Below are 244107 nucleotides of genomic sequence, written 5' to 3'. Positions count from 1 at the left end.
AGAACCCCAAAGAACCCCAAAGAACCCAAAGAACCCCAAAGAACCCCAAAGAACCCCAAAGAACCCCAAAGAACCCCAAAAAAACCCAAAGAACCCCAAAGAACCCCAAAGAACCCAAAGAACCCCAAAGAACCCCAAAAAACCCCAAAGAACCCCAAAGAACCCCAAAGAACCCTTTCCCTTTTATGAAGATACAAGATTTCTTTAATTGGTGTCTGAATGCCTGAAATGTGCAAAAATAAATATGAATATATTTGATAATGTTTTAAATTAATTATTTACCTAATTACAAAAGGGTGGTGCAAAGACACAAGGTATGCAAGGCAACATGGAAGGTAAGTGGAAGAGGAGCTGGTGTTCAAACCCAGGCTCTTCGAACCACAAATTCCTGAAACAGTAAGTGCTTTTTGTTATGCAGAGCTGGAACTTCTAAGGCATCCCTTGCGACTTTCATATGCATTAAGTTGGCTTTGAGATGCCAAGCATATAAATGTATGAATTAAAAGAACATATGTCCTTCATATGATACAAACAAGGCCTAGATATGTTCCAAGCTCTATGCTAAAATCAGTAATAAAAGCTTTGATACCACTCATACCAAGCATGCGAGTATACTTTATCCAGTTGTTGTGCTTAGGAGCTTAGCGTACTGGCCTTCTGCCTAAAATGGCACTTTAACAAAAATACATGGTCCAACATAATGAACTCAAATGATCCCCTTTCTTTGAGTTCTCACAAAATAACAATATATATGTTAAATTACAAAAGAAAATAAGCTATTAATTTAACTAAGATGCTTCAATTATTATTTTAAATGTTTTAATTATCAAATACATTATAATAATTTATGGCTTTAAAAGGCGTTACCGTTTCTTCAATACCAACTTTGCAACTAAAAATTAAATTATGAGAAAAAATAATAAACAAACACTTAAGCTGGTACCTTTAAAATTAACAGCATTTCTGTTACATGTATAAAATAAGCAGACTGGCTCTCAGTGCTAAATGTCTCGAGAGTCAATTGCAGCATTACATGATTAGATATATATATGAATATATATATATATATATTATGCTATATATATATATATATAATATACTATATATATATATTTAAAAACGCTGAACTTTGTCCATTTATAAAATAGATCACAACTCTATGTACATGACAAACAAGAGTCAAATTCAATAGAATGGAAGCACTTGGCCCATCTGCTCTTATTAATATAATGGCCTGTCCATGATTTGCAATTTTGGCAATTGGATTTGCAGTGGAATGCCATAAATATTGCCACATTCTTTCAAAAAGTTTCTTGATCTCTTCTATTCCTCCTTATTACTGTGAGAACATTCTGAAATCTAGTACCATTGCAGATCAACATTAAAGTTTTATGTACCATGTTTAATCTTTCAACTGTACCTTTAAGGCTATAGTTCATTTTGTAGTTTAACATGCTGCTTTCTTGAAATAGGGTTATTAAGTTTTTAAGGCTATAGTTCATTTTGTAGTTTAACATCCCTCTTTCTTGAAATAGGGTTACTAAGTTTGGTTTGTGCTTTAAAAACCATACATTTTAAAATTACAAAGCTGATGTGTTACTGCTCTCATATTATCTTGCGGGTTCACTAAAGCTGATGGTTCTTTAAGGCTCACAAAAGTTTGGCTGGTTTCAATATGGCCTCCAGACTGACTCATCCATTCTTCCACTTGAGTTTAACACAGTTGGTGAGCTGCTATGGCTTCCATCAGCATCAACTCCATCGTTTTGGTTTGGAAGGTTGGGGTTGATGAGGGAGCTGCCAGTTGAGGCACTAGTGCAAGGCGGGTGCATCCTGGAAGGGGAACGGTCTCCCCCCGGCACCATGGAGAACTGGTAGGATCCAGAAGAGCCATAGTAGAGATAGGGGGTGCTGCCGGTCTGGAAGGGTCCACTTTGGTTCTGGGTGGATCCAGGGTAAGGAGGTGGCAGGTAGGTATGGTAGTGGGTGGTTGTGGACATGCCCAGGGACATGCCTGACGTGACTGGGGTGGGCGTGTAGGTGAAGGTGGCCGGGTAGTGCATCCTGGGATTGGAGAAACGGCTCTCAGTGAGGGAGGACAGGCCGGCGAACTGTCGTTCAAACTGCCGGGGGTCTGAAAATGGGCTCAAGTCTGAAGATCCTGCAAAACCAAATAAGTCTTTGTTAAATATCAATCAATCTTTATTTTATATAGCGCCTTTCATAGTGGACCACCATCACAAAGCGCTTTGGACAACATGAACTATACTACAACTGAGTAACAGATATCTCCATCTTATTTAAAGTACGTCACGTCTAATAAGCAGGCAAACAATATTAGATTTGAAGCGATTTGAAGCCTAACCTGGCAGACAAAGGGTGAAAGGCAGGACTACACCCGGTATGGGACGCCAGTCCATCGCAGGGCACCAACACACACACACACACACACAAACACTCAGAGGGCAATTTAGAATGGCCAATCAACCTGAACAGCATGTCTTTGGACTGTGGGAGGAAACCGGAGTACCCAGAGAAAACCCACACTGACACAGGGAGAACATGCAAACTCCACACAGACAGAGCCCTAGGCTGGAATTGAACCCAGGACCCTGGCCCTGTGAGGCCACTGTGCCGCCCCCCTGCCTGATTCAGTTTGTGTTCATTTCATGTAGTCAACCTAAGCTACACTGCTGAATTCTATTCTCAGCACAAAAGGGAGAACCCTGAAATAACCCTCAACTGGTAATTTATATGAGCCATGAGTGAAGGCTTTCCCTTCTTAACTGCTAAAGCAGTCAATCAGTGCTCTTAACATCAATTTGTGCATGAGTAATTGCAAACTTAACTATAAAATGTTGGCTGTAATGTACTGTACAATAGCAAGGACATAGAGAAATCAAACGTTACTGGTAAAAAAACTAAGGGCCTCATTCACTAAACAGTGGTAATGTGTTTTCCCCATAGTAAGCCCCTTTACTGCATGCTTTGCACAGATGCTGTATTCACTAACCAGTGGCAGGCAACCTAGCGCGTGGAAAAAAGCATGTGGAAAAAGTACAGCGTTCAAGTCATTTAAATATAATGATATATATAATGTGGAAATGTACACAAATTACATCACAAAATACTGCGAGGGAGGTATTTGATATGCAAACCATATTCACTTTACTAGGTGCCTCAGCGTGTGTTAAAATTACCACTTATTGAAACCAGGCGGTGTCACAGAAAAAGCAGAAGAGCTGCACAGGAAAGCGAGAAGAAGAGTCAGGGAGAAAGTATTTCAGACCAGACATAAGTTACTAGGGCTGTGTGAGGAGGAGGGAATAACTAGATACAGACTGAGTACAGATCATACTAGCCTTATATATAGGGCACCGGAAAAGTCACGATATTACAAATTTCACAGAAGTCGCGTATTTGACTGCCTACCATGAAAAATATGCATTTTATTTTCCTTACAGTATTTTACATTACTCTTCATCTCCCCTGTTCATGTCATACTTTTATCAAGTAGAAGCAGCGCTACAGTAGCTGTACATGGTTCAGACGAAATTATTATTGTTCTATTATTATTATTATTATTATTATTATTATTATTATTATTATTATTATTGTGTTTTTTTAGGTTGATAGGCTCCGGTGCCATATACAATTTATTAATAATTTGATGGTATTTGTGGTTTTAAAACTTCATATAAAAATTTTAAAAAATCTGTTTTTATAAAGAAAAACACAAAAGCTTTGATTTTGTCCTTTCAGGTTTGCAGTTAATGTTTCTCCTGTGTTTAATATTTTGGTATTAAAGACAGCAAAATAGTTTATGGGAATTACACGGTCATTGTAATTAATGTGTTTTAAAAGTTTGCAAAACTCGAAAATGTTGCTGAATATGTCAGTCAAGGTTGTTTTTAAAAAAATCAGTTTTGTCTGCTTGTTACTTTTTTTTGCAGCCAACACAGACCATTTGAAACTACTCTTGTTTCCAGCAAAAGTTTGTTTCATTTTAAAAGATTGTTTTAATATCGACTCGAGTTCCAGTGTTACAATGGACTCGTACATCCTCAGACACTCTGGGGTATATGAAGATTACGAGGCAGGTGTATATGCAACACTTTTGGCTATGTTAATATATTTATATAGTCACTATGTACTTGTGATATTTAAAGTAGGCTATGCTTAAAATGGGTTTAAAATATACAAAAGAAACTGTAAATGTTCAATAAATGAATGTAGACAGAGTGCGAGTTCAGGTGCAGTCATAAATACAAGCAATCAAACGGCATCTAATGTTAAAAAAGTGACTTTTCACCTTTTGAAATGTAAATAGTGAACTTTTAATTGACTGAGCGAGTGCTTTCCTGTATTAATATTACAAAATGAATCAGAGGGAAATTAAGTTGAACAAACAAATATTTATTTGATTTGTAGAGTTAAACATAAATGTTCCATTAACAATGACTGTCTCTGCTTTGACTGTCTTGCGGGACGATGTGATTTGGGACAGGACCCCCGCCCTCCTCCTACAGAGAGCATTTATTTTGTTCTTAGTGTTTCACTGTAGTTAATGTTCTCGCTGATTCAGCACTAAAAAGCCTTTCATAATTCCCCACCACTTCTCCTGCTAATACATTTAGCTCCTGGTCTGTAAACTTTACATTCCTCACTCTGTACTCCTTGGTCGCTGTCATTGTGACAAGCTTAGAACTGTACTTACCTTTTCTTTCAAGCACACTTATTTATTTAATTAGCTTAGTGAATAGAGCTATCTCTGGCTCACTTTTGCGCACAGTGTGGCTTCCCCCTGTCACGCGGAAATTCTGGTCACTTACCGCCATTTAGTGAATGAGGCCCGAAGAATCTAGTTTTAATTTAGACCAGTTTCTGCAAAAATAGAAACTGAAGGGTTAAGCTAGTGTTTGGAAACTGCAAAACATTATTAATTTAAGCAAAACAAAATTAATATTATTAGCCTTCATACACTTTAAATTAATCAGTAAAAATTCTGGCATGGAAAGAAACGCATACACAGTACGCTGAAACGCTGTTTACTAAATACACTTGTTTTTTTTTTTTTTAAGGAAGCAGCCTGAGCAAGTGGTTTGTTTTGCTGTGATTGAATGTGGTTTAGAAAAATATGGCACGGCAGTGCTGGCTAGTTAAAAGCAGTGTGCACTCGAGGTCAGGCGCATTACAGTCCAGCACCAATGAATAACTTCTTTAGTGCTCTGCCCACTCCCCCCATAGTGCTGCTTCAATACAATAGCATTGCTGGGTCAGCTCTGGAGTCACTAGCTATGCATGTGTTACACTTGAGGGACCATAGTAAGCATAATCCTTATTAACTGCAACTTCTCCAGTTGTGATCTGGATTTTCCTTACAATTATTTTTTTTTTATTATTTATTAGATAATATAGAGTACATTTCTAGAAAACTAAAGGCAAAGCTTGATGAAGGTTTCTATGTGAAATTTGCAGTGTTTTTGTTTGCAGTCATTTTGTTTTGACTCTTGTAAAATGGGTGTCCACAGAACTTGCAACAACTAAATCCCTAAATATAGTTGGTTAAATGTCTGCTGGAAGCACTTGAGATTACCACCAGAGGGTAATTAAGGAAGTTCCACGAAATTTAAAAAGCACCAATACCAAACAGTTGATGTGTGTTTCTGTTGTCGTGGTTCATAAAGACATGACATGAGGTCAAGCCCTGGGTTTAGCCTTCAAGGCAATATCTGAGGCCCACACCAAGTTTTTGTTGTGCCATTTTGGATCAACTGCCAGCATATGAAACAGCCTATTACTAATACATTCACATGAAACTTCAATCACTGTACAGAAAAGTCTGATCCAAAATGGGACACAACAAAAAACAGCAGCCTGGTCTTTTAACAACTGAGCATTAAAGACTATTAAAACTGAAAAAAAAAAACATCCTAAATAAAACTAAATAAGTTATTCATTAAGTTTCCCTCTCCTTCCTCATCAACTTGATTTTTAAATTGTATGTTTTAAATACTGATTGAGACTAAAATTACCACAATATCGCAAGCAGATCGTGTAGCCCCACACGCCCTATCTGGAAGAACTTAGAAATCAATATTGCATTGATTAACGGTTTGTGAAATTGAAAAAAGTTGCTGTTTGAAACCAGATATTACAATGGGATGAAAGCCAAGAATCGGCACACTGTATCTTTAAAAGAGGCCACACAAGTAGCACTGCGATCACGTGAGCCTTTTTGTTACATCCCTGAACCAGCTCCAATCAGTGTGTGCATGTTTGTATTCAGATAGGAAAAAGTTGGGATAAATTGGGAGTGCACATATGGAAACACTTTCAAGGGAAACAGTTTCCACGAAATTCATAATGAGCCAAGTGCCCCCTCAGATGTGGTTGCGTGCCTCCGATTAGCCAAAGAAAAAGGGCAAATCTGCTCTTTTAGTCCTTATATTGGTTTTCTAAAAATTGAAAACCACTAATAGGCTGTGGCTACCAAAACAGTGGGCCGCAAAGAAATAGAGACTTTCCTCCTAAAAACAGTGTCCTTAAACGCAATATTGTTATGATAAATCATGAGGCGTCTTCTCTGTCACAGTGTCTGCCATGGGAACTATAATCCAGTGTTTGAAGTGCTGTGAATGTCAGAGCTGTGTTCATTTGATAACATGTGTGGTCAATTACAATTGTCCATTTTTTGTTTATCAGAAATTTTTTTTAAAAAAAACTAAAATTCGAAAAGAAAACGTCTTCCAGGAAAGAACAGCTCAGTTTAAAAAGTGACAAGGCTTTAGCAGGGGCTCTGTGATAATCCATCTGCATGTTAGTGTAAAAAGGTAAGAGCATCATAAAGGAAGTTGGTAAATTATACCGTGTCAGAGCAGTTTGTTGAGCCTAAGGGTGTACCACATGTTTTTTACATTATTGAATGCTCTTTGTAATTTATTGAAACTATTAGTTCAACTTTTGAATAAAGTTTTCAATTAAGGTAAGAAAAAAAATGCAAGCCTTGCCAAACCACAAAATCAGAGTATAAAGTAGTATTTCTAACAGTAAAGTATAAATGACCTTTTAGAGAAAAAAAAATATCATGTCTTAATTTCATTCACATTTGTAATTTTACTTGTATGCGTTATGTGTTTTTTTTTTTTTTTAAAGAATGCAGTTTAATACGAGTTTAATAAACCAAAGAACTGCTGCATGCTTATTGGTTCTATCTTTTGATGTCATTGTCAAAATAGTTTGCAATGCCAAGTCTCTGAAAAGAGCTACAGCTCATAATTGAGCTCATTAAAGAAACTGGAAGCTGTTCATATTGTGGCTGGTCAACAAAGTTTTTAAAAGCTGTTTATGTTGGATAAACTAACATGCAATATGACTGCTAATGTCTGTTGACTCATGTAGAATTTGTAAGTAAAGACTGGTTCACACTGGGTATACGATTCATATGAATGCTTGAAAATCATATGAAATCACCTTGCGTTCAAATTGTAGACGCGACGGACGAATTGGTAGATTTCAGCTTCTCAACGTTAAGTTGGTGATGTCACTTATGTTCAACCAATCCCACGCCTTTCTCTTTCCTTTAGAATTTTACAAGTAAAATACAATTTACCGTTTATTATTTGAAATAATTTATACTTGTACAGATGTAGTGGAAAATGTAAAGAACTAATAACACTATGTAACACAATTTTTGTTCCTGGGTAGTAAGTGTTATTTCCTAATTGCTTATGCCTCAAAAGTATAGAAAATGGCTATTATTCCCCACAAACTTTGCTTTTGTGACCAGGACAGTGATATTTCAAAATATCACTATTTCCAATGGGAAAACGGGCAAATGTGCGTCTTTTCGTTCACATAAAGTCAGAAAAAAACAACATATAAATCCAAATTAACATGTATTTATACTATAGTAATACAAAAATGACTACAAAAGATTTAGAAGTGAGTAGTTTTTCAAGATTTACGATTATACTGTAAATGCAAAGTGAGTGAACAGAAGAAAAATCTACATCAAATCAATATTTGGTGTGACCACCCTTTGCCTTCAAAACAGCATCAATTCTTCTAGGTACACTTGCACATAGTTTTTGAAGGAACTTGGCAGGTAGGTTGGCCCAAACATCTTGGAGAACTAACCACAGTTCTTCTGTGGATTTAGGCAGCCTCAGTTGCTTCTCTCTCTTTATGTAATCCCAGACAGACTCTTTACGCTGAAGATAGTTCTTAATGACTTTCGCTGTATGTTTGGGGTCATTATAATGCTGCAGAATAAATATGGAGCCAATCAGATGCCTCCCTGATGGTATTGCATGATGGATAAGTATCTGCCTGTACTTCTCAGCATTGAGGAGACCATTAATTCTGACCAAATCCCCAACTCCATTTGCAGAAATGTAGCCCCAAACTTGCAAGGAACCTCCACTGTTGCCTGCAGACACTCATTCGTGTACCGCTCTCCATCCCTTTGGCGAACAAACTGCCTTCTACTACAGCCAAATATTTCAAATTTTGACTCATCAGTCCAGAGCACCTGCTGCCATTTTTCTGCACCCCAGTTCCTGTGTTTTCGTGCATAGTTGAGTCGCTTGGCCTTGTTTCCACGTCGGAGGTATGGCTTTTTGGCCGCAAGTCTTCCATGAAGGCCACTTCTGACCAAACTTCTCCGGACAGTAGATGGGTGTACCAGGGTCCCACTGTTTTCTGCCAATTCTGAGCTGATGGCACTGCTGGACATCTTCCGATTGCAAAGGGAAGTAAGCATGATGTGTCTTTCATCCGCTGCAGTAAGTTTCCTTGGCCGATCACTGCGTCTACGGTCCTCAACCTTGCCCGTTTCTTTGTGCTTTTTCAAAAGAGCTTGGACAGCACATCTGGAAAACCCTGTCTGCCTTGAAATTTCTGCCTGGGATAGACCTTGCTGATGCAGTATAACTACCTTGTGTCTTGTTGCTGTGCTCAGTCTTGCCATGGTGTATGACTTTTGACAGTAAACTGTCTTCAGCAACCTCACCTTGTTAGCTGAGTTTGGCTGTTCCTCACCCAGTTTTATTCGTCCTACACAGCTGTTTCTGTTTCAGTTAATGATTGTGTTTCAACCTACATATTGAATTGATGATCACTAGCACCTGTTTGGTATAATTATTTAATCATACACCTGACTATATGCCTACAAAATCCCTGACTTTGTGCAAGTGTACCTAGAAGAATTGATGCTGTTTTGAAGGCAAAGGGTGGTCACACAAAATATGGATTTGATTTAGATTTTTCTTCTGTTCACTCACTTTGCATTTAGTTAATTGATAAATATAATCTATTAACACGTCTATTTTTGAAAGCATTCTTACTTTACAGCATTTTTTCACAACTGCCTAAAACTTTCGCACAGTACTGTATTTCACAAATGTATGATACTGGAAAGGAATGCACGTGTTGAGTAAAGCTTTGTATGGGATACACAGAAGAGGTGGATATGTACAGGCTGTACAACTGTGGGAACTCTTTGGCAAACCTAAGGGGAACTTTAGGCAAAGGAGAATTCAGGTGATGAGGCAAGAAATGACTGCTCAGGTAGTTTGTCCCATGTGGTACATTTATTTATTGCATTGTACTGTAAAGAAAAGTACTTTCTTCTTGTACTGCAGTTTATTGCAGTAAAAAATGTTGTCATTATTATTTTATTTAATGGATGCATTATTGGAAGAATGGTCAAGGGAATCAGGGGTTCTCATTCAGTGTGAGACCTGGCTTCTGCCAGTCACTTTTTATGAGAACATAAGGTATTATACACGTCTCTTTGAATAATTGAATTTGGTGGGCATTAGGACCATGAGGTGCTTAGCTGCTGTTTGTTAAAAGAACAAAGTTCCCCTCCTCTTAGATGAAAGAGAGAAGAAATCTAAACTAATCAAATCCTACAAGGCACTTGGCTTGGGTTCAGCCTGTCAATGAACCAGCGCAGTGAGAAGTAATTTAAACTTTAATATTTGCTCTAGGCTTTGTGAAAAAAGAAATAAGAAAAACCCTTAAGAAAATCACCTGGCAGTTTGTCAAACAGGTGCATGAAAGAAAAATCACAGACATTAAAAATGTAAATGAGTAGTCAAGCAAAAGAAGAAATATTAGTCTACAGCTGTGTTAAACTAATGCACTGTTACAACTGTTATTTCCCAAGTTCTCATATTACCTTGAATCATCCCTCAGCTTCCTCTGAGTTTGTGCCTCTTACAGCCCTGTTATTACTACTTTCACAAGTGGTCATGTTATACAAGTTCACAGTAGGTTAGCCTGGTGAGACTGTAAAAGTTCCCTGGTGTTTAACCAACAGGTGCCTGAGACTGTAGCCAATAAATGAATATGACTTTAAAAGTTTTGTGGGAGGAATAATACGTAAGACTGTTTTCCAAAAAATTGATTAATATATATATATATATATATATATTATATATATATATATATATAATATATATATATATATATATAGATCTGTATGGACTCTATACATAATGATTGGGTATTGAGTCTTGTAAGCGTTTACCGAAGTAACTACACATCTTTATTAGTTGTAGTTAATAAATCTTCTCCCCCAAAAAACCCGGTGCACTCAGACTTGGAGGTCTCACTACTTCACTACAAAGCCTATTGGCACAGTTCTTCTGTGCTGGAGTGGAAAGCTATTTACCTGGGTGGCGTCTTGGCACATCACTGATGGCAGGAAGCCCTGTGGCTCGGGTGGAGGAGAGCGGGGTTGTAGAATGTATGGATGGTGAAGTCATCTGGCTCAAATAAGGTGTATACGATTGGTCATACGACCAGGGAGGAGATGACTGGGGCTGTCTGGGGTCTGGAAGGGGAAAAAAAAGAAAAACAGGTCTTTTACTAATTGGAATTTTCACGAAACATGACAACAGTCGGCTGCAAAGCAGTCGTTTTTACTGTCCCCCCCACTCTATACCAGTCCTCAAATTATAGGCCTGTGGTCCACCTACAACAATATCTCCAGGAAAACTGTATGCTTGAGTAACAGGTTGGAGGCTGGGCACAAACCAGCGACCCAGTGTATCGCAAATGAGCGTCTTAACCACAATGCAAAGGGCTTTTAACCTCATCTCATCTCACCAACAGGGGACAGAATCCATACCGACTGTGCGTTACACACCACTGCCCATTACACTTGCTGTTGAGTGTAGTTTGCAAATCTCTCCCAGAGCAGCCAACACTGGAACCAACCTCCAAATTTGAAGCATTCAGTCCATCAGCAAGACCACTGCACTCACTCACAAAATTGTAGCTGTGGTTACTTTTATTAGTTAGTTATAACAATTATAACTAATGTGAAACAAACAATTATCATATTCAGTTAAATATTAAGCAGTCAAACATTAAGTAGGTGATGTGTGAAATTTCCATTAAGTGTTCTTAGCAATTTGGTGAGGAAAGCACTGCGATAAACCATGTACCAGAATGTATGTGTTGGTAAAATGTTATTAAAAACAAATACAGTAAATTTTTATTAAAAACAAATACAGTAAATGAAAAGGCAGAAAGTACAACACGCTGTTTTTCACTTTCCACCTTTTCTCAGAATAAATACCATATATATAATGAGATTTTGAATGTACTTATTCACTACAGAATACAATAACTGTAAGACCTGGGGGCCTTACAACCCCTCCCCTGAAAGTCAACATTTCATAACAAAGCAAACCGGGTTTATTTGAATTTTTTTTTAAAAATCCTCCTTTTGCAAACAGTACTGTTTGAGTGTTTATTTGTGGGTGTAATGTAAAGCAGTTCTTTCAACAACAATATTTAATGGACTGGGCTTATACAAGGGCACTCTGCCCAGATCAGCTTAAACAAGTTAGACAGGAAGAGGCCAGTCAAATATACAAATACAGCACTCTGCAAATCAAAACAACAATGTTCCTGTTGGCATTGTAAATACAATCCGTGTACAAAATGTTAAAACAGCACTGATTACATTTCTACTGATCTAATCTAACATATAATACTAATATAGTATTCCTCTAAATGCAAACACATTACAATATGGGTAGCAGTTTTACTCAGTATTTTGAAACTGCACAACAAGTCTCTGTTGTGTGGTTCCTTATCCTCTGGCTGCGGTTGAGGTATTTCAGTGTTTTCTCTTAAAGTGCTGTCACTCACACTTGGTCAGGTTGTTGATGTTTGTGATTAGGCAACTGGTTGACTGACCCGCTTGTTTGTGTAGTGACGTAACGATCATTTATCTCATATTTTAATATTACAAATGCTCTCTGCTTTTAAGTCCATTTGACTTAACAGAGTGCACAGGTTTTTTTTTTTTTTTTCAGTTTAATGCTTGCTACAGTGAAAGTTGAATTTTCATTTTCCAAGATGAATTACATTATCTACCACAAGTTAAAAAGATGATGGCACTTTCAATATTCCTGCCAACAAAAATAAAATCATTAAAAAAAAAAATTAAAAAAATTAAAAATGTTTTTCAGGGTTTTTATTTGGGGGGGGGGGCTTTTCTGTGGTTATATTGCTTACTTTTTCAAAATGTGAATATAATACTATAGTTATATATGGTTTGACTAGTTGTTAATTACAAATAATTAACACTAAATCTGATAGCACTAGAAAGCACCTTTAAGACAGGTTCCTTTGTTGGTTTACCAGGTATATTTTAAAGGGGAACTGTATATACTGCAGCAGGAAGCAGTACATTTCCTCATATTCCTCTGCAGGATTACTAGCGTCTTTCAAGCCATCAGACTCGAGGCCTGGCTCTCAGGTTTCTCCCGCTCCCCTTACCTGAGATCTGGGTTTGGCCTTGCGGGTTAAAGGGTGTAGGCACTGCGCTGAGGGAGGATCGGGGGTTTTGTGTCGGGACACTGACTCTCATTGTGGTCTGGCGAAGACGCTCCAACTCGCTCAAGCGCTCTGAAAACAAACCAGTCTTCGGCTGGTCATCCAGCTTCTGTCTGTGTCCTGTGAACAGCGAGAGAGAGAGAGAGAGAGAGAGAGAGAGAGAGAGAGAGAGAGAGAGAGAGAGAGAGAGAGAATGCAACCGTGTTCTCTTACAGTATGATTTTTTAAGTTGTCCAGGGAAAAAAAGGGAACCGGTTTCTTGCCAAAACGAATGTGCATACTTGTTAAGCAAACACACACATTCATTCTCCATACTAAAACAATACTATACTGTAGTTCTGCCAAAAAGTTATAGTACACTAAAGTATCTTTAACAGGGGAGGTTTTATCATCTTTTATCATGTTTTTTTTTTTCTAGCAGCACTAAAAGTGCTTGCTTAGAATCAGTTGCTGAATCAGAAGTTAAATATTAAATCAGTTATACGAGATAGGATCTTCTGCTTGAGTATACATATGTTGCTGTGAAAACCTGTTCCGGTTTATTGTCAGCCATGCATATAATTTTAATGTAAAACATTACATCTGTTCTTAAAAGAGACTGCATACCTGAGCCTAAACTGTTCTGTGTCCCAACAAGACACCCAGCCACTGAACAGAGCATATCGCAGGCACGCAGGGCAAGCATGCAAATTGCCCTCCACGTTGCTCCCCAGGCTACACAGCCTCTGTGTGGATTCATAAGCAAAATAAGAAGCAACACAAACAGTAGCCAGGGCAGCAAAAACAAGAAAGAAAAGTTCTGCAGGTGCAGATCTATTGACAAAGTTTGTGTCAATATAATTCAACAATAGTAAAGGCAGTAAAAGGGCTGCATTTGTAAAGAACGAGCCTGCCTGTCTAGCTTGAACTGGCAACTCTGAATGGCTGCAAAGTAAATATCCCACAGAAGAAGGAGAAATTCTTGCAGGAGGTGGCCTGTCTCCAGCTGGCAAGGGGTGCTAGCTACATTCAATCTTGCAAAACCTAATTACATTAAGGAAAGAAGTTGAATAATAAAAAAGAAAGGAATCAGATAAAAATGTACAATAAACGCTTGTCGTATGTCCTGTACTGTATATTTAACTCAACTGACCCAATTGTAACTGTGATTTTTCAATCCCCTCTAAAAAACATTTTTCTAATACTATTTTTACATATATATATATATATATATATATATATATATATATATATATATATATATATATATATATATATATATATATATATATATACATATACATACGACATACATACCCAGTGGTTTGCAAAAGTATTCACCCCCTGCATCACATTTTGTTGGCACCTGCTCATACTCCATAACGCTTTCAAATTAGACTTTACATGTAGAATATACACACATTGATAAAGTTAAAAAAAAGTCACATAGAATATAAATAAATAAGATTTACAGAGAAAAACAGATTAATCTCAGTCGCATAAGTATTCAACTCCTTTGCTACTGCAGCCCTAAATCAGCTCAGGTGTAAATGATTTGTTTGAAAAGTCACAAAATTAGTGAAATGGTTTCAGCCTGTGTGTACTTAAAGTGGATTAACTTGTAGATAATTTCCCTCAGGTATATAAAGACTTTCAAGCTGCAACTCAAATAGTGATCCAACAAAGCAACCATGAAGACCAAGGAGCTTTCGAAACAAGTCAGGGATGAAGTGATAGAGAGGCACAAAGCAGGAGGAGAGTAAAAAAAAATTCAAGGTGCTGATTACCCCTCTCAGCACAGTGAAATTCATCATTAAGAAGTGGAAGATGCATCATACCACCCAGACACTACCCAGATCAGGTCGCCCTCCCAAACTGAGCAGCCGGGCAAGCAGGAAACTGGTTCGGGATGTCACTCTGAAGCCAACAATGACCTTGAGAGACCTGCAAAGTTCTGTGTCTGAGGTGGGAGTCAGTGTTCACACATCAACAATAAGCCGGTCCCTACACAAAGCTGACCTGTATGGACAGATGGCAAGAAAGAAGCCATTATTCAAAAAGCCTCACCTTAAAGAACATATGGAGTTAGCGATACTGCAGACGTGGAAAAAGAGTTTGCGATACTGCAAACATGTTGAAAAGGGTTTTGTGGTCAGACAAGACAAAAATTGAACTTTTCAGTCTAAATTCCAAGCATTACGTCTGGCGCAAGCACAGAACTGCACATCACACAGTTTGTTTGAAAACCTGTGCACACATTATTTGTAATTCAACAAAATGTGAAAACTTTGCAGGGGGTGAATACTTCTGCAAACCATTGTATATATAGTCATGTCTCAACCTGTAAGTAGCAACTGCCATTATAATGTTGGAATATTCAACATAGAATAGGCGTTTACGTTTAATTTTCAGAGTTCCTAAAGATTCCATGTCAGCAGTAATATTAAATAACTTCTAAATAAATCAAGACTTTTGAATTTAACTACCAGACAGGACATAATGTCCTGGGCAATGACACATCTTCATAGCCACATAGTAGATAGGGCATGTAGCCGTGTCTTTGAGTGTCATCAAGCTTTTCATTTTTAAGATTAAACCATGTGTTTTAATTTAATAATGAGTGAGCGTGGTTAAAATTGACAGTATTGTGTGTATGATTAATTACTCTTTAGATATAGTTTATCATAAACTCTACCAGCTATTGTTTATAGCGTTTATTTAAGGTTTTTATCAAGGCAAACAAAAAAAAAAAAGTAATTTTCAGTGCTGTCCTGGGGGTGAGAGACACAAGCAGCACAATACAGACACAGCCCAGTTACAAGACACAATCACACTCAAAGAACACACAAAAACGAAACAAATTGAAAATAAATTAACAGGAGTTTTTTTTTTTTTTTTGTTTGTTTTTTTTTCACAAGCGGCCCATTTGACAGGACGGGAAAATAAAATATCATTGATTTAAGATTAAGTATTCAATTTATGTAGTTTGCAACTTACTGACACCATACAAGTTAAAAAACTGAACTTTGACTAAATAATCATCTTCTGTGTTGAGGGGCAGAGCTCATCTGTGCAGAGAGCAGGGGTTCAACGTATAACATACTGTGGACTAGTCTCATTTTAAGCACACTCCTAGTTAGGAAATTACCACTAAAGTACTACGTAATATAGGTTAGATTTATTCCGATAGAAAAGCACTAATATGTTTCCAGTAAGGTACTTTAGTGACCCTGAAGTGTCAATATGGCAGCTGCAAGGGCTAATGTTTGACAACTTGTTTATTGTTGTTGTGTTAGTCTTAAAGTCCCAAAGAAACTGATATACAATCTTTAACAAGTTACTGTATCTATGGGCCTGCCCCACTAAAAACTGAGTGAATAAATAAAAGGCAACCCAGTAGAAATTGGAGCTGTTTACTGTTGTGTAACAGCAATTAAACATCCAGGCTCTTTGCAAGTTTTTTTTTTTTTCTGCTGAGATATTATAAGCTGCAGATTGGTGTGTAGTTTAATAAAACAGACTGAAAAAAAACACCTCTGAGGTAAAGCTTTGTGAACAGACTGGAGTAAAAGTATTGAAACTGGGCTGCTAGTTTCTTTTATTTTGCTGGTTTTCGTTAGGATACAGTAGGTCCTTCAGTGTTTCAGTGCACTACAGTCCTGACTGGAATAGATTGATAGTTTTCAGTCATTGTTTGGTATAATTCATAAAATATCTCTCTTGTTGCAAAAAATAGGACCTGCAAAAAAAAAAAAAATGTTGGCCAAGTGTATGGCAGAGAGCGTGGCATTACTTTCCCCGTGGACGGAAGAATAACATGTGAAATATGTTTTACTCCCACAAAAGCATTAAAAATTGATTGTATAAAATTATAAGCAGGATACATCTGATTAGTCCAAGCTTGCCTTGTTTATTGTACAGGCAACGTACTGGGCGAAATACGTACATTCTGACTGGTAAAAAAAAAAAAAAGCCTTTGACAGCGTGAAATATGGATAAATAAGATGATTATTACATTTTTGGCCAGTTGCTTGAGGAACAGACTCTTTCAAACATAATTTTAAGTTGTGGGAGAGTGGGGGGGCGAATGTATTTAAATTAGGTGGTTTCTATGCTTGGCGAACCATGATTCTATAACCTTAGGATCAAATGGAGTAGCAGATATACAGTACCCAATGCAAGTGTGTTTCAATTAGCCTCTGCAATGTGTGATCCAAGTATTCATTGACGTACAATTAATATAAAATGCAATAAAGTCACAATTGCTGTAACTCTTTGGCAAACAAAACCTACCAATATGAGCCGGATAGACAAAGTGCTAATATTAATTCTGTCATCTCTTCTGCAGTTATAGGGCTTCCTACTATTTCTGCTAGACATGGACCGAAATCAAGCCTCAGTGGTTAAGTGTAATTAGATTTGCCTGCAATGAACCTGGCTGATAGCATTGGAATTCATTTTACCTGGCCCTAAAATGCTATGAGACAGAAATAACTTTAGCCAGACAAGCCACGTCTTTCCAGAAAGTGCCACTCAGTGTCCAAATTGAGTTTCTGATGGGTAGAACTAACTAACGAATCACTGTGTGGTCCCAGAGATAATCCTCTCTCAGTCAGCTGCAGAACTGGCTGAAAGCTCATTGAAAAGAGCTATGGGATCTCTGTTAAATATATACCAGTATAACACTGCTAAATAAAACTAGGGATGGGTTAATTTTATGAAGTTGTTATGGAAAGTCCCTAAAATAAAAGACAGAGACATAGAAAAACAACAGTATAGCCCACACACTAAGTAAAAAGCACTCATACAAAGATAATGTATTTGTGCCAGGTCATTTCTATATATTGTAAATGCTTAAAATGATAACTAATGAAAGTGGCACAACCCTAATATTACATGAGGCATTCTGGACCTCTCAAAAGTACTTTGAAGGTTTAAAGGTTATCTGAAGACTTGGCTGTTACTAACTGTTAATTGTTTAAAATGGAACATATACATTGTTTAGTAGAGAATGGAGAGTTGTTTCTCTTCATTGCATAGCCAAGGTGTTCCTTCTGCCAACATGTACAGTGGAATGCATGATCTAGAAATAGGAAAGTACTGGGACTATGCAAAATAATAGGGAGTCCTGTTAAAATTACAAAGAACATAAATTGCTATTGACAACAAGTTTATGCAGGTTTTAACAACTGTGTGGGTTTAAAAAAAAAAGAAACAAAACAAAACAAAAAAAGATATAATGACTTTAACACAAGTTTGTGTCTGACCAATCCACATATGCCTGAAGAGGAGATAAAATGAAAGGGTTTAAAAAACAATGGAAAAGTCTATGCTCACCCAACACTACACCGTGGGTACAAGAATAAGTATATGGTCCTTTCTTTCTTTCTTTCTTTCTTTCTTTCTTTCTTTCTTTCTTTCTTTGTAGCTCTAATGGTGTTGGAAAATCTGAAACAAACCCCTCCTTGACCTCCACTACTTTTACAGTTGTGCCTATAACCCTGGCGTTGGCCAATGCTGCCTCAATTGTTTTTTCTAACTTAGCTTATGTTTTTGATACAAGTTAGAAGAAACAATTGGGGCAACCTTGGCCCCATCGATTTTACCATTGTGCCTATTTGCTTTGTGCTGGGCAAGGCTGCCCCAATGGTTTCTTGAAACTTGGCTTGTGTTTTTGATAACTCCACTATAAATGGCTGGGCACTTTTGATAACTTGGCTTTTTTTCACATTTCCAATATGTTTTTGTTTCAGATATCACTTCTTTTTTCACTTAATGGATAATAACACACACAGTACAGGAATAGCAAAATTGTTCAACCTATATTGAGGCAATGTATTGCCGTTTGGCTAGGATAAACGTAAATAGTAGCCTAGTCTGTTGAAAGGGTTAAGATGTGAATCTGTGTAGCGTAGTGGTTATGCAGTTGGAGTGAAAGTATGACTAGTTAAGGTTCAAATCCTGCCTTTATATATGTGTGCATGTTAAAGGTATGTGTGCAAAAGTATGTACAGTATGTACATAATATGAAATTAGTTTTATTTGAAACTGCAGAGAATTCCTGTCAGGGGCCCGGAATTCACGGCACCAAAATAATAATAACCCTGCGTTTTAGTCTTGATGCTTTCACTGCATATTCTCTCCAGTCACAGCTCACACGCTTGCTCAGTCGCACCCACAGTTTCTCATTCAAGTTCAGCGCTGGACTGTCTCCAGTCCCCTTGCTCATGCGCCCCTTTATTATAGAACTTCCCAACGTTTCCCGCCGCTGTCCAGCTCATCAACCAGTCACATCCATGCTCTGCAACCCCCGAAAACAGCAACACACATTCTCCCCACTCATTCACTCACTCCCCCTTCCCATACTAAGTAATGGTGTGACCTGTTCTCCTTACAATGTATGCAACATAATAGACAGACGAGACAAACTGAACAGACAACAAGTCCTGCAACAAAGCAGTTGTCTGGGTCGTTTCAGTATATGTTTTAATTTGAAAGTAAAAATATATGAAAGCATGTAAAAATCTCTTCACTAATATATGTATTTTATTTTGTAATTTATTTTCATTGCATAAAGTATTAAATGGCAGTGTTTATATGTGATAGTGAAAAAGAAATAAATAAATATCTAGATAAAGAAATATACATGTCTATGTATTGATTTATGTATTCCTTTATTTCAATATCTATTTATTTATTTATTTAGTTATTTATTTATTTATGTTTTACTTTTATCTAATATACAAGCTATCCTTCAGCATAGCTAATTCTCAGAAATTAACGTTCTTTTTTGTCCAGTGGGGACAACAAATAGCGTTACTCTCATCAACCAGTATCGAGAGGAACCGTACTTCCTTGTGCCAATGGGGACCACAGTGAGAGTTACACTGACAGGAAACCAAAGACTTTCAGAGATCAAGATCAGACTCTCAAAATGATGATGATGATGATGATGATGATGATGATGATGATGATGATGACTTGAAAAATCTCCAAAATGTAAAATAAGTCCTAACAATTCTCAGCTAGCTGACTTCCTCTTTCAAAATGCTGCTTGTTTTCTGAACTAATTGTGTAGCACTGACAGTAACACAACACGCTTGCAAACTGAAGGTTATAGTTTCATCAAATCCTATGCATTATAAAAAGATATATTTTTGCAGGCAAATGTTCAATTTTAAAACAGAAATAAATAATTTAATATAAATGATACAGAAGTCACAATAAGTGTGTTCATTAGTACATTTCCACGTTGACAAAACAGATTAATTGTCATTAAACTCGGATGTCCTGTAATATACACATAAGTCTGCAAAAATCTACAAAAAAAAAAAAAAAAAAAAAAAGGAAAAAGAAGGACATTTTTATCTTTGGTGATTTATTTCTCTTACTTTGTGACAGGTATTGATTTTTTTTTCTACATTTCACTCAAGTGTTGGGAACTACAAATTAAAAGTGAAATGGTGCTTTTGGCTGATTTACCTTTGCTGCGCCAACACCCTGAAAACACGTAAAACTATAAAAACAATCCCTGCAGTAGAGTCTCTCTGGAATTCCTCCTTGAAAACTACTGTTCCTCTCAATTGTCATTTACTGAAGAAACAATACATTGTTTTGTGCACAAGGCCAAAGACGGCAGTTATTGAAAAAAAGGGTAAAGACCAGGCACCCAACCAATTTCAGGGGTCTCAAAAAGCTGGCTGATGAGGAACAAGCCAGGCTGGGGTGGAATGGTGCCAGAAGTATGTGTGGTCCATGCGTTCCAGGCTGCAGGAAGTAAACCAGGCCAAGAAAGGGCACACACACTACAGTATAAGGGCTTTATAAATTGATTCGCTGTTGGCATGCTTAAACAGCGTCTAGAGACAAATGAAATTTAGTTTGTTGTGTAACAAAAAGTCTATTGTAATATTTGATTTATTATGAGTTATGATTTTGGGAGGAGATTTACTATGAGAGAGAGAGAGAGAGAGAGAGAGAGAGAGAGAGAGAGAGAGAGAGAGAGAGAGAGAGAGAGAGAGAGAGAGAAAAAGAGAGAGAAAGAGAGAGAGGTGTGTTTTGAGAGGCATATATTTACTAGCCTTTAATGACAAGATTTAGTCTGATATATTAATTTATGCTATTAATGAATTTATTCAAAACACATATATATATATATATATATATATATATATATATATAATAGATATCTATATATATATATAGATAAATCAAAAAACGTCTTCCATCGTGTTTTGCAACAAGCACACAACTTGTCTATAAGTGCAAGCTGACCCATTGGGGACCTTATTACAACAGAAATTCATGCTTTTATTAAATTCAACATTTTTGTTTTTTTATTTTGACAGCAACAGGTAAAAAAATAAATAAACAGAACAATGTGTGCATGAGTCGGGAAGAAGATCTTTGTGTGTGTGTGTGTGTGGGTGCATGTGTGTCACACCACACGACGCGCACCCGCGCACACGCACGTACTCTGTGTGTGTGTGCGTGCATGAGTGTGTGTGTGTGTGTGTGTGTGTGTGTGTGTGTGTGTGTGTGAGTGAGAGAGAGAGAGAGAGAGAGAGAGAGAGAGAGAGAGAGAGAGAGAGAGAGAAATGGACAAGCTCCAAGCACTGCAATGTCATTTACAACGCTCACTGAACTGACAAACAGTGAGGTAAAGCTTTAAAGTCTGCCTGGCTACTGCACTCAAGAATCTTTATGGGAATCATGTACGAAACAATGCGCTGAAGTATGCAGATAATATATTAAGAAAAATGTAATAATTAAAGGGGCGGTTACAAAGCACTAAAATAATTTTTTTTTTGTACAGATTCATTGTCAATCATGTATTTTATTTTCTTCAAGGCCTGTAAGTCAATTAATTTAAGATCATAAACGATTTGACGCTGCAGTTGCAGAACAAACGATTTGCGAAACCTGCGAGAATACACTTTATTTGAGACCACTGTTTTTCTAGCCTAATAATTTTTTTTAAAAGACAGACTGTAGCAATCAAGAGCAAGTTGCCTGAAAGAAACTATTTAAAAATGATGTCCTTTCATTTCTAAATATAGAAGCAGACATTTTTCCTGTTGTCCTCAGTCAATACAGCTACCAAAAAATGAGCCCCCTCAGTTCTTAAACTACCAGCTGTACAAAGCTGTATAACAGCGAGGCACTCCAGTATACTGGGCTCGGTTTAGATGTACATAGCATATCTACAAGTGCAGGTTTCTTGAACTGAACTACTGTGGTTGAAGGCAAACATAAGAGTAAATGTATACTTGGACTATGTTTGATTGATAGGTCTGATGTTTGGTTTCTAACAACCGTCTCACAATTATAGGCCCGCCTTTGCTTCTTTAAAAAAAAAAAAAAAACTAGCGAGACACTGATGCTAATTAACCAATGCTGTTTGATCTGCAATGTCTATTAGACCTGGTACAGTACTGGAGCGCTGCACCTGATTAATGAAACACACACACTCACACACACACACACACGTTTGTTTTCCTATACTTGTGGGGACTTCTCATTGACTCTCATTATATTTTTATTTACTATTTCTAACTCCAGTCAGACAAAACTTCACACAGAGTGAAAGTCGACAAATTAAATATTTTGGCACTTTTAGGTTTTTTTTTAAAGGCATATTTCGTTCTTAAAAAGGTGTTTTACAAAGTGGGGACGTCCCCACAACGTCGTTTTTTCAGGAGTCTTTGTGGGGACATTTTCTCAATTTTTTCCCCCACATTGATAGTAATACCTGCCCACACACACACATCTCCCACACTGCCCTGTCATTACCTGCATTTTGCAAGACTGATTCACATTTTGATGTTTTACTCAATTTACTCAGAATAAAATAGTGTAATTTTGTTAAAGACTGGGCTATGTGTTAGCTTTACTGACTTGTAAACTCTTACAAAAGTCTAGCCCAGACTGAAGTCAGTAAAGTGTGCTCATATGTAAAGGTCATAAAAAGCAGGGCTTGAATATGACTGTACAACTGGTACAAGGTCAGTGTCTGATATATATATAATTTAGTATAATTTTTATTATTATAATTACAGTTTGTGCCACCTACAGTTTCTGGAAGATAAAAATAATAAATTGCCTAAAATATCCATTTCCTGTCTAATTCACATCCTGCTTTTAGTTACCCGCCCTCACACACAGAGTTGCAGCATACTTTAAAAAACTGTACTAGCACCTAGAAACAAAAACAAAACAAAAAACTATTGTTTGATTAAGTAGCGTGTATAAAGAAAACATCTTCATAATTTGAATTTTCAGCTCAAGTTGAAAAAATATCTAAGCTTTTCTTAACATCTAAAGATTTTTTATTTGTTTTGTTAAATGGATAGTTTAACAGGAAAGAACAGCAGAGCTGTTTTTTCAACACGGGTAAAACTTTTTTTAAGATGCTGTGTGTACCCCATATTAGAAATTATTGTTTTCAGTGTTTTCAGAAATGTAACTATTAGTTTCCTGCAAAACATCATCACTAACGGTCTATGCTACTCAACTTCAGAGTGCTTGGTAATCAAAAGCTGTTAAACTGGCAGACAGCTAGTTTGAAGATTCTATTGCTCTAAACCCAAACCCCCTCCCCTCTCCCCCGAGACTAATAGTCCGAATTATTTTTACTACCTGTTTAAGCGGCTTCAAAACCAAACTATTATCCCTGACTCTAACGACATCAAAAAACAAATACATATATTTGTAAACCCAGCTTTGCGTGCGCGGCATACCAAGAAAACAAGGAAAAGTTGTCATCTTATTAGGCACGCAAAAAAGACCATAGAAAACAGAGCCTGATCATAATAAACACTGGCAAGTGGAACCTGCAGCGAGTCCCATTGTTAAATACTTCTAGAAGCATTAATATTAACACGCTCATTCTACAAATGAAATGCAGCCTGCTTCAACACAAAAAATATCTGAACAACCGCGGGCAGTTCTGTTTCAGCTTGTGGCCCACAACAGGTCAAACAGTAAGTAGGTCAAGGTTAAAGGTTGACAACACAAACTAAATAGGTTTGTGGTTGAAATAATATATATATATATATATATATATATATATATATATATATATATATATATATATATATATATATAAATTATAAACAGTATGATTTGAGCTACACACCCGAAAAGAGGCACACTGCAGTTTTAAAAAGTAGTTTCTTTTAAAATGTTTAACCAGTAATTAGTCTTGTTTAGTAATTTACTGTCCAAATACGTGGAATTATTAAGGTCTATTGAAAATGTAAATTAAAAATAAATCCATTGGAGCTTTATAAGAACAGATGTCAGCAATGTTCTTTTAATCAAACTTCAACTTCTCATAAAACATTTTGATTTAGTGACTAAGGGGATTATGTTATTCAAGAAACAGAGAACAGGTTTAAAAATACATAATTACGCCATTGCCTAGTTCCTATTATTTGTTTTGGTTCTCATAAAAACCAGCTATAATAGAATTGGGCAAAGAAATGTCTTCTTGTGTTTATTTACTGTCAGAGGAGAGAGCTTACTCTGTCTCTCGTTTCCTGGAAGGGGCACTGCACCAAATTTGTTAATCTTTTGCTGAAGTGCAGGCTATTTATTCACAAAAGGAACTTGTTAATATTACATCTTCCCTGACTACTGCTAAAGCATTACTAAAATACTGTGTGGTTGCTGTGTTTGTACAGCCCAAGCACTCCTGAAAGTGCAAGTCCATACCATGTCAAATACATAAGCAGTGCATAACAGTAATATTAGTGGAGTATTATCACTGCCGGTGTACTACTAAACGATGGTTCTGCTAACAAATAATGTATTACTTCAAGGTGTTAGACAACCTCAACTAGTAAATCAAGTAGTAGTACACTGCCAACATTCAGTTAACTTATCTTGTAAAAAAGCATTTTAGGAAGATGTAATTTCATGCAATAAGAAATAATGTGAGGATTTTTTTAATTATTATTATTTGGGATTGATGGTTCCATATGCACTCTGTTGAATGCAGGAAACTGAATTGGTCCTGAGTAAGTCTTGCTAATTCTTTCATGATGACTTCTAACTTCAGTAGACCAGTAGCAGTATAGTGGTAGCAACTTGGTATAAATATTAAATGAACACTCTGAGTTGTTTATTGTAGGTCCTTTTTCACTTTAGAAAAAATAGTTTGCAATGAATCAAGCACTGGCCACATGTTCCTCCTTCTGAGAATTACAGAAAGGGTGTGTTCAGTTATATTTCCTACTTACAGATTTCCTCTATGAGTTTGTACTGGTATGCCAAATTCCTTCGGTCCTCCTAATTACTTACATGCATTTTTTTTTTAATGTTCAGTGACTGCAAAGAAAACCCCTCTTTGTAAATGAAGAGCCTTTACTGACATAAATCATGGAGCAGAAAAGGGATCCTAAAACTGGACATAACTGAATGAGTATAGTCTATATAGACCCACCGGCGCTGGCTTTGCCCAGACTGCGGCGCTGCAGGAATCTGATTTGTTTTGGAGTGTTCTGTTCCAGCAGAATTCTTCCTTTCTACTTCAAGCACAGCGTTCATCCCAGAGAAGAAGCTCTGCCATTCTCATTGTTCCTTAAAGAGTGCGTAAACAGGCAGCAGATCCTTGCATCAGTCTCTCAAAATGTTGCACAACACAAGTGCCTCTTGATGTGTCATTTCCTGCCTGGCCACCTGTCTAGCTCCTGACAGCCCAGTCAACAACCAAAAAAAAATAAAACCTTAAGCTCCAACTGCACAAAGCACAACATTATGAACGTGATCCAATTATTTCGGTCTGTTAGTTTTAACATTACCTTTCCCTACTACAGATGTTTGTTATTTTTCTTAATCCGAATGATTTACTGTTTATTTCCTGCTAGTACGTGTTTAAGTTAAGTCTTTCAAAAGTCTTTCAGCGAACAATTATTATTGATGTATTATTATCCTGAACTCAGCCTTTCACTTATCGTAATGTAAGTGAAATGTTACATGTTACGTCAAATGCACTTATTGTGTCAAATTTCCATTGTTCTATAAATCTACATTTTTTTTTTAAATTCATGATCTCTTCTAGTACAATTCTGTTTAAGCTGCATAAGTAAAACATGTAGTTCTAAAATCTGTTAGATAATATCAGTCTTTCAACAAAGTTATATGAAAGACGAAGTGAGGAAAGGGACATATACTTGATGACATCCTCGCACAGACGTCCCAAGCAAAAATTATGTGTGAATTTGGATTTCTAGGAAAAGACCCTCCCGCATCTGCCTACATTTATGATACACTGAAATTGGTACAGAAATTATTATGTTTTTTTCTGTGTGTTTATTCTACCCAATCATCTAGTGTTAGGAAGTCATCTGCCGCTGTCCTTTTCAAGAAAGTTTAAAAACAAGGAAGATGAATCAAAAGTGAGGGAGATCAAAGTCAGGCACATCAATGATGCCATGGGGTAGTTTTTAATCTGGTAATGAAGGATGATCATGTGCTGTTATGAAGTGGCTCCAACTGCCAATGCCAGATGTGATTATTGAAAAGAAGAAACATGAAACTTGTTTGTGATGTGATAGCATTGATTCTAGCACCAAAAAAAGAAAGATATTTTATGAATACAATATTTTTATGAATAAAATTCATCCTGGAACAGCTGCATGCCAGACCAGCTGGCATTGATGGACATCATAAACTTTGTATGCCCCATTAGTAAGAGCTAATGGTAGCTTTACTTCCCTCTTTACCTTAGAACAGCAATCCAAAGGTCATATTAAGTAATGATGGCTATTTAGTGTGTGTATTGAGTGATGGAAAACAATAACTCTGCTACTGTACCCAACCTTACTGTTAGAAGACTGCACTTAACTATGTTTTCTGTGTGTGTGTGTGTGTGTGTGTGTGTGTGTGTGTGTGTGTACTGTATTTAACAACAGTGATTTATATTTGATAATTTGGTCATTTCACAGAAAGTATTTACAGACAGTATGATCCACGGTCAAACCAAAAGATTAAACTGAGGTTCAACCCTTGAGTTTGGAACAGATCCAATTCTATAATGTTTTATCTACTCAGGGGTGCAAATCGTTTTGAAGATGGGCGCTAAACTGTTTTGAAAGTGCCTAAAAATGTTTTGAGCCTTAAATACCACCCCCACGAGTTTCTGTGAGAAAACGGTATTAGACACAGTTGTGTGCTGTACATTATTATGTAAGCGCTTAAGACCAAAATTGCAATATTAAGAAAATAAAGACGGCAAACGTTCAACAAATTGTATTAACAAAACAACAGTTTATGAATTCAGCTACTCTCGATAGTTAGAAAGAAAGCTGTGCACATTGTTGATTAATTTTATTGATGGATTAGATTTACAATTAGCTGTAACAACTAATTTGGTTTTAATTTAAATCTGTGATTATATGCAACAACAAAATATGTTTAATTTGTTAAGTAAAATGAAGAGGTTTGCGCACACGAAAATCGCAAAATGCATCATTTATCATTACCTGTTAAGTCTACTATTGCCCACATACCTTTTTGACTTGCTTATGTAATTGTTAATTGTGTAAAAGTGTACTACAAAGACATGTTTGCGACAGTTTCTGCAGTTAAACTTGCCTCACGACACAAACCTTCTCTCCTGTGTATGATGATGAGTGTGGCTGGGTCATAGTCCAGACCCAGTAAGAAACTATCACCATCTATGGTTGCTATGGAATTAAAAAAATAAAATAAACATTTCTACTGGTGCCAGAATTTAATATTGCTGGTGCTATATGAGGTACCCTGGCACTAGAATCTACCACCATAGCGCCAAATTTGCATCCCTGGTACTGTAGGAGGCTTAAGATAAATACATGGTGACATATAGATAATGTTTGAAAGGTACAGAGTACAAATGTCAAAAGCACCCTCCACACATACTCATACCTGGTGGACATGCTCTTCTACAATACTATGGTCTACTCTTATAATCACTAATAATACAGTATGCACTCATGAGCCACCTAATTTAACGAATTATTGCTCCACTCTTGTCATTCTTTTCAATAAAGCCTCTTATAGAGCTAACACCCACATCTTAAACCCTTAGCAAGGCCATCATTACTCACTTACAAATCTGATAACCTGCAGTGTTTGTACAGTTCTTTAATGCAAAGGTTATTATAAATAGTACTGTCAAGTTCGATGTGTTGTTTTTGTTTGTGCCAGGGGATATCACAATTCTCTGATTATTTATTCTGAAATGGCCTATACACATTTCAGGTAGCCAGGAGACATGTTTCCAGACACTCTGTGTCTTGGAACAATGGCAGAAAGACAATAATGTGTTCTGTCTTTACTGGTAATTATAATCCTTCAAGAGAAAGTTTCATAAAATGACAATAAAAAGCAGGGAGTGGCAGTTTTAATCTCCCATATATTTCCAAAAGTAACCTTCAAATTGTACAATATATATATATAACTTCAATATGTCAGATTAATATGAGGGGGTGCAGGGGGGGGGGCACATTGATACCCTACACCCTACAAAATATATCTTTGTAAATGTTGTTTTTTCTCACTTGTTCTCCACCCTGTCACCACACAACCACATTTGTGTTTTGTTTTCCAGTTGTGTAAAAATGTTGGGCAATTTGCCAGCAATGGCACAAGTATTTTAAAATGATTATTCTAAAGCCTGACTTGCAAGCCAGCAGGGCACATTAACCTTGTCCATTATTATTATTATTACAGCACACTGATAAATACTGGGGTACTTACTTCTTGGTTCCCGAGGTCCATCAACAGTAACCTTTATTGCTCGGTGGTAAGTTGCCACTTGGGGTGGGTTTGTGAATACTGTGATTGTCAATGTGAAGCTCTTGCCTGCAAAACATAAAAGATTAAAAATCCATAACTTTCATGTACAATGTGCAGCATTCAGCGTTCCCGCTCATTTGCATTTTGCAGTTGGTGATGATGATGGCTGTGGGTTACTGACAAAATTGAATTCAAGACCAATGAACAATAAACAATGACAATTTCAGTGGCCTACTGTAATAAAGGACCTCATATAGTTAATGCACCCCCAAATTACCTAGAATGTCCATATACACCACTACTTATATGTTTAATGAAGTTGAATAGACCTTCCCTCACTGGGTTTAACATTGGTATCATGAGGTACATTTATTTTAAAATGCCTTTTTCCAGACTTACCCCTTCTCCAATCATTGTGAAGATGAACTTATTGATGTGTTACAAGTATCTGAGCCCCAGTCTCTCAAGGAATCTGATATCAGTGTGTGTGTGTTCCATGAACATGAGAAGCTGTATCTCCTCTTACACCAGCTGTGTGAAACACACAATAAACCTAGATACTTAATTGAATGAGCTTGATCCAACTCATTCCCCAACAATCAGACATAGTACATACGTTAATGACTAGGAGGAAAATATCTAGCTAACCCAGCTAAAAAGATCTAGGCCTCAATACTCAGTCACTGTAACAAGCTGTCCTTTGTAGGCTTTTTCATGTTATACAATGGTCATCTACCATTTTGAGTTTTATGTTCTTGTTGTACCAGTTTCTAAGAAATGGGAGGGTTAACAGAATACAATGTGTATCACATAACATTGCTTTAAGGAAATGCATACATACTATATGGGCTTTTAAGCTTGTTTTTTTCTGTTATTATCCAGAAGGAAGTGTTAAGCATATTATGTTAGTATACTGCTTTTGTTGATAAAGAGTAAAATGCTGCCTCAGACAGTGAATTTGATTTGTCAGTAAAATAAAACTGTGCATGGGGTTGCTGAGTGTCTCTGTTAAGCAGCAGACTCACCAATTGTAATCATTTAAGTATGTAATGGTTAGTCATCTCAGATACTGAGAACTGCAATTTTACTGAAACAGGAAAAGGTGGGCGTAACACTATTGACTCAATACAACAGTCAGCAATCTCGGGTCCAAATCTACATCTGAGCCAGTTTATTAGAACACACAACACCAAACATTTTATTGCTTGCGCTGGTAAATATATCATTTCAGTGGTTCACTTATTTTAAATCTGACTATAAATGTGCTGTGGTATCAGTCCACTTGCTGTAAGCAGATCTGTAAGCACTTTATGGTGCCAAAGCAATTCCAATGAAATGGCCTTGAGCACAGATCTCCTGTATCTTGGTATTTCTCTATTTTCTAACCACCCCAAACCCCTTCTAAAACTCATACAGGCACATTCCTCCTCAGTCTCATCTCATACTGTCACCCTGTGGTCATCTGGAAAAGTCACACCATTTGTGAACTAGGCAGCACTGTTCTTTTTTGCCTACCCCTACAGAACAGTTAAATACCAAATACCATTGGCATACAATACATGTATTTTACTGTGAAGAATATTTACGTTTGTATGGGTGCCTTCACCATAGCCCCATTAACAAGGCTTCTCCTTTGGGTTATAATACACGAGCACAAATGCAAATAGGACAAACTTGGAAACTGTTTGCAGCTCCACAGCTTGAACAACTTTTGTTTCAAGGAGACTGCCATTTATATTGTCCTGTGTTTTGGCAATGATATTAGTTTTCATCGGGTTGGAAGCACCTATCAAATATCCACATTCCCAGTTAGCAGCACATAGTAAAGAGTGCAAGGTTTCCAGGATTAATAAAGTGCTTGTAATGTGTACACACAACGTGTCTGACTTAATCCGCTGTGGCTGGGAAGGCTTTCGGTAAGAATAGATGAATTTAATAATATCTTCACAGCCTCTTCAAACAAACATAAAAGAAGCAGAGGATTCCTAACCTTGCACACCATTATAGAATTAATCTACCAAGCTATTCTACAGTATACACACATACTGCCTTTTCTCCCTGTTTTCAGCTACTTAACTTTATACCGTATCTGATGTATTATTAAAAGATCAAACCTTGTGCTATGTGTAAGTAAAGACTGGTCTGTTTCTGATATATTTTATACTGAAGTTTAGAAAATAATTATGTAAAACTCAAATATTAAGGGAATGTAGTTTTTTTTTGGCACAACTACTAAACAAAATTTAAGACTACAAATTATGAAAAAAAAACACAAATCTAATCCTCTAAACAGCACCAAATAGCTAATCAACCATTTCACAATAAAATATAATTTCACCTAACACACCAACAGACCATGTTTGTGGAGTACATGTTGACTTTTCTTTCGATTTTCTTTTTGATTCATTGTATATATTTTCACAGCACTGCCAGACTCGCACTCAACACTTATCTTTCATTTTTGTCTTAGCTGTATATAACTGGCATCATATAACTAGGTTTCCACATAAGGAAACCGTAAGAAACACATGAGCACCAAACAACACAAAACATGTCCCCCATTACTGAGAGACTTCAAGACATAACAGCTATCCTAATAATAGCTGCTTAGGCTTTACTTGGTTTCTCTTTCCTGAAGAGTACCATTTCTTATTCTAATTAATATGTGCATTGCAGAACTTAAGTTGGTCATACAGGCTTTTTAAGTATTATAAGGAATTGATTATTGTATACAATTCTATAATATACACAGGCACAGGTTTATAATTAAATGGCTATAACGAGTCGCAGATGATTAGTTTAATCAGCCTCAGGCCTGTACTTGTTAGGTGCCCACTGATTACAAAGAAGTGCATTGGTTGGTCAGTGGTCCAACAGTCCCATTCTACAGGCAGTTAGACAGACCATACAAAACATGTCAGACGTGCCAACTGTGATGTTTCTACCAGCTCCCTTTCACTTCCCTCAAACTCCCAATGAAATCTACATAGTATATATGCTGGATATTTCTATAGAAAATCATTCCAAATTGTAAAACTGAAACTGTAGTGATAATACACTCCATGTGGTTTTACTATACAAATTACTTTGGCTGTTGCAAAGTTATGTGTGTTCAATTTTAAGAATTTAAATAAAAACTACATCTTCAACCCCATTGCAGGGATCCCACCCTCTTAAATGAAAGACCACAAAGCCTGTTACTTGGCTGCATTTGGTTTAATTCTCAGAGGCCTTTTTCATAGTTTGTCAACATTGACGTACAGTACATATATCTGCTGCGTATAAAATAATCCTGAGATGAGATGTAAACACTTCTATTTAAGTGTTATTTAATTTGTAATTCATGCTAAAAGTAATCCAGCTCCAACCTTATTGGTCTCGTTTTGGTGTATTAAGCTTGTTTGTCACTACGCTGCTGTTTCCCACTGCAATTGTGCAATATGAAAACCCATCGTCTTGGTCTCTTTGAGTCAGGAAGACAAGTCTGGACAGAGCTCCTCACTTCTTCCTGCCTCTGGCAGCAGACTGCAACCCTTCAGATCCTCAACCAAGCCTGCTGCTTCAAAGAAAAGCCGGGCTTCTTCCGTCAAGATCATAAGTTGGGGGGGGGGGGGGGGGGGGCATTTCTGTTTGGACATAATTACACCATCAAAAGAAGCTTTCTTCATCTTACATGTGTGGAAAGCCTGCAAGCAGTTAAGTCTGCCTTTATATATATTCTATTTGGGAATCCAGCCAAAGAAGTTATGTAAAACCTTGTGCACATCCTTTTTTTTTCAACTTTTGAGGTGGAGAATATGGAAATATTTATTTTCTTTATGTTACTTTCTTGTATTCTTGTTCTAATTTTCAAAGCTTTATATTTATTAATTTTGTTTTTATTGCCAACTTTCACGATTTATGAGAATCTTCAGGTAAGGGGTACTTTTTTTTTTTTTTTTTTTTTTGCTGATGGCAGAACAAAGACTGCTACTGGTGGGTTTTAGCTATTATGTAGCTGTCATTGTTTTGGTGGAAGCTGAAAGGCTAAGCTGTGACAGCAGCATTCAGAATGTGAGTTGCAAAGATAAGACTCATCAATTATTGAAATTATAGTTTACTTTGTGTAGTAACTTCCACTTAGTACTAATGTAGTGTATAGACCAAATGCTAAATAATTGATAAAGCCACTTAAATCAAGAATGTTTACTGTAAATTGCTAATATGTTAATGAATTAAGAGAAAATGTAATAAAACAAACTGTAAACTATGCTTTGGTTTGTCAGTAACTGCCATATCCTCCACAGAAAAATATAAATAACACAAAACAAAAACAAATACGATAACAACATTAACTTACACAAACAGAATTAAAGCTATTCATCTTTTGAATCATTAGTACTAACCTTAACTTTAAAAGGTCAATCACTGGTGATTACTGTAATTATTTACTGTCCATCCAAATCCAACCTACCTTTTCTCACAGAATTTGATGATTTCCTCGCTTTGCTCTCTGCTAAATATCACAGAGTTATCATACTTTGAGATTTTCATCTACGTATTGATAATGACTGATCCAAAGTCAGTGGAATTTTTAAGGCTCCTAGATTATCTTTAAATTATGTTCATGTTACCATGCATTATATTCAAGCATGAGACTTGCTGTAAAAAAAGTTCCTGTAATATTTAATCCAATTTAGGCACGTGGTTCTGAAGATTTTGCTTTTAGTAGGCAAATCAATTAGAGGCCAGACCTCTGCTAAACTCGATCATTATGACCTGGACTTGGATATGAATGTGTGTGAGTTTAAGTTTGAATAAGGAGTTATCAAGATATGTGTACAAATGTGGCACAGGTTGCCAGGGACATTCCTCCTCTTCGGGGGTTAAAAACATTTTATCTGTCTTTGTGGATCAATCAAAATTTTGTTTCATGTAGAACACGTGTTTAATTTGTTCTGATTGGATTTGGGGAAGTCACAGATTAATGCTGTCTACATCTTCTGGCTTGCTTTTCTTTTTAGTGTCACTTTATTGTTTTAAAGCTCAGGCCCTCAAAATCAAAGTTGAATCTCTAGTTATTACAAGTTCAATACAGATCTTCCCACATTTTTGCCAAGGCAGCGCAGTTATATTAATTTACTACGATAGACATCGTTCAGATTGTTTGCTGCAATTACGAGTCATATGCACAACTTCCCAGAGGAAACCGTCATTGTTGTTCTCGTTTCTGTAGTAGAGGCTTCTAACTGTGGGAAACTGCTGTGTAATTAGAGGATCACTCAGTGTCGTATCATTTTAGTGAGGTTTGTATATATGTTTAATCTTTCAGATGATATAATTGGACACAAATTATTCAGTCTAAAATGGAATGCCTTACAATTATAGTAAACTGACATAAAAGCACTATCATTTCAAGGTAGGTTTAAACATACCCATTTTTTTTTTCAGTTAGGGGGAAAAAAAAGGAACTGGTAACAAATTAATACAATAAACAGAGGATAAACATGGCTATATATTTATTTTAATTTACCAACAATAATGTGTTTATCAAATCAAATAAAAAAATAAAAAAAATCTCCACATTTGCTTTATCTATTGCATTTTTTTTTTTTTTTAACAGCTAAAAGCAGGCTGAGTTTGGGCCCTAAGATTCACAGCCTCATTTGATAGATGCATGGTGTATGTTTGGACTCCCAAGGCAATAGCATATCAACTGATTCCCCCAGTAGCACAACAGACATGTGAGACAGCATCTCACATAACCTAGGGACCTTAAAAGGACATTGCTTTAAAGCAGGTAAAGTTATAATTTGACATCAGGATCCTTTTCTTATTCCACCAAACCAAATGGCTTCAAATAAAAGGTACTGTCAGAAAAGCTAAGGTTTGTAAATACGCACTAGTTAAAACAGAATATGAAATCCACATTTTACTATTTTTGTGTTTCCTCTGGCTTTAAAAGAAAAAAAAACATATAATCACATATTTAAGGTACAGATTTGGGGTTGAAAAAAAAATGTGTTTAATAGGAAAATTCCATTATTATACAAATAGCTGACACAAAAAAATGTTGACAAGATGTCATCCATCGACTGTCACATAATCAACCCTATTCCTAAGAATTGTTTGCTGTTCCTGGTTCTAATAAGGACAAAAATAATGATGTGTTTAAATTTCAATTTCCTAAAATACACATCTCAGGAATTTTCCTGACCGTGAATTTTGTCTCTGTAACATAGGGTGGGAGTCAGTGAAGTTTGCTTAGTTCCTCCGAACATATTTTGCAAGCTTGTACAGTATACATAAACTGTAAAATAATAATACATATGCCTTACATAAGCTACACCACAGTATTGCCGCAGGCCTCCATCCATTAGTTGTTATGACTACCTTTCAATCGTATATAAATCTGCTGTGTTTTCTCTTTTGTCAAGCAGGATCTCATGTAAACGTCAGGAAATACAACGTACCTCGTCCACTCCTTCCCACAAATCGCAGGTCGTTAAACCTTGAAACTTGGTTCTTCATGACAGCAGAGGCATTTCTCAATTCTGCAGAATAGTTCTCATCATTACCAGCCATCACTGTGACCACAGTCCCATCAGAGACCTCCCCCAGGGCTACCACCTGCAGAGAAATGCACACCGTGTCAACAATAAACAGAGAGCTAACTCTCACACCCTTTGCATTTACAAATGCAAATTTGAGCGTATAGTTATATTGCTGACAGGGTACGGGGGGCACACTTACGGTATTAAGAGCATTTAAAAACTTATTTATTCAAAGAGTGCAACTTTGTGTACTTTATTCTTTCTAGCATTTTGTTTTGTTAACTGCAGCTTCCTTAAAAAAGGAAGCATGTTAAAGTTTGTTCTCACAAACTGGTATTATCTTGAGCAATAGTTAGGTGGAAATGATAATGTAATGCCACCAAAAAAGTAAACTTCAGTTAGAAAGCTCCATCATGGCATAAGTCTTGTAAATATAATGTGCAATATTCTTTTATCTAATTTTAGAGGATGAAGTGATTCTAATCATTCTAACAGAGATGTTGTCTTGCACTGTCTGCTGCATGGTCACTCAGTTTAGGGTTATGCGTTTAACTTTTTTTTTTTTAGGAAAAGTAAGTCTTGTGGAGCATTTAGTAAAGGCCAATCAAATCATATTGCTTAAAACTCCACAATGTGTGAAGAAGTTGGGGAGATAAAAGCACTTTTTAAGTTACAAATAAATATGTTGTTTATTACAAAGATAAGCATATTAACATTGTGTATTTTTTTATTTATTTTATGCAACTGCCGAGGATCCATGGAAACGTGAATCAATGCTGAAGACAGATTGACTAACTAGTTGCAGACGTTCCTGAAACAGGGGTTTTACACATATTATATAGATATCTATATATATATATTATATATATATATATATATATATATATATATATTATATATATATATATATATATTAACCTATGGACAATATGTAATAATAATAATAATAATAATATTATAAATTCATTTGTAAGGTTGGTATTAATTATATGTTTTTGCCATATATTAATGAGTACTGAAGTAACTTTAAAGTAACTGTAAAAACTTGCTAAATGTAATTGATGTAACCCTAACCCTAATTATACTAATTGACTTTGTTTTAAATTGTTTAATAATGTTACACCGAGAATGCATAAGATCATTGGTTGTTTAGTTTGCAACTGTAATAGCAACCCAGCAAACAAAAGTAACATTTTAGTCTGAACCCATGGGACCCATTGGGCTCTTTTATCATTAATTAAAAAGTTTTACTACAGAGCACTTTTATTCCTTCACTATAATTTTAAATGGGTACAGACTGTTTTGCTAAATTGCTCAGGGCAATGTTCGGAGTGCAGGACCCGCGTTTCCAGTGTTCACCCCGAAATTATTCTGCGTTTATTTGAGACACGGTGGGATTAGTGGTCTGAAGCAGTGCAAGACACCTGAAAAGTGGTAAGCGATATTGGGTAGAGTGGTGCATACTCACTTCACTGAAGAATGTAGTTCAATATGTGTGTGTGTGTGTGTGTGTGTGTGTGTGTGTGTGTGTGTGTGTGTGTGTGTGTGTGTGTGTGTGTGTGTGTGTGTGTATAAGAAAGAAAGAAAGACTAGCTTTAAAATATACGTTATGAAATAGTATGTCTGTGCTGTTTCAACTTCAGCGTATGAGAGCTTTTGCGTGCAGTTTGTCTGTTATGATATATGCATAATTCTATAACAGTGGGTAATACACTGTCTTCATTACAATACCAAAAAAAAAAAACATAGGCGGTGCTTCCCTAAAAACAATAACATTTAATTAATTATACAATATTACTGACAGTTATAGTTTCTTTGACTTGTCAAATCAAAGAGTTTGCTTTTTCTTTAGAAATCGTAAATAGGCGTTTTAGTTGAATTAGTACAGGTAAATCCAATACATTAACGAATGTAGTTTATATATTATTTAAATGATTGATATAGAATATACATATGTAACATGTCGCAATTAGTTCAGAAAGACGGCTTGCGCTCTGATGAGCAAGTATGAATTGATTACACTGTAACACTGGTACTCAATAAAACATTGTATACAATCTGAAATAGCCTACATGTTTGACAACGTGGTCGCTCATGAAACCTGCATTTTCACCTTATATACCACAAAAAAAAAGTCCCGTGACGAACAGCCAACAGTTTTGGTAACATTGTTTTCTCTAACAACAGCTTAAGCTCTATACACGAAATGGGTAGAGCTAATGATGCCTTTCTATGTTTAGAAGTTTCCAACACTAGATATGTAAATTATAAGAAATGTAACTGGTTGTTTTAAATAGCTTTATTTGTACATATCCCCGCAGTCTGGTACTGGCTATGACTGAAACGTTTCGATATGCCAGACAAAATGCATTCGATGTGGTCATTGAGCACAATACTTGTAACTAAGCTCACAATTCTAACAATAACGTGTGGTATAGAAACGTGACACTTGCAATATATTAAATGATATGCTAACATTAACTCCACCACCTGTGTCAAATAAATAAGAATATTTTTTGATGACACCACAACTGCAATCTATAATGATCTGTACAGTACATTAAGGAGGCAAAGCATTATAACTCATACAGGCAGTTCTTAAACCACATGTATTGCTGTGTTCAGTGGGCGAAATATATGTATTAGAATTTGTTAAGTTACCTTACCTTGAATGCCACGGGTAATGTTTTATTACACCTCCAATGTGACGGCAAGATGGAGCAAAGAAAGTTGGGACTGTCAGTCCGCACGAGTTCTGCTGGATGATCAGCGATGATCTCTACCATTGTACGGTTATCGTGCGCCCGAGGTCTGGGTACCGCTGGAGCCGCCTCTTGTTGCCCAGTCGCCGGGCTCAGTTCGCTCATTTTAGCTGGGACGGATTGAAGGCTACTGGACGGGGGACTGAACCTCCGGCTGGTGCTTGGATCTACAGGAATGCGCATTACAACAGTCACAATTAGCAAAGGTAAGGTGACTGAGATTCGTTAAAAAAAGTGTTAATTGAGTTACTTTACACATTCAGTTAAAACGTTTTCAGAAACAAAACTTTCTCTTCTGTACTGCGAGTAACTTAAAACGTGTCATGCGCAGCTTAATATCGTAGCAAAAGCCAGTTTTGACAGCAATGTCTTCTTTGGTATATACAACAACATTAAAAGTTCGATGAGCGAAGATAAAGTGTCGCCTGTCCCCGCAACAATCTTAAATGCTTTCGTTATCACTGCAGTTCAAAGTGCACAGTTGTCTCAAGGTTAAGGTCCCTATACAGTTATAAACTGTCTGGGTTTTTCCTGTGTATAAAATGTGTTTTGCATGTATCACTAAAGTTTCGCTTATAAGTCTTTTTTTTTTCTTTTTAAGTCTTCCAATAGGTTCCTGGCTTTGTAAGCTGAAATGCTTCCTCGTCCAAATATCTCTGCCTGGCCAAATAAAGTCTGATTTATGTACACCGGTAACTCTGTAAGAGCAATCCACTCAGACAAACTTCAACAGCCTTCTTGGGTTTATTGGACCGGTCTCCAAATAAAGTTTAAGAAAGAATGTCCTTATAAATTAAAACAAAAGATACACATGCCAACTTTCCCAGGAAGTCTTCAAAATCGTGAATTTGTAAAAAAAAAATAAAATAAAATAAAAAAAATAAATAATAATAATAATAATAATAATAATAATAATAATAATAATAATAATAATAATAATAATAATAATAATAATAATCTAAAGTATAAACACAAACTCCTATTTACTGAAAGATAACTTCATTTGTATATCTTTGTTTGTTGGGTCATAATAGCCTGCATTCTGCATTTTGTAGTCCTTTAAAAAAAATATTCCTTTTTAAAAGTTTTCCACAAAATGTTTAAGGTCTAAAGTTTTGGGGGTTTTTTGTATAGGGTTAAAAGCTTCTCGTTGATCGAAAAAAAAGTTGCGGTCGGTAGGATGAAGGAACCGAAAAAAAGCCACAGTTTTTGTCCCGAAATGTGGTTTGTCTTTGGAGGCAGGAATTTCTAATGATCAGGTTTTTGTGGTTTATATATGCAGTACTAGCAGACCATGAGACTCAAACACGTGGTGTCTGAAGCCAGTCATCATACTGCGTTCAAAATAAATAACCAAATGCTTCTGTCTCTCCAGAAGAGAAGTCTGATTAAGTCCCTCTCTTTTTCTTTGGCTGTTCTCACTTCCGCAGGCGTCCAAATTTTTTCACCTTTGATCTTCTGTTTTGCACCTTTCAAAATCTCTGGGGAAAAAAAAAAAACGAAATCTGCGAACGTTTAAAATTCAATCATGACCTACAGTCTAATGCGTTTCCTTTAATGAATGAAAAGTATAAAAAGGCACCCATCGGATTATAAAGGTATAGACGGGTACTTGCTGAAAAGGCAGTTTAATGTACATACCCAATTTTAAAAAGCACACACGCCTCTCAGAGCTCTCTAGCAACCTATCAAAATCTCCATGTACGATCTTACATCTTTTCATATATTTTGAAGAAGTGTGTATGGTTTTCAGCAACACCCCTTCCACTTTCTGTTCTTTTTTTAAAAATACGTTTTGTGTGCGCGTGTTTGGAAGGGAGTTACCATTCTGTCTAACAAAAAAGAAAATATTCTGTCTGTACCCGTCTCAGGCACATAAGAATAAATTAATTATACATGTGCATGGGTCCAAAATGTCTTCCCTTCATTAGAACTAACTCAAAACGAGCAAAGTGGCAGTTTAAGGAGAATTTAGTCACTTCCCTTTAGAAAGTTTTTTTTTTTTTTTTCAGTGTTGCAAATTCAGTCAAGCGGGGGAGAGCGCTACAAGTATCAAGAGCTGCTGTGGGAGAAGGGAGAAGATCGTCGCTTTTTTTTTTTTTTTTTTTTTTTTATAAATTTGGTAATTAAAAACTATGGTCACGTATTTGAAATTAAGGACTACTCTTCTCACCCCCACCCCCCACCTCCCCGCCACCCCCCGAAAATAATTTGAAGTTAACATTTGTACGTCGTCCTGCTTTTCTTTTTATAATACATGTATTTGCTATACATCTGTTGGTGTTTTATACATATGTCTCTTCTTCATGGATCCCGTATCTGTCAAATGCAGATATTAATGTCAAAAATTAGCTACTATATGAACACTAATATACAGTGTGGGATGGGATAGTATTTGGATTCCCTTGTGATTTATTCACAAAGCCAACGTGTTTCGGCCGTCAAACGAAAGTGACGAATTGGGTTGTGTATGCGGTTTCTAGATGTGTCTTGTCTTGTACCTTCAGCGACACAATGCCTCATACTCAACGTGATGGAAATTGTAATATATATATATATATATATATATATATATATATATATATATATATATATATATATATATATAATATAATATATATATATATATCATTTGAGATAATACAAACAAGTTTAAATAACTACAAACAAATCCCCACATATTTTGGAGTGTGGATATCCACGCAACTGCTTTTGTTTTTTTATCTTAGCGCGATTTAATCAATCGTCAAGAACCACAGAAATATTTGATCAGGCTCCAGCCGATTATGTGACAGAGATAAAACTACAACTCCCAGAAAGCAGAAGGCTAGGTGACGGCGCACGTGCGTAGAATGTGGGTGAAAAGCCCTAGCGCGCTGTTTGATAGGAGTTTGCCACTGCACGAGGGCGGAACTGTCTTCTGGAGCAAAAGGAGGTAAACAAAGGTAAGATGTTCGCATGGTACGAATTCATAACAGTTGACAAACAACGGGAAACACGGTAGCTGTTCTTATTGTACTATTCAGTACGTCATTGAAGCAGAACACAATAATTCAGGGAAATAAAAAAGGCACAGTTTAAGTTTTGTTATTTGCTCTGCTACATTCGCAGCGGTTTTGAGTCAAACAGACACGAGTGTTTCCAGATTATCTATGTGTTAAAACTTTTTTCTTGGTATTGACTCTTGAAACTTATCAACACGTTCAGTTTTTTGTTCTTAAAAAAAAAAAAAAAAAGTGTCATACGAATTACTATTTCGTTGCCTGCTCTATTACTCGCATACTAATTTAAAAAGGGATTACTATTGCCGTTGTGATAAATTATTTTATAAAGTACTATACTACTACTATAATAATAATAATAATAATAATAATAATAATAATAATAATAATAATTGAATGGTTTAATTTGTGCTTCTGTTTGAAGCGCCAGAAGCCACTAGCGCGCTGTGATTAAATATTGAGGTGATGATAATAAACTTGGTTTACGCATTGATGAATCAATATTTAAGAGGAAGTATCTATCACCTGAAGCAACTCCGAGTTGAACTGTTTTATAATGGGAACTACAGGTGCATTCTTTTACTGCTGTATTTTAAGAACTGCCTTTTAGAAGCACTACACATCATACCTTTACACCACTAGCTTTCAAGTTGTGTAATGTAAATGGTAGATTTAGATACTTTTTTTTACCAATTGTGCATCACACAGTTTCAACTTTAAAGCTGTTAACATTTACTTAAAAAAGAAAACATTTGTGATTTTCATATTTATAATGTGGTGTTGCAAACTTTCAACACTATTTCTATATCCATGTTCAGAACCAGCAGATATATCAAGCCCTATTTACAAATCGTTTAACAAAAAAGTGTTAATAAGTGAACTAAAATGTGGTCGAGCAAATCCTGCAGATCTGTACTAAATTAGTCCTTACTGCAGTGTACCAAACATCTAATCCTGAAAATCTGTTTAGCTGGCCATTACAAATGCGGATGGAAATTCACAATTCAAAGTGTAAAGACAAACTCAGACATTTACGTGGACGTTGTCATTGCTAGCATTTGATTTAAAAACAAACAAACAAACAAAACAAAAAAAACCCTACATTTAAGATGTTGAACCGGCAAAAAGTCAGAAATCTGAGAAGTTATGAAAAATGCAAATAACAAATATATAAATGATAACATTATAAAAGCGTTTGTATTGCATTCAGGCAAACACATTTAAGTAAAAGTACACCTATATTCGTAATATAATTGTAGCCCCACACGGATCACACTTGCATTTTAACTTGCTGGTAGCCTGTTACTGCTTGATACTGAACCTTAAGTTCTAAATGTGTTTATATTTAATACACATTACACCGACATTTCAGTTTAAATTGAATACATCAGGTGTGCTGCTTGTTTTATTATTTAAATACACAATATCTTATTGTGCAGCACTTTGTTAAAGTTTGTACATTATTTTAATGAAAAAAAATGAAATCTCTTCAGAACACTTTGTTCCTCAACCATAATACATTAGACAAAAAAGGAAAAGGGTGCTACATTGCAATGATAGTTTATTTAAACTACCGTATTCTCTACCTAAGAGAATGATTAATTGTCGAATGTAGTGTATCAACAACATATTAAGGTACATTATTTCCTTACATAGTGCAATTGTCAATTTTATTAAGGATAGTACTGTGACTGGCGAGTGAACATTACTGAACCAGTTGCTTCAAAGGGTTAAAATAGAGGTTCAGAACGCTTCACTTTTCACTTCGGTAGTTTTTAGATGTCATTTCAGAGAATAATGGTGCTCTCTTTGTGTTAAAATGTGCTGTACAAACATAGGACGAGCAAGCATGCTAAGTTAGTCATACACTTCATAGTGCTAATTTAGTCCACCTGAACAGGATCATCTCACATCCAATTTGGTACGCTGCAATCTTGTTTAGGCCGATTTAGCGGATTATCATCTGGTATGCTGCCATTAACAATTGTACTAATTTTAGTCTAAACAAGTCAACTAAACCTGCTTATTCTGCAAGTTAGACGCACCAAATGGACTGATTTTGGTACAGTCCAATTGACCTTCAAAGTTTAAATAACGCATCAATAGGTAGTTGTTCTTTATTTCCTTAAACATTAAGCGCTTTATAACTAGTGCTGGGATGAACACATGATTTAAATATTCGTTTGGCTATTATTTGTTTTCAAAAAGCCATTTTATTGCTCAGAACGCAGGCAGAGACAGCATCGTAGCAGGGGGCGTGGCCGTGGCCCCAGTATGTGCTTTTATTTTACAGTAAGACGTTACAATTATGCAACACGTTAAAGTAGAAAAATATCCCAGGAGTAAAGAATACGTTACCCCAGTGAATTAACTACAAAACAAAGATTGCCAAATAACAGTTCAAGTTAAATGTTGTTTTGTTTATTCCCAAAATAAATACTACATAAAGTTGACACTGCATTTTATTAGTTTTTTTTTTACTTTTTATTTCATTCATTGCCGTTTCTTCACAGTGGCCATCGACATGTTTTCATAAAATAATAGCATGCCGTTTACTTGTGCCTTTTTGAAGCTGAGCAAGCAAACGACAACTGAAATTTAAACATGAAAAATAATAATAATAATAATAAAAAAATCAAATCAACAGTACAAAGGTCACTCTTGAAATCAGGCCTTAAAGGATGTGTTACAGTAAGAATACCTATGTTAAGAAAGGGGCACAAGACTAAAAGGTTAAAATTTGCACAAGAACACAGAAATTGGACTATGGAACAATCGTCAAAGGTGTTTTGGACTTTTGATGGATGCACTTGTGCCTTCTGCCAGTTCTGTTGTCAAGTCAACGCTTGTCTTCTTTCTAGTCCTTAAGGATATTATTGTCAAGTATTGTTCATCCTTGTTAGACAGCTTTTTGGGTCTTCCAGTCCAGGGTTTGTCAATTACAGATGGTGTTTCTTTGTACTTGTTGATTATGCTTCGGATACCACACCTTGAAAATCGAGTGATGTGAGCTATTTAACGCAATGTTTTTCCTTCTTTATATAAGTCAAGGTTGTTTAATAGTAGAAAACTCTAGTGAAGGCTTTGAGTAAATTGTTGATGCTCTTGATGCATCAAAGTAGAAAAATTCAGGACGACTGATTTGTTAATAAGTATTCAGAGCTACATTTCCTAGGCAGACACTCCACACCACCAGGCTAATTTGCTGAATCTTAAAGATATAGCAAGTTTTCCTTATGAAGTTTAGTACACGCAGTTTCATCCTGACTGCTAGTTCTAGTATACCATGGGTCTGTTTTCAAGCAAATGCAATGTTTCCTCTCAACTTGTTGATTTCTGTTTTCATGTTGCTGGTTCCGCATATCCAGTCTGTACAGGGTTTGTGGGTAACAGTTTTTTGTTATGCACCAATTTAGTCACATAAGACAGTTTTTTGAGCACTTCAACTGCTAGACTGTGCCTGTGAACTCTGCCTAGCTTGGACTGTCTTAAAGACCCAGAGTCTCTGGGAGGCCTGAAAAGCAGTAGGTTAGTTTAGGGGATGTTGATCCCAACCAGTAGAGAGGGTAACGTAATGTAGTAGGTTCCTGGAGCGGGACTTCTCTTTAACGAGGCTAGCGCTCGCCTTGTGTGGCCAACTTTTCTTTTTAGTTGTGTTTTCTTTATTAAATCTGACAGTACAACTACCATTGTTGGTACCCTAGTGGCAGCACATGTGTTTATTATATCTGTGCGCCTGTGCGGCATGTTAGCGCCCAATGCTCTGTGTCAGACTTATTATTCCGTGACGAGGCACGCACGTAATACTTCCCCGTTACAGGGCAGCACTATTAAAAATCTTGGTGAAGTTCTCTAGCAATTTATTATTTAATTTACACAAAAACATGTATCGCAGTTATAATGTAAACTAGCAATTTTGTACAATGGGAACATTTTTAATATCTACCCATCTTTTTTTTTTTTTTTAATTTATTTTTTAAAATTTGCAACGATTTCTCCAGAGCCGCGAGAAACATCCTCGTAAAACTTTATCAACAAAATGCCATGCCCATGTGCAGTTAACATTGCACACACGTTTAGATAGTTTGCTGGTGGTAAAAAGAAGCATTGCATGGGAATTTAGAGTTGCAGACTACTTCCTCTGCTACACAGAACCACTATATGGAGTTTCCCCAATCAGGCCACGCTGGTTTAATCTGTACAGCTAGACTGCACAAATTCCACATCACTGTCTGAATTTAGCCTGAGTCACAAAGAAATATATTGAGAGCTTTCCAGGGGACTTGACATCAAGACAAAATGTCTGGAGGAGAGATATTTCTGGGTGTGTTTAGTGATTTGTGAGGCACTGCTAATAAAATTTAAGATGATATTACATTCTTGAATTACATTTGTTTTTCGTAATTCATTTATGTAATAGGTATAAAAAACAATCTTTGTGCCACTGTATTAGTGCATTTATATTTTTTATATAATTTCATATAAAGTACAAACAACCATGAAATGCTTTTTTTAAAAATGTAATTAATTAACCAATTATACAGACTATGGACATGCTTACCAATTGCATGTGGTTTTAAAATATGGTCACATTTCAAAACTAAAACAAGTAGTCAGTTTGCTCCTTACTGGAGTCCTTGTTATGCATTCTTAAAGACAGACTGGGCATTGAATCATTGAAAAAATTAGTATCTTGACTCATTTTTCTCAAATCCTAATTATGGGCATATCATAAACCAATGAATCTCGCTTGAGATTTTTTTTTTTTGTGTTGGCAGCAGTGGTATGTTTTTAGTTGTTTGCAGAAAAGATTGATGAGTATTTAACAACAACTACAATTGTTAAAATGACAAAGGAAATGATAATGGGGTGATTTTAATATTTGTTTAGTTTTAGGATAATCGCTTCCTTCCTCTTATTTGTGTCCCAGGGGAATTGACCAACATTTTTATCCCAGGAAAAGGGATTTTGCATGATTTCACATCGTATGCAAAGCTGAGGTGTGGATCATGTGTGGTACCAAACGTGGGGATGTGGGTTTGAAGGACAATTTCTGAGATGTACTGACTCCTATTTTGTCTCTTCATTGTTTGGAGAGAAAAAAAAGGAGATCAAGTTACATTCGTGCTAAACACAAAATATGTTTTTGATTTCTGTAAAATTCTGAAGATCGACTGTAAAATTATGGCGCTGATAAATGGGAAAATGATAATCAACACTGAATAAACCCATATTGAAGCAGCATGCTTTATTATATAAAAAGCTGTTTTCAATGTTTACATTTTTACACCAAATGTTCCATATTAACAATGTTTATCTTAATTGTTAAGGTATTGTTTCATGTAATTGGCAGTGAACAGTGGACTCCAGTGTTTAACTTTTATTTACAAATACATATTTTGACACATGGCTCTATTAACATTGTCATATATTTCAAATCAAATTAAACGGTCCCTTTTTAAAGTATATTTCAACATAAATAAACAAATGCAGTTAGCGGTTCAAATTCTGCTTCCTCAGTTTGTTGGCCAAGTTTAAATCTGTTAAATTGACTAGGCGTCTAGGAAAAAAAAAATATATATATAAAGAAGTAAAGGAACATAAAAGTCAATTTAATTATGAAAAAAATGCTATAAACAGAAAGAGTTGCCTTACTCTACCCACTCATGTTAAGTAAGTGTATTAAACTTTTGAATGTTGAAATAATCTGGACCATTTTGCACATCTGAATTCATTTTGCAGAGTATGGCAACCATCTGCATTGTAATTCAAAGTAAAACAGCTACAGCACTTTAACCCATGTGGGAAGATTACAGTAGGATTTCAGTTTCATGTTGACTGTATTTATTGGAGAAAATTAACTGGAGAGTACTTATGTTTTTTTTTTTTCTTTGCATTTTTTTTCTTTGCATTTTTTTTTTTTGCATTTTTTTTTGTTTAATGTCCAGAAGAAAGCTAATAGTGTTCACATGGCACTACTTTGATGTGTTAAATAAGTCAATTAACCAAACCATCAAACAAACAGTGGGTTGGGAAAGTAATTGTAGGAAAGAGCCTTCTGAATTTTTGTCTCGTGTCAAGAAAAATGCTGTACACCTGTGTGATCTGAAAATAAGATTTCATGATACTCCATAAAAAGGTAGTGTTTTATGATTTAGCTACAGCAGGATGTAGAGTTGGGCAACAGGCAATGATGTTTACAACAGTCAGCTGGGCATGGAAATGTCCATGCAGTAGATTTGCAAATGGAAATTGTTTGCACAGATCAATGGCCATATTAAATTTGAATGCCTCTTTATGAAGACTTGGATAATCTTCCCCTTTGTCCCAAGGTTTGCCTATACCGGTAATGTTTGAGACATTATCATGCAGGATGCATCTTACTTAGAATGTAAAGGCTACACTATACATGTTTTCTACTGTACATGTCAATAGGGGGATTAAAGAATTATAAAAAAGTACATCTGTTTTTAGATCATTAGAAAACAATGTTAGTGATTGTGCTACTGTTAGGTTGTGAGAGTCACATCTGGATGAAGGCCTTGAGATAAATAATCAGTGTATATATACTGATGCACATAAGAAACACAACACTCGGGTTTATTGGATGTAATCAAATATTTTAAACAGATATCAAACAAAATCACATAAAATGTGAGCAAAAATACAGATCAAAGAATCATAAGTTTTCAGTATGAAACGTGACATTTGTCAAAATTAAAACATTACAAAGTTAGTATCGGGTATGACCTCCCTGAGTATTAACACAATCCTGGCAGCGTTGATGCATAGACCTGATCAGCCTCTGGGTAGACTGCTTTTCCTGTGAAGTTGCAGAAAGCTGGCGAAGGTTGGCTGGTTGCGGTTGTCTCCTGTGGATGGCAGTGGTAATTTGGTCCCACAGATGTTCTATTGGACTTGGGTCAGGAGAAAAAGCTGGCCGTGGCAAGACCTCAACATTGTTTTCTTGATGTCGTGCAATTCTAATCTTAGCACTGTGTGGTCTTGCATTGTCCTGCTGGAAAATCAGCACTTCAGGATTGGCTTGCAGGAACGGAAAAACTTGCCTCAAGGACTTTGTCAATGTATCGCTGAGCACCAAAGGCGTTCTTGTGTTAAAGGAGATTCCTTCCCACATCATTCCACATCATTCCACTTCCACCGCCCCACCAGTTGGCTTGAACAACACAACAGTCAACATAATGTTCACCACGACATCTCCACACACGTTGTCTTCTGTCAGGCCTCTCAAAGGCAAAACACTCTACTATTCTCTCTGCCGCCACGTCAGATATTCGCTGGCCCACAGAAGATGGCGATTTCGTCTCTCAGCTGTCAACATGTTACCCCTGAATGGCCTTCGAGCATGTAAATCATTTTCATGCAGACAGCGAGCTACTATCATTCTGCACAGGTTATTTCTTCATGGAATTTCTCGTGTGCAAGCCACTGCAGGCTGATAACGATGGATCAGTCGGGTTTGATGGTCTTGGGCTGGTGTGGTGACCCTCTGCCTTTCAGGATGTGGCCTGTCTCTCACAGAGCCAGTTTCTTGGTTTCTCTGGACTAGTCTGCTGATATGTTCTGCTTCAACACTTATTCTCCGGGCAACTTTTTTCACAAATAGGCCGCCTTCAATCATGGCAATAGCAAACAGGTGATCTTCATTACTCAAGCAGGGCATGGTCATATCTTTCGCTGTTGTTGTGTTAATTAAAATAGTGTCTTTTCAAATGGCTATACAGATTCTTAATCAACTCATTTTGACAATTTTAACTCAACTCAAATACCAAACACTGAGCACTGCCATTTTTATGAAATCATATGACTTGAGCTCAGTATTTTGTTATCCCAAGGAGCAATACAAACAATCAACAAACATGTAAATTACATAATGTATGAGCCCAATGAATGATTGATGTAAAACGTAGGCTGTTGTGTTTTCATTGTGGCTCAGTATATATCGATATTACTCCTTTTTTTTCTATACAATTTGAAATACTGTAAATTTCTCTTGATAGTGATTTATATAATGTTGAGTGTATCGATATTGTGGCTGATTATTAAAATATAATACATCATAGCAAAAAAGTATGAATCTATTTATAACAGTTCAAAACTGAACTTCACGATTGCTGACTGTTGTATGTGTGTTAATTGAAACCAGTTTAAATCCGGCTGATCAACTTGTCTACTAAAATGAAAGCTTTGAGATGAATAACAAAAATCCATCTGCTAATGTGTCAGTGATCTAGTGCATTATTTCATAAAAAATAATTCAATGTCATTGGAAGCTGGTATGATGTAATAAAGAGTTTACATTTCTTAAACCCTGCCACATGCAGGCATCTCTACAGCTGCAAACCCCTGGGAACAGTAAGATTGGGCTGTACAGTAGTATTTAAATTGCATGTCACCAATTTTAAACTGCAAAATTTTTTTTTTTCCATTTTTTCCCAGATATCTAGAATGATTACCGGTAGACTAATTTATATACTTTAGATAACAGAGCAGCGGCTATAGAATGTACTCTCTTAATTGAAATGAAGAGTAAATGTGAGAGTGTGAGAGAGTTAGAGTGAGTTTAAGTTTAAAGGCGTCCAGGTTGTTTTCTTGTGATTTTAGTGATGACACTCAGGTCTTTGAGCATTAAGCATCTTTATCTAGTTGTAGTTCTTTATTGATCTATTAAAAGTAGTTTGTGGACAAGTTGTTAGTCAGGTTAATTGTTATTTAGTATAACAGTAATCATGTACAAATGTGTATAATCAAATGTTTTCTACGAAATACTGTATTGGGGTCTATTAGTGAAACAGTTGCAGCTCTGAATAATACAGTTTTGTTTTTTTTTTTTTTTTTTTTTTAAAGTGTTTTTGCTTAATAATGTCACTTAATACTTAAGAAAACACAGTGCTTCTAATAATATTCACTTAATAATTTCATCGAAACACAGTGGAAAAAGATCTTTAGATTATTATAATACCCTAGGTTTAAAGTAATGCAAATGGCTTCAGGTTGTCAAATTGTCTAAAATTTATGAACAATTATTAAGTTATGGTATTCTTTTTGGCAAACAGGTGTGGGTGGGGGGGGGGGGGGGATCTGAAGAACTTGCATTTTGTTTCCACAAATAACTTCTCTATGAAGAATTAATTTACCTTTCATCTGCTGTCAAACCACTTATGTGTTATTTTTTATTTATTTATTTATTTTAAAAGTGCAAGGCTTGTTTTTGTACAGATGTCACTAAAATAGTAAGACAGTCAAATAAGTTTGATGGTTGAAAGTTGTCCAGCATTTAGCAAACAGATGACGAAGATTATTGGCGAATCCTCTGTGTACTAGGAGACACCTTTTTGTTTGGCAGTTTCTCCGTACTGCTTTTTACTGGTGGGAATAAAATGAATGAGTCTTAACATTTACTAGGGCTCCTTTTGATATATTTGTATATATTTTTAAATTATATTTATTTTTAAAACATGTTTCAGTACAGGGTCAGTACAATTCCTGTGTGAACTTCAACATGGCTAGAAATTGAGATTTTAAATATACATAAATATTTTGAATACATTTCATACGTTATTTGTAATATCGCGTAACTCTTGTGGATTTGAATCGAGTTTGCTTAAACCTGTTTTTTTCTAAGAGCACTGTAATTTGGTTAGCTAGCAAAAGCGCAGAACATTTTTTTTTTTAAATAATCTAATCTGATACTCACTTGTAGCGTATCCAGGGCAACCTAAAGACAGACACAGTAAAGTGGTTTACCTACTGTATAGCAGACAATGTGTTAACTTAGGGCTAAAGTAATGTGTGATTCTGTAATAGTATTATACAGTTTATCATTCAGAAAATCAAAAAGCATTGCATGTGAAAACCACATTTGGATTTATGAAGTGGTTTTAGAATTAGTGCAGTTTAAACAGATGCATTTCTTTCTAATAGTCACAATTTAACCATTACAACTTTTTAAACAGATGAGCAGTAATGCAGCCAGCCCCATGTCAAGCTTTGCTTCTTCAAGTGCCGGAAGAGGATCTGGAAAACCGACAAGTTTTGTTCCTGAATTACAAAGCATGATGTGAGTAAAAATAATGGCCCTTTCATTTTACTTCAGTCCAAACAGTAGCTATCACTTTTTGCAGTGTCTGCTGCGAGAGACTGACTATGTACTGTAAAGGTTGCAGGCTTCCCCGTAGTGTTTACACTTTTCTCGGCAACGATTGCTCTGATTTAATAGTGCAAAGCTGGAGATCTCCAGCTTTTCCTTTTCACCAGGAGGTGATTCCTTACAATATTAGAGGGGAAATGTTCATACAAAACCCTACTTGCCATGTGCTGTCAGGATCTTTAAAGTCGTTGCTTGTTCTAAGAAGTAAAATTCTGATCTGGCTACTGGGAGAATTCAGCTTGAACAAACAAGCATGTTGACCGTAGGCTCTACCTATGAAATTATGCAAAAAAAAGAAAAAAAAAAAAGTCTATTGAAATAGAAACAACTGATGTATTTATTTATCTCATGTGAATCTATACATTTCTGATAATGCCATGATATTATAATGCACATGCAGATGATATATTAACATATGTTCAATTTTTTTAATTGAATTTGAATTTACTAATAGTTTGCTTGATTATATGTACACACAGTTCTAATAGTGAATACAGAATGGTGAAAACCATCCCCACTTAATATACTAGTTGTTCAATCAAAGTGCTTTTTGTATTAACCAAGTATTGGGTGTCTATGATACTTTAAAATATTACTTGTGTTTGGATCATAAACTTGTGTGGTAAAAGGAATTAATGTTTTGTCTTTTGTGTTGCAACTTACACATTTGAGTATAACAGTATGGAGTGTCAGCCCAGTGAATTGTGTTGTTTCACTGTGATCTGACAAAGTCATCTGACATCTGTGTGGTTGCATCATTCTTTAGGATGGGAAGTATGGTGTCTGTATCTATTTCTGCAATGATGGAGGTAAATGACAGGTGTTCCACAAAAAAAAAAAAACAATCCCATTTGCTTGTATTTCTTCATATTAAACTCAGATACATTCAAACACAATAATAATACAAACACTAACATATTGCTTAACACTCATTTCAAGTCTGGCTTAATTTGAATTGTATGAATATTTTTATGAGATTCTCTAATTTATCTCTACCCAACTACTTTTGTTACTAACGTTTTCTTTTTCTAATATTTTTCTTTGTCTCAAGAGTATATAAACTTCTTAAGTCCCTGGCTGAGACTCTGTTGCAGTCCTACATTTTGCAAGGCACTTAATTACAGCTTTATGTAAAAAACTTTCTGAAGGAACTTAAGCTTAGTCTAATTTTAAAGAGTAGTTTCCACCCTTGGCAAGCTACACATAGAGCAAAATGATGATACAAAGAAATCATACTTCTGACTTCATCCAAAAAGTTCTTTGCAGTTTTTATTAACTTATTCATTACATAAGTTTTGACAGGAATGACACCATTATCTATTTCTGCCAAGGTAGCAATTGGGAGTAAGGATCTGGCAAAACTGCTTTCTAGCAAATGGCTAACATCTGATGTTATTGATAGGACAATCCTCCAGGGCTGTGCTGTGAAACGAGGTGGGAGAGGGATGACTATCTGTAGATTTTATTCTGTATCCCTGACCACTGATATACAATATATTCACAAATACAAGATAAAAGTTTACAGTCATGATGAAATAACTCTATTTAGTATGACAGGTTTGTCAGAACACTGAAGGAAAATGTTAAAATTATTTCCTCCTTTTCTCTTAGCCAGCTGCCATTTCTGTCTGCCGCCTTCATGGAGGTCTCTAATTGAGATCACTTGTATTATATATGGCAGGAAGCTCAGACTCATGGGAGGAAAAAAATGGAATAGTAAAAATGCACATAATGAGGCTACTGTTTTTTTTTTTAATTATTTTTATTTTTTATTTTTAATAATTTGATAACTAGAGGACCATTTTTAGAGCATTGCTGTTATAAGAACATAAAGTTTACAAACGCCATTCGGACCATCTTGCTCGTTTGGTTGTTTAGTAGCTTATTGATTACGGAATCACTTCAAGCAGCTTCTTTAAGAATCCCAGGGTGTCAGCTTCAACAACATTATTGGGGAGTTGGTTCCAGACCCTTATAATTCTCTGTGTAAATAAAGTGCTTACTATTTTCTGTTCTGGATGCCCCTTTTATCTACTCTCCATTTGTGACCCCTGGCCCTTGTTTGTTTTTTCAGGTCGAAAAAAACCCCCTGGGTCAACATTGTCAATACCTTTTAGAATTTTGAATGCTTGAATCAGGTCTCTGCGTAGTCTTCTTTGTTCAGAACTGAAGAGATTAAATTCTTTAAGCCTGTCTGCATATGAAAGGCCTTAAACCCGGAATAATTCTGGTCGCTCTTCTTTGCACTCTTTCTAGAGCAGCAATATCCTTTTTGTAGCGAGGTGACCAGAACTGAACAGAGTATTCAAGATGAGGTCTTACTAATGCATTGTAAAGTTTTAACATTACTTCCCTTGATTTAAATTCAACACTTCACTATATATCCGAGTCTTGTTGGCCTTTTTTATAGTTTCCCCACATTACCTAGATGAAGACAATTCTGAGTTGACAAACTCCTTTTTTCATATATTCCTCCTTCAATTTCAGTATCTACCATATGATATCTATAATGCACGTTTTTATTGCCTGCGTTCAGTAGCTTACACTTTTCTTTATTAAATGTAATTTGCCATGTGTCTGCCTTGTACTGAATGCTGTCTAGATCATTTTGACTGACCTTTGCTGATGCAACAGTGTTGCCGCCACTCTTATTTTTGTGTCGTCTGCAAATTTAACAAGTTTGCTCACTATACCAAAATCTAAGTCATTAATATAGAATAGGAAGAGCAGAGGACCTAATGCTGATCCCTGTGGTACTCCACTGGTTACCTCGCTGCATTTTGAGGTTTCTCTTCTAATCAGTACTTTCTGTTTTCTACATGTTAACCACTCCCTAATCCATATGCATGCATTTCCTTGAATTAATCTTTTATGCAAGACTTTGTCAAAAGCTTTCTGAAAATTAAATAAACCAAAAAGTCATATGCTTTGCAATTATCCATTGTCGATGTTGCATCCTCAAAAAAGTCAAGTAGGTTAGTTAGACACGATCTCCCTTTCCTGTATTAGATCCAGGCATAGCTTGACAAATTGTGGATTTCCTGGGATATGTATACTGGAACTGGTTTGTACAAAAATGTAGGTTTGTAAAGTATCTTGAGTTTCAAACTGGACTCGAGAAAAATTTGTTCTGTGGCTGACCGTTGTTAAGTTGGACTACTATTTTTTTTTTTTTTTTTTTTTTTTTTTTTTTTTTTTTAGATCAATAAGAATATACCATACTGGAAATAGTGTCCTTTAATTGTTTGACTAGCTGTATTTATCAATAGTATGCACATTAATGTATATGGCTCATTTACCATGTCTGTTCAATTAAGGGAGACAGAGAGAGAAAAAATCAATCATTGATGGTCGTGTCATCTTCAGAGTGAAATCGTAAGAAAGCTGGTGACCATCTCCAGGCCACACTCATGCATTTCTGATGAGTCTAGAAAGATTGGTCATTTAATTCAGTGTGCAAGCAAAAAAAAAAAAAAAGCCTTTTGAATGTTTTCCAAAACTCCTGATATGTAATATCCAAATATGCTCTGAAAAGTGCTTATGTTGGATGGAAGTCCCCGCAGCAACACTCTGCTCCTAACACAAGGTGCTAAAGATAATACAGACACTTTGACAGGTCCAACATTCCACTTTGCACTTTCTTTCCTCACTGTGTTTGACTAACCTACATCCTTTTTGCTCAACAGCTTGTCCAATAGAAAAATATTAATAGTACATCTGTAAGACAACCACGGGCTCTTGTAGAGAAGACTATGATGTTATTTGTGATGTGAGTAAAACTAATGTTACATTTATTCAATTAGAGATTTTTCCAGTTTAATATTTTAATGTTTTTATAGTTTTCATAATGCATTCACGAGGTTGTTATTTTTAAGTTCTGTTCAAACTGTAAGGGAAGATTATTATAACTGTATGCAAAACTGCAGTGTCCATGGTGCATATTCAGCACTGTTCTGTATTGATGATGTATTACTTTTTTTATTGTACTTGCAATGATTTTGTTTGATTTAATTTATAACTATTTTTTGGAAATTGTTTATGTAATGCAAGTAAATTAACAGATATTATGTAGCATGTTTTCAAAGCTGTGCAGTTGGCATGGTAAACTGCCTTAGTTGTTTTTTTAATTTAAATTACAGTAAACTGTAATTTGCAGAATTTAGCTATTTTTTGAGATTAGGGTGCTTCCAATTATGATTATAGGAAAAATATATTAACGTTGTGGTAAAAAGCATCCGATATATCTGGCAATGTTATATCTGAAGGTGGTCACTGGAATCCTCTATTTGAGGTACAAAAGCACCCCTTTGTAGTTGTAAAAAGATTTTTAGCACAAAAAGCTGGCAGAAAGGTGTTTTTTCTTTTAAATGAGCTTTGGCATTATTTATTTGTGGCTGAATGTTAATGCTATGGAAAGAGTATGTCCTGGTCTCTCACAAGCATGTTTGTGGATATAAATTAACCACACGTCTTTTTAATTTTTTTTTATACCTCTCCACTGAGGAATTCATGTAAAGGCCAAAGTCTGTGGAATTCAAAGTATGCTTTAAATTGTAAGAATGTAAGCCACAAATAAATGAATAATCAAGCTTTGCAGACCGTAGTATTTTATTACATTGATGTTTTAGTTTTGATTTGTACTTTTTTTTAAGTGTATTCATTCATGACTTAAAAAACCATTCTAGAACTACATAAGACAGAGAAGGTAAAATATTTATATAGTCTACATAATTCAGGAAAATTAAGACCCCAGTTGTAGCATTCAAAAGAGAAGCTAATTTAGGTAATATTTTAGTTCACAGTAATCATAAAAGAATAATTGACAGAATTGGTTCTACAAATACTTGCACAAGTGTGTAAATACATGGACAAAAGTACAAATATAATTAAACACAAAAACACCACATAAAAACTAATACCTACTATAAAAATAGCAGTGTTGTTTATGGTATAGCCTGTGAAAAATGTGGTGAAATAAAATATGTTGAAGAGACTGAAACAACTTTTTAAATAAAATAATTCAGAACCACCTTTCATTAATTAGAAAAAATGAACTAATACTACAGCACTTCACCAGTCAAGGACATGACATAAATGATGTAAAGTTTGTAGTATTAGAACAGCTAAAATTAGACAATGCGACCTATAGAAGAATAAAAGAAAGTAAATAGATAAATAGACTGAACACGATTATGCCAGCAGGACTCAACAGAAAATAATTAACTAATTAACTCTAATAAATTATGTAACATTTAAATATATAAATCAACAAAATTCGTTCAAAATTTGTGTATGCTGATACACTGGGGAGGGGAGGCAAAAATCAAGGCTGACCTCAGAGCCAGTATTGCATGATAATATAAACATAAGTATATATAAAATAATGTTAGTTAGAATTTATACAGATTTAAAGATAGAAGTAAAAATGGTGTCACAATGCTCCCTTGAGAAAGGTATGTACAACATATCGAAACGTTTTTTATATATATATATATATATATATATATATATATATATATATATATATATATAGTATAGTACATTACACACACACACACACACACATATATACATACATACATACATACATGTGTGTATGTATGTAGAGGAAAAAAAAAATGGAAACACTCATGTAAAATCACTTATTAGGGCGTTGGGCCACCACAGTACGGCCTGTATGCGCTGTGGCATAGAGTCTACCAGCCTCTGGAATTCTGCAGGAGGGATGCGGCACCATTCTTCCACGAGAAACAATCAACTCACGCCTGGTTGATGGAGGTGGAAAACGCTGTCTCAGGCGTCGTTACAGAATATCCCATAAATGCTCGATTGGGTTCAGATCTGGTGTCTGAGAAGGCCATGATATATGGATAACATCAGTATCATGGTCATCAATCAAACCATTGGGTGACCACTCATGCTGTTTGGATGGGGGCATTGTCATCCTGGAAGACCCCCCCCCCCAGGAGGAACGAAATGCTGTACCATGGGGTGAAGATGATGACTCTGTACCATTAAGTAGCGATTAGCATTGACCTTGCCTTCTAAGGGAATGAGTGCCCCCAAACCATGCCAGGAAAATGCGCCCCACAACATTACGGAACCACCAGAACCCTTCACTGTTGGAACCAAGCACTCAGGGCTGTAGAGTTCTTTAGGTTGGCACCACATGTGTACTCGTCCATTTGTCGAGAACATGGTGAAGTATGATTTATCTGACCATATCACATTTCTCCACTGCTCGGTAGTCCATTGCCTGTGCTCTGTGCACCACTAGACTCGCAAACATGTATTGCCAGGTGTGATGAGCGGTTTGTGCACTGCATCCCGAATATGGTATCCTGTTGTGTGGAGTTCTCGGCGCACTGTTTTTGATGAAACTGGCTGCTCGTGCCACAGGTTGAAATTTGCAATCAATTGATCCGCAGTTGCTCGCCTGTTTTGCCTTGCACTTCGAATTAATGCATGGATATCACGTTCCCGGAGTATGCCCTTCCGCCCACTGTTGCTCTTTGCTGATGATGTCTTTTCCTTGGAGTTCCTTGCTGACATCACCTTAGACACTGTTGCTCGTGAAACATCAGCAAGTTGAGCTATCTTGGTCACTGAAGCTCCTGCCAAACGCGCCCCAACAATCACCCCCCTTTCAAAGTCACTGAGGTCTCCTCTTGCAACCATTCTATCCATAGTTATAGGCAACCAGGCCTGTCCAGCATTTTTATACATGACCCTAAGCAGGCTGGGATGTTATTTGTTTAATTAACACATGAGCCATACCTGTGTGGAAGCCCTTGCTTTCAATATATTTGATGTCTCTCATTTACCCAAGTGTTTCCATTTCTGTGTCCACTACCACTAAAATATATATTATATATAATCACCTTGGATTGTATCCATCACCTATCATTGGTTATCCCAGGATTGCCACTACAAATACATTTTTTTTTTTTTTTTTTTTTACACTAACACAAAATCAAACACAAAACATGTCACGAGAAAAAAAAAAAACAACAAAATATGTAAATCTTAACTAAATTAAAGGAAGAAAGGCAGAGAGAAAAGATAGAGACAGTAGTAGGGAGAGAGGGAGAGAGGCTTGTGGTGCTTAGCAACCAGAAGGCCATGCGGAGAGGTCAGGTTAGAGATCTGAGCTCCTCAAAGTATGATAGGAAAGGCTGCCAGGGAGAGTAAAATGTGTCACTGGCTCTGTGGATTGTACAAATACGAGTTTGATTTAATAAGAACATAAGAGCATAAGAAACGTTTTGAACACATTTAAAAAAATATATTTTAACGAATAGAAAAAAAACCTAGTGGATCCTATTAATTAAATATGTTTGATCAAAAGCAATAGGCAGCTGCTTTTTCCTTAACACCTATATGTTTCATAAAATGTCTCTCATACATGCAGTGACGTGAGGCTTTTCTGAAAGCAGATGTTTGAGTATCTTCGAGTGTCTGGTTTTTACAATTCACTTTCTTCATAGTGTAGCTGCTGTTAGTCTGAGAACTTTTTATTCAAGTGGTGAGCAAGGCTCTGCTCCCTCAGTTTAATAATATTTAGAGATAGAATAAATATAATAAATAACTTTTTCAGCAAACATCAGTTTATTACCAGTAATAATAATTAAAAAAAAATTCTACGACTCTGCTGCTAGGCTTGAGAACAGACAAGAGTATTTATTTTGTGCTGTCCACATACTGGCGCTGAATGCAAAGTAAGGATTCTTCTGTTTATTTTCATTGAGACTCCATTTATTTGTTAACTTGAGTGCCCTTTTTTAATCTGGAACATTACTCTATTGTTACGCTTCACAAACCATCATAAAATATTAGCAGTAGTTATTCTAACAGGGTTAAATATAACTTTAATTAAACAAAACAAAAAAACAAAACAAAAAACTGTTGATTTACTGTAATGAATAACATTTGTAATAACTCAATTATCGGACCTGCCAGAGACACGCGACATACATGGCCTGTAAGTTTGAATGTATTTGTTGGGGCAGAAGTGCATTCCACATCAGGTGGTGAAGTAGCCCAGGGATGTTGAAGGTTTTTTTTTTTTTTTTTTATCTCGATCTCATGAAACATCTCCTGTAATTGGTTTTGGATGAAAATGCACTTGCCAGCCAAACTTCGACTATCGATGCTCTATAAAAGATTTGTGTTCTTTCGTCTTGTAACTGAACCTAACTTTCAACAGGGAGATGTAGCTTTTATATGTTACATACAAGTCTCAGAGTTTCAGTTTGCATATTTACTTATTTACAGCCTTCTAATTGCAAGTCACAGCAGAATAGACTAAAAAAAAAAAAAAAAAAGTTTAACGCTTTGCTACAATTTAAGTTCAGTAGCGAAATATGGCAGCACAGTTAAACTCGAAATGAGCAATATTGTAGTTAACTTACCATTTTTTGTGTTTGGATTTACTGTAAAGTACTTGGCTACTTTCTCTGCATAGGCGGTACTTAAACAAAGTTGATTAATTCTGTTAGCCAAGTTTACACATTTTTACTGCTTCAGTCTAGTTATTTTTTTTCTATTAAGACGGTTTTCTAAATTCCAGTTTTGAAATTACCTAATTTAATGGATTGCAATTTATTTTATATTACAATACTAAAATATAAACGGTTGGATTCCATATCTGCTTTAAAACATGAATGTAGGCAAAATAACTTTAAAATCACGTCTAGGAAAAAATACAGATGAAGGGATGGAAAGAAGTCACCCATTGCATAGCAGCTTGATCCACTCCTGCTTTTACTATGAGTCTCTAATAAGACACATATGAGCATTTTACCTGTACCCTATAATGTATGCTGTGGCTAATCAAGCTCGTAGTAAAACATGGAATGTGCAAAACTGCTATTTGCATTCCTGAGATATCCAGGTTCCAGGCTTTAAACACTGTTTATCTCCATGTGGTTGACAGTAAATTGCAAATATTTAAAGCTACAAATATATAGTCTTTTCCAGTTTTAATATTCTACCATATAATATGGCTCTAAAAATCCTACTGCAAACCCTTGATTTCTGAGACCCCTGGGAATATTTGTGTGTTTCATTGCCAATATTTAGGTACTGTGAAGAATTATCCAGATACACTTATGAAAATGTGATGGATTTCCCCTGTGGGGATGGTTCGTTATTGGCTTATGTCTAACAGTACAAAGCTAAGCTGTTTAGGCGTTAAATGTGGGGTGTTTTAAATCGGGTATTGCGATGAATGTACCAAAAAAAAAAAAAAAAGTTTGTGATATGCCACATTTAAAGAGCTAAGGTTAGTAGCACACATTTTAAGACTAAAACATGGTAAGGAAGGCAACTTATTGGTTCAGTCAACATTAAGACTCTTGTAGTTGGGTTCTTATTATCCCCTCCAGTCACAACTTGTGTTTAAGTACAACAGAATATGATAGAATATAGACCTATTTCATTATGACTGGTGATATATTTCCTGGGGTGCAGATGTGATAAGTTTGTTTTTATCCCCTTGCTATAGAAAGTCTTGTTTTTCACAGCTTTACAGGGAACACTGGAGTCAAACAGGCTTTCTTATTTGACCCAGTCCACTTGCTTTACACCTGGTCATATACAGATTCTTCAGGTTGCTCATTATGCGTCACAAAAAAAGCTTAACAAAAATTGTAAGTTTTAATATCAATGACATTTTTACACACACGAGGCATCACATCAAAATTAAATTCTCTATTCAAAGGACACATTTATTCTGTTTGCCAGTCTGAACTGACTTTTGACTGTGGACTGTGCGGGTTTATTATGTTGGGCTGTTTGTACATTTTGGTTCACTGTGTCTTTAGGCAGCTGGTTTGATGTTAATCCTTTGTTTTTGTGATATGCTTTTAATGACAAAGCATATTTTAATGTAGCAAAAATTGTAGTAAGTGCGTGAAATTTGCATGACCAATCATTTCTTCCTGGTTTTGTGAACAGTCAACATGAAGTACTTTACCTATTTACAAATCTTTAACTCTAGTTATTTAAACCATGTTTATTAAGTCAGTTTTTATGAATAGTATTCACAATCCTGTTCTAGACTTTTGTTGGTTTGCTAAAATTCAATAGGATTAAAATAAGATAAAGTAAAATAAAAGCATATTTTCAGATACCGTTATTGTATATTTTTTTTGTATGCTGAACCTGTCAAATGGCCAAATCCTATACAAATTTTAAATATGCTTTTCCCTACAAGGAATATACGATATAGCAGTAACTTTACTGTTAAGCTACTGAAATAATATGAATTATTTTGCATTTGACGTTACTTGCGACACTGGTGCATGTTGTAAGCATGTGTGAGACATGTCTTTGTACTCATGAAAATCCTACATGTCGCACTATATGCGATCAGTTAAACAGCACATGCGGATATTCTGTAGGTAAATTGTCTGTACCCTTTAGAATGTCCCTCAGAAACTGGGACAACTATGAATTTGTCGTCTGCAGCACATTACAAGCAGAACTGCCAGCAACACTGACTTCCTGGATCTCATTAACTGGTGTACAGTTAATGGTAAGTTTAGTTTTCAGTTAATCAGAAAGTCAAATGATCAGTTATTAAATTAAGCTTCAGGAAACTTAAAGGTTCAATAAAAAAAAAAAAAAATCAGTGAATTTGCTTTTTGTTAAAGATGAACTTGCACTGAATTGTTGACTAGCTCTACAAGTTAATACTAGTATAAAAGGTAAACAGTAGAGGTCTGTAAACAAATTCTGCATTAAACAATGTATAATTTAAAATTATACTGGGGAATGACACAAACAACTGGTTTTCTGTTAAATTCGTTTTTTTTTTCTTTTGGATATTGATCTAATATGGAGATACTGATTTATCGATACAATACCAAATAGCATGCCTTTCAGTTATAATTATTCCATAAACAGACAAATTGGGTCTTTCAAAAAACAAAAAACAAACAAACTCCTGTTCCATTATTTATTTACATGGATGTTGGGATTTTAATTTCTAAACAATAAAATATAAAATGCATGTTGTCATACCTCCACCCAGATCTAGTCTACCATTTTAAATGGCAACAACAAGGAGCATAACCTCAGCTAACTTAGTCACATTAGTCATTTATATAAGCAAATATTGGCAATACACCTACTAAAGTACTGGTATTAAAAAAATAATAATAATAATAATAATAATAAATAATTATTATTATATAGCTAGTAAAGTAAATAAGCAAATGCCAGTCTAGTTACAGTATTTAATGAAACTTAACATAATGTAATTTATTGCGGCAAGTGAACATTAAAGCTTATGTGGTTGGGAACAAGAAAAGACTCACGTTTGCACAGAGCTTATTTGCCATGACATCACATAGCCGAACTCATTAAGAGTAATTATCAGAGCTGAGTGCCTGCTTAGGAGTTAAGTCTTGATATCATACCCTCTGGGTATTTTTATGTGTGATTTCAGCTACTGTCTTTATTGACTACCATTTTTTCCTTTTTTTTTTTTCTTTTTTTTTAAAAGGGTCCGCTGGTTATTTTTTCGACAGTTGTTAGGGCAAGTCGCATTGGAAACAAACAGTAATAATGATCTGGCTCATGGACTCTCTGGTTAACCAGACTGTAATTTGGGGACTGAAAAGAACCTCTCAGCGCTGCTATTGAGTATTTGTTTACCAGAGATTTGAACTACATTTTTTTGCTGAGGCTGCTGTGCACATAAAAAAGAGAAACATTGGTTAACCCTTGAATAACTAAAAGGTTCCTAGCATTGAATGGCATTTTGTGCCATGTATGAAGGGGTATGTTGGCCCAATTATGCGCAGTGTTAAAGTACATAACTAATGTTCATACATAACTACAAAAAAAGTCCATTGAGAAATCCTGAAAAAAAGCTTATTTTCTTGTATATCTGTCTTGAATCAAGGGAGATTCTCATATGTTCACTTTGGGATTTCTAATGAAAATTAACAGCTTTTAAAAATAACCCCCAAAGATGTTGTTTTCATAGACGTCTAAAAATAATGCTTGTTTTGGAAAACTGTACGCAACAGTGTACAGCAGACAACAATACAGTACATGTTTTAACTGGAAAATGTGGTGTCCGCAGATGAACCCACAGAAAAATTAGGCTTAATTACATGGCTGTTTATTATGCAACTTTGTTTTCTATGATGCCAGCGTAACAGTAAATCAGAAACAGAGAAGCAATATTTGAAATCCCACATAATTGGGTACAGTGACCATGACTATCAAACTAAGAGCTACTTAATAGAAAGAGGTGTCTTTTTGCTTCATTATCTTAAGTTGCTTGTTTTCTAGCCAGACTTGGGTGAAAACCAGCAGATAACACATTATATATATATATATATATATATATATATATATATATATATATATATATATATATATATATATATATATATATATATATATATATATATACTGTACTGTGTGGTGTTGGGCGGGCACAGACGGAAACTCTGCACACTAGCAGGTTATGTTAAACAACCCCCAGGGCAGACGGATTGATGTTTTGTTTGTAATGCACCACCCAACTCTGTAATCGTTTCGCACCAGTCTTGCACTGCTTGGTTCAGACTAGTGTTTATTGCTTAACTGTTTACAACTGCATAGGCCCACTGATGCACGCTACAATATGTTTTGCATAGCTTGAATAAATCTTTTGTACGTTGATAAGCTATTTCTAATTTTTTATTAGCTTCATCTGTTGTCTTTTTAAGTAGTTTACATAGGCTACTGCACTAGCTAAGCTGTGGGTCATCCTTAGACATTTAGGGACATTTGGATTATACATGCTTTCCTGTATATCTCAACCCCCCGCAAAACAAAACACATTTATCAAATGGTTGTTGGTACGCAAAACGTTTGTGAGCAAACTGTTTTAAAAGTGCTTAAGAAGACCCAGTTGAAAACAAAGCCTCCTTGTCTGTTATATTTTTGGCCAGGTTGTTGTGCTGTCATTAAAGTATTTCCGATTGTGATGCTTTGTAAAAACTGAGTTACTGTATAATGGTTGATGAATCATTGCCCTCACCTAGACTGAACAAAAGCTTTTTTTTTTTCTAAATGGCAGCTGCCTTCCCCAAATGAAAATCTCAGAAACATTAAAGAGATTTAATAGATACTGCAGTTTCCCTGGGGATAACTGTGTTAAATGGTAATTGTGTTTTTGAAGATTTTTCATTTGTAATGAACAGCCGTCTTGTTTCCTTTAGGATGATTCAAAATCACTACGAGTAAAACATTGAAGGACTTAACAGTCTTTTATTCACAGTCTAAAGCCTGTGCATTGAAACAAAGCGTTGATACTGAACAGTAACTATAGCACCTCCATGAATTCCACAAGTCAACATTTGCTTGTACAATCTTTTCTTTTCTTGAAACTTAGAAAATAGAACTAAACCTTTGAAAAACATTTTCTAAGTGACGTGGTTTTGATTTGGAGTTTTTGCAGACGTTTGTTTTCATGCAACCTAAATCCCGGAAGGAAAAAAAATAAAAATGCTTGACAGCAGTCTCTGTTTTCTCATTATAAAATTCTGAAAACAATGAAAACATAAACCCCGAGAGAATGACTTTCCATATTGAAGCAACCTCAACAGAAGTACAATGCAATAGCTTATTGTGAAATTCCCATCGAAGAATTTTGTTAACTTTTACATTTCTGTAGCTATACTGCTCTGAAAATCGGGCTTTAAAAAACAGCGATCATAAACCTAAACTTGTTAAAAAATATATATATATATATATATAATTTTCATTATGATAAGAGTATTATTATTATTATTATTATTATTATTATTATTATTATTATTATTATTATTATTTCTTATTTCTTATAATAAATATGTATTTACATTAATAAAACTTTATTTGTACATGTTATCATTGCTTTTCTAAGGAAATGGTTTAAACAGTGGTAAACAATGTATTTTTAAAGATTTTGTTCAGGAGAATGACCCACATTATGTGGATCAGGAACAATCCCATGCTTTCAGTAGGAAAGGTGGGGAATTCAATTAATCAATGATCAGGTGGGAGGATATAAAGGATATATAGAGGATTGTTGAAAGGAGTGGGTGACTGGTCATGGTGAGATTGTAAAAAGTTGATGTAAAGGTACTTGGGGAAAGTTTAGTGAAGATAAAACAAATATAGTGAGGGAAATAGCTATACTTATTGTGTGGGGAGATTACCGTGTTTAAACCAAGCCTCATTCGTCTTTGTTTTTATAGTGCTTTTCAGTTATTGTTTTCTGTTCTTTTTGTTGGTTAAAGATAAATAATCATTGCTTTGTTGTTGTAAAACAAAAGTGGGTAAAAGAGAAAACAAAGAAAATCACCCAGTTGAGCCAGAACACTTGTAATAGCGTCCAGTCTGTAATCAATGACATTGTGCCAAACCGACATTTCAGCCCAAAACCCCTGATCTGCTATGTCATCTTGCACTCCAGCCCCCTGCTCCTATCACAATCTGATATGGAGATCTTGCCTTATTGATACAGTACATTGTCATTTATTTTTTTGTTTTACAGGGGTTACAGTGGTTTTTGTTTAGCACCCTGATTCTACAAGAGTGCCACTTGTCTGTCTACCAATGTTTGTTGTCTTGCAAGTAGAACAGAAGGAACCGTGTCTTCCAAAGGAGCAGTTTTATTACTCTGGGTGGCAATGAGACACAAGATTAGTCACTGCTTGAACCCCTAAAGGCATTTAATAGCAACAGACAAAATCCGCAAATCCACTTCAAAGTCACAGCTGCCGAACAATGCCACAGCACACGTTTTCAGTTCTGGGTTTTTGCATCTTTTATTTAGCTTTTGTATTTCTTAGTTTCTCACGGGTACTGGGCTCTGATTCAGTGCTATGTAATGATAAAGCAATGCTATTATGTCTGCTTCTTTTCTCTTTACAGAGAAGTGTAAAATAATAGTATATAGCTACCTACACACTGCCAGATGGATGTTGTTGATCTCATGTGTTGTACTTGTGCATAGTATGTGAAAACTACATGTTAAACATTGGCTTTTGTGGTCGAATTCCCTTTTAAAGAGTTACATGGGTTTTCATTTTTGTGCCTACTCATACTGTCAAGTGAACATACTTGCTTAAATGCTATACTCCACTTGTTCCTCTGTAAATCCAGTAGTATTTTCGAATGCCTTGCAAAGACCAAACATGCTGATTGTTTTAAGAGCCTTGCTTCAGGAAGCAAGAAAAACACAGTTCCTTTTCTATTTACCTGACTGTATGTGGTCTTAATTTGATAAACGTCTAGATTCAGAGCTAGCTATTTATTTATTTATTTAGACCGCTTTAGGTGACATGGAGGTGTAAAGGTATTTTTATTTTCTTTGTGGTCCAGGTTGAAAGTTATACGGTGAGTGATCAGTATAATTAAGGTGGTTCATCCCTTGTACCTCTCAAATTGTGTTTTAGGTTATTTACTGTATTTGGATAGATTTATAGTAGAGTAATTCACATTGTTTAGAACTAGCTAGCGCATTTGCTCATTACTGTAAGCCACCAGAATGCTGTTCACAGCTCTCTCAACCCTACACTTCATGTGTTTTCATAAATCCTAATTAGCATAGGAAAGATTACGTTAGTGCTAATCAGGGTCTGTGAAACCAGCCGTCAGTTTTGAATGTGTTTGTTTTTTTTTTTTTTTAATTTAGTTCAATTCATACATATTGTTGTTAGTTTGAACTTTATCTGACATTTCAGTCAGCAAGAATGTGGAAACAAATGATCTACAACATTTAGCAAGTTCTGGGTTTAGTTTATCTGAACTCCTAATCCTTACTGTGTTAACAGCAGTATAAAATAAAAATTCTTTCCAGAGAAGTACAGGGCAGATAGTTTGATTTGGACATGATAACTTTTTTAAAATGTTGTGTGTTTTTTTTTTTCTTTTTTTTAAGAGAGCAGGATACAATCCAATTTAATATTACACTGTTTAACTGGGATACCAAATGATATATATATATATATATTACTGCTGTGCTGTGTTTAGTGATATGTAGATCACATGACAAGTGTACAATATTGATACTTCCCAGTGAAACAGACAAATGAACTTAAGTAAATGCCTTTAAGTCCTCACACATTTTTATGTAAACCTTATGTGTATCATATTATAAATAACTTTAAAGCAATGCCTCAGTCTAAGGATATTCAGAATTCCTATAAATGTTAAATCAGTAATAAAAAAACGGCTCCCTTCCTATGCCGGGCTAGAACAGGTAATGCCTTGTTTAGGGTACCCCAGAGTTTCAGGATCACTTCATTAAGGTAGAATCAAAACAGCTTACTGAAGTCATATTTCTGCATTTCAACATTCAACATGTTCTTCTAGAATATGCTAATTAATAGCCTACAAAGCTTGACGTGTGACCAGGACAGAGAATGTTCACTGGTTAATTTGTTGGATTTTATTTATTTATTTATTTTAACCAGGAGAAACATACAAAGGTAGGTTGATATAATGTATGGTTTTAAAAACCGACAAAATATATTTGTTTATACATAGTGTAGAATGGGTAGGTTATTGCTGCAGCTGTACATACTCTGAACTGAGATTTTAGTTGAAGCAGCGTATTTAACTGTGCAAACTGAAAGCCTATGTAGTGCTTCAAACTATCATGTCTTATTACTGTTATATATATATATATATATATATATATATATATATAGTAGTACGACTGGCACATGTACCTGTTTTCGTGTAGTTATATCGCATACAGGAGAAGGACTTGGTCAAATATACATGTACAGCAATTTACTAGTTAAATGTCAAATGCTCTACTGCTCCTGTTTACAGTGGTATGTTTTTCGTTGTCAAATAAAAAAAAAAAAAAACTATTGCAGATAAATTATAAACTTAGATAAGATAATGTGCTTGCTCCTATAATAATAATATTAATACTACTACTACTACTAATAATAATAATAATAATAATAATAATAATAATAATAATAATAATAATAATAATAATTTTCTTTACAATAGAGTATAAGTAGATGTGTGGTTACACTGATGCATATGTTTGTATTCAATACAAGGGCAGTGATTACCAAACAAATTCAGCTTGTGTTGATTTTAAAACAAACTGTAATTTACATACACTTTTTAGGAGTACTATTTATTTATATGGCTATTTCTACATAATTATTCCCAGTCATCTGTGTGTAATAATAAAATAACCAGTGGATGCTACACCACCAGCGAAAAAAAGATAGGCTTCACATTCTCTTTTAAAATGTTTTGTTTTTCAGGATGTGGTTTTGAACAAAGTGTTAAATTATTATTCAGCAGCTCTTCCTTTTTAAATTTTGCATGATACAGCTAATCAAGGGGTTATGGCCTCTAGGAGTGTTTTGCAGTGCTTTCTTTTGATGCCAGATTTTTTTTTTTTTTAAGAACAAAAAATTATTTTAAGAAAGCTGTTTTTAAATTACTATATAAATCCCTGCTTCTAATCTTGCGTAACATATAATTTTTTTTTACTTTATCCCGGTCATCTTTATCCCGGTCAGGTAAAAAAAAAAAAAAAAAAATATATATATATATATATATATATATATATATATATATATATATATATAATATATATATATATATATATATATATAATAAGTATAGGACTCGCACAGCACACTGTCTATCTTTTTAAATTCATAATTTACCTAGTTTCAAAAAGTGCTCCAGTCTACACTGCTTTTTTTTTTCCCCCTGCTTTTTTAAATTTGATAACGGACAACAGTAATGATAAACAGTAACAGAGTATTTTCGACACTACATTTAACAAGTAAATTACTGTACATGTATATTTTGACCAAGGCCTTTTTGTCTATTTATTATTTATTTATTTATAAATGAGTCAGTCCTTAGAAATTCTGACATAGGATTGGTTAAAACCTCATCACATGACCAACAATAGATCCAACTATTGCCCCTGTGACGGTGTGTACTGTCAGTAGCTTTTTCCCCGCTAAATGCCCTTCTCCACACAAAAAAGCAAAATGGCAGACAACAGAGAATGAATTACAAAACATACTACAAAACAAAGATGCTACAAGCACTGATATCAACATAAAATGATTTCTGCTTGAAGTTTTTATGCTGTTTTTTTAGTGTTTGCAGCATAATTAGTTAACAAGTTTAGCAGTCAAGCAAATACAATTCCTTTTTAAGTTTGAAGAGTACAAAGAAAATTAATAAGATATGTGCATTAAAAGGCAATGATGTACAATACATAAGAAGTTTTCTTAAGGATTTTAACAGGAAAGGTACTCATTTGCTTAGTTGTTTTCCAAAGTAGTATTACTGTAAATACCAACTGCATCTTTTTGTCAGGGGGGGGGGGGGATGTTGAGACTGTTCTCTAAAAACCCAGGAATTACTTGTTTTACTTGAAGTGCAAACTTAATTGGTTTATACAGTTAATCAACATACAGCCATTGTCATTCATAGGATGAACGGAACAGTGTGTTTTAAGCAGTGGCAATTTACACAGAACCTACTACAGAAAGATTATTGAAAAAAAAAACAAAGTTTTATAAAGTAATTGTTAAGTTGTGGAAAGACCTACATGATTTGCAACAAAACAAAAAAAATAAGCCAAAAAATTTTATTTATTTGAATTTTAAAAAATATAATACAAAGTTGTTTGTAAAATTCTTAAATGTAATAATTACATATGATGATGATAATAATACATGTTTGTTATGCAGTGGATTTACAGTTTTTATACCACTATATACTTACTATTTCCAGTAAACAGTTGAATATTCTTATATTCTAGTCAAAAAGTTTAATTTAGAAATACATATTGCCTTTACATAATTTTGTATCTATTATTGAGTATGAATACAAGCTTGTTTTTCATAGGGTGTATTTTAATGCTAAAAAGATAAAAATGTAATAGAAATCAGTGCAAAGGCAGTATAACTGCCATCTAGTAATTTATGACTAGTTGATTTAAGGTTAAGGGGGTTAAACTGGACTTGTGTTTTGAAGAATAAAATTGAAAGGTCCAAGTTATAAGTATTTTGTGATTTTACTGTTTTGTTTGTAACATTTGTGTTGTTTTTTCACATTAGGGATGATTCAGGGCAGTATATAAATATTTGAGTAACAATGCAGAAAGTACATTTTAAATAAAAACTAATTGTAATGTATGCTGATGCTATGCTATACACACACACACACACACACATTATATATATATATATATATATATATATATATATATATATATATATATATATATATATATATATATATATATATATATACACACACACACACACACACCTTCTGCTTAATTAGCTAGCTGAACAATAACTTAAAACATTAAATCTTGACATTTTCATAAACTTTAGTGCAATTAAGTTATTGTGTTCATCATTGTTTTAAGCAATGATTTTATTCCAGATGGAGGTGATGTCGAATCTGATTATTTTAGAATTGCTGAAGATACTAGGTGGTATAGCTGAAAGTCCACTGCTAGATTGATGTACAATACAAACAAAGCAGATGTTTATGTAAAAAACTTGACCTAAGTTTTTAAAATACGAATCCCTTTGGATTAATCTGTACACCTTTTGTGAAGAATTATAAAGTTAGCACGCTTGTCTCTACGTAGTAGCTGCCTGTGGGCTTTTATCTGTATGTAAAATTACTTATTGATAACTGCAGTTCCCTGTTGGGGTTCTGTGGTGAAAAGAGGATGTCTGGCTTACTTTTAAGATGTCTACTCATGTCTCACGATGTTACACAAGTTACGGGCTCATGCAGCTGAATTATACTTCGAATTACGTATTGGGTTAGTTTTTAAATAATTTGGGTATCTTCAGCTAATTTTCCTAAAACCTTTGAAATCTGCCAAATTCCCAAGTTTTCTTTAATCGTGTATTTTTTAATCTCCTTTTCCATATCTCCGTTTTTTTTTTTGGTTTGTTTCTCCATCGCCATTGATTTTGCAAACTTCTTCTCTAAATTGTGAAAAGCCAATAATAGCAATAGAGAAAGTTAACATTTGCTGTCTGGTGTTAAATCGGGCTTTACATATCTGTGGTGTGATCTTTTTATATACAAATGCCACACATGAAGAGTGGTCTTATGACTCCTGTCCTGTCAACATGTGAAGCTATAAAAGTCCAGCTGGGCAATAGTGATGTTTCAGTCAAGTTAGAGTGAAGTTAATAAAGTACCGACTAAATTGATTTTGTTTGTCTAATATTTAGATTTCTAGCTCGGTTTGATACAATTAAAAGATTAGAGGAGGAAGCCTCTGAATTTATTTGTTTATTTTTCAGTATATGTAAGTTTTGCAATAAATCTTTCCCCCTGCAACCCCCAAGCACCCTTGTGAAAAAAGAAAAAAGAAAAAAAAAAAATATATATATATATATATATATATATATATATATATATATATATATATATATATATATATATATATATAATTTTGCATAATCAATAATTTTACAAGTCTATATAGTGCCTGGCCGATTTTTAGGCTATAAATACACGTTTAGACTGATCTAATTTAATTTACTTAATTTAAATTCTCATTGATTATAGTTCCTTGTATACAGTACATATTCACATTTACTGATACAAAACACAGCTGCAGTATTGTTTACCTAAGAACGTGTGGATTTCAAGTAAATTTGTTATCCTACAGTAGTTGTATTTATGTTTTGATTATAGAAGCTTAGTATAATTACATTGTGACCTTCTTGACACTTTTGTAGAGTGTTATTAACCTTTAACCTTGTGCGTAATAATGGAGCTTCTAGAGTCTTTGTACGGGTTGTTCTTTTTTACAGCAATGTGCATAGGTGGTGTTTCATTTATTAATTCTGTTTTTCTTTTCTCAAGGAAAGCTGTGATAGCTAATTGCACAAATTAACCCACACTACTGAGTCACTTTAGACCACCGCAATAATAAATTGAAAGCATGTGAGCTTTGGAGCTCTAAAGTTGTAATTGATTAGCAATGGTTGAAAGCTCATTGTATGACATCTGTGATGGCTTTATTTAAAAAGTGTAATTTACTTCCTCAAGGAATCCGAAGACTCATAGTCTCTGGCGCTACAATCCAGTTTTTAAGTTTACTTTTTATTGCCATAGATTGTTAACTTTCTAGTGTCATTGCTTAGATCTGCTTTTTTACAGCAAACAAACTAATTATTTATGTATTCATATTAGAATATTTAATATACTCTTTTGAGGTGGGAAATGGCATTTCTAATTAAATGTATATAGTAACAATTCTAGCTTTCAGAAAATTAATAGTGCAGCTATCTATCAAGTTTCAAAAGTCTAAACTAATCCTGTACTTACAGTAATTTTTGTTTTTCTATAAATTTAAGGAACATGCCAAGTTCATCCCATAGGGCTTTGGTACAGTGTTAGAAATTATTATTTATTTTTTTTTTTTTACTATGTTACTAGTCTCAATTATTAGAAGCATTTATAAAAGACAGGAACGGAAGACTAATGGTTCTGAAAACTTTAGATTTAACCTACGTTGCTAGTCATGTTACAACTGGTAGCTTTACAATTTCTTTCAAACTCTGATCTGTGTTGAAGCATTTTGTATGTTTTAAGCTACAAATTTTAGTAACATAACATATACACAGTAATACAAGTGGTATACACAGTGATACAGTATGTTTTACTATCATAACCCTACAGCAGTGATATAATATACCAAGTGAAGCCATTGATTTTATTTTATATTATGATTTTATTTTGTATGTGTGTGATGTTTTCCTTAGTATGATAAAGTTCTAAATATAATTTGTTCACGCTTTATTTAGCTAAAATAAACATTTGTTTTCTAGTGATTTTAAAGTGCTTTTCAAAGCAAACTCAGGTTTTCTTCAAGTATATGAAATGCAAAAATAAATTAAGAACCTTAACCCAATTGTCTGCTCTAAACATTGCTCTAAAAAACATGTGGATTGTAAACCTTTAGTTTGCAATAGCAGCTTTGTTTGATATTGTAAAATGCAAACGCTGGATTTACTAATTTATTTCAATGGCTCAGAGCAACCTAGAACACGACTGTATATTATTTGTACAAACTTGGAGCTATGCTTTTTTGCTTTTTCAGGTGCACAGTGTTTCAGTACTTTGGTTAGATCTTCAGATTGTTGCTTGATGACAACACTGGAGGAGCCTAGCCAATTGCAATGTGTGAGGAGGTGGGGGGAAAGGGTATTTTGAACCATAGAGACTTGCCTAAAACGACTGTAGAGATTTAAAATTTCAGAGATTTTAAAATATTTTCTAGCATTCCTGACATCACTGAAAAAATCTTGTAAGTGCAAAACTATATATATATATATTTTTTTTTTTTGCTGTGTTTTATTGGCTGAAATAGTTTTTTACAGTATGTACTGTAGCTTGATTGTAAAGTTTCTTTTTTTTTTTTTTTTTTTTTTTTAACTTCAGGTTACCACAAAAAACAACAAATATTTCTGTCTTCTATTGTATTTCAGGTGTCTGTTTGCTACTAAATATCTGGGTAAATCAAATGCATTACCTAATAAGACCCTATTTTAATAAATATTTTATTATATTGACTTATTTAGTGCAGTTCTCTTACAAAACTAAACAAAATTGAATGTGCAGTTCTGCTTGTTTTAAAGATGCATTTTTTATTTTCTATTATGTATTATTGCACTTTTTTCTAACTGGTTTTAATATACTGATTATGTTAAGTGATATGATAAATATGATTGAAATTGGCATTTTCACGTAATTGTAGCAATATGCCAACAGGATAAAATTGTTCATACAGGTATGTAGATTGCTACCTTCCTTTAAAGTTGAAATACATTGTGTGTAGAAGATGTTGCTAGGTCAGATATTCAGCTATATTCCTCCAAATAGTGGAAACCATGTAAGTGGTCAGACAGTACAGTGACACGCTGCTACGAGTTGGTCGGACAACTTATAGACTATATACCGGGGTCTAACCACAAATCCAAGTTGTAGTATCAAACAGTTCCTGCATACTGAAGTATTCAACATCTTGTTTTAATGTTAATCCATAAATTGCTGGAAAGTGAGTTTTTCTTTCTTTTTTTTTTAAACAAAGAACAAAACTTTTCTTCAAAACAAACATTTAGGTACTGAAGAGGTTCTATAACTATTTCAACCTTTAGGTATGTTAGCAAACATACTCTTGATAGATTTAAAAACATTAACAACAAAATATGTGCAGGTGAATACTAATGACGACATGATTGACACACACATATATATGCAGGTTATGAATAACGAATGACAAAAAGTGAAATGCAATTATTTTATTTATTTATTTATTTAACAAAAAGTTGAGAAGGTTTTGGTACTTACCCCAGAAGAAGTTTTGCTGACATGGTGCCACTGAGCTAAATAGACTGTTTGATGCCATAGCCAGTCTTTAATTATTTAATGTTTCTTGTCCTTCTGTGGTTTTACTGACCCTCGAAGTCTTAAACTGAAAATACAGACCATAGCAGGGAAAATTTTATTTTTTATCCACAGTATATCTAGATAAGCAGTTTGTTGTCAATAAATTGTATAGCCACAAATAATGTGCAATATGCAAAAAAAGAAAAGAGCAAATATTTGATGGACCAGTATTGCTGCATAGGCTGTGGTTAGCGAGTACTTACTGACTCGGTCGGTCCCTGTGACTGGAAATGTCTTGCGGAGATTAACCATTTATAAACCAGAGGCTTCTTTCTGTCGTCCTGGAGAAAATTTGCACCACACTTGTGGTTCTGTGGTTGTTGTGAGGCGAATGAAGCATTCACACAATCCAAAAAGGCATAAGCTTTAAAACTCTCTTTTTTTTAAAACTTGATGTGCTGTTACTGGAGAGGCTGGGTCATGTGGTAAGTGACATCACAGCACAAAACTAAAGTGGGACAGCCTACCGTTGTGGGATTTATTTTTTTTTTTGTTTTATAAAGGGCCCATGGTACAGCTCTTCCTGGCATCCAGAGGGACATAACTTTTAAATTTGTGTATGAGTCATGAGCATTTGGAGTGGGTACAAATGCTAAAAAAGCTCAATCTCATTTGCCAATGAAGATGAAGCATATGGAGAGCAGAACTTAAGATGCATTCATACAGTTTAGCCTTTCACTTTATCATATCAGTAGAAAAGTGGCTGGCACCGTCGCTTTGTAAAATTCTGAACAACAGTGATGATATACAGTAAATTATATCTTTGGACTACCCTGCAATCTGGGGTCTGCTTCATATTTGCTGGGTAGATGGTTTCCTTCTGTGCTCTTTTTTTCCCCCTCTACTCCTCTCTCTTCTGCTTCTGTTACTGCAAAGAAGTTCACTTTGAGATCTGATTGCTGGCTGCTTGCTGACTGAGTGGTGCTCTGTTCTGTAATTGGCTCTCCTTGAAGTGACAGTGTGGGGATTCCTGTATAAAAACCTTAAATCATGTCTGTCAGTCTAGCAAACTACCTTCAGGAATGGCTGGCAGTGTTGAATAATGAGAATTAAGAGCTGTGATTCATCACAGTCTGTTTCACAAGCCTCAAAGAATATCTTATTTGGCAACGCATGACTAGTTCTGTGATTTGCTGGTTCCACATGCTTGTTAAGCAGGTAAAATATGCAGGTATTAGGCTCTTGTACAGGATAATTAAACGTGTCTTAGTTTGCTTATCTGTATTTGAAATCGGTGCATTATGTGTTGTTGTCACTTAGAATGAAAGTAGAATTGCTTTTAAACTAATCTTGATTATCTGTTATGCCTTATTATTTTAACACTTTAATGTCAGGGACCATTGAGATACTATGTTTTGAAACTTTGTGTGTGTGTGTATATATATATATATATATATATATATATATATATATATATATATATATATATATATATATATATATATATATATATAAAAAAATTCTAGTTTTATTTTTCAGGTTTTTGTGTTTCACACTCCCTTTCCTGTTTTGGTTACTCATACAACACATGGAGACACACATAACTTTTAGAATATGTAACCTATTCGACTGCCTGTTTATGCTACAATTTGTTTGTGTTTCTTTTATTTTTACTTGGCTTATTTTATTAAACAATTGTTAACACAAATTTTAATAGTAGAGGCAGTGATTTAAATTTCAAGTCCCTTTTGTGGACTGAATGGTGGTGGTGGGGGGGGGGGGCTTTCCAGAAAAAAAAAAAAAAATTAAGATATGAAGCCTAAACCAGCACTACAAACCCTTCAAATGGTTATAACTTAATGTTGCATGGTTTATGCATTTGACTGAACACTTAATTGAGAATGTAAATTCCCCCTTGTCAGTAGTTTGTTACCAGCTTTCGATGTTGGAATTTTTTTTTCTCCAAATTACTGAATTTGTATGTTTGTGTATTTTATATTTTTGTGTTAATGACAACTTGAGACTTCAATATGTGCACAGTATGCATTTATCGTGGACATCTATTTGAAAACACATGTATAGATATATTTAATCATTAAAATCTTAAGACCCTTAGTAAAAGTATAATAAAGCATAGTAAAAGCATGATAAAGATAAGAAAGCATAGTAAAGCACAGATAGGTATGCTAAAGCATATTAAAAACATGACATACCAGGGTACGCTATGGAAAAAGCATGGGAAAAGTGCAAAAATACAGTGATAAACATTTATAAGGGGAAGTCTATATGCCACTAAAATATTAGGTACTTTCAATTTACATTCAAATATGTGCACATCATCTTTTCCAGAAATGACCGCCTCAAAATTTTAATTCACTAGTTATAAAAGACTGCTGATAAAAACTTGGTTTGTTGTTCACAAAACCTGTTGTTGAGTAATTTGTTAAAAAGCTAGATATTTATTTAAAAACAAAACTAAAACCTATCACTGTCTTGGAAACAGAATTTAAACAGTTTCTGCAGGTACATCAGATTAAAGTGGCAACTGTCTTGAACTGAAATACTGACTTTCAAATGTTTTGATTAGTTTTCTGAATGTAGAGAATGTATAGTAAAAATAGAATTAATGGTACATTTTCAGACTTTCTAAAAATAGGTTTTGCATCTGTTATAAATGAGCATGGCTGTTATGCTTTGTAAAAATGTAACTTTAATTTTTTTTATTTTTTAAATAACAAAACATTGGACTGAACTTTGAGTTTCTAATCATCCATGTTTCACACTCATTATATACAGTAGTCTTCAGTGTCAACAAGTCAAACACTTAAGTACTAAGTCTAAACAAATTTGTTTCCTTTTAAGAATCCCCCTGCATTCTCTGATTTGTTCTTGGAAGGTGGTGTGAAAGACAGAATGTTGCTTGTCTTTTGGAGCTCTGTATTGTAACTCACGTCAGTGATTGTCTCCATCTTTTGGATTAGATTCATCAAGAACAGCTGCAGTAGGACTGTGGCTAGTGTCCATACTTTCAGTTAAAATAATTCATCGAAAAACGGTCTCGCAGTTTGACAGGTGAGACAGAAGCTTCCCAGTGCCTCTCCCATCGAATGAGTCTAAGCTGCGGTTTGTGAAAGCGTACCTAGCCAGTACAACATGTGGGTAAGACCACACACACACATTCAGCAGTTTGAAACATTATTACTGGCTTTTATACTGGCTTTTGATTTAAATAGATTTTTAACGTTATAATATAGGTAACTGTGAAAGGGTAGCATGGGGCCCAAGGCTTGTTACCCGACAGAAAGGAGACTCGGAAACAGGAAGGCTGCAGTTTAAGCGCCTTAGCTCACTTTTATTAACAAACAAAATCAAAGACAAAGAAACAAGGCACAAGGGCCAAAACAAAAATGTTCACACAGAATACAACTTCAAGCTGGAAAATGGCCTTCACTAAAATGTCTTCCCAAAAACACAGAACAAACACTTCCCCTCAACTCCTCCACCAGACAAAAGAATTATGCTTCCTTTTATACCATGTGGCTGGGACTTGATTGATGATCCATTATTCAATCAAGACCCAGCCACACGCCACACGCCAAACTTAAACACAAAACCACACAAACCCACTAGGCTTCTGCCCTGTCACATAACTCATTTGACCAGTTTTTAAATAATGATTGTATCTGGGATAGTACAAATGAATGTACTAAAAAATGTCATGCGAGTATCACACGTGCTCAAAAATTATTGCCCAAGCTTTTGCCAAAAATGTCTATCAAAGCTGTACATCCTTAAGAATAATAATAAAAAAAAAAAACTAGCGCTTGTTTTTTCTTTTATATACTTTCTTGAATTGTAGATCCATATTAATTCTGTACATTTTAGTTTCACAAGTTATTATAGTTTTTAAGTTATAACAGTCTTTATTGGAGATTTTTGTTTTCTTTACCTAAAAAATCTAATGCAAGGTGGGGTGAGGTGCTGCCTTTGAATGTTATCATGGTGCTGAATTTGGCATTATTATATGCAGCTTGTCCTAGATGCCTAATCCCCACCCAGTACCACCCTATTATTAACAGTAAGTGAAAACTCTTGCAATGCTTGGCTGGTTGTAAATTGGCGGTATTTTTTTGGCAATAAAATACAGAGATGAGTGTACTTAGAAAAAAGAGAACAATTCAGTATGTGCAGAAGAACTTGATATTTAATTGCAGAATGTGAGCATTTTGCTGGAATTGATGGCACAGACTGACAGTTCATGTTAACCACCCCAGTACAGACTGTCCCATGCTGCTATACCTTATTTATAAATAACCTACAGGTAAACCACAAGCTATGATTAGCCGAGCAATGACATAACCCACGTCCAGTGACCTTTTTTCCCTACAAGAGCCCTTTACTGTGTTTTTCTAAGCAGAATGCACCTACTCTACTAATGATTTACTACCAATACACTTATAAAAATAATGAAAGGAGCAAACATTAACTATGACAAAAATAAGACCACAAACATACAAATGGCTGCTCAGGTGATTATGTTCTTTGTTGTTGCTGGTTTGGGAACCATGGTTTCTAATGATGCCAGGTGGTGGCAGGCAATGATTTTTAACTACAGACTGCCAGAACTTTTCAACTGCTGGAATCTGAGGATACAAAAATATGTGTGGCTGGATAATTTAGTGTGACTTTTTTTGCTTTTTCCGGATTGTGGACGTTATCAAACCACAGGTTTGTACACAAGATGTCATGGAGAAGGTTGTTGGAGGTCAACCACACTACGCAGTGGCTGATACCTACCCTAATATGGCACTGAAGAATTGCACGTGGACTTGATATCTACTTCAGTCTTGTCACCATAAATGTTGCACAAGTCTGGTCTGAGGTCAAGAATACCAACTACAGCTCCTCAGCTGACCTCGCAACACACAAAAGGCAGCTGATTACTGCCTAGATCACTAGAAGTGGCAGCTCCGTCATTGGAAACTTGTTTTATTCACTAAGTCCAGATTTCTTCTGTCCACTATTGATTGATGTGTTAAGAGTATGGAGAGCACAAGAAAACATTGTTGAATAGGACTGTTTTTAGGACTTGTAGTGTGGGGAGGCGTCAGCATTGGCGGTCGCACAGAACGTATTCTGCTCCCAAGAAGGGGAGTTGCAGCTCTAAGGTAATAATAGACACAGTCTTGTAGAGAAAGGGATACCTGCACAGGTGAAAACAAATTGAGTGTATTTCAAATTCCTGCTTGCGCCAAGTTACCCTCATGGCTAGAGACCTGTATGGAGCACTACATTGGTTTTTGCATTCATGCAGGATCACGCTTCGATGACCACAGGGTGGGTTCACCTGCAGACTTCCTGGGGTCGGCCTTGCCTCTGTCTGGGAACAGCCTTTGCCAAAGTTTAGAAGATGAAAAAAGGTGATAGACAGAAAAATATTAAGGTAACCTGTTGATCTACAGTCTTCCTGATCGGTAAGTGGGTTACAACAGTTAACAGGCAACTTGGTTCAAGTTAACAAAATATATTTAAATAAATGCGTGTTCACCATGTGAATGTTTTATAACAAAAGCTGTAGAATGTAGAGGCTTCTGTAGACTAAAGTTCCACCTAAGTAAATCTCTAAGAAAAGCAGAAAGCGCTGAAGATCTATGACATCATAAACTGAAACACAAAAAATAACCCCCAAAAAACATAGGTTCATTAGGTTGTGGTATAGTATAGAAAATAAATGTCCCCCCCCCCCAATTGCAGTGTCACAGTAAATCTGCATGTTTTTTTGTTCAGGAATGATTTCCGGTTTCTTTTTTGTGGTTTTGAAACTGTTCTTATTTTTTTATTTTTTTGTGGAATTGCAGTTTTAAGAGACAACTTTATGAACTGAAGGGAAATATGTAATACTAAGTGGCATCCTTACAACCTAAACATAATCAGAATCAGAATTTAAAACCTGAGATTACAACAAATGGCAAAATCGGCTTGTGGGATTGTTGGATATAACTACAATGACATTATTTTGTTAAAGAAATATATGTTGATTTAGTGGCTGACCATTGAAAATTGAAGTGATTTTTTTCCTTCCTTCTAATCAAGAACTAAATCTAGTGTAAACAAGTCCGTACCTACACTTAAGTTCAAACACCATGTGCAAGGACTTTTAGGAGATAGCTTTCAGTGTTTCGGTCAAGAATTTGTTTTATTTGCAAGTTAGTAAAAAAATGCCACCTATGTGTATATGAGCTTGGCCTACTTAAAGTTTTCTGTTGGGCCACCCTACATTATGTGGCTTTAACTGTGGATTAAAGGCTCTGGTTTCTTTACAGCTGTTTTCTTACATTGTCACACTACCCTCGGTTTGATTTTTAGTAATGTAGAAACCCAGTATTGGCAAGGCTGAAGGCTCATTTAGCTGTACTATTCTTTATTTTTTTTAATGAAATGCTTGACCATGTCACAGACCTATTGAATCTTATGCAAGCACAGTGCTTTCAGTCTGGGATCTTTATGTGCTCATTAGCTTTGGTTGATTATGCATCGTGTTACGGAAACTTCCCCACTTGCCCTCCAGTCTCAGACAACTGGGACTCCCAAGACAATTTTCGCCTTGTCAGAAGTATTCAAAGTATTTTAGCAAAGCGGGTTGTTTAAAATCATTGTTGTCGGTTAAACCCAGGAATGAGACAGACACACTGCATTTAAGCCGTGGAACTCTAATTATAAACAGACAGCAGCAACCAACAAGTAGGTAACAGCTCCTCGAATGGAAACCTCCACTCTGGCTCTCTAGACTGCACTCCTGCAGCCCCTACCACCAGTGACGGTGACATAAATACAGGACAGCACTCAGTAACACACAACACTTTGCAACACTCGTTATAACAGTAACCCATAACAATAATACAACAATTAACAGTCATTTAACAGACAGTAGACATTTCCCCAACCTATATATAAAACAGCTGCTGGCTACTTGAACAGCCACAGACCCCGTTCACGCCAATAGTTGGAAGCAGAGAGCACCACCTATCGTGCTCATTACAGTATGGTACTTTTTTTGTTTTTGTATTCAAGACTGTGTGTGTGTGTGTTGTTCGTAACCATGCTACTTACTCTTTTAAGATGCAGCAAAGAACAGTTCCACTTTTCCCTCCCAAGGATCGATTTACTTAAGTCCATGTTTGATTTTTTCTTTTTCAAAGTCACCTACAGCAACTTCTCCGCAGGTTCTGTATGAGAAACAACTGAACTATCTTCCTCAATAATTCCTTTCTTTAACATAACTAGGGATTGAGTAATTGCAACCTGAAAGTATTTATACACAGTCTTGCCTTTTGTGTTCCTCTAAAAGTAGTTTATTCTCCGAAGAATACAAAGCTTTGAAGAGCACTTACAAATCTCTTGAAAAACAAGCCATTAAAAACTGAGATCAACATTTTGCTGTTAACAATTGGACAACAACTGGGACTTTGTCAGCCTGCTTTTGTGGTTTTTGGATGCCTAATTTGTCAGTCTGTTGGCACATGTGTCTCTTTTCACAGTAGACTTGGGGGTCACCAGCCATTTAGTTTTTTTGTTATACATTAAGAAATTGATAAAAGGGCTATTTCTGCAAAATCACTGAAGCTCCTGTATAAGACATCTAATTTTAGACCAATTATGCATAGACAAAATAGAGCAGATACTAGTCTTTTAAAAGACAATCACTTTTTTTGTGCTTTCTTCTCACAAACATATATTTGAGTATGCTCTGAATTTTTAAAAAGTATCCTAAAAGACTAAAGCTATTGATTTTGATATTCATTTGTGACCAGTTTTAAGTATTCAAAAGATTTGTTTATTCAGCAGTATTCTGCAGGCTGTAACATTTCTTGACCTTTTTAAAATTACATTTCTAATAATATAAGCTAATTGAACTGCACTGTTAGAGCTTTACCTACAGTACAGATTTTAAATATTTGTATTTGTTTAGAATAGCTGTATTGTGCATCTAATGACATTTGCACAAAGAATGTAACACTTGTAACCATACGCAAGTCCTTCCTTAATGGATTAAACAAACATGGCTGGTCACATACAGTGCTTTCTAAACCATGTCCTGGTAAAATCTCAGTTCTTAGCCTCGGTTTATTTTATTTATTTACTTTTTTTTTTTTTTTTTTTGTAGCTGACCACTGATGGTCATGTTAAGAACATAAGAAAGTTTACAAACGAGAGGAAGCCATTCAGCCCATCTTGCTCGTTTGGTTGTTAGTAGCATATTGATCCCAGAATCTCATCAAGCAGCTTCTTGAAGGATCCCAGGGTGTCAGCTTCATGTTATGGGTGTAACAGGAATAGACAAGCATTGCTGTGTCACTGACCTGTTCTCAAGTCTGCAATATGTTGGACCTCCTACAAAAAGACTTGGGTGCTTACCTCAGTCATATTAATTAACATATCCTAATAATATCATTGTAATGGCACATCTTTAAGTCCAACATTATGGATGTGACCGTGTCTGAACTGCAATCAAGTAATTCATTTTAAATAGTTTTAAAAACTTTTAATGGACCAATGTGACATTAGTTTGCCATTTGAACGCCACATTACAATCCAACCTGAATTATGATTTAAAGTTGATTAAAGGGGCACCCTGTATTTACATATGCATATTAATATTTAAAACCAGTGCCATTAACAATAAGTTTAATAAACATAGCCAATCTGTTTCAAACATTGCAAAGTTTCCAATATATACTATCAGCAAAACTGCAATGTTTTCTGTTTAGATTAGAAATACAGTAGGCCCCCATTAATCTGTGCAGACTGGGATCGATTTGAACCTGAGTTAGTTAAAAACAGGGATTAGCCAAAGTTGAGTTTACTGTTTGGGAAATCCCAGTGATATCAATTGAAAACTTGAAAAATGCAATGATGCAAATGAAATATAATGTCCCAACAGAGGTCAAATATATACTGTACATAATCAGCGTTGTTCAGAGGCAGAGAGAGCTAGTTTAAAAAAGTCATTGATCTTGCATTAATTGTTGTAACTGCTCTTCACATTCAGACTGCCAGGCTAAGCGAGTCTGAAGTCTACTTTCTGCTCGCTTGTCACTGATTTCAAGAACTACAATACAGCACTGTCTGTTGGCTTGCACTATACTGTACTCAATTTAATTGAATTAAATTAAATGACCGTCCGTTTCCAAACAGATATGCTGATTTTCACACTAATAAAACATGAATACCTGCTTCCGCATAAATCAGATGGAATCTGCACTAACGTATTTTGATAATGTACTGCATTAAACCACATGGATTATCGAAACACAAATTACTGAAACACAAATTAACGGGAGTCTACTTTACTGTGAACAAAAATCCAGGGCATGAGCTAAAAGGAATGATACAATTAAAATAAATATGGTTAAAAACATTGAGTAATGAAATGGTACATTTTTACTGGACACCACCTGTAATGGAACTTTATTGAGAGAATCATAAAATACAACAGTATACCTACCGCTGTATGTACACTGCCTGAAAGCAAGTGGTCTGTATCATATTAGTAGGGACAGGGTTCAAACAAGGTGACACTGAAACGGTAAAAGCTCAGTGACAAGACTCGCAGAATACAGTTGTATACCAAGTAGGAAGCCAATATCTCAAAGCGATGGACTTTATCATCCAGAAACCAAAAAGTCACATGACCCCAATATTGCAGCCATCTTAGTGTACAGGTCAAAGTGACAGAAGCCTTTAGATTTTGCCTGAAATATCAGATTTTTTTTTTTTTTTTTAGATTAGCAAGTGTAGAAACAGGGTGGCAGATTTACAAATTCATACAAGCTTCCTAACGGGGATGTAAAAATACTGCCACAAAAGGGTTAATTTTTCTTGTACAATACCCACAATCAAACCGGAACTTGAGCTTGGCCAAATCGTGCGGTGTAAGCACGGCATAAGGGTGTAACAGCCACATAACAGCCCTCTTAGGATGTTATTGTGGTACAAACAGTGATGCCATCCCTGGTCCAGTACCAGCGAACCTGGTTTCAGTTTTGTCTGTGCTGTCTGAGATAGCTGCGTTGGTTGCAGGTATTGTATACAAGCTGCTGCTTTCAGAATTGTTTCCAGGAATTTCAAGGGAGGCACGTGCTTGTCCAGTCGGACAACACCACTGTGGTGGCTTATATAAACCACCAGGGCGCCCTCTGATCTCCCAGTTAGATGTTGCTCTGTCAACTTTTTTTCGCTCAGCAAGCCCGCTGTGCAGCCATATCCAGAACTTAGTGTCAGAGGACCACGCATTTCTGAATTGCGTACAGGCTGGCCTACAGGTGCCTGGCAATCCGCAGGGGTCGCTGGTGTGCGGTGAGACAAGAACTTCCCAGCCGACCTAACCCCTACCCTGCCTGGGCAGCACTTGGCCAATTGTGCGCTGCCCCCTGGGAACTACCTTTCAAGTCGGCAGTGGCATAGCTTGAATTCAAACCAGCAATCTCCAAGCTATATGGTGCATCCTGCACTCAGGGTGGATTGCCTTTACCGGATGCGCCACTCGGGAGCCCCTCAGATTTGCAGTTTTGAAAGAATCGGATGTTATAGCAAACATGCATTTTAATTTTAAACCTGATATCTGGTACTACATTAAGGTTAAAGAAAGCTCTCGATTTCTATGCCTTATTCTCAGGTTATCTATTTGCATGTACACTGAAATGAAATGAAATGACAAAGCAAATGCAACAATTACTGAAACCAAATTAAGTTTACTATTTCGTGTTTCTTTCAAAACTGGACATTTGAGACCCTGATTAATACCAGTGTTAGACTATTTACATTCAGCTTGGGATGCATAACTCCTCTTGCAGTCATTTACCAGTTGGTAGAGCCTGCATCTTCAAGCACTGTCGCTTAATGAGTTACAACTGTAGATGAGTCCAGCAAAGTATTTTTGATAAAAAGTTTAATCATCAGATTAAATATCTGCTGACACTATTTTCCATTAATGTATTTTTTAATTATTTTTTTTTTTTTAAATAAAGCATGAAGTTCTGTCTTAGGAACACACCTTTAGAAACATTCCTGTAAAACAGACCGTAAACAGATTACAACCTGGAAAAAACAAACTCTGTCATGGATTATGTTGTCAAGTGAATGCTCTAAACGGCAATCTTTGTTTTGACTCCTACCTAGAGGAGACAGACACACTAATATAGACATGCACAGACTTCTTCTTGTATACACGAGGTGTGGGTGGATGAAAGTATTGGCCCCCTTTTTTAAATTGAGTTTATGTTTAACTTTTTTTTTTTCTTGGAGGCTTTTTGGGTTAAAATCTAATTTAAAATCTTGAGGTTTCTTTCTTTGTTTTGGTTCAGAATAAATACTTACATATAATGTGTCCTTAGTGGCACAAGGTTAGTGGTTCCACACACAGAAGTAAATTAAATAAATGCACATGAAATAGATTACAGTGTGTTTCGATTACAAAGAACATTTAGGATATCTCAAATGAAAAAAAAAAAAAAGCTATTTGGCCCTCAACATTAAAAATGTAATGTTCATTTGTCATACTACTACTGTAATTTACCTTTTAATCTGTAACTTTAAACGGTTTAACAAACACCGTAATCATCTCATACTACTCTCTTTCATTCATACAGTGAGAGCAGAAGGGTCAGTGGAGAGATCTTTGCATCACTTTTTTTTCTGGTAAACCTGTAATGGTGAAGTCTTGCTATAAGGTCTCTTAATGTTTTCATTAGGAAGCCACATGAAGGTAGTTTATATGCATTGCAAACCAGCTGCCGTACCTTCAACTTTACGTTTTTCACAATTTCAGATCATTTGTTCGGTGTTGTGGAAATGTGTAATAGCACCTTCACTCTGACCTGTGGCTCCCATATTCATTCATGTGAAGACTTTAAGTTTCTGTGATAGAGAGACGTGTTAATTGCACACACTTAATGCTTTATGCAATATTAATAAGACTTTATTGAGTAAATTTTGTGTTTTCAGTGCAACGGCTGTTTTTATTTATTCAGTACTAATGTTGTCTCGCAATGGATCTCTTACTATAATAACATTTTCAAGATTCAATACTGGTGTGCAGACCTTTTCCACAAACAGAGCAAGGGCTCTTTTGTAGTTTAATTCCTGAGATTAAGACACTTTTTTTTGTTGTCAGTTTGTTTTTGTGTAGTTTCAGCTCTGCAAGTGAAAAGTTATTTAACTGCGTCTAGGGTATAGATTACCTATCCTCTGAGCTTTTGTATTTGTCAACATATATATATATATATATATATATATATATATATATATATATATATATATATATATACACATTTATTATATACTGAATGAAAACCATACTTTTCACTAATCAGGGATGAGTTAAGATACCATTTGTTCACATTTTTTTTTATACTGGTATATTAGCAAAACTGGTATATTACAGATAATAGTTTCAGTGTCCTAAAACTGTGTGCAATGCTAAACTAACATATAATTCCTTATATTTTAAAATATAATTTACGTTATTTGTTGACTGACCAGTTTACACTCGGAAAGCAGATCTTTAGTTCAGTCTACTTTCCACCAAAGTACTTTTGTACTTGTTGGCAGATATGCTTTCCTTCTACTTGCCGGGGTTGGAGGTTATGCAAGAAATATCGAAGCTCTGTTAAGGCTCAGAAAAAAGAGGATTCCAAAAAAAAAAAAAAGCAGCACAGTTATTTATGTAAGGTAGTTTTTTCAGTGAACCCAGCTATTGCATGCACTGTATAGTGGTGCAATAACTCATTGACTGATTTTTGGGTTCTCATCAGCTGACAAATCACCTTTGCTTAGTGTTCTAGTGTTCAGTTGAGGAGAAGTTTTATTATTGCCATGTTGCATACAGTAACTGGCGTCTATAGTAAAAACAAACAGTGGTGTCCAGTGTAGGCCTTTATTTACCTATTACTAACATTACGGTTCTTTTCCAGTAGACTCTGCTTTTTTCAAGACAACTACATGTATTCTATGAAAAGTTGTTCAGTTATGCTGGTTTAAAACTGTTAAACTCACAGTGAAAGGGCTGGTGCTCTTTTCTAAGCCTGGGGATATCGTTCACATATAATTATAGGTGTAGGCTGTAAATATGTAGACGTGATTATTAGCAATAGTATGAATAATTGCACCAGTCGGCTGGTCTGTGGTCAGGCACTGTCTAGTGCCTGGATGTGGAACTGTTGACACAGGAAAATCACAGAAGCTACCAGAGCTCTCTCTTAGGTGTTTGTTCTGGCAATCAGCCACGTTTTGTTTTGGGCTTCATATTTTTGTTGTGATAAACATTTTGATTATGTGTGCTGAATAGATTTCACTGTAACATATTAAAATACTTGTGGTATAATAGGCAGTTTTAGGAGATTGTATGTTATTTTGTAAATATAAGCGGTACAGTATATCGGGGTTATATTATTCTATATAGTATCCTATAATGATTTTATAAGGGTAGTATTGGAGATATACATGCAGGTCACAAGATGGATTAAGCATTGTATTCTGAAAATAAAGGGTTCCAAAAAGAATAAAATACAGGAATTGTATTTGTAGCCTTTTTATATTATTTTTAATGTGCCATTAAAAAAGTGTGCCTTTTTTTTTTTTTTTTTACATCCAATATGTTTTTATTTGCTATACATGATACAGTAAATTGGTGGCAATTGCATTATTGCATCTTTATTCTGCATTAATTTGTCATCTGAAATATATAGATATATATATATATATATATATATATATATATATATATATATATATATATATATATATATTATATATGTATGAGTTTCAAATACCTTGGGAATGGAGGTTGTTCAGAAGCCTGAAATGCCTGTAACTCTGAAAATTAGTCTTGAATGGTTTAATAAATGTGTAAACCTGCTATCTACACCCTCAGTCTGAAGAATAATACAAGGATGCAGCACAGTAATGCAATATTCACAAGTTTTTAAAACATGGAACATGGCTAAATTGAAGTTACCATTGAAATTGTAGCAAAAACACAGATTTAAACGTCCAGGAAAACCTGGGTTGCCATTGTTTTTAAACAAAATGCATTCGGTCAGCATGCTCATTCAGCCTCCTTTGGCTTGGGGGGGGAAAAAAAATAAAAAAAAACCTGTGCTTTGTTTAAAATTAAAATGTTCCCATAAAATTGCCTGTAATTGATTTGAAGTCTGCCTCACCTTTCTGAATACATGTGTTGGTACAATAATTTTGCCTTGTGTAGGAGCACCTATCTGGTTGTATTGCGTACATGATTGAGTGATTGCATACTTCCCGTTGAAAGTGGGGGTTTGGTGGACCAGGCGTTCTTAAGTTTGGTATTCGTAACTCTGGGGGTTCTACTGTATAGGCCTGTATGTTTGGGTGTCTATTCCCCCCTGATGGTTTTAGCCTTGCAAGCTGGCTGTCTGGATGATACGATTGCTAATAAACTGGCTGGGTGATACAAATGGTCTGTGCAAATAATACTTATTTTATTTGCCTAAATGTACTGTTTAGGTATAAAGCTGTCGTTCTGATTTAGTTGGGCTATATCTGCCATAACAAATTTAGAATATCTAGCTAAAGTGCAACTGAATATTCACTTATTTATGTATTATAAGCCATGCCTTTATTTCTTACTTGTTAAAATGATCATCATGTTTGTTGGTTGTTTTGTGAGCAATGACACAAAAGCTTTGAATTATTATATGTATTTATTTATCTTTTAAATCGGTGGTCTTTGCATCCTCCAATGATAAATAAAATTTGGTACTGTGTACAGTTTGGTGTGGCTGTACGGTAATCCAGGCTAGTCTTTTGTTGAAAGACACTAATAAATTGCAGGGTTGAAACGGATCAACGTCGTTAAATGCTGGCTTCATACCATAACAAGTTAATCCAATTACTCAAGAAATATTTGCTTGTAAACCCTTAACTAAATAGTTACAGGAAGTCAATTTTAAGGTAATCTTTTTTTAAATAGGTGAAATAAATAAAAGCTCATTGATTTATTAAAGGTGTATATACAGTACTTGTTGTACTGTATACATTGTTCTAATAAGATAATTGTTACAGGATTAAGAGTTTTATATTCCATGGGAATCACATGTACATTTTGAAAGGAAATACATGCAGAAAACACTTTTCAGATGAACGGAAAATGTTCAACGGAACAACTGCCAAAAAATAAACAACTCCCACCAAACTACCACGAATAACCCTACAGCCCGAACAACGACGTTACTAATGAACATGTGGTAATGCTAAAATACACTATAGTATAAGCAGTGTTTTAAAATTTAGGCTATGTGCATAGTGCTCCAGAAATTTAGAAAAGTTATGACAGTGGACAACTACTTTTTTAAATTATAACTTTTTAATAATGTTATTTATCTAGTAGTAAAATGCCAACAAAAATAAAACATTAAAAATGTGTATTGCTCATGTTTCTGTTTGCAATAAGGCTTGCACAAACCTTTGGGTAGTTTAGGTTGTTAATTGTGGTTCTGTGCAGGATTAGTTGGTCATCATAATGAGTCCAGCTGACAGGACCTTCAGAATCGCAGTTCCCCTTCATGTTGGACTGCACCTCTGGAAGCAGACCAGTTAAAGACACCTCTCTGGTTAATAGGTCTCATTGGTTCGAAATTATTCTGTATGGACTGTGCTGTGAAAAAGCATTGTCTTCATTAGCAAAAACTTTACCTGCAGAAATATCCTTTCATAAAAGGAGTTTAGCTCAAACTTCAAAATCAAGGTTGACTCCCAAGTCAGGTTTGTGTCATTTTGTAATTTTTCAGACTTTTATGGTCTTAGTCACTGGATTGCAGTTTTCATATTTTATTGTATATTGTTATGTAAATTGGTATACAAAATTAGTTATACCAGTGGCAATTGTTAATTTGATACTGAGGCACATGTTTTTATGTGGTAACATGAAAAGACCACACTCCGATATAATTCTGATCTTTCTGCCGTCTTTCAGTAGTGTCTGGCGATATTTTGGAGGTTTTGGCAGATCTTTCAGTGTTTTTAGAAACACGGTGTTCCGGCAGACCTTGAGACTTTACTTTCAATGCTTCTGAACAGTACATTTAATTCACTATAGAGCCATTTGGTGTATAAAAGCTACAGTATATTATGATGTGAACCTTCCCATAAGCCATTTAGTTGGAAAATAACATTTTTTTAAAACCTGTTATAGTTGTTTTAATAAATGGCATTAATGTTCAGTGCAAGAATGATCTAAGAATATATGTTTTTAAAACACAATGCAATTTCCACATAAAAGTTCAAGTATGTGCTTGACTATAGTGGGAGTTTAATAGTCGTTCCACATGTTGTTATGTCATTTGCTATCCATATTCCATAAGTATACATTTTACAAAAAAAACATTGTTTAAAAAGCTTGGTTGTAAGTCTTGCAAAACAGTAGCTGTTATATGGGCTTCAAATACAGTTTGTTGCTGCTTTCTTTTTTAAGAATTTATAACAACCACAACAACGACAAGATCATTTGATATTACACTGTTCATAGAGAGACCGTTCATACAACTGTATAACTGGCAAGTCAAAGGGACATTTTCAAAAACATAATGTGTAATGTCTAGCTAGGACTTGAAAGTATATCCTTGCCTTGGAGGCAGTTTAAAACTAAAAGAAAGAAAACAGTTGTTTGACTGGAAACCGGTGAAGATCCAAAATGCGAAGTGATCATTTTTTTTTAGTACTGATCGGATCACTTACAACCGTATGCTGCACCAGCTGAAATCTACTGTATGTAGGCTGTACTGAGGAAAGCTAATTAACGTTACATTAGAATAGTCAAAACTAGACAGAGTAAGGTATTGATTATGATGTTGTCCACACAGTAACTACAAAACACTGAAATGTATTTGTGAAATGTAAAAGAAAGTAGTACATTCCTTTGGAAATATAAGTTACTTTGAAAATGACTCCATCGAAACATTTATAGTCATTTTTTTAACACAAATACATACAACGTATTTGGCAGCAACTTTTTTTTTTTTTTTTTTTTTTTTTTTGGTGAACCTCACTGCCTGTTCAGTCAGATAGTATAGTTGGTTGATTTAAGCATCGGGTTATATATTAAGAGTTACAAAACACAGTTATTCAATGTTTTGTACTATTTTACTCATCTGCCAAAAAAAAGTTGTAGGTGAGATTGAATACCACAGCTCGTTTTAAACATTGTTCAATGGTAACCACAAAAGAACACCTTCCTTGGAGTGGGGTTTCATTTAGAATTTTCTGATCTTTCGTCAAGACTCCAAAACATTCGTGAGCATCTCTGATTTGAGATTAGCCAATCGTATGACATCCTTGTGATGGTTTTGGTTTTCTTGTTAGAGAAACGTAGGGCTACCAAACACAGACCATAGAATAAACCATGCTGCTGCTGATGATATGTATAGCTTTTACGTTTATAAGAAGTATTTTATGAATGACCTTTTATTATGAGCAGTGGTTTTCTAACAGGGTTTTTGGATAGCCACCAGAGCTGTACCTATAGATTAGTGAAATATTTAAAAAAAAAAAAAAAAAAAAAAAAAAAAAAACTGTACTACTGTATGGGGATTGGAATAGTTAAAATTGTTTTGATGGATGTGGCAAAATGCCAGTCATGGGGTTGTCTTGCTTAATACTTCAGATCTTGTGGTCTGTTTTATAAAGTGTGAATAGTAGAACCTAAGGGATTGTTTTAAAGCATTGGCAAAAGAAACAACCATAACCAAACGTGTCTGTATGCTTTCCAGTAAAATAAAACGAACACACCAACATAAAATATTTACATATTGAGGAAACAGTAGTACAAGGTTAGATAGCATATTGGTGTGGTTTTTAAAGTTTTATTTGAGGTTGGATTGAAAATGATGTAAAGTTTTTTTTTTTTGTTTTTTTTTTTTTTTTTTTTTCATTTATTGTTTTATATACAGTTGTATTCTTCATCAAGGGTGCTGGGTAACCAGTTCTATAGGAACACTATTTCAGCATTTTATACGTTTTATTAACTGCTGTTTTAATGACTGTAGATTTCTAAAAGTTGTATAATCAGCAAGGTTGGCCAGTCCTACTGATCTGGCTGAATATATTCATATGCAGTACATTCAATAGGAAACAGATCTACTTGAGGAGATTAAATGTATACAGTGTTTAACAAGACACTCCAGAGAAGATTGATGTCTTTTCAGAAGAGAATGGAGATGTGCACTACGCAAACCTCAGATGTTGATGTCCATACAGCATTCTTATTTTAATCAATGACAGCCAGTCATAAGCATATGTTTTCTGTTACATTTGTTTGAAGGCCAGGTAGGAGGCCTTTCTAGAATGCAGTATTTCAATGTGTCGTGTTAGTGGCATATCCAGCAGATCCTTACAATGCCACCAACATTGTACAAATCTGTGCCACATGGTTTTCTAAACAGTGTGTTCCTTAAATATGCTACTCTGTTCATCACTACAGCATTTATTAACAACTTTGCAGATTCAAGCATCTGGCAAGGTTGGGCTTGTTGCAAAGCAGATGTAATAACATTATGCATTCCAGCAACTCAAAGAATGAAATATGAATTTTTTTAAGCTATTAAAAGAAAGTCAAGGAAATATTTACCACAATTTAAAGATATAGAGAGAATCACTTTTCCAATAGTGATGTAACTTGGTTAGGACACTTTTAGAACAAGTTTAAAAATACTAAAACAAATAACGTAATTAATTCAATAAAATGTTTCGACTAGAAGTCTGTCTCAGTACTTTTGATGTTTGTCAATTTATTTATTAAGCTTTTCATATTTGTAAAGTTATTTAGAGTATCAGAAACTGGTAATGTAATGAATCACACCTCTACACTTGGGCTTACCTTATCTATAACATAATGTCTCTGGGTTTGAGCTGGAACATTTATTTCAGGACAAATAAGTATGTCTAGTCTGTTTTGCATCTTAATTCTGTTATTTAAAGTTTAACAAGGCAACATATTAAATTATTTGTGCAGAGGCCACTCTCCACAGCAAAGCAAAAATACTGACAACTTCAAACACAGTGGCTTTGATAAGCATACATAAAGTCAGAACTTGCACTGTGAAAATAAGGACATGTTTGTAGCAATAAATGAGCCAGGGAAGCCGACTCCGGGTGGGATAGCAATTGATTCTACATTCGTCATCATGTAACACTATAGAGAAGTGGTTTCCAACCTGTGATACCAGTACTCCTACATGACAGGCTTGCAACTGGTATGCACTGGCAGTTTTTCTTTGACTGTTTTTTTTTTTTTTCTCAACCAGAATACTCCCTTAATCTAACTATCGTAATGTATCAATCTGTTTGTACCACTGAATCACAGAGAAATGATAAATTAGGATGCAGGGCTCCAGACTGACTAAAATGGTTGCAAATCCGACAACAACAACAGCAAAAAAATTTTAAATTCAGTCCTATTCATTTCTATTTAGAAAGTCTTTTGGTTGAGAGCAGACTTGGGGCTTTCCAAAGACGTATCCTGTGTCCGGATCAGACGTTCCTAGACAATTAACCGAAGCCAAGGATTCAATCACATGACAGGACTCGGCTCCGTAAGTTTAGTTTTGAGCCTTTAACTCGTTCGCGTCAAAAGACGCCTTTTGGGTTCGGTGTCTTTTAAAAGCATAGGTGTGGGAGGTTTCTAATGATGTCGCACTTGCCTGTATAACGCAATCATACAGAAAACTACAATGACCAGAATGCAATGGTTTAGTCCTGGGAGAGGCGTCAAGTCTGTAGGTGTTTTTATGTGCATATAACTTAAGCACTACAATACCTAGCATACGGTTCTGCTGAAAGGGCTGTCCAGTGATGTTTCACTTGCCACATGTTCGTAGCAAACAACTACAGAGCCCATGTGCAAGGAGACAGCAGCAGAGTTGTTGTAGTAGTTGTTTGGTAAAAATGTTAAAGCATTTTTTTTTTTTTTAATCCGATTTGTGTTTCATTTTTTTCCCCCCAGGTTAATTTCCTATTGAAGTTTAGTAGAACAGTGTTTGTTCGTTTTTAGTTTTTTGGAGCAACCTATGATTACAAAAAATATAACAGTGATCAATTTTCTTTCTTGGAAAGCTATCTTTTTTTTACGTTTATTTGGTCTCCACTACATGTAGTATTTCTGACCCTGTTGATCCTTATGTCATAGCCCATTTTGTGACCTTTCATTTGATATATAACACTTGTTTGTACTACACTCAAGCAAGAACTTACACATACAAAAATAAAAACCAGTATAAAACAGGCGATTAATAGGACTGAGTGTAAAGTTAATAAACTGAAGTGGGAATAGGATGGTAACAATTTGATTGAGTACAAATGCTTGTAAGTGCAGAACGGTGTTATCTAACAGAATACAGGAATCCAACCCCAGTTTCTTGCAACAGTTGTGATGTTGACCAAATGTGTGTGGGTAGTGTTGTGTAAAAAATGTCCTTAGAATGAACAGTTGCATTTAAGAAATATAGAACAAGAACAGGGAAAAACAAAAATACAAATATACTTTTAAGGTTTGTGTGTTGCACACATACCATTAACAACAAAATGCAATGGGAACTTGAAAGACAATAATTAATGAAGGGCAGTAATGCAGCAAAAAGCTCAACAAGCGAAAAGGTTACCATACCAAGCAGAAAACCGTTATCTTTGTGAACGCCAATAAACCAATGTTATCTTTTGCCAGTCAAACCGTAGAGTGTCTGAATAAAGTTTTGAGTCAACACAAACTGATTTTTTTTATCTTTTTTAGATATAATAGATTTAGTTACATTGTTTGTTTACCGTCAGGGGTTTAAGGATGGTTTAATTGCGCAGCAGATTCCCCAATTATCTCTTCAGCCAAAGAAGCAGGCATGGCAATTTAAGAGTACCGTTACCATAATGAAAAACAGTAATGTAGCATGAGTTTTGTACTTAAGCAGGGTCAGCTGTTGCAGGGAAAACAAAGTTTATTTCTCAAACTGACCATTTTAAGAAATGTGAAAGCAGAACACACAGAAATACTTGGGACTGTAAGTAGGAAGTGTACTGGTGAGAAAAAAATAAGGGGGGAAAAAAAAGCCATTTAGTAAATTGCGCTCTCAGATTGTGCTAATGTAAATATAAAAAATATATTGCAATGTGCTGTGGTGTATTTAATATCGGAAATATAGCAGAACGAACTCGCTGCACTGAAAAATAAACAGTAACATGCAGTCATAAGAGATCTCTGTAAAACATGCTGTCAGATCAGGACTTAACTAACACTAAGCATGGGAGCTGCAGCATGCTATTTTCCATATTACTATTGTACACAAATAAGGTGCGGTCATCAATTTCACACACAACATTAGAAAAATATTTAAAATATAAACATGTTGAGTTCATTGCAGTCATCGCCTGTACTGATTAACCATTCAGCAGAATGAGGCAACAAACAAGTGAGTACAGACACAACAAACCTGGCTGTAATGGGGTAGGTCTTGGTTTTACAACAGCTGTTTAAGATTGCACATAGCTAATGGTACACCTGGTGGTCCCTGCTGGAAACACTGGTATCAATTTAAATGCTGTACATGGTAATTGTGTGTTGTTTGTTTTAGAAAACAAACATTTTAGTTTTGTTTTGAAGTCAATTAAACAATGTTTGTGGGGTACGATTCACTACCAAACATTCAGATAACAATTCTTCTTCTTCTTTGTGGTGTTGCAAACTTTTAAATAACCAATAGACTATAAATATATAACCTGCTTCATTATTTGACTTAGTAGAAAAACTGCATTAAAAAAAAAAAAAAAAAAAAAAGGTAGTTATCTGTTGTATAAGAAACAAAAAGTTTGGCAGCGAGACAAAGGGCTTAACTGAATGTTTGTAAGTACAAGCTCTATCAACACCTGTTAAACTGTCTTTCTGTTCCAAGCCTTTTTAATGTTCTTATCTTTGGGTTAAGTGTTTTATGTATGTATGCTTAAAATTTAATTTTTCTTGCAAAGCCATAATTTCATTTAAATGTAAGAACCCTATCCCTAACATTATTATTATTATTATTATTATTATTATTATTATTATTATTAGCACATTTATAATGGCCATTTACTTGGCTTATAATACCTTTCAATTAACTTTGCAATACTCTATAAACAGTAAAACTGTGTGGCACAGAGTGTATTATGTAATTATCACACACATTCACACTTTTGTTTGGGTAGTTTAGTAAGGTTCAGTTAGTTTTGAAGTGTGATGCAAACTCCAAAGGAACTTACTTTTTCTTCATTATCTTATTTTCATATTATGTTTAGCAGATCCATCCTCGATTGAAATCAAACCCTGTGTTTAGTTTCATATTATTTACAATCTTTTTAACCTCATAAGCAGTATTTTCCTATGACTTTGTTTAATTATATATCCTGGATTATTTAAGATTAATCAGATTCCATATAAAATGTTGTTTGTTTTTTGTTTTTGCTTTTTTTTTTTACATTTTACAAGAAAGTAATATGTAGTTGTCTTAGTAATAACAAATACAGTACAGGCAAAGTAAAATATTTTATATTGGAAGTGACGCCAAATCAAATACAGCATACACTTATTTATAGGCATACATTGTATTTCTGAATAAATTAGTTTGCCTCTTTGTAATGTATATTGTTCTTTTTTTCTTTCCCTCTTAAAAAAAGCCTAATCTAGAAGTAGCATAAACACATTTTTTTTTGGTCTGATGTACTACCATGAAAATATGCGTAAAAAAAGTAAAAAACACTCGGTGAAACCTTAAAACTTACAATGCTTTTTACTAGTAAACATTTCAAAGCAGGAGCAAGTGGATACTTTTTTTTTAATGTAGTCTTCTAATATTAAACTGCAGTATTTTATTAGAGGCTAAATACAGGGTATGGACTCAAATGTTATTGAATACTGTATCTAAATGGGCAGTGTACTGTTTTGGAAATATATAATTACCTTTGTGAAGACTATTTCCTATTATATGAGTAATTATTTAATTATGTTGTGAATTTAACTTTGCTTCCAGCTGCAGAAATATTAGTGTTTTTGAGCCCTTGTGTCTCACAGTCCAGCGACCAGTAGTATTATACAGTACAGCATGTGTATATGTTAATAGAAAACATTCTCTTCCAAGTGGATTTAACCTCTGTCGCTCAGACTGTTTCAGCAATACATGTATATGTATTTATTAGCCATATTGCCACACATGGTGGGTGAAATTGTCATTTTCTAATGTACTGTCTTTTACAATAAAATAAAGCATCTAAAGTTGTTAGGAAATCTGCTTTAAATAATAGCAATGAGATATTTGTTGTAATCTGCATGTAGAAAATATGTACACTTTGTATGCAACTCTCTTGCTTGTGCAACTGTATCTATTGTATCTATGCCCAGCACACTGTACTATATATGGGTAATTAATTAACTTACTTGAATTACCCTGATAGCCCTTAACATCGGTATCCAACATATTTACCATGTTAAAAATGGGCCTCTCATCAACGAAGATCAATCAAGAAGAACTTGTTTTAATCCATGGGTCAGACATTTTCTTTTAAAGTTAATTTGGAAGAAGCTGTGTGTGTGTGTGTGTGTGTGTGTGTGTGTGTGTGTGTGTGTGTGTGTGTGTGTGTGTTTGTATATGTATGTGTGTGTGTGTGTGTGTATATATATATATATATATATATACACACACACACACACACACACACACACACACACACACACACACACACACACACACACACACACTGATGGAAATTTAAGGAAAGCTAATGTGTATCTCTTTATTCATTAATGTATAAATAACTGACCATCTCTAAAAATAATTCTGGATTTAAGTATGTTTATTCAGTAAATACTGTAGATTCTGGTTTCTAGCTTTTAGAGAACTAGCTAATATAAAGTCGTATGCTACTAAATTACAGCCATAAGTAAAGTTTATTTAGAAGTACTAAAATAAATGGAATTAATTAAATTCAGATGTTTTGGACAGAAGTAACTGTAACCTGTTGTTTGTTGCATACTGTTGCTTGTTACGGAGATAGGTTTCTTTGCCTCCCAAGTATCAACCCAATGTCCCCTCTTGTTCTCCATAATAGGAGGCGGGGACCCATGGCTAAATATCATGGCTAAGTACCATGGTCAAGCCTGTCTAAGCAGCGACTGTCCAAGTGGATTGCAGACACTGTCAAGACTGCCTATGAGCTGGCCAACTTGCCCCTCCAGAAGACTCTCTGCCCATTCCACCAGGGGCATGGCAACTTCGTAGCTTTATGCCAGGGTGCATCTGTCAAGGACATTTGCAATGCAGTGGTGTGGGCTATTCCCCATACCTTTACTAGGTTCTACAGACCTAATGCCATGGATTCTCAAAAAACTAGAGTGTTAAGGGTGTCTTTGCAGTCAACCCCTATAGCACAGGCATGGAAGTGAAACCTTCCCTCAAATTTTTCACCCTAGCTACTTTTTATTGGGGTTCCGAATGGTAACGCATAGGGCAGCCTTCGGCTTAGCCCTGAAGCATTCCAGTCATCTACATTCTTGCCTTTGGTACACTCGCCCATTCAGTAATGGTTACATTTCATACTTGAAAGGGAATGTTCCCTGAAATAGAAATGTAACCATTAACCTTCAAGATCACTGCATCCTTGATTGCAGTAGGCTTGAAGGAAAAATTACGCTGAGATCTGCGAGTGCAGTCCTTTTGTGCCCTTGGGGGCGGGCCAGACTGCGTCACAGGATCAAAGAGCAGCTTTGGTATACAATATTCAGGATTTGGATCTTTAGGTGGTAAATACTCAATCGTAATAGTTACATTTCTATTTCAGGGAACCAGGGTTATGATAATAAGCTAATGTTTTTACATGCTTACTGTCCAGTCACATTCGTTAAACTAGTCCTCAATTTATTTTGATCCAAAAACAGCATCCAGTTGGTGTTTATGTCTCTCTCCTGGTAGTGTAAGGGCTGTTTTTATAATGATGCTTAGACCGTTGTTTGTTTTTAAATAAAATATAATAAATAAAATAAAAACTATTATTTTTGTAGCATTAGTACTGTGACTTTATGCAATCATTTTCTATTGCCCCCCTAAACATAAGTACATTTGTTATTGGCAGTGATTCAAAGACACAATACTGCAGTTAAGAACAAGAGTTCTCTTTTTAAGGTTGTGGTTATTTTTTTCCCCAAAAAATAACACTTTCTTACTATATTAATATAGGTTTAAAATCAGTTTTCATAGTTTTACTTTTATTCATATTTTTCTGCTGTTTATTTCTTATCGGGGGAGGGGGATGTTGGATACGGGGACAGGTGTCATCTTAGTAATCTTAATGTTAGTGTGTTGCATATACTGTACTAAAGCCTCTTGTATTCTGGCTGCCATAGATACACCATCATTGTTTGTGGAAAAACTGAATACGAGCAGCAAAATTAAACAGACACAGTTAGATTGACAAGTCTAATAACATAACTTTAACATGTTTTACATGTGTGGAACCTACTGTTTATGAATGATATAGTGTAGTGTAGAATATGAAAAATTCTCAGAAGTCACAGAAACATCCGCTCTGAAAACCACACAGTACAGTGAGTGTTAACACATGCCTCAGGCACTCAATACAGCTTTATTCAAACAATAGAAATGTTTTAATATTTTAAAGGGTTGCTTATTTAATAAAGTGGCGTAATTAAAAAGTTAAAAGAAAAAAAAATACTTGTACTGCAGAACTGGTATTGTACCTTCTGGCTTGGTACCTCAAGCCTTCGAAATGCAAGCCATGCAGAATATTATAAGTCTATTAATATGTGTCCAGTTAAATTGTTGATTTTATTTCCTTTAATATTTCCTTTTTTGCTGTTCTGCCTGTGTGTGGTCAAGGAATGGTATTCCTTCCATTGTTATATAAATAACTTTCATGATGGTTCAATACATCCTTATACGTGGGTGGTCATTGACCTGTGCAGTTACTTTGAGAAGTGCTTATTCATTCAGTGTGTATTATTTAAAATTGATTCCTGCAGTTCATTTCTCATTATATTGGCATTTTAATATGTTTACCGGGTTAACTACACAACAACTAATTATACAGCATTGACAGTCATATGCTTCTTTTTCTTTTCTTTTTTTTAATTTATTTTTACTCTGTCATTTAAAGTTGACCTGTTTTCATCAAAAGACATAGCATGTTGAGAAACATGATCCCCATTTATGTAATTCAAAGACAAAAGCACAGTCCTTGTACAGAATATGTATAACAGAGATAGCAATTTGAAGGTTTACGTAGGTGATCTTTATAACAACCACTTCAGCTGTAAACAAACTGAAATGACAACTGATGTCATCAGACAGCTGGCTATTGGTGTACAAGATTTTATCATTTAAGAATTACTGTAAGGATTTGTAATGGTAGTTTATATGTAGTGAATCTTCCCAGGAGTGGCCATCCTGCCAAAATCTCTCCAAGAGCAAGGTGTAAAATCATTCAGGAAGTCACAAAGAACCCTAGAACAACATCCAGGGATCTGCAGGCCTCTCTCACCTCGGCTTAAGTCAGTGTTCAAGACTCCATCATCAAAAAGACACTGGGCAAAAATGGGATTCATGGCAGAGTAGCAAGGCAGAAACCACTGCTCACTAAGAAGAACATGAATGCTCGTCACAGGTTTGCCAAAAAGAACCTGGATGATCCTCAAGAGTTCTGGAACAGTATTGTATGGACAGATGAGCCAAAAGTGGAACTTTTTTGGCCAACATGGGCTCTGTTATGTCTGGTGAAAACCAAACTTTGCATTCTACAGTAAGAACCTCATACCAACGGTCAAGCATGGTGGTGGTGGTGTCATGATTTGGGGATGCTTTGTTTCATCAGGACCTGGACGACTTGCCATCATTGAGGGAACCATGAATTCTGCTCTGTATCAGAGAATTCTACAGGAGAATGTCAGGCCATCCGTTTGTGAGCTGAAGCTGAAGAGCAGCAGGTTCATACAGCAAGACAATGATCCGAAACACACAAGCAAGTCTACATCAGAATGGTTGAAGAACAAGAAATTGAAAGTTTTGGAATGACCTTGTCAAAGTCCAGACCTAAACCCCATTGAGATGTTATGGCAGGTTCTGAAACGAGCAGTTTATGCTCAAAAACACACAAATGTCACTGAGTTGAAGCAGTTCTACTTTTTCACAGGAGGGCATTGGGTGTTGCATGACTTTCTTTAATAAATAAATGAAAAGTATCAATTTTGTGTTATTTGTTCATTCAGGGTCCCTTTTATCTAATATTAGATTTTGGTTGAAGATCTGATAACATTCAGTGTCAGAAATATGCAAAAATGCAGAAAATCAGACTGGGGGCAAATACTTTTTCACAGCACGGTATATAAATAATACTGAAAACTGAGTGCAAGTATGTATATATTGACAGTAGAAAAGGATTGGTACAAGTCGTGTATACCTTTCTGTACATTTTGTTGGTTTATTACTTGAGTGTGAATGCCAGGCTTTTAATATAAAATTTACTCACATTGTATAACGGGAAACTATATATTGTATTTTTTATGAATTTGTTTCTCACTCCTGTTACAGTATAAACAAGTGTGCACGGTGACTGAGATTAACACTGTGTGTGTTAGTGGATTTCAATTAACTTGAAGAGAAACATATATACAGTAGTTTAAACAGTTTCAATCATAAACTGTTCCACGAGGCATAAGGAGGTTTTTTTTTTTTTTTTTTTTTTTTTTGTAGGTATATTGTATGCTTTAAAGGAAGAATTGTAATTATTTCATTTGAGTTGCTCGTAGATTAAAAAGATCTCAAGGTATTATAACATAGATATGATGAGAAATAAATCAACCATATTACATTAAAGTGCTCTATTGGAAATTCAAGAGCTTGAGTGTTGTTACTGGAACTGCAGTAGAAGGACAGTTCAAATAGTATGTATGCAGCTATCTGGATGAAAATACATCTAGATTACAATAGCATTTGCAGTTCTTGGATGAGACTACAGCTATGAGTCCTTGCATTGTGTTTTACTTTGGATGTAACATGTGAATTCCATCTATGAAAAACAGGGTCCAAATGCGTGTTTTTTTTCTTCAAAGATATATGACGTGTTCATATAGTGTGCCTCTTCGAGTAAGGATCGAAATGTTATTTTCCTACTCCACATAATTGGTTGGGAAAGAACATGTTTCCATTTGTGATCTCTTACATTCAACTTTGCCTTACAGAACAAATGTCTCCACTAGAACTTGTTTCAGTTATGAGAACCGCTGCACTGAAGTATGATTGTGAAACTGTATTTCTAAAACTACAGCAGTCTTGTATTTATTGTCTAAGCCATGGCCCTGTGGCAGCCACTTTTATTAAAGCCATGAAGTACACTTTTATCTTAAGAGTTAATGGGCTCGATTTCACAAGACTTTGGACTGTTTTGAGGATTGTTTAAGGATTTATTTTTAGGATTGTTTTGGAAGAATGTTTTATAACTAGTCAGCACTCGCATATCCGACCCTATAAAATTTTTACTTTAGTGACGGTTAATTTTGGCCCGTTCCAACCCTTCTCTATTTTATAATAAGTAGGCTTTCATTTTAGATGCATTGGTTTTGTTGGTACAGTACTATATTGTCTACAGAAGTATTTTAATTCAGAACGATATGATTCTGAAAATATCACTTGTCAAAAGAGACGATACATGGATTGTAATACAGTACATACTTTTTAAATCGGATACGTATTGTAGCAGCGTGTAAAATTCCCAGTTAACGACCCAAAAGCAAAATTATATCAAAATCTTACCCATGCACAGAACTGTATATAATATAAAAGTTAATGCAATTTAGCAAAAAATTAACAGTATCAAATGTCAGTATTCAAAATTGCAGAATAAAGTGCTCGATAAGGCCCTAATGTCACAGTTCACTTGCAAATTAAAATGCACAAAAGCAACTAAAGATCATAGATTTAAAAAAAAAAAAAAAAAGTTTGATTAACTGTTACATTGCCGTAGCTTGTCTCTTCGCTTTGTTTTGGCTGCATTTTTCGTCAGGTGAAAGAAGCACTGTGTAACTGCACAGACTGATTTGGCATGTAGAGAGAAAAACATGGGCTGCGACAGATATACATATATATAATGGGGATTGATTTTATTCTTAACACAAGGGCAGTAAAATGCGACTGACTTGTATCTCTAGGTAACTAATATTTTGTTCTGCTTTGTTGTATGTATTCCTGCAATATGTTGTTCAAAATAATTTGTTTTTATATTTTTATTAACGTATCCCTGGTCACTAAATCAGTTTTGAGCAGTAATTTTAATTTTAAATCGGTTCTGCATCGGGTCTTCCTGTCAAAATGTCTTCTGAATTCATAACATCAGCACTCGAATCCAACCTATTCAATCAGAAACATTTCATTTTAAGGAGAAGAATAATTATAAGAACTGGATTTGAACTTTGTAACTCAGTGATCGGAGTCAGGTTACCTATCCATTGGGACACTGCCGCTGGTCAGGAGGCAGAACGTTGTAGTATTGTACAGCACATCAGCACAGTGCCCTTGCTGAGGCAAGTGTGCCTATACGGTGGCTAGCTATGGTTCTGGATTCATCCTGGCTATATTTAGTTGAGATGTTTGTTTGCTTATTTGGATGTCAAGATAAATCAAAAGAAATGTAAGATTTACATTAAACAGGGATCAGTACGACATTCTTTAATGTGTGACAGTTAATGATAAAGGCTAATCTGGATTAAAATAAGATTAGTACAGAATGAAAAGAGAAACAAAACCTTTTTTTTTGTGGTGGTACGATTTTGATAATATGTACTGTATTTTTGCTATTGTAAATTTGAATGAACAGCAGTCTCAGTTTATTCAGTAAGAATGGGGGAAGTGGTTTAGAGAAAAAATGTGCATAACAAACTCCCAAACCACACCCAATCTGCAACTCCTCACTGTTCTTAACAGTGATCGATTTCTGGGAAGTTTGAGGGACGATATAAGCGGGACCTTTCAGTACTGTGCAGCCATGGAAATTAGTTTGAGCTTCTTATCCTCCTAGGTGTCTTTTTTTGTTGAGTTTATTCACTTTTTTGTGAGGGAGACTACAGAAAGTTTAAGGATAGATTTGTGCCATTTATAAAATAGCATTTTAGCAAAGAGTCTGGCTCTGGAGTGTGTTTCAATTCTGCTGCTGCTTAGTTTATCTTTAAACACATACTATTTAAGATACTACTACAATAATGGCATGGTTTTTTTAAAAATAAGCAGAAGTTTTACTTAAACTGTGAAATTATTTTTATAGAAATCAAGATAAAGGATATACATGGAGCACTCACCCAAAATGTATAGAAGTGGGGGAAGAGGCAGATTGATGTTACTTTTTTTCACTGCAACCACTGACTGGATTTAAGGACACTTTGTGACATGTAGCACGTAAGCATGGGGGCATTAGAGGTGGGCTCCTGGATTTCTTTAGGCTTATGTCCAGTTTTGCAGTCAAGCATCACTCCTCACCCTAACTCCCCATTTGTTAAACGCAGGTGGCTTTGAGTTGGCTATGTCCTGTTTGACAATTTACTCCTACCCCCTAAACCACTGCACATATGTTTTCAATTCTATGTGATGACTGGTTGCTGTACTCAGAATTTCTGGCTAGACAGTTTGTGATGAAAAGTTACGGTATTAATTTTATCCCTGAAAGTCACTGGGTAATCTTTAATAGGACAAATATCAGGGGAAAAGAATACCTTGCTGAAAAAAATGATGCATTTCACACCCGTTTTTATGAGTGTGGTTTTTGTAATCAGCCAGCAGGGCATTGTTGGAACTTCTCTAATAGGGTTGATGATGGACACTTAAATGCAAAACCCGATGTCAGTTTTAGTGAGAATACCATCTACACTTACACTGAAACAGGATACAGGGTCTCATAACCTTGTTTGGTGAATGATGTGAAAACATATCAAATTGTAAACTGTAAATACTTGAAAATGAAAACACATGTTACAATATACAAAACAAAAGGAGTATCAAAGCAATGTTCAAGAAAATTGAAAATTGTCTCTAAATCTTGGATTCCTCAAAATAGCCACCCTTTGCCTTAATAACAGCCTCACAAACACGAGGCATTCGGTTAACAAGTTTTAGCAGGAAATCACCCGACGTGTCTTCCCAGCTCTTGTGCAGCAATTCCCAGAGATGTAGGGCACTTGTGGGTAGCTTTGCTTTGACTCTTCTTCTGTCCAGTTCGTCCCATACAAGTTCTATGGGATTGAGGTCTGGAGACTGGGTAGGCCAGGTCGTTAGATTGAGTTGTCCATCATTTTCCTTCTTTGCCACATAGTTCTTGCACAACTTTGAGGTGTGTTTCGGGTCATTATCTTGCTGAAGAATGAAGGACTGCCCAACTAGCTGTAATCCTGATGGAATGGCATGCCTCTGAAGTATGCTATGATAGCCATGCTGGTTGAGCTTGCCGTGGACTTGGTAAAGATCACCAACTCTCTCACCAGCAAAGCAACCCCAGACCATGACACTGCCTCCTCCATGCTTGACAGTGGGAACCACACAAGCAGAACTCATGCTCTCACCCTCTGTGCGTCTTACAAATACTTGCCGGTTGGACCCAAATATTTCAAATTGACATATCGGTCCATAAGACCGACTTCCACTCCTCAAACGTCCAGTTTCTGTGTTTTTTGGCCCAGGCAAGTCTCTTTCTCTTATTCTGCACTCTAACAATGGTTTCTTTGCAGCAATTCTTCCAGTTAGGACAGCTTCACGCAATCTCCTCTGAACAGTTGATGTTGAAACATCTGTACTTCTAGTAGCATTTAGCTGAGCTTGTATTTCAGGGGCAGTTAATTGCCAGATCCGCAGACTTGTGACTCGAATGAACTTGCTCTCTGATTCTGAGGTCACCCTTGGCCTGCCTGACCTCATGAGTGCCAGTTTCTTGAAATCGTTTGGTGGTCTTGGCCACAGCAGTTACAGACACTTGCAAAGTTCTTGCGATTTTTCTTAAAGATTGACCTTCATTTCTTAAAGTAATTACTGTCTTTTTTTCTTTGCTTTACTGAGCGTATTTTGCCATTTTCTGCTCCCTTACATTCAGGATTGACAAACTTGTGCCTATGCTACCTATATTTATAGAAATCATGGACCCTTGCCTGTTAACAATAATTTGTGACAAAAGGTTAATTAGATATCATGCTAGTTAACTCGGAGAACATCTAACAAAGACACTTTTATACTTAGGCCAGTGTTCTAACACAGTGTTATACACATTTCAGACTTTTAACTGACTTGGGCTTCAGATTGAAATCCCCTTGCTTTGGGTGACCATTTAATTGAAATTGACAAGATTTACATTTTCATTTAAAAATTCAAAAATTAAAATTATCAGCTTATTTAAGAACACGTATCAAATAATGAAACATTGTTTCTAGACAAGTTTATACAGTTAAAAGCATAGATAATCATGAAAAACCTGGTTTCAAGCAGATGTACTCAAACTTTTGACTGGTACTGTATATGTATGTATGTATGTATGTATGTATGTATGTGTGTGTGTGTGAGGAATAAAAGCACTGCTACTCTATTTGGAACAAGAGTGTTGTCACTTTTTTACCAGAAGACATTTTTGGATGCCACTATACCGATGGTATAACCCATATAGCAGTTGTTTCCATAGGCTCTATTCACTCATATGGTAAACTCATATTTTCATGAACATATTACAATGAAATATTATTTTACACCAGGGGTGTCTAATCTACAGTTGCCATCCCACTCCAGCTTTAATAGTGAAATTACAGTATGTAATTTACCACTTCAGGGTTTGGATGCAGGTTTACTTGGTTCAACTAAACAATTTAATTATTATAAGGTTGGAACAAAGACCAGGGGTAGCCGGGCCAATTTTGGCCACCCACCCTGTTTTACACAAGCAGCATTTTTTTTTTATTAATAATCAGCATTGATTCTGATTCCTGTCTGAAAATCGGTGCAGTGTTCAGTGTAAGACTTTTTTTGTATTTTACATTTTGTGTTTTCAACTGAAGCCCCTTTCCCACTGGCACTCTTACCCAGATTCTTGCTACACGGTCACAATCTAGTGTGAAAACCCATACCTGGGTCGAACCCGCATGACACTGGGTCCTGACCCCGGGTAGATTCTGACCCTGGTATTAAGTATTCAAAAAAGAAAAGAAGTACCTTTTTGTTTTTTAATGTTCCTTGGTATTAAAAATCATTGGCATGGTCTAATAATAACTGCTTTCCATTTGTTGACTTTTGGGATTTGTCTTAGTTCGGTTTTACAGTTTGAAAGAGGATTTTAAATGAATGACAAAATATTCATGTTTCACCACAACTAATAAAAAGTTCCATATATTTCAGAAAAGTTTTATAGGTCACATGCACATTTTTGACATGTACTACTTTTCCATATCCTTTCAAAAGTGCTGAAGCGTGCATTTGCTATTTGTTTGCAGTATACATAGTACACTTTTACTAATTGTGGTTTATAACAATGGAAACAACCAAACATTGTTGCTATGTTCTAGTACTTTTAGATTTGCAGCTGTGCTTAGACAGTATTTTGTCTACCCACTGTGTGGTAAAACGTAAGCATCATTTAGAAAATATAATGACCCCCTCCCCCCTTTGTTTAGTGCAATTAATTTTTTCCATACATGCAGTACAGTTCAATGCAGGATTATAGAAGCACTCTGTAGCAGACAGAAGTAACAAGTATGCTCAACAAGCTTGTACCAAACCCCCCTGCGATATTGCACCTCCAGAATCCCAAATCTGTCTGTACTACATGTATGTGTCTCCTATGAAGCTGCTGATTGATTCGGGGGGGGGGGGGGGGGGGGGGCGGCTTTGATGTGGTAGATTACAAGTCTCAAAATACTGGTTATGGTTATTTTAACCTACTGTAATAATTGTAAAGTTTGGTTTCACAGACTCTGATTAGCTCTCATTTTGGACTACCCATGTTACCTTAAGTAAGGTAATCCAATACTAGTGCAGTTTTCTCTATTACTAAACTCTATTGCTCTATTGTACGAAGACTGATACAATTTATACAAAAATGTTTGTTTTACATTTTCATCATCTGAAACTTAAGTAGATTTTCCTTTGACGTTTTGACCCCACCTAAAATGATGACGGGAGTAAACGGGTGGCTTATATTGTAATCGTACATGAGTAGGCAAGCAGTTATGGAATTGTCTGACTGGAAATTCCCAAAGGCTGATATAGGCTTCTTTACCATTAATAATACAATTCCCGAGTGAATAAGGTCCTGTATCAGAAATCCACATAATGTTACTTTGTTTGTATAAGTGTGCAAAAGTAGAAAACAAACGTTTGACTAGAATGCAGATGTGATTAGACATTTGATTGCATATCCTTTTGAAATTTATCTGGGCTTGGAATGCAGCACTGGGACTGTTCTCAAAGTACTCAGGCAGTGGAGGACTAATAGCTAAAAGAGCAACCCAACTAAAAGGGCTGCTTCTGTGATCTCAGGCCTCTCTGATATCACTGGTAGTAAGTCCTGAACTGGTACGAGGAATAGCTTTAAGAACAGAAAAGTTCCCTTAAACATTTTTCAGTGCCTTGTTGACAATGGGAGATTCGATGAGCATCATTTTGTGTGCACGGCTGAACATGCCCTACATCATGCTTTACCAAGATTATGGAGTAATGGTTCTTAATCTGGTTACTTATTGACTTGGCTGTGTTTTTGTTTGTTTAATTGTTCTGTATCGTGGTTAAAATATATCACAGATATACAGTATAAAGTTGTTATAATAAAACTTAACTTACCTGGCAGGGACACAGTACAGTAAAGATAACTTTCAGAGTTCAGAAGTCACTTGATCAATGGATATGCTGGTTAAAAAGACCAGGTAGCAACATTTGACCATTTTAATTAAGTGTATGGTTGACACCATGGTTCTTGGAGATACTTTTCATAGAATAATCTGCTCAGTGTCTTGGATGCCATAAAACAGCCAAAAATAAATAAATACTAACAAATCATGATGCCATTCACCATGAAGTGCTTGCGTAGTAATTAACAGCATCCAAACAGGGTCACATTGCATGCCTATTGAAATGCTATGCCTTGCTCCTATTAGTCAGCCGTACTGTCTCCTTTTCCATCATGTACTAATGCTATATGCCACATCATTGTAAATGACTGGAACCACATTGTATATTTTTTTGCTCTGTAATTTACACAGGCCTGCTGTTAGACCACGTCATCACAAGAAGCTGCTGCAGAATGTATCCCAGACCTGCATGTCTGGCTTTTCTTTCCTACTCTGCAAAAAGGGCTTTCTTCACACCTCTGTGTGTTTTATTCAGACTGTTTGTTTTGTTATTTAAACTTGTAGTTCCCGCATTTTAAGCAACCTACTGTAGTTGCTGTATAGGTGTCAAGGCAGAGTAGGAAATACTCTCGGCACACTAATTCAGAAATGCCAATCTGTAGCAATATTTCAGTAATTTTCAAAAAAAAAAATCTCTCGAATTGCAAACTCTAACACACTGACTGCCATTGAGTGTCCTTTTATTTCTCTAACTTTGGTTTTCGAATGTAAATATAATTTGTTGATTTACAAGGTGAAGGCTGTACACTTAATTTGTATTTAATTAATATTTATTTAATATTTATGCTTAGTTTCTATATTTCTGACATTGAATGAATCAGTATTGTATACAACAAATGTGATTTCATTAAGAAAAAACAAAATAGTGGTGACATTTTAATACAGGTTGTATCACTGCATGACTGAACCCTGTATGTGCTTCTCTGTTGTTTCAGCTTAGCATCTCCTATAGTTCAGGAACCTTTTAACTATGAAGTGTAACTATTACCGTACAGGTATTTGCCTTCTAAAGACCCCAAACCTCAATAAGATTTACCAAAGCTGCTTAACGAGCCCCTGGTGCAGTCTTGCCCTGCCCCCCCGAGGACATAAACGTACTACAGTCACAGATCTTGGCGCCATTTTCCTTTCAAGACTGATCTGACCTCTCGGAGAGCCTTGTTCAGAATTATTTTTTACTTCTGTCTGCTATATATTTTGTTTTTACACACATTTTCTGTGGTATTACAATAATTACACATTTTTACTAATTACACATATTTTGTGCACTACAGCCCGTTGCTTGTTACTTTCCACTGTGGCCTTGTGGCCCACATGAAGCTAGCGGCTAGAGTATGTCATCCCTAGGGATCCAGCAACATAAGTCGGCTGACTGTACTCTCTCCCCATACTGCAATAGCTCCAGCTGGAGTTATTTATTTCTCATTTGGCTTTAGCTGAAAATAATAGATGTTTTACAGGGTTAGAAACTAACAGTATTGTGGTACTAGTCTTGCTAGTCCTAATATAAACTTATTAGTCCTTATGTGACGTGCCTAAGTTGGAATGAACAACCAGTTGGGGTCCCTAAAAATAGGCTTACATTTTTTATTTTCCTAAAAAATAAACACCATTATCAATTTATATTACAATTTATTTATTTTTTTTAGTAAAGGCACCTAGTAAATGCTCCTACAGATCGATCAGTCACCTGTTCTCGTTACTGAGCGACTACTGCACTGTGTGCTGAGAAACTGACACTGACAGCACCAGGCGGGATGACAGAGGAAAACAATTCTCTCAGCTGTGTCCCCTTGCCAACTGTGAAGCTCCTCCTGAAAATGACACTGATAACACAAATAAAGTGTTTGTTTATTTTATTGTTCATTACATGTGTTGCTATTTACAAAAATGATGACTGGTTTGTGGAGTTGTGGGTTACAGCCTGTGCGTGATTACATAACTATTAATTACTACCTACAATAATGAATGTGCTCACATACACACGCTGTCTTTACTGAAGTCCCAATTTAAAGACAAAACTCTTCACTGTAGCCCTAGGAATGAAATTGTTAGGTAGATGGCTACATTTTTTATTTTTATTTTTAACCCTTAGCAGTCCTTTTATTCAGCTCTTGTCAAGCACGCCAAATTTATTTTCACATGCTCCGTTTATTTTACATGCGCCATTTAAAGTATTTTTTTTCCAGATTAAAACTGGTTTAAAAGGCACTGAATCGCAAAAGAATACTCAGTACTGTATCTCCAGCCAAGCCCCACCCCTTGTTCGCTTTATTTTTCACATACCTCTTTATAGAAGTGCATACTGATAAATCCTCTCCTGATCACTCGTTTTATCACCAAAAATAATGAGATCCAAGTCATTATTTTATTACTATAACATTCCAAAATGCTCTGCAAGTATCGGTGATATTCTGCAGAAGCAACTACCTCCTTTGTTTATGTCCGTGTTATCTCTGTGGTGCATGGGGCTGTCATACGCCTTTTTTTCGGCTCCTGACAGTCTCACTCGGCCATTGAAAGGTTTTCTCTACTTTTTCTGGAGAAAAAACAACTAGAGACCTGTGATTTACGTTTTTTTGATGATATCAGACTGGAAAGAGACAAGTGTAATGGAACCTTAAAGGGTTCAATTAGCAGTGAGAAAAAAACGCTTCAGCAAGTACAGTAGAATCTGCCTGAACTGATGGACGCTGAATCTACTAGGTTGGATACTAATAACAGCATAACAAATACAAATGAAAAACAAGGGAAACGCAGGTCTTTTCAAGAAAGCCGGGAGACTATGTACATGGATTTGAATATGTGAAAGATCGCATAAGTTTGTCAGAGCTGCCAGTAAATGTTTTACTTTTTAAATGCTGCAATAATAGTTGTGATTATGAAGCATCCAGACTGTAATTTTACAGAATAAGTGATTTATATGTACTATGCGGGAACTTAGTTTTCCCCCATTGGTGCTTGAGCCCCAGAGCACCCACGGAGTCGCCGCCTATGCACCTATTATCCAGATTAAAGCTTGGTTTCTAAACTAACTAATTATCACTCACCACTACTGTATTGGTATAAGAAAAGTGTTTTTTAAAAAAGTAATTTCAGCTTCTAATCACGTAAAATATGCTGACAATAATATTAATAACACCAAGCTACTACAGCCAGTGCGAGTCCCAAACTTTAAACTTGTTGCTGTAGTTTATGCTGACAGGGAGAGCTTAAATGCAGGGGATGTGTTGTGAGACTCCACTTCCTCAGGATGGGAACGCCAGCTCCTGTTCACCCGCTTCCTCATGGTGATGCATAGTATGTCCTCCTGTGGCCAATCTGCGCTCGTAGCGCCTGGGGCTCCATGTGGACAGGTGGGGCAGGAGGCGCTGAATGTTCCCACAGTAATTCTGCAAGTAGTTCCTTAGTGGGAAGTAGCTGCCCAGAGATTTCCAGTTGCATCCGAGTCTGCCAATCGCTTGGCTCGGCGTCTCTTATTCTTCCTCGGGGTAAGAGAAGGAGAAGCAGAGGAGGATGAGAAAGACAGTGAGGACTGCCTTCTGCCTGGGTTACTTTCCCAGGTGCGTCGTCCACTCTCCCTTGGCACAGAGCCCTAGGGTGAGGATGCATCCACCGCTGTAACATAGTGTGATGAAGAAGAGCAGTGAGCAGGAGCAATGGATGCAGAGTGCTCCAGATAGCAGCTTCTCAAGCGTGCGCTTGGAGAAAGGTGCACAAAACCCACAGAAGCTGTGGTTAGCTAGTGCCTCTTTGGTGTGCTCTGGCCTCAGGCAGGAAGAGCATCTGCCTTGTCTGTCCTCAGTAGGCAGACTGGCTTTACGTTACCCACAGGGATAAAACCAAGGAATGATGCAAGAAGCAAGAAATGCAGTGTACAGCATACAGTTGTACAGTTGCTGCCTCAATCTGTTTATAGATATTGACCGATCGGGTCAGTACCTGAGAGGGACCGGTTTGGTGCTGGACTGGTGACTTATGCACCGGTTGGTAGCGGACTACTGTGTAGGACCAGGTCGGTACTGGTTCGGTGACTGTAGCAACAGGTCGCTAATGTGTCGGAACCGGGATGGTACCGGGTCGGAAAGGTAGCAGTTTGGTGACTTTAGTACCGGTTGGTATGGGTACTGTACCAGGTAGATTTCGGTACCGGTTTGTTGAATTTAGCACCGGGTTGTTACAGGTACGGTACCGGGTCGTTTCGGTGACTTTAGCAGCTGGCCGGTACAGGTGTGGTCTGGGACGGTGCTGGGGCCGGTGAGGTAATCTCAGTCCCAGTTCGGTGCTTGATAAAATGGTGCTAAAAACCTTTGTAATGATGATGCTAAAGCTGTCACAAAAATGGCAGCAAGGTATTATGGAAGAGATTGCAAGCAATTACAACCAAAGCATCTTGGTCCCGTGCAGAGCTGCCGAGCCCAGCACCTACTCTTGCTGCGCGTGTGCTATAGTGTAGTCTCTGTAAAAGAAAACGGAAAACACACGAGAAACATTTCAAATATAGTAATTAAAAAAATTATTAAAATAATATATAACACAGTCTTAGAAATTTTGCTCGTCCACTCGCATGAGGCAAATTAAATCTGATGAAGATTAGTTGATGTCTGTGTCTCGGTAATCCTCTGGGTGAGTACTTAAAACAAATGCACACATGTATTCTCTTGTTCACAGTCTTGTGTTAAAAAAAAAAAAAAGTGCAGGAAAGTCAATTTTCTACCGGGGTGTAGCAGTGGTGAATAAGCATTCATAAAGCTTACAAAACAGTCACTCAGGACTGAAACCTCCTTTCATCTCTCCTACAATGTCAACCTCACTTAATGACGTTTTACATTTGTGTTCTGTCTCTGTGTGGGGTACAAAGTTTATTGGCCGTTTTAATTTACTGAAACACGTTGCATCTTTGAAGTGTAAACACATTGAATCTTTAAAGTAAGCGACTCTCCCACCACAAAAGAAAAAAAAAGACTGTACATCTTCCCTGGGTGACGAACTGGGTGGCGGACCTCCTCTCAAGGACAGTCCGCAGCAGCTCGGAGTGGAGGATTCACCCCGCAAGGTTCGAGAGAGCAGAGATAGATCTCTTTGCCTCCCAGTAATCAACCCACTATCCACTCTGGTTCTCTATAATAGGATGTGGGACCCGCTGGCAATGCCCTGCTCCCGCTGTGTCTGGAGAAAATCAGGCAGGACCCTGGCATCCCAACCCATAGAGCCTGCAGCTCTGGGTCTGGCACCTGAACAGCTGCATTTGTGCCATCTGGGGCTTTCTAATAGGGTCATTGACACCCTTCAGAATGCCTGAGCACCGTCCAAGTGTTTCCAGTACGCCTACGTTTGCGTTGTTTTTCAGTCGTGGTGTTTGCCTCGTGGGTTCAACCCCATGACCAGTTCCATGGCAGTTATAGTGCAAGTTTTGAAGGATCTTTTTGACAAGGGGAAATCCTATTCCACGTTAAAGGTCTATCTGGCAGCAATTTCAGCTCCCCAGGAACTCGCTTCCAGACGGGGCATTTTTTTGAAAGCGACTTGGTGGCTTTGGCCGCCTATGAAGGACTGACAGAAATACAATGAATCTTGGTTGTAAATCTCCCTCCCGACCTGTGAGGGCGCTAAGCAGCTTTGGACTGGCTGGCCTGACAGTCTTTCCCCGGGTCGGGAAGTCAGTCAGTCTGGAAGAAGGGGAGACTGTTGCAAGAACGTATTGACCCAGAATGGAAACCATGTAGCAGCCACAGATTGTAACAACAGCTGCATTCGTTTACTAAGGGGTCATATGTGACAGCATATAAGTGGGACGGAGAATCGTAATCTGTTCCTTTACATTGGTTTGTAATGAGTAGATCCAGAAGGACAGTGAAAGTATGTTGTTACTTGAAATCGTGAGTGTTGTGTTTTTGTTTGTTTGTAATTGTCTCATCTTGTCTTGTATGTTACCAGACAGTTCACACAGTTACGGAGCTGTTGCCAGGGGCCAGCTTGAAACTGGACAACACTACACCTTTGTCACAAATATAAAACTGTATCACCCACCACGAACACTACTGCTCACACCCAGGACTGGTGATCATGTTTGTATTATTGTGGGACGGATATTTGTTTATTATTTGGGACTGTCTGTTCTTGTTATATACCCCGTGCTGTACACATTGGTGTGTACCGCTGGGGAACTATTGTTTCGTCGCCAGATCTGGAAATACAATAAAAACATTTCTAAAACTGGATTACAATTATCTCTGTCTGCTTCTTTCACACACTGCATTACCTGTGCACAATAAACCACTTTGCCACAAGGACATTGTTCCTCGCTGGAGGCTAAACGTGCTGCTTAATGCACTCATGAAGCCTCCATTTGAGCCCATGCATTCAGCCAAGCTGAAATTTTGATCACTCAAAAGCGGCAGAGCGGCGTGCAGGAGATAATTAATTATTTTCGACTTTCACCACGCCTTGCCTTGATGTAAACTACCAGCAGCCAATCAGGAGAAAGTAGGAGGTGCCTTGCGGGGAAGAAATTTTTAAAAAATAATAAAATGGAGGCAAAGCTTGTTGTTGTGATTTCAGATTTTTCAGAGTTGTGTAATAGAACATTAAGTAGGTTTGAAATCTGCCTCCATCGAACTGGAGCTCCTGTTTCAGCCATAACTTTTTCTTTTCTTGAGGATGTCATGGACCCACAGTGACTTTACATTTTTTTGCTTTCTCCGGTAGAGCAGGGCAATCACAATTTATCTTTTTTCATTTGCTGTTCATTGTTCCAGGTATTGTGTTGTCAGATGCACCGTACCACTGATTGTTGCCACTTTTGCAGTTTCCCCCCCAAAAGTTTGATATGATGGGATGGCAGTAATTGCATTTTTTAATCATGTGTAATGCTCAATAATATCAGTGTTTAATGATGACTTTAACTCACACTCCCTTTCATTATACCCAGTAAAACTCACAAAGAAAGAAAATATCTAAATTTTTAAAAGCAACATGTTTTTATTTTATTTTAAACAACACAATTGCCTGATATTTTGGTTAATTGTAGGGGGATTATGGTGGTGGGTGGGGTGGGGTTAAAATTAGGTTTTACAAAAAAGTTTTGCTTCTCATTACTTGGGGAATATATATAATATATATACACACATATAGACATACATCCATTGTGAGCGCCGCGTCCGGTGTGAATGCCCCATAAGGCCAGCTTATTTTTTACAGAGGCCAGGACAAAGGTTATGCTCCGTACCATTCCTGCCTTTTTGCCAAAAACAATCTCGACATTCCATGTCGACCAGTGGTTTCCAGGACATATCACTGGCTCACCTTCTTGAACCTTGTTCAGCTGTTTGGTTGGAATTACAAGATTTGAGACTTGCATAGCCCTACCTCTGTGCATTTAATCCACAGCCTGTAGTTGGGTTATTATCCCTCACTGCAGATGAAATCACCTGCAAAGGGGATATAGTGAAAGTGGTTGAACATACATACTGCAGTTTCATGTAACACATTTGTACATATATCTGGAGAACCACTTATCCAATTAACATGTAACTTGATGTTAACATTATTTATAATAAACTATTGAGAGTGTCAGTTTCTAGCGATTGTCTATCTGTCCATCTGTAAATCACACATACAATTTTTGCATTCTGTACTATACAAGCGGTTGATATATGTGATGAGGTATTTCAGAGCTATCCATATGTCTTTTTCATCATACTGATGGTTTTGAATTTATAGCTGCGAGGGACGATGTGTGCTACTGACATACTTGTTTCATTAGCTGTAGTTTTAGAATGTATCTAAGTGTATGATATGATAATGATCGCACATACTCTTTAGGATCTACAGGATGACTAATCTAAAGGATTCTTTGAGGCCAAATACATACAGAATTGCAGACATGTGGAATCACTCAGGAGGAACAGAAGCTGGTAGTTTTAAAACATTAATGATTCTGCTGTTAACATGGGGAAGAGGAGTAGAGTAACGTTTTACTGCTCTTCTGGGTATTTTACTTGTATATTTTGGTGACAAATTTTTGTGTTGTGTGTGTAAGAGAGAGAGACAATTAGATTTTGGAGATACTTAGAAATATACTTTATAAAAGTTAATGAAAACACAGATGAAGAAGAGCAGCCTGCATTCACATACTGTATACTTTAAAGCAGTTAAGATGCCTGTTTTACACACCTGTTACTTAGCATCCCAAGTAACTTAAGAGTAATGGCGCACAACTACATAAATTAAATACATAGGCAATACCTGGTGACCAAAGAGATTTCTGGGATCTCTCTCTGCCAAGAGAACCATATGGAGTGATCTGTCCAGTGAGGTACAGCACAGTACAGTATTGCTGAAGTATGTTCAGGACATTACAATAGTCTAACCTTGAGTTTCTTTGGGGATGTATGGAATAACTACTTGGCATTAGCTTAATTTTAGCACAGGGACTAGTCTTGCAATGTTTTTTTTTAGGTGGAAGAAGGAGGTTGGAGAGGTCTAGTGGAAACACAATATTTAAGCAACAGCACTTAAACTACTCAGAAGGATTACAAAGGTCATAAAAAAAGTACTGGAAAATAAACTTAATATGTGAGTTAAGAACAAGCATTTACAGTGAATTTTAATTTACCTCTTGCCACCTATACTTCCCAGACTGACTCGTGTTTTTTAAAGCCCATATATTGAAACACATCTTTTGTGTCCCTTTTTAAGCACCCCAAATGCCTCTTGTGCAGACATATGTATTCATGTCAGAATTGCAAATTGTGGTTGCTAATCCAATTGTGATAACACTTGGTTATGCCACTCTTTGTAATCTGGGGGATATATAGAGGAACTTGTCTGTCAGTGTGTTTGTCACACTTACATGTTTAAATCTAAAGGTGGGGATACAGACTGTGGTCATTTAACTTTTTCTTTGTACTCAACTTTGTTTTTACAGCCATAACAGGCGATAAAAGCATTATTGCTGACATACAGTAGCCTACTTGTTGATAGAGAGCAGCAGGGCAGTCCCAGTCATACAATTCTGAAGGCACAAGGAGTTACCATTTTTTCTTTTTTTTCTTTTTTTTACTGTATGGGTTTGGTGGATGTACTATTTTTTTTGGAGGGTGGGGGTGGGGGGACTATACAAATATTAAGGATGCCTGTTAGCATCATTACATTGACGGTGCTTCATTTCATCTAGTTGTAATTGCAAACCAGGTGCTTGCAGTCTGTGGCTCAGGATGTGACTTTCTTCATGCTTGCCTGTAGTTCCCAGACACAGGGTAAGCAAGATGAATATGGAAAATGAGAGATGTTCTCAGCCATGCTAGCATCTGTTCTAGTTACACAATACACTGGCTTGCATCTTTGTGTCAAGGCAGCTTGGTTTTCATTCCGGGCCAGTCGTTGATTGTCTGTGACCTATATTAAACCCTTTCTTTTTTCTTGCATACTGAAGACAAAGCATGAGAAGGATGCAGCATGTTTTTGTTTTATTATTATTATTATTATTATTATTATTATTATTATTATTGTCACCTAAAAGAGAAGATTTCAGACTGTCTGACATACTACTGTTGGTTAGAGTTTTGTATGCTTGTAGCCTTCTGAGGACTGAATAGCATTTAGGAGTAGGATCTCTAGGCAGTGGGCCAAAGTACATTCTTGATTTAGCATTATTGCTTTATGTGAAAAAATAAATACCATAACAGCAGTAATAATATAGTTCAGTTTCAAATACAAATACACAGCAAATAGACTAAACCAGACAGTAGAAAATGGTTGATAAACAGAAGTTACCGTATGGTTCTCTTTTGAACAACGCTCCAAAATCACCAATAGTAACCACTTCCTGTTATACAAATAATTACATGTTTAATGCTTTGTCACTTGTGACTGACCAAAGGTATAATTCACCACACATCCTGTTATATTTGTATAGCTTTCCATCCTGTCTTAACCACGATGATCAGTTTCTCATAAACAAACAAATATACAGTAGTAGCCCCAGGAATGTCAGTACTGCTTCAGAGTTTACTGCATGTGTTGAGCAAGAATGGACGGTAAGGTTCAAACTGACCAAGACAATTGATAAATCAAGCTTTCACCTAGTTGTCTTAAAGAAGGAATTATGAATATGGAAGTATGTTGTGTGTGTTCATATTAAAACGTTCATGTAAAAACATAGGACTTCAAACATTAGGTCTTTTGATTTAAGGTTATTCTTATTAAATTCTTATAATTACTTTAAAGCACATTTAAATTGAAATACCTTTCCTTTTTTGTTTTTGGAACAATTACATTTTGTTTAGTACTTGGTAATGGTTTTGTCCCCGTTAGCATATTAATATTGTCTGTATTTTATCTAGTGTTTCCGTGCCTCAGCTTACAACACTAATAACCAGAAGTGAAGTATGGTAACAAATTTGATTCAAACATATTCTCTAATGTAACTGTGACGAGCACCCTGACATCATAGTTGTTACTTCAGGGTCTTTTTGAAATAGAATTCTAGTGCTAAAAGCTAATCCTTGGAGTTCCTTTTGTAATCCATTACTGTTGGGTATTTGAAATAATATAATAGCATACAGTGCATGCAAAAAACATCACTGAAAATCAATAGCACAATACAGAACAAGTAAAAGCTATACAGCAAGGTCTTGAACCATTTTATAATTGATAAGGAGTATGTATTGCTTCAATACTGTATACATTTTAAAATATGTAAGATGTGTCAGTATTCCTATTCAGCATTAAGTTAACAAAAACTACAATACATCTGGAGTTGGGTGCATTTTTAAAGAGCAGGAAGACCTCTGATGTGTTTTACAGATAAATGTGTAATTTACTCAAAGAAATTGCATACGTCCTCCCACGCACACATACTTCCTGAAAACAAGTACAAGATTCAGAATATGTTATGTGGTACCATTTTTCTGTCCTCTGTTGCACAGTTTATGTTAGAACTACGAGTAGTGTCTCAGATTTAATTTATGTCTACCCTGGTTATATCTGACAATGCTAAAACATGAAACCTAAAGGTCTTTTTTATTTATTTTTTGTAAAGGTGCATTTGGGCACACAGCTGTAAACACATGGGCACCGCCTGTGCTGATATCCATTCACAAAACTGTCGGATAATGAGGCTCAACCATCAGCCTTTAGGTGTTTTGTTTCTCAGACAATATGACAAGATTTAATGCTTATAGAAAAATAACCCATTGACTTGTCATCTGGTTGCCACTGAAATGCTTCTGATTTACAGGTAACAGATGTTTCTAATAAAGTAATCGTTCGAGGAGATGGTGGACTGTAACAGCAGTAAGTGGTGAAATATCCCTGAGAGTGTTGCATTCACAGTGAAACCCACTGCTAATACAGTAGGCCTTTCCTTGTATACATAAAGGATTTAACTGTTTAACAGCACTAAAACAGCATTGTCAGGTTAAATAAAACCACATTTTCCTGTTGTACACACAAAGAAAACAAGATACATGTGGTGATACCTTGGCTTTGGTTCAAGTCTTAAAGCAGTCGTACAGCATAGAAACATTTCCACTGTCACACCTAATACTATCACATCCTGATTTCAATGACAACTGTATTGTTTGGATAAACAATATTAAGTGCAAGGTTGTAGTCTGTGCACAAAATGATGTCCTTAAAGAGAGTGAGCGGAGTGTGGAGCGGGTAAAGTGCCTGAGTGGAGAGTAAACGCGAAAAGCCTCTGGCACCACTCCCGCTCCAACGCCCGCTCTTAAAGATGTTTTGCAAAGGAAAAATATTTGACACTGTAAATATAATATATAGGATCCAAACACGATGCAGCTTTTGCGATGCTCCAACAATATTGTGAAATCTATGAAATTGCCTTTTATAATTAAAGTTAACAAAATAATCAATAATATCCCATTTGTAAAGTAAGCGTTTTATTACAACGGCGAAAGCCATTGTGTGCTTGTGTATGAACCTTCTTAATTGCAAATTTCACAAAGCTTACATAAAAAAAAAAAAAAATCTTTAACCACATGGTATGTGCAGAAGGGTCAGTGTATGTAAACATCCCAAGCCAAAATACGACCCCACCAGCTTTACTTTTTTAGATATCAGAAATCGTTTCGTGTTCGCCTTGGGGTTGACTTGTGAGTAATCCCATCGAGGTGCAGAAGATTCACTTTACCCAAAGCGTTTTCAAAACTTCATGTGAAAGTGAGATTGAATTATTTTCCAGGGTTTAAAAAAAAGAAATAACCCTGTTATTGCTTTAATAAATATTTTGCAGACTTTTTTTTTCTTTGTGTGAACATGTCAATTATAGTTATCAAATGTATTTTTGACAGAAATTATGTTTTAATAATCAGGTTTACTAAAAACATAATAGTACTCACTGGAACCTGATCCCTGATATTTCTATCCGGTTTGTCTGTATCAAAGCAGGAACCAGTTCAAACATCGCTACAATTTGGAAGCGATTTACACTAGCAGTGGAGCTAGCTGCAGAATTAAAAACACCGGAGCGGAGCGAACTGGGGAAATAAAAGCCATGGAGTGAGCGGTTTCAAAGAGGGATAGAGCGAGGAGCAACGTTTATGAGCACTCTGCTCATATGCTGTGGTGTCCAGAAGCAAATAACTGTTTCACAGTTACATTGTTTCAGCATGTGGTCATAACAGTGATACACATGACACGTATGTAGTACTAGATGTGCAAAACAATTATGTCCCCAAAGTAGACAAATCTAAATCTAAAACAAAATTGCCAAAATTGTTTTCAATTACAAATATTCAGAGAAAAAAAGGCACTTTACCGTGCTTTCAAAAGGGACCAAGAACAAAGTACGCAAAAAGAGTACTTGGAACTGCAAACACAAGTCAAAAAGGAAGTGAGAGAGAGAGAGAAATGAGCATTGCTAAGGGGGCTAAAACCAATTCCAAAAAGTTTTTTCCAATATTATAACAGCAAGAGAACACTCAAAGAGGAGATCAAATGTCTAAGAGATTTTTTTTTTTTTTTATGAAGGAGGTTATGGACAACATGCCCCATATGTCGACCTGTTTCTGTACAGTTAATTAACTTCAGCATAACAGAGGCAGAAGTGTTAAAGGGACTAGGAGCTCTTAAAATAAACCAATCTCCTGGGCTGGACGAGATCCTCCCAATAGTACTCAAAGAAATGAAAGAAGTTATTTACAAACCACTAAGAAAGATCATGCAACAGTCTCTTGACACGGGTTGTATCGACCAACTGGAAAATTGCAATCGTAATACCGATCCACAAAAAGGGAGACAAAACCGAACTACAGACCAATAAGCCTAACTTCTATTATATGTAAACTTATGTAAACTATAATAAGATCCAAAATGGAAAATTACCTATATGGTAACAGTATCCTGGGAGACAGTGAGCATGGTTTTAGGATAGGGACTTTTTCGACCTGAAAAAATAGGTCACAAATGGAGATTAGATAAAGGAGCATTCAGAACAGAAAATAAGAGGCACTTTTTTACTCAGAATTCTGAGTCTGGAACCAACTCCCCAGTAATGTTGTTGAAGCTGACACCCTGGGATTCTTCAAGAAGCTGCTTGATGAGATTCTTGGATCAATAAGCTACTAACAACAAACGAACAAGATGGGCTGAATTATTTGTAAACTTTCTTGTTATGTAAAGAGAACATTTTAAAAGTGCATGTGTTACAATTTAAAATGCAACATTCATTAAACAGCTGAACACTTAAGTTATTAGGAACATTGTTGTGTTGATGGGATGGGGGGGGGGGGGGGGGGGTGTCATTTATCTCATGGTTTATAGCATAGGTAGGATGTCACTTATTCACGTGTAAGTCAGGACCAAGACACTGCAGTGTACAATATAATCATTTTTAAATCCTCAAAAATCGAAACTTGGACCCTCCTGCTTCATCTGTGCAATTGATCCTCGTAAGTAAATAAAAATGTGCAGCCAGACTTACAGTATTAAAATTTATTAATGTAATCAAAAAGGATTTATCTAACTTATACGTGCAGAATATGGATATGAGCTTTGCCTTTTTTTAAAAGAAGTCAACTGATGCCAAAAAGTAATGTGAAACATACTTTCGGGAAGCACTTCTGTATACATCTGTGAGCAATTTGGTCTTCATTAATATGTAAGAAGAAAGTCATAAACAATTTTTGGTAAATGTTTACAGCGTTTTGTATATTGGTAACAGATAAATCAATAAAGGCTTGAGGCCAAATTAAATGTAAGTTTAAAAATGGCAGTATATATGCAATATTGCATTATATAATGTAATTGTGTCAATGGCACCTGTAAAGGTGGCAAGTAGGACATCTGATTTTCAGGTTTTACCCGGTGTCCCCCCCCCCCAACCCCCCGAAAACAGCGTCAAACTTTTTTTGTGGGCATTTGAGGTTAAACATCCCCGTATGACATATACTCGATTCGTGCACAAGTGTCAATGACACTAGCACATTTTACGTTGCCTGTGATGCCCAAATGACCAACTACTGCCCATGGAGACTAAATGGATAAACTCTTTACTACTGATGAATCAACACTAAAAAAAAAATAATATATATATATATATATATATATATATATATATATATATATATATATATATATATATATATATATATATACACTATAAAAATGTTTAGATTTTTTAAAATGACAGCAATATAACTTTAAAGTTTTTTCTTTTTTTGCACACTTTTCTTCCCAGTTATTTGTTTTATGAGTGTGTGTTTTAAGCCAAGAGCATTTAGATGTAACAGTCGATCGTTTCACTTTGTAAAACAGCATGGAGTAAAGTTGTTTAGTTTTCCCGTATGTTCTGTGTGCAATTACCCTTGCAACTCCACTACGAAATAAAACTTGATTGGTACGGAGAAATGCCTCCATATATAGTATGTGTGTGTGTGTGTGTGTGTGAGAGAGAGATGTCGTCAAAAGTTTGCTACCCCACGGTGTGCTATATCACCCGAAAATCATATAAGCTGTGTATAATTAAAGTTAATTGTTTCCAGTAAGAAAAAAAGAGAAACACTCAGTCAAAATGCTTAATTATAAAGAGGGCAGACAAGTTTGAAGTCCTTTAGTGTGATTAAACCCTAATGTCTACACAGACTTTAGGGGTCCCTGCTTAACCTTAGCTGGTTCCTTAATTGGCTCTTGGTTTTGAATTGAAGAACCAGCAGCAGTTTTCTTGACTATTTAAGCATCCCAGTAAAGGAGTGTATATGAGTTTGTCACTACACCTATGGCTGTCAGTATCTCTTAAACCATGCAAGCAGATACAATCTAACAACACCCTTCACCTGTGATGGTCATTGTGTTTGATGGGATAGTGTGACCATTTGGAGTCCAGATGATAGACCTAAAAACATTTCATACTCATTACACACGTGTGTTCTTTGATTCATTAGGCTACATTTTATAGGAAAGTACTAAAATATATATATAATTTTATATTTATATATATATATATATATATATATATATATATATATATATATATATATATATATATATATATTTATTTATTTTGCCACTTTGATGCAGCCACAGTGTCAAACTTTTGTGTCTCAGAAACCATTTGAGATTGTGACTCCGTATTAGCAAGGTTATATACATACTTTATGCTAAATATGATGACGACCATGAAATTGGCCTCTGATTTAATATCTTATTGTATTATTTAATGTTTGATACACAGCTGCGTTTTTTGATTTTCTTACTTAAGTTCTAATAAGAGTTCTAACCAGTAAGTTAAGTCTTTCACTGCCACATTGCTTGAAATTCTGGCCATGTGAATGATACAGACCATATGCTTTGACATGGGCTCTTTCCAGTTGTATTCTACGATTCTCTCTAACATTCCATTACATGGGGTGTCCAGTAAACCTTTTTATTGCCATATTGTTTGCAACTTCTTTTCACAATGAAGGAATCTTTTTCACATTTCTTTTTTATTTTATGGTTACAAACCATCCGATTTGATACACATGCATACTTTAATCTATAACAACAAAAATACAGGAAAGAGAGAGAGCCATACTGGTTTGGCATTTTTGCCTCCTGTGGGCAGGCAGGTGGACACCCAGAAGTTTTATACTCTTAGAACATTGTGTTACACGTTAGTTAATCCTCTCTGCTCTCTTAGCTCACTCGCTGCCATATACAGAGCGCTGTTTTAAACAGTAGCCTTTTTCTGTACCTGCCAAATGAGTAAATAGACCCTGTTTTTTGTTCGACCGTAGTTTGCATTTACTTACTTGGGTGTAGAGCTGGCAAGAGAGGTGGCTGAATCAATTTACTGTGGGCAGCAAATATGTTAAGTTTAGATGCTGTAGGTCTCCTGAATTAAAAGCAGGATTTATGCTCGCAATAGGCAGAGCACCAGTGGTTTTCCGGTTGTATTTTGTCTTTTTTTTCCCCCTGATAGTTTAAATTTGAGAAACCTTGCTCTTTTTATGAAGCAAGTGCAAAGGCAATGGTACGTTTTCAGAGCAGAATAAAACAACTAGAAGAAAGAGTTAAATTAGTTTAATTAGTATAAGTTTCTTCTTAGTTTTATAATGTTCAATTGTGTTCCTCTGAATGTGCTGTAAATGCTTTTTTGTGTTAATAAAGTACTTATACCTGTACTTGTGCCTACTTTTGGTTCGTAGTTTGGTCGCTGGCTTAAATGCTTATCCAATTGTGATGATGTTGGGACATTCTTTAGCAGTTTGTATCATGATCTGGTGGTGTAACAAGGATCTGTCCGTCTGTTTGTTGTTGGGTTTTTTTTTTTTTTTTTTTACGTTGCATGCAAGCCATGGTGATATACTTTTTTTTTATGACTTTTTTACTGATAGTGCGTATTTTGTACTTACTGTACAGCCTAGGCAGAAAACACTTATGGTACAGTACCATACTTCTCTTTAAGTACGTCTTGGGTGTTCAAATGAATCACTTATTTTAATGAAATGTTTAGTAAAAACAGCATAGATTTTATGCGATTGGATAACCATATAATTACATGAAACAGATGATGAGTTGTGGGTGCTACAGATGGAAATCATATCCTAAGATTATAAAAGACTGCACAGATAAACATCTCTCTGCTGCTTAGTCTGTAGATAGTGTGGATGTGAATTGTAATTGATCCAGGCAAGTTATGGAGGTGGAAAAAGAGAACAAATTATAAATATTATGCAATAGGTAAGCTTCACTTAAACTAAGCTGTAACTGGTAGATAAATCAGCCCTGATTTATTGCTTCTGGTCAAGGGGCTGTGCAAGTGCGAGTCCAGTGTGCACACTATAAAGCACCCTTTTCACAGTTCTGTTATTTTAAGTGAAAGTAAATATTCATGAAATTTGAAATTGATGTAGTTTATAATTTTGGACAGGATTGAAAGTCCACTATCTAAACCAACAGCTTTTGACCATAATTTTCCCTGTGAGTGATTCTGTGGGTATGGTGTTAATATATGTGTGTAGATGTGATAGTGTTGTGAGACATGTCGCCACTTCTGCAGTGCTGGTTTCTTCAATTAATGATATAGACTATAAAACAAGCTGTCTTCAAGATCATCGCATGATTGTCAGTTATTATAAAGCTCTCTTACTTTTAAATTAGAATGTCTTTTTGGCAAGATCATGGTATGATGTTGTATGTATGTTCAAATTGCAAATGTTTTTTGTTCTTGTTCAGCATTCAGTATAACCTGAACCTTATACATTGATGCACAGCTATAGTCAAAAGTTTTGCATACCAGTAATTAAAAAAATAAATAAAATAAGAACATGCTATAGATATTTTCATTTAACACCATGTAATCAAAGAAACAAAAGTCTACCGGAACCCATAATAGTAGTACAGTATTTCATGTTTGATTTTTACAAGTTTTTGTTAGTTTGTAGCTTGTTACGTTAAAATATTATTTTCAGCAGGTTTCATTTGACTTTATGAAGCAAAATTAGTTAGTTCTATGGGATGAGGGAAAACTTTTGGCCATTTTTAGATCTGTTGTAAAAAGTATTAGCTTATCTCTGACAGTGATGTACAGTATAATTACAGGCAGTTTTAGCAACTGTATCAAACTGTTACTATTCCAATTTCCATTTTAACAAATGCTTCTGATTAATATTATAATCTACCTTTGCTATCAATAGTTTTTTTTTTTTTTTTTTTTTTTTTTTTTTTTTTTTTTTTTTTTAGAATATAAGCTTATACTTATATAAATATATACTTTTTGTATTGTGAAGAGGAAAAATGCCATGAGATTTAGGAACTGGTTAAGTGATAGTGAAAAATAAATAATAAAATGTATTAATTTATATTGATAAATTAAGTATGACCCATTTGTGAATTGTTTGGCAGGGTTGTTGTAGCTCATTTTGATCTGTGCAATAATTTTACAAAAGCATAATTGTTTTTTTTTTTTTTTTTTTTTTATAGACAAATGTTTATGATGGAGTTTGAAAGAACACTTGGTATCACTACAAAACTCATATTAGCATTCTTAAATTCTTAATTTCATATATTTATTGGGAATTTCCATAACACAACAAAAGTTGTTTCTTTTTAAAGTGCTGAATCCTAAACGCATTTAATGAAAAAGGATGTGGGAAATTTACAGAAAACCAACATCATTTTACTTCCCTGGCAGATATTTAGATGGGTGTTTTCAGACTACCACTACATACCTGCCAACTTTTGAAAATCAGATTTTTTGGGGGGGAGTAGGGGTGCCAATGGACTTTTTATAAGCAGATAAGTGGTATGCTACAGCATCCAAAAGAATTTTTAGACATACAGTAATTACTTCTGATATATTCATACCTTTTCACTTTTTCACCTGTAGAATCTGGTGTTGTCAAGGCCTCACTGGGCTTCCACTCGAAAACCAGAGCAGTCAGACAGCACGCTCACTTTGGTTGCCAAAAGTCCCTTCAGCACAGCATTGCTAAGTTTGATGTGAGCCTCAGTCCTGTTTTTCCTTGTGATGGAGAACGTTCTCTCACGATCTGCATTGCTGTGAGGCAGTACACAGACTTGCTTCATTACTCCGTAGTAGGTAGTTAAGTTTTTTTTATAGTACAAATCCGCTTCTCATTCACAAACAGACTGCACCCCAACACAAGTTTTCATGGGCGTCACTACAAAAGGCTACATCCTGCATGAGGGGAGGGTGGTGCAGTGTGAGAGCCCCATAAAGTATATCTACATTTGAAGCCGCTTAAGCGAGACACCCCGGTGCAGTGAACAACCGTCCCACTTAAGCAGGCGTCTCGCTATGGAGAAGAGTAGTTAAACAACACATGAAGTCAGATTAGTCAATTAGTACAGCAGATAAAGCGCACAGAAACACACGTGAACAAGTATTTAAAGGTAAAATAAAAAGCATTTATGGCTGATTAAGTCATACTTCAGTGCTGTAATTTTGTTTACTGAACATATTTACATTGTGTCTGCAATACATCATTTACATAATGTTGTCTGCAGTGTAATTAATTAATTAATGATAAGACTGGGGAGAATCTCAGTTAACCAGGTCTGTGCTGCTGCTGAATCAGCATCCTGCTTTTCTCCATGCTAACACTTAAACACTAGCTGTTGTCTTTGCTTCCTGCAAGAAAGACATCCATCGTTTGGTTCAAACTCTGTGCGCCCCATATGTACAGCGATACAGCCATAATATACGCACGTCCCGTTTAGCTGGTGGGTGTGTGTGTGTGTGTGTGTCTCTCTCTCTCTCTCTCTCTCTCTCTCTCTCTCTCTCTCTCTCTCTCTCTCTCTCTCTCTCTCTCTCTCTCTCTCTCTCTCTCTCTCTCTCTCTCTATATATATATATATATATATATATATATATATAATATTATATATTATAATATATATATATATATATATAATATTATATATATATTAAATTAACATATGTGTGTGTGTGGTGTGTATAGATATATATATATATATATATATATATATAAATGGTGTGTAGTGTGTATATATATATATATATAATATATATTTTTTTTGTATATGACACTTGTTTTAGAAAATTAACTTAAGGTAATAATGCATTACAATTGCCAATCTAAATTATCCTGAGTTGCACTAAGAGACGTCAGATCAAAATCGGGAAACTTGGCATGCACACGACTAAGATTTTAATAGATTCTGTTTCATCATTGTCATTCTTTTTGTATTGCCTACAAAATGCAGCCCTTAAACATACTATAAGAACAAACTCTACCTGACCCAGGTAAAGTATGCCAGAGTGAAAGGGGCTTAAGATGGTCAGTTTTATAAATATGGCTAAACAGAATAAACAAACATTCCTTGCGGAAGTGAAACCTTCACGCAAGCATGACTGTTTGTTATTTCATTGGCTTACAAACGGCCGGCATGCATTTTGTCTCGCTCAACCTAAATATACACTGAGAGATTGTACTGAAGTCCAGTAGAGTTCCTTAATAGTGTAGATGAAACAGTGGAGGGAAAAAAATCAAAAGAGTGTAAAACCAAGAAAGACTAAATGTAGAAGTGATTTGTTTAGGGCAACCCGTATGTTCCCAATTATAGTCATGTTTATTGCAATGTATTTGATACATTTTATGTTTTCCTTTCTGTTCTTCATAATTGCTTTTATCAAAGTCTTTTTGATGGGACTATGAAACTAAATTTCCTCCAGCTTTATAAAGCACTTTATTTTGGGGCCATTGTTGAGACTAGAGAAAAACTTGTCCTCATTTTGCTGAGAGAAAAATGATTGATCACTGTCCAGTCTGCAAGCTCTAGAAAGACGGTTGTCTCGATAGTTTCCTGGTCAGATCTGAAGCTCTTTGTGACTAAACAAATGGAGTAAATTCTGCAACTGGATTAAATTATAGATTTTCCTTTGGCACTCATCGTGATTTGTTGCACTAAAAAAATATTTATGTGAAGAGGAGAAAAAAAATACTTAAATGAGGAAGTACTAAAAGTTAATTGATCAGATACAGTGCGGTTCTCATAATTAGGGGTCAACAATTAATAAAAGGTCTCAATAAGCAGCCATTGATGCAGACAGATGTACAAAAGCAGTTTTGAACCTTCTGAAAAGCATAAGCATAAACGCTTTCCCCACTGATACTGGAGAGATTCAAATCAGAAAATGGTTCTTAATCGATCCAGACAGCTTTTTTTTATTTGCGCAGGCAAAGAGGCTGAAGGGACAAATCTGGATTCTTGAAGCCAGTAAAAGACACTAATAGAATCCATGAATTCTACCATTTACAGTGGCTCTCAAAAGTATTCACCCCCCCCTTGGACTTTTCCACATTTTATTGTTACAACATGGAATCAAAGTGGATTTAATTAGTTTTTTCCACTGATCAACACAAGAAAAGTCCATAATGTCAAAGTGAAAAGTAAAATCTACAAATTGTTCTAAGTTAATTACAATATTGTAACACAATAAAATGTGGAAAAGTCCAAGGGGGGGTGAATATTTTTGAGAGCCACTGTATTGTAGTGGGGCCCAAAAGTAACACACTTCAATAAAAAAAGAGAGAGATCCAGATTTCCTACTGTAAGTGGTAATAACATCAATGTGAATTGCAACTTTTTATACCGATAGATAGAAGGGTAGTAATGTAATTGGCCTCCAAACTGTAACACTTTCCTCTGTAATCTTTTTTTCATGATTCCAGGTCACATTTTATAATGAAGATTGTCGGCATCTTATACTCTATATTAACCCTGGTGTGTATTCAGAGCCCTATGGGTCCTATTTAGCAATGTTTGCAGACCCCTAAGGCAGAGATTTTCAAACTCGGTGGGCCTCTAGGATGATTGACTCAATCAACTACCCAGGCAGGGATGTTTAATCTGACCAACCCCCTATTAAATCTGTCCAATCCTCGTCCACAGAGCTTGTGTCGTTTCACACCTATCGTAGCTTGTAATAAAGTGTATCCATCTTAAAAATATATATTATAACTTTATTAAAGATTAGTCACTTATTTAAATGTTAAACCTTTGCTGCTGTTCCAGCTGCATTGTATCCTGGTAGAACCTACAGCATGCTGTCAACACTACAATATTGTAATGACCCGACAATTTCCATTGTTGCAGGACTTAATGACTCTCATTTTTTGTCTTTTATTTTTCAGTTTTGCTCTGCCATGCTACTGGTGGGGGTGTTGGTTGCCAGTCTGTCTGGGTTCACCAATCCTGGATATGCATTTGTACCCCCAGAATACTGGCAGGAGATCGGGGTCCAAATGGCATGCCCAGGATTGGTGAAGGTGGATGGAGGACATGGTTTAATGCAAAGAGATAAATAGGAGTGCAAGCCTGAGTGCAGTTGTGCAAGTGAGTGACAGAAGCTGTCTCGGTGAGAGCGAGAAGCAGATGGAATTTAGCACATTGAGAGAGAGGTTTTAATTATTTAGTAAGTTGACCTTTAATTTTTCACTAGCTTTAAAATAATGTGTACTTTATAAAGAAAAAGGAAGTGGCTGTGGCTGTACTGTGGTTTTCACTTTTCGGCAGAAACCACCACGTTGATATCAAGCTTTCTGTGTGGGGAACAAAATTTGGCAGTAGTAGTGTGGGAAAAACTGTGAAAAGAAGGTGAAGGTACAGACAACACTTGGTGATTTCTACTTTTGATAAGGTACATGTAAAAGTGCTAGCGTGGTAGCAGCATGGTGAGAAGTAGTTCAGGTTTCCGGTCTTCTGAATCAGGCAATTCCTTCCATTAATTTCAGAAAATGGCTAGAATATAGTGAGTCATAACATATGTACTTAATTTTAACAGCTCCTTTTAGTTTTCTTACTGTTTTAACCATTAAACACAGGCCTAATGTGCTCTGTCTGTCAAACCAGGAGGTGTGTTCAGAACCTTCAATCCCAGTGCAGAGACCTGGGTAACTGAAGGATCTGTCAAACCAGGAGGTGTGTTCAGAACCTTCAATCCCAGTGCAGAGACCTGGGTAACTGAAGGATCTGTCAAACCAGGAGGTGTGTTCAGAACCTTCAATCCCAGTGCAGAGACCTGGGTAACTGAAGGATCTGTCAAACCAGGAGGTGTGTTCAGAACCTTCAATCCCAGTGCAGAGACCTGGGTAACTGAAGGATCTGTCAAACCAGGAGGTGTGTTCAGAATCTTCAATCCCAGTGCAGAGACCTGGGTAATTGAAGGAGCACTTCCTGCATGGTTTTATGTTTATTGGTGTGTGTTTGGAGAGAAAAAAGGTTGAGCAGGGCATGATGTACAACAATTATAAAAATGTGTCATTTTAAAAGTTTTAAATATACTTTTGTGGAAGCTGCGTAAACAGCAATTGTATGTAATTGTTGTAATGTGTCTGTCGGAGGGGGTGGCCCAGGAAAAAATTCCAGTTTAGAATTTGACAGATTTTTTGGCAGGCGAATGTATCCATTCATCCATCCATCCATAGAGAGAGAGAGAGAAATTTGCAGTTTTGCAGGGCTATATACTTACTCAAATGAATGTCATAAAGTTTGTACTTTCCAGTCCTAGTTTTTTATTAGTACAGCTCAGCAGTGTGGTAGTAATTTTAATTCTGTGCTGTCTGTCAGGTAAAGCCCAGTGCTGCCAGATTATACCAGTGTGCTATTAGAGCATTTCAGTCCAAGTCTAATGATAGCACCCCTGCAGTCACCAGCCAGGCATTTCTTCTTCAACACTAGGTCCTTTCAGAGATGAGCCTCTAGAGCTGCTTTTTTTCACTTTTTGTGGACTGGGTAGCCAAAGAAATATGTTATTTCTCAGACTTGAAAATATTTTTTATTTAAATAAAATTTTCTTTCATTTTAATATCTGATTTCCTAATTCCCTTCAGACTTTTAGTTGATAGATCCATTTTTGTTCGAATGTCATGAGATATGTCAGTTATGTCAAACAAGACCAGATTTGTAATTGTATAATAATGTACAGGGTGAGCGAAGTTTGTCCTATTGAGGTGTTTTTGTATACAGTATGAATTTGTCAGGATGCTGTCCAGAATACTATTAATGCTACCTGTTTTTATAATTAGGTTACACAAAATATAAAGTGTTGTTAGGAACTGTTGCGTAGATTAATTACAACGACTTGAATTTTCATTTTTAAATTTTTTTAAAAGTTTAGTCTTTGTCAGTTATTTGTATTATTTTCTCCTAATTTTAGATTGTCCAATTATTTTTAGGCTCAGCTCACCGCTACCACCCCTGCGCTGACTTGAGAGGGGTGAAGACAAAACGCACGCTGTCCTCCGAAGCATGTGCCGTCAGCTACACACTGCAGGCTGACCATGCAGCCACCTCAGAACTACTGTGTCGGAGGACAGTGCAGCTCTGGGCAGCTTATAGTCAAGCCCGCAGGCGCCTGGCCAGACCACAGAGGTTGCTGGTGTACGGTGATCCAAAGACACCCTGGCCAACCTAAGACCCCCCACCCCCCCCCCCCCCCCCCCCCCCATTCAGTCAGTGTTTTTACCCACACCCCATCATGTATTTAATATATCAGTAATGTGGTCCTTTTTTTTTTTTTTTTTTTTTATACGCTTTGTTTCAGGTTTGCTCTGGGGGATGCCCGGCGGCCTCTCCATGAGACGGCCGCTTTAGTGGAAGACATTGTTCACACCCAACTCATTCATTTGGTAAGAATATTTTCAAGACTTCTGCTTAACAATGCACATGTTGTTAACTGTTTGTCTTGCACTGTGCATGTTCCAACTGAATGTGCAGGTTAGGGTAGGGTGTGCCTTACAGACTGTGGGTTGCACTCCTAATTGTTATTACTTGTCAAATTATCTGTGAATTCCTGTTAGCATCCCAAAATACTTTTGATATGAAATATGTAGCTGTAACTTAATTATCTGTAGTTTCCTGGAAAAAAAGTGAGGTGCATATTTAGTACTTTTTTTAAATATACAAAAAGCACAGAGCTGCAGATTCTAAGAGAACTGCTAAATATATAATTTCTGGTTGAAATTTGGGTTCTGAACTGCAGGTGGAACCAGTTGCAGTCGCAGTTTGACAGTGATAACAACCAGGCTAGGGATCTACAAAGGTTCCCAAGATTTTAAATATTTCATTACGGCAGCATGAAAATCATGAGAACAACATACTGTACACATTGAAACAACCTGGATTATACACCTAAGACCTGTTCAATTACCAGACATGTCATCAGTTGTGGGTGTTTATTGGACTATGTGAGATCCATTAAATCCATTATAATACCCCACCAAAAACACTTTTGGAAAGGCCTGACTTCATATATACTTACTGATGTCTTTAACAAGATGGCAAATTATGAAGGTGACTTTTGACAACCAATACAAGGACCTACAATCATCAATATAATGTTTAATTATTTAGTCCTGTTTCAGAAAGTGTAAGTGCCCCTCACGTCATTGTGATTATTTGTTTATACCCCACCTGAAATATACACCATGTTACTGAAGGGCATGTAATTCAGCCTTCTCAACAATGTACCATTATTCAAACAAATCCAAAACAAGATTCAAAATGATTTACATTATGAAAAACATTAACACAAATATTTACATTCAGAAATTATATACAGGAAAACAAAATAATGAATAGAAAACAAGGAAAGTGAAAACCAAAAACAGATCATATGCAGCCTGTTACTTGGGGTGAAAATACATTCTTCATTGAGCAGTCACTCCGTAAAATATTTCGGTTATTGGTAGCTTAGTGCAGGAATGAACATGTGCACCTCAAGATAGACCTATTACTTCATACAGTAGACACAACATTGCAGTAGCAATGCTGTAATGAAAGAAAAGTTCTGTTACCTTATGCCAGTATGTTTTAGACCACAAATAAAAATCAATGAAGCAAAGCCACAGATACTCTGTAATATATGGTACTGTGATAGACTAACTGGCCAGTAATAAACATGTAAGAGAATACACAGCTGCACCTAAGGAATAAATAGTGGAGTTACAAAAAATATAGTGGTGTACGTCCCCATGTTTTGCTACAGCTGTTTAAATGAAGTACCTCTCATTTTTCATTTCATTGTTAACATCCTGACAACTTATTTTTACGTTTATAACTTTAAAGTCTGTTTCAAAGCTCTTTTAAAAATGGCCGCTCAAAGTGTAAAAGGTTGTCACAATGGTAATAATGAAAAGAGAAAAATAAAGTACTTTATTTAAAACCTTGTAGCAACAAGAGGGGGCATGTAACGCTAGATTTTTCGGAAACCTCGCTACTTACTCTTTTTAACAGGAGTACACTTTTTTTTTCTTTCTGAAAACTAAACAAACACAATTCACCTAACAGTTTAAACAGAAAGGCTTAAATGCAGCCCCTCTGACACAGACCTAGCACTTGGCAGCGGTGTCATTTGTTTTCCTGGTACTATACTTGTATTGAAACTTGGCCGCACTCTACAGCAATAAACCGACCCCTAACGCTGTACGTTGGGCTGTGAACAGTCTCAGCACTTAGCAATGGTTGTTCATAGCCCTGTTGACTGCGGCCTTCTCAGTACTCACACTTCCCACAACACAGGTGCTGCTTCTGTACACATGCATTTTTTTTTCTCTCCCCTTATTTAAGTTTTTATCCCAATTGTATTTTTTTTTTTTTTCAGCTGTAAAGACTGCGGTTGTCATGAATTGAATACTTTGTCAGTAGCCCTGACCTGAGTTGACCTTATTGTTTTTTTCAAGAGTGAACATTGCTAAGAGGAGGACTTGTAGCAGCCATGCAGACAAGTTGCTTGTTTAACCTTTCACCTGCCCATGGACTGCTGTTAGCAGCAAAGGAAGTCAAAGTGCCTCTAAAAGCACATTACTTTGACCTTCCATGTCTGACGGAACTCTTAAATCAAGTGTTATTTTAGCATGTTGTTCTCAGCAGATGTACTGCTGTTTGTGACATACTGTGCAGTAGGTTTTCTTTTTAGTTTGTCAAATCATGACCCATCTTTTTTTCTTTTTTTTTTTTTACTGATTATACAGTGCCTTATTTATTTAGTTATAAAATAGCATTATTTCTTTTCTGATAACCCAGTTACATCTCGAACACTGGAGTGCTGTGTGAGCCAAATGGGAGATTGCAGCAGTAGAGGGGTGTGTATAACATCTGGGCTTTGTTACAGCTTAGGAAGGAAATTTAACTAAATAAAAAAATAATTTAAAAAAAATGTAATACAAATATTATTACACAGGAAACAGTTCTAAAGCTGATCGTTTCAACATGGATTAATTACAGTAGGTAGCAAATGCACTTAAACATGAAGTTTGTATTCACACATACACTATGCTGTTAATTCTGTTGAAACACTGTTTTTCCTGTTTTAGAGCAAGAACATGAAGTTTACAAACGAGAGGAGGCCATTCGACCCTTCTTGCTAATTTGGCTGTAGTAGCTTATTGATCTTAGAATCTCATCAAGCAGCTTTTTGAAGGATCCCAGGTTGTCAGCTGCATTATTATCGTTATTATCGATTTAAATAGAGTACATACAAGGCCAAAAAGGAGGTTGTCTTCTCCTCTGTACATCATTACCCAGAAGTTAAGTCTTTCTTGTCTGTTCATTTAATAAGGCCATATCAGTAGCTCTGCCTGTATTCAGTATCCTGAGATCAGTCTGGACAGATTCTTAGTGAAATGATTTCCAATTATATGCAAGTAAAATTATTTTATTATAAGCCGTCAGTGAGTCAACTTGCCAATCTTTATCGTCCAAAGGGTGTATAACTTAGTTCTGTAGATAATATATTGTACAACACCAGAATATTGCACAATATACCAGAACCAGTATTTTAACAGTATAGCAGTAATAAAAGCCAACTAAATATCATTTGTTTTTCCTAATGCCACTGAAAATTGTAATCTGTATTCCTGCACTGTGGCAGTAGTATCATTTTGGTGGGGTGGAGTAGAATATAATGATATGAAAATGTAAGAAATAAATCAATAATGTGTAATAAAAAAAAAAAAAAAAAAAAAAAAAAAAAGTGGAATACTGTAGAAATATGTATTGTCGCAATAAGAGTGAAAGGATTTACTAAATGTGATTTTTTTTTTTCTTCATAGCTTTATTGATTGACTCCTCTACCTAGAGCAGGGATACTTATATAAATACACACATTGGCCTAATTAGTTTCTGGGGCATTGTGAAAACAGACAAGTCTATTTTAGTGGGAGTGTTTGATCTGGGCCGCTACATTGTATCTGTTGCGTGTCACAATATTTCGCTTCTGCAAGCTTGATCCATCTATTTCCTGATTACAAGTAACTAGATAGACCATTACACAGAGTGACCAATTAAATCATTATGAAGGTGATAAACCTAAATAAAAATTATTATTATTATTATTATTATTATTATTATTATTATTATTATTATTATTACAAGCCTATTATTTCTAGTTTTGCCCAGGTGTAACAGAGCAGTTGATTGATTTTTGAGCATGCTATTTAAGCAAGACCACAGTAGTAATAGACTGAATTACACAATAAATGTCTCCCAGATGGTCTGTGAACACTCTCTGTCCTGTACATTTATACACAGAGGGTGTTCCGGTTTGCTGAGCTGTATATATACTCAGTGACTTAGCACAAAGTTCTAATGTTTTGGTTAGCCAAAAGATTGTTTCCATCCTGTGATTCATTAGGTCCCCGTGGTACCTCTGCTTCCTCTCTTCTAATACAATTACAGACTATATTAGTTTGCCGTATTTTGATAACCTCCAAATTGATGCCCTGCTCAGGGAGTTGTACTGTGGCCTTGTAAAACACTGATTCTTTATTAAGCCTAAATATGACAAACACAGATTTTAAGTACCAGCCAGTATCTTTTAATCTAAATGTTAGCACTGAAATCAGTTTAAAAAGTCAAGCAAGTATATAATTTTATGTATATAAGAGCACATTGTTACATATTATGGTAGTTCTGCAACAGATCTGTAGCATTCTTTAAGTTTTGTTTACATTAAATGGAAGATGACAGAAATCAAGTCATGGTTAGGTTAACTTGTCTGTGAGCTTTAGTAGATCTCAGTATGTTTATCCTCCTTCTGATAGGTCAGCTAAAACCATATGATCTTCACCTATACTGACCCCCACTTGACAATACTGCAGCAGTATGTAAATCCAAGCAAACTCCTTAGATTTGACCATCTTGTTACAGTAAGGTCTGAAGACAAGTTGAGACATATTCTTTAATACTCATTAATAACCATATATTGTATTAATGGAACAACCAGAGAGCAAAAGGTGGTAGATGGATTATTTTTTAATAAGCTAGTAAAATAGATTTTGAACTGACAACGTTTTTCATTTTACCTTAACATGAGTTATTCTGTAGCTATAGAAACAAAGCCAAAATATAACCACTCTAAATCTAACCACCTTAACCATTAGTACTACAAGCTGGACAACTGCAGTCAAAGCATAAACAGCAAAAAAAAAAAAGTCATACTGTACAAGGAAAATGAAGTCATTTGGTTAACATGTAAGGTTTTTTTTTTTTTGTTTGTTTTGTTTTAAATGAGCACAACATTTAATGATTTTCAGCTACAAACTGCTGTAGTGAAGCAAGGTATTATTGAATCATGATAACATTTACCACTTTTAATATATGGTATGCACATGTAATTTTGCAATTACAAGATAACACCCTTCGTTAACTCCTTTTATGTGTTTGCCAGTATGATTTAAGCTTTAAAACTAAAAGATCACAGAGGCCTTCAAAACAAGAAATGCAATATTCTGCTTGTTGGCAAACATAGTTTCAATGGGGTTATTACACTGACACCTAGTGTTCACCAATACCTCTTCTCCCCACACCTGTGCTCAGATTTGTGACATCAAGGCAGTACGTGAGTTTTTGCTGCTTTTACCACTCAGCCATGGGTCTGAATTAGCACAGGGCGTGAGGTTATTGATATAAAATGAATGGGTATTTGTCTAAGAGACCATTATTCTGCTAGTCACCCTGTGCGACTGCATTTAAGTTTATTGAGGCATTTCCTGTATAATTTAATACAGACTGTGTTTCAGAAACTTATTATTATTATTATTACTTCTTTATTTTTATTTAGTATGTCCAATTATTATTTTTTCTCCAATTGTCTCCCAATTTGGAATGCCCAATCACTTTTCTCCTCACCCCAGCAATTCCCCACATGGCTCAGGAGACCCGAAGATTCAGTGGCCACCTCCGATCCCACGACCAAGCCAGCTTCCTTTTTCACCCAGGAACTCGAGAGGGGATGTCAGCGAGCTACTGACCTCTGGAGGGCAAAGGCCAGCCCTGCAGATGTCTACTTTGCGCTCACTGGGCGCCTGGCCAGCAGGGTTCGATGTAGAGCGATGAGCAGAAAGTCCCTGCCGGTCTTACCTCTCTAATCCAGTTCCCAGCGAATACCAGCCTACTTCGCTCAGCCAGGACGCAAACCTGCACTGTATGACCACGCGGCTGTGCAAAAGTTTCTTTTAAAGATATTTTTTTCAATATATAGTGCTCCCCCTCTATAAGGCGGACCTCTATACTGTGGAACAGGTTATAAGGCGGTACGGTGATGGCTCACATTTGCCCCATAATGCCATTATACTAACACCAGCAGTCTTGTTGTTATCAGGCGGAGCACAAATAGCACAGTCTCTTAACTTTGGCTCCTGACTACAGTGTTATAAAGGGGGAGCACTGTAAGTATTCAAATCAAATGAAAACGCCTAGGCTTAACGATTATATTTTCAAATAAGAGTTTGATTTAATAGCCTATGAATGACAACATTACATTTTTTAACTCCGTTACTGTCTGTATTTCACAAGTTATTAGACAGGCCTACAAATCTTTTGTAGTAGACTTAAATATGATTAAAACATGAGCTGAAGGTCCCAGGTTCCCCCTAAGCCTCACAAATTGATTGAATAGAAGTTAGGCCTAGATGTCTGTCTGTTCCACTTAGAAACCTAAACATTACAGAAAAAAAGACATCGCATTGGGTTGACGTGCTAAAAGTGAATCAGAGTTCACTTGGCTGTTCTCTTAACACCAGGTGCAAAAGTTGGCTGGAAAAGCAATGGTAGGCAGTTATTTTAAAGCACTTTCCTGGTCCAATGTTTTTATCAAGCCCACGAGTCCTGTATTTTGCAACTACTGCAATTTCTCATTTAATTCTTTAAAGATACGCCACCACTATAAATTAAATAAGTAGACAAGGGGCTCCCATGTGTCCGTGTATAGAAAATATATATATATATATATATATATATATATATATATATATATATATATATATATATATATATATATATATATATATATATATTGTTTGAGGTAAAATATTTATTATGCAGATTAAATCAATCTATTTAATTAATTAAAGCAGCCAGCTGGTAATGTAGTTCCTGCATCCCATTTTTTCACAGAGCACATGTTGTAGTTAGAAAGCAAAGACTGATTTAAAGGATCATTGCAGTTTTATTGTGCCCGTTAGAATTTAAGAAAGAGAAATAAGTGAATTCATTGTTATGCACATATTACTTTTTCCTGATTTCTAAGCCCACAGCAACAGGAGATCATCTGTTATAGCAAACACTGCCCAGGAATCTTATTTGTGGTGGTATTGGTGCTGTAGGGATTGGTTGTAGATTACATAGAACCATCTACAGTACTATCTGCTGTTTTATTTTATTGTCTCAAAGTGGATGGACAAACTAAACATTGTTCGCTGAAAAGGATCTGCCCATGCGATTGTCTTAGAACAGCCACATGGGTCTGGATCTCATCTGTCTGATCACATGTGTATTACTATATTTCTATGCTATTTCATAAGGTCAAACAGTAATTAATCTTGGGATATATTTTCAAAGCCTTCCCTCTAGTCTTTAACTCCTAATTTTTGAAAGACATAAAACACCTGTTCATTTTACAAAACTAGAAACAAACCGCTAAGTTACATAATCCACGTTCTCTTCAGCATTTTGTAACATCAACATGATTTTTTTTCTGCTTTCAAAAAATAGGAGTTAATTAAAGAATGGAGTAAATGATTTGAAAACATGACATGAGTGTTTATGCTCAATTAAGTGTGTTTTCTGAATATGAGTAACTGCTAACATAGAACGCTTAAGTGAGAGACATGGAGGTGACGTTCACATGGCACTCAGGCGCTCGGGATTTATTTAAAGTGCAGCAAAAAAAAAAAAACACGGAACACTACCAGCAAAGGTTCGTGCACGCCAGGTCATTCCCAGCTTCTGGTTTGGGATCCACTGCTGGCCAGTCCCCAGTTACTTTTTCCACACAGTCAGACACAGCATTTAACTGTAATATTGCTTTTGTTGACCCTAAGAATAACCAGCAGCCCCGCATCCTGTGATCTCAGAGTGCAGCTTGGAAGATACAGGGTCAGTAACTCCTGCAAATAGCTAGGTGCTAATCAATTCAGGGCCTTGTAATTAACAACAGAATCAATTCTTTACTGTACAGGGAGCCGGTATAAAGAGGCCAAAATGGGTAATATGTTTACTATTCCTAGTTTTAGTCAGAATTTTAGCGGCGCTCTTCTGAACAGGCTTCAAGCTGATTGCCACGCGTTTTGGAAAACCAGAAAAAAAGTGCATTACAATAATCAATTCTCAATTCTAATAACACCCAGGCAGAAGAAATTTCTGGCTTTAGGGACAAGTATGTCTGGGTATCATCAGCTTAGCAATGGAAGTTATCACCTAATGGTAGCATATATAATGAAAACAACAAGGGACCTAGAATAGAGCCCTGTGGAACACCACAGACAACTTCTGATAATGCTGCACCTCCCTTAATCTTAATCTAAGTCTAAGTCCTAATAATAGATAAAGATAACCTGATTAAACAAATAACACAAAAAACATGATACTTTTTTAGCGTTTATTTATCCTCAAATGATGCAACATTCAATATCCATGTGTGAAAAAGTAAGTGAACCTTTAGATTCAGTAACTGGTGGCACCCCCTTGAGCAGCAATGACTTCAACTAAACGTTTCCTGTAACATCAGTTTTGAGGAATTTTGTCCCATTCCTCCTTACAGAACTGCTTCAACTCTGTGACATTTGAGGGCTTCCTTGTATGGAGAGCTCGCTTCAGTTCCTGCCTCAACATTTCGGTGGGGTTTAGGTCCGGACTTTGACTAGGCCATTCTAAGATGTGGAATTTCTTATTCTGCAGCTATTCTTTTATAGATCTGCTTGTATGTGTAGGATCAGTGTCTTGCTGCATGACCTACTTTCGGTTCAGCTTCAGCTCGTGGACGGATGGCCTGACGTTCTCCTCTAGAATCTTCTGATACAATGCAGAATTCATGGCTGTGTCAGTGAAGGCAAGCCATCCAGGACCTGAGGCAGCAAAGCAGCCCTAAACCATCACACTCCCACCACCATGCTTGACGGTTGGGATGAGATTCTTCTGTTCGAACGCAGTGTTTGGTTTTCGCCAAACATAACGTTTGTCATTGAGGCCAAAAAGTTGGCAAGTTTGGACTTGTCTGTCCAGAGAACATTGTTCCAGAAGTCTTGTCGGTCATCTATGTGCTCTTTTGGTGTATTTCAGACGGGCAGCAATGTTCTTTTTAGAGAGCAGTGGTTTTCTCCTGGCTATCCTTCCATGAACACCATTCTTGTTCAGTCTTTTTCTGATAGTTGAGTCATGAACACTCACATTAGCAAGGCGAGAGTGGCCTGCAGATCATTGGATGTTACTCTCGGGTTCTTTGACTTCCTTGATGATTTTCCGGTTTGTTCTTGGAGATATTTTGGTAGGACCACTGCTCCTGGGTAGAGTGACTGTGGTCTTGAACTTTCTCCATTTGTAGACTATCTGTCTGACAGTGGATTGTAACCCTTTCTAGACTGATGAGCATCAATAACTGTTTTTCTGAGGTCATCAGAGATTTCTTTTGATAGTGGCAGGACGTGTTTCCACACACCTGTATGATGAAGACCAAACTCACAAAGTTTCTGATCTTTATATAGGTTGGGGCCTCCCAAATTCACTCCAGAAGATCTACCTAATTATTTAAACACCTGATTCTAATTATCCCCTTAACTGAGCTGATAAAACCAGGGGTTCACTTACTTTTTCACACACCCTGAACCTTAATTACTCATTGTTTGTCTAATTCATGCATCATTTTGTTTCAGAAGACATGGAATTGGTTAATATAAACCCTATTGGATATTTAAGAAAAGACTGGTTTTGATTGAGTAAGGCTATCATGGTAAAACTGGAATTTCCATAATTCTCATTGGGATTCACAAACTTTTTTCTCGGCACCGTAAATCCCAGCCCTTCTTGCACACACCAACCAGCCAGCTAAGTATTTAAGGCCCCAGTTCTACTGAATACTTCATCCTCACCACCAACAACAGGTAGTAGACCTGAGAGAATATTCTGCATCCTAACTTGTTCAGCTGTCTTTCAGAATCTCTGATTTTCTGTTGACCAAAATCACTTGACAAAATCAATAACCCGAATGACGACAGAAAGTAATTGATACATTTATATTAACAAAAATACCATTTACTGAACACAGTGGCACCGATTTAATGTTTCGGTTGGAAAGGGTGGACACCAGTATGGATATTTTGATATGATACCGATATCGTTCTATAGCGATAATTTCCATATTGCGATACAGTTGGATATAAAAAAAAAAAAATAAATTCATGTATGCTCACCGAGACATACTTTTTATTGCTAATACTGCTAAAAATAGACGCAGTACAATCAAGTTTTATAAATTTTATATTGAGATACAACAAGCCCTATACATACCAATCCTTGTTAGTCTTGTAGGCAAACAGCACACATTTAAGTATTATTTAACCATTTTATTCTATTGATAGGTGCTTTTCTTTTTCTAAGAACCTGATTTTAACAAATGTATTTCAAACATAAAAGTGGAAAATATGATAAATTCAATAAAAAAAATGTAAAACACCGAAAAGAGCATAACGTACCAGATCTGAATAGGCGCTTCCCTGCCTTCTTAGCAGACGTTGTTTAGTAAAGCGCGAGCAAGTGCAGTGCACCGAGTACCGATTTTTAACGCATACCTGAAAATAACACTGCACAGGTAAGAAATTATTTACTTTCACATCTGACTATAACATCTACATTGACTTCAGTTTGGGTAAAATCTGCCAATCTGATTAGACTAATTAAGAAGCTCTAAAAGTATGGTTGTAGCGTATATGATTTATTATTTTTTCATTTGTTTTTGTTTTCAGTAAACTCAAAATTAAGGTGACCAATTTTCTGTTATTTTCTGTGCAAACAAATACATTATATTCCAGAGATTCATTTTTCAAGAATGTAGTTTTAGAAATATATTTCTAGAGTGCTTAAAAAAAACTTAGAACATGGTTTCAAGTAGTGAAAAGAAATAATGTGTGATTTGTGTGGGGTGTGTTTATGCTGCTACCTAACTCGCCTCCAATGTCATATTCTTACTATGACTGGCTGCAAAGACAACGGGGCTAACTAGTGATTGGATAATGTTTTGTTGGGTGGGTTTTTATTGTGCACATGTTTACTAGTATTTGTTGTTTGTGTAATGGGAAATAAAAAATAACTTGTCATTAATATCTCGCGGAGTCACGGAGCCCAGATGTCAGAGTCTGAGTCGAGTCTGAGTCTTTTGTGTGGCCGTGACTCGAGTCAGAGTCCAAAAAATTTTAACTTTTGTATTATAAATGAGATGTACTTTTAAAAGATAAACTCATTTCAAAGTTCAGCATGACACAGTACTTAATACTTTTACAGGTGTTATGAGTCATCATCTGTACGCGCAGAAGATTAAATTACTTCCAAATTGGGCTAGTCTGTGCGCAGTGAAGTATAGAGATATTTTGGTTTTGTGGTATGAAATGATGGCATGGAATAGTTAAACAGTGTAACGAGACCATGTTTTTTCTCTATGGATATTGTGAAGCAAAGCACCACGAAGTTAAGTTATTACATTTCATATGTAAATATCAGTTAACATCTATAAATGTATATATGTTTCATATTGCAGTTGTTTTATATTTTTCTGTGCTTTGGAAGTCTTTCATATTATTGATATCGATATACAATTTTAATATCATTGCCCAAATTATCTCAAACTATCAAGCTTTGGTTGAAGTATGAAATCAAAACCATTTCACCCTAGAAACTTTAGAATAACTTGTGTTTTCTGATCATGATTAAATTAAAGCCTACAGAACTACAGTATAAAAAAAAAAGGTAAAAGATAAAGCATCTGGGATTACGTATGGGAGCTGACAAAACACCTCTGCCATCTGTTACACACTCTGGGCTCCCTTGGTTTTTGTGCATGCTGTTCAGAAAACTGTGTTTTTCTTTTCAATTAGGTTCTGTCATACAGGTTTTTAGAATTCGTCAAGGGACTAGGGGCAATAGTGAAACTTACTTTTAAAAAAATCGGATCAAATTTGATTAAACATCGTAAAAATAAACATAGTATGACACCACCCATCGTGAAATACTGTAGCTGCGGAGCTGTCCGGCTTGCTGCCTGGTTTAGCCACAGAAAACTAGAATGTCTGTCATGGAGTGTGTGTGAGGCATAGAGAGTGGGTGGGGAGCACAAGAAGGGTCTTTTTACCTTTAAGACCAGGAGCCAGAGCCTCTTTTAACCCATCAGAGGCCATATGAAAAGAACTTGGCCAAAGAATCAAGATAAAATGACCATAACCAATATTATGGGGACTGTGTGTGACTCTATACAGAGAATAATATAATTTCTATTAATGAGTGAATTCAGTCCTGGAAACATGAAGTTAACCAACAAAGACCGGGTTCAGTGATTTTAAAAAGGGATTTAGTGTATGATTGCTGAGACAAGTACTTTTGCTTGATGTGTTGTGGAGACTAGAAACAAAACACTTAATTATATAGCTTTTTAGATTAAAATAGTATTAGCAAAAAAACTAAATATTGTATTCCTTTCTGTCAGACACATTATGCCGTTGTTTAGATTTTGAATCTGATTTAAGATAAGCATAGGATAAGTTTGGATTATGTGATTTAAAAAGCAGACTCTGCAGTTTAATGTAGTAGATGCATTAATAACGCCCATCAGCTATCCTTTCTCTTTCTTCTTATTCCATGTGGCGAGACAGGTTTAACTAATATCTTTGCCTTTTGTTTTTATCTCATTCAGCTTTGTTTTTCTAGTTATTTACTATAGTCATGTGGAGCAACTGCTTGTTTGAGGCCAAGTACAGGTTCATTATGTTTTCTTACTACAGCCCATTTCTGAAGGCAACATTGTCATGTTTGCTACATCAACCTAATGCCAGAGATGTGTTTGTGTCATGTAAGATTTATACTGTGTGCTGTACATAATAAAACATCAGATCACAGTGTCTTAAGTATACCAGTATAAAACTGTTTGTTCATTTTTTATGTGTAAAAACATATCTGCTCAGCAAGTTGCTGTATTTTATAAACCTGGAAATTACAGATTTCCTGCAGTATTCTGTAGCAAGACAAGCAGTAAAAGTAGAGCACCTCAAATGAAGGATTCCCTGAAGGATGTAAAACCATGTACAAGTCTAGTGAAAGTTAATATTTAGTGTTAAACAATTGATGTTGATCAGAACCAGCTGGGAGATGTCTTCACAGATGATATGTTGGGTGCGTGCATGACATTACCTCACATGCCTTGAGCCAAAGTGCAGCTCAGAAGCTTTGATTTCAAATTTTCTTGAAATTACAAATCAATTCAACCAGTCTGGCTTTCTTTTTTAAATTATGTCTTCTGAAATATTATAATGTGACTATTTTAGTTCCAAGCTACTAGATCTCCCATTTAAAAGTTTATGCTGGGGGGAAAAAATGTTTTTACAAACATGTTTACCCTGGGAAAGAAATTGGTAACTAGTTACTGAGGACTAAAATACTAATAGTCTTCTAGTGCAAGCTGAAGTTTAAAAAAAAAAAAAAAAAAGGCAGCTTGTGAGGGATACGAATAAGGAGATGATGTAGAGAAAACTAACAATGAATGTAGGTTAAAACAATACTAGAAGAAGCTCCATTTGCAGAAATTACTGCTAGGAGTCTTTTTGGATAGGTCTCTACTAGCTTTGCACATTGGGATGGTGACATAATTGCTCCAGTTCTGATAAGTTTGTTGGGGATCGTCGGTGGACTGGAATCTTCAGGTCTCGCCTTAAATTCATTTGGATTAAAATCAGGACTTTGACTGGGCCACTCAAGAACATTACTTCTCTTTTTGTTCAACCACTCCAGTGTGGGTGGCTTTGGCTTTGTGCTTCGGGTCATTGTCCTACTAAAATGTGAATTTCCTCCCTAGTTTCAGTCTTGGCTGACTCAAACAGGTTTTTCTCAAGGATTCACCTGTACTTTGCACCGTCCATTCTCCCCTTTATCCTGACAAGCTTCCCAGTCCTTGCTGAAGAGAAACATCCCCATAACAGGAAGCTGCCACCATCGTGCTTGACAGTTGGCATGGTGTTGATTGGGTGATGTGCAGTGTTGGGCTAGCGCCAGACATAACGCCTGGAATTTAGACTGAAAAGTTCAATTTTTGTTTCGTCTGACCACAAAACATTTTTCCACATATCTGCAGTATCATCTACATGCTTTTTCGCAAACTCTATTGAGATTAGGCTTTTTGAGTAATGGCTCTTTCTTTCCACCCGTCCGTACAGGCCAGCTTTGTATAGGGGCTGGCTTATTGTTGATGTGTGAACACTGACTCCCGTCTCAAACACAGAACTTTGCAGATCTCTCAAGGTCATTGTTGGCTTCACAGTGACATCCTGAACCAGTTTCCTGCTTGCCCGGCTGCTAAGTTTGGGAAGGTGACCTGATCTGGGTGGTATGATGCATCATCTTCTTCTTAATGGTGGACTTCACTGTGTTGAGAGGGATAATACTATGTAACACAATTTTTGTTCCTGGGTAGTAAGTGTTATTTCCTAATTGCTTATGCCTCAAAAGTATAGAAAATGGCTATTATTCACCACAGACTTTGCTCTTTGAAAGGCTTTATATACCTGAGGGGAATTATCTACAAGTTAAACCACTTTGAGTACACCCAGGCTGAGACCATTTCACTAATTTTGTGACCTTTCAAACAAATCATTTGCATCTGAGCTGATTTAGGGCTTGAATGCTTATGCAACTGCGATTTAATCTGTTTTTCCCTGCAAATCTTTATTTATATTCTCTATGCATTTTTTTAACTTAGTAGACTGAGTAGATTCAACATGTAAAGTCTAATTTGAAAGCGTTGTGGAGTACTTGCAGGTGCCAACAAAATGTGAAAACTTTGCAGGGGGGGTGAATACTTCTGCAATCCATTGTGTGTGTGTGTGTGTGTAATATATATATTCTTGTCAAGATCAATAAGTACACTAGAAACATCAGTGCTATAATATATATATATATATATATATATATATATATATATATATATATATATATATATATATATACACACACACACACACACACACACACACACATACTATATGTACATACACCGGTCCAGATAAGCTGCGTATCTGCCGTTAATTAAATTTTATGCGTAAAAAGTATGCATTGCAATTTTGCTGCAAAGGTGGTCTGCCTCCCCTCTCACCTCCCGGAAAACTTACACTAAATATCTAACAATCTCCCAGAATACAATGTATTTGGTTTCTAGGAAATTGCACACAAGAAAAACCAACCCAACAAACATTATCCAATCTCTACACAGATTCCCCAGTCTAACTACAAATCCAACTGGAACCATCATCAGAGGCAACCTCTTACAAAAGTTGCCTGTAATATTCAACAAACTGTTTTATAATGTATTCATGCAGTTCCTTATTTTATTTATCTGTATGGCTTTATATTGTAATTGTAACATGTTCACTGAGTTTAATAATTTCATGTTAAATTATAAGTAGTTAATTTAATTTGCAGTAATGTGATGCCATGAAAAAAATTGCATTGAGCTGCACATATATATAGATAGATAGATAGATATGATAGATAGATAGATAGATAGATAGATAGATAGATAGATAGATAGATAGATATTCATTCTGAAAATCAATCATCTAACAGTGTATATGTGTCTCTTTAGTGTATTTGTTTGGGGAAAAAAACAGAGGAGGCGTACAGTGGGAAACTATGGCCCTCGAGGGAGCAACTATAATTACCAAGAGGGGGACTATAATGCCCGAAGCTGCAGGTAACCTGGAGGTAACTATAGTTCTTCTCAAGGGGCCTTTAGTTTCCCACTATGAGCCGAGGTCTGCAGTCCATATTTGTTTTATGAATCAGTCAACAAAGTAATGTTTTTTGAAGTCCATAGCACATAGTTATTCAAGTTTTTTTTGGCATAGAACTTTCCATCTGACTTTCTCACTGCGGCATAGAATTCTCAGAGGAGTCCGTTGAGTTTGTGAACGTTGTATTTATTTACATCGCTGAGTTGGATTTGTTTGAAATTTAGGAAGTCAGAAAATGTTAGGTTATTATCATAACCCTGGTTCCCTGAAATAGAAATATAACCATTACCAAATGAGTATTTACCTTTTAAAGACCCGAAACCTGAATAACCAATAACAAAGTAGCTCAGCCGAGCCTGTGACGCAGTCATGGCCATCCCTCCCGAGGGTATAAAGGGCTGTGCGCACAGATCTCAGAACAATTTTTCCTTCGACTGATTCAATCATGGACGCAACAAAATTAAAGGTTAATGGTTACATTTCTATTTCAGGGAACCAGGGTAATGGTAATAACCTAACGATCCCTTTCCAGTACAGAATGTAACCATTACCGAATGAGTCTGTATACTCAAGCTGTTGCAAGGGCAATATTGCAGAACTACTGGAATGCTACAAGGTTAAACTGAGAGGCAGTACCCCAGTAACAAGTAGCTAGGGCTAAAAAATGGAGGGAGAAACTCGCCTATATGCCTGGGTTAAGGGTTGACTAGGAAGCCGCCCTTAACCCTCTAGTTCCAAAGCCAGGGTTTTGAGGATCCACAACATTCAGCCTCAATCTCAGTACAGCCTGCGCAGATCTGCTAGCAGGTGATGACGTCACTCTGATGACAGTTCTCTCAGCTCAGCTACACAGACTGGCCCTGTTTCTACCGCTCACAGACAATATGACTCTAGTTAAACCCAAGCATTTATCATTTAAATACAAAACAAAACTTTGTTCAATTAGAATTCTTCTAATAACATACCAAAGCTAAGGCTGGACTACAATTGTTTAATAACAGTTACACAGGTATATTTTCAAATAGCACTTCATATGACAACATGAGTGAGGTTATGAGCTTAGTTACTTTTTAACAAGGTTCAGACTCTGAGGATTTTCATACACATGTTAAAAGTGCAATTTAATATAACTATTTTATCAATTTCTATGTGTTGTAATTACAATTAATTACTCTATTTCCACAAGGGAAAGGTAAGGAAATTATACTCAACGCTTCCTTGAACAAGACCCCAAAAGTCTGCACAACAAATCTTCAGTTGTAGTTAAATGTTCACTTCGTTTCCACAAATCTTTGTTATCTTCAAAACCCAAGTGAGGGTTTCACACACAGCCTGTGTGTTTTCTTCTTTCCTCAAGTGCTTTGCCTCAAAGGCAGACAAAGTCTCGTTACGACTGGAAACAGAAGCTTGTATCCGAGCCAGGAATGGTTCTTTTCTACATATAGATAAACTGGCTCGCTTTTGTTCGACGTTCGTTTGTTGCAGGGTACAGAATCTTCTTGCAGTCAAGAGGTATAAAGCTTAACACTATCTTCTCTTATGGAGCCATGTTAGACTCAGAAACCAATTCAAAGTTCTTGCTGCAAGTTGCCATTTATTATAGAACTTTCAATAAAAACCTATAGATTACCCCTACAACAGTCTTCCATTGTTTTGGACAATGGGTTGCCTTGCCCTGCATGGGATGAATACATTATCTAATTGTGACTTCCTTCGGCTGCCTCCATAAATTCTGATCGGATGCTCCGATCTCTTTCTGATCCTGTAGAGCCCCTTTGGTCAGAGAGCTCACTACCACCTCAATTGTACTGGGTGCTCGTAAGTTGCTCCAGTCAATAGTTCATAAGAACATAAGAAAGTTTACAAACGAGAGGAGGCCATTTGGCCCATCTTGCTCGTTTGGTTGTTAGTAACTTATTGATCCCAAAATCTCATCAAGCAGCTTCTTGAAGGATCCCAGGGTGTCAGCTTCAACAACATTACTGGGGAGTTGATTCCAGACTCTCACAATTCTCTGTGTAAAAAAGTGCCTCCTATTTTCTGTTCTGAATGCCCCTTTGTCTAAACTCCATTTGTGACCCCTGGTCCTTGTTTCTTTTTTTAGGCTGAAAAAGTCCCTTGGGTCGACACTATCAATACCTTTTAGAATTTTAAATGCTTGAATTAGGTCACCACGTAGTCTTCTTTTTGTTCAAGACTGAACAGATTCAATTCTTTTAGCCTATCTGCATATGACATGGCTATTAAGCCCACATGCTGCCTTGCATACTGTGTGCTCAAGAATGAATCCAAAAGATTAGTTCAGATATGTACTTATATCATTAATTCCAGGCAAGTGTGCCTATATGAGGCAGTCATTCACTGTGATGCCAAATCAGGAAAATACGTGTTATGCGGAAACTTCTAAAGGTTCTTAATGATCCAACAATAATCAGAATTGTAATCCCTATAAAAGATTTATTACAGATTTACTGAATAGCACTTGTATGCGATGGAGTCACTGGAAACAAAAAATACTAAGGGCCAGGTGGAGCCATTTTCTTTTTTCAGGAAATAATAAATCAATGCAGTAAACAGAGCTGATATGTAGTGTAACAGTTACTATCTTGATTTGATTAACTGGAATGATAATTCGCAACAAAAATGAGCCCACTCATATTTTGTTTATTGAATGGATTTATAACACCACCACCCCCACTAAAAGGTTATTGAATTGTGTCCCAAGTGATAAAAACAAGCCAGCCTAACTGGGATTTTACCCTGTTAATTTCAAAAGACCTCATATTCCTTAAATGCTACTTCAAAATTATGTATTACACATTAACTAAAGTCCTTAATACTATAATATGATGATAGGTTTCAGTTTTGTCTCTGTAACATACAGATGTAAATAATTGTAAAATAAGAAAATAATAAAACATTTTAATCCATCATCCAGATGTGTTTAAATGGTTCAAAGTGCATTTGTACAGTATGTGATGATTTCCCAGTAATCAATAACAGTTTTGTGGTAAAAGATGTGCAAATTGATGGGGTATTAAAATGTATTTCCAATATTTTCTTTTTTTTTTTTTTTTTTTTTTTTTTAGGACATTAATTCTGGACTACAGCAAAGAAAATATTAACTGCAGTTACAACTTGCCAGGGTGTGGTGTGATCTTAGAATTCTACATTCTGTGTTAAAATTGATTTAGAAGGACAGACACATACAGCTCTTTTAAAAATATATATAGAAGTGCGTGCGAGACAGACAGCTCCAAGGATCTCTGACAATGGCAAAAGCAGGTTTCTGGTGTTGAAGGAAGTGTACTAGCCTACGATCTTAATTAAATGCGTACTTTTAATTACGGTGCACTTCCATATGATGATGATGATACCAATGAGCTGTTTCACATCACATTAACACAAGAAGAAAAGATGGTCTTTCAAGCTACAGAAGGACACAGAAGAAAAATAAACAAGCCCTCTGAACATAATTTCCTTCTTATTGACACTGCAAAGTTATGAAATAAAATCCATTATTTAGTTACACTGGAGAAGGCAACAGGAAGAGAAGGGAGTGTTCCAGTCACAACCACTCTGTAAAGATCAATTACACAACTTCCTTTGAAAGAAAAAAAAAAAACATGTATAAATAGAGTGGAATACTCCAAACAGTGTTTTGCAAGGCAGACCACTGTTCACCATACAGCAGGGTCTTTTAACCCCTTCACTTCCTTTAGGTCACATTCCATCATGCTGTCTAAATAAGGTTTTAACATAGAGTTCATTGGACTAGAGGTGCAACTGGCAGGCCTGTGTGGCTTTTCTGTGATGATTTACAAGCCTTGGCAATGTGCATTTTGCCGTATACTGTATAGCAGTTTAGACCACGTCATATTTTTATGAACAATTTAGTTTGCGCAGAGTTGGCTGGGGGGCCCAGAGCGCTGCAGTGGCCTTGGGCAATAAAAAAAAAAAAAAACAACCAACCCCTGGGCATAATTTAACTTGTGATTCGGCAACCTCTTCTTCTGATCAGGCACCCAACTAGTGCAGACAGACTTCCCAGGCTAATATTCAGTCTTCATGATCAGTGGTGAGACAAGGGGAATTTTAAATTGGGGTAAAAAAAATAAATAAATAAATAAATAATTGAACAAAAAAAAAAAAAAAAAAAAAAAACAGCTAAGCCATTTCAGATCTCTTCCCACTGTATTTTTATTGCATTTAGTAAAGCTAATGAGTGGAGGAATAATTAACTCATGTGGGCAAAAAACAGTGGGATCTAGATCTGCCAGTATTTCGATCATTAAAACAATTAAAACAGGCCCAGGGAGAATAACATTGAATATCACATGCCACCAAATTATGATTTGTTTATTTAAAACCTTTTTTTGTTTACCTTATTGAGTTAGAAGATAAAAAATCAGCATGGGTATATAAATCCTAATACTGTAGAGTTTCTTAGTGCTAAACAGAAATACAAGTTATGACATGTGCTTGAAATAGAGAAAATCACATATGCATGAATAAAGCTCAATCATTTATGTTGGCTAGGATTTAGAGTGCTAGATTGAGGCAGTGTTTGAATTTTTGTTAGTGCTGTGTCCCCAGCTAAACACACGTAATTGATCTTACTAATTCCATAGCACTGTATGTTAAATACTATCCAAGAATTTTTCATTTTCTGAAAGAGGCCTCATTCAAACATTGCCAAATAGGCCAATCTGTTTTATAATTGCAATCGTATGTGCTTTTCATTTCATTTCATTTCATTTTTTTTTTTCATTTTAGATTTTTTAAATAAAGAACTTCATAGTAATGTGCATAGTACTACATTGCCACAATTTTCAAGAAACACACTATAGTATGCTTATTATTATTATTATTATTATTATTATTATTATTATTATTATTATAAAAGGCTGAATCACATGGTTATTCTTGCTACAGAAGAATTTTGAGACATACTTTGTAATTTAACTCCCTAACAAGGGCAGTTATCAGTTCTAAAAAACTACAATTCCTAAGAGTGTGGGAAGATATACTCCTATATTACAACGTTTGGTAATTCAGATTATTTACAAGTTCCCTGCCTTGTCAGCACCGAATTCTGATATGACATATCTCCTTGCAAGAAAAACAGCCTGCTAGTTGGCCTTGAGCTAATGAACTGAATATGCAGTACATGTCTTCGCTGTTTTCCGAGTAACACTTACATCTCAATATACTGTACCTCTGCATGATGAAAACATTAACAGGACTGGTGACAGAAACACGTAATCATAGAAGTGTAATTTACCAATTCAGCTATCTGAATTTTTTTTTTTTGCTTTTTTTATTTATGAAAGCAGCGCTGTTTAATACTTTTCTTTTAAATTTGAATTACTACAATGCATTTGTAAAAGCCAATGCAGCTGGAACTACAGTGGTTTGCAGAAATATTCAGCCCTCTGCAAAGTTTTCACATTTTGTTGGCACCTGACCGTACTCCGAAAGCGTTGTGGAAAATGTATTGTGAGACTTGAAGATTGCAGTCCATTGACGATCACCAACAAACTTATCACAACTGGAGCAATTTTCCTGTGAAGAATGGGTAAAAATTTCACCATCCTACTGTGTAAAGCTAGTAGAGACCTATCCAAAAAGACCCATAGCAGTAATTGCTGCAAAAGGTGCTTCTACCAAGTACTGACTTAAGGGGCTGAATACTGAATAATTTAAACCTGAATTTAACCTCCTCTTCATAGAACAGTGTTCAGTTTAACCAGCTTTGAATAAAAAAAAAAAATTGTTTGAAAAACTGCATACATTATTTGTAATTCAACAAAATGTGACATTATTATTATGGGGTGAATACTTCTGCAAATGTATATACAGTATATTCTGAAAATCATCTAACTGCATATGGGTCTGTAACAGGGAGAGATCTGTGCTGACTCTGCTGGCGTGTTCACGGGCAACAGGCTCTTTGACCAAGCGGCGGTGGTTAATGGTCGGGTGGTCGAGCCCAGACGCGCCGCCATGTACCCCCACTTTGAAATTGATCGAGACCTACTGTACCGTGTTGATAAATTACCCCAGACCGGTGAAGTGCGTCATCAGTTGCTCATTCCTCAGCCCTTTAAGGAGGATTTGTTGCAGCTGGCTCACACTATTCCCCTGTCTGGTCATTTGGGAAGGGATAAAACTAATGTCCCGGCTAATCCGCGGAACATGTAAGCTTTTGGGAATTAAGACCATTAGGACCTCGGTGTTTCATCCTCAGACCGACGGTTTGGTGGAACGCTTTAATAAGACCCTTAAGAACATGTTGCGCAGGTTTATTCGTAGTGATGTGCGTTACTGGGACCAGCTGATTCCTCCTCTTCTCTTTGCGATCAGAGAGGTTCCCCAGGCTTCTACGGGGTTTTCACCATTCGAGCTGCTGTATGGGCGGAGACCCCGGGGCGTGCTCGACCTGGTCAGAGAGATGTGGGAGGAGCAGCAGGACAATTCGACCAATACCGTCCGGTATGTGTTGGACCTGCGCAAACGTCTTGAGTCTGTTGGAAAATGGGCGCATGACAATTTGCAACAGGCGCAGCACAGACAGGAGACTCAGTATAACCGAGGAGCCCGGTTGCGCACATTTCAGCCGGGGGATAAGGTACTTCTGTTATTACCCAGTTCTGAGTCAAAACTCTTGGCTAAGTGGCAAGGACCCTTTGAGGTTACACGCCAGGTTGGGAAGGTGGACTATGAGATCTGCCAGCCGGAGCGACGGACAGAGAAACACATTTATCATATTAATCTCTTAAAGCCTTGGTTACAACCAGAGGCGTTGTTAGTGGCGCATGCAGATGACGTCACGGACCTGGGACCTGATCTTTCTGTGTTGGCAAGAAAAGGATCGGTACAGATTGCTGAAAATCTGACACCAACGCAGAAATGTCAGGCTCACGGTCTGGTGGCGGAGTTTCCTGACGTGTTCTCTTCCGTCCCGGGGCAGACTCGAGTAGCCCATCATCACATTGATATTGAGCCGGGGGCGCTAGTTCGCCAGAGGCCGTACCGTATACCTGAGCGTAAAAGACAGGTAATAAAAGCGGAAATTGACGAAATGCTGAGACTGGGGGTAATAGAAGAGTCCCAAAGTGACTGGAACAGTCCAATCGTTTTAGTCGATAAGCCAGACGGGTCAACTCGATTTTGCATTGATTTCAGACGAATCAATGAGAAATCGAAATTTGACGCTTATCCGATGCCCCGAGTAGATGAGTTGCTGGAGCGTCTAGGCACGGCTCATTTTATGACGACACTGGATTTAACGAAGGGGTACTGGCAGATACCCCTGACTCCGGAATCTAGAGAGAGGACGGCGTTTTCGACTCCCTTCGGGTTATACCAATTCAGGACCATGCCCTTTGGGTTGCACGGAGCCCCCGCCACTTTCCAGCGGATGATGGATCGCATCTTGCGGCCCCATCAGCAGTACGCCGCTGCTTACATAGATGACGTGGTTATCCACAGTGAGGATTGGCCGAGTCATCTGTGTAAGGTAGCGGCGGTGCTGCAATCCTTGCGGGAGGCGGGGCTCACTGCTAACCCAAAGAAGTGTGCCATTGGGAAGAGTGAGTCGGAGTATTTGGGGTATCGAGTAGGGGGCGGCCAGATCAGACCGCTAGTTGCTAAGGTGAAAGCCTTGGCTGACTGGCCGGTTCCTACAACCAAAACCCAGGTGCGCTCTTTCTTGGGACTAGCGGGCTATTATAGAAAGTTCATCCCGAGTTTCGCTACGCTCGCTGCTCCCTTGACAGACCTCACCCGGAAGGCTGCCCCAAATACGGTTCAGTGGACGGAGTCGTGCCAGAGGGCCTTTCTCGCCTTGAAGCGGAGGCTGTGTAGTAAGCCAGTACTATGCAGCCCGGATTTTGGTAAGAGGTTCACCCTGCAGACGGATGCGTCAGAGACAGGTCTCGGGGCAGTGTTGTCTCAGGAGGTTCGGGGAAGCGAGCACCCGGTCCTGTATATCAGCAGGAAGCTCCTTCCCCGCGAGAAAAATTATAGCACCATCGAGAAGGAGTGTCTCGCGGTAAAATGGGCAGTCGAGTCACTCCGGTACTACCTCCTGGGGCGACACTTCACCCTGGTTACAGATCATGCCCCCTTAGCATGGCTTCACCGGATGAAAGATAGCAACGCCAGAATCACACGGTGGTACTTGGCCTTGCAGCCCTATGCCTTCAGGGTAGTCCACCGAGCAGGAAAGCTGCATCAAAACGCAGACTTTTTCTCTCGGGAAGGCATGGGGGTGTAAGATTTTCGAATGAACCGGTGGTGTCATTCTGAGGGGAAGGATATGTAACAGGGAGAGATCTGTGCTGACTCTGCTGGCGTGTTCACGGGCTGCAGGAAGAGGGCGGCAGTCGCCCAACAGCCGCCTGTGAGTCATGGCAATGACACGGGGAGGTGGGAAAGGGTGTGTGTGGACTTTCCCCCTCTCTGAATGGCTGGGAGGCGGGTCTTGGGTGATTGTTGGTCCTATAAAATAACTCTCTGTTGTTTCCTCAGGTCTGCCCACTTAGACGCGCTAAGGGTGCGGACGCTTTGATTCGGGACCGGGAATCAGCGGGAAGAAAAATAAAGAACCACAGAGAGAGAGAGAGCGGGGAACCCTTGGGCAGACCCCGGCGTATTGTGAAAGAGCAGGCTAGATAGCCGAGAGAGTAGGACAGTGATCCGGGTCGTGCGGGTAGTGGCGACCGGGATAACGCTGCCGAGTGCAGCACCTTTTATTTGTAGTTTTATTACTGTTTTATTTTCCCTTGTTCTTTTCGCCTTCTGTTTTCATTATTATTTCTTTGAGCACCTGCGAGTGCATTTGCTGTTCGTGTACCAGCTGTGGTATTTCCGTGGTGCTGTCTATCATCGTTGATAGGCAGCCCACGGTCAACAGTGCCCTCTGCCGGAGAGAAATAAGAACTGGTCCAAAAATAAAACTGGGCACCTGTGTGGTGTTTCCCAAATACACCTGTCTGTCTCCTGGTCAGTGAATTACCCACACCCTTCCACAGGGTTTCTTTAGTTTTTGTTTGTAAAAATATATAAAATGCTCAGGAGTTTCCTATTTTAATGAATAAATGGTGGTTCCCTTTCAATTCGAAGAAGACCACCAAAACATTACTTATGGGATATGCCAGCCTATTGGTAGGTATTTACTGAGCTCTTTATATTAGAGCTGCCCATAAGCCCCTTCCTGAGATGACGTTCTCATCCCCTCCAACAGAGGGATTAAGCCACAGTCTCTTTTTGCATCTCGAGATGGTAAGGTACGACCTTGGTGTTGAACTGAGCGTGTTTTGAAAAAATGCTTTTCTGAGTCAACTGCAGCTCCCCTGCATTCATGCTGAAAGCTGGCTTGCCGCCTTCGTGGAATCAGTGGGTCTAAATCAAAGCCTCTTTTTTTCCTTTTCTCCTTTCTTCTTCAGCCTGCTCGCCTGCCTTGCAGACTGCCTTTTCTTACTGTCAGTCATATGTGAGCGACTGCCTGTGCAGTATTGATTTAAAGGATTATGTGTGTGCCTTTTCTGACTTGCACCTTTGCGGAGAACACAGTTCTTCCACCGAGGCTAGGCCCTGCTGTAACCCTGCGCTTGAGCGATTTCGCCGACTGCTGTACGGACAGTAATGCGAAATATAAATACAAAATTGTATCATTGTTGAGTGACCCAATCGCAAAACCCAGCTTGCCTGCGTTGTGCTGTGGTTTAGCTGCAGTGTAGTGTTAAAAAAAAACAAAAAAAAAAAAACAATCACCACCACCACCATGACGCGTGCACATCCTGCACAGTGTACCCTGCTAACACGGCTGAGCTGTACGCGGCGTTGGGAGCCCCTGGCCTGGCTGAAGGCTCAAGCCCTTGCTCTGGCCCCAGCTCAGCCAATAATGCCAGCCCCGGAGCTGACCCCGCCCGCATGGGTCACCCTGGATGTTACAGAACCAGATGTCAGCATTGCTGAGGAGGTGCATGATGCAACTTTGATCGCGGCCTCATGGGAAAGTGGCGCCTTCCTTCAAAAGAAGCCCTACTTCCCCTGACCATTCCTTGGAACTGTGGTACAGGAATTGCTGCAGTGCTCTCACCAAGAATGCAAGGCATCTCGGCAGGTAGCCTAAGTGCTCCCCTCCTGTACTCTGCTACAGGAGAGATCGAGATGCTGGCGTCTGCCGTACTCTCCAGTCTGTCCAGCCAGGCAAATGATTTATTACAGTGGACCGAAAAGACGCGTATTTCCATGTTCTTTTCCGTCCAACACACAGGAAATATCTCCGCTTCGCCTTTTAGGGGAGAGTCTTTGAGTTTTCTGTGGTGCTATTCTGTCTCTCCTTAGCCCCCTGCACATTTTCAAAGTGCATGGATGCCACCCTAGCTCCCTTGCAGCTGCAAGGGATCAGGATAATGAACTACCTGGATTACTGGTCAGTTTGTCCCAGTCGCAGAAAAGAGCAGTGGCCCATACAGTGATTGTGACGAGTGATCTGTTGAGGCTGAGTCTTGCCCTCAACGATGCAAGAGCCAGGGAGGGTGCTCAGCCATCAGAATGGCGACTGCACCCTCAGGTGGTGCAGCGCATTTGGGAATGCTTTGGGGAACCCCAAGCTGATCTCTTTGTCACGCAGAGATGACCCATTGCCCCTATAGTTTGCCCTCTGCAGCTGCGGAGGTCAACTGGGCGTTGACACCTTAGCCCACAAGTGGCCCAAAGCACTTTTGTACACTTTCCTGCCAATACCGCTGCTTACTGCCTTCCTCCAGTATGTCAGGAGAGACAAGGCGACAGTTCTCCTAGTGGCCCCCTGATGGCCCAGGAGATTCTGGTTTTTAAACCTCTGCCAGTTGCTGCAGGGCCAAACCTGAGAGATCCTGCTGTGCATGTATCTACTGAGCCAGGTGCAAGGCACCCTCTGGCACCCAGAACCGGATAGATACTAGTTGTGGGTCTGGCCCCTGAAAGGGATCATCTGTCTGCCTTAGAACTCCCAGACACAGTTGTCAGTACACTGCAGAACACTAGGGCCTTCTCCACAAGAGCATTGTACGCCTATAAGTGGAAGTATTTTCAAAATTGGTGCCTGACCCCAATTATTGCCCTATAGCAACTATTTTTAATTAGGCAGGTCGATCCCCCTCTACGTTGAAAGTGTACCTAGCAGTCATATCTGCATGCCATGTCCCCATTAACCCAGTGTCCTAGGCGCTCAATACTAGCGCCCCGTTTTCTGAAGGGTGCTCAACGGTTACATCCTCCTAAGAAGGACGTTCTCCCTGAATGGAGTCTAGGCCTGTTTGAACCTATGCATTCCATAGAGTTGAAGTTGAAGAGGTAAAGCGGGTCAGTCGCTACAGTCGCTGTCGGTGCACAGTTCCTGCTTGCGTATTTGGGATGATGGCACCAGAACTTTGCCTGTCACGGTGTACTGACCCTAGGAAAAGCTCCTTTTGAAGCAGCAACTGTTGCACTGGATTGTGGACAGTCTTGACTGCGTATGACAATGCTGGCTTGCCCCCACCTGGGCGGGTAGCTTCGCACTCTACCAGAGGGTTAGCTAAATCTTAGGCCCTCTTCAGAGGGGCCTTGCTGTCTGATATTTGTACTGTGGCTAGCTGGGCTATGTCACATGCTTTCTCCAGGTTCTATCGCCTTAATTTGATAGATCCTTTCTTGCCTTCATTAGGCACGATGGTCATTGAGGTTACACGCTCGCACCGCTAACCTTGGGTTATGCTGTTCTGATGCATCCCTCATATGCTGCATTTCCTTCTCCTTCACGACGGCTCTGGTATACTTTCACATAAGTAATATTTTGGTGGTCGTCTTCGAATTGAAAGGGAACTTAGGTTACTTACCGTAACCCTGGTTCCCTGAAAGAGAAAACACCCACCAACTATGAGGTTGCATCGGTCACCCTAACAGATTTGATGCAAAAAGAGAATGTGACTTCCGTTGGCTACTGTTTAACACTAGAACCGCCAAGATTTCGACATACAACTGCCGCACCTGCAAAATGTGCAGCTCCATTTTAAAATGGCTTCAATATGAAAATAAAAAACAATCCGATACAACTTAATATTTTTATTTATCATACATAACATTTTCAGAGCAGAAACTCTGTATTTACATTGAAAATTAAACTTTTTTTCTTATTTTTTTCAAAAAGAGCACATATACATAAACATGAAAAACTGTAATAAAACACTTTACCCAATAAACTTGTGTAAAGAAGTGTAGAAAGCTGTATGCACATATACAATTATAAAACATAAATAACTAGTTATAAAAATAGGATAAAACAAAAATATAACAACTTATGCAGCATGAAAGCGCTTTGAGTGAAACAGATTTCAAAGGCTCGCTCAGTCTTTTCAGAGTTCTATTACAGCTATCTCATTACAATCTACGCAGAAAATACTCTTTTCAACTGTACCAGTGCATTTGTCACAGACTGCCTTTTCATAACGGACGCAGACTTCAAAAGTTCTGTTCTTATTGCGTTTAGCAACCTGACATTGTGTGCCAGTGAGCTCAGCGCTGGCTGAAGATTTGGGCATTTGCCAGCCAGCTTCCGTGTCTCATCAAAATATTTCTGCCGTAGCTCCAGGACTAGCTGCAAAATGAAGTCCCTACGAGTGATTGTATTGCTGGTGCACTCCTTGTACAAAACCAAAGAATTCATGGCTGCCAGGTCTACAGGCCACCTGCGAGTACCACCTTTAACAGAATACAGCCGTGCCATTTGATACAGTATATCCAAACCATACTTTGTTGCATTGTAAAATGCAGCAGTCTCTGGCTTTCGTTTAGTATCAGTCCCGAATGATTTGTGCAGAGAGCTTAGAATAAGCACTTTTTTTTTTTTTTTTTAAACCACCTGTACACACTCAAGGTCGTTCTGCTTGAGGAGTGCAGGGGGGCTCGCACGGCTTGAGCTGCTGGTTGTAACTGTATTCAGAGGACAGGCAGACGAGAAAAAAGTAGCGTAGCTATATCACACTGTATTGTGATTCAATGTGTATATTTTGTGACAACTAATAATAATAATAATAATAATAATAATAATAATAATATATGATGTGTAGAATAACTTTATAATACGTTCTTTCACAATGACTTTGATTTTATTACAAAGCCCAGACTAAATTGTCGTCTGTATTGTATTGATTTCAATATGCCGCATAAACTGCGGGCGTGGCGGTTGAAGAAGCAAGTGCTTATAACTTTTTTTCATTTTTACAATTCAGCAGCTGAAACACTGTATGGGTATTTCATTCAAATGTTTAGTAACACTTAAGAACAGACATGCACGAGATATTCACATGTGCTGAGATACTTAAATTTCAATTGCAAAAGCGGTTCAAAAACCAGCTGTGGCGGTGCTAGTGTTAATCCCTTGGTAGGCGTGACCAAGGATACCGCCCCAGAAAGGGACCTATCGGCAGCTCTGATATAAACAGCTTAGTATATATCTACTAATAGGCAGGCATATCCCATAAGTAATGTTTTGGTGGTCATCTTCTCTTTCAGGGAACCAGGGTTACGGTAAGTTACCTAACATTATATTTTGATCTGTAGTGATCTGATGAATCCCCATATGTATCTACTGTAGGAGTGTTGCAGTATTTTAATTACTGTTATTTTATTTTAATTATGTTATTTAGGGGATCAGTAAATCACCAGCTAGTAATCCTGACAGTTGTATTTACTCCCCATCAACTTCCCTGAACCTGATCTTTCAAGGTTTCTTATGTATTTGTGTTGTGAAATTAATTTTACAAAAATAGTTGCAAACAGCTTAGGCACACTTTTGAAAGAACGAGGTTACGTCCATGTAATAAAAATAACAAATAATAATATATATAATAATAACTATAGACAGACACAAAAAATGTTTTGCAATATATATATATATATATATATATATATATATATATATATATATATATATATATATATATATTATACTTTAAAAACAGAGGTAAATTATGAAATGACAAGTTTGTAAAAGGTTCTTATGTAGACAAAAATATATTATGTAAGTAGTTATTCATACTTACTTACTGTACTTAAATTAGTTAAATCATAATCCTATACCTTAATAAAATGTAGCTTCTCGTTCCATATTGGGTCAAAGTATTTATCCAATGTATTTAAAAAAAAAAATAATTTAAAATAAAAATCAAGAACATTGGTACCATTTTGGCTTTCAAGTGTGCTGTATAAATTTAAACTTAGGCTCTATAAAGCAGCAGTCAGGTATGTCTGAGTAAGAACATGCATTGGTATAGCAGCTGTGGATTTCAACATATTTGGGAATTTTAATCCCAAACATTTGTGATGAAAGGTTTTATTAATTCTAACCAAATTCTATTTTAACTGCTCTGCATCTGGAGGGCTATCATCTTGTGAAAAAGGTGACATTGATTAATGATGTGTTATAGCCCTAAAGCAACAAAAAGAAATCTCAGCTACAACTGAAAGGACGCTCTTCTTATCTGCCCTTTTTTCTTTTTTTTTTTTTTTTTTTGGAGACTGTTTCCATGTGAACATCATTATTTTCCTGCATTCTAAAATAACATTTTACAAATTAGGAACTAACAAAGTGGAAGGAAAGATTAGTTGTGTGCGTAATGACACAAGAATGCACTTGACAAATTGACACCGAGAGAATTTCATTTATTTATTTAACAGTTTTATTATGTTTTAAATTACTTAACTAACTAATTCCAATTAATACTAGTCTTAACAATTGTGTTATTAATATTATTGTATAGTTCTTTCAATAGTGTTTTCTTATAGGCTGTGTGATAATATTATTTTTGAACATCTGGCTTATCTTGCATTACCATTACTGGTTATTGTCTCTTGCTCTAAATTACATATTGTGATAGTTTCCCCCTGTCAAACTAGGAACACAATATTAATTGAATGTACTATCAAAAACAGTTAAGTTTTGTGTGCATGCAGTGAATGTAAAAATATATGATAAAAATGACTGGTCCAATGTAATGATTTATGGACTGGATCTCCTGCCCATTGAGCAGCAGCCAAAAAAAGTAAAAACTCCTCTTTTTTTCTAGGAATATTAGAAACAGCTACTGTTGTTGTTGACTTTTTTCTAAAACTTCTGAATAGGCTCAGTTCACGTTGTACCAGCATGGGAGCTCGAATTAATAATATACTTATTCATCCAGTGATACTGAGTGAAACCATGGCTCGTCTGAGCATGATGGATTGAATTTCATAAAATTATTTTCAGGTGTATTAATGTATTTCTTAATGCTGAGCTCAGAGGTCCTGAATTCCTGCATAAAAAAAGGATGTATAGATTTTATTGTATTTTTAAAGGACTGGTTTTCATTTATTGATCATAATCTAGCTGGTTTCTTACATGCACTCTGATTTCAAAGACACAATCAAGCTGTCAGTGTGTAGAACAGTTACTGGCCTGTTTTCATGAAGAACTTTGTGTATGCTAGACTACTGTGTGTTTATTCTATACGCTGCACAGATCCCATACCATGTGCAGGATTATTTGAGTGTTATTTGATCATTGAAAAGTCAGAAACACTTTTCATTTTGTTTTCTTTTTTCTTTTTAGTTACAGCAAGCTGCTGAAGTGTCACAGCTAAGAGGTGCTAGAGTCATAACTGCTGAAGACATTTTATTTCTTATGCGAAAAGACAAGGTAAATTGCATGGTAGAAATATGTATACTTTTCCACTCGTGAGGTTACCTTTTTGCAAACATAAGAAAGGATGCAATTATGCAAAAGTGTACTCTTCTCCAATTCTATTTACTATGCTTTTCTGTACCGATTCTTTATTAGGTTTATGTTATAAATAATTATATTTTACTCAGTGTTACTACATAAATACTTATTGGCAGACAGCATGCTGGTTTCAGAAGTGAAGCATGAAAACATTTCCTCCATTTTTAATACAAGAGTTAAAAATGGCAATGTTTTCACTCAGCTCCGCTAGTGCACAGCATCATAATGTTTCTGCTTTATTAGTTAGAAACATACCTTCTTTTCCAGAAAAAATTGAAAAGACTGTTGAAATACATGGTTTTCCGAGATTACAAATCCAAAATCCTTAAAAGTATTGACGACGAGGAAGCCCTTGAAACAGGTAATTACAACCTATACACTATCAAGATCATTATCTTGCTGGTAAACTCACAAGAAAATGCATTTTGAACTTCTGGTGTCCAAGCATTTCAACATGTATTGTATGATTTTTTTGGGTGTTTTTTCAACTTGTAAATAGATACATTAAACAGAATACAGTATGTTAAATAATGCATTCTGTAGAAAAGCTTTGTGGCTTACACTTTTTCAGTTTGAAGAAAAGTTGCTTCCAATAGTGACTCAAATTTCTGTATTTTGTATTCAAGGTATGTACTGTATTCAATATCAGTATTTTGTCTTTACTTCTTAATTCACCTTTGATTCCAGCAGCACCAATGTGAGTCTTTGTAAAAACCACATTAAAAATCACTGGTAAAATTATTTGAAATTTAACTTTCATATATAGATATATATATATATATATATATTATATATATACTATATATGATATCTATATATATATATACAAATTGTGTTTGAAACAAACTAAACCACACAAAAAAAGATGTTTTTTTCTACTTATCTCATAAAAGGTATATCATGTAGATAGTATAGTAATTGAATATATATTGTAAAAACCAGTATGGTAAGCCAATATGAATGAATAAATGATTATTGAATAAGTGATTGACCAGTATTATTGTTATTATTTTTAATAAGTATTAGTTTTAGTATTGTTGTTGTTTATTATTTATTTTAGTTGTATATTTGTGTGAATTGTAAGTGTTCCTGATTTCCTGCAAATGTCTGTAAAATAATTTGGTGGATATGTAGTGCTACACAGTGAGACTGAAGAATTTCATTTCTAGTAAAGGTTGATCTTTTTGTACTGTAGAACATTCATATACACTTAAAATCTTAAAGAAAAAAAAAACTTTTCACAACAGAATGCTTGACACTACAGTTTGTTTCAAGTACTTCAGTGTCATATCTGGCACATTTCTGATGAAGTTTGAATATTCTGAAGCTCTAACTTAAGTCGCAGACTCGATTCACGTGGGATCTTGGCTCATGGAAAAAACTAGGCGAAACCAGGGTCTTTTAAAATCATTAACATGACTTATTTTATATGAATGGGAAATTGAGCTTTCAACTCAAAGATTTTTATTCATTCTACCTTTTTTTTTTAATAATCAAACAATTTTTTCTCAATACATTAAAAAAAACAATGTCAAATGTTTTAGAAATATTGGGTGAAGTCTTTACACCAAAAATGAAGACCCAGGATTAAAACAACTTTCCAAAATATAGCTCGTCATATTTACCATGAGTAGTTTTAACCAGAGAAGGAAACATCATCTGTCCTAAGCATTCACATAAACATAGGCAAGAGGGGAATATATTTTTCTTTACATTAAAATACTCATTTAGATGTTATTCTCAAGTAATTTGAGCAATGCAATTATCATTTTAAAGGCAGCATTTGGAAGGAAACATCTAAGTAGTATCATTGTATGTTATATAGTTGTACTGCAAAACATTCAGTATATTGCTTAAATTAGGCCTGAAATCAGATACTGAGCATCTAAACTTGTCCTTAGTTCATTATTTTAAAGCTTAGCAATGTTATCTTAAAATTACTTAAAACAAACAACAAATTGCTTAGCTTGATTGTGATAGTTAAGTCTTTATCGTCCTGTTCATGATGTTTAACCCTTGCTCAAAAATAAACTTTGAATTGTGTTCACTTTGGGTTCTCTATGTATCAAAATTAAACACTTTTAACTGGAGTACCAATAGTTTACTTTAGATGGACTAAGATACGGATTTACATTTTATTTCCGGTCAATTTACAGTGTGAACGTGCATTTGATCTTCCTGGAATCATACCCGCTAATTCTAAATACAAAATCGGTTATGTTGGTTTTTCTGTTATCTGTTTGAGGTTTTGTTGAAACTTAAATTAAAATTAACACTTGAAAGCTGATAGAAGCTCATTTGATAAAAGTGCAGGGGTCAGGTGTAAACACACAGCTGTGCAGCAGATGTGTAGAAACTGTCTCTAGCTGTTTTTCCTTCCCCTTTTCTCCCACATGTAGACAAATTCATCAGCAGCAGTGTAAACAAACGGCAGAAGCTGGCTCACAGTTTCCTCGGCTCCATTGATCAAACAGGAGATTTCCTGGCCCTGTTTGATGATGATGACGTTGATGAAGTCAAGCAGGAGAGACTGGAGGTGGGTGGCAGTCAACATGCTGACCTGTTTGAAATCATATACTTTAAAAGAAAAACAAAACGCTTTTAAGGTCAGCTTTTGTTAAAAAGTGGACACTGCTTAAAACCTCCAAAAATTATAATCTCAGCTGGCATTTTGTGGTTATGCGGTTAAGTGAGAGATTTGCACTTTCCTGTACAACTTCAGAGGTGAGCAAACTCATTTTAGAAGGGCTGTTTATGGTAACCATAATTTTTGGCTAAAGCTGTGCTCCAATGCATTCCAATTTTCGTCATTCTTGTAATGAGTTTGTTGTATTACACGCCCCTATGTATGACACACACCGTTTCCTCTGCCTGAGTACCAGTTCTTAACACTGCATTCCTTTGCATACTTCACATAGCAACAAGCAGTGTACAGTAGGCTATTAACGCTACCTTAGTGCAAGAAAAAGGAGATGAAGATCAAACTCGAACACTATGTGGCACTTCAGATATTTAGATTTTGTTAAACTAAATATGTTTGAAAAATATTTAGTTTAAAATAAACTCCCCTTTGAAATTAATAGTAGAGCTACATTTTTAAGTTTTAATGTGATCCCTCCATCAGTCACCTCTCTCTCTCTGATAATTTTTTTTCAATTTAGTATTTAATGAAAAATACTAATCTAGTTAAATTCAGCTTTATACTGGCCATTTAGGTATTGCATTTGAAACCAATTAAAATATCACCAATATATTTGTAAAGTGCTAATACATTGCTATAGTACTAGTAGTATTTGATATGTTGCCAAATTCAAAACACAAGTTCATTGAATTTAACAATTAGAGTTTAATGATCGTACTTTTCATATTGCATAGCTGTTCGCAAATATTTTTTTCTAAAACTGCTTGTAAAAAAAACATTAAATAAAAATAATTATTTCACTGCATTTTAAGATCAGCCAATGTATTGGACTTTACATTAAGATGAAATCAAAACTCTGTATCTCAACTGGTTGTAATTATTTCATATAAAACGCATCATATTTTAATAACTGTATTAGACTTTCTTAAATAGACCTATGACATTATTGTTTTTAGTAAATGTCACAAGAATCAGTCACATTTAAACGGCTAGTCAAACTTTAAAAAAAATCCAATACACTTTCATTTAATGTGAAATGTAGTTTTATATGTTTTTTGTATATATATATATATATATATATATATATATATATATATATATATATATATATATATATATATGGCACACCAATTATTACGGATAACACTATGTAGATTCCAACATTTCAAACCTTAACACTACATCAAGCATTTTCTTTTTTGGTACTGTAATCAGAGCGGGAATGCAATTTCCTATCTTTAATGTATATTACCACGTCATCATTATTGTACTATAAAAGTCAGTGTAACAAGAAAAACAGCAGACGACTAGGCTCCAAGTTCAGTCACATCCAGATTTATTTTGGGAGAACTAAACACACCCAAAAAATATAGAACTGCCATTAGTCGTCTTACGTCCCACAATCCACTGATACAAATACATTTCTTTGGTTAAATTCAGTAAGTGTTTTTCTTTTCTTTTCCTTCCTAAAAATGGTTAGTATGATTCACTACTAAATACCTATTAGTACTGTTCTATTGTTAGTTTTTTATTATGATAACATTTAACACATCTACAAATCTTACATACTTTTGTTATACTATGCATTTTATTTGCAGCTACTTTAGTGCTGTATACAAATTATACAGCATGACATATTTTAGTTGATGCATTTTAATTGAGCATTATCTTCGTAAACCACATTTCCTAGCATTAGTGCTTTGGTGCACATGACTTCAGTTGTAATGTGGCACTAATGTATTTGCAAAAAATATATTTGTTTATTCTATGTCATTGGTTGCAGTAGTTCTTATAGGTCTCATTGATTAAATACTGTGTTCCACTACCAGCAGCTTGCACGTGCTTTTCAATAAGCCTGTATATTTCAGTATTATTAGTTTTAGCGGCGCCTCCTGCTGCTTTAATCTCAGCTGTGCTCTGGCAACATTCACACGGACATGGAACTATGAGTGCCTTAACTCCCGTGTGTTGTGAGGTCTGGAGGCTGGACCTCAGGCTTTCAGTGGTGTTTGGATGCTTTCCAAAAATGAGCCACATGACATCTGGTGTAAAACAAATATATTAAAGGATGACCTTTCCAACTGTTCACAACAAATTAATCAGAGCACAATCGAAATGCTAGAAATGAATACAGTATTAATAATAATCGCTATGATTTGCACAATCAATAAACATGGAGTCCACTCAGTTCAGTAACTCTGTCTCTCCCACACACACAATAAATATATCTGGGTGGAGCCAGCATCACCTATCCTTAAAGGTACAGGAATTATTACTGTATGTTGCATGTTCACAGGAAATGTACCAAATTTTAAAAACTAATGATAGATAATATGCTTCGATGCATTCCGCACACCCCTCTTCAACATCCTCAATGTTATGCAAATTGGTGCGCGTTATAGTTGGAAAACTATGGTAGTTGTGGGGGGGGGGGGGGGGGGGGGGGGGGGGGGGGGGGGGGGGGGGGGGGGGGGGGGGGTGTGTTAACCCCAGGTGCACTTTATACTTGAATTCCAAACTCACCACGGCTACTCCAAAATAACAACCTTAGACGCAGGAACCCCTCAGGCAGAAAATAAAAATTCTAACTTTTATATAGTACAGTAGGTTACTGCCAATGCTATTAAAAAATAAATAAATAAATAAATAAATCTCCATTTTCTTATATCATTAAACTTATGTACCCCATCTGTAGCAAAGAACATATTTCCTCACCTGGTTAAATAAAGACATTTATTAATTAATTAAAAATCCCCAGTCATTTGCTTAAGGATCATTTCAGTTCAACACCCACTCTCTTTGGATTTTTAAAGTTATAGCTGCGCTAATGAACAGGAGCATTCCCAGATATTGCCCTGAAATGAAGAGAACCTTAAGGTTCATTTTCAGCTGACATGTCTGTTACTTCTTCTCTTAAGAATACTGAACTAAAATACGTGTTTTGCAGTGTCAGCAGTCTTTAGTCAAATCAGGCTTTCTGTTTCTATGCAGTTATTTCAGCTTTGCACCACAGTAACCCACATCCATAGGTATAAGCAGTTGTAATAAAGCAGTGGGCGAAGGAAAGGAAAAAAAAACATTTTTATATTTTCCAGATATTTATTTTCCTTTTTACAGAGGCTTAGAAAAAGAAAAGAAAATGGTTGTCTTTCATTTGGAAAATGCCAATTAAAACTCATAACCTTCCAGGCAAAAGTTGTAATTATATGTCTTGCAATAGAATATTTTACATGCCAGAAAGGGGGGAAAAAATATATAATGAAACATAGAAACATGAGTCGTTTCATGTCCCCTTTCAATTAAAATAAAGCTCTAGTCATCTTGGAAGTAGCTGAGTGGCTGCGGTTTTCGGAGTTTTTTTTTTTTTTTAATTTAGTATTCTAATGGATATGTTTAAGCTATCAGAACAATATTAGGGAATGAAGTACCATATTCTCCAGGGACTCGCACTTTGTTTAGAGAGCAGGGCACTAAAATATTAATCAATTCAGAATGTCACATTTCCTGTGAAGTAACTTGGTGTACTTTTAATTTCAGTTTTCTTTCGGATTTATCTATTGCTGTCACTCATTATTTTTTTCTTTCTTTCTTTCTTTATTTTTGTTAATACCGGATCAAGTAAGCATTTGCTGGCATCTACCAAAAAAAATAAATAATAAACAAACAGTAATTTTATTACTAAATTTAGTAATTTCCCCCAACATATGGGATAATGTTAAAAAGAAAGAATGGCTCACAGATACAATTTAAAAAAATAAAGCCATGCATGTAGAGTAGGTCATAGAAAGTAGTCATTAATAGTCTCTTTTTTTTGTATTATTTAGGATCATACAACACAAGGATGAGTTTGCTTTGTCAGCAGCCTGGACTGTATTTCTTTAGGCAAGCTATCAATCATCTCTAGGGCTCTGTCAGATCTCCTTGCCAACTATTATTTTCTCTAACTTACTCCACCACTATCAGATGGTATTGTTTAAAAGTGTCTTTGTCAACTTGTGTGGGATCTGTATTATTTCTCCATAATGCCGTGATAGCAGAGAGACTCTTCAGGGTGCTAGTCTGAGATTTTTTGGGAAATACACAGTCTGCACTTTCCTACAAAAACAGCACTTCTGTGGCAAGAAGTTTACTTTTTTTAATCACTGGATCAAGTAGCTAAATTGGAACCGATTGTTCAATTTACCCCTGGAGCTAACTTCATAAAACTCAAGCTGTGGGCATCGCTTGCTAAGCAGAAATAAGTACATCACAGGGGTTGAAACACCTTTTAAAAGCAGCGACATGACAAGTGAATATGTGCAGCAATGTGACAAAATTAAATAGACCCTATAGTTTTGACAAGAACCTGTCACGCCCCAGGTAACATGACCAGTGATAATAGGTGACACTGGAGCGATGCAAAGAAAATAAATATCATCCAAGCAGGTGTTCTACCAGGAAACAATAGAATCTAAAGTAAAGTGTAATAATAAAATAAATCTAATAATTTATAATTGTATATCAAATACTCTGAGCTGTATGACAAAAGCCATTGAAATTAGAAGGGTTTTTTTTTTTTTTTTGGTAGCCTTGTCATTGACTTAGGAAGAAATCAGGGAATACATTTCCAAAGAACTGGATATACTGTACAGTAATTGGGGTGTGAGATTTGCAGATACTAAGTCAAATATATGTTGAGCTATTCACTCAATGTTTTTCCTTCTTTATGCAAGTCAAGGTTGTTATAATAGCAGAAAACACTTATGGAGGCTTTTAGTAAATTGTTGATGCTCATAATGCATCACAGTAGAAAAATGCAACATGTCTAAGACTTTTGCACAGCTGTATATGTGTGTGGATATTTCAGTTTTTTATTTTTCTTAAAAATATTTCCCAACATGTCAACTGGTCAAAATAACAAAAAAGATGCAGTGTTGTCAGACCTCGAATAATGCAAAGAAAATAAGTTCAGATTCATTTTTAAACAACACAATACTACTGTTTTAATTTAGGAAGAAATCAATATTTGGTGGAATAATCCTGATTTTCAAGCACAGCTTTCATGCGTCTTGGCATGCTCTCCACCAGTCTTTCACATTGATGTTGGGTGACTTTATGCCACTCCTGGCACAAAAATTCAAGCAGCTTGGCTTTGTTTGATGGCTTGTGACCATCCATCTTCCTCTTGATCACATTCTAGAGGTTTTCAGTGGGGTTCAGGTCTGGAGATTGGGCTGGCCATGACAGGGTCTTGATCTGGTGCCTCCATCCACACCTTGATTGACCTGGCTGTGTGGCATGGAAAATTGTCCTGCTGGAAAAACTAGTCCTCAGAGTTGGGGAACATTGTCAGAGCAGAAGGAAGCAAGTTTTCTTCCAGGACAACCTTGTTCTTGGCTTGATTCATGCCAAAGCTGCCCGATTCCAGCCTTGCTGAAGCACCCCCAGATCATCACAGATCCTCCACCACATTTCGCAGTGGATGTGAGACACTGTGGCTTGTAGGCCTCTCCAGGTCTCCGTCTAACCATCAGATGACCAGGTGTTGGGCAAAGCTGAAAACTGGACTCATCTGGGGGTGCTTCAGCAAGGTTGGAATCGGGCAGATTTGTCTTTGTGAAGGGCGTATGAATCAAGCCAAGTACAAGGTTGTCCTGGAAGAAAACTTGCTTCCTTCTGCTCTGACAGTGTTCCCCAACTCTGAGGATTGGTTTTTCCAGCAGGACAATGCTCCATGCCACACAGCCAGGTCAATCAAGGTGTGGATGGAGGACCACCCGATCAAGACCCTGTCATGGCCAGCCCAATCTCCAGACCTGAACCCCATTGAAAACCTCTGGAATGTGATCAAGAGGAAAATGGATGGTCACAAGCCATCAAACAAAGCCGAGCTGCTTGAATTTTTGTGCCAGGAGTGGCATAAAGTCACCCAACATCAATGTGAAAGACTGGTGGAGAGCATGCCAAGACGCATGAAAGCTGTGCTTGAAAATCAGGGTTATTCCACCAAATATTGATTTCTGAACTCTTCCTAAGTTAAAACATTAGTATTGTGTTGTTTAAAAATGAATCTGAACTTATTTTCTTTGCATTATTCGAGGTCTGACAACACTGCATCTTTTTTGTTATTTTGACCAGTTGTCATTTTCTGCAAATGCTCTAAATGACAATATTTTTATTTGGAATTTGGGAGAAATTATGTCAGTAGTTTATAGAATAAAACAAAAATGTTCATTTTACACAAACACATACCTATAAATAGTAAAACCAGAGAAACTGATAATTTTGCAGTGGTCTCTCAATTTTTTCCAGAGCTGTACGTATATATTATATATGTATATATTTTTTCCCTCTCTCTCTATATACAGTGGCCTTTGTCATCATTTAGAGCCGAAAATCGTTCAGTGTTCTGCTGTTTCCTTGATATCTTTTCTCAGCAACAACATGTCTTTAATTATTTTACTGTTATTATAACAATGTTTACCGATTATGCTGGTCATACAAGTTCTCTCATGTACATCAATCACAATCAAACATGCAAATTATAAATCAAAGGAAAAAATATAGCATAATCTAAAATCAAGTACACTTATAGACATTTTGTATTTCTTTATTATTTTTAATATTTTCCAGAATAACCACCATGTATTGTAAACAGGTGACTATTGGGGAGATTGCCTTGATTTTTTTTTCTTTATGCATTTCTCTTATATTCACAAATATAAATACAATGTTGAGCGCAGCTGTTTCATTTAAAAGCAGCTGTGTCATAGAGTACTTTATCTGATGGGTTGTACATAAAGAAGAAATGCTGGTACTGAAAACAAAGTACAATGAATATGACCGATACCATCCTGTTGTTTTACCTTATGATTACCTGTTGTGTAAACTGCAGTGTAGTAGTTTGGAAGCTCTACTAGACATAATATGTTATGTCTAGTGGAAATGTGAAATGGAAGATGTGAAATCTAGTGGAAGATGTGAAATTTAAACAGTTACAATAACAGTGATGCTTGTTTCACGTTTCAAAATTGAGTTTAGTTATCTGGGTTTCCATGACAGCTGGCAAACAAGTAATTGGTGTATGTACATTTTTAAAGGTTTGGAAATAAGGACACACTTTCCCAGACATCCTGATTGTACTGCAGTACTGTAACATTAGTTAATTGCTTTGATTAAAATTTGTCATTATCCAACATTTGTTTATTCAATTAAGGATCCAGAGACTGTAATGGTCTTTTTTGTTCCTTCGGTCTTTTTATAAACGGGTGCAATCAGACTTCATCCTGTGAAGTGGTTTTGGTACCATTTTTTGCCCCGAGTTTTAACGCCTGCGTCACTGCCACATGTCGGAAATAATAATATATCATTTCCATGCACTGCAACATCGAAATTATATTTCCAATAAAACACATTCTGTACCCTTCAGAATTACATATTTCAGCTGACAGATCTTTCCATTGTGAATGTTGTGTACAAGCAAAACACAAAAAACTATTAAACACAGATACATACAAATATGTTTAAAATTAATTTTGAGAGGTTTTGCATACCTGGAAATATAGCAATTATGTATCATGTTTGATGTGCTGTCACCCAGTACTGAACACACATTTTCCGGACTGTATTTGTTATACTATACTTTACAAAAAATGTGTTGGCCTTAAATTAAAAGAGGGTTTTTTTTTTTTTTGAATACATAAAAATGAAAAACATTAAGAAGAAATTAAGAAACTTGATTAATAAGAAATAAACAAACTAGTGTGACAAGTTTTTTACTGAGTAACAATGTAGCTTGGGAAAGTTACTTGTGTTCTAAAAACTTTAACAGTGTGAAGGCTGGAGGTATTTACTGGAATCTGTAAGAAACCGCTACTTAAACCAGTACTCTGACTTGCATCCTGTGTTTGCGTATGTTTCTATCAGCTGACTGTAGTTAAATTATAGCTTGGTTCAGGCCAACTGAAAGTGTCAGCAAAGTCTTTACTCTGCACTTACTGTGCATTAGTGAGGGCTTACACACCTCATGAAATTATGGAACGAGTTACTGTTGTAACTCCCCGCGATGTAGCAAGTAAAACTGTGCTTCTAACACATTTCAAAACTAAGAGCTGTAAAAACCAAGTTTTAAAGTCCCGGAAAAGTTAGTCATAAACCTTAAGCGGGCTTTATGACCTGTATTAAAATACATCTAGTAAATGTACAGCATGTTGTAATTTTACTGAGGAATCAGTGGTCCGAGACAGGAAATGTTTCAATACAGGTGCCAGCCCAAAACTTAACACTTGCAGTAATAAATTCAAGCAGGAGTTTAAAGAGAAGGGGTTGGCGAGTTATATATAAGAGTCTGTAGCCTGCATGGAATCTTGGTAAGGGATGGTCTCCTCGGAAAGCAGGCAAACAAAAGTAAGGAAAGTTACATCTGTCTGTTTAACATATTCACTGAATCTGTCCCACTCGGATGCATGTGCATGTAATTCAATAGGTGTATACATAGAGTACTGGAGAACTATTTAAAAAATGTGTCTCTTACTTATGGTGATGGATATTATTCTCAAAGAAGGCAAATTAGATTTTTATTAGCAGACCCTTTATTCACTCACACAAGGTAAAGCAATGCCATCCAAAATCTGTAACACTAATTTGACCTGCATTAAAGTATGCACACAAAATAAGCTTTTTACCTCTGCTTATTTTAAACAAAAATTGACATTATTAAAAAAATAATAATAATTAATAGGTAAGTTAACCCCATGAGTGTAGCAAGTGGTGTTTTATTTGACTGTAACGTGCCCGAGAATTTAACAAAAACCCTTTGAGTTGTAAATTCGATGTTTGGGGAACTTTGATTCTGGTATTTCCACGTATGCACCTGATTAAAGCACAGATTGTCTGTCTGCACGGTAACAGATGGCTGCTACTGTCCATACACAGTATGCACATTTCATTCATTGGTCAGGTGCATATGAAAGTTATGTAAAACAAATGGAGTGGTTGCCTTTCAGCAGTATGTTCGAGATGCTTTATGCTGAAGAAAAAAAGTAGTCCCCGATTAATTATAAATACTTTAAAATGTTTGTTAAAGAAAATACATGTGTATAACATGCAACGGTATGAATAGGTCAGTTTTTCGTTATTTAATATTGTATATCATTTTTCTCACAATTAGCTTTCTTTTTATCCAGAGAGCTGAAAAACAGACTAGAATGATGGATTGTGCACAATATACTGAATTTTGTGAAAGTCGACAGCTCAGCTTTTGTAAGTATTTAAAAGGATATATCTGTCATTGATCAATAAATATTCTGGGTGGTTAAAGGGCAGGTTGTTGTTGAAATTTTTGACATTCTTGACATTCATAAGACCAGTCAGACACAGATGAAATGCATTGGCTCCTACCACCATTTACAATGGAATACTGTGACTTTATGAATTTAAGCATCTATGGCTTTATTATAATTATTTTTGGTAACTTTTTACATTGTGTCTTGAAATACTTTTTAGTTACATAGTAATTACTTGGTTACTTACAATGTACTTATTGTGTAAACAGTTTTGCACAACATATTTAAGTACACAATTGTATCAGAAAAGGGGGTTTTTTTTTTTTTTTATTTGTTTTGGTTTTTTGTCTTTAAACAGTTTTGCACAACATATTTAAGTACACAATTGTATCAGAAAAGGGTGGGGTTTAGGATGAGAGTTGTATTTTGCAAAAAATGTGCATGTTAAGTACATTGTAATTACACATGTACACATGTATTTAAATACACGGTAATTATAGACACAATGTAAAGTGTTACCTAATTGTCTTTCCTTACAGTAAAAAATATCATGTTTTTATTATCTTTAGAAGTAGGGATAAGTACTATAGAAGGATTTGGGTTTAAGTATGTGGGAAATATTAAGTGGCCACCACTCAAACTGCCGAAAATAGAAGTCATAATACTTTATTCCCCACATGTCAACTGACTCAACAAACATGACAATGCTAGGATCCATTTTTAGCCGTGAAAGAGGAGTTTTACATAAAAGGCACTTGTATAGAGCCTCTATACGCCCCTGCTGCCTTACCCATTCAGTAATCACCAGTGCTGGGTGGCACACAGCATTCCAACACTAATAACATGCTGACAGAATGAAAGCTTTACCGGCACACAAACCTACTTACTGGAAGTGTTTGTAGCCCGTGACAATAACAGACTATAAATTAACAGGCTTGGTCCTGCAGCAAAACATCTTTCCAGATGCTTCGAAGTGATGACTAAGAATCAGGGTCAAAGATTTGAGATTAGAGAGGCCATTAAAAACATTACAAGTAAGCGCATGATCACCAAACAAAAGGCTGTAAGTGAAATGAGCACCAAAAATACAGTGAAATGGATGACGATTTTAGTATTTTCTAACAGTGCAATCACATGGCTGTTAAAAACAGCCCTTATTGTTCTTTAAATGTCAGTGGATATATCAAAACATGTTTTCAGCACATCCATTTCAATTTTGCTTCACTAACAAAATTAGGATCAGTCTTAATATTTAATGGTATCAGTATCTGTCATTATAATGTAATGTGCATGATGACATTATTATACAGTAATTGTTTTACTATTCAGTGTTTGAAACTATATGAACACAATTGAGATATTTTATTTAACTTAAAGAAACTACAAAATGATGCAAAAGTCTACCAGAAGCCATAATAGTAGTACAGTATTTCATATTAGATTTCAAAATGTCACATTTTTCAGTTTTTCATTAAGTATATGGAAAACTACAAAGCGGTATCTAATTCAATGTGTTAACATAACATTACTCAGCAGGTTTCATTTGACTTTATAAGGGAAAATTAGTTAATTCTATTGGGTGATGCAAAACATTTGGCCATATCTGTAGTCTACATTGCAGAATGTAACTGACAGCTCTCTATATTCTCAATATGTGAGGGATAGATGTATATACTGATACTGGTTTGAGTTGCAAATAGTTAAGGACTTGAACCTTGGCCTCTTTCTCTACGTTCATGTGCTCCGTCACTGAGCTGTTGGGGCCTCCTCTGCTTATTCTGTTACAAGTTCCAGTTAACAGTGGTTTACCTACTGTATGTACTGTGCATTTGTGTTAAGCAGTTGGTTTATATTGCTGCTTTGTCCTGGATTCTAAACTGGAAAGAAGTGTGCCAACTTTGTGTTTGCTTGACACCTTTTTTTTTTTTTTTAATAGACAGTTCTCTGCCCATTATTCAGAATTGTTACAACTAAACAAATTAATACTGTGTATGTTCTTTTTTTGTCAGCCAAAAAAGCATCCAAATTTAGGGAATGGTTGGACTGCAGCAGTTTGGAAGTGAAGCCAAATGCTGTTGCCATAGAAATCCTGTCCTACTTGGCATATGAGACAGTGGCACAGGTACTTTATCACCAAAGTATTCACTGCTGTGACATGCTCTTAATTGTACTGATACAACAATTATGTTTACAAAAACGGTTCTTTTACACGGCTGTTCCCACATTTACTTTTTTTTTTTTTAATTGAGCTTAATTTGATTTCTCTGCAATGTTATTACAGCTTTGCAACTTAGATCACTACTGTCTTCCCTCATAATTTGCAAGCTACAGATTTGTGATTCTTTGCTTTTGTTTGATAGATTTCTTAGTGCAGCATTATTGCAATGATTAGTATCTTAACATTTTTGTATTGACATTGTAACCTCATTTTTTAGGTGTCAATAATACTTTTTATGCATGTTTGTAGTTGGTTGACCTGGCTCTTTTGGTGAAACAAGACATGACAGCTAAAGCTGGAGACCCATTCAGCCACGCAGTGTCAGCAGCTTACATACAGTACCATAGTGCTACAGCTGAGGTAATGTCTTCTGCAGCTATTGTGTTAAATTAAAGGGTAAAACAGTGATGTATAATGTTAATAAACTGTTGTAAGGTAGAAATGCAGTCAAATGAATGTTAATTTTTAATAATAATAATAGTAATACAGGATAGACCTCCTTGTCTAATCATTTTTTATACTATAGTTTAATTTATTTGAGGTGGTTTTGTCATCACACTTTGACCAAAAAAGTGATATAACATAGCAGTATTATTCCTGTGAACAAATACACCTGTTTGTTTGTTTGTTTGTTTTTTTTTTTTTTTTTGGGGGGGGGGGGGGGGTTTTTGAATCCTCAATTAAGTTATTTAAATAAGTTTGGTGTGAGGAGATATTAAAACATTTACAATGTTTATTTTTTAATTTGCCGTTGTAGACAGTGCTACGTTTAGGCAGAAAACTCTGCAATGATCTTTAAGTGCATTATCTTGTATTGCTTAATTAATCCTGATTAGGTCCCACATACAGTAACGGGAATATTCGGATTTTCAAACAAGAATGCAGCTAATGTTATATTTTTAGGCTGACGTGAAAACACAATTGTATTTTTCTTCTGGTAACATTTTTTTTATAGGTAAGCAAAATTAGATATTACACTGAATCTACAGCTGTTATAATATAATTGATACTTCTTATACTGACACTACTGTGATGTTTTTCATGTCGACTAGTCAGTTACCTGCAAGCAGATCGGTTTGAAAAAGATTCTAAATAAATTTTGCAATAATACATTTTTAGAAAATGTAATTAAAATCGTTGTAGAAGTAGGTTACTGCCTAGAATCTTCAATTCTATATTCATGGCATAAAACTGATTTTCACACCCTGGTAAAAATACATATTCACACCTATATATTAAAAAGATGTTAAATTCACCTGAAAAGTCAAATAATAATATGTTTTATATAGTAGTTGATGTACTGTAGCACCATCATTGAGGTTTATTTGTGGTTTAATGGCTCTTTACTTTCCTGCCAGTGATAGATATGATTATCCACATTAAATTGATTTGGCAGCCATGCATGACACTCATAGTGGCTATAAAAATTAAATATAACAAACAACTATTTTTTTTAAGTAACACACCACCAAACTTGTAATGACCTGATGCTGGTGCTGAACTGGATATATATCCAAATGAAACTGTTCCTGTCATTAAAATATCCCCTTTTTAGAGACTTTATTAAACCTGCTGAAATGTTCTTATGAGTTGTTTTGATTGTACTGTTTTTATAATAATATTGTTGATAAATTGTTGATATATATAACTATATATATATATATCTATAATATATATAATATATATATATTATATAATATATATATATATAATTTTTAAATTTTAGATGTAATAAACTCTATTATACAAATAACATCTGTTCTTTGTCATTGTGTTTTATATACAAATGATCCTAGATGTGATTACTGTAGGTCCAAAATAACACACATATTTGGGATTATTTTTTTTTTTTATTTTTTTTTTACAATAATTTATACAGAAAATACAATTTGAGTGAAAGAGAGTATATATAGGGTATTTATTCTTTGCATTGCAGTCAGGGTGGTTCAGATCAGGTCGCCCGGTCGTTAAATGCGACCTTCGATTTTAATGTGGCCAGTAGATTTTACCATAAAGTCGCCACATTGGCGACTAAGCATTCACAGTATATACAACAGAACTTCGGTTCTGTAATGAAGGCTTACTGCTTAACTGTTAGAAATTTTGTGGATCCAACCCCCTGTTCTTGTTTCCATAGTAACGTGTACTAGCCAGTCAAGTTAGGGGAGAACAGTGGAAATTGTCATTCCAAATTAATTCTGTGTTGTTGATCCTCCTCACCCCAACAACAAGAAGGGGCAAAATAAGGGTTGAGCTGTCTGTGCTGCCTTACAGCTTTAAAATAACTACACAGCTTTAAAAAAAAAAATAAAAAAGATCTGTGTTACATGAGTGCTACAGTTTTACAGACCATTGAGTTTCCCTGACTTGATCGGTTCATTTGCTTAGATGGTGTGTGAAATACAATTTGTTGTATGTAGTTCCTTGGCATTTTATGCACAGAATATAGTTCCCTTGAATTTTATGGAGTTAGTTCCCTGGCACCTTGATTGTATATCGTTCCCTTCCCACAATTTAAAGATAATAAATTAAAAAAAAAAAAACACCCATTGCATGAAAACAAAGCAATGTGTGCAAAATATACATCCCCTCATATTGTTCCTGTTTGAAAATGTTGGCCACCATAAAGGTTCACGTGCCACTGTGCGTGTTGAAAGCTAATGGCCACCAGCATACAAACGGGTTTGTCCCACCCTGATTGCAGTACATTTTAAGCATCCCACATAAGAAGTATGAAATAGCACAAACACATATTTCATGCAGCTAATTTTCTAGTAGCCGCTGAGAATATAACAAATGTCAGCTTGGTATGTGCAGTAGTAAACCACAGTTTTTCTTATATATAGCTGATTTCTCTAACATGTTCCTTGTGTGCTGACATTGCATGATTTTCATCATATGTTTAATTTAAATAGAGTCTGCTAGATTGGAACAAATTTCAATAGTGGTTGCTTCTTTTGTGGACTGTCTTTAACACTGTAGTTTTTGTTTCAAAATGTATTTAAAAAGTAAAAAAATAAAAAACCAAACATATAAATCATTTTTAAACCTACATAATTTTTAGGCACATCTTCATGGGCTGTCAGTAGCTGTAAAGACCAACCCAGATTCACCTGAAAACACCCCTCCATCTACACCAACCACCCCAGCCTCTGGGCAGCAGAGCCAAGGAAAGTCTCACTCAAATACCCTTGGGAATGGTGGATTGGGACACAATTCCATCAGCAAGGCCAAACAAAGGAAAAGAAAGAAGGTCTGTGCATGTCATTTTAATTCACTTTGTACATGCATTAAGGTGAAAGTAGAAGAGAGATGTATCAAAATGTGAGTCATCAAAGATTCAAGACAAGCTAGTTACTAGGTACAAAGTACCATGCACAATATCAGTTTGTTTGTATCATTATGTATGTTTAATTGGGTTTCACTGACCTACAGTAAAAGATCAGGTTTTTGTTTACAGCGATTTAAAGCAGATTCACACCTCCCTCCTGTAGTTTTATATTCTTCTTCATTTTCATCGTTGTCATCAAGTTATTTGTAGGATTAGATTGGAGAAACTAGTAATAATCGAAAACAAGATCTCAAGGAAAGAGATTCTGATAGTTAGTTCTTTATGGACAACATATGGAAAACTGTAGCTGAATGTTGTGGGGGGTTTTTTCTTGCACATAATACTTTACTGCTTACAAATGTAGAAATGCACATTTCTGATATTTGCTTTTTACGCATTTTCAGTAAAGATGAAGTTCAACTTTGAGTCAGGGTGCCCCTCTAAATGGATGTGGATCTGTGGCTGCTGTTATAAATCATTTTTAATAAGGAAATTGGACCACTTTTAAAAAAAGGATAATTGACTTCCATTTTTCTTTTTTAAAGTCTGTGTTTTAATATTGAGATCTACACAACATCCGGTTTCAGGATCTCAGCCAATACATTTCTCTGCTGCATTTTATGAATTAACTTGAAGCAGGAGTGAAACGTTGCGATTCAATGATAGCTCAACAGGTTGCATAGGTTGAAGAAGGATTAATCAATTTTAGTAATCTTTATCAACCAAAATGAGATGTTCAGTATGCCTCATAATAGTTGTGTGATTGTGAATTAATGTCTGTGCCTTTTGTTTTATAGTTGGAGTTTAATTGTGTTATAAGATTTATGCGCTGCATTTACAGAGGTTTCAGTTTTCTAATTGTGTGTACTGTAGGTCTGTTGTGCAGAGCCATGCAGAAAGCAGTGTTTTTGATTTAGTAACAATTGATGTGTTTTTCTGTTGCAGAGTGCTGCAGCCTGTGGTTTCGAGGCTCAAAGTGATGCCATCCAGCCCGCCCACATCAGAGAGGCGATCCGACGCTACAGCCACAAGGTTGGCCCACTCTCCCCATTCACAGTACGTAATAACAGAGCCATAAAAAGTTATATTTATAATCTTAGAGAAGTCTGATTTTAAAGTGGTCAAGTTAAGAAGTATTGGAATTGTTGAGAGCAATTTGTGGTTACTGTAATTTTCTTTATAAAAGTGGCATAATTCTACTGGGGAATAAAATTCAATTTTGTCCATTTTGGAAACACAAAATACGCTTTCAAATAGAATTGTCTTTAAATTGCAGTTGAAATGTTACGTGTGTGTGTGTGTGTGTGTGTGTGTGGTGTATGTATGTTGCTTGTGTGTGTGTGTATGTGTGTATGTATCTCATTATAAGAGTAGATTGCAGAGTTTAATATTAACTGGCATCCATTTGTGTCCTAGGGGCATAATAGAACAGTATCTATGGATTCAGTTACATGACTATAAAACGTTAAGGCAGGTATGAAAACATCAGGAAAGGGGGTACATGGTAGGTTGGTTTTTGTTAGGCTTAATGTCAGTTATATAGATTTATTTTATCCACATACAGTATAGGCTAAACTGTCTGTATGCATGTGCTCAAGTGTTTCTAGTGATGAGTATCCTGTTGGATCCTGATTCTGCTTTGTTATGGAGCTGTTTCTCTCTCTCTCTCTCTCTCTCTCTCTCTCTCTCTCTCTCTCTCTCTCTCTCTCTCTCTCTCTCTCTCTCTCTTCTATACTGTATATGAGATCTAGATTGTGAATGGAAGAGCACTATAGATAGGATTTATGTTAGATGATACATTGTGTGCCATTTTATTCTGAGAAAACATTGTACCTTCTCAAAAAAATGCATAACATTTCCAGGGACAAATTGAAGAATCATCGGTTTATTAAGACAAAAACATACACTTCATGATCTTCTATGATCATATTGCAAGTGTTAAGAAATACTCATTGCAATACAAATAACTCAAAGGCCAATTATACTTGGTGTAAACCAGGTATCCCAACCAGGCACAGTGCATCTCTGTTAATTGAAGAATTTCACAACTTCCTTGTTTAATTAAAAACATACATTTTCATATAAATGTCATGGTATAAAAGAATAGGTTATATTATTTCCTGTAGCAAACAAAAAACCTCAATTATTGCTTGTGTGCTGCAAAACTACCCATGATAGCCAAGTAATATCAGTTACAGTATACACATGTATTACCAGTTAGTACCAAATGTAGCTTGTTTTTTTTGTTTTTTTTTCTGGGTCTTGCATTTATATTTAAACAGTCAGGGCACTGAACATGCTTTTCATTCATTTTGGCTTTTATTGGTCCTACAGTTTTAGTGAGGTCTTCAGCCAAATTATTTACGGTTGTGATTAAATTAAGCTTTTAAACTGGCTCATGTTGCAATATGCTAAAGCCTTATGATGTTATAATCAATTACTGTTCAGAAAGAAGCAGCATTTTAAAGATTTAATTATAACATCTCAATATAAATATTTAGATGTAATAATTAAAAAATGCATGCATTTTATTCATACGTTATGCATTTAAACAACTTAATATATATAGATTTTTTTTTTTCCCAGAAATATCCTTTTTTTCACACTGCTTTTTAAATGTTGCAAGATTTCTTCTTGTGCTGGTTCAAGCCCTTGACGTAATTTAGAGAAACTGCACATATATATAATTGGTACACATCTTGTTTGTACAATGTTTGTTTACATCATTGAATAAATGAAATCTTTTTCGACTAAAAAATATTGTTTTACTTATTATCTGAACATATATATATAATATATATATATATATATATATATATATATATATATATATATATATATATATATATATATATATGTGGTTCTCAAAAGTATTCACCCCCCTTGGACTTTTCCACATTTTATTGTGTTACAACATGAAATCAAAATGGATTTAATTAGGAGTTTTTGCCACTGATCAACACAAAAAAAGTCCATAATGATAAAGTGAAAAATAAAATCTACAAATTGTTCTAAATTAATTACAAATATAAAACAGAAAATAATTGATTGCATAAGTATTCACCCTCTTTGCTATGACACACCTAAATAAGCTCTGGTGCAACCAATTGTCTTTAGAAGTCACATAATTAGTTGAATGCAGTCCCTCTATGTGCAATTAAGGTGTTTCACATGATTTCAGGTTAAATACACCTGTCTCTGGGAGGTCCCACAGTTGGTTAGTACATTTCCTAACAAAAACTACATCATGAAGATGAAGGAACATTCAGAGCAAATCCGGAATAAGAGGTAGGGTATAAGAACATTTCCAAGGCATTGAATATCCCCCGGAGCACAGTGAAGTCCATTATTAAGAAATGGAGAGAATATGGCACAACTATGAATCTATCTAGAACAGGCCGTCCTCAAAAACTGAGTATCCGGGCGAGAAGGGCACTAGTCAGGGAGGCCACCAAGAGGCCTATGGCAACTCTAAAGGAGTTACAGTCTTCCAAGGGTGAGCTGGGAGACTATGGCAACAGTAGCCCGGGTGCTTCACAAAACTGGCCTTTATGGGAGAGTGGCAAAAAGAAAGCCATTGTTGGAGGAAAAAAAAACTCACATCAAATCTCGGCTAGAGTTTGCCAGAAAGCATGTGGGAGACTCTGAGATCAAGTGAAAGAAGATTCTATGGTCTGATGAGACCAAAATAGAGCTTTTTGGTCTCAACGCTAAGCGCTATGTTTGAGAACACCATCCCTACCATGAAGCATGGTGGTGGCAGCATCATGCTATGGGGATGCTTCTCTGCATCAGGGCCTGGAAAGCTCGTGAAGATAGAGGGCAAAATGGATGCAGCAAAGTACAGAGATATCCTGGAGGAAAACCTGCTGAAGCCTGCAAGAGACCTGGGACTTGGGAGAAGATTCATCTTCCAGCAGGACAATCACCCCAAACATACTGCCAAAGCCACACTGGAGTGGCTTAAAAACAAAAAGGTCAATGTCCTGGAGTGGCCCAGTCAAAGCCCGGACCTCAATCCAATTGAGAATATGTGGAAAGAATTGAAAATTGCTTTTCACCAAAGGTCCCCGTCCAACTTGACGGAGCTTGAGCAATTTTGCAAAGAAGACTGGACAAAAATTGCAGTGTCCAGATGTGCAAAGCTGATAGAGACTTAGCCAAATAGACTCATGGCTGTAATTGTTGCCAAAGGTGCTTCTAACAAATATTGGCTCAAAGGGGTGAATACTTATGCAATCAATTGTTTTCTGTTTTTTATTTGTAATAAATTTAAAACAATTTGTAGATTTTATTTTTCACTTTGACAGTATGGACTTTTTTGTGTTGATCAGTGGCAAAAACTCCTAATTTTTTAAATCCATTTTGATTCCATGTTGTAACAGAATAAAATGTGGAAAAGTCCAAGGGGGGTGAATACTTTTGAGAGCCACTGTATAGTCTAAAGAGATGCTCAGAGTAAGTTGATAATGCAGGTTTTAAAACCTAATCACTCAGAAATAGTTTTCTTGAAATAACGTCACAGTGCTTTGGGGGCAAAATGTCAAATGTTGTATATATATATAATACAAATAAATGAAATCATATGAAAACCTCTTCAGAAAAAAATAGCTATATTACATTTGGATTTCAATTAGATGTTGACCTTTACCATGTATGATTACATCATTTAAATTATAATAAAACTAGCCTGCCATACCACTCAAGAAGATGAGATGCTTAATCTCATTGAGGCCTGGTTGTGGGTAAAAACATGTTTTAAATTGAACTTGTAAGCAACAAAGAAGAGAGCAACTTTTCTTTTTTGTCAGATCAAAGGTGGAGATACTTATTGGCAAGCCTTTGTACTTTTCTTGCGCTCTGCTTGAGTTTTGTTGGGTTATTTGTAATCTAAGTTACTGTGTTTCATGTTTATTTTTATTTACTTGAGCAACATCAATAAATGTTGTTAACTTATAGAATGGCTGAGTCCAAGAATCAGTTGCAGTGGCATGGGTGTGCCTAGAAATAAATTGCAACCTGATGCATTTTCTGGGATGTTATTTTTTTGTGACGGTGCTGTTTCTTTGTGACTTGTGACGTGTTTTTTTATTTATTTATTTATTTTTAAGTAGTCCAAAAGAACATGTGCACAAATGGACTAGAAAGCATCCATGAAATTTTAAAGGATTTTTTTTTTATAGTTTTTTTTTTTTTTAGTTTTTACTTTTTTTTATATAAATATATAGAACATAATAGGCATGAATTGGCTCCTAAAAATTCAGGGACTGGATATAACATTACTGAAGTGTGAGGAACTCTGGCAGTGAACAGAGAGCAGAATAACGATTATTAAAAAAAAATAAAAACTTTGACCTCGGTGGCATTTCTATTGGATGATTAACATTGATCCCAGATGTGAAGCATTGTAAACAGGTTGCTATTTTGGATTAATACAAGTACTCAGATAGCAGTTATCCTTTAGACCAGTAAAAAAGAACTGCGACAGGTTTTTTTTTGTTTTGTTTTGTTTGTTTTTTTTTAAATATATACTGCATTATAGCTAATATATTTGTTTATTTTAACTATTTCCCTCTTGTTGATAGCGCTCCCCAATGCCAGGTTTTACAGATTAAGGGTCAAGGCTTTTTTTTTTTTTTGTTTGTTACCAGTTATGTAATTGTTGAATGCGCCATGATACTTATTTTTGATTGGCATTGTGGTTTCTAACAGTCCAATAAAATGAAACTTTTCTAGCAAATTACAGTAAATGTGTTCATTTGGCACATACCCACATTATGCAGACCTATATTAGAAGCCAAGTATTTAGAGGAATGGAATCCAAGGTTACACTTTCAGAACTTGATTGCACTGTAGTTAAACTGACAGCCTATATTCTTTTCTGTGCCATAGTTTAAAGTAGTTATTTCTAATGAGCACAACTCAAGGTATTTTAACTGAAGAGAATTTCAAATCCAGTACATTTGACTGTTTGATATGTTTTGTCACCTTCTCTTATCATTAAATTGCCTTTTATATAGCAAGCCACCACTGTCTGTTCAGCAGCTTTCACTTATGTAAAAAAATCAAACATGCATGGGTTGGTATATTATGGTAATTTTTATAGGCTTTTATCAGGCTTCTTGCAATAGCAAACTAAGCAAGATTAGTAGATGTGGATATTTTCCTCACCCCAATGGTGCTAAGTTGGCTAACCTAATTAGAGCATATTGCTTCAGCTAGACTTGGTCTACCAGCCACAAAACAGACAGCCAAGTGCAAGTTTGACAGTTGTGTGCTGTTTTCATGCCTGCTGATGTCTAGATCCAAACTGCGAGACATCTTCTTCCACCTTCATTGGGTGGAATCTAACTTCGATCACCTGCTCCAGAGTTTAACTTGGAGATCCTGTCCATGGGGTCACCATGCAGTGACATTAGTACAGGTTTGTGCATGCTTTTTTTTTTTGTTTGTTTTTTGGTTTTGTTTTTTTGTTTTTTTAACCATCAGATTATGATATCAATCTATCATTAAAAGTGCAACATTGAGTCGTATCTTTTTTTAATTTGTTTTATTTTTTATGAAGGCTTAGTAATCTCTTAAATGTATTAGACAACCATGTCAAAATATATATAATATTGCCTACGTTTTTTGTTTTATTGTATACCTATATTTTAATTCTGCTTTGTGTTCTATAAAAAAACAGTTTTGTTGCATGTATTTCACTGGTGAAGCAGCACCATTTAAGGCAATCAGTACAAATTCCCCTTCAAATGCTGGTTTAAAAAGAACATGATATGTAGCATTTATAGTGGTAATAAACAGTAATTGTAATTGCGTTTATGGTAGCTGTGGCCTGTTTCCAATTACCTTTCTCACTGACTTCTATTCTGCCCTATTTAAGTTTGTTTTACTGTACCATAAAGTGCATCTTTACCAGAGGGTTCAAATTACAGAGGACATACAGTACAGTATGTTTAGTCCATCTGTACTGTTGATCGTACTGTATATAGCATGGCTATAAAAAACCATGGCAGGTAAAAGTATACAAAAAAGATGCGATTGACATTTACTGTCATATCAGCATGTTATGAAATCTATACCAAAGAAATCAAAAGATGTAAAAGAATAGACATTTCAACCGTTAGTTAGACCGGGTGTAGGAAAGTGAATATGTACATATTAATGATTTAACTTTGAAATAATGGAATTTTTTTCTGCAAGGAAAAAATATTGTACAATATTATCATATTGTGCTTTCGAACGTATGTGGACTCAATATAGATCAAACTTTTACACACTGTCTTCTGTGCAGAAAGGCACTGGTTTAGCGATTTGTGGTTAAAACCTAAATATTGTGGTATCTCGGTGTAACCGGAGGAAAACTGAGTCAGAGTGTGCTGTAATTTTGTAAGAAACAATTAAAACCAAAAGATCTAGCTCTGAGCTCAGCTGGTGTACATCGTTAAAGGGCTCTGCAACAGACACAATCTGTTCTTTCATCATGTATAAACAAGCATATTAATAAGTTTGTTTTTAAAACAACACTATTGTGTAGCTCAGGAATCTTAGAAAAGCAGAATGAGGAGCAAGCGATGGGAACCAGCACAGAAGTAAGAGAAAATGAAGTATGTTGACAACCTTGCTTTGTACCGTATGTGTACATGGGTGTGCCTCGTGAGTCATGAGGCAGTAATGAAGCCAGTGAGATTTACAACTAAGAAACCGTTACATTTGCAAAGGTATAGTTTGGTAATCCTTATAATGTTTTGACAAAGCAAATACCCTGTGCTGTTTCTATAGCCGGTAAATGGTATATATTGATGGCAAACAGCACAGAAACTTACAATTTAACTTGTAAATTATAAACAATAGTTCTGCATTTCTAGGTGATTTATGTGATATTTTTGAAGCAGATTAATCATAAAACAGTACAGTTCATTCCTAGACTGTCGTCTTTAATAAAAAAAAAGATTGAACCCCTGTTCTACTGTAGATACATAATACATATAAATGCAGTTATACCTTTAATTCTGTATTAAAACTGAAGTGAAGATGCATTTTTGGTTAGGCAAAAACAATGGCCAAGAAGCTATCAATTCATAATTATTATTGCATAAATATCTTGAAAAGACTTATGAAAAAAAATTGTAGGAAATCAATAATAAAAAAAAAATTAAAAAAATTATTGAAACACATTTTTAGATTTATGAAAGCAAACTTTTCCTTGTGTAAATGGTTTTGTGTATGATGGCATCTGGAAGCGTTTATCTCTGTGGCGTGTAATCTATCTGTGGATCTAGTTAGCAGCTGCAGCAGCCCTCTTTCTTGTGTACCTCTTGACTTAGATTTTATAAATTATCTTGTTGAAATTGTTCCAGTTTGCACATAGTTTGGCTGATTGCTGCCTATATACCTTACCTGCCAGTCACCTTTGATTTACATTCCCCTCGGCCCCACTCCCAAACCCCCCCCCCTCTCAGCTTGAGACTTCTGACTGTCCACTAAATCATTTTAGTAGGTAAAATACTCCCTAGATTTAAACTGAATGGATGAGACTGTGCCGGGGCCTGAATTTCTAGGTCTGGTAGAAGCAACAACTTGGGCTGTCTGGCTAGGGCTCTGTGAGGCTCTGCTTCATTGTAAATCACGTTGACTGCTCTTTCTTCACTGACCCTAGCTGGGGAAAAACATAAACTTACCATGTGCATAGGAAAGGCTGCAAAAAGGAGTGAAGACCCGTCCTACTAAATCTGTGCTTTATACAATACATTACCCATTAGTGATTGTTTTCTTTTTCCCCACCACTCACACCTGTAGTGGTAGGAAACCTCCCTGACATATTATTATTATTATTATTATTATTATTATTATTATTATTATTATTATTATTATTATTATTGTTATTATTATAAACCTGCAAGTTAACAAACCCGAGATTGCCCAGCACACGGACACCTGCTTACACAGTATATTGTTTAGAGTTTATTACAGAAGTCTCTTAATTCCATTGCATCCTAATTTCTGATAACATCTGAATACAGATTTATTTTTACTGCAGTTACAGTATGGCTGTATTAGTTTTTTGATGCTGTACTGTATTTTAAAGTTTATTTTATTTTTTATTTTTAAAGCATTATTGTCCATTTTTCCAGTCCTGTGCTTTAACAACCACTGAAAGACTTTCAGTGACACATGGAATCAAAGTTATAACTATATTAAGTAGACAGAGGTATTGGCTAATATCTTCGTCATTGACAGAAAATCTTTAATTTTATTTTCATTCTATTTGGTAAAAAGGAAACAAACTACACTGACCAGTAAACTATACTTTATTGTTATGTTCACATAGAACTTGGAAGGAGTGATCTTGACTCTGTCTTGAAACCATCTTTGAGATGTTCTTGAAACCATGATTTCTCCGGTGTCTTTCTAGTTTATACAAAGTTTATGCATGGGTTGCCAATTGGCAGTCCACGGAACTTCGTTATAACATTGCCGCAAGGAAGCTTCTCCGTACGAATGGTATACTGTATACGTAATATTTCTTGTGTTGTCCGCTGATGTGAGTGGGTGTCTGAGGTTAACAATCAGTACACCAAAGCATCTCAAACATGTCCAAGTTATGCATTGGCCAGTGTTTTAGAAAACAATCTGTAGTCTGCACATAGCAGGGCGACAGGTCTCCAGTTCTTCACTCAGGTCCACCTTTATGGGCAGCAGAGTGACAACTGTCCCTTCTACAGCTGAGTGGCAGTTTGTTTTCCACCAGACTTTCTTTTAACACTGACAGCAGATCTTCCACAAGTAGGGACCAAAAGCTCTTACAAAAGTCCACTGGGAGCCTGTCAATGTCGGGGGCTTTGCCATTTTTGCTCTGGCCCTTTCTTCTCCAAACTGAAGAAATACTGCGTGGGGGCATCAACCTGCGATACACTCTGGAACCTCGATCTTATTAGTGCCCCCTGTCCAACAGGTCATTCAGCGACACTTTTTTTTATTTTTCAGGTCTACAATCATCCTGCTATTAAGAGTGGACTACAGAGCTCGTTAGAGCTCCAGGATGCCTATCTCCAGTGCACTCATTGATGCCCTTAGTGACACTCACAGTGTACTGTTGACAGAACTGGCAGATCTGCAGTTTCCCTGTGTCCCACCATTGCCACAGGGAATTGGAACTCTGCTGCACCCTCCATGTCTGCCAGAAATGAGTGTCACCGATTAAAAGGGTGTTAAAATGCCAATGAGAACTGCACGCTGTTTACATTTTTTTTTTTTTTTTTTTTCTAATGAATTTAGTCATGACCAATGTTTTACCCCGGTTTTCTTCCCAATTTAGTACTCCCAGTCATTGTATGTATCCTCGGCTCACCGCTCGCAACCCACCCGCCGACTTGGGAAACGGCGGCTGGAGCGCGTGTTCTCCGAAACATACTCCTGCCAAGCCGTCATTTTTCACACTGAGGGTCCACAGCAATGCCAACAGACCTATAGTGCCGGAGGACAACACAGATCCGGTGGCTCCACTGCAGAACCACAGGTGCCCTATCAGCCACACGGGTCGCTGATGAGCGGTGAGCTGTGGATTCCCCTGCCGACCTAAGCCCTCCCTACCCGGGCAGCGCTCGACCAATTGTGCGCCGCCCCCTAGGAACTCCCAGTCACAGTCGGCTGTGACATCGCCTGGATTCGAACTTGTGATCTCCAGGCTATAGGGCACATCCTGTACTTTGCAGGAGCCCAGAACTGCATGCTTTTAACAATGACATTAAAACACTGGAAAATACAAGGCAGTGATCAGACAGGCCAGTTGGTTCAATAAAACAAGATTTAAAAGTACAAAAATTATGTTTAAAACAGTAAAAACTGTCTAATCTGGCTAAGGAGAGAGCATTATCCCTAACCTTTACCCAAGTATGCTGTCTTTGACTTTAATAAAATATTCTCCAGACATCCTGGAGTTTGCACTTTTGTATTATCTTGTGCAGCTCCCTTGCAGACTGTGTGTTGGCCCTATGTGATTTCTGTCTAGTTTTTTGTTTTAAGTTCAGTTAAAATCACCACCCAAGAATAAATATTCGTCTGCTTGTATATCAGGTTTTGCATACAATGACATATTGTAGTACATTTAAGTCTCGCTGTGGTACTGGAACCCTCATACAAACATGCACAAAAACATAAAGTTAATTCAAAAGTAGCACACGTTTTTATTTTAAATGCTTCATTACGTTACGTGTATGCCTCGCTGTGTTGTTGGATCCTCATGCACAGGAACACAGAAATGTTATTTTATTTTATTTTTTTAAAGTAGCATACATCTGGGAGTGTTGGGTTGAGGACCTAAGTGGCCCACTCTGCGGCTGCCCGCAGGTCATTTGGCCCACCATGAAATTTAATTGCCGACCCCTGGTGTATTGTATGATTAAAGTTACAGGTGTTAAAAATTATTTGGGATGTACACGGTATTAACTACTTTAGAATCAAATCAAGTAGCTAACTTTGTGGTTGATAAACACCTTATTTATTATATGGATAAATTGCTTTTCCTGTAAAAAATAATTTAGCTTAATGAAATACTAATGGCAGTATGAAAATAATTAACAGTTTTAAATAAAACACATGACCACTGTGCACAAATGAGTTTCTTCTACTGCTTACCGTTATATATAAACCAGATTTGAGTCTAGTTTCATGAATATCTGCACAAAATTCATGTGTTGTACTAGCATATTGATATGGCTGTGTAATGTGAATTGCCTTTATCCCTGCCTCAAAGCCAGTTACTACAGCCAAGTTCCTAAAAAAATGTCCATTGTTATTTAATCTGATTTAAGAAGAGTTTCCAAAACCATGTCAACACAACACATTGAGATTGACATCTTGTTCAAACAGCAGTCCAGAAAGACAGTACAGTCAGCACTCGCATATCCTACCCGAAAATGTTTACTTCAGTGACCGTTAAACGTGTGATTATTTCATTTTGGTTTGTTTCAACCCTTGTATCTTTTTTGTGTTCCCTGAAAAATGTACAATATCAAAAATACATATCTGAAACAACCGTGTTTTAAAATAAGTAGGCTTCCATTTAAATGTACTGTATTGAATCTGAATGTTATCTATGCACAGAACAGCGGAAAACGTAAAAAGCAAAAAGCAATGCAATTTAGCAAAACCAAAAGACAAAAAAAAAAGTTTCCAGAATTAACAGTACTCAAAATAGTAGAGTATAGTGCTCGATAAGGTCCTAATGTCACAGTTCACTTGCAAATGAAAATACACAAAACAACAAAAGATCACAATTCTAAAAATATATATATATATATATATATATATATATATATATATATATATATATATATATATATATATATATGGGAATTGATTTTATTCTTAATACAAATGCAGTAAAACGCAACTTGCGTGTATCTGGGTAACGGATACCCGAGTGCTGACTGTAAAACCTTGTTATTGTCTTTTGGGGGTACACTTGTAACACACTTTTTTTCGTATACAATTGACAGAACACACTTTATTGCTTATCTTGCTTTATGTTAAATGTGTCTATGGCTAGTGCCCTACCAAATTCATGGTACATTTCCGGAAATGTCACAGTCATAACACTTTAAAAATCTTAAATTTCACGGTTTCAGCTATTTAAATCTTACATTTCACGGTGGTGTAACAAAGTACGAACATTTAAAACCCTGAAGTTAGCAAAAGCACGTGACTAACAAAATAGAAATGCTAAAAGAAAATAAAACTGAAATCCAGAGGATCGCGCTATGATTGCTGCATTTATATTATTGTTATTATTTTGGACACTCATTTTAAAACGTAGGACTAATTTGACTCACTTGATGGCACTACCAGTTAAGATCCATAGGTCATACTAAACCCGCCCCGGATGCCTGTGTCTACTAATCACTGAGTAGAGCCCAGTTATTGGCTGTTAAGTGTCAATCAATAAATCTTGTCCTGTTCATGGTGAGCTTTCTTTTTTAAATTGAAACAAGGTAACAGTCGCATCAGGAACCTGTACTGGTACATATAACAGCATTGGACTTTACTATAGGGTGAAAGTATGCAAAAAAACAGATTTCACGGTCCATGACGAGTTTTTCACCACCGTGAATTTGGTAGGGACCTATCTATGGCTTACAACCACAACTGAATAGGTATGTTTAAGAACAGGCGCAAACTGAAATATCTCTCTATGAAGACGGCCTTTCTGTTAGTTATCATCTCCGCTAAGCGGGTCGGTGAGCTACAGTCACTGTCTGTGCACAGTTCCTGTATGCGCATTCAGTTATTAGCGCTTTGTTTTGTTGGTGTATGTGACGGTGCAGTGGGTGTGGAGCAGACGTCACAGAGTCACTTCTGAATTTGCAAATACCCTACCACAATGGTAGGGTGAACTTTATTAACAAAAAAAACACGGTTCAAAACAACAAAAATATAAATCATAAGTCCCAACAGAGGAATCCCTCTCAGCTCCTTGGGTGCACTCCTGGGGTGGTGAAAAGTGCAGGTGCTCAGGTGCTTAAGTGTCCAGTTCTGTTGTCCGGGGTGTGTGGTGTCCAAGGTGAAAAGTGCTGGCAGTGGTGCGGCAGCTCCTTGGCGTCAGGGATCACTCTGACAATAAACACAAACACATAGCACAAAAATAACCAAATAAACAAACACACAGCTCAGGAACCTAGGTCCAGTATTACCTCAACAAGCCTCGCACTTACAAAATGACAGCCCTTATATACCAGGGGATCAGCGCGACTCAGCACACCTGCCAGTTGTCTAATGCAACACAGCTGATCACAGTGATTTTGTCCCCTAATATGGTCATTCTGCCCTGCACCAAGATGGCCGACTTCCTTTTCCGCCCCTCTCTCCAAGCCGGCCCATCTCTGAACAGGCATGCAAGTACCTCTGCTTAGTGCCCTCTTGGGTCGGGAGGGAGATTTTCAGCTCAGATCCTCATGCTCCCTCTCACAGTGTATCATATAGTAAACAAACAGAAGTGTTTAGGTAAATTGCAGCATTTGTATTGAATAGCATCATTTCAAATGTAAAAACCGTAGCGAAAAAGTCAGACCTGCTGCCACTTTTTTAGCCTCCCCAGTTTTGGGGCCACCAGCCACTACTGCATGTGACAGCTCTTTAAAGTTAGTCTTCTCACAACGACATCTGACTGACATCTGGTTACATGTTCACCACCACATACTGTTGTGAAAGTGGATTTTCTGCGCTTGTTGCATTGAATTCAAAGTACCAGATATTCAAGCTGTGACATCGCTGAAACAGCACCAGTGATTTCATTAGGTAAGTTAGTCAATTTCCTGTATGGAATCGTTATCAATTGCCACACTTTAGTGGAAAGCAAAATGAATAGAATTTCCTTGTATAGTGGCTGTGTGTCACTATGATAGTACTGTAGTATGTGGTGTTCCAAGACATTTTTGGAGGTTCAGAAGGGGTCCACACACCCAAAAAGGTTTTGAACCACTGTATTAGACGACTATGTAAGAAAATAAATAATACAATGTCATCATAATAATACAATTTACTAGATTCTACGGTAAAAAAAAATGTACTCTTATTTGTATACAGTCTTTAGATATTCTCCGTCTTGTTAAATGCTGTCTACTCTCTCTCCATCCCTGCTTCAATACTCTACACCCAATCACAGCAGGGTAGCCTCTCAGTTAAAACCACACCTTCGTCACTCCCCCAGCTTCATTGGGGCATGTATCTTCAAAAATATGTGTTGGAAAAAAATGATGTGAACGGGGAACAGAGAGGAAAGTTATTGATCGTTTTGCCAAACCTAAAACAGATGCAGACCTATCATTGCAAGCAATCGGTTTTCGAGAAGTGTAAGCTTGTTTGAATAATAAAGCCAAGAAAGAAATGCAAAAGCTGAGTATAATGTCTGTAATTGATGATTTACAATGTAATGATGAAATTGCTTTTGTTGCTCAAAAAAATAAATGTAGTGCTTCCTGTTTAAACTTGTAATGAAAAACTACATCTCCCAGAATGCCATAGCTATCCAAGAATACTGATTGACTGGCAATCTGTAAACTAATATATGTGTTTGAAATTTAACAAGCTAGGCAGGTATAAAAGGACAGATTTCAAAGACAATAATTGTATGAGGGAAGGTAAGGAACTGGGTATAGACCTGAATGCGATATAGTATATAAAATCTGTGATTTGTGTATTTAAAGCAAGTAAACCGGATTAGCGTCTGACTAAAGGTACAGCAGGGATCCTGTGAAATTTAGTTGGCTTTCCAAAACATGAGCTAGGGTTTCCTTTTGTTTATTTTGTTTGACATTAAAAGAAGCTGTGTTCTCACTGGAAACGGGACACAGCGGGAATATAAACATACAGGTGTCATCCTGTTTAAACCCATCCTTTGTTGTTGAATGTGCTTTATCCACCAAAGACGTGTTGGGAACCCAGAACTGAGTTCTAAGTGATGCAGTCGGCACTGCCTAATCAGGATACTGATAATCAGGATTTCTGCTTAAATGGGATACAATTAGGAGACTGTTGTTTTCAGTGTTATTTATGTTGTTTAATTGGGACGTCACTTTGTTTAATTGGGATACAGTATTTTCAAATGATGAACAGAGGTCGCTTTTCAGTGCAGTGCAGTGAGTACTGATTACGCTGTGACTTGCGTAAATTGCAAAGAAAGTTGGTGTCTCGACATCGCAGATGCCTGGTGCCTTATGACTAAGGTCGTCTCAAATTGTAATTTATTTATTTTTTAATAGTTTTATTAATTTTCCAATTTTCTCCCAATATTGGAATGTCCAATTATTGTTCAACCTGGCGCACGCCTGCAACTCCTGAACTAACTGGAGAGATGAAGACGAGCGTCCTCCAAAACAAGTGCTGACAGCCGTTTGCTTTTTTTTTTTTTTTCCACTCTGCAGCCCGCCGTGCAGCCATAGCCAGAACTTATAGCGTCGGAGGACCACGCAGTTCTGAATTGCGTACAGGCCAGCCTGCAGGCGCCTGGCCAGCTACAGGTGTCGCTGGTGTGTGGTGAGTCAAGGGCTCCCCAGCCGACTTAACCCTTACCCCGCCCGGGTAGAGCTTGGCCAATTGGTCGGCAGTGGCATAACTTTGATTCGAACCAGCGATCTCCAAGCCATAGGGTGCATCCTGCACTCCAGGCCGAGTGCCTTTACCGGATGCGCCTCTCGAGAACCACAAAATATTAATGTATGACTCTACTTTTAGCAAACAATATAAAATGCTAAATTGAAAGAACAAGCCATTTTCTAAGTGTTACGTTTGCGATGTGTAATACTAATTAACTAACTGTTGAAATGATTGTTGCATAATAAAATGGTATTTACTTTTCTGTTGAATTGTTGTGACTCACTGTGGTTTCGTTAATGAATCCAGTTTTCTGTGAAATGCGTTACACTAACTTTGGATTTGTTAAAAAACAATATATCTGCCTTGCACTCCCATTCTCTTCAAAGCCACTTTTAGTTAGTTGATTTATAGAATTAATCAATCAAAAGATCCATTTATTCAGCACCTGTCAGGCACGTCGGGTCCAATTTATTTTCACACACATTGTATAAAAGTAATTTTAATCCTAGTAAAACAGGTTTAAAAGGCACTGCATATCAACAGGACACTCAGTACTGCATCTCCAGCCCTGCCCCACTCCTTGTCGCTGTGTTTATCACATATCTCTTCATAGTAGTGGATACTGATAAATCATCTCCTGATCATTCGTTTTATCACCAAACTCCTCAATAATGCTATCCAAGTCATTATTTTATTAGTATATCATCTCAGAAAGCTTGGCAAACGTCTGTGATATTCTTTGAGCGCTAGATGTGGAAGTAGCTATCTTGTTTGTTTATGTCCGTGTTATGTCTGTGGTGAAGGGACTCTGTGTATTGTTCAGATCCGCCTCCTTTTTGTCGGCCATTGAACCTTTTCTCTGCTTTTTCTGGAGAAAAAATTACTAGAGACCTGTGCTTGATGCCTTTTTGATGATGTCTGACATAGGACCGCAAAGGGTTAAATATATAACTACTCAAAGAAGCCCAAAAAATCGTAATTGCAATTATTTCAGCTAGAAACATTGAGAATGACTTGCAGGCATTTGTTATTGAATGTATTAAGCTTATTTTGGTATTTCCAAGCAATTAAAACAAAAATGCCCCCCCCCCCCCCCCCCCACCACCACCACCACCACCACCACCACAACATCCAACTGCAAGAAAAGAGGTTTTGTTAAATTCAGTGAAGGTAGACAGATAAAGAAGTCTTTTATCTTCATAGCAATGGCAAAATACAAATTGTATCCAGCTAGAGAAACAACATGTTGTGGTATTGCCTTTATCAGTTTAATGATTCACATTGTCCAAAACGGATAAATTAATTAATTTGAATGATGAGCATTCATCTAAAGGTATGCTGATTTAGATTATGAGGATAGTCTGATAAAAGGTTCCTAATTTGTGTACTCTTCAGTACCCGTATACACAAAATCCTTTTGATGTACTACTTTAGGACATAAACTATTTTTTATAGTACTCAATCATTTTTGTATTTATGCTTTCAAATAAAATATCAAACAAGTTAAAAGTGAAAAGAAAAGGGTATAAATAGAAATAAGTATATTCTATTTGGAAACTTAAGAAGCAGTAATATACTTAAAAAATAAATAAATAAAAAAACACAGTTCTGAAGAAAAATGTACTGCCTGTATATCAACACATAAGATACTATAGTTACATGAAATACTTGGCAGCATGGCTGTTACACTAAAAACCATGTCTAATGATCTTCAGTGTAGTGAGAAGAAAAAAATATGATATTTTTTATAATAGTTTGCATGTGTGAGCTGCTCCTTCTGGCAGAAGCACCGTAATTAGAAAGTCATCTTTTGTAGAAGAGACTGTCCGTCTTTCAGATGCAGTAAATGTCTTGGCTGCTATGGCTAACCAGAGGACTTTTTGAAACTGTTCAAAGATTAAACATATTTGCTTTCCAGTTATTCACCCCTCTTCATCCCTCTCCTCTTCCTGCTCCCTTGGCAGAGATGCAGACAGAGCAGGGAACAACTGAGCGCAAACAATTGTGGAGACAGTTTCTGGCTTCCTGACATGGGCAACTTTCTTTGCTGTGATTCTTTGTGACATTAGTTAAAATAAATAAATAAATAAATAAAAGAACTGCCCAAGAAGTTTGCACTTCCTTTCTTACTAATTAAGTAGCTAATTTGACAAAGTCCTACTTTCCTTTTGATATTTTCTTTGCTCTGCCCTGGAGGTATGAGATGTGGAATATTATTTCCCAAAGCAGTCGTTAGGATGCTTTATTTAAAAAAATAAATCAGCTGTTGTGTTATTGTAGTAGGTCTTATTGCTGTGTAAAGAAACCTTTGTGGTTTTACTCTTTTAATATTTTGTGAAAGCTAATGCTTTGCACATGGTTATTTTTTTAATTTAATTAATTTTTTTTTTTTTTTTTTTAAATAAATGTGTCTCCTGCAATACTGAGTGCCCTACATTTCCTCCTTTGCTATTTCTCTTTTTACTTTGTGTGTTAATGTATTTTAGACTTAAGGCTCTGTAATAAATTCACCTCCTATGGAAACCAGCAACAAAGTATAATGATCATTTATAAAAATGAGGACATTTGTTTTAGAAAATATATTTAGAATCCATATATACATTTCAACAACAGGGTGCCCTAGAATAAAGACATTTTATTCAAAACCGTTATTTTATCCACAGTGCCATACATGCCAACAATCCCTATATGGTCGGGACAGTGTCCCGTGTCCCGATGCATAGGAAGAAAGTCCCAATATTTACCCATAGAAAAAAAATCATTTATTCTGCACAGTAGAGTTAGTGAAAACCCCACGCTGTGCTGTTCGTGCGGCTGAGACACATCTGCTGATCACTAACTTATACAAAGGTAAGAACGCTTCATTATGTCTATTTTTACTGTCATGATGATCATGTCATGGTGTGTTTGGGGGGGGGGGGGGGGGGGGTTGGGAATACGTCTATTATATGATGAGTGTTTTTTGCGTACAAGTCCTCCCATGTGTATGATGCATATAACCCCCCTCAGGAGACGAGCATCCTGCTGAACAGTTTCCAAATGTTGGCAAGTATGCAATGCTTCTAGTAGAGGATGGTTCAATAAATGAAATAAATACATTTTTTTTTTTTTTTTTTTTTTTTTTAAATAGCAAATATTGATGTTAGCATTTTATGATGATTAAAAAAACTACTAAGTTTATTCAGTCCGTATAAGTCAGTTGCCGGGAGTCACTCACACACGTTTCAAAAAGTTGTTATATATATATATATATATATATATATATATATATATATATATATATATATATATATAGGTGCTATGCTATTTAAGTAAAGTATAAAATATCTGGGAGTGTCAGCAGATGTCAGATGCTGCACTTCACTACCCAAAAAATCTCAGTTAAAGTAAAATCTATAATGTGTTCATTAAGTAAGAAATAACCCATGGCAGGGTGTGGGGCAAGACAATTACAGCACGCCCTGGGTGCATTGTGAGGCACAAGGCCACAGGCCTCGTGCCTTCAACCACCCAGGAAGTGTGGTTATTTCGCAGTAACTGAGGAATGTATTGCTGATCAGATATATGTTATCTTTTATAAAATTGGGTTATTTTGCTTATAAAATGGCAAACAAATTGAAAATAGTTACACAAACTGGCTTTTTTTAAGGAAAAAAATAAGAAATATAACAACAAATAAGCTTTTTTGACAATATTATAAGAAATAAGTTTACAATAAATTCCTTTCCACTGTAGAAAAAATAGTCATTTTGAAGACTTTTTACAAATAATTAAACAAACTGGCTTTTTAAAGGAAAAAAATTTATGTATGTATCCTTCCACTTAGAAAAAATAGTCCTTGAAGACTGTTTGATTGTAACATATTTTGTACATTTTTTATTTGCCATGAACATACATAACATTATTATAAATTGCCTTTTATAGTAACATTTTTTCGAAATGAAATGACATTTGTGAATTGAAAGCAGACTGATTTCCCACTTCTGAGGGAGGATTCAAGGAACAGCCAAACACTGCACTGCAATGGCACTGGAGGGAGGAGCTTCAGAGTGTTTTTTTTTTTTTTTTTTTTTTTTTGCAGTCTTCAGGAGAAGCTGACAAATAATTTATGAGGCTGTTTTCACACAGATGCCGGTAACTAGATTGTAAACCAGCATTAGAGGATATGTGGACTAAACAACTTCCGTGTCAGTTTGCACAGTGCTGCAGTCCTTCCCGTCCACGGCAAGCGCAATAGAATTCTATGTCGAACCCGACCTTATTTAAAAGCCCAACGATTGTTTCAGCGAGAGCATGGGAGATTTTAATTTTGTTTTAAATATGTTTCTGAAATCAGAGGGTAGTGGTGAGATGTATCTGTTGTGTCGAGTTTAAATATTGCATACACACTAGTCAGTTTTATAAGGCGGTATTTAGTTTAATAAGTAGATGCAACTGTTGCATATACAGTATATTACATGCTGAGTGAGACTTTGATTTCTCAGATGACTTTTGAATAGTGTTACTGCTACTGCTTGCCTCTGAGTTTTCTTTGTTCTGTTCTCTGACTAAATAAATACCACAGTATATTTGCTAATTTTTCTGTAATTCTTAGTGACAGAGATGAAAAAAAGAAAAAACAGATTGTTGAATGATTTAAATGCAGTTTCAGTTGTATATTGACATTTTTACCTACAGAAACACTGTTTAGATAATTGTTACTATTAGTAATATTAATAGTAATATTAATAGATCAAGTAAGTAAGTTGGTCTATGATGTCATAGCCGTGCAGTAAGAGTTATTACAGCACGGTCATGTGATCTTGTTCAGCCAATCACAGCATTTAATTTATCCACACCATTTTATAAAAGATAATATATATATGATCAGCAATGCATTCCTCAGTTACTGTTTCTACATCTGCTTTGGATTCCTGTTGAGTCTGTAATATATGGTCAATGAACTCATCCAGGGTCATTCCTTGGGTTAAAGGAATGCATTTTATTTTTACACATTTGAACTTCTGTGTAGAGTTTGGTAACCACAGTACCTCTACCTCCTTGTCCTGTCAGCAGGCAGTATTTCACCAAAGATATATAATACATCCAATAAGCCTTTCTAACATGCCAGGCCTCCCTGTTTCAAGGGCTGACAAATTTTTGTTGGACTTGTAACCAGCCACACACGTAACTGTGGACAGGAACAGCTAACCACCTTGTGTTGGTCCGGGGTCTAAATGCAGCTTAACGCTTGCGAGACACACAGACCTCACTGATGAAGTCTGAGGTTTGTAGATCCCCCCTTTGCCCATCTGTCTTCAGATCAGTCTAAGAAGCTGCTCGGGATCTTCAGAACACCAGCTCACTTTGTGATGATTCCTGTTTCCCTACTACAGAGGCTGTGTGTCATTTTTTATTTTTTTTTCCCCAAGGTATGTGGTTGTCATTTGTTCATGAACTGTTGTAATTGATAATCTTGGACCATCGTCCTGAGAATCTTGGACCATCGTCATTTTTTTTATTTTTTTGTTTTTTTTTTTTTCACCCTGATGAACGTGCCATATCTTGTCTGTACAAAGAGAAATATCTTCAAAAAAAAAAAAATATATATATATATATATATATATATATATATATATATATATATATATATATATATATATATATATATATATTTATTTATTTTTATTTATTTTAAATTTTTTTCCTTAAATAACCATTTATATATAATATATATATATATATTAGTGAGAAAGTGTAGTCACAGGCTGAAAAGCCTTCATTTCATTATTTATTATTACTTCTCCCCTGCACCTGACTGTCATTGTAAATTAGATCCAGGTGCAGGGTATTTAAAGAAAGCAGCCAGTCTGTTTTGAGCTGCTGTTGTTGTGTGTAGAAGCCCGAATGTTGGTGTGTGTACAGCCATAATTATAAAAGAAAGGTAGTGTAAAACCTTTTTATATTGTACTGTGTGTCCAAGTGTTTAGTCGTGGCTGGGAAATGGCTTAGCCGTCCGGCAATAGATTAGGTTCCTGATGTATGTAGACAGCTTTCCAAAAAACAGAGTTATGTTTTTTTTTCGTTTTCGTTTTATTTTTGTATTATATTAAAAGTGGACGTAAGCGCTGAAAACTCAAGTTCTGTGTCTAGGTCTGATTTTAAAGGGGCAATGACCATGAGTGACAGCCTGTGTACTATATATATATATATATATATATATATATATATATATATATATATATATATATATTATACCTATGATATGGTACAGGTGGGCATCCCTGTACATTGCTACCCATGGTGACTGTGAACCGGTGGACCTATCCGAGGTCATGGACCCGCTTCTAGTCCCGACCAAGGTTACCACACCGGTACCAGTACCGTCCCAGTGCTAAAATCTCTGATACAACCCTGTACTGACCCGTGCTAAAGTAATCAAACCGGTACCGAACCAACATGAAATCAAGTCTTCCTGAGACTATCCAGCAACAGCTCCTGCTGTTTCCTGTTCGATGGTCAACCTATGTTGTGTACATGATGCGGAAAGGCTGGGCCTGGCACATTTTCAGCCTATTCAGCCGTGGCATTCGTCGCAGACCTAGGGAACTACAATAGCAACCTGGTAGCCTACCAGTCGCATTTGCAGCGGGTCCCTCGTGGAGAGCCACAGGCCCTCACAGCAACAGCTGGATGAGCTGCATCTTGTGAACAAAAATTTGATCCGTGTCTCCAAACTCAACGGACAGGCTGTATATAGAAACATGGATGTGCTGGAAGCTGCTTTGGCTTTCTCAGGCACTTGTGCCTGACTGGGATAAAGCACCACTGTTGGACTCCCCGATCACTCCAAAGAGTCATAAACTAACTGCTGAACAAATGGCTTATCTTCACGATCGTTAAATGACTCTATTGGCGCCTCAACTCAGACAGTTCTCTGTGCTTTGACACCTATGACAGGAATCAGTCCATCACGTAAATCCAGCCGACGGGGCGGAATAGCAGACCAATGGAAAACAAGCCTCGTTGGAACAAGAACAACCAATGAAAAACATTCCACGTGGACACAGGCACCGCCCAAAATAACCAAACTGTCCAATGACAGTGATAAAGAGAACATTACAAAAGTATGAGCGCGACACTCAAACAGGGCTCAAAACACAAAATCCAAGGTCCTGATACACAAACCAGTCTTTGAACTGTGACAATCTGGAAATCCAGCCTTTGTTTGTATGTGATTTATACAAATTGGTATGGGTTTTACAAAGCAATTATGTTGCGTTAGAAGCTAGAATCCAAATTTAGTTGTCTTGAGAATAGATAATTCTCGATAGGTTGTCTGGACGCAAAGAGCATCTTTATCTCGCAAGAGTGAGAATTGCCTTCTGAACCAAAACTATATATATATATGAGACTGATTTAACAATGATTTGATTATCAGATATTAAGGAAAGTAAATATTGGTGTTACTAACGATACCCGTGTTAAGACTGACCTTCGAATGCAGTTGTAACCTCCAATAGATTGCGTTGGATCGCTAATCAACCAGCAGGAGTGGAGTGTTGTTGTTTAAACATTCTTTTCTGTACTGTTTAGTTTAGTTAATTCTTCCTTTCTGTATTAGTTTTGTTTAGTTGTTGCACTTTTAATTTTTCCTTTTTATTTAGTTTTATTTTCACTAAAACTGTTCCTTTGTATTCACTGGAAACGTTGCCTTGTCTGATTTATTCCGATAAAGTTCAGGTTCTACAAGACTTGACTTTAAAACAAGGTATTTTATTACAATTTAAATTAGTCCAAATACAAATATACCTTGAACATTACTTGCAGGGTCTGACACAAGATTGCTTCTTCTCCCACAGGATAACTAGCAACAGGCTGTAGTGCACACAATAGAAAATCGTAATAGAAAAATATTGCAGTGATTCATTTAAATATCACTTAATTTTGTGCAAAACATGGAAAAAAAAAAGAAATATATACTGATAGAAGCAACAAAGTACTTATCTGTACAAGGCTTTCTGATCAGGTCAGTCTTGAGAGTTAAAATGGCGCTGTGATCTGCGAGTGCAGTCTTTTTGCTACTTCGGGGGCAGAGTACTTTTATATCAACAGATGTGCAATGCATTTAAAGATAATGCATTTTGTATAATTTTTGTTTCCTCAAAGGAAGGGGGCCACATATGATAATAATTTGTTTTCTTTTCCAGTCTCAGAGTCTAAATTATTCATTCTGGGGGTGTAGACTTTGAAATTCCTCCCAGTCTCAGAGCTGTTAATGTGCTACTTGTGTGTAAATTATAAATTAAAACACATTTTGCCCAGGAAGGAACTGTTCCTTCAGATATTGCGCTATTATTTCCCTAGTTACATCCGCATATTATAAACTTACCAAGTTGAATTTGGATTGCAACCCACTTCCAATTAAGCGGTCTATCTTTGCATGTGTAATATGTATAGGAAACTACTCACTACTTGAAGCTTTGAAAGCATGTTGTTCTGCGCATTCAGGATTTCCTCTGAACGCTAAATTTGTTAGATCAAAGATAAACTTGGCTGCAGTTCTTGCCAAAACAAAGTTCGATCTGTAATCTGTGTAGAGAGTGGTTTATTTCTTTACTTCAAAAAGGTATTTGGGGTTTTTCTGCTTTTGGGATTTTTCTTTCCACAGCTGACCATTCCAGGTCCTGTTTATTCATTTGTAAATAAAATTCAGTCGGACAGGATTTTGGAAAATATGTGAATAATTTTATTTGATAATTACCTGTGGTTTTATTAAAGTTCTAAAACAAACATTAGATTTTCAGCTAATTGGTGTGGTGACCTCATAAATAAATTGTTTTTGTATGGAAGGAGTTCTGGACTTGTTTTTCTTGGTTCTTAGTTGGATGTACAGTGGTGTGTATTTTTATATTTAGAACACAGAGATCCATTTAAGTCAAGACAAATATAGAAAACATAGCTGGGTTGTACAGTGCAGCTGTGTGTTAGTTACAGGGGGGAAAAATATGCCATCCTGATTTTTCTGTCTGGGCCAAAGTAACTGGTTATGATGATAAGAACTTTATTAGTAGTGCATAAAAGTGTGTGCATTGAAACTGATCCATATTAAGTATGTTGATATATGAACTGTATGTGCTTCTGCAGCTTTAGGAATTGCTAACTGCAAGGTTGCAACCACTTTGTCCTTAGCCTTATGAAATACAGATTGACTTCTAATGCAGGCCTAGTTTACAATTCTAGCTGATCCACTCATCTTTACTTAGTTTAATTTGATTAATTCCATAGTTATTTCGTAGTCACACAAAAATACGTATTATTTAAGTGCCGTCAAATAAGTGATGAACTGAATTATATGGACTACGAAAGCAATTCATAATGCTTAAGACATTGTACAGTCAAGTGTTCAGGCCCAGAAGAGACTACAGTGGCATCCAAGCAAGACTCGTTGCTTTGGTTTGGTAAATGAAAAACAATTGGCCCTTGATCTTCATACCTCCTCTTCAGTAAGAGGGTTGCAATGGTGAGGCTTGACGGGGGAAAAAAAAAAAACAAAAGGGTAAAATTATATATATATACACATACAGTACTGAGCAGAAGTTTTAGGCAGGTGTGAAAAAATGCTGTAAAGTAAGAATACTTTCAAAAATAGACATGTTAATAGATTATATTTATCAATTAAGTGAGTGAATCCATATTTGGTGTGACCACCCTTTGCCTTCAAAACAGCATCAATTCTTCTAGGTACACTTGCACAAATTCAGGGATTTTATAGGCATATAGTCAGGTGTATGATTAAACAATTGTATCAGACAGGTGCTAATGATCGTCAATTCAATATGTAGGTTGAAACACAATCATTAACTGAAACAGAAACAGCTGTGTAGAAGGAATAAAACTGGGTGAGGAACAGCCAAACTCAGCTAACAAGGTGAGGTTGCTGAAGACAGTTTACTGTCAAAAGTCATACACCATAGCAAGACTGAGCACAGCAACAAGACACAATAGTTATACTGCATCAGCAAGGTCTCTCCCAGGCAGAAATTTCAAGGCAGACAGGGGTTTCCAGATGTGCTGTCCAAGCTCTTTTGAAGAAGCACAAAGAAACAGGCAACGTTGAAACTTACTGCACTAGATGAAAGACACATCATGCTTACTTCCCTTCGCAATCGGAAGATGTCTAGCAATGCCATCAGCTCAGAATTGGCAGAAAACAGTGGGACCCTGGTACACCCATCTACTGTCCGGAGAAGTCTGGTCAGAAGTGGCCTTCATGGAAGACTTGCGGCCAAAAAGCCATACCTCCGACATGGAAACAAGGCCAAGCGACTCAACTGTGCACAAAAACACAGGAACTGGGGTGCAGAAAAATGGCAGCAGGTGCTCTGGACTGATGAGTCAAAATTTGAAATATTTTGCAGTAGCAGAAGGCAGTTTGTTCGCCGAAAGGCTGGAGAGCGGTACACGAATGTGTCTGCAGGCAACAGTGAAGCAAGGTGGAGGTTCCTTGCAAGTTTGGGGCTGCAGTTCTGCAAATGGAGTTGGGGATTTGGTCAGAATTAATGGTCTCCTCAATGCTGAGAAGTACAGGCAGATACTTATCCATCATGCAATACCATCAGGGAGCATCTGATTGGCCCCAAATTTATTCTGCAGCATGACAACGACCCCAAACATACAGTGAAAGTCATTAAGAACTATCTTCAGCATAAAGAAGAACAAGGAGTCCTGGAAGTGGTGGTATGGCCCCCACAGAGCCCTGATCTCAACATCATCGAGTCTGTCTGGGATTACATGAAGAGAGAGAAGCAACTGAGGCTGCCTAAATCCACAGAAGAACTGTGGTTAGTTCTCCAAGATCAAAAACTGTGTGCAAGTGTACCTAGAAGAATTGATGCTGTTTTGAAGGCAAAGGGTGGTCACACCAAATATTGATTTGATTTGATTTGATGTAGATTTTTCTTCTGTTCACTCACTTTGCATTTTGTTAATTGATAAATATAAACTATTAACATGTCTATTTTTGAAAGCATTCTTACTTTACAGCATTTTTTCACACCTGCCTAAAACTTTTGCACAGTACTGCATATAAATGAAAAAAAAATGTTACATCATTAACTATGTAATAATTTACATCACAAACACATTAATAGATTTAAATAGAAAAAAGTGAGCATAGTTACCATGGCATCAAAAACCTACCTGCATTGTTTGTTTTCAAAAAAACTTTCCTTCACAAATGTGTGGATAACATACGGCAACGTTTAGGAAGTTGGCTTTTCATAGCTATAAAAAGCTCAGAATAAACACATAATGGAATGCCGTAGTAAGGGAAAAAGGGAATATTTCATGTTTAAAATGAGGGAATCTCTCTGTTTTATAGGTTCCAGGAAGTTAATATTTTAGCCTGTCCTATTTTTTTCCAATTTGCCAGCCAGTTAATGTTCCAGGAATGTCTCTTGTTTAAAGGGCAGGGTTCCCTTCTAATGTTAAATAAATCCTTCCGCTGTCTGGGTCTTGTCTCACTTTCTTAATTTATATTTTCAAAATTTATGAAAAATTGTAAAAAAAAAAACTATATAAAATGTGCCATTTTTTTAAACTAAATTTTTCAAGTGTACGTGTGTGGTACCGTTGTGTCCGTCGTAGACCAAACTACTATATATATATATATATATATATATATATATATATATATATATATATATATATATATATATATATAATAGATATATATATATATTACACACACAAATACAGTCACAATTTAAAATACACATTATGTCAGTGTTTATTTTATGTGTATGTATCAGAATGCTTGAGTTGATTTGACAGCATAAGCATACCACTAGTTTTAAGTGATTTTTTAAATTTATTTTTTTATCATGAATTATGATGAGAAGATTAAATGTAAGATGCTAGTGCTCGGTTGTAAAAAATAAAAGAGCCACCTGCGAGCAGATACGGTATATCTTGCCACCATTAGGACCACCCAAAGAGGGTATTACATAAAAAAGGCTAATTTAAGAAAGTAAAGTCAAAGTAAACCCCAAATGCACACAATGAACTTTCATTTAAAACTTGCATTTACTCCTGCTCCTGATTTCTGACCAACCGTTATAGCAGTCATTAGCGCACACAGCCTTATGCACGTTACACTGCCCGTACCTTTGATTTGCAAAATTTCATCTTCATAGTGTGGCCTCGCATGCAGTGGTCCAGATAAGCTGTGTACCTGCCGTTTATAAAAAAAAAAAAATAATAATAATCCTGAATATGCAATCAATTTTAATAAATGAGTAAAAATGCGCATATCGGTAAAAATTTTGCTACACAGCTTCCACGAACAACTACATCTCCCAGAATAATATGTTTTCAGTTACTAGGAAACTGCCCAATAAAAACCCGCCCAACAAAACAACATCCAACGTCTGGCTAGCCCTGTTGTCTTTGCAAGAAAAATTTGAAGGGTAAACACCCCAGTCCAGCTATAAGTCCAAATGGAACCATCATCAGAGACAACCACAAATTGTCAGTTAATGAAAATGACGACCAAATTTCAAAATGTTACAGATGAAAACAGAGACATGTTCATTGAAAATCAGGGCAATGCAAAGAAGTTGTGTGATATACATTTACTAAAACTTTTAGTACAAGTGTAACTGGAAGAAAATGGAGAAAACATCAAAATTCATCATATACCAGAACAGCGACTCCACAACATTACGGTATACTGGGAATCAAAGACAGCTGTTTAACACGACACAAATACGAAAGTGCAATTTACTGTGGTAACCAAACGGACTTCACAAAAACAAAGTTTAGTGGCAAAACAAAAGCATTACAAAAAGCAAAGGAAGGGAAATGGTCATATGCTACTTTTTCAAGCTATTGTAAACGGCTACAATGAATTATAACAAATAAAGTACTCAAAGATGTGCAGTAAATAGCCTGTAATTGTGTCTCAGGCTTCTGGTGACATGGATCCTCCACGTTCGGTCCCATCCTTTATTTTGCCACAAGAGTTTATTCCTTTTATTATTATTATTATTAATATTATTATTTTATTTTTTGAGCTGTCTGTGTTGTGTAACAACAAATGTTTATGTTTATAGACCATGCGTAGGGGATGAGTAATGATTAGTTATCATTACTCATCGTAGTAGTATCACTACTGAGTAATCACTCATAGTAGCGATTGTGAGAGTAAAACGGTTAGAAATGGAAGCAGCATACATATTTGAGGTAGCTTTTCCCCTAGTTTATGTCTGTATTTCAAATAGGTTTATTTGTAGCTTTTATTGTTGTTGTGGACTATTTGGCTGTCACTGTAGTTGCTGCTCTGTCACAATGGCAGTGTGCTGTGTTTATTCATTTTTAAAAAGGAAATTCAGGAAATAACGAAAATGCAGCACTCTGATAGGCTGAACCACTTTACAGCACGTTGATGCATTCTTGGCATGAGATGGGATGTCGGTGTGGTTTAGTTGTGCGTACCATGTGGAAAAATATCTGGGGGCGCCCCCCTAACAGCAGTTGTGAGGGTTTTGTGTGCTTTCTAGACACCATTTAGTCTCTGTCAAGTCTCGAAGGACTTTTCAGTGGCCAGTTTCAGTGTCTGTCACATGTATTTTCCGCGTAGAGAAGATTGGAATGTTTGTTTGCATACCAGGCTACATTAAACCAATTCAAAATACTTATGAACTCATTTGCCTGTTAAAAATGACTTTGTTTTATGTGTTCTAAGAGTGTAACATTTTTATTAGGAGGTAAGGTCAGTTATTCTGTTTTTATTTCACTAGAAAGGGCGTAAGTCCCAGCTGTAATATGGTCAATTTAATACATCTGGACTTTTTTATGTTAACTATAAAATCCAGGGCCTCTGTGAATTTTGAAATATTTTACCACTGACCTGAAAATCACCGCCATGTGTATACTGGATGAACATGACGTGTACAAACTTAAAGAAACCTCTTTTAAAGAGATAAAGGTAATGTATATGACCTATAACAATGCACAGACTGTAGCTTTGTACCAGATATTCTTTGAAGAATATGAATTATTGAAGTATTGACAGTGTCGACCCAAGGGAGTTTTTCGACCTGAAAAAAGAAACAAGGAATGGAGTTAACAATTGGAGATTAGACAAAGGTGCATTCAGAACAGAAAATAGGCACTTTTTTACACAGAGAATCGTGAGGGTCTGGAATCAACTCCCCAGTAATGTTGTTGAAGCTGACACCCTGGGATCCTTCAAGAAGCTGCTTGATGAGATTCTGGAATCAATAAGCTACTAAAACAACCAAACGAGTAAGATGGGCCGAATGGCCTCCTCTCGTTTGTAAACTTTATGTTCTAATAATAGTATTATATTATGGATGATTCTTTTCCTACACACTTTGGTGTGTTTACCTGCTTATTGTACACGGTGGTGGCGCTAAATATTAAAATTTTATTCGCAGAAGAGAGAAGTGCGTGGAAGAGCAGAATAATGCAAGTACTCTTTAGAAAACAATAAACAACATAAATTTAGTAAAATTATCTCTGCCACTTGCCCTTTGTGCAATGTTAGGCAGTAACACTGATGGCCCTTAGTAAACAGGCTCTTAAGTAAGCAAGCGCCCAAGAATTTAAAACAAATTATTAAAAAATAAATTGTTAAAAAAATAAAAAAAATGTATTCTGTTTGCCAATGTTATTATCAACACTTCCACTCCAATTACTAAAAAACACTGGTATTTCAGCAATTTCTGGTGTTATGTCACCATTAGGGGTGTGCTTATCCTTGTACTTTCAGAGAAATTACCTTTTACAAAGTATTTCCCAGTAGGTATTAAATAAAAACACCTATTTATTAATGTGTTGATTGCAATCACAAGAAAGGTTGTCCTTCCATCACCTTTACAACTGGGTACCTATCAATGGCAAGTAACTTACACATTGAGTGTTTTAAAGGCCAATTGGAAGCAAATTTTCCCAGACGATTGTTACTGCTGTACAGAGACTGTAAACTGACAATGAAAACGTGTTGGAAAAGTAGCAAATGCAAGTGATTAGTCATGTAAATGTGACAGTTCTTTAAACCTAACTCAAGCAACGCTGCGTAAACTGGGATATGTATTTCTTTGTTGAGTTTAATCAGGCCTAACACCTTGCTCAGGACTACAATCCCACAATTGACTGCAGAGATAATGTATTTTTAAGGAAAGTAGGGGGAACTCGTATCAGAATGATAAAAGTAAGACAAATTATCATTTAGAAAATATAAATGAGTTTTAGTCAATATTAAATATATTAAAGTCTATATTAAATAACACTGTCCGATATTTGTTATTGATTGAAACTCAATAATTGTGCAAACAAGGGAAACTGAGGGGCTGCATTCATTAATTAACATATTTTATTCCATTTAATTAATACCTAACATCTCAACATTTCTTAAAGGTAATTACTTGGGAAGTACAAGTTTAGGCATACCCCTAATCACCATGTATTATACAAAATAGTTTACACTAAAACTGTACATATAACGCTGTAATTCTATTGAGAGTTTCAGGTGACGTTGATTAATCACTATAGCTAGCACTTTTGTGATTTAGATGTCATAGAATAACAGGGGTACAGGGGATACAAGTAGGTATATTAAAGAACGCAGTGGTTTTGTTTTACATGCACTCAGAAATGGTAGTATTTAATTGTCTGGAGCATAGCCATACCGACCTGAGCAAAGGTCCGTTCTTCACCAAGCCAGATAACTGGATACAAAAGTTACGTGGTTAAAATGTGACACTATACTCTGTCATTACCTGTAATAGACTAACACGCCACACATCATTGTTAAGAATTAAGCCCTGTAAGCAAAAAAGAAAGTCTGATCTCTTTCGTAATTATCAGAAGTACACATTGCTTCAGTTTAATAAAACTGTTTGGAGTGTTAAAGACTTTTTCATATCATTATTTTATCCAATGTGTGACAAGAGGATTTTGACTGAATTTACAACAGATAGTAATGCTCCCCTCTGCTGACATGTGCATCACAAGTAATTAAAATGTTGCATCCACATACTTTTAAGTGTCTACTGTTTTCCTGAAATAGTACTACAAACCACTTGTTAACCACACTGAAGATTTTTTAACAGACAAAGTGGTCGTTTATAAGTCTACCGCCAGAAATGTTCAAATTAAAACAAAATATTACATTCCAGCCAGCTTTGTCTACAAAACCGGAAAAGTGGCCTGCCTCTCTGGAGCTGAAGTGATAATTCATTGCAGATTTTTCTTCCCCCTCCCTCTTCCTGTCTTTGACAGAGTGCCTACCACAGAAATGGGATGACATTTCTAGCCTGTTGATTGGAGATGGCTGAAGAAACTGGAAAAGGTGGTACTGTTTTAAGGTGACTTTTCAGCATTAAAAAAAATCTATATATATTTTTTGTGTTTATTAAAAAGTGTATATATATGTATGTATGTATGTATGTATGTCTTCTGTCTGTATAAATCACAAGAGGGCTGATTTGTAGTGACTGGGTTCTGCATTTTAATTTATACTTGTTTACTAGCTAAAACATTTGGCTAATTACCTACAGGATGTTTTTGGGACCCTGTGTATGTGGATAAGTATGCATGATTTTTATATTGGATCTACATTTATAGCAGTTGGCCAGCATCACAAACCAGCTGTGTTAAATTATTAAATTGGCAGGCTTAATGTATAATTGGTTTGTTCTTTTGATATAGTACTAGATTTAAATGTTTTAAAGGTCATATTAAGATTTGCCACTGTTTTGACATTAAAACAGACCCCTTTGTCTTTTATTCTTTCTAGACTACAAAAAAGTCTGCTGGTAATTCCTTCATGATTTTATTCATCATCTGAAACCCTTCATACAAGACATTCCCTGTGTTCTTGAAAATGGTCTTCAGGGACTTGGAATCAGCACCCATATTACAATTGTTTTAGTTCAACAAACATTAGTTAAAAGGAATGTAATATCAAAGTATTAATTTATTTTGCAGTGTTGATTATACAAACAAAACAGGACACCTTACAGCAGGTTGATGTTTAAAATGCTAGTGGATTGTCACCATGTACCGTTTTGGACTGAAGTAAAATGTAAAAAAAAAAAAAAAAAAAGAATTGACATTAATAATCTAAGTAAATGTTTATCTCATTATGGAATCTGTTCCATTAGACCCTCATATAATATATTAAGTTGGAGTATTTTGTTGCTAACATTTGTTGTTTGGAATCCTAAAGTGGGTAACCTATTTTTAGGGAGTCATTGTTTTTTATTTGTTTTTGCATTTCAGTCAACTATGCAGAAGGTAGCTCAATCACAAATGTGCATGTGGCTACATTTTGATTTATCGTTTTTGATGATTCAAACCAAAATAAAAATGGGTCCAAATTTACCTGTTTTTATTGAATTTTTATTTTCTTAAAATGCTTTTCCCCAGCTATAGTTAATTAAACGTGCATTAAGGGGAAGTATTAAGAGTGCTATCAAGATTAAAATTTCCTGTGAAAATGTCCTAATTTGTCATCATGGGCACTTTTCACAAAGCTTTTACTCAGGAGTCATTTTAAAGAATATGTTTATACAGTTCAGCCCTGTTCTTGAATGCTGTTTAAGAAGCTTGCAACTAGCAGTCTTCACAGGTCCAAAATATTGACGGAACCAACATTGATTTTAACTGACCCAAACTGAAGTGAAACTCGTAATAATAACTCCAGATCTGACCCGAACCCAAAGTATACTGGTTTATGTGCATCTGGGCTTTCCCCATAGTGAGTGCAGTCCCAAAAATGTAAACTACACAAGGCCTTAGAAACACTGTATGGAACATACACAGACGCACACAGAGCAGGGATTAGAGTCCGGAACTCCATTCCATAGACACACACACACACACATACACACACAGAGCGGGGATTAGTCCAGAACTCCACTCCCCAGACACATACGCACACACAAAGCAGGGTTAATGTCCAGAACTCCATTTCCCAGACACACACACGCATACAGAGCGGGATTAGAGTCCAGAACTCCACCCCAGTCATGCACACAGAGCAGAGTTAGTCCAGAACTCCACTCCCCAGACACACACACACACACACACACACACACACACACAGAGCAGGATTAGAGTCCAGAACTCCACCCCAGTCACGCACACAGAGCAGTGTTAGTCCAGAACAACACTCACCAGACACACACACAGAGATGGGTTAGAGTCCAGAACTCCACTCCCCACGCACGCACACACAGAGCATTGTTAGAGTCCAGAACTCCACTCCCCAGACACACACACACACACACACACACACACACACACACACACAGAGCAGGGTTAGAGTCCAGAACTCCACTCTCCAGACGGACACACACAGAGCAGGGTTAGAGTCCAGAACTCCACTCCCCAGACACACACACACACACACACACGCCCACAGAGCAGGGTTAGAGTCCAGAACTCCACTCCCCAGACACGCAGGCACACATACACATACAGAGTGGGATTAGAGTCCAGAACTCCACTCCCCAAACACATACGCAGACGCACACAGAGCGGGATTGAAGTCCAGAACTCCACTCCCCAGCCGCACACACACACAGCGGGATTAGAGTCCAGAACTCCACTCCCCAGACACACACACAAACGCACACGCACACACACAGAGCGGGATTAGAGTCCAGAACTCCACTCCCCTGACACACACACAGAGCAGGGTTAGAGTCCAGAACTCCACTCCCCAGACACACACAAAAGCACACGCACACACACACAGAGCGGGATTAGAGTCCAGAACTCCACACTGCCCTGACACACACACACACACAGAGCAGGGTTAGAGTCCAGAACTCCACTCCCCAGACAAACGCACACAGAGCTGGGTTAGAGTCCAGAACTCCACTCCCCAGACACACACACACACACACATGCCCACAGAGCAGGGTTAGAGTCCAGAACTCCACTCCCCGGACACGCAGGCACACATACACATACAGAGTGGGATTAGAGTCCAGAACTCCACTCCCCAAACACATACGCAGACGCACACAGAGCGGGATTGAAGTCCAGAACTCCACTCCCCAGCCGCACACACACACAGCGGGATTAGAGTCCAGAACTCCACTCCCCAGACACACACACAAACGCACACGCACACACACAGAGCGGGATTAGAGTCCAGAACTCCACTCCCCTGACACACACACAGAGCAGGGTTAGAGTCCAGAACTCCACTCCCCAGACACACACAAAAGCACACGCACACACACACAGAGCGGGATTAGAGTCCAGAACTCCACTGCCCTGACACACACACACACACAGAGCAGGGTTAGAGTCCAGAACTCCACTCCCCAGACAAACGCACACAGAGCTGGGTTAGAGTCCAGAACTCCACTCCCCAGACACACACACACACACATGCCCACAGAGCAGGGTTAGAGTCCAGAACTCCACTCCCCGGACACGCAGGCACACATACACATACAGAGTGGGATTAGAGTCCAGAACTCCACTCCCCAAACACATACGCAGACGCACACAGAGCGGGATTGAAGTCCAGAACTCCACTCCCCAGCCGCACACACACACAGCGGGATTAGAGTCCAGAACTCCACTCCCCAGACACACACACAAACGCATACACTTACAGAGCGGGATTAGAGTCCAGAACTCCACTCCCCTGACACACACAACGCACACGCACACACACACAGAGCGGGATTAGAGTCCAGAACTCCACTCTCCTGACACACACACACACAGAGCAGGGTTAGAGTCCAGCGCTTTGCCTCACACACAAACACGGCACAATATTGAACAAATTTAAAGTAAAGGCATAATTTAATCAAACTAACAAACAAAAACCCAAACAAAACATATACTTGCATGTAGTGTACTTGCACATATACTTGTATATACTTGCACTTCATTTCATACTGCTGTTCAAAAATAAGAGATAATTAGACATGCTGTTCCTATAGAAGTGCACTGATTCTCCAGCGTACTACGATCGGCAATAGTAAAAGCAGCCTTGCTAGCAACACTTGATGGTAGAACACATATGCGCACGTTTCAGAATAATTTGTCAAGACAGCAGTACTATGAGAAGTTTAATATTAATGCATTGCCTTTTTTCAATATGAACATTTTTTTTCAGATTATCCAGAATTTTTACCATGATATGTTGAACTATACTATAACAAACAGTGTGGTAAGTGCTTTCTTGATTATTTTGAATCCAAAATGCAAGACATTTTGGGTATTTTATATATTAATTCAAATACACAGCATTGTAAAACGTTGCTGTTTTTTGACAGGTGCATTTACTCATGAAGAAGCTGAAAAAATTCACCTATGCTATAGATAGGGTTTCCTTAGGTAAAACACACCTTTTCCAAGCTCTACAATATTAGCACACTCGTTCCACTTCTTACTGTAACAGTAGTTATTTTCAGGGAAAGCTATAAAAAAAAAAATAATAATTAAAATAGTGTGACCATCTGCTTCTGAAGAAGACATAACCGGCGGCATTTTTACACATTTGTGTGAACAAAAACAATCCATTCAGCAGAAACCAAGGTCTCATTTACAAATCATGTCACATTTAATGGTAATCTTCCACACTGTCTAGTACAGTAATCCATTGTGTTGGTAACCCACCCCTAATTCCTTTAACCTTTTTACCTCACAAAGTTATGTTATTGGCAGGTGTTCTCTTTGGAGCCATTGTGAAGTTTTCATTCCTTCTTTCTGGTAATCGTTTGTTTCTGGATACGCTTTATAATTATCACCGGACATTAATTGTTTGGCCTTTATAATCAGTTTTGTTTTGTGTTATCAGTGATGTTGTAGTTACATAATAACAGATATGCCTGAACATAGCAATACAATTTAAACTCTGTCAACACATATCATCCAGGTGAGGTGCTTCTTCACAGAATCTGGATGTGCAGATCCGTATTGCAGCCCGAGGAGAGAGACTACTGCTGCCGCTGCTTACAGAATCCGATGGAATATACTATGGAGGGGAACTTAGTCTGATGAGCATCTCATCTGATTATGCCTTTGTACAAACCATCAAAGCACGCTCCTGGCCTGGCCTGCAGTGAGAGTTTATGGATCACGTTTTGCAAACTGCAACATGACATACTGTAGCAATTGTATGTCAGGTTAAAAGTTTCGTTTACTTTTTTTTTGGGCATGTGAAGCAGTGTTTTCCAGCTTGCAAATTTGCTTTTACTGTACAGCACAGTTTCACCGGCATCTACAGTGAACAGTGAATAAAATATTCAAGATGATTGTGGAAATAGGGAATGTAGTTTTCCAGATTTTACATTGCCTCACTTAAATAACTGCCTGTAAGTGATGTTTTGCACAGAACTCAACACAAAGGCATTACGTGATTGCAGAAGGTCGTCCAGGAACGTTGTTATCCTATCCAAGCAGGATGCCTGTTAGTAAATAGTACATTGGAGAGGTGAATGGGGGAACTCGATAACCCACAATTTAATCCTTGTGTCCTATTTTCAACTTAATACAATATTCAAAAAATTTGGAAGAGTTAAATCACGTTTTACCGTCTTTTTTCAAATGTTCAAGAAAATAGTTTTTTAAGGTAATATTAAGCAACTTTGTGAGAAATTGTTTTCAATGACACCCCTCCTTTAACTACATTGTTGCAAAGGTCCACTCAAGTATCTGCTTCAGTTCCCTAACTCCTGTCCATATCAAAGAGATTAATATTACCAAATATATTACTTGCTCTGTTGCAACAAAGTAGTGAACTTCCCCAACATGCTAAGTGAACACAAAATAAGTAGCAGTTTCCAGTGTTCTTTAAGGGTCTAACTAAAACCAGAAACTTTAGAAGTAATATAGACAGAGCCTTGTGAAATTGTTTAGAAAAAAGTCTTCATATTTACTTGCTTCAGACTCCCATAGGTATGGCCAGTGTGCCCTCTGGGGGATTCACACTGCCATACCTTGAATTCAGGATGTATTTATTTTTTGCATGAAATATCAGGAGGATTTTTTGATCTGATCTCATGAAGGCAACATTTCTGTTTTTTTTTTTCTTTTTATAGCTAGGACTATTAACAGGAGTATGATTAAATGCAGAAAATGAATGGAGTAGTAATATTGCTTTCATCTGAAAAGAACATTTTACTTTTTAAAGCTACATTCCGATTTGTTTCTGTTGAAAAACATTGTCACAGTAATTTGCCATGTCTAAATCTGTTCATTTGTAACTTCAACCTAGTGTGCAGGACTGAACATCAATTACAGTGGTTTGCAGAAGTATTCACCCCCTACCAATAATGTCACATTTTGTTGAATTACAAATAATGTATGCACAGTTTTTCAAACAAATTATTTTTTTTATTCAAATCTGTAGTGGTTAAACTGAACACTGTTCTATGAGGAGGAGGTTAAATTCAGGTTTAAATTCATAAGTATTCAGCCCCTTAAGTCAGTGCTTGGTAGAAGCACCTTTTGTAGTAATTGCTGCTATAAGTCTTTTTGGATAGGTCTCTACTAGCTTTGCACAGTAGGATGGTAAACTTTTTGCCCATTCTTTATGGGAAAATTGCTCCAGTTTTGGGGGATTGTCGATGGACTGCAATTTTCAAGTCTTGCTATAAATTTTTGATTGGATTCAAGTCAGGACTTTGACTGGCCCACTCAAGAAAAGTAAAATTTTTGTCTCGTCTGACCAGAAAACCTTTTTCCAAATGTCTGCAGTATCATCTACATGCTTTTCTGCAAACTCCATACGTGCTTTAAGATGAGGCTTTTTGAGTAATGGCTTCTTTCTTGCCACTCGTCCATACATGCCACCTTTGTGTAGGGACCAGCTTATTGTTGATGTGTGAACACTGACTCCCATCTCAGACACAACTTTGCAGATCTCTCAAGGTCATTGTTGGCTTCAGAGTGACATCCTGAACCAGTTCGCTGCTTGCCTGGCTTCTCAGTTTGGACGGGCAACCTGATCTGCGTAGATTGCATTTTTAAATGATGGACTTCACTGTGCTGAGTGGGATAATCAGCGCCTTTGAAATTTTCTTGTACCCTTCTGCTCTGTGCCACTCTACCACTTTATCCCTGACTTGTTTCGAAAGCTCCTTGGTCTTCCTGGTTGCTTTGTTGGATCACTATGTGAGCTGCAGCTTGAAAGTCTTTATATACCAGAGGGAAATTATCTGCAAGTTAAACCACTTTGATTACACACAGGCTGAAACCATTTCACTAATTTTGTGACCTTTCAAACAAATCATTTGCACCTGAGCTGATTTAGGGCTGCAGTAGCAAAGAGGTTGAATACTTATGCAACTGAGATTAGTCTGTTTTTCTCTGTAAATCTTATTTATATTCTATATGCATTTTTTTGATTTTATCAATGTGGAGTAGTTTGTATATATTCTACATGTAAAGTCATTTGAAAGCATCGTGGAGTAAGCTCAGGTGCCAACAAAATATGAAAACTTTGCAGGGGGTGAATACTTCTGCAAACCACTCTACATTACTCTAGACATGAGACTATATAGAAACAATTGTTCAAAGACGTTGTTCAATTTAAGCCATCAGTTGACATTGGTGGAATAAGTTGCATTTACAATTTTTCCGAACAAGTTAACTAGGCTGAGCATTTTAAGTCTGGAGCATCGGTTCCCAAACTGGGTCGTTGCCCAAAGGTCAGTGGCTGGGAAAGCAAGAGCAAAGAAAAGGCTAACATGCTGAAGCGAAACAAGTAGCAATACAGTACAGCATGGTTTCTATTTAACAAGAAATGCATCTTTGGAATAAGGAATTAAAATCTGCCCAATGAACGCCACACTTAACCTTATGAGTTTCCCTTTCAACAGAGGCCCAGCTGTTCGATCTGTCATGCTGAAGAGAATACATATAAAGTTTCATACCAAACACAGGATATTTTTCTTTCAGTAAGATCATGTGTAATCTTACTGAAAGGGGTCATAAAATGGATGAGACTACTCCGATTGTATAAAAAGAGCCAGGACCAATTCAGCCACACGTAAAACAACACTGCAAGCACATTAGTGGTCCCCATTTTCCACATAACTTTATACAGGAAACCTGGGCTGTTAACTAGCACTTTCATGCTTCCAATAAATGCTGATCCTTCAAAAATGGTTTGTCAACTTTTGAATTTTTATTGTTATGAAAAATCAAGAAAATAAATCATTGTCATACTGCAGCTCGGTTACCTGTTATGAAATCACAGGGGAAAATTTGAAAAAAATCCCAGGCGTTATCTTCATGATGAAAATCATCCATAAAGTTAACTGTGAAAATGCTATATTTAAGTGAGGAGGAGGTGGACATTACTAAACTCATTTGTCCTGGCTTGAGAATAGGGCACACCACTACATTTTGAATGGCTTGGTCTTTTAAAAAAAGAAAAAAAAAAAGAAAAGGTTACCATGGTGCCGGGTATGACAAAAAAGCAAAAACAAATATGATAAATATGACAAAAAAACAAACAGTTGCCCGAGTAGGGATTTAAACAATCTAGACATCTGAATGTGTGCAAGCTCTACACAAACGAAAAGTACAAACCCTCCTAGCCATGCAAAATAAAAACTAGTGGAACATTAGTTAAAATAACTAGTAAAATAAAATAAAATAGTTGTCATTTATGTACAATGCAAATATGAAATTGCATGTGATGGCTGTTAGGATCCTAGCATCCTTGGCAAGATTTACTGTAAAAGGAGAAGAGTATGTGGCTGCAGTCTTAGAAAGCCACAATGTCTTGAATCTCGGTCTGTGAGGAACAATGTCTCTGGGTCCTCTGGAACTCAACATATCTAATTTAAGTAACATGTTATTAACTTGTCAAATCAAAGCAAGCCAGTTCTTTTATTCATGAATAAGTAAACCTCTCCCAAAGACAACCATTTCAGTTAGATCAGAGGTCAAGACTTGCTTGAAAATCTCATTCTGACTGATTAAACCTTTTTTTTTTTTTTTTTCATGCTGTCATAAAAATGTGAAGACACTCCCATTACGCTGTTCCTTTTCTAGCAACACTTGAAAATACTTTTATACTTAAAATGCATTGGGCACTTTCCTTAGTTTGTGGTCATACCTTTTTGAAATATTATAGCAAAATTCTGCTTCCAGTTATTCTAGTTTCAGTTCAGGACAACCCCCTACACACATGCCCCCACAGGATTTACTGTCACTTTTGGATTTAATTTGTCATATAGGCCTAGGGTTTACCACTAATTTGTTTTTTTCCAGGAATAATTTCTCAAGAAACATTTGTGTGTTTTTTTTTTTTTGTTTGTTTTTTTCCCCTCAAACCCAAATGTTATTCCATTACAGGGCATAAAAAGCCACAGTTACGCCCTTTGGATGCATGGTTTACACATCCATATTTTTAAGAAGGATCCATACATTTATGGTATCATGATTGATGAATCCAATGTTGGCAATCATAATTATTATTATTATTTTTTTACTTTTATAAATACTGTCAAAAGCTTTAATATCTCCTTATTTGTGCTCAAATTTTTACATTTCAAAGCCATTGAATTAGCAATTAGTAGTTTCATAATGTTTCATAATTGGGTTTGTTTACCCAAAATGATGGGTTCCAAATAACCACTCACTGTTAAAGATTTATAAAAATTCCAGTACCTTATCCTACAGTTGGCACACATTTCATCCCATCCTTAGAGTACTACAGCACAGTTCTGAAGGGATAAAATAACGCTTTTATGTTTAATAGATATTCCTGAGTTTGTTTTTGCTGTTTATGTTAATGCTGTACAAACTGCATGAGGTGGCATTCATATTAAGACACCATCCACACGACATATAATAATATAAACATGAAACAGGACAAAGGTTCCTAAAACAAAACAAGAAATGTTTAGCTAGAAAGCCCAGGTGACCTTTTTCAAGTGCTGCTATGTGTAATTGTGCTTAGAAATAATATTACAGAGCCATGCTGTGTTCCTCACAGGACAAGACTCCTTGATTTATGAAAGCATTTGTTCAATTCTTTGCTTTATTAGACCCTAATGCAAACCCTATTACATGATTAGCACATGCAAAGGTGTTCCTCACAGGACAAGACTCCTTGATTTATGAAGTGTTAAAGGGACTAGGAGCTCTTTTTTAAACAAATCCCCTGGGCCGGTTGGCAACTCTTTACATACCCTTTATTACACCCTAAGTGCAAACCCTAGTATCAGTTCCCTACCTGCTGTAACATCTGGATATTGAGTTAGCATGCTCTGCTTTCAGCCAAGGTGTGCAGGATGAGATCTTTCCCTCAGTTGCAGTGAGGAGTCCTAGGATGAGACATCATTTATGGGTGACTTGGGTGATATGTCTGCGTGGAATTTAAGCTAAGATATCATGGGGTTGCAACAGAAGGTTAATCCCAATAAAAAATTGGGAAGGACATTCGGTGAACGTAACCTTGTATCTCCTGGTTCTAACTTTGTTTTCCACTTTTTTGTTTCCCGTGAAAAATATTGGCAGCACAACTGCTGTTAAATTAGAATTTGACACATAATCAACATGCCTATAAAGGTCTAGAAATAGGGAATGGCACTTTCAAGAGAGGTCCATGTTGTCAGAAATTTTAGGTAAAAAGGTGCTGATACACACACAAATTACTCATGCTAAATGGTTTTCCTACTGTACTGTATATTTCTGTAGTCGCACCTAAACTGTATTTTTCTACCTTTCGGCATAAATTTGGAAGATTTGTTTATCTATTACACCATGTTTTTTTGTTTCTTCTTGTAGTGAGTAGATCTTTTCATGCAATAGATATACTGTGTCATACATCCTGCTGTTAAACACTCAATAGCACTGAACTTAGAAAAACATAAACATTTGTGTTCATAATTTTATTACTGTTTTTTTTTTTATTTTTTTATTCTGCACTATTAAATCAGTAATGTGATAATGTATCTCCATCAGTTTAGTTTGAAAACTAAATAGATCTTTTGGACTTGGATGAATGTCTGTGGAATTCTATATCTAGCAACAAATTATGGTAGCAAAATATTTCTATTGTAACAGTATCTTGTTCAACTTTGTATTCCACTTTCAAGTTTCCCGGGCACATTGATTGGCAGCACAACTGCTGTTAAATTAGAATTTGACACATAATCAACATGCCTATAAAGGTCTAGAAATAGGGAATGGCACTTTCAAGAGAGGTCCATGTTGTATTTTAGGTAAAAAGGTCTGATACACACACAAATTACTCATGCTAAATGGTTTTCCTACTGTACTGTATATTTCTGTAGTTGGTAACGTAACCTTGTATCTCCCGCACCTAAACTGTATTTTTCTACCTTTCGGCATAAATTTGGAAGATTTGTTTATCTATTACACCATGTTTTTTTGTTTCTTCTTGTAGTGAGTAGATCTTTTCATGCAATAGATATACTGTGTCATACATCCTGCTGTTAAACACTCAATAGCACTGAACTTAGAAAAACATAAACATTTGTCATAATTTTATTACTGTTTTTTTTTTTATTTTTTTATTCTGCACTATTAAATTAGTAATGGATAATGTATCTACATCATTTAGTTTGAAAACTAAATAGACTTTTGGATTGGATCAAAATGTTAATTCTATATCTAGAAAAATTATGGTAGCAAAATATTTCTATTGTTACAGTATTGCAAAGTATAAAAAAGTCAAGAATCGGGCACATTGAGTTTACAATTGGCAACATTCATATATTTGATCAAAATTGTTTGTCTAAATATATCCGTCATAGAAATAGATATAAAAAAATATGTTACTTTTATATATATTGGCAAGTATATAATATATATATATAAAAAGTCACAAAAGTGTGTGTGTGTGTATAATATATATATATTTATTTATTTATTTATATATATATATAATTATATATAAGGATATTAACAGTGTGGTGTGAATGAAACAATTGTTTATTCCCTTTTTACGCTAAGGGGCATATTAATTATTTTTCCGGACTGTATTAAACTGGAGCTCATCACAAAGACAAGTATAAACACTTTCTGCTTAACATAATGATCTGAAGTTTGTATTGTTTCACATTCTCACGAGAAGACTGTTTTAAATGAGCGACAGCTTTTGTTTCGAGTGCTAGCCAGAACCACGATATAAGTGATCTTTGTTTCCTAAGAATATTCCCTTTGTTTTCTTGCTGTCTTACTTCCTGTCTTACCCAACATTAATGATATGACGTTAGAGCTAGTTGTAATAATACTTTGACCTCTGTAGATATGACTCATAAAACACTTAATATAAATTGACAGTTATGAACATAACTGACCAAGTATACTATCACACAAAGCCTATAAAAATAAACTGCTGAAACTAAAGAAAGATCTTTGCAGGTTTGGCACTCTGCCAAAACCCCAGGTAAATGTGAGCATGCTAATCCTGGAAAGGTCATTTTTGTGTTTGCCGTATGAAAGTTGGCATTGATGGCATATCGAAGATTTCAGACGAACAGCCTAACGTCTTTATAAACTATTTTGTATGCTTTGTAAATAGTATAACTTTCAATACACATGGTTATTTTATTGCGCTTAGTATATAAAAGGCATATTTGAAAAGCTACATGATACTTTTTTGGCTTCCTTGAGTAATTTTTCCAAGTTTATGCAGAATATATATACAGTATATATAATTTCAAATAGTAATATTTATATTTATGTAAAAGCTAACAAAAACAAACACTGTTCTTGGTATTTACAGGTTTTTTTTAACAACTCCATCCCTCCACAGACATTCATTAACAATGAACTGCTTTGTCTCTTGAGGCAGTGCCATTGTCTACTAATCACATCAAAGGCCTCATAGTACAGACTTCTTATTTTATATGACAGAAAGTTACGTTGCTTTGTACATGAGTCAGCATACAATTAAGTAGGTAATGCTTTTCACTTGTAAATGGCTGACTAAATAAATTCATTTGCCTGACTTAAAGTTGCAGTGTCCAGCAATCGTACTCGATTTACACACTCAAAAAAATATATATAATCCTGTGTTTACTAAAGTCGTTCTTTATCCTGACTTGTGCTGAAACCGGTAGATCACTAGATTGAAACTATAACATAGGAACCTAAAACATGTGTGATAATATTATAATTCAAATTGTGCATACCTTCTACAACTAGAAATGTAAAAGCCAAAGTTTCTCCTTGCTTTTCATGTTGTGTTTTGTATGTTACTGTGCGATAGCAGGGAGGGGGTTAATATCCTCCTTGCTTAAAAAACCTTGTGAGAATGCATGTTTGGGTGAATGGGCTAAGGGTTTTAAATTGTTTCATTATTTAATTCTTTAATTGAGTGATTGTTTTATTGTTTAGTTATTCCCTGCACCTGGTGGTAATTGTAAATTAGAGCAAAGTGCAGGGTATTTAAGAGAGGCAGCCAGTCTGCTCAGGGCTGCTGAGTGAGCAGCTTGACTGTGTGAGTGAGCAGTGGTATTAAGGTATTGTGAAACTTGTGTGAGTTTGTATTTTGTGTGGTTTTTTTGGCAGGTAAAAGGCTTATTAGTCGTGTGAGCTAGTTAGGAACTTGTAACGAATGTTTAGTTAGTGCTCCAAAATGGAGTTAGGTTTTTGTTTCTGTTTTTGTTTGTTTTAATGTCTGTTTATTAAAAAAAATGCACAGCAGCTCTATTTTTCTTTCAATGTCGTGTGTGTCATTTGTGATTTGAGAAGGGAAAAGAACCCAAGCGGGTCTGTTTGGAGAGCCGCCTGTCACAGTTACATTTTAGAAATTTATGACAACATTGTATGAATATACTTAGGGTGATTTATAGTAATACTTTGAAATGCTACTTTTTTTTTTTTTTGTAAGGAGATGCTTACAATGAATTTCAGATGAATCAATTCCCACTGTCTCTGGTATGTGAACTGCAGGACATACTGAAGTAGTAGTCTTGATATGGGTCTAAAGAGGCAGTGAAATTACTGGCAATGTACAAAGTGCATTTTTCTGTATTTAAAGGGAGAGTAATAAAACAGAGAGTGAGGGAGCAATAAAAGTCGAGACAGATTCCATCTTCTCAGAATTAAAACAAAGAGGACAAGAAGAGATACAAAATTTAGTTTTCTGACCACTGCTTACTGTGCCAGAGGCATTTTTCAGTGGCTATGAATTTAGAACAGCAAAATTACACAATGCTATTTGCATATTCATGAACATACCAGTGAGTTCCATGCATTGCTGTCAGTTATAAACCGAAATACATTATATCACTGAATTTCAACAAATTAAACTATTTTGACATTCAAAAGCCAATAATAAATCACTGGACTGAGATTCATAGTAACTGAGTAGCACATTGTTAACATGGCACCCTCACATAAGCTGACCTTAATAATATCAGTACAGCTAAGTACTGATACTGTGTGCGTTATACAGTATATCATCATGGAAAGGAATCTAGCATTACAAATGTATTTTTACAGTTGTAACTGTATCATATACTGCCTTCCATGTTATATATATATATATATATATATATATATATATATATATATATATAGTTGTAGTCAAAAGTTTAAATACCCTAATGAATATGTATAATTTCTAGAAATTTCTCAAAAACAAAGAATTTTAGAAAACATTTTGCATTACCAAATTCTAGAAAATGCTGGATTGTAGGTGAACATTCTGAGAGTATAAAAGGGTTAGGCATAGGATGATTGCTGTCATTACCAATATGGGAAAAAGTAAAGCGCTATCTGAAGACTTTAGGCAGAAATGTTTGTATTGTCATTAAGCTGGAGAAGGATACAAGAAGACTTCCAAGCATTTAAGTATCCCAATTTCAACTGTTGTTTCTATTATCAAGAAGTACAAGACTCATGGTACTGTCACAATGCTAGAAGAACTGTAAACTTAGTTGCTTTTCTGGAAGGAGATTCCGCCCATAACCAATACATCATCAGCAAGCGCATAAAAGCTCTGTGTACTATTCATTCTTGTCACTTCTTTTTTGTTTCGGCTGCTCAGTCAAGCCTGGGAGGCTGAAACGGGAGTTGACCGCTTAGAGCCTGGAGGAAGGGTTGCCCTCAGCCACAGATTCCCTGAGGTTTCCCCTAAAAAAAAAAAAAAAAAAAAAAAAAAAAAAAAAATATGTGAATAGGGTTTTTTCCTTACCTGAGTGCTGAGCGGTTCGTACGTAGTAGTTCTTTGGGGTGCGTGGTCGGGTTTGAGAGGCAGGGCTCTCTACCCCGGCGCAGTCATGCTCTGGGGGACGGGCGTGTCTCAGCTGCTGATTTTCATTAAATTCAATAATTGATGGTTAGGTGGCAGAGTGCCACTGTGGACAGCATTAAATATTTTTCATTGTTCATTCATGGTTTGGCTGCCTTATTTCGGGGAGAGGTGGCTACAGCCACTTATCTGCAGCACTGGGGTGCCTGTATCTGTTCGTGTATTTCCAGCCGGCCTCACGCAGGTAGTTGTCGGGCACCCACGGACGATGCCTCCAGCCAATTTTATCCCTCAACTAGCGATTAATTTCATTTGACTACAACTGTGAGTGTGTGTGTGTGTGTGTGTGTGTGTCTCTCTCTATATATATATATATATATATATATATATATATATATATATATATATATATATATATATAGAGAGAGAGAGAGAGAGAGAGAGAGAGAGAGAGAGAGAGACATATATATGTATGTATGTGTATTGATAGATAGATAGATGGATTGATTGGATAGGAGGCTGTAGTGGAAAATTATTGAACCAAGGGATTATTACCGACAGGGGGCTATAATGCCCGAAGCCGCAGGCAACCCTGGAGGTAACAATAGTTTTCCTGAGGGGCATTTCTTTTTCCACTATGGCTGAGTCTGCAGTACATATTTAATATATGAATCAGTCGTGAACAAAGTTAGCTAGGCAAGGTTGGATAGTAAATACAAATGAAAATATAACCAGACCTATGGAAACATAAGGATGGTACTGTTGGCTAAATAAATAAGACAAAAAACCTGTATGTCCTGAGAAAAATGACAGTGGTAAGACTAGTGCATACAGGGGGACCTGAACTGCTGATTAGGAACATGGATGGTGGGAAGAAATGTTGCATTTCACATAAAGATTGACTGCCAATTGGTTTCCCAACAGGGGTGGAACTTCCCATAACCTGACTCATCCTGGAAATGACTTGGACTCTTCACACTACACTGACTAAATAAACTACTGTCTGAAACAGAATCAACATGAACACACTGAAGGCCTGCAGGACTTGAATAGAGGGGGGCAAACAGGTCCTGTCACGTCATAAAAAATGTTCTGTTTTCTTTTCACTTTGTGGGTAATGCCACAATCCATTAACCACACCAAGAACATTTCAGCAGTTCAGCACAAAACAATGACACAAGTTTGTCTTTAATTAAAGTCTTTTCGTTCAGTAAATTCTAATAAACCAAATTCTGAAACGGTTTCACAGTCAATATGCTGTACCCATTATTACAAACCACAATTAAGGGCAATAATATTTTATTTACCTTGTATTCTTTTTTAATTTTTTCACTTTTTAGTATTTCATCGTTTTGTTTTGTTTTTTTATGAAAGTGACAGAGTTTAGTTTTTAGATGTTTTACACAATGTGGCTTTGCAATTTTACAAAGGCTGTTTTTATATAATTTTATTAAACAATAATCTCAATCTCAATTAATACAACCATGCCCCACATTGTTGTGCCCCTTATAATTTCTTTTTTTTAAACTGAGCCTGTGAGTTTAAAGTACTGCACTCAAGATTTTTAATGAGTCCTTAAAACCAGCTTCTAAAATAAAACACAATTTTGGTTCATGCAACATATATGTGCTAACTGATGTTATTGTAATACTCAAATGTATTGTCTATTGTTTTGGCTACATTACAATACATAAATGTTGTTTATTTTCAATGAACATGGAAACAGAACGGAGGAGCTACGAGAAAGTGCCTAAGTAATCAAAAGGGGAATCATTTTTATGGGGGAAAAAATGCCCACGTCCTAGTAAACAAATTAGATGGGTATTTGCACAAAGGGAAAATCTGGGGCGGATAAGACATTCTTTAATTTAATTAAAAGTCGATATAAAGACCTTTAACTTACTAATAACATGAAACACCTCATGTTTCAGCATGATAATGCACGGCCCCGTGTCACAAGGATCTGTACACAATTCCTGAAAGCTGAAAAAGTCCTAGTTCTTCCATGGCCTGCATACTCACCAGACATGTCACCCATTGAGCATGTTTGGGATGCTCTGGATCGACGTGTACGGCAGCATGTTCCAGTTCCCGCCAATATCCAGCAACTTCGCACAGCCATTGAAGAGGAGTGGGACAACATTCCACAGGCCACAATCAACAGCCTGATCAACTCTATGCGCAGGAGATGTGTCACGCTGCGTGAGACAAATGGTGGTCACAGCAGATACTGATTGGTTTTCTGATCCACGCCCCTACCTTTTTTTTAAAGGTATCTGTGACCAACAGATGCATATCTGTATTCCCAGTCACGTGAAATCCATAGATTAGGGCCTAATGAATTTATTTCATTGACTGATTTTCTTATATGAACTGTAAATCAGTAAAATCCTTTGAAATTGTTGCAAGTTGTGTTTAGATTTTTGTTCAGTGTAAATAAATATTCCTAACAATTATAATAGAGATCCAGCAAATGTGTTGCTTGGACCCCTAATAATAACAACACAGAAAGCTTTATCTAGTTATTGTCCAGATATAGTTTCTTACCAAAAAGATCAAATACTGTAAGTAGCCTTTATTTACAAATAATTAAGCAAATAAGTAAAATTAAAATAAAATAATGTGGAACACACTAATTGTGCTTCCTCCTTTGAACGAACTATTTCCATATCAGAGTTTGCAAATTCCATTTTCTCCTGCTTGGTAAAGTAATTTGACACAATGCTTTCCTTGGATGCCATTGTTATGTAGTCACAAGACCAAATTTAGTGATCAGGAGTGGTACTTTATTGTTACAACCAAACTGACGCACGTGTCCCGCTAACTCTTTTGCATCTGCAGTCAAAACCCAGCTGCCTCCATTTACGGTAGCTATTGCAACAGTCCATAACGCAATAGCAGTGCTGTACTATGTAAGCAATAAGGCACGACAGGGTGTGGGATATACTCTAATATCCACATGCCTCAGGTGCGTTATAAGACACGAGGCGAAGCCAAGTGGCTTTAACCACCAGGGGCGTGTGGATATTAGAGTATATCCCAGACCCTGTCGTGCCTTATTGCGCTTATAAAATTGATCAACCAAAAAAAAAAAAAAAAAAAACGTAAAAACATGTTTTAATTAACAAAAAAAGTAATTTTTATTAAATATCCTTCCACCTCTGCCTGAACTTAGAAAAAATAGTCCCTTAAAACATAAAAAAAATAAAACCAAAAATGCATTAATTAAAAAATAATTTCAGATGTTGAATTGAACATTGCCATGGAAAGAGCAGTTTTGATTCGTTACACTTCTTGTAATTCTTGGTTTATTCATTACATTTTAAAGTCAAATATTACTGCCCATTTTCATCAAGACACAGCACAAATGAGTCTGCCTTTAAATCATGCAGCACAAATAAGACTGCCTTTAAATCACGCAGACCCTTCCTCACAAGACCTGCAATAGTATCAGGTGAGAGTGCGTTTTTTTTTTAATAATCCTTTGTTATCTGGGGTGGTAACGGGAGGTATCCTTAACTGATTTGTGCTACAGCTTCGCAGTGGCGAGAAAGACGTTATTTGCATGGAATACCCGGTTACTTATCAAACTGCTGCAATTTACAGCTTGGTAACGTGGACAACTACTGGACCAGTGTTAAGAAACAATTTTAAGCAATGCAGGGCACAGCAGAAAACATGATACCATCGTACCTGGACACATTTAAACGGTACGGCAGGAACTGTCGAGATGAATTTATAAATGTTCAGCATCAGATCACACAGCTGCGCAGGGGGTGGGTCCAGTGGCAGCAGGCAGGCAGACCGGAGAACGGACAGCAGGAGCAACGACAACAAAACATCTTTTAACCACAAAGTCTCTTTTAAGAGGGACCCAAATCTTTTGAGAGCTATTTTTTTAAACTATTTATTTTCAAAATGGGATATGGAAAAGTTGTAGTTCAGGGAGAAGGAACAGAGCGATCAGAATGGCGAGTTTTGAATTTATTTGAATACTTTTGTTTGTTTTTTTCACAACTTTAATCATTGGTGCCCAGTTCAGATTCATTCAATATCTCATGTACACTTCGGTTTCCCAAAAGTTCAACATTTACATACATCTCGTCGGTCATGTTTATTGCAATGTCTGCCCTTTTTGTTTTTAAATTCTAGTGGATGGATATCTTACAGTGATTTGCCCGTTTTTGAAAAATGTGCCAACCCATGGTGATATGCTAGAATATCAATATCCCCATGTGACCTGTTTTGACCAATCAGGATAGAGTATTTAAAATACCCACTTTATAATGCATTTTAAAACTGACATAACAGTATTGTTAATAAAAACAGGATTATGGCAAACATATGTTGCAAAGAATCCCGCTCCATGACTTACATTTATAACTGTATTTAAATGCATATTATTGTTGTTATTATTATTATTATTATTATTATTATTATTATTATTATTATTAATTATCATTATCATCATCATCATCATCATCATCATCATCAGTATTTATTATTATAGTTCATTTATTCATCATCATTTATTTTAACCTTGATATACAAACACAATGTGATCAGATGTGTGTGTGTGTGTGTGTGTGTGTGTGTGTGTGTATATATATATATATATATATATATATATATATATATATATATATATATATATATATATACACACACACTGTAGACTAGTATATTGCAAACACATAGTTCCAATTTAATTTTTTAAATAAAGGTTTGGCAAGAGTTTTCAACTCTAATCTATTAAATGGTTTCCATGAGATAGAATATTCGTCAATCACTATCTCCTGGTGAAATTGTACACTGCCTCTTTAATTAGACAGAAACCATAGTTTATTCCCTGGAGTGCCCTGCTAAAGTAGCCATAGGGCCCTGTTTCCTGGGCCACTTCATTGCAGCACAAAGCAGCGGCTTGCCAAACTCTATTAGATTTGTGGTAATATCTATTGACCATCTTGTCCATTGACTTGAATACATTTTAGAACGCCAAGGTGTTTTAAAGCCAGCTTATCGGATTCCGTAGAAACTTTATTGAGATTACTTAATAAAGTGTGCTTTCACAAACAAGATGCTTTGTTTTATAAGCTTATAGACTGCAGCAGTCGGGAACACCACAAATCTTTTTTTTATAAGCTTATAGACTGCAGCAGTCGGGAACAGCACAAATCTTTTTTTATAAGCTTATAGAATGCAGCAGTCGGGAACAGCACAAATCTTTTTTTATAAGCTTATAGACTGCAGCAGTCAGGAACAGCACAAAAATTTTTTTTTTTTTTTTTTTTTTTTCGTAAAGTTACAGACTGCAGCAGTCAGGAACAGCACAGATGTGTTTGTTGCTGAACTTTGTCCTGCAGTCTAAAAGCAGGAATGATACATTGGTCCAAAATTATAGAGATCTTTACTCCAAGTCTTTTTTTTTTTTTTTTGAAAGATTAATTATTTTTTTATATTTTGCGTCTATTTTTGTAGACATTCCGGTAAACACAAAAAAATGCTGGACTTCCGTGATGATTCAAGTTTATGAAGTAGATGCAATACATCTGCTTTTGTTTACAAAGAGTAAAGTCTACATGTAGACAACCCTGAGCAGTAGATTTTGTTACAATGTTGGCTAAAACAGTAACTGTAAGTACATGTATTTAACGAATTGTGAACAATCAACCTTATAGTTTTTATAACTACAATCATCTGCTAATAGTCAGAACCTTCTGAACCTAAAGTGATTGTCTCAAAAGACCAGGAAATTTTCTTAGGAGTCTTTACAGAACCAGATTGATTGTCTTACAGACCGCAGTCACAACTGGATGTTATTCATATTTATTTCTCATTGCACTGTTGATATTGTGGTGAACGGGATGTAGTGGAAATAACGAGACCACAGCTTCGACTTTCACTAACGTCCAGAACTCACAGCTCAGGGATTCTTTTGTTAAGACCCACACAGTCAAATTGCAGTTTGCCATTCCTTACCCATACTTTACTACGCATTTACTGTTAATTACAATGGTTAACCTGTGCTGTTACAGTACTTTACTAAAATATACTATCAGTTGTGCTTTACCATGATTTACTACACATTATTAACTGTCTCCTCACAATCCACAGCAATATTAGGCTCCATCATGCTCAGGTACTTAAAGCCCATATGTCACCTATTTCAGGCCTTTTTTCGCTGAATATTTTTTTTAAATTGCTCTACAGAACCATTTTTGGCTAATTAATAACTAATTTAAAATGTTTTTGATGTGGTATCATCACTTATATATATATATATATATATATATATATATATATATATATATATATATATATATATTTATACTTTTGCACTGTAACTGTAAAAAAATTACAGTCGTTAAGCTTGTTTTGAGTACTTCTGCCAAAAAGCCCTGATTTCAAATCTTGACATCTGTGTTGTCACTAGGGGAAAACACGAACCGTAAACCATAAACATGCATGCATATGTCTACGGCATAAACAAAACGATCATACATACAGGCCTATTCCTCGATGGTAAAACGGTGACAAAAATACATTTCACCTCAGATAGGTGCAAGGGAACGCGTAGGCATGAAAAAAAAGTACTGTATTCAGTGAAAGTAAAGTCAACGAGTTTGTCAGTGCACAGTGCAGTGATCACTTCGTACAACACAGAGCACGGAGACTAAAGCTTTTGTTTGTTGGTTTCTGGCAGGTACAAATTTTAATTGTTCTCTTTTGTAAGACACTGGTACACAAGTTCACAAACACACGCAGACCTTTACAAAGACAATCATCAAGTAAGTAACCATTGATTCATTTTCCCCTGACCACAGCAGAACCATTTAGAAACTAAAATACTTTTTTTTTTTTTTAAACCAGCCTTAATTAAACAATTCTGTACTGTTTACTATTGTATCAAAAAAACAGTTTTAAACAGCTGCATCTATAAGATACTTCATACAGATATAAAAATGATTACCAGAGATTTTCTTTTTTTTTCTTACCCTGTGCACTAGTGCTCATTACTACTAGGCTACCCACTACGCATAATCAGTTAATTTTTTTAGACATCAGATATTACTATTTAGATATCACTAAATCTGGGAAAGCATAAGTGTTTGTTTCATGAATGAAGTTGATGAGCTATACATGGCCATGCAAGTCATCTCAGCCCTGTAATATAAACAATGCTTTATTATTGAAGTGGATGGGAAACAGTAAAAACTTTTTGCAAGATATAAATGGTACAACAAACCAAATATAGCAAAACATTTTTTTTACTGCCATAATGAACTGCTAGCCAGGGTTAACTATACACAAGAACAACATTCAGAATCACAGACCTGTAGACAAGGGGGCGTGTCGCTTACATTACTCATGCCAGCGTGGTTATTTTCTCCTTCTGGAGGTTCAAAACCATTCGGAATCGGGCCTCAAACCACTTATTCTTCCTCCCCACAATTTCTTGCATTACACACCACACTCCCACTGTCCTTACTGTAATACAGACTACTCAAAACGTCAGAGAAATGTGTAATAGCTTTCACAGTCTGAAGCCATGTATATCTCATCTCATCCTGATATGTGTTTCCCTACTTACGTCACGCCAGCTTTGTGCATCATCGGTGCATTGTCTTCCATAAGGTTAGAGGGAACTATTAATTTCGGAGGGAACTTTATGACATTATATTAATCTTTATCTTATTCACTGAACAATAACTCACACGTCTGTTTTTATATGCTTAATTATTAGTATGTATACGATATGATTACAAACTAGATTAATCCGTAACCATAAAGGTAAAATAAAAAGGTTGATTCAGGTCGGGATGATAATAAACCTGGCCCCAGTCCCCTAGAATAAGTGGCCACAGTCAAATTCCATCAATGCATGCAACACAAGCTCTTGCCAAAATCTTCTAACCATGTATAGCACTCATACCTGTTTTTATATGCTGCCTTACTAATTATTTTAAAATAACAGCCAAGTTGGAACAACACTGTGTTTCTTCTGGAGGAAAACTCTTTTTGCTTAGCTTGGCATTTGGAACAGGTTCTCGATATTTGACACCTCTTGAAAGCGAAGTTTGGCAAACAGAAATCAACAGCAGCTCCCAGAGTCCCAGCACAAGGGCTGCTGTGAAAACACCTGGGTGTCTCACTGCTTGATGAGAAACAGGCCACGATTCACAAAAAAAAAAAAAAAAAAAAAAAATACTACACTGTTTCTTTAAACAGGTGGTCCTGGAGCGAACAATGTTGTTCTTGATGGTGAGAAACCTTCCTGGAGTTTCTACTCTTAGTGCTGCCTTCACAGAATTCATGTGCCAAGTGGCATTGATGAATTAATTAGCGGGGGTATGGCAATTAGGAAACATTGGAAGTAATCACTGATTCCACTCAAGTTGTGCTTCCTCACGATTGCTGCGCTGTACGAATAAATATGTGACACAATGAATATACTCAATATAGAGGAGGCACTGGAGGTCTTAAAGCTACAGTCACTTCCTATACAAATGACCTTTAAAAAGCCATGATCCTTTTAACCTTTCATGTTCTTTTTTTTCTTATATACCAGTACCAGTATTAATGTACATGCATTTCTCCACAAGTACTGGTAATGATATAGTTTATGGTCTGATGGAATGGCTTGATGGTATGTGTTGGCTTTATAAATTAGGCACAGGCATGAAGTATTTGTTAGTAGAGGGTCTTGCACTCAATCCTCTCATTCTCCTCAGGCTGGTTGACCTCTGTCTTGGTGAGGAGATGCATTCTCATCCATAAAGAAAAAAAAAAGTCAAAGCCAATGGTACCAGCAAACGGTTTACCAGGGTGAATGATCCTTACAGCTTAAACTGGTCAAATTGTTATTTATTATTTTGATTTGCACTTTTGCATTTCAAGACGTCCTCCAAAATGGTTATGTTCTGCCAAGCAGCAGTCAGGATGCTCTCCACTCTCCAGCTCTACTGTGATATTCCACGCCAAACTCATGTTTGCACATATGGAGAACAGGCTTCAGGTGCCTCATCTGAAAGCTACTGTATGTTATAATGCCTGAAGGCAAGAGGAACTGCAGGCTCTTCCGCTAACTGAGGACACTGTTGTTATTAACTTCTCAGAGAATATTAGGTATGAAAGTGTGCACAAAATGAATGTAATGAATGAATCAGTACACTGTATAATGTTATTTCACGGGACGGGAGCCAGGCTCCTGTAGAGATGTCAGACTTAGAGTTAGTAAAGATTGAAGACATATAGCAAAGAGGACCCCTCTATTATTGGGGACTGAAAACATATAAGAGAGGGCCCCACTGTTATCGGGGCTCTGAAAACATATAAGAGAGGGACCCTCCGTTATCAGGGCCCACCAGACATACAGGGGTTTGAGTACCTGAAAGGAAGAAAGAAAGTTGAACTCTGGCTCGTTGAGAGCTGCCATCAATGAGGTAAATTATAGACTTCCAAAGTTGGGACGAGGACTCACCCCCAGAGAAACTGAATCAAAAAGATTACTTCATATTACAAAGGAAGAGATCCTTCTGAGAGGTTAGTTAAAATAATCTTAGATCCTCAGATTGCGAGGGGAGTGATAGCGCATGAGATGAAAAAAAGGTTTGGCTGGAGGTGCCCTCTGACGCTGTAAGAGAACCTCCCTTGAGTAGGTAGTTATAGAAAGCGTTGCTTGCACAAAGGTCGGGGAAGTGTGACTCACTAACCCCCAAAAAGGATGGACCCCCAGCTCCCCGCTAAAGATTCCTACAAGTGCAGACAAACAAAAGAACGGCCAATGCATTACAAAAATAATAATAATTAACAGAACAAAGAAGGTTAGTAACTGGCTTGCTACTGGCTATGTGAAGACCCTCTGCTCAGTGGAAAGGAAAAAAAAAAACTTTCTTTTTATGGGGAAAACCTTTGGTAGACCAGGTGAAAGGGTCGTCCCCACTCCAGAAATGCTAACAATGTATGTATGATTCAACTACTGATGAGGTCTAGCGTCTCATATTTTTAATGAGATGGCTGTTAATCTTTGCTCTTGCATGTGATGTGGCTGCCTGGATTTTGACTGTAGAATTGCTGGGGAAGTCTTACTCCAGAAACCGATGTGGATGGATGAGATATGAAGCAATGCTAAATATAACACTGCAGCTGAATTGATGAAAGGGGTCTGAATTGCAGCTGTTTCAAGATGTAAATAATCATTTGTGTGCACTATAAAGCTTTAATCCATTCCTGGTTGACTGTGGTGGATTAATCCTGCTTTGGGAGCAGATAGTCAAATAAGTGGTCAAGCCAGTGGAATAAGAGGATCTGTTGGAATGGGCTAGGCTGCATCCCTGTATGTTTGTTCTGCATTGAGTGTCCTCTGATAATTAGGTTTAGCTAAAAATGAACTCGCTGAACTGGGATTTTACTGCTGGATTTGTCAGGGCTGTAAGAACCAGACTGTGAAATCTGGAAACGAGAAAGGTCATCAGCTGCATTATTATTATTATTATTATTATTATTATTATAGTAGTAGTAGTAGTAGTAGTAGTAGTATTATTATTATTATTATTATTATTTATTATTATTATTAGAATGTTCCTGTTGAGCTTCGCTTGCAGCTACCAGCAGGCAGCCGCTGTAGCTTGCTCTTAGACAGTCTAGACAGTCTGCCAACTGTCTGACCTGGGCCGCTGAACAGCTGAGTACGGCTGGGGAGTTTTCTTAGGTGGAAAAATTGGTTCTGCCGAGATGGAATTACAATAGAAAATTAAAAGAGATTCCCGATTGCTCCCTGCAGTGATCTCACTACCATTATTGAGGAGGGTTTTTATAAGTTTGTTGAGAGTCCAGTCCTTAAAGTACAGTCGCTCTGGAGGTATACCCTGGGCAAGGAGCCACTTAGACCGACAGGGATTGACTCCTTGGACAGTGGGTAGTGATATACTGTCTTTTGTCTGTGGCTGTATTGGGATTAGTTATACCTGGTAGTTAGTCAGTTGGGGACAGAACAGCAATAGTGGAGAAAGGTATTAGTCAAAGAGCAATGGAATTTATTTGATAGTTTCCACATGATGTTCTTCACTCCAGTAAAACATAAAAAAATGTAAATTAAGCAACACTATCATAATGCAAGATGGCCTGAGGTAAATTATAGTTTAGGATTTATTTTTTTTTTTTTTTTAATTGAGCGTATAAATATATAAATAACAGACATTTATATTTAGCTCCAGTTATTTTAACTCCTTGTCTGTGAGAAGGAATGTCATTGTTTCTTTCATCTCTTGTTTTTCCATGTGGCTTTTAATTCAAGGTTCTCATTTACAAATACACAAAATGTAAACTCGTTTGGTTTCAACCCCTCAGTGGTCTTGCGATTAAAGGGATTCTTTCGGTGCTAGGGATGGCAACCCTACATTATCTCAATTAAGTGGTTGAGCTGAAATTACATTTTCATCTGCCTCAAATGGGCAAAGCTATTTGTCTAAACATTGTTCTCTAAATATTGTCTTTGATGAAGCATAGTACAATAAAAAAAATTGACAGTGAAAGCATAAGTTTGTTGCCACAAAATGGACAAATTAAACTTCTTTTTAAGAGGACTTCAGGCACACACAGACGATAGTAATATGTACTGTATGTATACCATGGTGTAATCAAAATCTGATGTGTATACAGTGGTATAATGATATGGTGCCTTTATTGTATAACCATACATGGTTTTCTAGAGGGGAAGTCTCCTTTGAGTTAGCATGCACATTTCCAGTCTTGGGTAAAAAGAGTCCACTGGTCAGACAGTGGAAATGGGAGATGTCCATTGATTTTCAGTCCTCCTGTGCTGGCATATGGTTTGCAACAAACTTTATAGATAGGATGTTATGCACGAAAGAGTTTTTGGAGGGCACCATTTTGGATGGATCGTTGGCCTGCGAAATAACCTCTAAGTCATGGTGGTTTTGCAACTTTCAACTTACCTGCAGTTATACTGTAATAAGGCTTTCAAATGTTTAAAATAAGGGCGTATTATACAATGGTGCGCCTTTTTATACTGTATCTGTTCTACATGTTAAACATGGCATGGAGTTAAAAGCAATTTGAAATGGATCCTGGGCATTTCCATTGGCAAGTGAGTACTGTCAAATCGATTTGAACTGGGATGCACAGCCAGACATGGTATGATCCAAATGACCAAAAAAAGCAAAGCACAGTATACAGTGCAGAGAAAAAGTTTGTGAACCCCAATGATAATTATGTAAATTCTATAGTTTTACCATGATAGCCTTCTTGAAACAAAACCAGTCTTTTCTTAAATATCCAATAGGGTTTATATTAACCAATTCCATGTCTTTTGAAACAAAATGATGTATGAATTAGACAAACAATGAGTAATTAAGATTCATGATATGTGAAAAAGTAAGTGAACCCCTGGTTTTATCAGCTCAATTAAGGGGATAATTATCTTTATCTATTATTAGGACTTAGATTAAGATCTAATAACATTTTAGGTCTGAAATATGTGAAAATCCTAAGGGGTTCACAAACTTTTTCTCGGCACTTGTATGTGTTTTAATTGTTAACCTAAACCGATCAGCATATCGTTCGGACGGGTGGCATGCAGGGGAGTGTAGGCTAGCGTGAAGTCATTGGTCTTCACTGGGGGGGATTCCAAAGGGTGTGTAGCATTGTCAAAATCAGCAGGGCCTGTTTCTTTTCATCACACTGCAGCAGACCATACTGGCCAGGCAGCCTGTGGGATCAAGCAGCTCGGAGGATGCCCAGTGATCTTCAGTTCTTCTCAGCTGCTGTGGGGAATTGCTGCGGTGAGGGAACATCACAGGACATTCTAAATTGGGGAGAAAAATCGGGGTGAAAAAAATGGCCACTCTAATGTAATTCTTAACTGCTGATGAAAAAGGTAGCAGTCTGACTGGCCACCGTTTGAGTTTAGATTGAGTTGATCAATTCAAATCTCAATAGCATTTTGTGTACTGTTATTTAGTTGTCTCCAATTTTTAACCCTGGTTTTCTCCCTAATTTAGTGTGCCCAATTATTATCTGTATCCTCAGCTCACTGCTTGCAACCCCCCTGCCGACTTGGGGAATGGAGGCTGGAACACATGTCCTCCGAAGTGTGCTCCTGCCAATCTGTCATTTTTTGCACAGTAGATCCACAGTGAAGCCACCAGACCTATAGTGCCGGAGGACAACACAGATCTGGCTGCTCCTCTGCAGAACCACTGGTGCCCTATCGGCCACAGGGGTTGCTGATGCATGGTGAGCAGTGGATTCCCCTGCCGACCTAAGCCCTCCCTACCTGGGCAGAGCTTGGCTAATTGTGCACCACCCCCTAGGAGCTCCTGGTCACGGTCGGCTGTGACATAGCCTGGACTCGAACCTGCGATCCCCAGACTATAGGGTACATCCTGTGCTCCACCTTTAAAAAGCTAGTTTGAAAAATAGAACAATTAAAAAAAAGTCTAAAACAAAAATGTAATACAATTGGAATTAAAAAACATTTTCCGTCTTGATTTAAAAAATGTAAGAGTCCCAGCTTCCCATGCAGAAGGCAGCAGAGCATTCCATAAAGTTGAAGCTTTCCAAGAAAATGCCCTTCCTCCCGTAGTATTTTTATTCACCCTGGAATAACCAGCAGTCCCACATCCTGTGATCTAAGAGAGCGGTTAGGAGTATACAGGGTCAGTAATTCCTGTAAGTAGCTGGGTGATAATCCATTCAAGGCCTTATAAGTTAAAAGCAAAATCAATTCTAAATTGCACAGTGAGCCAGTGCAAAGAGGCCAAAACAGGGGTAATATGTTTACT

At 36.4% G+C, this 244107-nt stretch overlaps 2 protein-coding genes and 1 long non-coding RNA gene across 7 annotated transcripts; 2 read left to right on the top strand and 1 right to left on the bottom strand.

Annotated features, from left to right (window-relative positions):
• Positions 1-1178: 1178 nt before the first annotated feature.
• LOC121315621 (runt-related transcription factor 2-like) lies at positions 1179-74617 on the bottom strand. 3 transcript variants are annotated; one of them, XM_041249873.1, is made up of 8 exons: positions 74480-74617; positions 37823-38085; positions 35076-35232; positions 28585-28689; positions 27453-27530; positions 12805-12981; positions 10682-10843; positions 1179-2161 (listed from the first exon to the last, which is right to left on the bottom strand). In XM_041249873.1, exons 1-8 carry the CDS (start codon positions 74535-74537, stop codon positions 1671-1673), a joined length of 1491 nt encoding a protein of 496 aa, XP_041105807.1. In that variant the 5' UTR covers positions 74538-74617; the 3' UTR covers positions 1179-1670. The 3 variants fall into 3 exon arrangements, with proteins under 3 accessions (XP_041105807.1, XP_041105806.1, XP_041105805.1); XM_041249872.1 differs by lacking the exon at positions 74480-74617 and adding an exon at positions 39560-39915; XM_041249871.1 differs by lacking the exon at positions 27453-27530 and having other exon boundaries at positions 1182-2161; positions 74480-74552.
• On the top strand, positions 31064-35123 carry LOC121315624. Its single transcript, XR_005950287.1, has 3 exons — positions 31064-32537; positions 34226-34402; positions 35043-35123. It is a non-coding gene; the product is annotated as an uncharacterized LOC121315624 (long non-coding RNA).
• Positions 40657-216468, top strand: LOC121315622 (transcription initiation protein SPT3 homolog). 3 transcript variants are annotated; one of them, XM_041249875.1, is made up of 13 exons: positions 40758-40863; positions 50898-51001; positions 134025-134109; positions 165362-165448; positions 165800-165893; positions 167932-168068; positions 177338-177413; positions 179446-179558; positions 179904-180014; positions 182719-182907; positions 183931-184041; positions 215365-215450; positions 215882-216468. In XM_041249875.1, the coding sequence occupies exons 2-12, from the start codon at positions 50898-50900 to the stop codon at positions 215404-215406; spliced, it is 1149 nt and encodes a 382-aa protein (XP_041105809.1). In that variant the 5' UTR covers positions 40758-40863; the 3' UTR covers positions 215407-215450; positions 215882-216468. The 3 variants fall into 3 exon arrangements, with proteins under 3 accessions (XP_041105808.1, XP_041105810.1, XP_041105809.1); XM_041249874.1 differs by lacking the exons at positions 215365-215450; positions 215882-216468 and adding an exon at positions 192973-193297 and having other exon boundaries at positions 40657-40863; XM_041249876.1 differs by lacking the exons at positions 215365-215450; positions 215882-216468 and adding an exon at positions 198906-199269 and having other exon boundaries at positions 40660-40863.
• The last annotated feature ends 27639 nt before the right edge of the window (positions 216469-244107 follow it).

The sequence above is a fragment of the Polyodon spathula genome, chromosome 5, assembly GCF_017654505.1.
Source record: "Polyodon spathula isolate WHYD16114869_AA chromosome 5, ASM1765450v1, whole genome shotgun sequence".
Classification (NCBI taxonomy): Eukaryota; Metazoa; Chordata; class Actinopteri; order Acipenseriformes; family Polyodontidae; genus Polyodon; species Polyodon spathula.
This window is presented reverse-complemented; position numbering and strand designations above follow the sequence as displayed.

Bases quoted from the DNA above. Each gene is read 5' to 3' on its own strand.
- LOC121315622 (XM_041249874.1), top strand. From the start codon at position 50,898: ATGAGCAGTAATGCAGCCAGCCCCATGTCAAGCTTTGCTTCTTCAAGT. The intron at 51,002-134,024 runs GTGAGTAAAAAT...GCTTTGTTTCAG, and splicing joins CCTGAATTACAAAGCATGAT to GTTTGCTCTGGGGGATGCCC. The intron at 168,069-177,337 runs GTGGGTGGCAGT...CTTTTTATCCAG, and splicing joins TCAAGCAGGAGAGACTGGAG to AGAGCTGAAAAACAGACTAG.
- LOC121315621 (XM_041249872.1), bottom strand. From the start codon at position 39,641: ATGAAAAGATGTAAGATCGTACATGGAGATTTTGATAGGTTGCTAGAG. The intron at 38,086-39,559 runs GTATGTACATTA...GCATTCCTGTAG, and splicing joins TGTGTGCTTTTTAAAATTGG to ATCCAAGCACCAGCCGGAGG. The intron at 12,982-27,452 runs GTTTGTGTCGTG...CGCTGTTCACAG, and splicing joins CATCATACACAGGAGAGAAG to GACACAGACAGAAGCTGGAT.